The following is a 288,358-nucleotide window of genomic DNA, read 5'->3' as shown; positions in this document are numbered from 1 at the left end:
GTAAAAATTTAGCACAATGTTTTTTTAGCGTCCGGAATCGAACCCTAGTACCGTATACAGCATATAATATGCGACTAAAATATATTAGTGCGTCGTTTCGACTGCTCAGCTCCCTATCTACCATATGAGTGGTCAGTGGTCACCCTTATCAGTAAAGAAACATTGACATTGAGATACTAGATGTGAATAACAATTTTTTTATTTGCGTCCATGTAAAGTTTAATTAATAAAGATATAAGTGTGATTTGGAACTTTGAAAGGAGAAGGTCAAGACTAACGAACCTTTGTAATATCAGGGACGTCCTGGCGAAAGGTCAGGTCAAGAGTACGCTTATTTTTTATATTAATTGATAGAAAATAAATAAAGCACGCTTAACCGATGAGTTTGCATAATGAGATGAATGTGAATGAAGTATGGCTCGTGGCAAGTGGAAAGACATCGTCTCTGCCTACTTTTTCTATATACGATTGTATGTATGTATTTGTTATAGAACAAATACATTCTGTTCAAAAAGGCAAAGGTATAAAAAACAGCTAGAATACGTGTAATAAATTCAATTTATCGCCTTTAAATTGCGTTTTGATCACATAATTATGATAAGGCGTTCGTAATTTAAATGTCAGTGTACCCAGCTTTAAAAAGGTTTGCATTGTCATGCATTTATTCTCATTGTCAATCAAGACACGTCTAGCTTATACTTTTATGTCTATGGTAGTTGTTGGTTTTGTCGGCGTACTGGCTTGCTAGACTGGAGTAGTGCTTAGCATAACTGGTTTTTCGTTGCAAACGTATAACATTATATATTGCACCTCTGTGGCTTAGTGGTTACTATGACTGGCTGTCATACTCGATTAGATAGCACGTGATCGAATCCAAGCCAGGTTATGATTGATGGCCTATTATTTATGGATGTTTATTTTCTATTATTTTTGATATGTATTTTACTAATATATTTAATTGCTATACATGGTCTATATGTATGTATGTTTGTGACTCTTGGTATTCAAAATCTATTAAGCGAAAGGCCTTTGAGTTGATTCGAGACTGTCGGCCCTGTCTACCCCGTAGGGGATAAGACATGATATACTAAGATATGTATATATAGACGACCTTGTACATATTTCAAACTCCACCCATGAAAACAGTGCATACAATTTTAACTTTCTTTTGCGTAACATGGAAGATTTATTCAAACTTTGGTCACCGAAACTGTTTTTAAAAATAATTGTTTTCGTTCAACATCCTTCTGCATATCGTTAATATAATTGCTTTTATAACCTATGACTCCGTGATAAGACAGCCCTGGGCGTAAGAGATTGGTAGTCGGTACATAAAATTCCCCTTTTTTTACTAACACCAAAAAATTTAAGTGTTCAAAGTTGAAAAGAAATTTAAAAAACGTCTGGTTGGTATTAATATTAGTATGGAAATAAATTGGGGAAACTAACTATTTTAAACTGAATACATATACATACATATAATCACGTCTATATTCCTTTCAGGGTAGGCATAGCCAACAGTCTTGTAAAGACTGCCTATCAGACTGACTATCAGCCTTTTCAAGACTGTTGGCTCTGTCTACCCTGCAAGTGTTACAGACGTGACTATATCTATGTATGTCCACGTAAGGTATTAACATAAATTGGCAGCAATTTTGTTTGAAACAAGAATAATGTGTTCAACACTAAGATAAGGTTATCGCATATATTGGTGAATTAAAATCATAACTCCCTCTCAGGGTCATTCACCCTGTAACCTTTGTACATTAAGTACATAGTATTTTTTAACATGTAGGTATGTAAACAAACAAAATTGACGGCCTTTGTGGCGCAGCGGTAATAGGTACGCTTGTCTGTGACACCGGAGGTCCCGGGTTTGAATCCCCGACAGGGCATGATGAGAAACGACCTTTCTCTGATTGGTCTGGGTCTTGGATTTTATCTATATGAGTATTTATTATAAAATATAGTATCGTTGAGTTAGTATCTCGTAACACAAGTCTCGAACTTAGTAGGTAAAAAAAAAACGCATCTAGCCCACTTTGCGATAAGCGGTTATTGTAGTCCTACGTATGTCAGGAACACAAGGATGTTACACATGAATTGCATACCTAGAAGTAATCTGATTCTTCCCTGTTCGAGGAGTGAAAAACTACAGCTTAAGATTAATATAACTATTTAATTTGTTATTGATAGTTTAAGCGACTAAGGGATCTTGTTTAGCTTGTGAATTCAGACACCAAAAGAAAAAAGAATAGGACCACTCCATCTCTTTCTCGTGGAGGTCAAAGGCGACTAAGGGATAACTAATAAAGTTGGGGTTCTTCTTTTAGGCGATGGGCTAGCAACCTGTCACTATTTGAATCTCAATTCTATTATTTAGCCAAACAGCTGAACGAATGGCCATTCAGTCTTTTCAAGACTGTTGGTTCTGTCTACCCCGCAAGGGATATAGGCGTGATTATATATATGTAAGATATTAACAGTGTGGTTTCCGGTCCGTTAGAATAGAACCACACCATATCTTTTGTCAAGGTTGTCGTAAAAAGCGATTAAGGGCTTATAAACTTGAGATTCCTCTTGTAGGCGGTGGGCTAGGTTGCTAGCCCAGTCACTATTTGAATCTCAATTCTATTATGAATGAAAAAGCAGCTGTACGTGGTCAGTTGTTTTAGAGACTGTTGGCTCTGTCTACACCGCAAGGGATATAGACGAGACTATATGTATGTACGTATGTATTTATTAAATTTTGTGTGTGACAGTTGATGCTATGAAAAGATTTGGCTAAAGTTTTACTATGGGCAGTCTTCTTGGGGCTAATCTTCGTGGACAATACTTAACCTTACTTAAATTTTTATTAATCTATACTAATATTATAAAACTGAAGAGTTTGTTTGTTTGTTTGAACGCGCTAATCTCAGCAACTACTCTGGTTCGAATTGAAAAATTATTTTTGCGTTGAATAGACCATTTATCGAGGAAGGCTTTAGGCTATAAAACATCACGCTGCAACTATCAGGAATGAAGAAATAATAGAAAAAGTAAAAAAGAGGCGGTAAATTATTCATCTTTGAGGGCTTCAATGACACAACTATTGCACGCGGACGAAGTCGCGGGCACAGCTAGTAAACTTGTAACAACAAACAAACATACAAAAACTCACTTGCATTCCCAACTTTGCATGTTATCTCGACGAAAACAACAAGTTTCCCATCCTCGAAGCTCAAGTCATCCTTAGCGGCCTCCAAGTCCATAATATTAGGAACACCGTCTGTCTGTCTGTATGTGTCCGTCCGTTCCACATCCAGAATAAGAACGGATGGTGTACTTTATGCTGGAATTGGTAATTGGCCGCGTAATACGCGTCTGGTTAAGGCGTAGTGTGATTGCGACTGAATGAGGCGAGTGCTTGCAACCTCGCCTTTCACTTTAAGAGGGAGACTTGATGCGTTTATAGTATATAAGAGGCAGTTAAACAAGTCTGTTTGTTTGTACGCAATGGTAGTGAAAACTTAATAATATAAAAATTGTGTCTATGGTAATCAGATGGATTGCAAATGTCGATTTTTTGTTTTGAAACTTTGGGTAGGTAATTATAATTAATTTAATTCTTTGACATCGACAAGTGTGGAAAGCGCCTCAATAAAATGTTGTAAAAAGCATTTAATTTAGATAAACAAACAATGTCATAAGACACGGATTATTATAAATTGCATATATGTATTAATTAAATAATAAATATGCATTAGATCAATAATAGATTCCCCAAAGAACTTATTATCTGCTTTGTATTGTCTTGTCTGTCAGTCATTCGGTAACTATTGTGTTTTATATACGGAGTAGGTTTTAAACACTAAATAACTTTCTAAGTCCTATCTATGACTATGATAACATTTTCAAAGAAATTTGTAGAGAAAAATTTTTTTCGCTGTTTCAAATGCAAATTGACATTGTCAATGGAAAGTCAGAATTTTTAATTCTTCATACCTACAAATTCAAAATCTCAAATTACTGAAAGACAAGAATTTTAAGCTTTCACTTTAGAAATATTAAATTTTATATAGAGACTCTATTTTTATTTTTATTTTTATAATTATATAGTGTTTTGGTTTAGTGCAAAGAAATATATAATTAGTCTTCGCCTTATTATCAAATGGTAGATATGTAGATAAGCCAATACTAAGTTCGTGCTATCAGAGTTTACCAACCCAGCTGATAACGGCGTGATAATGCGAATATTTGAATAGCGACAGCTTGTTTAATCACGCTAATTTGTTAATTGATCAAAAGTCGAGGAAAACTGTGTATTTTGTATTGTATTCCTTAAATTCCTTTACACCAAAAACAAAAATAAGAGGAATATATTTGATGGATACATAACAAATTATGCTAGTATTTTATTTTTCAACTTTCCCGATATACACTTATATATAAACTGCCGAATGCGAAATGTCGTATATTCTGTCATTCTTTCATAGATGATCATAATTAAAAACATTTATATAGAAGTAAGAACTTAAAACGAACTTATATGTTTAACCAAGGAAGTTTACCTTATAATTATAACAGTAAAGAATAGATTTATTTCCAAAATTGCATACAAGGTATTTAGATTTATCTTCAAAAGTATCACTTATTGATATCACATAACTTAAATGTAATTAAATCTACTACCGCTTCCAAAGAGCATGTATAAAAGAAGTTGTGGAATTATATAGCCTTTAGTGTCAAGGGTAGGGAAACTGCCTTCATTAATCTATCTGTCTGTGTAGATTACTTTGAATGGCCATCATAATAATAGAGTTCATGTGTCTACATCACAATAATATTTAAATGTAATTATAAGTTGTGTTAATTCCACTTCATTATTAAAGTAAGTTCTAGGGTCGAAAATAGCCTGAATTCCTTCGAGAAAAGGATGGTACGACCGTGCCGATTTTTTTGCTCGACTTGGCGGGGGCACTACCGTGCCCCCAAATTATTAAGCCAAACAACAGCTGAACATGGTCTATCAGTCTTTTCAAGGCTATTGGCTCTTTCTACCCCGGAATAGACGTAATTATATGTATAGATGGTAATGCCTAAGTGATACCTTGTATTCTATTTTGTAAATAAATAGTGCGTTTATTTTATGATCAATTTGCGTTAATTGTAAAAGTCAATTAAATTTTATTATTTTATTGGGATAGGCGATGGACAATGTGTCCTGTCACTATTACCGCTTCTTCTGCACTGACGCTATGCAGGCGGCAGTAAGTTATAAGTAAAGAAAGATATGACAATTATTGAGTGTTGATTGAAATGTCCGATAATTATGAATAATTTTTTTTCAAGGCTTAGACTCAGGCTCAGGCTCAGGCTCAGGCTCAGGCTCAGGCTCAGGCTCAGGCTCAGGCTCAGACTAAGACTAAGCTCAGGCTTTGGCTCAGGCTCAGGCTCAGGCTCACGCTCAGACTAAGACTCAGGCTCAGGCTCAGACTAAGACTAAGGCTAAGGCTCAGGCTCAGGCTCAAGCTCAGGCTCAGGCTCAGACTCAGGCTCAGGCTCAGGCTCAGGCTCAGGCTCAGGCTCAGGCTCAGGCTCAGGTTCAGGCTCAGGCTCAATATTTATACAAATACAAATTATCTTTATTGCCCATAAAAAATACATATGTAGAGAAACATACATTATGAATATGTATAGCAAAGGCGGACTTATCGCTAAGCAATTATTATATCAACGAACAGCTCAAACCGCTGGCTCCCAAGACTTGAAATTTGGTTCTTTATGCACTAAAAGAAGAAGAAGGGGTGCACTAAAAGAGGATTTCCCGAAATTCATGCAATTAAAACGGGTATTATGATTTTGCATCATACGCGGGTGGAGCCGTGGGCGTCCTCTAGTTGTTCTATAAATGCCGTCGCTTTGACCAGGTTCTGAGGTTATCAGATGACCTATTTTCTAGTTAACATTGTTGATGTATCTGCAAAAGTATCTAATATGCATTATAAATTCAATATATACCTATATAATAAATTAAATACCATATATACATACATGCATACATAAAATCACGCCTTTTCCCCGGAGAGGTAGGCAGAGACTATATACATATTTCCAAATGCCACGATCTCTGCATACTTCCTTTGCATGATTGTTAGACATGCTTTAAGTCAATTTTTAATTCTCTTTTACGTAGAGCAAAGCGTTGTTGATTTTATGATTGAAAATTGAAATTATATAATTAAACCGTTATGTCTGGATCTTGAGTTGAAAACTTATATATTTTACTTATTCTAGTGATCCCATCTTTCAACATACATACATACATAAAATCACGCCTCTTTTCCGGAGGGCTAGGCAGAGACTACATCATTCCACTTGCCACGATCTCTGCATACTTCCTTCGCTTCATCCACATTCATAAATCTCTTCTTGCAAGCTCGGTGATTTCGGGCACTCTTGACCTGACCCTTTTGCCAGGACGTTCTTAATTTGATCAAGGTACGTTCGTCTAGACCTTCCCACTCCTACCTTTCCATCCATACGTTGTATATTTGCTTAGACAACCTGCTTTCATTCATACTCTCCATATGACCAAACCATCTCAACATAACTTTTTCTATTCCTGTTACTATATCTTCTTTATATCACAACATACCCTTATATTCCTTCCGATCAAAAGTCATCAGTCATTGTCACAGATCATAATCAACATATCCACTATTTGGGTACTTTTAAGAAACATAAAAATTAATTGATTCCAACCGACTTCAAAAAAGGAGGACATTCTCAATTCGACCGTTTGTTTTTATAAAATTTCTTCTCCAAGAAAGCAGAGTTATAATTACTTATAATTATACAGATCCGTATCTGTTGGTTTGTAACGAAAAATGATAGTTATCACAGGATAATCATAATTTCGATACTTGTGTATTAATATACCTAATTATTTAAATCTCATTTTAACCATATTTTATAAATGTTTCTAGTTACTAATAAGGTTCTTTATAAAAATGTTGTAGCAGGTTTATTTGAAAATGTGCACATTTTTAAATAAAAAAAACGATATAAATAAAAGAGGTATATATTTTACGAATTTCTCAAAAACCAAGTGTTTCATACATTGTTAGCGTTACCATAGAATATTTAAAAAAAAAAACTATTTTACTTTTTTCATTATTGATTGACTTAGTAAAAAAGATCTATTTACAATTGATAGATTTTATATTGTTATTATGTGGCTACCGACGTAATTTGTTGGTATGTGTGATAACTATAACTGTAGTAACAGATTCTCATACAAATGAAAATAACTGAGTACAATCTTATGTCGCACTTTTTTGGTTCTGTTAAAAGTCTTATAGTTCATTACCTTTGCTTATTACTATTTTTTTAAATAAGTATATTATGATCCAAATTTGTATCCTTTATTTTTTTTTGGGATTAACATTCAACTACCACATATCTGTTTTTGTCTTCCTGAAAATAGTTATAACCACAACTTAGTCTTAAAAGCTAACACATCTTCCTTAATTCCCATGGGAATAATAATATATTGTTGTTCTTTACTTAATTATCACAGAGATATTTGTATATCTACAATTTTAATAATCATATTCGCATTTTGTCATTTAAAAGTATTATTATACCTTACTTCCATTAAAAGTTACACAGCATCCATTTACACCATAGTATTTGAGCAAATAATTCTGTGGAATGATTTTATCCCATATAATAATTTGTTATTAGATAAATATAATTAAATTGTTTTAGGTGTAATTAAATAAAATAAATTTAAATGTAATATAAATTATAAAAATTAAACATACATTTATGTACACATATAAATTAATTAATAAACTTATTTTATATGTAACATATTTAAAATTATATTTAATTTTTTCTCATATAATATAAGTATGCGATATGGCATGGCAATTGCATTGTAACTTTTAACTTGACGAAAATAAGCACAACAAATGAAGAAAATATTTTTATGTTTACTTATACATTATGTTTGGTACACAAAAATTTAATTAATAATAATATAATTTCTTCAAATATTACTTTAAAAATAATATAGTAATGAATACGTTAATATAATAATGACTGTATGAAAAATATGACACTAGGTTTAAAAATACCTTTTACAAACAAAATATTATTTATTACATTCGACCGCTTAACACTACTTGTAAAAAATGTATAAAACTATAACCCGAATGGTCAAAGAACATACTAACTTTATCTATTAAAACCAAGACATTAAAATATTTTAGGCGATGACACGAAACCGGATTTTCGAAACCAGTTTGATCTCTTGCCACCCTTCACTAGTCACAATAATTACGAAAAATAAAAGTAGCTTCTCTATCCAAATTTACTCCAGTATATATTTCCAATTTTTTGGCCGTCTAAAAATGAATACTCTTACTGAATCTATCACCAACCAACTATAATTAAACATGAAAAAAATATTATGGCCATTTAAATAAATTTGTTTTAAGGAATACCAGATTCGTAAGTAAGTATAGACTGTTTCATATCGCCATATGTTTATCATGTAAGTTTCAACACCGGACATACCCATAAAAACGTGTAAAATTTAATCGTTACCTTACCTTGAATTTAAAACAAAAAAAAAATATATATATAAAAATATCAACCTTAAAGTCATTTCAAAAAACGATCATACAAACCCGCATACCATTTCAAACCGCGAAGGCACAGCTATCCTGTCACAACATAACAGTATCAATTCGGCGGTAAATCGTCATTAAGCTAACACTACCATTTATGCTTCAATCTAAAATTAAGTATAAAATATGACAACAAAACAACACCAGCTCCTATCGCGAACAGAGCTATAACAACTATAAAATACGGATCGTCAATCATTTCGATATCTTTGAGGAACTGCGCAGGCAGACGATAGTGGCAGTAGATATCTGAGCACGGGAGTTTCTCCCGATCCATGCCGAATATACAAAAGACCAATCCCACGAGGCCGTGTTTGAGGAACGAGATGTGGAACACCCAACGAGCGAACGCCGGGGCGTCACTGTAACGGAGGAAGAAGCCGGAGAAGATGGTGAATGGTGTGATGACGAAGGGCCCGAATATGACGCCATTCTGCAAAGAAATATGTTGTAATTTAAACAATGAGTCGTTATAAAGTCTTTTGAAAGTAGACAGAGCCAACAGTCTTGAGAAGACTTAAAGGCTACGTTCAGCTGTTTGGCTTTTTGATAGAATTGAGTTTTAAATAGTGACAGGTTGCTAGCTCATCGCCTAAAAGAAGAATCTCAAGTTTATAAACCAATCTCTTAGTCGCCTTTTACGACATCCGAAGAGATGGAGTAGTCCTATTCTTTCTTCTATTGGTGCCGGGCACGGCACGTTGAATGAAGTGAAGTAAACGTTAAGAGTGATGGTGGACTTCTAAGGCAAATTTTTAAAGTGATTTCCTAAATTATGGTGTGTCTTTAAATTATTTGCGATTTGTATTTTCATCTACTCTAGTTTGCCTTGATTGAGTCCTCCCAGGGGATGAGCCAGGGGACCGCCTACGATCAGGTTTGTGGCCCAAATGAGGAGATCAAGTAGCGACACTGAACACTGACCTAACAAAAGCGGAACAATCTTCATGACTGGTCGTGGTATTATTATCAAGGTAATAGGTTCCGGAGGCTGCCCGGTCATCCAGTTAACTATGCAGGCCTATTTTAAGCTTAAATAGTTCTTACTTTCACGTTAAACATGGCTCCATTGAGAAGACCTAGACAGAGCGCAACCCCAGAGACCATTAGCAGAGTCCAGCAGAATCCGAAGAATCTCCTAGGTTCCGGAGGCTGCCCGGTCATCCAGTTAACTATGCAGGCCTATTTTAAGCTTAAATAGTTCTTACTTTCACGATAAACATGGCTCCATTGAGAAGACCTAGACAGAGCGCAACCCCAGAGACCATTAGCAGAGTCCAGCAGAATCCGAAGAATCTCCTAGGTTCCGGAGGCTGCCCGGTCATCCAGTTAACTATGCAGGCCTATTTTAAGCTTAAATAGTTCTTACTTTCACGTTAAACATGGCTCCATTGAGAAGACCTAGACAGAGCGCAACCCCAGAGACCATTAGCAGAGTCCAGCAGAATCCGAAGAATCTCCTAGGTTCCGGAGGCTGCCCGGTCATCCAGTTAACTATGCAGGCCTATTTTAAGCTTAAATAGTTCTTACTTTCACGTTAAACATGGCTCCATTGAAAAGACCAAGGCAGAGCGCAACCCCAGAGACCATAAGCAGAGTCCAGCAGAATCCGAAGAATCTTCTAGGTTCCGGAGGCTGCCCGGTCATCCAGTACACTATTCAGGCCTATTTAAAGCTAAAATAGTTCTTACTTTGACGTTAAACATGGCTCCATTGAGAAGACCAAGGCAGAGACCATTAGCAGAGTCCAGCAGAATCCGAAGAACCTTCTAGGTTCCGGAGGCTGCCCGGTCATCCAGTTAACTATGCAGGCCTAAAATAGTTCTTACTTTGACGTTAAACATGGCTCCATTGAGAAGACCAAGGCAGAGCGCAACCCCAGAGACCATAAGCAGAGTCCAGCAGAATCCGAAGAATCTTCTAGGTTCCGGAGGCTGCCCGGTCATCCAGTACACAATGCAGGCGTAGGTGAGGGTACACACGCCCTGGGTCGGGATGGCGGAGACCAGGGTCGAGCTGTAGTAAGCCGCTGTTGAGTACCAGCGGTTGAAGTACTCCCGCCTGACCACTGGAATTTCTTGAGGAACTGGAAATTGAAAATAAGGACGTGGTCGGACTTATTGTAATAGGAACGTTAGTTTTTTTCTTTAAAGAGAGAACAATTTTGCATTGAATGCTGTCAATGTAAACAATTACTTCTTCCTCCTGGCTTTAGTCCCGGTTGCATCCTCACCTCTCTGGAGAGGAGCTCGGTATACGCCTTTGACCATGGATCCTGGATTGGGTGGGTAAACATGTAAACAAGTACATAATATAGTACAATTTATTTGAAGTGTAGCTATTTATCTTCTTTATCGTGAAGATTCTTTTTACGCAACGCAATCAACATGAGTAACATTATGCTGAAGACACCATATTATAGATGCTCTCACGAAGCGGGAATCTTGACTGATGCCGTAGAACGAGAACCCGATCAATTTATATAAAAAATAGTAATAAACCTGATTGTATTTAAGTCACACTTACAGGTAATAGTAACGGCACTAAATGCAGTGAATATGAGAAAGATTAGGCTAAATTACATCATATTGTAGTCGCTCTAACGTAGAGGGAATCTAGGCCAATGTCGTAGAACAAGAACCTGATAAATTACTTAATAATAAACCTGATAGTATTAAAGTCAAACTTACAGGTAATAGTGACTGCACTAAACGCAGTGAACATGAGAAACATGAGACTGAAGTACAGCATATTGTAGTTGTCCCTCACGTAGCGGGCATCGTGGCCGATGTCGTAGAATAGGAACCCGATGAATAACGCCATCAAGCAGTGGATGAGAGTGAGCAGCATTGTGAAGCTCGGGTTCCGCCATGTTGACTGCAAAATGAAACAGATTGAATGAGAGCTTTTTTTCTTAATGTGATCTTACAAATGATCGGAAATAGTCGTACTGGATACCTTTATGGACACAACTAATTTATTTGTAAAGATGCTTTTTCAATGTGTAATTTATCATATATCACAACTTGAAAGACGACATTTTGTTACGCTTTTCTACGCTATCTCTCTTAATCCATCCAGTGATTCCTTCATCAAGACAGCCATATTTAATAATGTCATCTATATACCTAACTTAAAATACCAACATACATGTGTTTCATAGTCCTTTCTGGGATAATAGTCTAGTTCAGAAGGAGGTTAAAGCGCCTTTGTGATTATTGGCTTTGTCTACCCCCACAATTTAAATAAATGTAGCTAAATGGTTACCTACCAGAACAGATCTCCGTGTTAACGTTGAAAACTGTTTCCAAATGGACGTGGAATATGTACTTTTTAAAGCTAATAGAATTTTGTTGGTTGGGTCTTCCTTGGGTGGCGGTAACGTGGTTAGGTAAACTTCATTGCTGCATAATTTAATATTTTTGTCTGAAAAGTTACAAGTTTATGTGTATGTATGTATGTTGTTTCATTCCTAGTTTAAATAAGTGAAAATCCAACTAATATTTCAATATTCAAAACTTTTATTAATTATTATGGGACATTTCAATATCATTTAATATTTGTCATATGTTCTGGTTTTACAACATTGGTTGACGTCAAATAAATTACTTAAATCTAAATTTACTGCCGCTTCCAAAGCAGTCAGTGCAGAAGAAGCGGTAACAAACTGCACTGTAACATTTTCTTCAACAACGTCAACTTTACAATTATCCAGACTTAGAAAAGAAATGTGGACGAGAGAAAACATTTTTGTGAATAATAAAATTTTACGAAATTAAATAATATTTATTTTTATCGATTGGCGATTTATTATAAATGCGAAAGTAAGTTTATTTGTTGTATCTTCACGAGTGATCTACTCAACCAATCTTTGACGATCAAAATTTGACGTACATACATTATAATTAAGAGCCTGGAGAAGGAACATCCCGGCAAAAACAAGTGCCCGTGAGAGTTGCGAAAATCCTGTATTATTTTGTAAGTGGCGCTAAATTCGCGCGAACGGTTTGTTAAAAAGGGACGTTACAATTCTAATATCTTTAGTAATTTAAAACATGGCAAGCAGGATAGCTTTTATTACAAGTATTTATTTCATTAAAAAAAAATTATAATGAAATATTTGTTAAAAAAATAGAAATATCTCAATTAAATACACCAAGTGCCGTGTGGTTCCCGGCACCAATACAAAAAAGAATAGGACCACTCCATCTCTTTCCCATGGATGTCGTAAAAGGCGACTAAGGGATAAGCTTATAAACTTGGGATTCTTCTTTTAGGCGATGGGCTAGCAACCTGTCACTATTTGAATCTCAATTCTATCATCAAGCCAAATAGCTGAACGTGGCCATTAAGTCTTCAAGACTGTTGGCTCTGTCTACCCCGCAAGGGATATAGACGTGACCATATGTATGTATGTATTTAAATACACCAAAAACACTTACCATCAAGGCCACTTTCAGTCTCAGTACTAATTATCCATTCATTGTTCCTTCCATTTTGAGAGAACTCTACGAGCGCTTGCTGGTACTCGCATTCACCACATAATTCGATCACTGCAAAAGAAGAAATTTGTGGTTGAACGATAATTGACTGTTAATGAACTTTTCGATTCAAATTTACATTCAGTTTTCATCTATTAATCAATTTAGAGCTTCGTCAAAATTAGTTGAGACCAAATTGAGAAAGAGTAATTTAATAGCAAGCTATAATTAAAAGGGGCTTCATGATGAGTACGATCACAAATCTATTCCAGTTACTACAAAGCAATAAAGTAAGAACCTGAGATAGCATGTCGCCGCAGAAGACGGTTCTAATCTACTGTTCTGGAAACCAATCGACCTACTTTTTTGATACAACATATATATAATTACCTAAGCTGTTATATTATAGAACTGTTTACAATGTTAACCTGTGGTACGGCTGCAAAGTCTCTTAATCTTCTAAGCTTTAAAGGTCATCAATGAATGTACCATTCCAATATATTTCAGTTTCTAAACAGCTGAACGTAGCCTATCAGTCTTTTTAAGATTGTTGGCACTGTCTACCCTGCGAGGGACCCTTTTCTTACGTTCTATTCTTTTTCTACTCGTGCCGGGAACCACACGGCACATATAGTACATACATACAGTAAATATTTTTGGTCCAGTTGTAGTTATTTTTCGTCCAGTGTATGTAAGCGGCTATTTGAGCTGGGATTATTATTAGAATTAAAAGGGATCTCTATAAAAGACCAAAGAGAATAAGAAATCCTACTCACAGTGTTCTACTGGGTTGTGATACGGTTGGCACGGCTTGTCTATCTTCCTCAAGAATGGCAGAAGCGAATGTACTGATCCTATATACGCGCAGTTTCCTCCCACCATGGCGTAGAGTCGGTCTATGAGGGGCAGGAGGGTGGCAGAAGGCTGGTGCATGGTGATCACCACCGTCCGACCTTGCCTGGCCAGTTGGTGGAGAAGCTCCATTATTTTTTTCGTAACTAAGCTGTCCACGCCACTGTAATGGAAAGATAATAATGATATTTTGACGGCCTCTGTGGCGCAGTGGTAGTACGCTTGTCTGTGTCACAGTTGGTTCTGGATTCGAATCCCGGCCAGGGTATGATGAGAAACAAACTCTCTTTGACAGGTCTGGGTCTTGGATGTTTGTCTATATAAGTATTTATTATAAAATGTAATATTGATGAGTTAGTATCTCGTAACACAAGTCTCGAACTTACTTCGAGGCTAACTAAATCTGTGTAACTTGTTCCGTATATATTTATATATAATAGCTGGTCCAAAATAAGGTACACGTCTTTACAGGGTAGGTCCTTGCGGGGTAGAGAGAGCCAACAGTCTTGAAAAGACTGAAGGCCACGCTTAGCTTTATGGCTAAGTGGGATGAGATGATAAAGTATTTATGAGGTGTTATTGTTCGCACAATTAGTCGTCAACAAATGAATGATTCATTACGAAACGTGTCTGCTGTGAAGTGACAATGAACCAAAAGCAGGCGCAATCGATAAAGGATTACGATAGAGTTATCGTTATTAATAATTACAATGTATAGCTAATGAGTCACGCGTGCTAGTCCCATAAGATGACCGTGATTCATGCCAAATGTGTCGTGTAAAGTTTCAATACTCGATGGTATGTAATTTTGCATACATTCAGTATCATACTGAGAATGCCATAAGGTTTCCTAAACATTTTATTCTGGTATAATGTATAGTTCCCGCGGGATTTGCGAAAAACCTGTATTCTTTATACGGCGCAGCGGCAGTACGCTTGTCTGTGACACTGGAGGTCCCGGGTTCGAATCTCAGCCAGGGCATGATGAGAAAAGAACTTTTTCTGATTGGCTTGGGCCTTGGATGTTTATTTATATATAAGTATTTATTATAAATATAGTATCGTTGAGTTAGCATCTCGTAACACAAGTCTCGAACTTACTTCGAGGCTACCTTAATCAGTGTAATTTGTCCCGTATACCTATATGTATTTATTTATATTTATATTCTTTCAAGATGGCCCTAAATTCACCCGTGTCGGTGGCGCTAAATTCGTTCGTGTATATGACTTTAAGCAAAATCTAGTATCACATATTGTACGTTAACTTAGTCTTTGTCTTTTTTGGTATAGTGGAATAGATAATTTTGGAACGACGTAGCCAAGAGACGACTTGTGGGCCAAATAATTTTATTTACTCACAACGCATGCATAGAAAAGTTTAAGGTGATTTCTGAGATCTATCACGAAATTTAAGGTTTCGTTCTAGAATAATAGTTTAAATTAATTGGTAATATATTTAATTTAACATACTGATTTGAGTTTATATAAAATTATATAATTAATTAAGCAATAGCTTTTCGCTTTTAAATATACGAAAAACTACTTTCACTGGCTACTCAATGCGTCCCAAAATTCAGAAAAAGTCTTATTAGTAATTTCGTTTATGCTTTTAAAGGGCGAAACCTCCTTTCATTAAAATTGTAATTTTATTTACTTACATACATACTGGTCACGTCTATATCCCTTGCGGGGTAGACAGAGTCAATAGTCTTGAAAAGTCTTAATGAAAGGCTTAATGATAGAATTGAGATTCAAATAGAGACAGGTTGCTAGCCCATCGCCTAAAAAAGAATCCCTAGTTTGTAAGTTTATCCCTTAATCGCCTTTTACAACATCCATGGGAAAGAGATGGAGTGGTCCTATTCTTTTTTGCATTGGTGCCGTGTACCACACGGCAATATTTACTATTTTATTTACTTTGTTGGTAGATTATCAAGCTAACACCGATGTGGAATTGTATCCAACTGATGATATAGTGATATCTAACATCCGATATGAACTGAATCGACCTCGGCAACAGCGGACAAGGATATAATGGCATTGGACATTGGATTATTTGGACCGGAGCAATGAATAGATTATTGAGACTGATTGAGATTTTCATAGCAATTCATATAAGTAAATAAATATATACAAATAAATATATACGGGACAAATTACACTGATTGAGTTAGCCTCGAAGTAAGTTCGAAACTTGTGTTACGAGATACTAACTCAACGACGTAAAAATAAAATTTATTATCAGAGCTATAGCAACAAGTATTTACAGCATGGATTTTCGAATTTTCTTAACGGATGTCTGTGTGATCAAACTACAGTGTTTACTATAAGTTTACCTATCCTTGACTAACTGACTGATGGCTAACTGACATAAAACTGATTTTAAACTTTCGACTGACATTTCACTATTTATTAAATAGTACAGGTATTAAATTTTAATTAATTAGGTATTAGTCTCTCGATGACCACGGATCTAAGGGATAGGCTTACAAACTTGGGATTCTTTTCTAGACGATGGGCTAGCAACCTGTCTCTATTTGAATCTCAATTCTATCGTTAAGCCAAATAGCTGAACGTGGCCATTCAGTCTTTTCAAGACTGTTGGGTCTGTCTACCCCGCAAGGGATATAGACGTGACCATATGTATGTATGTATGTATGACCACGGATCATTGTAACATGATTCGTAACGTACATCCTGGCCGGGATTCGAACTCAAGGCTCAGAGGCAAATACACTACTGCGGATCACTACGCCAGAGACCGACAGACGCCTTGTCAAAGTTCGTGGAATGTCCGTAAAACCAATTTGAAAATAAATGAAATAATGCCGTGTGGTTCCCGGCACTAATAAAAAAAAGATTAGGTGCACTCCTTCTCTTTCCCACGGATATCGTGAAAGGCAACTAAGGGATAGGCTTATAAAGTTAGGATTCTCCTTCTAGGCGATGGGCTAGTAACCTGTCACTATTTGAATCTCAATTCTATCATCAAACCAAAAAGCTGAATGTGGAATATCAGTCTTTTGAAGACTGATAGGCTCTGCCTACCCCGCAACGGATATAGACGTGATTAAATGTATGTATGTATAAAATACGGGTCAGGTCAAAAGTACCCGAAACCGCCGAGCTTGTATGAAGATAGTTATGAATGTGGATGAAGCGAAGGAAGTATGCAGAGATCGTGGCAAGTGGAGAGAGGTAGTCTCTGCCTACCCCTCCGGGAAAGAGGCGTGATTTTTTGTATGTATGTATAAAATAAATACCTGGTAGGTTCATCCAGGAACATAACAGGTGGGTCCGTGACCAGCTCCTGGCCAATGGCCAGCCGCTTCTTCTGACCCCCGGACAGGTGGCCCGCCCTCGTGTGCCTCGCTTCCGTGAGACAGAGGGATGTCACGATTTCTTTTATCTGAAGACGAAGGGATGTGATTGAATGATATTGTAGATTTATGTAAGTTGGGTTTAAATAAAATATCATTTTAATTTACTTTTTTTTTTACAAAAGGCTTTAAAAATTGCGTCACTGAAACGTCATTAAAACATTAACGTTAATGATGTTATTTTACAATACCTATTTAAATTATTATAAAAAAATAAAATAAACATACATACATACATAAAATCACGCCTCTTTCCCGGAGGGGTAGGCAGAGACTACCTCTTTCCACTTGCCACGATCTCTGCATACTTCTTTCGCTTCGTCCACATTCATAACTCTCTTCATACAAGCTCGGCGGTTTCGGGTACTTTTGACCTGACCCTTTACCAGGACGTCCTTAATTTGATCAAGATACGTTCGTCTAGGTCTTCCCACTCCGACCTTTCCCTCCACACTCTCCTTGTATATCTGCTTAGTCAACCTGCTTTCATTCATCCTCTCCACATGACCGAACCATCTTAACATACCCTTTTCTATTCCTGTAACTACATCTTCTTTCACATCACAACATTCCCTTATCACGCTGTTCCTTATCCTGTCACTCAATTTCACACCCATCATACTCCTTAACGCTCTCATTTCCACTGCATTTATTCTGCTTTCATGCTTCTTTTGCCATACCCAACTTTCACTCCCATACATTAATGTCGGGACCAACACGCCCCTGTGCACAGCCAGTCGAGCCTTTTTGGATAGTTTCTGACTGCTCATAAAGGCATGCAAAGCTCCATTCACCATGTTCCCCGCGTTCACTCTCCTTTCAATATCACTATCATACTTGCCATCTGATGTAAACTTTGATCCTAGATATACAAACTCTTTCACTTGCTCCACTTTTTCTCCTCCAATCAAAATATTACATGCTGTCATTTCTTTCTCCATTTCAAAAACCAGTGTTTTAGTTTTACTTACGTTCACTTTCATTCCTTTCTCTTTTAAAGCTTCATGCATACAGTTTACCATCTCCTGTAACTCCTCCGCTGATGACGCCAGTATAACCTGATCGTCGGCATAGAGCAGACATTTGACGAGTAACTCATTCATCCTTAATCCACTTTTAGACTCTTTCAAATCTGTCAAACAGCTATCCATAAATAGGTTGAACAGCCACGGTGACGCAACACATCCTTGCCTAACGCCTTTCTCAATCTTAAACCACTCAGTGTGCGCTCCGTTTATCCTGACACAAGCACTCGAATCCTCATATAAGGATTTCAGTGCTCGTATTAAGAGACTGCTCACCCCATGCATAGAAAGTGCTGACCACAATTCATTCCTCTCAACTCTGTCATAGGCCTTTTCCAGATCTACGAATGTGCAATAGACTTTTTGACTCTTGGCCAAAAACTTTTCGGCTATGCACCGCAAGGAAAAGACCTGATCAGTACATCCCATTCCCTTTCGAAATCCCGCTTGAGCATCCCATATTTTGTCATCAGTTTCATTCCTGACTCTATTAATCAATACCTTAGCATACAATTTGCCGACGACGCTAAGCAGGCTTATACCACGATAATTTTTGCAGTCCAGCTGTGACCCTTTTCCTTTGTAAAGTGGCACGATAACAGCCTTACACCAATCTTTTGGTACTCGGCCGCTTCTCCAACACAAATTGAAAAGGCAGTACACTGACTAGCTACTACGCCTTTTCCTGCTTTAAGCATCTCGACCGACACTCTATCACACCCAGCAGCCTTTCCCGCTTTCATACTCTTAAGTGCTTCCACAATTTCGAACATTTCAATTTCGCCTTCCATCTCATTCTCTTTTTCTTCGCTATAGCAGAAATCTTTCTTATTTCCTTCCTTTTTTTCAAATAAACTTTCAAAATAGTCCTTCCATATCTTTAGTACACATTCTTCTCCTTTCACAACGCTACCATCCTGGCATCTGATCCTAGTCAGCTCTCTGGTTATAGTATTTCCTCGGGCTGACCTTACGGATTTCCAGAATACTTTCAGATTTGACTGAAAGTCTTCTGATAGCCTTTTATCAAAATCCTCTTTATACTCTTCTTTCTTTCTAATCACAGCTTTCTTAACCAAATCTTTCATTTTCTTATATTCCTTACGTGCTTCATTCACATCTTCATCTATAACCTCTTGCATTCTTAAGTTAGCTTTTGCTGCTAACAAATCCAGCCATGCTTTCTTCTTTAATCGCACAAGTTCTTGCACATCTTTACTCATCCACGCATTTTTGTGATTTTTTCCTTTCCTTCTTCTACTTACACCACACACTTCAACAGCTACTTTCACAATTCTTTCTTTAAATTCCTTCCATCCATCTTCAATATCGCTCATTTCCTCTAAATCTTCAAATTCATCCTTCAGTCTATTAATATACTTCTTACCTACATCCATATCTTGCAAATTTTCTACTTTTACTCTTTCCAAAGCGCTGGTTTGCTCCCTTACCCTGTGCCGCCAGCGATTGAAGATACCCCTTATCCGGGATATCACCAGTAAATGGTCCGAGTCAATGCCAGCACCGCGATATGCACGGGTATCCAGCACTTTGTTCTTCAATCTTTCATCTACAATCACAAAGTCTATCATACTTTTTAAAATACCTTCCACTCTTGTGTAGGTGTGGATCTCTTTATGTTGAAACATTGAGTTCGACACAAAAAGATCCCACTCTAGACAAATTTCTAATACACTTCTTCCATTATCATTCACCTTTTCGTCACCAAACGCACCAAGCACCTTTTCATATCCATCACGCTTTACACCCACCCATCCATTAAAATCACCTAACATAATAATCTTCTCATTTGGCTTGGTAACTTTCAATACTTCTCTTACACTATTCCAGAACTCCTCGTTTTCGCTTTTTGCTGATGTTGTACCCCTCGAACCCACATCCCAAGGTGCATAAACACCTAGAACGAAGATCCGAGTGATTCCAACTTTCAGCCTAATCCATAGAAGACGAGGGCTGACACACTCATACTCATTCACGCACTCAGCCATTCGTGCAGAAAGAATTAGACCGACCCCTTGACAGCCTCGGCTGGTACTGGAAATTCCAGACCAATACGCCGTGTAAGGGCCGTGCTGCGTCGCGTCGCATCCTTTCCGCTTCGTTTCATTCACGCACAACACATCCAAACGTCTTTCATCCATCATCTGGCATACTTCCTCAATCTTATCCTTCATTCCTCCTCTTACATTCATCGTCGCAAAGCGGCTTTCAGCAGACCGCATACCGCTCCCGCCGGGAACGAGACGTGATGGGGTGCGGACACCATCGCCGCCATTTTTATGCTTTTTAAGGTTCATAATGCGATTCCCACGAGACGCTAGGGAAAAATTTTGTCCGCCCCAGCAGAGCCCCGCATGCCAGGGTAAGGCTAGCCATTACCTGGGGGTCGCCCAACCCCATGGCGGAAGTGGCACGCTCGAGACTAGGCTCGCCCCTAGCCATGCATCCATCGGCGCGGCAGACCTTAGATTGGCAGGGATTTACATTAAAGAGGAATCCCAAGTCTATCCCTTAGTCGGCTCTTACGACATCCGTGGGAAAGAGATGGAGTGGTCCTATTCTTTTGTAATGGTGCCGGGAACCACACGGCACTTAAAAATATAAAATAAAATTAAGAACAAAACAAAAAAAATAATTAAAATCTTAATTCTTAGACAACTGTTAAATGATGTATCAAAATTAACAAAAGACGATCGCGCTCCTTCTTCTATTTCAATTTAAATGTTCTTTTTTTTGTTTTATTAGCAGCCAGTGTTAAGGTTAATTATGTTAATTATGTTTACCTACATATTTGTTGTCAAATTGGTCATGATCGAAATAAATAAAGACCAATTATATAAACTTACAGCTGCTTTGCATGAAAATATTCTTCGCATATTTCAGAAACCCAAAACTGCCAACAAATGGATAGTCTAGCCAGGATTTTATAGATATCTCTTCTTCTTCCCCCTGACTTTAGTCCCGGTTGCATCCTCACCACTCTGGAGAGGAGTCCGGGGCATGCCTTTGACCATGGATCCTGGATTGGGTGAGTCAGGATTTTACACGAAGCGACTCCCGTCTGAACCTAACCCGTATTGGATCGATCATGGTTACACATCCAGTTGCCTGAATGTGCAGGGTTCCTCACGATGATTTCCGTCACCGTAAGAGCATCGGTTGGTATTCAAACTAACGTAAGTATATTTCGAAAATAGTCATTGGCACGTGCCCAAGGTGGGGATTTGAGCCTGTGCCTTTCAGCGCATCACATATTTTAAGCGGGCATCTTACGGATTCGACAACTGACGCTTTATTATTTCATAAATCCTTACCGTGCCGTGTGGTTCCCGGCATCCATACAAACAAGAATGGGACCACCTCTTTCCCATGGATGTCGTAAAGGGCGACTGAGGGATAGGCTTGCAAACTTGGGATTCTTTTTTGGGCGATGGGCTAGCAACCTGTCACTGTTTGAATCTCAATTCTATCATCAAGCCAAAGAGCTGAACGTGGCCATTCAGTCTTTTCAAGACTGTTGGCTCTGTATTGCTAAGGACGTCCTGGTAAAGGGTCAGGTCAAAAGTACCCGAAACCGGCGAGCTTGTATGAAGAGAGTTATGAATGTGGATGAAGCGAAGGAAGTATGCAGAGATCGTGGCAAGTGGAAAGAGGTAGTCTCTGCCTACCCCTCCGGGAAAGAGGCGTGATTTATGTATGTATGTTTGGCTCTGTCTATCCCGCAATGGATATAGACGTGACCATATGTTTGTATGTATGGATGTAAATCCTTACCCGTTTCTTTTTCTGCTCCCTGCTCACATGATTCCCGAGACGGAGTTCCGCGGCGATGGTCAAGTTCTCCTGGATAGTGAGCATCTCCTGGAGCTGGTCGTCCTGCAGGATGTAGCAGGACTGTCTCCGGAAGGTGTCCTCATCGCGCACACGCCCGTTCACGTAGAGCTGACCACTTGTTGGCTTTCTATAATGAAAATTGACGTCTTTTAAAAATTTGTTCTTATGTTTATAAATTTGGAATTATTTTAGGCGACAGGCTAGTAATGTGTTGTCAGGTATTATAAATCTCAGTTTCATTATTAAGCGAACATGGCATTCAGTGCTATGTCACTGGCAGACTGTTGGCTCTGTCAACGCCGTAAGGGATAAAGACGCAATATGTATGTATGATTTGTAACGTGGCCTTTCAGTTTCTTCAACATTATTGGCAGATAAAGAAGTGATTATATGTATGTTTAAAAAGAATAGGACTATTCCACATCTTTCCTATGAATGTCGTCAATGGCGACTAAGGGATAGGCTTGTGAACGTGGCGTTCTTTTATAACTCAATTCTATCAGTAAGAACAGCTGAACGTGGCGTATCAGTCTTTTCAATTTGACTCTGTCTACCCCGCAAGGGACTTAGACGCGATTATGTATATGCAGTGTATATAAATATAAATATAAAATATAAAATAAATATAAATATATACGGGACAAATTACACTGATTGAGTTAGCCTCGAAGTAAGTTCGAAACTTGTGTTACGAGATACTAACTCAACGATACTATATTTTATAATAAATACTTATATAGATAAACATCCAAGACCCAGGACAATCAGAAAAAGATCTTTTCTCATCATGCCTTGACCGGGATTCGAACCCGGGACCTCCGGTGTCACAGACAAGCGTACTACCGCTGAGCCACAGAGGCCGCCGAGTATATATTTTGTTATAAATTACAGTATCGTTTAGTCATCTTTGAAATTAAGTTAATAAATCTTAGTTATTTACTCGTATATTATTGTTTTATTATTTTAAACTATACATATTTACGGGTCACATTCTACCTCAGATACCATATATGACATTAACTGTAAGCGCATACCAACATGGCGCCAATGTTACCACCATAAAAGGCATTTTTTATCTTTACACGGATATATTTAAGTACTGATACTCGTAGTATATTAAGGTATGTGATTTTTTGCTTCAGAAATATCGGAATAGGTATGTTCCAAGTACTGGTGAGGAAGCGGCTAAGGACTGTCAATAGATGCTTCCTCATTGTTTTAAACAGGCATTCCTAAAGGTGCTTACATACCGACGTCTAGTAGTAATAAACATACATACATACATATGGTCACGTCTATATCCCTTGCGAGGTAGACAGAGCTAATAGTCTTGAAAAGACTGAACGGCCACGTTCAGCTATTTGGCTTAATGATAGAATTGAGATTCAAATAGTGACAGTTTTCTAGCCCATCGCCTAAAAAGGAATCCCAAGTTTGTAAGCCTATCCCTTAGTCGCCTTTTGCGACATCCATGGGAAAGAGATGGAGTGGTCCTATTCTTTTTTGTATTGGTGCCGGGAACCACACGGTAATAATAACGGTAGTACGGTAGTAATAAAGCCTCGTCTATATCCATACTTCCATAGTATATCTTATATGTATATAAAATTCTCGTGTCACAATGTTCGTTCCCGTACTCCTCCGAAACGGCTTGATCGATTCTCATGAAATTTTGTGAGCATATTGTGTATGTCTGAGAATCGGCCATCATCTATTTTTCATACCCCTTAGTGATAAATTTTTTTTTTACTAGAAATTACTTAAACATTATGACAAAACAACGTTTTTTATATATAAAATACATACATATTTTTCCCGGAGGGGTAGACAGAGACTACATCTTTCCACTTGCCACGATTTCTGCATACTTCTTTCGCTTCGTCCACATTCATAACTCTCTTCATGCAAGCTCGATTTTGGGTACTCTTGAGCTGACCCTTTGCCAGGACGTCCTTAATTTGATCAAGGTACGTTCGTCTAGGCCTTCCCACTCCGACCTTTCCATCCATACTCTCCTTTATATTATATAGTTTATTCTTTTTTATATTGGTGCCGTGTGGTTCCCGGTATCAATATAAAAAAGTATACGTTGAACTGCGGTTAGTGTGTATATGCCTTAACGTTGTAATGTGAGCCTAACCGCAACTTTATAAACTAGAACTGTGAACAGTATGTACGTATATACAGGATTTTGTTAAAACAAATTTTCAATGTTTATTTGTACTAATAATAACAATACATAAAAATGTTTGCAACATCCGAAAGGGTAAATATGAAGATCTGTTATACATAATATTTAAGACCTTGTTGTACTCATATTATGCAAATAAAAGTTTGAATTTGAAATTTGAATTTAATTTTTTTTTGCGTTACCTAAAAATATTATAATTACAAACAAATTAAAATTTTAATACATCATTTTTTATATTTTTTTCTATTTATTAAATTTAATTACGATTAACATTAAATTTTAATAACTTATAGGTATATGAGTTGGTATTTTTTTTTCATATATGTAAGTTTATAAACTAATTTTTTTCAATGCATGAAATAATAGCTCTGATTGACACTACTATTTATTATGTATTTACCATTATCTTAACATTGACTGGCAGAGAATTCTTTAAAAAAATAACCCTTTAAAGAAAATAAAATAGTTATTTGTAAGCTCCCTTTCTATCATACTAGTCGCTGGTGACAGCTATTAAATTAAATGAATAATAATTGTAGTAATGCAGCCCGCATAGTACCAGAATTATATTGTTTAAATTAATGTAGATGTAAAGATAGGTTGTTATAATTATATACCAGATGTTCCCAATAAATTTTATGGCAGGCGCCAATGAATCATCGTATGATTCATACTATCTAAATCTAGATATATAGATAGTTATATCTCTATATCATCCTAATATCAATATGTTTTATCCGTAAATATTATTAATCCCTTTGATGACTATTTTTTGATGACTAATTTAGACAATAGAACAATAAAGAGTGAACTATGAATTGAACTTACACATATTAGACTGAAAATTTCGTTGACAAACCTTTGTTTTCGTAAATATACATAAATATACAAAATAAAATATATAAAATAATCATAAATATAATTTTTAAATGAAAATATTATCTATCAATATAAACATACATAAATATACGTAATAAAATATATAAAATAATAATACAATATTCTCATTTAAATATAATATTTTATCGCCCTATTAGTCCCTAATGTATATGTTATGTATGTCACAAAATTGAGCATCGTTTAGTTAGTATCATTGTACAACACAAGTATTGAACTTACTTTAGAATTCTGTTACTCATTAACACAATTTATAATCAAAAAGTCAAGTATCAATACAGATTAATAAAAAAATCTTTTAAAGTTATTCTTTTTTCATAAATTCTTTTTTAATTCCTTTATATAATTACCCGTCACATGTCCGTATTTGTTTTGCTTAGTGTGTTTTTGATCAACGCAGAGTTGAACGACCTAGACAAAGATTTAAAATAGTTTATATTTATATTTGCATATTAGTTAGGGCGTCAGCCACATCGCCGCGCCGCGCGAGGCAGCGGCGAGTTATTTCTAAAGAACTACTAATAACGATCACTAGTTGTTTACGATCGACTTCGTAACCGTACAAAAATTACGTTCTTATTGAAATAATGATGTACTAAATATTATATTTTAATGTACTAAATATAATTTGTATACAAGCAAGGGATATAGACTTTTAGGATTTATTTAGGTGACTCTAAATATCTATACTAATATTATAAAGCTGAAGAGTTTGTTTGTTTGAACGCGTTAATCTCAGGAACTACTGGTTTAAATTGAAAAATTATTTTTGTGTTGAATAGACAATTATCGAGGAAGGCTTTAGGCTATATAACATCACGTTGCAACTATTAGGAACGAAGAAATAATGGAAAATGTGAAAAAAACTTCAATGATGCCCAAAATAACTATTCCACGCGGACGAAGTCGCGGGCACAGACAAACAAACAGCTTCAGCTTTAAAATAATAGTATAGATAATATGTTTGTAATTTGTCAAAATTTAAGGGTTAATTTGTGTAATGTATTGAATATTTTTAGGAACTAATTGTACATCAAATTAAAGCGCGAAGTAAATCTTTAAAGTGATTATAAATCAGTGGTATGTGGCATTGCCGTGTGGTTCCCGGCACCAATATAAAAAGAATAGGAGGAATATCTCCTTCCATGGACGTTGTCCGACTGCGACTATGGGATAGGCTTATAAATTTGAGAATCTTTCAGGCGATGGGCTAGCAACTCGTCACCATTTGGATCTCAACTCTACCAATAAGCCAAACAGCTGAACATATATGGATACATAAAATCACGCCTCTTTCCCGGAGGCAGAGACTACCTCTTTCCACTTGCCACGATCCCTGCATACTTCCTTTGCTTCATCCACATTCATAACTCTCTTCATGCAAGCTCGGCGGTTTCGGGTACTTTTGACCTGACCCTTTACCAGGACGTCCTTAATTTGATCAAGATATGTTCGTCTAGGTCTTCCCACCCCGACCTTTCCCTCCACACTCTCCATGTATATCTGCTTAGTCAACCTGCTTTCATTCATCCTTTCCACATGACTGAACCATCTCAACATACCCTTATCTATTCCTGTAACTACATCTTCTTTCACATCACAACATTCCCTTATCACGCTGTTCCTTATCCGGTCACTCAATTTCACACCCAACATACTCCTTAACGCTCTTTTTATATACATAAGGATATATACATGATTATATGTATGTATGTATGTTCATAGGAAATTCGCAAGTAGCTATCGAATTGTGAGTCAACCCCGTTGAACTGTTACATGACAGGAATGTGATAGTGATGGCCCGTTATCTTGTTGGCAAGCCGGTTGGCAGCCATCATGATAATTGTTTGATTAAACTGCCTAAAACCAGTTTGTCAAAAACATTGCAACCGGCTTCGTTTGACTGCCTGAATTTACATAAAAATCAGCGGTAGATGTAGTGCTTAAAAAATCTGATTTTATATATACAATAAAAGAATGAAATAATTATATACGAGACTATGAGATATAAGTTCGAGACTTGTGTTATGGACCATAACTCAACGATATATTATTTGAAAATAAAATCATGCAACCTCTTTGAAATAAGCAACAGATTTAAATTGGTTAGAACTGGCCACTTATAAAAAATATATTATGAAAAGAAAAAGAATGACGCGGAAACTTTAATACGTTTTTGTAAATTAAGTACAAAAGAATTATAATAAATATATAATATTAATAATATATAATTTATAAAAAATTATAATAATAATTTTTTTATTTATATAGGGTACATATAATTTTTTATACAATTTAAGTACAAATGTTTAACCAATAGTTCATATTAGTTTTGTAATGTAACACATTAAATGTCAATGAGTCCAAATATATAGTTAAAAACAGTGATTATTAAGAATAAGTGCAGTTTTACTTCATAGAACATTTTGTTCCTTTACAAGGTCCTGTAAAGTGAATAAATAACAAAATTTTAACAGGATATGTAACCAAACTAATGACTTTTGACCCTTAATTTTGTCCTTTAGACTTCATGAGGTAAATGTTTTATTGTACTACAGTGTTTTATTTTATTGTTCTAAAGTAATGTTTCATTGCTTTTAATTACGTTTCGCACATACTTGTAAATCTTAACGTGTTGCAAATGAGGGAATTGTAAAATATATAAAAAAAATGTAATATTTATACTGTTTGCCTATAATAAAATTGTAACTTATAGATTATAAATACAATACTTGCATGTCAGTTGCATTTATTTGTTGCAATGTTTTTTTTTAATTGCTTACAACGGGCTAAAACGTTTTTTAATGAGATGACTCCCGTCTGTTATCTGTAACTAACCCAACATTAAATTTTGAATGTGCAGGTTTTCTCATAAAGTTTTCTTTCGACGTAAGAGGTTAGCACACAAACTAATGTATATCTCAGAAAAGAGTACCTAATAGCGCCGCCGTAGGATTTGTACCTTTGCCTCCATGTGTGTCACGCTTTTTTTGTTTACCTTAACCGGTCGACCACTCACGCTGGACAAAGAGAAGTATTGTTTAACATCATACATACATACATATAATCACGTCTATATCCCTTGCAGGGTAGACATAGCCTACAATCTCAAAAAAAGAATGAAAGGTCACGTTCAGCTGTTTAATGACAGAATTGAGATTCAAATAGTGACAGCTTGATAGCACATCACCTAAAAGAATCCCAAGTTTGTAAGCCATCCCTTAGTCGCCTTTTATGACATCCATGAGAATTCTTTTTTTTATTGGTGCCGGGAACCACGGCACTAGTATATTACTGGGTTTATCTAGATGACTTCATTGTGCAGAATTTCATCTCTATGCTAAATATAAGTTTAGGAACCACACGGTAAACATCATTAAGATAAATTTTAGTGATGTAACGTTGGTTTTAAATAACATTTACCAAAACACAAGATAAAGCACGGCTACTGCTCGCATTGTCATTCATAATAATTTGAACAAGATTACCTACATACTCGTACATACATACATACCTATTACATAATGACGTCTTTGTGCCTTACGGGGTGGATAAAGCCAGTGTTGGAAAGACTGTTAATCCACGTTCAGTTAGTACAATATTATTCACAATTTAAAGTAAGTAGGTCTATCTCGTCTTCCTTAAAATGAAATAGTTTATTTGTGGGAAAATTTTAACCTTTTTCTGCTCCCGTGGCGTGAAATGCGCGACGCCGTTTTCATCGCGCGAAAATCTGTTGCTGTCTCATTCATCATAATAAAGGGCGATGGATTTTCGCGCGATGACAACGGCGTCGCACCTGCCATGCTCTGGTGGCAGAAAATAGTTAAAGAAGCGTTTGTTTTTGCTACTTTGTTAAAAACGATTTAATCATCATTGTTTTGGACAGGCACAGAAGTTAAAGGCCTGCCTGCTCTAAACCTGAGTTAGGTCACAGATTCTCACCGACTTACATAAGAATGGGTCATCTAATGATTGAGAAAACAGAATCTAAAATACAACAATAGTCTCTGCCTATCCCAATGGGAAACAGGCCGGATGGTATATATGTAAGTAATATACAAAAAGCTGGCCGCATATATTTTTCATAAGTCGCCTCATGGATAGAATTGTATCCATTCTTATCTGGCGGAAACCAGACGGCCAATCTACCTTGTCTCACGCCCCAGCTAATAGGGCAATATTCGCACGTCCGGCGTCTTGACTCGCCCACCGCGGCTCCAATTGTTGGGGATTTAAAATAGCGTCGGTCGCTCTCGTGATCTTTGAAAGATGTAGACCTTTCTAGATTACGGATTGAGAAATTTCTAGAAGATAATACAGTTCCATTCTATTGATTTGCATTCAGGGAGCAAGTCTATTATCATCTTTATGACCAGTAGATTGTCTTTAACTCTACACAATCATCCAACTTATGTAGTATATATATGTTTATTTTATATGCAGTATATATCTATAGTCATACTTATGTATGTAAACTATTATATGTAAGTGTATTAAGTAATCTTTTATTCATATTAATGTTATTATTTCTTTAACAGTTATCGCACCACCCGTACATCCATCTCAGTTTGGTCCGAAGGTTCGACTGGCAGAGAATGCCTTGTGGCACTAAGTCCACCTGTGGTACATTTTACGGGCATAAAGTTTAAATAAATAAATAAATTCCCTTAATAGTCATTGGTGCCCGGCAAAGGCCGATAGTCCTGGGAGCCCCGCTTGCGCGCTTTTCCCGAAAAGGAGTAGCGTTAAGCCCTTGCCTAAAAACGTCCGCTGTAATAGTAGGTATACGCCCTTTAGTTGCCTAAATAGTTGCTATGTTCTCACAGAAAAAAAAAGGTGATGCCCGATTAAAAAGCGTTTTGCACGCGGCACAACTTTAGATTCTTCCCCGGCCATATACGAGAGACTCTTTTCTTAACTATGTAACTAAGTTTGAGTGCCAACCGATGCTCTTATATTGAGGGATATTGTGAGAAATACTGTACATTCAAGCAACTGGCTGTGTAACCATTATCTAATAGGACTAGGTTTCCCTGCAAAGGTTGCAGAGTTCAGATGGAGATGCTTCGTGTAAACTATTTATTCAATCTAGTATCATGGTCAAAGGCGCACCTCTGGATCTTATTGAGAGCGGTAAAAAAGTAAAAATAAAAAGAATTTATTCATTAAACACCATAACAAAAAAGGTCAAAAACATACAAGAATATGTACAAAAATAGACATTTAGAATGGTGTTCCCGAAAGGGAGGTAAGGATGTAACCGGGATTAACGTCAATAGAAAGAAGCTTGGATGTAGAGATTAGAAATTTGGCATGTAGGTTCTTTATGTAGTCTCAAGGTGTACCAAGAGGGGATTCCCCGCAAAGTTCTAGCGGGAACGGAAACTAGAAGGTTTTTGTTTGAAACGGGTGAAATCGCGTTCACTTCTTAATTTAAATGAGTGGAATATAGATAATATTTACGTGTATCCAGCCAGGATGTCCATGAGGGAGCTCTTCCCGGCCCCGGACTGGCCAATTATGACGTTCAGCTCGCCGGAGTTGAAGGTGCCACTGATGTTGCGCAGGATTGCTTTTCTGCCTGCAATGACAAACACATACTTTGTGAACAAGCCTATTTAATCGTTCCAGGCGGCCGGCGGGCCCCGCCATCGCACTTTAAATAAAATAAATAAATACAGGGTGACTTTAAATTCAACTGCATAAATTTAACTGTTAAGTGTACTCATCTAAAGGATATTTAAAAACGTTAAAAGAAAAATATCGGTTCATATTTCAGAAAGTACGAAAAAAAATAAAAGTATCAAAATCCACGATCCTAAATACGTAATATCACCCCGGCCGGGGCGGAAAAGCGACGCGTAAGATTCAGAGGTCAACGACATAATTGAGCTTCAAGCTGAGCGATCTCGACAACTCTGTACTTTACTTGATCTTTATACTAGAAAAATAATTTATTTTTCAGACATTTATTTACATGTTTAGTTTTAATTTCATTTTGTAGTATTGGTCTTTAATAAAGCGTGTGATGTAGTTTTTGAGGGTTTTTTAAATGTGAAAATGATGACGTTTAATTTAAATAAAAATAGGCTCAAACGGCTCAGAAGCATGGGTATAGTCTATGTTTAAAGGATGCAGTTGTTTTAAATGTCACCCTGTATATACGGAACAAATTACACAGATTGAGTTAGCCTCGAAATATTTTCGAAACTTGTGTTACGAGATACTAACTCAACGATACTATTTTTTACAATAAATACTTATATAGATAAACATCCAAGAACCAGACCAATTAGAGAAAGTTCGTTCCTCATCATGCCCTGACCGGGATTCGAACCCGGGACCTCCGGTGTCACAGACAAGCTAATTACCGCTGCGCTACAGAGGTCGTCTATGCAGCCCAATAAACTAAATATCACAGAAGACAAGCAAATTCGCGAGTCGTTTACCCTCTTAATATTCTTGCGTTGTCATAGATCCTTTGTCTTGTCAAATCATATCATAATTTCTAAATAAGTCTTTTTATTAAGAGATTCAATGACCAAATCTATATACAGTCTACTCAAGCAACTTACAAAATGTATGTTGAAGAAGTAATAATGTCATATATGTAGTTGATATCAAGATAGAACACATGATTAAAGACATAACGCCAATTTAGAACATGGTGGACGTCCATTTTAAAATTATTTTATAAGTAGCATCGGACCCGCGGCTCCGCACGTGTTAAAAGTGTCCTTTTTCTTACTCCAAATATACATATAAGGGTGCAAAAATTTATGAAGATCGTTCTGTTCAGTGGTATAATTATGAGGAGGTTACAATTATTTCGTATAACTTTACTTATAACAGGCTAACGCTAAAGACATTTGCTGCCAGTTGACTTATATTATACAAGAAATATATCACGTTGCTATCCCATACGGGGAAGATAGAGCCAATAGTCTTGCAAATATTTTCCTTACAAGTTTTTGTTCGCACTTTTATTTGCTTTTTGTGTTATCTTGGGCCGTACCTTACCGCAGACGTCAGTCAAAATGTTTAGTAATTAAATGGCAAGTTGAAGCGACAATACAAGATCGAATTAATTAACCTCGTCACATTTTGACAGGTCGGTTTTGGAGATACACACGTGGTCGATGACTCTTGTTGTGTGATTATGAAACTTTGACCCGGGAATTCACCCCCATGGGAATTGGACTCCCAACTGGGCTAAAGTGACTTATATGGTGTACACGAAGGTATAGTTTATCAGTGTGCAAACTTGCGTGAAAATTAATCCTGTAGTTTATGAATTTATTTACTAGAAAAAAAAATATCGTAAGGATATATAAATGGTGTTATTACTGCAGTCTTTATGCTTACACGATACATCATAAATTTGTTGACGAGCATTTATGACATATCATGAAAATTATAAATCAAGCGATGAAAACAAAGTATTGCAGCATAAATACACCCTCCGACACAACATTGTCGCGCGGTTCCCCAGACATCACACCTAGCCTGGCGGAACGTTCAGCTGTTAGGTTTAGTGATAGAATTGAGATTCAAATAATGACAGGTTGCTAGTCCTTCGCCTAAAAGAAGAATCTTAAGTTTATCAGCCTATCTCTTAGTCGCCTTTTCCGACATCCATGGGAAAGAGATTGAGTGGTCCTATATTTTTTTATATTAGTGCCCGGAACCACACGGCACAATTGACCTATGACCTTTACAATATTTACAATCTTTTAACTTTTTCTTACGATTCTCAAGAGTAGCACCTGACGGCCTTAATGTAATGTATTTTATCGTTCACAGCCAGATAATGTGTTGTTTGAGTTAAGATAAATTCGGCCGCGATAAAAGTTGGTGTCAAAGCAATGTTATTATTATCATTGTTCTAGCAGCATTGAATAATAAATACAGTATTTATAGATGAATGTTTTTTTTCCCCTAATTTGCAGAATTATCAACTTAAAATTTTATAAGAAATACTTAGTTATAATGTCTTACATATAATTACGTCTGTATCCCTTGCGGGGTAGACAGAGCCAACAGTTTTGAAAAGACTGATCGTCTGAACGTTTAGCTGTTTCACTTGTAAGACAATGTGTTCAAATGATTTTATTTAAAGATTATAAATATTTTATCAATTTGATTATTTTTTTAGAGGATATTTGGTACAGATTCACACTCGAATTTTAGGCACAGAATCATACTCCTCAGGAGTAACATGGTAGGGATGCTTTATCAGAAAATTCCCAGGAGAGCAAAGCGAGCAAAAAGAGAAGAAACAGGGAGACAGAGTGACTATATGATAAAGCGAAATTATGAAATCCTTCCCCAAATATACATACATACATATGGTCGCGTCTATATCCTTTGCGGGGTAAACAGAGCCAACAGTCTTGAAAAGACTGAATGGCCACGTTCAGCTGTTTGGCTCAATGATAGAATTGAGATTCAAATAGTGACAGGTTGCTTACCCATCGCCTAAAAAAGAATCCCAAGTTTGTAAGCCTATCCCTTAGTCGCCTTTTACGACATCCATGGGAAAGAGATGGAGTGTTCCTATTCTTTTTTGTATTGGTGCCGGGAACCACACGGCTGTACCCAAATCATTTTATACAGTTGATTTGGATACGAATTTCTTTTTGAGCTCTCTCCCGGAGTAGTAGTAGAGAGTTTCATCTTTCCACTTGCATACGCTGTCCCTAATTTATCAAGGTACGTTCGTCTAGACTTCCAAAGTGTTTCTATTTGCATTTACCATATTTGCTTACTCAGACTGTCCGGTTTTATTATTTCACTCTTTATTATGACATGAAAAGGGACGGCGTTAGTTTATCGCGCGATAAAAACGACATCGCGCGTGTCATGCTACAGTGGCCGCTTTCATTCATCTTTACGACTTGACCAAAACATCCCAGCATTATTTTATATTTAAATCACAACAATGTATTCTCTCGTCTACATTTGCTATTCTAGGTTTGGATAATTGTGAAGTTGACGTTGTTGAAGACAATGCTGCAGTGCAGTTTGTTACTGGCTGTGAGGCTTTGGGAGCGGCAGTAAACTTAGATTTAAGTAATTAATTTGTCGCGAACCAAAGTTGTGAAACCAAAAGATATGACAATTATTGAGCGATGTTGAAGTGTCCCATTATAATGAATAAAAGTTTTGGATTTGAATTTTCTTTTTTATTTCTGTCACTAAATCTTCTTTCAATTCACATCTAACACTGACTTATAAAAATAATTGTATTCATTTGTATTGTATCATTCGCTGATCACATGTTAGACTTCAAATCAAATGAGCAGCTTCGGATAAAGTTAATTAAGTTATCTTGTGAACTTTGGGATGCCAGCCACTGATACTTTTATTCGTCAATCTAAAACTAACAACCCGCCCCGGTTTCGTTTGTTATGTATGTATTAAACTTACATTATACATAGGTGTGCCGTGTGGTTCCCGGCACCAATAAAAAAAAGAATAGGACCACTCTCATCTCGATCCCATGGATGTCGTAAAAGGCGACTAAGGATAGGCTTATAAACTTGGGATTCTTTTTTTAGGCGATGGGCTAGCAACCCGTCACTATTTGAATCTTAATTCTATCATTCAGGCCAAACAGCTGAACGTGGTCTATCAGTCTTTTCAAGACTGTTGGCTCTGTCTACCCCGTAAGGGATAAAGACGTGATCATATGTATGTATGTATGTATTATACATAGGTACATAAAATCACGCCTCTTTCCCGGAACTTATTAAACTTTCGAATTAAATTAACTGAAAAAACATTAATCTTACGTACATACATACATATAGCCACGTCTATACCTATCCCTTGCGGGGTAGACAGAGCCAACTGTCCAACATCAATATTGCGTGGTTTAAAAGGAAAAATACGTATATTACTTATTTACATTAAAAAACAGGCAGAGGCGGTGAGACATAATTTTAATGTCAATACCATCATTAAGCCTTACAGCTGAACGCGGCCTGTCAGTCTTTGCCAGACTGTTGGCTCTGTCTACCCCGTAAGGGATAAAGACGTGAGTATTTGTTTATATATAGGTTTAATTATTATTGTAACATGTGTTTCGTAACTTTTGCCAAAAATATTTTGTTGTTTCATTAAACTAGGTTACGAGAATAAAGCTTGTTTATATTTTATATAGGTACAAACTATTCAAAATTATAGACTAAAAAGGTTATAATTTAAATTTTGACCCCTAGGAAGGTTTCCTATCACTCAGGCAGCATTCCCGCGCTGTATTGCAATAGCAATACGCTGCGCAAGAAAGATGCGCGCGCGACGGTCACCTGTTGCCTCCCATCAGACGTTTGCTGAGAGACAAAACGTAATTTTACACGATTGCTTCATGGGTTAATGTTTTAATATAGGTATTTATTTTAATATAGGTATTTATTTACAATATCGTGTTTAATTATTGAATTGTCATTTATGACACGCTTTTAAAAACAACGAAATAATTAAGCATTCAATTATATTTTGAGGTCTTTGAAACAAAGATAGGTCGTTGGGTCGAAGAACTGGAAAAGTGTCTAATAAATTTTAGGCAGGCAAATATTGCATTGAATTAAATTAATAACATGGGCTTTTAAATGCAAATTAAGAAAGTTAATGTCATTGTAAATTATTTTTTTATTTGTAATAGGTATTATTTGACATGACTATGACATATCCATGCGTAGGTATTCTTGAAACATTGTTTTCGCAAATAAGCAATCAAAAATATTAAGAACCTTTTTGAAAACTTATTTGACTTTGTACGTTTGCCGTGTGTTTCCCGGGCACCAATAGAAAAAAAGAATAGGACCACTTCGTCACTTTCCCATGGAAATCGCAAAAGGTGACTAAGGGATAGGCTTATAAACTTGGGTTTAGGCGATGGCCTAGCAACCTGTAACTATTTGAATCTCAATTGTATCATTAAGTCAAACAGTTGAACGTGGCCTATCAGTCTCCTTAAAACTGTTGGCTCTGTGTACCCCGCAAGGGATAAAGATGTATGTATGTATATTATACAACTCAGATGTACATAATTTACTATTTCAACACTAACTCATATTGGATCATGGTTATGTAGACAATCGTCTATAAAAGCAGTTCACAAAGGTTTCCTCTCAGTCTTTTCGAGACTGTTGGCTCTGTCTACCCTGTCTGTATGTATGTACGAAGTTTACCCTCACTGTAAGAGCGTACGTTAAAGCCGAGATGATAAATATCATGACTGCAGTATCGTTTACTACGCAAAACGTCGTATCCACATCGTCAAAGACTGGCGAGGTAGGCATGACATTATCACATAGATAGTAAACAATAATTTCCAAAAAAGAAACTGATACAACTGATTGTCAGGCGCTCCATTTTGTTATCTCACACCTGTACAAATGGAGGTTCCCCTCCTGTTATCTTTCTGACTCAACACTGGATATATTGTTACGATTTTCATTGAATTAGAAGATTGCCGTTTTATATGGATTAATCACATATTGACTGAGTTCCAAGTTGGAGTTATCTGGCGATTTTTTTTATACGAAAACATATGTGTTCTCATATTCCAAAGGATTATGTTTAATACAGAACTATTTGTTGACCTTTGTCGGAACTTGTTTTGATAGAAATTAAAACTGCACTTTCTGAAATAATTCACTGAACTTATATTTTAAGTATTCGGTTTATATATTAGATATTAAAATTCATGACATTAAAAAAGTGAACTGAATTAGATACATTAAACATTGTAACATAAGCGCTTCTCTCTTTTTTAAATTATTTTGTTAAATATTCTACTTTTTTCTTTTGTTTCTCTTAGTGGCCAGCAGTACCACTTTAATATTATTACCTATTATTTATTATAATTATAGATATCTAAAGTAATTACTTTGATTTCGAACAAATAAATTACAAAAAATTATATTATACTAGCGACCCGCCCCGTCTTCGCACGGGTGCAAAATTATAAATACATAAAAACCTTCTTCTTGAATCACTCTACCTGTTACAAAAAACCGCATCAAAATCCGTTGCGTAATTTTAAAGATTTAAGCATACAGACAAACAGAATAAAATAGCGACTTTGTTTTATACTATGTAGTGATTTGCAAATGAATAACGCTTACAAAGCAATAAAGTTAATTTAGAGAAGTATAAAAAAAAAATTTACTATATTAAATTGTCAATAAAACTACGAGTGTGGACCAACAATCAATGAAGGAAGGATGTAAAATCCTAATAACTAAATTTGATATAAAAAAAAAATAGGGCAAATGCAAGTCAGCAAATAAAAGTAAACTTATCTATCTTGACCTGACCGGACTGTGATGTAAACTACATCAGACATATCTTTACATTCTGACCTAAGAATTGACTGAAAAATACTATTTAAAAATGAGACTGGAGACAAAAAACCTACGTAAGCCATAAAATGCAGAGTTTAACACCTGTTGGACCTCGTATAGGGCACATTCCTGTATTAATTCTAGGACAGGTTTTATCAGGATCATAATGGAACTCCAAATGGAACAAGTCATACATAACTATGTATGACTTGAAATGTAATTACTTACAATTTTTAAAAATAATGTTAAATGTATCTGACGTTGATTATTTTATATGGTCTTAACTTCATAGTTTATTGTTTTAATATTAGAATCAATAAGTGCTATAACTTTAGTCTTTCCTATTTCAGGATCTTCAATTTACATTCCAGTAAAAACTATTGGATAAATAATAACATCTTTAAATTCACCGCAAAATGGATTTCACTGAAATTTTGCAAATGAATCACAGCACATATCCTCTTGTAGGCAACTACTGTCACTAATTCAATCGCAATTCCGTCATAAAGCCATACAGCTGAACGTGGCCTTTCAGTATTTTCAAGATTGTTGGCTCTTTCTTATCCGCAAGAGATATAGACGTGACTATATGAATGTATGTATGTGTGGACCAAATATGAACAAATCCACTGTTAAATTTCGCGACATCGAATCGGTTAAAAAACGTAAATAGAATAGAAAAATATTAATTTAGTTCAGCTATTTGGCTTAATGATAGAACTGAGATTCAAATAGTGACAGGTTGCTAGCCCATCGCCTAAAAGAGGAATCCTAAGTTTATAAGCCAAATAGCTGAACGAGGCCATTCAGTCTTTTCAAGACTGTTGGCTCTGTCTACCCCGCAAGGGATATAGACGTGACCATATGTATGTATGTATGTATTAATTTAGTGAATTCCCGCAGCGCTTATAGTGAAGCCTTCAATCAAAGCTCGTAGTTTTGAAGCAAACTATGCTCGAGCGGCGTTTGATCGGGGCTCCGCTACCAGTGCGCCGCCCACGCATCCCAATGAACCAGGTCACCACACTGGCCCGTCATTGCCGAGAGTATGCGATTCAAACACAATATATTTTTATGTTCTACTAGCTGTGCCCGCGACTTCGTCCGCGTGGAATTGTTATTTGGGGGATCATTGAAGACCTCAAGGGTGAATAATTTTCCCCGTTTTTTTTGCGCATTTTCCATTATTTCTTCGCTCTTAGTAATAGTTGCATCGTGATGTTATTTAGCCCAATAAATGGTCTATTCAACACAAAAATAACTTTTCAATTCGAACCAGTAGTTGCTGAGATTAGCGCGTTCAAACAAACAAACTCTTCAGCTTTATAATTAGTATAGATTTAAAAAAAAACAGCATCTAAAATTTACTCGTACGCATATGTGGTGGTACAATGTATCCCTTTCTTATGTTCACATTTGTGATTCTAAAATGTCTTTTTTCTATCATGCGTCTTCCACTCGCATTTCCAATATGCTTTAGGATCTGGTGTCCGCTTTCTGATTATTAAGTTAATAATCCTCTAGCTGTGTTAAATCCTCTATTTTTTTTTTATATATACAAATATAGGTCACGGATATGAGAGTATGAGACTAAAATAGCAGTCGACGCAGATTTTTGTGACTCCTACCCTACATAGTACCTTATTTAAATTTTTGTTTTATATACGCTCGCTGTCTTGCTATACTTATGTATACTGTAAGTTTCTCACTAAGTGAATTGTTAATTCTTTATGAGGAAATAAAGTTCTTTAAACTACAAAAAAACATCTGTGTATTAGACCATTACTCATGGCTCTACCAATCTTACGGTTATGCGAACTAAATCATATGAGGGGTGCGCTCCTATGATTTTTCTATCATCGTAGCCTTTCATGACTCCCTACAAAATCAGGTTATTGTCCCTATAGTTCGGTATTGGAGTGTGTATATTCTTTGAATGATATTTGTATATATGTATGTATCCCTGAAACCAACTACTCAAATTCGCAATCCATATTAGGTATCCATTTTTATTTTTTATTTTTATGCTACTAATCTCACACAACTATTTGAAATTTTTTTTAAAGCTTTATTGTGTATTATTAAAAATTTGTTATCTATACTAATATTAAAGCTGAAGAATTTGTTTGTTCGAACGAGCTTATCGCAAGATCTGCTGGTTCTATTTGGAAAATTTCGACTTCGTCCGCGTGGAATAGTTATTTTGGGCATAATTGAAGCCCTCAATTATGAATAATTTTACCGGTTTTTTTCACATTTTCAATTATTTCTTTGCTCCTTATAGTTGCAGCGTGATGTTATATAGTCTAAAGCCTTCCTCGATAAATGGTCTATTCAACGCAAAAATAATTTTTCAATTCGAACCAGTAGTTCTTGAGATTAGCGCGTTCAAACAAACAAACTCTTCAGCTTTATAATATTAGTATAGAGAATAGATTATATAATTGAGATTATCGATGTTGGCCTAGTTATAACGATACATCTTCGATCGTGGGTTACCACAGTGATCTGAATAACAGAAAACAATACTTATGTATTCGATAATAGAATGCCGGTTAATCGTTGAAGCAAAACTAATATATTACACTTTCGTTCCGTGGACATTCCATACTTATTATTCAAATCATAATTTCACTGTATTTTATCGATAATTTATCTTTTTGAGGACTTAATGCATACATAAATATAATCACGTCCATATCCCTTGCGCGGAAGACGGACCTTAATAATAGAATTGAGTTTCAAATAGTGACAGGTTGCTAGCCCATCGCCTAAAAGAAGAAACCCAAGTTTTTAAGCCTATCCCATAGTCGCCTTTTACGGCATCCATGGGCAAGAGATGGAGTGGTCCCATTCTTTTTTGTATTGGTGCCGGGAACCACACGGCATTCATAGTTATATAATAAAATATCCTAAAGAATGACCATGTAGCACTCCGTATTGTGCATTTATAGAAATAGAATCAAAACAACATATAACATTACATGTTTAACTAAAATGAGTGAAGTAGCTGTTAGTACTTCCTTTAAATAAATAAATAAGAAATCCCATTGGGGATAAGTCCGCCATTGTACATATTCTTCTAAGTCCAATAACTGTTTTGTAATTTGTTATATTTATTTTAGCTATATGTATATATAATAAATCTGTAGAAGGGTCAATTCTGTACATTGAAAATTTTGAAATAATAAATAGCATTTTTTCTTTAGTTTTATAAGTAGTTTTAGTTTTAAATTAATTAGCTTTAGTTTTAATTTGATTTAATTATAATATTTATATAATTGTTAATATTAAATCGCACACATAAGTAAAAAAAAATAGCAGGTGGTGTTATTGTATCGATATCAAACCCAAATATGTTATTAAAATTTTTTTGTCTGTCTGTCTGTCTGTATGTTTAGGCATCACGTGACTAAACTGGGAAAATAAAATGGGATACTTTTTATCCTGGAAAAATACGTAGAAAAAAAATCTTAATTTTTCAGTTTAAGCGATCTGCTCTTACTAAAACACCGAAACATGCTAGGCGAAGCCTAGCCGTATTTGGGTCCAATAGATATTTATAAGATGTCATTGTCAGAGTTACTCAAAATGGAGAAATAAACAATCCACGCGAAGACCGACATCCGCGCGGACAGAGTCGTGGGCGGAAGCTAGTGTGCAATAAAGAGTTAACAAACAACAAACAATAAGACACATTGATGCGGAAAAGGTAAAAATGACAATATAGAGTACCTACGATATTAATAATGTCGTGTTTAATGTTGTTACAGATATTATTTATGAAAAAGACGAGAAACTCCCGATGAAACACGTATTAATGAATTCATAATAGAAAATGCTAAATAGATATGAGTGAAAAGACTGAAAGCAGACAGAGATAAGAAAAGGTAATACATATAATTTTTATATAGGTATACTTATAAAAATGTAAGAAACGGAATTAAATTTAAAGATTATAGAGATAGTGCAAAAGTCAGAAATAGAATTGCCTCTATGACTATAACATACTTTACCACTTAAAAACGACCATAAATCACATAAGTATACGAGATATTAATTTATGACAAAGAAACAATAGATTTTATCACACAGATGGCTTGATGCTTCTTTATCGAACTTTGCAATTGAAGCATGCAGTAAATATTTATCACTATATGATTGTTGGTATAGTTAGCGATACTGGGTCCAAGTTTGATTCCATTTATAGACACAGCAGCACATTGAAACGTTGGTATAGAAAGCTAACTGCGATTTATTTAGACACGAACGAGTGAAGTAAATACAAGTGTTAATTATATAACTTGTAAAGCAAAAAAATCCAAGGATATTGTCAGAAATAGTGTTGGTCAAAGGGTAAAACGATAATGTTATATTTTATTACTAGCAAAATGAGGTCTTACCTCCCGCCAAGATTCCGTGGCGAACATTGTAATTAATATTCTCAAAGCATATATTGAGAGAATATTCAGACGATGTAGAATTCGTCTCGTGGGACTCAGAGCCGTCCGTTAACATTTTTGTAAGGATCACACACTAACATTAACTATAATAAGAATGCTGCCATCGCGCTAAACAAAGACTCGCGACGTAAACAAAGGAATGGCGCGCGGGCGTGCGGCACTGCGCAAGAGTTTCGAACGACTGGATATTATCGGTCGTTCTCCCCACCACCAGATGTTAGCTTCGTGTGCCAGTGATATGATATGACAAACTCGTTATCATAAGTTACGTATTATGGATGAATTTAATTAATTAGTATTTTTATCAACCGTTTGTAACAAAGCGAGCGTGACCTGCGAGGTAGCTATTGAGGTCACAGGCGCGGTGTTGGAGGAAATAGCCTTCGGCGTGCGAGGAAGTACTCATAAAGTGATATGTACCAAAGGATTTCATTGTATGAGTATTTAAATTTTGATTTAGCGAAATTTATTATGTGTCTAGTGGTTTTCGGCACTTTAGAATAGGACTATTCCATAATAATATCATCCCCATGGATGTCGTAAACTGCGACTAAGGGAAAGGCTAATAAACTTGGAATTCTTCTTGTAGGCGATGTGTTAGCAACTTGTCACTATTTGAATCTCGATTTCATAATTAAGCCATTGAGCTGTTCGTGGCCTTTCAGTTTTTAAAAACTGTGGATCTGTCTACCCCGCATGGGATATAGACGTGATAATACATATATATGTATGTATGTAACTTATCTTGGACAAAAACGACACCAAATTTTTTCATTGTAATCTTATTATACAGCTCTACCTTGGTCTCCCCTAAAATTATTGGTCGAAATTGGGTTTCCATATTGCGAGTAGGTTGGGGTTTTCATAAGCAGGTCGGTTTCCTAAAATTAAAGGTTACCCTACAGTACGGACTAATGTAGGTGACTCAAAGACAGTGACATTTTCGTTATATTACCAGATTATTAATTATGTATTACAAGGCGATGGGCTAGCAACCTGTCCTTTGAATCTCAATCTATCATTAAGCCAAATAGCTGAACGTGGCCATTCAGTTTATTCAAGACTGTTGGCTCTGGCTACCCCGCAAGGGATATAGACGTGACCGTGACCGTGATATGTATGCATGTATTACTAGCTTTTGCGCGGGGTTTCGCTCCAGTGGGAAATTCCAGAAAAAAAGTAGCCTATGTCACTCACGATGGTCAATCCGCCAAAGGAAAATCAGTCCAGCAGTTTCTGAGTTTATTCGTTGCGAACATACAAATCTATTCTCTTCATTATAAGTGTGGATATGGACTAGTCAAACATATTGAGAGAGCGTCAGCAAGTTCTGTCGTCGAGCTATTAAAAGAGACTTAAAATAGCTTATATGACTATTTATCTATACTAATATTATAAAGCTGAAGAGTTTGTTTGTTTGAACGCGCTAATCTCAGGAACAATTGGTTCGAATTGAAAAATTCTTTTTGCGTTGAATAGACCATTTATCGAGGAAGGCTTTAGGCTATATAACATCACGCTGCAACTATAAGGAGCAAAGAAATAATTGAATATGTGAAAAAAGGGGAAAATTATCCGTCCTTGACGGCATCAATGATGCCCAAAATAACTATTCCACGCGGACGAAGTCGCAGGCACAGCTAGTCGTGTATATGTAACGCGAAAGTTTGACATCAGTTGCAGCATGAATGTAGGTATATTTTTTTAATATATACGGGACAAATTACACATATTGAGTTAGCCTCGAAGTAAGTTCGAGACTTGTGTTACGAGATATAATACTAACTCAACGACAGTATATTTTATAATGAATTTTATATAGATAAACAAGTAATAAGTTCTTTTCTCATCATGCCCTGGCCGGGATTCGAACCCGGGACCTCCGGTGTCACAGACAAGCCTACTACCGCTGCGCCACAGAGGACGTCAATTACTCGTATATTACGGACGGACATAGTCTTTTAATGTCTCTTATAATATCCTGTCGGTCTGGGGTATTATTGTTATCAATGTACTGTTTGTTGTCAACGTGTGCAAGATAATGCGGTGAACAATAAGTTCATAGGTCGTTAAAAACTGATTAAAACGACGATAGATATGATCGCAGCCCACTGTTCGTGGGATAGGAATAGCGTATTAATTTCTTCAATTTGCTCTATCGTTGCCGTGGGTAAATGATTTACAGGGACTTATTTTTTCTTTTCTCTTTTTATTATAGGTAATAAATAGTTTGTATATTGGTTTAAAAATATATTTCAATTATTCTTAAGACATTTTGTTCATTATTTGCTCTTGACTTTCTGTTCAAATTTCTATGAATGGAACATTCAACCTCTTTGTGTTGCTGTTTGTTTGTTGCTAACCAAGTGCTGGCCAGTTATAAAAACAATATTTCATTTTTTATTTGATTGAATGTTAGTGAAAAAAATTTTCTTAGAAATATAAAAATTTTGATATAGATATCGTATGGTTCTCGGCACTTAGAAGCATAGAACCACTCCTTATTTTTTCCATTGATGCCGTAAAAGTCGATTGAGGGAAATGCTTATAAACTAGGCATTGTTCTTGCAGGTGATGGGCTAGCAAACTGTCCCTATTCGAATCTTAATTCCATCTAAAGCCGAACATCTGAACGTATATTTTCAGTCTTTTCAAGACTGTTGGCTCTGTCTACCCCGCAAGGGATATAGACATCATTACATGTATGTATGGATTGGGTCCAGGATTCGGAGGACTACCCTGAAGTTTGACGCAATTGAATACAATTCTAGTCCAACCTTTATCATGATTGTAGCGGGAGCGATGATTCGGCTCGACCGCCACCAAAGGGAAGATCTTCCGCCAGGCTGGTGTGACGCCTGGGGAACCGCGCGACAGACGATGTTGTGTCGGAGGTTGTATTTATGCTCCAATCCATGAAATCTTTGAAATCGCGATTTAGATTCTTCGCTGCTATTGGTTGACCGCGTCAATTTCTTCGCGATGATTGACAGTTGTTATTTGATTGGATGTTGGCGTAGAGATGTCGCCACAATGATCCTGATAAGAAATGGGTGCGGTTCGCCAGCAAGGGTTGCGCAGGTCAGACGGCAAACTTTGTGTAAGACCCTGACTTTCAAACAGATCCAGAAGAAAGAAGGAGTCTTTTCCTTGGACTTTTTCCTGATTGGTACAATAGTGATTCTACATTCCTCACAATGTTTTCCCTTCACATCGAGGCAGCTGAATGTACAACCATAATTTCCTTGTTCAGTATATAATAAAGTTTATATAAGCATCATTAAAATGCAAAGATATCTAAGGAAAAAAGTGTATTAAAAGTGTAAAAATAAAACAACCTCATAGTTTGAAATAAATTATATTTACAGGAAACATTTTGTCAGTTCAACTATCGCCTTACACTACACAAGTTTCGCTGGTCGCAGAATTGTCAAGAAACTTACAATATAATATAATATATTACAGGTACAGTCACGAACAAATGTACCATTAGTGTCTGCAAATCTGTATATATTTTTAAATAAATAAATAAGTTGAATCCACACATATATTACATCTTGACCCATCATAGAGTAGACAAAAGCAACAGTAACAAGACTCATAGATTGTATTCGGTTGTCTAGAAATGAGATTCAGATTTAGGTTTATATGGTTATTATGCGCTTGAGTTGTTTAGCGTATATAGATAAATAAATAATAGAAAAACAGAAATTTAAACTATTTAGAGAGTTCTTTTTTTAAAAAAAGGTTAAAATGGCGGGGGCCATTTTATCTTTATGCTAAAACTGGTTATAGTCGTGACTGTACGATAGTTAATTTCTTGTTAATTATATTATTATACGAATATTGATTTTGACGGATTTATAAACGAGTTTTAGTGTATTGTCATAATTGTTCCCAAGAGTTGTTCCAGCCTTAAAAGGTAACAAAAGATTATATAAAAGGAAATCTATTTCCGAAATTGCTTTGAGTATTCGGAATTCATATTGTGTAAGTCACAGAATTATGTATAGACGTAACTCTTCACAAACAATATTGAAGTTACTCAGATCTTTTATTAAAATAACGTTAACTATTTTAACAAAATTAGACTTATCTATTCAGATCTATTATAGGAAGATAATTACAATGTCATAAGTCAGTCTTCCTAAAGCATAAAAGCTAAGTAACATGTACAAAGTCTTTATACGTTTGTTCCTAATTGTGCCTTAACTAAGCTATCGTCACATAAGTACATAATAACTTTGTTACCAGTAAATTTAAGTCAAAATAATGCAAAACGTTTTTATTTTCATGTCAAATTGCGAAACAAATGTATTTATAGTTTTTTGTCCTTTTTATTAGAAGTGTGTCTAAAAAGTGGAAAATAATTAAATTTAAGATGTTATTTCTAAACTGGCAACATCAATGACAAAGATTTTCTTAATATCATCGGTCAATTACAATTGTAGAATTTTATGATTGCTTTATAAAAAAAATGTTTCCATTTTTAAAATCAATTACCTTATTACTGATGCTTTACGTATTATTTTTCTTGGAATTTTGTTAATAAAAGAACAATGAAAAATAAGAGTTCTTCCTTCTTTCTTATCATCTTGTAAGTAATAAATTGATTTTCAATGCAAAATTAAATTATTTTCCTATTTAAATTATATTAAATTTATTAGATTACGGTGTTTTAATATAAGCCACCCCTTTCTAAAACTAAATTATAAATTATTTTTATAAATAAGGATTATATATGTATATAATATCTCAATATTAAAAGTATTTACCTAAAAATGTGCTAACTAAATTATAGTTCTCATTTATTTATTTCCATATTATTAAGGAACATGAATGAAATTTTGATACAATCATAATAAACACATTTGTTTAAATTTCAACAAAAATATTGTTTTTTTCATAGATGTTATTTAATTATATAAAAAAAAAATTAAAACCGAAGGTATATTTTTCATATACATTACTCGTGTCTAAATAATATTCGTCACAAAGAGAACAGTATCTACAAATATTTAACTAATACTTAGTCGTAAATTTAATATTTAATAGCGCTTACACAGAACAAGGAACCATATAGAATTAAAGAATTAAATCATAAGAGGAAATTATAAATTGCATACAATTTCTTGCATGTGTAAATGCTTTACGTAAACTCTCGATCATGGTGAAACATTTAAACATAATTTCTGATATTTTTAATTACATACACCTAATTTAATTTTTAAAACAAAATGTTACCAATTAGTCTCAAGTAACAAAATTGTAACTGAATTCGTGAAATTGAAAAGGGTTAAAAAAATTAATTATATTTTTTAAGGACAACTCTATTTACTTTTATTTAATAACTTTATTATAGGATTTCCCAAATTATCGATACCCACATGTTGATTTCTTGGATATTTTTTGGTATCTTATAAAATTAAAAAATATTACTTTGGCAAGAACTGACTCGAGATGTCTTAATACTTCAGTAAGACAATTGACAAAGTATTGAGCTTAGATGCTTATTGTTTTTTTTTTACTACTTTATATGGGCTTTCTGAAGTCCACCGAGCACCGCTCGGTTACCCAGGTACTTTTTGTTTAACATGTTTAAATTAGTTATCGAATCATTAAAAACGTCATTTAAAAAGCCGTCCCAATTATTGCTAAGTTAAAGGCAAGATATTCTGAATGTACGTAACTATTCCCATGATCGAGAGCTTATTGGCAAATATAGGCTACTTAATACTAAAGTGTCACCCATTTGTCGGATATCGGATCTGTGTTAAGAAATATTCAAAATTTTAGTTCATTATGTATCAAGACACGCACGGACGAAATTAAAGTGAATTTTTCTCTTAAAAACGCGTCTCTGACTGTACAGAATCATAGCCGTGATATTCAATATCAATTTTATTTCCAGTTTCAAAGATCTAACTAGACAGACAAATAAATAAATTAGTCGTAAAGAGTTTTGACAAAAAAGACAAGGAGCAGAAGAGCTTGTGTCGAACATGTAACAGTTTAGTTTTCAGATATTTATTTTTACGAAAAAAGATTGATGTTTTATGTAAGTGCACTTCTCTCTTCCTGGCGCGTCCCCAGTTGCACCCTCTGCTATTAAGCCTCAATACCGTGGTCTGCTTAGGTAGATCCAATTGTCCTTATATATTTAAAAAGCAAATTCAACAAATACACACAAAAACCAATAGACGATGTAATCAACCAACTATATTCAACAAAATCGCTGTGATTGGTCCGTTTCACACAAATCCTTTTTCACACATATCCGTTTTCACACATATCCGTTTTCACACATATCCGTTTTCACACATATCCGTTATTCACACATATCCGTTTTCACACATATCCGTTTTCACACATATCCGTTTTCACGCATATCCGTTTTCACAAATATCCGTTTTCACACATATCCGTTATTCCGCGTCACCGCTTGTTGAGCCGCAGCCACAGCGCGGCGCCCGTGAGCGCGTGCATGAGAACAGCGCTGCCCAGCACGAGCGCCATGTTGCCGCCGACATCCACTTCCGCCATGTCCATCTCTTTCAGGAACTTGCTCGGCGTTATGTAGTGGCAGTAGACTGTGAACGAATGGCTGCTTTTATAGAACATACATACATACATATGGTCACGTCTTTATCCCTTGTTGGGTAGACAGAGCCTACAGTCTTGATAAGACTGAATGGCCACGTTCAGCTATTTGGCTTAATGATAGAATTGAGATTCAAATAGTGACATTATTGGGTTAGGCTTACAAACTTGGGACTCTTTTTTTAGGCGATGGGTTAGCAACCTGTCACTTTTTCAATCTCAATTCTATCATTCTACATTTAACATGTAATAATAGACAAAATTTTAGATGCAATAATTGTAGAGCCTTCACAATGCGACGTACGATTACTTGTAAAAGGTAATTTACAACTTTGCGAACATTTGCTATGAAAATTATATAAGGGGTAATGCAAATGATACATAGTTAAGATCTCATTCCACACTGCTAGGATTCAAATGTCTTGTTAAAGCAGTAGATGGTGAACGGCGACGTGGAATCCAATCAGGCAGAAGCCGAACACAGGCATCAGGCAGGCGACTACCAAACCCACGAACATAATCGAGCATTACCGCATAATTAAAAACCACTTGTCTGCCCCAACGAACCACAGGAATAAGCAACTCTACGAGTATATTTAGATCTCCAGTCTTGGTAAGGTTAGGTAACCTTACCTAACCTAACCTTACCAAGAGGGTTATGACCAAAACACAGAAACAACAGAGAATCTCAACCTAATGTGAATCCCATTGTGATCACAGACAAATCTTTGGCATTTTCCTTCCCAAAGAACAACTACCCAGTAAACCTATGAATATAGAAGTATAAGACGCACTTACTCTTATTACAGTGAATCTTGGTCCTGTTAAAGCCGTAGACGGAGTGTACGGCGACGTGGAAGCCCGCCCTGAAGTAGGAGATGTGGTGGAGCCACCGGAACACGTACGGCGTGTCAGACAGCGCCAGGCAGAAGCCGAACACGGAGAACAGGCACGCCACTACGGGGCCCACGAACACGGCGATCTGGACGGTGGAATGATTGATTGAATGATGAATGAAATGATGATGAAGCTAAAGTTAGTGTTACCAACTCCTTAGAGTGTTCCGAACTCCTTTGTAGAGGACAAACATTTTGTAATTTAAAAAAAATAAGATAAATAAATGACAGTCTGTTTTGAGCGTGCACCATCTTTTCTTTACCAGCGTAAATATTTTTTTTATTTTCAGCATATTTCCTATAGTTAGATCTGTGTTTTGACGCTTTGATTTAAAAGTAAAAGTAAGTGATTTGAAAATTTAATTGCTTCTTACGACAGTTACAAAATAATTGGTTTTAATTATTTAATTTTGTAAAACTTTAGCGTATTCCTATTGTGATGTGATTCGCCTATGATTGACGGCCTCTGTGGCGCAGCGGTAGTGCGCTTGTCTGTGACACCGGAGGTCCCGGGTTCGAATCCCGGCCAGGGCATGATGAGGAACGAACATTCTCTGATTGGCCTGGGTCTTGGATGTTTATCTATCTAAGTAATTATTATAAAATATAGTATCGTTGAGTTAGTATCTCGTAACACAAGTTTCGAAACTTACTTTGAGGCTTACTCAATCTGTGTAATTTGTCCAGTATTTTTTATTTATGATTAACAAGTAACAAGTGTTAGTACGTATGTAAAAAGTGTATTGATTAATGGGCCCTTTTGGTAAGCAACTTGGGACCAAAACCAATTTAGGGAGGCTTTTTGGAAATTTTAATTCTAAATGGTATACACCAACAGACAGTCATCAATAACGTACAATTCTGTAAAAACATTCTGTAAAAAACTACCCAAGTCTCGTTGGAGCTGCTAGTTTATTTATAAAAAGTAATGAAATCTAGACAAAATCGTGCCAAATCTAAGGTTTTCTTTATTTGTTCTCCATCATACCTTTGGGCTGGGATTTGAACCTGCAGCCTTCAATAGCACCTGCGCCACTATCACCATGAAAATATGAACAGACGGCGTGATCTGTCAGAAAGAATCATTCTTCGGGTAGTTCACGATTCTCATGACGTTCACAGCGAGGCGAGGACAAGGATACTTACTTTAGTAGGAGTGGTGGATCCTATGAAGTAACCCCACGCCTGGGCGCAGAGCGAGGTAGCTACTATCGTGGCCAGGAAGAGGGTGGCTCTGGTGGGCTCCAAAGGGTTATCAGTCAGCCAATATGACAGTACCACGTAGGAAACGCACGATAACATCTGAAATTAATTTTTTTTTGTCCATCCTATTTGGTTTATGCATACATACATAAAATCACGCCTCTTTCCCGGAGGGGTAAGCAGAGACTACCTCTTTCCACTTGCCACGATCCCTGCATACTTCTTTAGCTTCATTCACATTCATAACTCTCTTCATGCAAGCTCGGCGGTTTCGGGTACTTTTGACCCGACCCTTTACCAGGACGTCCTTAATTTGATCAAGATACGTTCGTTTATGCACATAAAGTTTTATTTATAAATTCAAATTCAAAATTTTTATTCATTATTATAGAATACTTCATATCGCTTAATAATTGTCAAAACGTATGGTTCAACAACATTGGTTGACGTCAAATAAATTACTTAAAACTAAGTTTACTTATAAACACTTCATACTACTAACAATAGATTACAATTAAATCAAAGTTAAAACTAAAACTACTTATAAAAAGAAAGAAAAAACGATGACTACAAACTAAAATTTAATTTACAAATTGTACAGTCCCTGCATAGTATCAACATGCGGGAGTGTGCCCAGAAGGCTGGCAGCATTGCCAATTTGAATGGCAATGCTGATTCTCTGAGCCAGATAATTTCCTGCCCTCCGGTCACGAGATACTTCTATCAGCTTTTTCGACAATTGTCGGAAAAGCTGATGGGCAGATGGGCCCCCCGGTCCCAGAGTTTCTACCCCAAAAGATTAAAAAGTATAGGTATTTCCGATACCTACATATTTGCGCCTTTTGAGGTTTTCCGCCTCATTTGCAGCAGAACCAGCTTTAGATTTGGTAACCTGAAGATGAGACGGCGCAAGGGTGTCGACACAAGTAGCATCCCACAACAAAGGCCGCCCCAATCTCCAGGGTACCAAAGTCATACCATCCGGTCTCTTGCCATCATCAAAATTAAAACCAATTTAATAGTACACATGAAGTGCCGTGTGGTTCCCGGCACCAGTACAAAAAAGAATAGGACCACTCCATCTCTTACCCATGGATGTCGTAAAAGGCGACTGAGGGATAGACTTACAAGCTTGGGATTCTGTTTTTAGGCGATGGGCTAGCAACCTGTCAGTATTTGAATCTCAATTCTATCATTAAGCCAAATAGCTGAACGTGGCCACAGTGACTGTTGACTCTGTCTACCCCGCAAGGGGTATAGACGTGACCATATGTATGTATGTAGGTTAATAATAATGGTGTCCGTACCTGGAAGGGTAGTTCCACTGCCAATATCGATATTATGTACGGGCCCAGAGAATACCATTTGTTGAAATATTCTCCCTTGAGTATGTCCATCTCTAGCGGAACTGAAATATAAATAAAATTAGGAATTATTAATACATATATTATATTAACTTATATTGTTTCCACGCAATATTGTTTAAATTAACTTCAACTTACATTGTTTGAACGCGCTAATCTCAGGAACTACTGGTGCGAATTGCAAAAATTTATTTTTGTGTTGAATAGACCATTTATCGAGGAAGGCTTTTGGCTATATAGCATCACGCTTCAACTATTAGGAGCGAAGAAATAATGGAATATGTGAAAAAAACGGGGAAAATTATTCACCCTTGAGGGCTTTAGTGATGTCATGATGAAACTCTTCCACGCGGACGGAGTCGCAAGCACAGCTAGTAAGTCATAATACTCATGTTTGGTTTAAAAGTTATTCATCACTTATTTAAACGCTTTTGTAATCATGTAATAGTGATTTTAGTATATTTTAATCTTGTAATTATATTTTATTGAAAACATGTGCAGTATAATCTATCAGAGTATTACTCAACGCACTGATAGATAAACAAGGTCAGATCATTGGAAAGGGAAATGTTTATTGACATGTAGGTATAGAGATGATTATGAAATAATTTCTACACCTTTCCTAAATCATCTTTTACAGACAAACAATATCAGTAATAAAAGAAAAGGTCGGAGTGGGAAGACCTAGACGAACGTTTCTTGATCAAATTAACGACGTTCTGGTAAAGGGTCAGGTCAAGAGTACCCGAAACCGCCGAGCTTGCTTGAAGAGAGTTATGAATGTGGATGGAGCGAAGAAAGTATGCAGAGATCGTGGCAAGTGGAAAGAGGTAGTCTCTGCCTACCCCTCCGGGAAAGAGGCGTGATTTTATGTATGTGTGTATATCAGTAATAATTACAAGACACATAAGACAATCAAGGTGTCTGTTTCGTTTTTGAATTGACATTAAATCGACACTAAATTGACACACAAACATAATTTATCACATTTAAATTTATTCATTCCATTAGTAAATTACAATAGTTATATACATATATCACATTGTAAAATGATCAAATAACAACATCGTCAAAAAATAAAGTCATAAATTACCTATAATCCACCCTTTAGTTTTGTCTGTAGGTACAAAGGCGCCCAGAACAATTAATGCATAATTACTGGAAAGATATGGTCATTTTTTCTTTGCACCAAAAACGAGTCAGTGCGACAGTCTCCAATATTTTTTTAAATTCGGTGCCTAGTTTCTACGGCTATGGGTACAAAATAATATTTAAATCATACTTATAAACAAAAAAAAAATGTCGTATGTTTATGACAGATTTTATTTGGCAATTGAAGTTAATTTTAGAAAATAGAATGATGTAAAAAATTTAGAAATTTAGTAAAAAGATTGAAGTTATTTTAATTGACGATGACTATTGACTAATTTCTGAAGTCGGTTAAAGTTATGGTCTTACACGTAACTCTGTTAGGTAACCGTTAGTAGGTAAATAGGATGAGAGGCGTAGCTATGAAACTATCTCATGAATGGAAAAAACATTGATGGATCATTCTCTTTGCGATTGTTAACATTCTTATTCATATCGTATTATATTTATAATCTTGAATTTTTGTTTGTAAGGAATGTTATAATAAACAAACATGACAATTTCTAGACCCAGCGGTGTTGTAAATACTTTGTGTGTCAGTTAGCAACATATTAATGGAAGAATTTTATATTTAAGTACTTATTTATGAAGAATACACGTTACAATTTAACGAAGACGAACAACAGAACCCAAATGAATTTATAAAAAAAAATATATACTTACAAGACAACGTGACTGACATCTTTCCTGTATATACCACGAGCAGCATAGACCCGTATAGGTAGACGTAGTTGCCCAGCACGCTGCTGGCTTCGCTGCCCACACCCAGGTACAGGTAGCCGAAGATCAGGGCTATCACCACGTGCGCCGCCACCCTTAGCATGAATAGAGACTGGAAGGGAAGAGAGAAAGAGAGTTTGAACATACATAACTACAGTACCTTTATCATTTTTAATACACCGATGACAGCTGTCAAATTTTCGTATGGCGCGAAAATATTTGAGATTATTAGCCAATGAGAGTGCGTCATTTGAACCCGCGTACTAAATGTCTGCTATTCAGAGCGAAATAGCAGTTGACATTTTTTTTTGATTTTAACTTTAATGTACTTCTAATACAGTCGTTATTTTATTGAGTTTTCGGCGATTCGACAATAGGTTGCACTTTTCTGCGATGCCGAATATTGGCGATGCAACTTACGTAAGAAGTCGTATCTATTGTAAATCCAAAACATGATCCAATATGGGTGAAGATCCCGTGCAAAGGCTGTGGAGGTCAGACGGGAGTCATTCCTTGTAAAGGTCTAACTTACTGTAAGACGATGGTCATAAGGTGCACCCCGGGCTCATGTCCAAAGAGGTTAGGATATATTATATTATGTGTATTACCTTATTTTTTATCGTTGGCCAAATTGTTTTGTATGTTTGTTTGTTTATAAAGTAGAAAAATAATAATTAATTCTGCTATCAATTACAATAACACAATAAAATAAATATAATAATGAAGATTCGCAATTTAATATGATTTTCCCACGATCATCTTATGTTTACAATACAATACACATTTTCTTTATAGCCCATAAAAATACTACATACATACATATGTAGTAGGAACATACATTATGAATATGTTGAGCAAAGGCGGACTTATCGCTAAGCAATCTCTTCCAGTTAACCTTTAGGTAGTGAAAGGTAAAATCCTGGAACCGGGTGGGCAGCATAGCTAACAGATATTAGTGTATAATAAATGGCTCGACTGGCAAAAGAAGCACGAAAGCAGAATAAATGCAGTGGAAATGAGAGCGTTAAGGAGTATGTTGAGTGTGAAATTGAGTGACCGGATAAGGAACAGCGTGATAAGGGAATGTTGTGATATGAAAGATGTAGTTACAGGAATAGAAAAGGGTATGTTGAGATGGTTCGGTCATGTGGAGAGGATGAATGAAAACAGGTTGACTAAGCAGATATACAAGGAGAGAGGAGGGAAAGGTCGGAGTGGGAAGACCTAGACGAACGTATCTTGATCAAATTAAGGACATCCTGGTAAAGGGTCAGGTCAAAAGTACCCGAAACCGCCGAGCTTGCATGAGGAGAGTTATGAATGTGGATGAAGCGAAGGAAGTATGCAGAGATCGTGGCAAGTGGAAAGAGGTAGTCTCTGCCTACCCCTCCGGGAAAGAGGCGTGACTTTATGTATGTATGTATAATAAATAAACTATGAATGTACATAAACTATAAATTGTCTTACACAGTCTACATACAATAAATAAAATTCTACACAAAATAAATAAATATATGCATATCTATATAAAATAGCCTATTAGGAACAAAGTTATAAAGTATAGTTCGTTTTAAAGTTACTTATTGTTTGTGAGGTGCGTATGTCAAGACGTAAAGCATTCCACAAACGCACGGCCTGAACTATAAAGGATTTAGAGTAGGCTGCACTCATATTAATAGGAGTATTGAGGCGAAGGGCAAATAGACTAAGGGAAGTGTGACTGTTATTCTGATGAAAAAGGCGCAGCGCTCTTTTAGAAACTTAGGAGTTGAAGGAATGAAAAGTACAGAAAAAAGAAGCTACTTGAGTTGTGCACGGAAAGAGGAGATGTGGTCTTAACTATTTGCGTAAGCCAAATATTAAATTGATAAATCAATTATGCTTCGCAATAATAAATAAAAACTGAACAATACTGTTATATCTTTCTTTATGACCGACCCTTAACTTGAATGACGTGGGTAAAGTTTATTGTTTTACCTCATAATCTAAGTTTTAATGTAATTGCTTTGTTATCTCAGAAGTAGCAAAGATCGTGGTTTGTTTATGCAGTTTAATGCAATTGTAGTCACAGAATTATTAATTGTTCTAAGTGACGCACACGGTACTGCAATTTTATAGATCTATAAATTTATAGCAAATTATAACGCAGTTTGTGGGAATTTTCAAGGCAAGGGTTTGTTCACGTGGTCCCATGGCGTTAGCCCCGGCTGAGTCCCCACCTTTTTGGAGGTGCCGTTTAGTAATAAACAGAGATCGAAAATTCGGATGCATATTTACCTAAAGTTGGGGTGTTGGGTTAGTATGGAACGTACTTGTGTACCTCAAAAATTCCGGGATTCGGCATTGATTACATTTAATGTTCAAATTATGTATTCGAATGCAAATTTACCTAAAGTTGAGGTGGATTCAAAATAATTCGAATCCTGAAAGCAAGAAGCCGCCTCCATACTTTCTTAGCCAAAATATTAGTTTAGGTAAATATGCATCCGCTTATCCTAATCTCTAGTAATAAAACTATTATATATATAACTTAGCCATATGGAGATCTAATAATAAAATCCGTAAAATATTTTTTTTATTGTTGGTCCATGTAAATCCTAAGCCTTTGTAAATCATTTATTTTTCTTCTGAGTCATGTTGGGTACATTAAAAATAAATAATCATAAAAAATCTCAGTTGAATGCCTTTCTCTTTGTTACTTAGGTATTAAAAAACTAGAAAATCAGACAATACGAGAAAGTAAGTATTGCGCCGTGTGGTTCCCAGCACCAATAGAAAAAAGAATAGGTCCACTTCCTTACCATGGATATCGTAAAAGGCGAAGAGACAGGCTTATAAACTTGGGATTCTTTTTTTAGGCGATGGGCTAGCAACCTGTCACTATTTAAATATAAATTTCATCACTAAGCCAAATAGCTGAACGTGGCCATTTATTCTTCAAGACTGTTGGCTCAGTCTACCCCGCATGGGATATAGACGTGACCATATGTATGTATGTATGTACTAAGCCAAACAGCAGAACGTTGCCCATTAGTTTGTTCAAAACTGCTAGCTCTGTCTTCCCCGCAAGGGATATATACGTGATTGTATATGTAATCCTACTACTATTATAAAGGCGAAAGTTTGTATGGATGTTTGTTACTCTTTCACGCAAAAACTACTGAACCGATTACCATGAAATTTGGTAGCTGAAGAGAATAACACATAGGCTACTTTTTATCCCAGAGTTCCCGCGGGATTGATAGGGTTTCCATGCGGACGAAGTCGCGGGCGGCCTCTAGTACTCACATAGTTCCTAGTGGTCATGAGATAATTTCTATACAGCAGTATCCACGTCTGCCGCAGCAGGCCGGACTGTCTGTACATCGTCTTGGAGAACTGTCTTTGGTGTTTCGAATCTGACAGAAGATTCTTCGTCTTCGCCTTCAGCTCTGATGGTATTTCTAAAACAAAAATAAAAGATATTAATTATACATCTCATATTTTAAAGTCTCATGTCGAAATGTTCGGCCAACATCTATTTTTTATACCCCTTAGGTTTGTCCACAGCAGCTAGTTTAAACTTTAAACTAAACTTGTGCACTACTATTTCTTGTGTTTATCATTCCTAATTGTTATTCCTATATGGTCTTGGATCTATTATCTATAAAAGTATTTATTATAAAATATAGTATCGTTGAGTTAGTATCTCATAACACAAGTCTCGAACTTACTTCGAGGCTAACTCAATCTGTGTAATTTGTTCCGTACTTATTTATTTATTTATATTTATTTAATATTCATTTTACAAATTTTATTACAATCAATTAAGGTGTATATATATATATATATACATATATATATATATATATACACCTTAATTATAATCAATTAAGGTGTATATATACACCTTAATTGATGTATGTAAGAAAAACTTATTTATAGTATTTTAATCACGTACGCATAATTCATGGCGTGAATTATTTGTTATGGTTTTCCCGAGAGTATATTATTGCAAACATTTATATATACATATAACCAAATAACCACGTTTATATCCCTTGCGGGGTAGACAGAGCCAACAGTCCAGAAAATACTGATAAGTCACGTTCAGCTGTTTGGCTTAATGATAGAAGTGAGATTCAAATATTGACAGGTTGCTATCCCATCGCCTACAAAAAGAATCGCAAGTTCGCCTATCCCTTAGTCGCCTATCCCTGGGAAAGAGATGGAATGGTCCTATTCTTTTTTGTTTTGGTGCCGGGAACCACACGGCATTAGTATATTACTGGGTTTATCTAGATGACTTCATCGTGCAAAATATCATCTCTATGCTGTAAATAAGTTGATGTTAAAATGTTTAGCTCATAGTAAATTACTGAGGTAAGCAGAGATTCATGAGAAGTCTAAAGATTTCTTGTTGCCACTTGTCTAATTAGTAAAGCTCCGACCCGTATCAATAGATCAATTAACGTGTGAAATGATAAGGGACCCTTACCCCTTTCACTCAATTAACTTTACAGAAAATCATCAATTAATCATGATATTATTCCCATGTGCCGTGTGGCTCCCGGCACCAATACAAAAAAGAATACGACCACTCCATCTCTTTCCCATGGATGTCGTAAAAGGCGACTAAGGGATAGGGTTAAAAACTTGGGATCCTTTTATAGGCGATGTGCTAGCAACCTGTCACTATTTGAATCTCAATTCTATCATTAAGCCAAATAGCTGAACGTGGCCTTTCAGTTTTTTGAAGACTGTTGACTCTGTCTACCTTGTTGCAATGGCAATTTGTTGCTGCTTCAAAACTTTTAATCAGTCGATTTTAATCCACTTGCAAATGTAAATGCATATAGATAAAATAGGAATGACAATTCTTAGAATGAAATAGATCAGATTTATTATACAAGGTATCACTTATTGACGTCACATCACTTAAAACTAATTATATCTACTACCGCTTCCAAAGCGCATGTGCAGAAGAAGCGGTAGAACAAACTACACTGCAGCATTTTCACCGGACGTCAAATTTCATATATACATATCGTGGATGAATGCACATTCTCTACACTTAAAAAGAGAATGAATATAAAACTAATGATTTCATACATACATATAGTCACGTCTTTATCCTTTGCGAGATAGACAGAGCCACCAGTCTTGAAAAGACTGAATGGCCACGTTCAGCTATGTGGCTTTAAAATAGTATTGAGATTCAAATAGTGACAGGTTGCTAGCCCATCGCCTCAAAGAAGAATGCCAAGTTTGTAAGCATATCCCATTAGTCGCCTTTTACGTCCATGGGAAAGAGACGGAGTGGTTCTATTCTTTTTTGTATTTGTGCCGGGAACCACACGGCACCTTGTTGCAATGGCAATTTGTTTACACTTAAAAAAAGAATGAATATAAAACTAATGAATTCAATACGAATATTTCTGAACTAATTTAAGTTCCACTTACCCAGGGGACCAGGTAACGCTGGTATGGTGGGTATGTGCGGCTCCCAGCTCCCGTTGGCCAGCTGTTCAGGTTTGAACTGCTCCATCGTCTTCGCTACCTTGATTAGGTCTACTTCATACTCCCCTGATGCCACTTCCATCACTGCAAGGAATCATGGGTGATTTAGTTTATCTTACTAATGTAGTATATCTACTAGCCATGGCTAGTATATACCTTGCGGGGTAGACAGAGCCAACAGTTTTGAAAGACGTTCAGCTGTCAGGCTTAATAATAGAAGTTTGCGTGAATGAATAACAAACATGCATCAATTCAATATAAAAAAGAAAAGTACCACTCCATCGCTTTCCCATGGAAAATCGTAAAAAGCGATTTAGGAATAGGCTCATCTTTTTTTTAGGCGATGAGCTAGCAACCTGTGACTTTTGAAAACTTAATTCTATCATTAAGTCAGTATTTTCAAGACTGTTGGCTCTGTCTACCTCGCAAGGAATGTTGGCGTTATTATATGTATGTATGCTCAGACACACACATAATAAAGGACGGCCTCTGTGGCGCAGCGGTAGTGCGCTTGTCTGTGACACCGGAGGTCCCGGATTCGAATCTCGGCCAGGGCATGATGAGGAACGAACTTTTTCTGATTGGCCTGGGTCTTGGATGTTTATCTATATAAGTATTTATTATAAAATATAGTAGCGGTGACTTAGTATCTCGTAACACTACTCTAAGTCTCGAACTTACTTCGAGGCTAACTCATTCTGTGTGATTTGTCCCGTATTTATTTATTTTAATAAAGAGTTTACAGTGCCGTGTGGTTCCCGGCACCAATACAAAAAAGAATAGGACCACTCCATCTCTTTCCCATGGTTGTCGTAAAAGGCGACTAAGGGATAGGCTTATAAAATTGCGATCCTTTTTTTAGGCGATGGGCTAGCAACCTGTCACTATTTGAATCTCAATTCCATCATTAAGCCGAGCAGCTGAACGTGGCCATTCAGTCTTTTCGGGACTATATGTATGTATGTATGTAAGAGTTTACAAACAAACTCACAAAAATCTGCAGGATTATGATAGGGCGGGCACCGTAAGTCAGCACTGGCCAGGGCCGGCAGGAGATGAACCCTGGGTCCATTGTACAAAGTCCTTCCATTTGACAAACAGTACACAGAGTCTATCTTCTCGAACAGAAGGGCTGAGGGCTGGTGTATGGTCGCAATGAGGGTCCGACCCCCCCGGGCCAGGCCGTTGAGGAGCGCGATGAGGGATGCTGATGAGGAAGAGTCCAAGCCCCTGTAAGAAATAGAAGTGTTGAACATAAAGACTTCTTTTATCCAAATATCTTAGCTAAAAGAAAATGTGAAGGTGATATTGATGAGACACTCAAGTTAAGCGCAGTCCGAATGATCGTATTCGTAAAATGAATTAAATCTTTGATTTATTTTAATCATCAAAACTAAGGAATGAAGAGTAAGAGTTGTCTTGGATGGGGGAGCTGTAGGTAACATAGATTTTAATCTCCAATTTTCACCAAATTGAATGAAAGACTCTCACTTCTTACTTATGGTTTCCTTAACAATGTTAATTCACCTTTTTTCTATCTACGATGTCTTCCATATTTTTCCCATGGATGTCGTAAAAAGCGATTAATAAACTTATAAAATTGGACTCTGTATGGTTTGTAGCAATGGGAGACAGGCGTGATGGTATGTATGCATGTACATATGTATGTACTACAAATAGCTACGATCCATTAGCCTACTCGCAGAAGTTCTCACGAAAGCGGTAGCCAAAGTAGTCCAAAAAGGTCACAATACTTCCATGCTTGAGAAAAATGGGCTTCTGCATTCTGCAAGTTAGACAAACGACAACAATGTCATTTGAGGTCTAACTTATCTACTACTAGCTGTGCCCGCGACTTCGTCCGCGTGGAATAGTTATATTGGGCATCATTGAAGCCCTCAAGGACGAATAATTTCCCCCATTTTTTTCACATTTTCCATTATTTATTTGCTCCTCATAGTTGCAGCGTGATGTTATATAGCCTAAAGCCTTCCTCGATAAATGGTCTATTCAATGCAAAAAGATTTTTCCAATTCGAACCAGTAGTTCCTGAGATTAGCGCGTTCAAACAAACAAACAAACTCTTCAGCTTTATAATATGAGTATAGATTCATGATATTAACTATCACAAGATACTCACGTGGTTGGTTCGTCGAGGAACAGCAGCGAGGGGTCTGACAGCAGTTCAAGAGCTACCGCCAGCCGTCTTCTTTGTCCACCAGACAGGTCTCTGCTCAGAGTCTGTGATGTGCCGCTTAGCCCTAGTAAGGCCAGGATTTCGTGTACCTGTCAATGTGATTATATATATACATATGGTCACGTCTATATCTCTTGCTGGGTAGACAGAGCCAACAGTCTTGAAAAGACTGAATGGCCACGTTCAGCTTTTTGGCTTAATGATAGTATTGAGATTCAAATAGTGACAGGTTGTAAGCCTACCCCTTAGTCGCCTTTTACGACATCTGAATGAATACTGGGCAAAATCTTATCCTTGTCATACTTTACAAGGCCATACAGCAGTTTTTAAACTTTCAATTTCTTTGAAAAGTTTCAATTGAATCCTCCCAAACCGGTCACATTTATTAACCAATACAAATAATTACGAAACTCACTTTCTCCTTTCGCTCTTGAGGCGAGAAGTCGGCCAGTTTAAGCGCGGCTGCCAGAGACATGGCTTCGTAGACTGTCAGGTGCGCGCGCAGGTCATCTTGCTGGCGGATGTAGCGCGCGCCGCCGCGGCCTGTGGATTGGGAGGCGCACGCGCATACGCCGTTCACTGAAATCTCTCCTTTGGCGCCGCGTGTCCTGTTGGTAGAAATTTGTGAAAGCGCGAAAAAGTATAGCAATGTGAAGGGTATTTTGATGGTTGGACAAAGGCGTTTGGTTTTCCGTTTTTTTTTTTTTAGATATGGTACCTATACCTCATAATCATTAAATCTATCGCATGAAAGATTCCCAAGGAAGGTCAATGAGCGACACTTTATCATGTTTATAAATTTTCCGTTTTACAAAAATTTCTTTATCAACCATGGATGATGTGAACTTTCACCGATGATTGAGAAGCCGCAGCTGAATTATAATCACGTCTATATCCCTTGCGGGGTAGACAGAGCCAATGGTCTTGGAAAGACTGTAAGGTCACGTTCAGCTGTACAGCTTAATGATGGAATTGAGATTCAAATAGTGACAGGTTGCTAGGTCATTGCCTGTAAGAAGAATCTCAGCTTAATAAATTAGTATACGAAACTTACAGACTAGAATAAAACAATGCTAGGATAATATTAATAACATACTCGTACATACATACATAACATAAAGTCACGCCTCTTTCTCGGAGGGGTAGGCAGAGACTACCTCTTTCCACTTGCCACGATCTCTGCATACTTACATACATACATACATAAACTCACGCCTCTTTCCCGGAGGGGTAGGCAGAGACTACCTCTTTCCACTTGCCACGATCCCTGCATACTTCCTTTGCTTCATCCACATTCATAACTCTCTTCATGCAAGCTCGGCGGTTTCGGGTACTTTTAACCTGACCCTTTACCAGGACGTCCTTAATTTGATCAAGATACGTTAATAATATAAATAAACTTACAAATATCCGGCTAGGATGTTGAGGAGCGTGGTCTTGCCAGCTCCCGAGGGACCCATGATGGCAGTCAGCTCTCCAGGCTTGAAACAGCCATTCACCCCCTTCAGGATGTCCCGGCGTTCTGCGTAAAAAAATATTATTTACTAACGTATCTTGATCGAATCACAGAAGTTCCTAGCCAAAGGGCAGGTCAAGAGTAAATTTAACCGCTTGCATGAAGAGAGTTATGAATGTGGATGAAGCGAAAGAAGTGTGTAGGGATCGTGCCGTGTGGTTCCCGGCACCAATACAAAAAAGAATAGGACCACTCCATCTCTTTCCCATGGATGTCGTAAAAGGCGACTGAGGGTTAGCTTACAAACTCGGGATTCTTTTTTTTAGGCGATAGGCTAGCAACCTATCTCTATTTGAATCTCAATTCTATCATTAAGCCAAATAGCTGAACGTGGCCATTCAGTCTTTCCAAGCCTGTTGGCTGTGTCTAGCCCGCAAGGGATATAGACATGACCATATGTATGTATGTATGTCTTGATCGAAATACAGACGTTTCTACCAAAGGGTAGGTCAAGAGTAACTTTAACCGCCGAGCTTGCATGAAGAGAGTTATGAATGTGGATGAAGCGAAAGAAGTTTGCAGGAGATCGTGGCGAATGGAAAGATATTGTCTATGCCTGCTCTTCCGGATAAGACGCATAATGTATGAGTCAGGATAGGGTCAAAGGCCATGCCTATTCATTAACTGGCTATCGCATCGCATTACACATACATTACACATGGTCTGTGATCATGATAAACCATTAGTGTTGCTGAAACGGTGATGTCACAAAATATTAAAAAAAATATAAATCAATTTAGATCACTTATTTTTTTAAAATATGTAACATTACTTTCGTAACAGGACACAAAGGTATTGATGTCAATCCGCTTCCAAAGCGCAGGTTTAGAAGAAGCGGCGGAACAAATTACACTGCAGCATTTTTACCGGACGTCAAATTACGAATATTGATCGTGGACGAATATAAATAAATATCCTAAATTATTCCTTTCTAATAATAAAGAGAAAAGATTTGTATTTTTGAATGTTTGTTTGTAACGACTAAACTCAAAAACTACTCGACTGATTTTCACTAAATTTGGCTCAGATACAGAAAATATCTTCGGGAGTAACGTTGTCTACGTTTTTTTCTGAAATTTCCCACGGGAATGAAGCCCTGCGCATAAGCAAGTGTTGTTATAAAATCACTAAAATTATTAGTCGTCGTGTGAAAAAGTGCCCGCTTGCTCATTTGACTCGTTAAAATTACAACAAAATTACTAGCAAATGTTTAATATTTTGGTTCAAACCGATGGTTATCGCGTCTGAGGTCATTGACGAAGGTCAATGACATTTTTAAGATCAAAACATTATATTTTTATACTCATACTTGTGAGTACTCCCGCGGTTTTGCCTGCGTGGAACAATGCATCCCTTTTTTATATAATAATTTGAAAAAGAAAAAGAAAATAGGACCACTCCACCTCGTTCCCATGCCGTAAAAGGCGACTAAGGGATAGGCTTATAAACTTGGGATTATTCTTTTAAGCGATGTGCTAACAACTTGTCACTATTTGAATCTCAATTCTATCATTAAACCAAACAGCCGAACTTGCCCTATCTATCTTTTAAAAACTTTTGTGTTTTATATACTTCTAATTGTAATAACACGAGATATTATATACTTTGTAGTCATTAAGGAAACGTTTGCGAAATTATTTGCTACGGTTAGTAGTACTTATAGTTACTGTAATGTTTGTGACTAAGTCATTACTAGGGTTAATAAGTTCACTCGTGTAGGCATCAAAATGATGACTTGTAATTTAAATGTGTTTATTTTTAAAGAGACATTCCATTATTTAGCAATCTGGATGATAAATGTGGCATTAGAGGTTGATAAGGACGTCCTGGTAAAGGGTCAGGTCAAGAGTACCCGAAACCGCCGAGCTTGCATGAAGAGAGTTATGAATGTGGATGAAGCGAAGGAAGTATGCAGAGATCGTGGCAAGTGGAAAGAGACTACCTCTTTGCTCTCTTCTCTGCCGACCCCTCCGGGAAAGAGGCGTGATTCTATGTATGTATGTATGTATTAGAGGTTTTTTATATTTTCTTTTCTACATTGTATTACGTATTTCGTCTATTTGCTACGTATTTATATATACTAGCTGAGCCCGCGACACCGTCCGCGTGGAACAGTTATTTTGGGCATCATTAAAGCCCTCAAGGGTCAAAAATTTTCCCGGTTTTTTCACATTTCCCATTATTTCTTCGCTCCTAATAGTTAAAGCGTGATGTTATATAGCCTAAAGCCTTCCTCGATAAATGGTCTATTCAACACAATATTTTTTTAATTCGAACAAGTAGTTCCTGAGATTTGCCCGTTCATACAAACAAACAAACTCTTTATAATATTAGTAAGCTTTATAGTATTAGTAGTTAAGTTAGGTTTTTACAAAAGAATTGTACCACTCCATCTCTTTCCCATGGATGTTGTAAAAGGCAACTAAGGGGTAGACTTATTAATGCGATTCGTTTTTTAGACGATGGGCTAGCAACCTGTCACTATTTAGGTAAATCTCAATACTATCATTAAGCCAAACAGCTGAACGTGGCCTATCAGTCTTTTGCAGACTGCTGAGATACAGACGCGACTATATGTATGTATGTATTGTTCAATTTGTACACAAAGTACTAGGAAGAACTGAAACATTACACGTAGGTATAGTAATTAAATGTTACGCAACATAAACAAGTATACAAGTTCAGTGATAGGTTAACCAGACTGTAACAAACATTAATTGGCCGGTCAAAGTCAATCTAGTAAGTAAATGAGCCGTCGTAACTTTCATTGCAATAAACATTACATAATCGTTACGGATTAGAATCTTGGACTATCTCTTGTTTTGACCTAGATAACTACTTGGTATTAATTAGCTCTTAGATCTAAGAGAAAATTATGAATTAAATGAAAATTTATACGTACATACATATGGTCACGTCTATATCCCTTGGGTAGACAGAGCCAACAGTCTTTAAGACTGATAGGCCACGCTCAGCTATTTGGCTTAATGATAGACTTGAGATTCAAATAGTGACAGGTTGTTAGCCCATCGCTTTAAAAAAGAATCCCAAGTTAATAAGCTTATCCCTTGACGATATCCATGGGAAAGAGATGGAGTGGTCCTATTCTTTTTTGTAGTAGGTACGGCACAGGTGATTGTATTTCAAATAATCTTAATAATATCATCAACATTCGTGATGAGAGATCAGGATCACAGGTAATGAGCTGACGTCACCTGTCGAAGCATAAATTGTGTTTCCGCAACTATTTGCAAGTCTGATGTGAGCTATGTGCTCGGTAGGCAGTCGCCGCATGACCTGAGTGGGTAATGAGGATAGGCAGACGTAATGTGTCATCTTCGATTTGTTTTAACATACATACATTAATATAATCACGTCTATTCCCTTGCGGGGTAGACAGAGACAACGGTCTTTTTCTTCGATTTTTTTAACATACATACATAGATACATAAAATCACGCCTCTTTCCCGGAGGGGTAGGCAGAGACTACCTCTTTAAATTTTAACCTGATTTAAAATGTAGTATTTCAGTTTTACTGAATAGTTTTTCTTGAAATGAAAGAGTTTATTTTAACTAAATACATATTGTTTTTCTTTTTAACCGCCTTTATAAAAAGTTGTTCTCATTTTGACATGTATGTTTATGAGTTTGTTTTTATGTATGTTTATGTGACCGGGATTATCTCGCGTTTCGCTGAACCGGTTTTGATGCGGTTTTGAGGAAAGTGTTTGTTACAATTAGGAGAAGGTTTTATAAATTTAACCGATTTAAAAAAAAGATAATATCGATTGTAGGCGTTTCTCCTTTTACAAAAGTTATGTTTGTTCCTAACTTCGTACGTCAATAGGTATATTTATATTATACCCATTTAAAAAGAAGGTGTTCTTTAAGTTGGTACTAAAATGTCTCGTAACGGCCTTCTAGATTCATTTTTACAAGTTTGTTACAGATAAATCTGTAGACGTAAAAGAATTTGATATAAATGCAAGGCTGAATGGTGCCGAAAAATGATATAACCTATGACACGGGCTATCTATACGTGGGGCATACGAGTATCACGCTGATACATTGCAAATAATCTATATATATAAAACTCTTCCGTTACTGAGTGACTGACTGACAGACAACGCACAGTCGAAACTACTGGTCGTAGACAGCTGAAATTTGGAATGTAGGTTCCTTGGGATATGTAGGGAAGCACTAAGAAAGGATTTTTGGAAATTCAACCCCCAAGGGGGGGGGAAAGGGGTAAAAACGTTTCTATGAAAAATCTTATTCCTTGGGTTTATAAACTTGAAACTTGGCATGAACACTTACATAGGCAAGTAAATATGTTTGACATTATAAGTTTTTTCAAACTACCCTCCAATCGTGATTGCGGGAATCTCCAATAGGGGGTGCGATTGGGTGACTGATTTATTAACGCACAGCCGAAACCGCTCGGTATAGGAGTCTGAGATTTTGAACAGAGGTTCCTTTAGTAACATAAGTGAGCACTAAGAAGGGATTTTTGAAATGTCAACCCCCAAGGGGGGGAAACGGGATAAACTGAGCCGGGGCTGCGGGAAAGTTCTAACGAGATACCGTGGCCCCGGAACGCAAAGGGCAACTGAAGGAACGAGGTGGGTTTTAGTCAGTAAAAGTCTGACACTCCCTTCCGTTCCACCCAGAGCGGGAGAGGTCATTTGATGATTTCCCATCCTTAAAAAAAAAGACTTTGTATGACAACTTTCAGTCGTCTCTTTAACATACATAATAACATACATAATTATGTACATACATGCATAACATTAATAACATCACGCCTTTTAATCCCTATTTTGTGTTAACACTACCCATACAAACAGCTACGAAATTTGTCCGCATCCATTTTCACCTAAATTCTTAACGTTAATGAGATTTACTTTTTATTATCAGGTCAACCTAATAGCCTCACATGTACGTATAACTTCGTAAGAATTTTCTTTCAACTCCTAACCGTTGAGTAGTTGTACCTTCCATCATCAGCTCATTCACATGGGATGATGACTATCAGACGCAAATACTTAAACAGATCTATGAAATTGTCAAAAACGTAATTGCCTGTAAATTTGAGGTTTGCCCTTGATTTCCCTGGAATACCATCATCAGATCCTGACTAGGTAACAACGGGACCAACTTGAAAGTATACTCTACCGAACAAAAAAAGAATCACGTAAATCGGTCCATAAATCTCGGCGTAATCGGTATGCATAAATAAAACACCCGAATTTTATTCTCTATTAACTATCACGAGTTGTCTCGATGCTCGATAGATGGCGTTGGCATCGAGATAGATCGCGCTATGGTTTCGTTACCGTCATTTAGCTAGGTAGCGTAAAATATTTTAATTTATCGTGTAATTTTAGCAGCGCCCCTAGCGGACATACGCGAAACTACATATTACACACTACAAATATTTTGATTTGAAATTATTATTCATTAGATTCATTAACTTTTAACTTGACTTATTTAATTTATTTTACTCTCTATTTCAGTTAATTTTTGATTTGTTGATTAGATTTGATATTTTTGATAGTAGGTATATTTAGTTAGTGTTGGATAAGTTTTATAGTGTGAGTTGATTTTTTAATATATTCTTCATTTTTTATTCATTTCTTTGTTACTTTATTAGTCTTAGTTAATTTCCATAGATATAGTTTTAGTTAAAAAATTTCTAATTAAAATGGTTCAAGAAATTTTGTTTGTTAATGGGAATTATATTCCTCATGCTGTGGTAGATATAGAAAAAGATGGAGCCTGTTTATATAACCGAATTACACGTGGGCGAAGCCGCGGGCGGAAAGCTAGTTGCAAATAAAAGAACAAAAAATCGGTTTCCATTTTGTTAATATTTTTTTAGTGCCTCTGGAGATATGGATAAGGGATAGGCTTTTAAACTTGGGATTCTTATATAAGGTGACGGGCTAGCAACCTGTCACTATTTGAATCTCAATTCTATCTTAAAGCCAAACTGCTGAACGTGGCGTGTCAGTCTCTTCTAGATTGTTGGCCCTGTCTACCCCGCAAGGGATATAGACGTGACTATATGTATGTATGCCTCTGGAGAGGTGCCTGGGTTCTCTGGGTAAGTCAAACTCCAATTTGACTTTTCCAAACGTTACATGGAATATAACCTAACCCATATTGAATCATGGTTCCACATACATTCATACATACATAAAGTCATGTCTATATCGCTTGCGGGGTAGACAGAGCCAACAGTCTTGACAAGACTGGAAGGCCAAGTTTAGCTATATGACTTTATATTGAAATTGAGATTGGTATAGTGACAGGTTGCTAGCCCATCGCCTACAAGAGGAATCCCAATTACATGCGACACCACATCCATGGGAAAGATTTGGAGTGGTTCTATTCTAAAGTGCTGGAAACCAGACGGCACACATCCAGTTGCCTGAATGTGCAAGTTTCGCCACGATGGCTTCCCTTAACGTAAGAGCATCATGAACAATGTGACGTCAATAAGCCATAGTTCAGATAAGCGGCATTGGTTCATGGTCGCATTAGAAATTGACATGTTAGCACCTGTCTTCTCATTCGGATATCTTTACTGTTCGACCACCAAATCTCTTCGCTTCCTCCTGGCTTTAGTCCCGGTTGCATCCTCACCACGCTGGAGAGGAGCCCGGGGTACGCCTTTGACCATGGATCCTGGATTGATGAGTCAGGTTTTTACACGAAGCGACTTTCATCAACCTTTGCAGGGGAACCTAACTAGTATTGGATCGATCATGGTTACACATCCAGTTACATGAATATGCAGGTTTCCTCACGATGTTTTCCCTCGCTGTAAGAGCATCGGTTAGTATTCAAACTAATGTAACTTCAAAAATAGTCATTGGTACATCGCCGACGTGGGATTCGAACCTGTGCCTTTCTAAGCGACACGTATTTTAACTGAGCACCTTACCGGTTCGACCATCAACGCTCTACTACATGTCAGGTAAAACATTGTCTTATAATTTTGCAAAAATCGCCACGAACTTGGCTGAATCGGAATTCTTATAACAGATCTGCACATTACAATGTAGCTTCTAAGTCCTAATTAAGTCCGGTAAAGATGAGGTATAACTGGCAGTTAATTTTAACAGATTTACAATTAACGGATAACCAATTGAGATTACAGGAAGGCGAGGAGGTACAATTCGCTAATTACTGATTATCATTTTCATTGAAATGAATTGTAATTAAGTTTTGATGGCCGTACAACTAGAGATTAAAGTCTGTGAATTTGCAATAACCCTGTCACATTCCTGGACGGGTGGTCAGAGACTATGTCTTTTTTAAATCATGGTTATTTCGTTCGTTAATTCGAGCGGTTTTGTGTACTTTAGAATAGGACCACTCCATCTCTTTCCCATGGATGTCGTTAAAGCAGACTAAGGGATAGCTAATAAACTTTGGATCATCTTTAAGGGATTGCCCTGTATGTATGCTTAGATCTTTAAAACTACACGACGGATTTTGATGCAATTTTTTTAATAGAAAGAGAGATTCAAGTGAAAGGTTTATATGTATAAATGTTATCCGTGTAAAGCCGGGGCGGGTCGCTAGTATCTCATAAAGAGTCGTTGGTAGATGGTCGGGTTTGGAACCTGTGTATAGGCGCGTTACGTATTTTATTCGGCGTCCGAACCGTTCGGCCAACGACCGCTTCGTTTAAAATGATTTACAAACTTTCTAATGACATCAACAATCTGATGATAAGGTGCTAGTGTAGCATTTTCAAGTTATTCAGACTTTGTTCCTTAAAAATTTGATGATTATAATGTTTTTAGGTTAGGTAACAGCTTCAAATGAAAATTGCATGTTTGCACAATTACCGCTGGGTAAGATGTCTGAATTTCGTCACGACGGTAAATTGTTTATTCAATAATTTATTTCCATACGCTAAACATTGTGTATAGTTATTGTTGTCTTCTAGTTTTTTCTGACGATTTTTTTCGCTATATTATTTTATATCTATACTAGATGTGCCCACGACTTCGTCGGCGTAGAATAGTTATTTTGGGCATTATTGAAGCCTTCAAGGATAAATAATTTTCCCCGTTTTTTCACATTTTCCATTATATCTTTGCTCCTTATAGTTGCAGCGTGATGTTTATAGCCTTAAGCCTTCCTCGATAAATGGTGTATTCAACGCTAAAAGAATTTTTCAATTCGAACCAGTTTCAAACAAACAAACAAACTCTTCAGCTTTATAATATTAGTATAGATATACTGTGACTTTATGACTGTGATTAAACGAAAAACGTTCAGCTGAAAAAAATACACATTAAAAGTTTGAAATTTGTTGTTTATTCAGGGAGAGTAAGAGCCATTTAGAGTGGATTTCCCGAAATCCCCACGGGGACAGAGAGTAGCACAATTTCACGTTTACGAAGTCGAAGATTAGAGCCAGTTTAATAACTTTTATTTGTTTATTTCTTTTCTTACCAAAAACATACAAAGACACAATACATTTTTACTACCTACTTTTGAATCTCAAAGCCACTAATGAACATGATTTTACTGTAATTTTAAGACCGTTGGCTCACTCTATCCCGCAACGGATTTAGACGTAACAATATGTAAGTAAGGACGAAATAGACTTTTTCTTCTTTAGCCAATGTAACGATAATACATGGATATATTATTTTAAAATTGCGAGCCCAACAGGATTCACATTGTACCTATTTACAAGCAGTAAATGTAATTTAACTGGTGTATTTTATGATATGCAATAAAGATTTTGAATTGAATTGAAATTATATGTGGGTTTACTGTATATTTATGTAAGTAGTTTTATCAAACGTAGTTCTTATATACATAATTATACATACATAGGAGTACAAACATCTACTCGGAAGCTAATAAATATTCTTAAGCTTATCCCTTATCTGAATCCATATCTAGCGATGTATTACTTCTTAGTATAGTGTGGGTAATGAATTAATTTATAGTTGTGCATTGTACAATTCACTACGAATATTTGCCGTGTGGGTTTTGAGAAAAAAAGATAATATATTTTTACACATTTCCCTGCATTTCAAGAAATGTAATTTTCATTACCGAGCTGATTTTAGGAAACCTGCACATTCAGAACACCATGATGATGATGAAGGTGGTGATATGGGTCAGGATTATCCACAAAAGTTGCGGAGGTCAGATGGAATTGATAAGTAGAAAAACCAAAGCGGAAACTTAATCGTAAGAACTAATGTACTTAATTCAGAAAAGAGTCATAAGTACCTAATTGGTCGCGGTAATATTTGAACCTGTGTATCATGCTTATTTAGTCGGACACATTAACCTATCGGCCACCGGCAGTTTCGACATACACTCCACTCTTAATAACCATGCTGAATCGATGTAATGTCAAGGCGATTCTAATCAATGATAACATGTGACGTCAGAATGGTCAATGGAAAATCATTGCCACATATAGATATGGTCAGTATGGACACAAGCATTTTGAAATTTTACATTTGACATAATAATAATGTGATATATGCGACAGAATGGATGTCGCAACATGTACAATTGAATGCACAAGTGTTATCGAGAATCTGTTAAAAAGGTAAAGTGACTGACATAATCTGACGAACAGTTTTGTAGAGATTAAAAAATATATGAAGTAAAATCTGTCAAAAATGTAAAATCTGTAGTGAAAACTGAATCTCTGATTAAAAGGAAAGTGAAAGAAGCCCGCGTACATATATTTTGCTTCTTCTTAAGCGCCAACGGATTTTTTTTTCAGTTTTTGTATTCAATTTGTCAGTATTACAAATCCACAAATGGAAATGCCGTTTTCTGTGACATCCATTTTGATATTAATGTCTGCAATTCCAAATTCAAATGTCTCAATTACATTTTTCTTGTTAAACCGCCTTTAAAATGAAAAAGATGGTTTTCAGTTTAACCTGTATATATAAATACATTCGCTGAACCTGATTTTGATGCGGTTTTCAGGAAGGTGATTTTTACACTTAGGAGGTTATAGAAATCTAACCAACTATGAAAAATGGAGGATGTCGATTGGAGGCGGTTCTATGTACAGTACTGTAAAAAAGTTTTTATTTTGTTTCAAAAATATTTTCTCATCGCCTGTACCACGCTATCTAACGTTTACGCAGTACAATATGATTAGCGGATTTTGGCTCACTCATTCTATTCCTTGACACGGTTCCACGACAAATGTCCAAATTTTACCTGTTTGTATGTTTGGTAACGTTTGGCCACGTGTTGAGACACGTTTTTTTTTTCTTGTATGCGTTTCTGTCACGTGTTTGATAAAGAGGCTCGTAAAAGCTGAATATTCATATCTTGGTGGCCGCTGGTTGTTTAAAACTGTAGTGTTTTTTTTTTTTTATTTAATGGATACAATTTATTCTCTCGTCCACATTTCTATTCTAATTATAACTTTGAATATTGACAGTTTGGAAACTTTGTTTTATTTGACGTCAAAAACATGAAAAAAAAACATTTTGGAATTTGAATTTGAATAAATACTCTCTCAAAACTTAGTAGGTTTTCTGCGCTACGGATTTCCTTATAACAAACATACGAATTAATAATTGCATCTAATTTTATTTTTTATTTCAAATTCATAATTTTTATTCATTATTATTGGATACTATCATATCGCTTAATAATTGTCCAATCATCTCATCATTGGTTGACGTTAAATAAATTACTTAAAACTAAGTTTACTGCCGCTTTCAAAGCGTCAGTGCAGAAGAAGCGGTAACAAACTGCACTGCAGCATTTTCTTCTTATTTTAAAGGTTTTAAATATTTTGATGTTAGAAATGGAAAAGTGTAAAGGTCGAGATTTGAAATTCGTCATGTAGGTTCCAAATGTGGTTTAGAGGTGAACTAAGATAGGATTTCTCGGGATTCCCGCGGGAAGGGAAATTAACTGGTATTTCGATTTGCGCGAATCCGTGGTTTCCAATAAAGAGGAACACAGAACAACAGCCCAAAATAAAATCCACTAACCCTAGAAATTAAAATAAAGTATTTAAAAAAACCTAATTTCTAAAATAATATTTTTTACTCTCAATTAAAAGAATGCTGGAAATAGAAATAATTTGACATTGAATTGTATCGGCCACACAGAAGGTCATAAGTCAAATTGGGTCAAAGATTATACAAGGTGATCACGGAGCGATTAGTTTACTGATTTCTGTCTTAACATTCGTAAAGTTAACTGGTAACATCGTGTTACGTCATAGTGAGGGTTTAGTTACGGCTTGCCCTACGGTTAATAACCATATTATACAATACTAGCTACGCCCACGACTTTGTCCGCGTGGAATAGTTATTATGGGCATCATTGCAGCCTTCAAGGATGAATAACTTTCCCCGTTTTTTTTCACATTTTCCATTATTCCTTTGCTCCTTATAGTTGCAGCGTGATGTTTTACAGCCTAAAGCCTTCGTCGATAAATGGTCTATTCGACGCAAGAAGAATTTTTCAATTCGGACCAGTAGCTCCTGAGATTAGCGCGTTTAAACAAACAAACTCTTCAGCTTTATAATATTAGTATAGATTAGACTTGGTAAGCTAAACTATGCCATAAGTAACTAAGTATTATAAAGAAAGGAATTCTTTTTGTTAGCGATGGGGTCATAATTAAGTCATAAAGCTGAATGTGGCCTTGAAAAACAGAACAGTCTTGAAAAGACTAAAGTTTTTGTAAAACTATTAGGTCGGTTTATCCCGTAAAAGATAAAAACGAGATTATATGTATGTATATTTCAGAAGTTTCATAAAATGTATTATTTATCAGTAAACTTATCTTCCAAAACGTTTTTGAGTGAAAGTATTGATTTTGGCGCTCAGTATTTCTCTAGTTGCTGGGATAGTATTCTTATTTTTGCCATCGGTGATTTAAACATGACGATATTTATATACATACATATAAATGGATAATAATAAATAATCATGATAAATGATTATATATGTGCTGGCACTAATATAAAAAAGAATAGGACCACGCTATCTCTTTCCCATGGATATCGTAAGAGGCGACTAAGGATTATGCTTATAAACTTGGGATTATTCTTTCAGGCGATGGGCAAGCAATCTGTCACTATTTGAATCTCAATTCTATCATTAAGCCAAAAGAATAGTTTTATTTTATTTTATGCTTATTGACGTCACACTTAAATCTAATTATAACTACTGCCGCTTCCTAAGCGCACGTAGAAGAAGCGGCGGAACAAACTGCACCGCAGCATTTTCACCGGACGTCAATTTACAAATATAGATCATCTTAAATCTAAATCGTGTCCGAATGTAATACCTTCATTAAATTATGTTTAGTGTTGTTGATGATTCTAGTCGACATCAACAAAATAGGAGAGAATGGTTACACCACCAAATGTCAAAGCTGGCTGGCTGGTGTCGAAAGCCTCCGTGACGTAGGAATCGAACCGGAATACTCGTATTTTGCAACCGTTTGTGTTATTCGGATTACGTATAGATGTATAATGAGAGTCGAACTGTCGTAATTTGATAAGGTTTTAGAATTGGCAGGTTTTTGTTTAGTTAAAGATACTAATATATTGACAGGAATAGAAAAGGGAATGCCGTCCGCGACTTCGTACGCGTGGAATCAATCCCGCGGGAACTCCGGAATAAAAAGTATATGTTAAAAGCCTATATGTTATTCTGGGTCTTCAGATACCTACATACCAAATTTCATCGTAATCGGTTCAGTAGTTTTTGCGTGAAAGAGTAACAAACATCCATACTGACATCCTGACATACTCACAAACTTTTGCATTCATAATATTAATAGGAAGAAATTAGGATGTATGGAGGATGAATGAAAGCAGGTTGACTAAGATAAATGTGCCGTGTGATTTCCGGCACTTGTAAAACCGAGTGGTTATCCGAGTGGTAATATAAGTCTATCCCTTGGTCGCGTTATACGACATCCTTGGGAAATAAATGGAGTTATTTATTTCCTAAGGATGTCGTATAACGCGACTAATGGATAGACTTATATACTTCGGAATCCTCTTGTTCTTTTATGAGAATAAATTTCTTTAATTGTAAAAAGTCTTCAGTTTGTCCGCGGGCTCTGTCTGCTAAGTAAGAAATAAAAATAAAAATTTTATACATACATATAGTCACGTCTATATCCCTTACGGGGTAGACAGAGCCAATAGTCCCGAAAAGACTGAATGGCCACGTTCAGCTGCTCGACTTAATGATGGATGATTGAGATCCAAATAGGTTTATTAGGTTGCTAGCCCATCGCCTAAAAAAAGGATCGCAATTTTATAAGCCTATCCCTTAGTCGCCTTTTACGACATTCATGGGAAAGAGATGGAGTGGTCCTATTCTTTTTTGTATTGGTGCCGGGAACCACACGGCAATAAAAAATTAATTAGATTTTTAATTTACAAGGACATCCCCGATTTTTTCAAAGTATGTTCGTCTTGGCCTTCCCTTTCCAATATTCCCGTTCACTCTCCTTGTATATTTTCTTAGTCGTACATACATACAGTACGTCTACATTTCTTGCGGGGCAGACAGAGCCAACAGACTTGAATAATGTCAAAATGCCACGTTCAGCTGTTTGGTTTGATTTGATAGAATTGAGATTCAAATAGTGACAGGTTGCTAGCTCATCGCCTCTAAGAGGTATCCAAAATTTATAAGTCTATCCCTTAGTCGCCTTTACGTTAACCATTGTAAAGGAAGTGGTTTATTCTTAAGTGCACGGGAATCACACAGCACATGATTGTAATGAGTTCTCAAAAACCCAATTTATAAGGCAAAGAAATATATAATAGAGTGCTTCTTAAAACCACAAGCGATTGTAGCGAGAATTGCTGATTGACTTTGTAATCTGACTTTAGTAATGGCTTGTCTCATTGACGTCATTGAAATTCGTCTTACCTGTTGGGAACTGGTGAACCTACTTGTAAACAAAGGTGTATTAGTATTGTATAATATATCCGGCACCGATAAAAAAAGAGAATAGGATCACGTTCCCATGGATGTCGTTAAAGGCGACAAAGGGATGTGCTTATAAATTTGTGATTCTTGTTTTAGGCGATGGGCTAGAAATATAATTATGTGTTTTTATTATTTTTCTCCTTATTATTTTCATACATACATACATACATATGGTCACGTCTATATCCCTTGCGGGGTAGACAGTCTTGAAAATAGTGAATGTCCACAAATATTTGGCTTATTGATAGAATTGAGATTTAAATAGTGATACGTTGCTAACCCAACGCCTAAAAAAGAATCCAAAGTTTGTAAGCCTATCCCTTAGTCGCTTTTTACGACATCCATGGGAAAGAGATGGAGTCGTCCTATTCTTTTTTGTATTGGTGTATGTCGTGTGGTTCCCGGCACCACACGACATACACGGTTTTTCTTTTCATAGTTTAATTATCATTGTTCAGTGAAAATTGAAATCAATAAGACAATAACACGGTTTCAATCTGGTTCAATCAGTACTTTCAATTGTAGTAATTGATGTTAAAAAAGGAGTCTAGAATTCTGAAGTAGGTCACTAGGTCGACATTCGACATGTAAAGTTACCAGTTCACTTACTGTTTGTTCGTATGTTTGTCCAAAAATGCATATCAGCAATTAAACTTTATTTTTTTTCTTAAAAGAACATTTTATTGGGTAACTTAATAAAGATAAAATCCGTGTCCCTGGCTCTTTAGAATAGGACCACTCCATCTCATTCCAATGGATGTCGTAAAAGCGACTAAGGCATAGGCTTATAAACTTGGAATCCCTCTTGTAGGGCGTTTGAATCTCAATTCTATCATGAAGCCGTACAGCTGAGCGTTGCCTTTCAGAATTTTTAAACTGTGACTCTATCTTACCCTGAGGTCTACAGCGTTACGAATAAGAACTTGATTATATGTATGTATTTTGGATAAAGTTAATAAGCAGAGATGAATGTCGAAAGTTTATCTAAACAAAATTTTATTCAAATCAGACCAACGGTTTAGCCGTTAAAGTGTTACAGGCAAACAGAAAGACTTTCGTTTATATTATATTATATTAGTATTGAATGAAAGAAAGTAATTATGGATTATAGCAAAAAAACAGGTTATTTTAAATTCTATTAATTTTTTATCACAAAAATCGAAATAATATAGGAGTAACTCCGATTTTTATGTTTTTTCAAGAAACAGATGTATCTATCAATATCGCTTAACTTCATTTACGTACAAAAGATTTATAGGTAACGATGGACGTACTGGTAATCGCCCATTGTGTCACAAATTTATTGAAGGAATCGTAAAAATTCCAATATCAGTAATATAGGTCAGACGTTAATTAATATAAATAGTAAATATATTGTACAAATATAGATACTAATGCAACCAGTATTAAAACTTAGGGACGCAGTATGTCAGTCTATGATAGTGACTCATGATATGCCCAATAAAGAACAGATTGTTCCATGATCTTATTGTCTTTGCATAATCATATACAGTCACGTCTTTATCCCGTGCGGGGTAGACAGAGAAAACAGCATTGAAAAGAATAAAAGACCACGTTTAGCTCTAATTGCTAAATTATAGAATTGACATTGACAGGTTAACAATTTAATTTTATATTCAAATTTTATATTAGTTAAGGCAACGTCTATGGTCTATAACTCGACTGTGATAGAAGGAGGGTTATTTGTAAATTGAAGTCATCGCAGTGTAGTTTGTTTCATTGCTACTTCTACAGCCGCGCATTTGAAGCCGTAGTAATTTATGTGTAATGCTTAACGTCGACTTAATTGCTTTAACGAGTATGAGTATTCACTGTTGTTTTAATTACATATCTGCTTAAAAAAATTAAATTAATAAAATGTTTGTTTTATAAACAATTTAATATACGAGAATTCAGTTTTCTGTGGTTACGCCTATTCTTTTTAGTTCCTTTGTCAAGTTTGAGACACACAAATACACTTGGCGAGGAAATTCACTTGTGTTTTTCCTCGAATCGTACTTATATTTAGAGCGCTATGACGTATGTTGATAAATAAATATGTATCAGTAAATTTAATAATGTCTTCAACTATTGCTTTGCCCATTGTTTCACTAAAATTGCTTCACCGAAAGAGCATAGTCAACGAGTAGACATAATGTAGATACACCTAAGAACATACATACATATAATCACGTCTATATCCCTTACGGGGTAGACAGAGCCATAAGTCCCGAAAAGACTGAATGGCCACTTTCAGCTGCTCTGTTTAATGATGGAATTGGGATCCAAATAGGTTGCTAGCCCATCGCCTAAAAAAAAGGATCGCATTTTATAAGCCTATCCCTCAGTCGCCTTTTACGACATCCATGGGAAAGAGATGGAGTGGTCCTATTCCTTTTTTGTATTGGTGCCGGGAACCACACGGCACACCCAGGAATTAAACAATAAATAAATTAAGAGCTCACCATATCTCAGTCGGTTTACGGTGAATATGTTCATAGAGCAAGTGATATTCTTGAACTCCAATTCCACCGTAGACCTCGGCAGGAGAGGAACCACGTTGTTGTTGCCATGTCCAGACAAGTTATCTTGGATCTTCGTCATATTCAGTCAGTTGTTACAACAAATCACTTGTAAAATGTTCCGTTGTATTGTCATTCCCGATCTAGTTGACGTGTCTAGTGTATTTTATGTCTATGTACGTTCCATTCGAGTCTGGAAAGAAACAGTATTGTTAGTAAATAGGTAATCTTAATTATATTTATAGTAATCATTGGTCATTATATGGTCAATATCCTCGTGTTAGTCCCGGTTGTGTGTGACGTCATAACTTCAAAATTAAAAAAAAAACACAATATTTTTTTATTCATTATTGTAGGATAGTACATATCGCTTAATAATAGTCAAATCTTTTGATTTCACAACATTGGTTGACGTTAAATAAATTACTTAAACCTAAGTTAACTGCCGATTCAAGGTGTCAGTGCAGAATAAGCGGTAACAAACTGCACTGCAGCATTTTCTTCAACAACGTCAACTTCGCAACTATCCAAACTTAGAATAAAAATGTGGACGAGAGAATATATTGTTCAGATTAATTTATTTATACAAGATTGAAAAAAATTTATATTATATTTTTTTAATGGATTATAAACATATATTTTATCTTCATTATCAGTATCTGGAGAATTGTATTGTAACAGGTATTGAGTGGATGAATGAAGTTTCGCAAAAATCTATTCTAGGGCACCGGTCAAGAATATTCTAGCTGATTTTGCTATAGTTCTAAATAGCTAACGAAGCAGAACCTATGCAAACATGATGATGAGTTCTATCAACTGTTAATAGATGTGACGCCATCTTTGTAATTGCGATAAAAAAATAGCGCAACTTTATTACTTTTTATATTGATGTGTAACTTTCGCTTTCATAAAAACATTTGTAAGTATATTACTAGAGGCAGCCCGCGACTTCGTTCGCGTGGAAACCCTATCATAACTTAACAATCAATCCCGCGGGAGCTCCGGGATTAAAAGTAGCCTATATGTTATTCTGGGTCTTCAGCTACCTCTACATACCAAATTTCATCGTAATCGGTTTAGTATTTTTTGCGTGAAAGAGTAACTGACATCCTGACATACTCACAAACTCTCACATTTATAATATTAGTAGGATTTGTTTTTATAACCGACTAGCTGTGCACGCGACTTCGTCCGCGGGGAATAGTTAATTTGGGCATCATTGAAGCCCTCAAGGAGGAATAATTTTACCCGTTTTATTCACATTTTCCATTATTTCTTCGCTACTTATAGTTGCAGCGTAATGTTATGTAGCCTAAAGCCTTTCTCGTTAAACGGTCTATTAAACACAAAAATAATTTTAAAATTCGAGCCAGTAGTTTCTGAGATTAGCGCGTTCAAACAAACAAACCAACAAACTCTTCAGCTTTATAATATTAGTATAGATATAACATGATTCGAACGAACAGTGCAGTGTGGTTCCCGGCACCAATACAAAAAAAATGGGACCACTCCATCTCTTTCCCATGGATGTCGTAAAAGGCGAACTGATAATTACACACGCCACTCTTCAATTGCGTTAAAAAATCGCGCAACTTTTCATATTTATGTGCAACTTTCGCTTACAATATACAAATACGTGTGTCGTAAATGGCGATTATAGAAATATCAATTGACTTTGGAAGCCATCTTGCTGGGCACAGAGCACTGAAGAGCTGAACAGTGCAGTGCTCTGTGTTATTGACATTTGGATGTCAGCCAACAGTGCAGCGGTGTATGTTTGAGATACGATGTCATAGATATACTCGTATTGATCCACGCATTAGTATTTTGGGAAAATATTCATACATATATACATATACATATAAGGGATAGGCTTGCAAACTTAGGATTCTTTTTTTAGGCAATGGGCTATCAACCTGTCACTATTTGAATCTCAATTCTCATCATTAAGCCAAATAGCTGAACGTGGACATTCAGTCTTTTCAAGACTGTTGGCTCTGTCTACCCCGCAAGGGAAATAGACGTGATTATATGTATGTATGTATATATATACTCACGTCGTCTATATCCCTTGCGGGGTAGACAGCAGTCTTGAAAAGATTTAGTCTTAAGTCCACGTTCAGCTGTATGTCTATATAATAATATTATGTGAAAATTTTAAACGTCTTCCTGTTACTGTTATTAAATGTTGAGCAAAAGAAAATACGGAATACACACGTTTATTTTATGGGATTAATATTATTTTTTAATTTTTTGTACGTATTAGTTGTTATAGCTGCAACGGAAATACTTAAATTGTAAAAAAAATCACCTTTCTAGCTATCACGGTTTATGAGATACAGTCTGGTGACAGATAAACGGACGGACAGACAGCAGAGTCTTAGTCATAGTCCCGTCTTTACCTTTTAGACACAGAACCTTAAAAGCAATCTTTACAAACCCCAAAAAAAAATCTAAACTCTTTACCATACTTGTGTAAACAAATTAAAGAGTGATAAATTTGTTGTTAATAACAATTAGTTAATTGCTAAACATTTTTGTTAATGTACTAATACAGGTGTGTTCATTAAAAATACGTGAAACTAATACTATGTTGTTAGCATAATAAAGGATGTTGCAAATATTCGACTAATTATACATCATTATCGGATGTTTTTCTATCCTTTTTCGGAGGAAAGAAACGTTTGTATTCATGGTTATAATTTCCTTATAATTCGTCAAAAGATTATTATGAGGTGAGGGAAAACATCGTGAGGAAACCTGCACGGTTATTTTTTAATTTAATTTAATATTGGATTACAAACTTGGGATACTTTTTTAGGCGATGAGCTAGCAACCTGTCACTGTTTGAATCTCAATTATATCATTAAGCCGAGCATCTGAACGTGGCCATTCAGTCTTTTCGGGACTGTTGGCTCTGTCTACCCCGCAAGGGATATAGACGTGACTATATGTATGTCAATTAAATTACAATAATTAAATATGAATGATTCTAACTTTTCTGATTTTGTCTGATTGTCTTTGGTGTGAGCTGAACTTTCAACCATAACTATGAATCAATACTAGTATAATAAAGAGAAAAGATTTTTATTTTTGTTTGGCAAACTCAAAAACTACGGTACCGATTTTGATGTGATTTGACACAGACTTAGAAAAAAAACTTTTAGGAGTAACATAGGCTACTTTTATTTGGCAATTTTCAGGGAAAGCGCGGCGCAGAAGCTAGAAGGCAGTATGAGACATACGACTGTCTCTTTAGGGCTCATTCATACATACATGTAATCACGTCTTTATCCCTTGCGGAGTCGACAGAGCCTACAGTCTTGTAACAACTAAAACTCCACGTTCACCATAATGATACAAATAAGATTCAAATAGTGACAGGTTGCTGGCCCATCGCCTAAAAGATGAATCCCAAGTTTATAAGCCTATCTATCCCTTAGTCGCCTTTTTGACATCAATGAGAAAAAGATGGGAGTGGTAAAAGGATAGGTCCTTTTTTTTATTGGCGCCGGGAACCACACGGCAATTATTGTAAATCCTCTGATTAATTTGTTTATTTTCCTCAATCTCTCCGTGGTTGTAAATTTGATAAAAAGAGATCGTTGCACTTGTAAAGTATAAATGCCGAGCGGATTCCGACCCTCTCGTCCTTGCCTTGGAAAAGGTGAAAATATCAGAAGTTAACGAACTGATGCAGGGAATGATGTGATAGGAAACCAATAATTTACAATTACTCAAAGTACAGGAAAATTTACAGAAACTTGATTTGGACATAAATAATGTACAGTCAATTGCAGAGACACTTGAGCGGGCTTTGGTTTTGGATTGTATGAATAGGAGTATAAGTTTCTTAGCAGTAGACTGTACATGTCAACATCCAAGAAATCCCACCCAAACTTGTACGAATCACACTTAAATTGTAATAAAAATTGAAAGTTAAAAATTAGTAGATAGTAAATTTTGTACCTACGAGTAGCCCGCGCGGCTCCGAACGCGTTAAACGAAAAATCCCATTAATTCCTGTTCCCACGGGAATTTAAGGTAATCCTCTCTAAGTGCACCCGTAGACCACATAAGAAACCTTCATGCCAATTTTCAAGTTACAAGAATCAGTCGTTTGAGCTGTGTGTTGTCTGTCAGTCAGTAACGTAAAAGTCTTACATAATATTTAGGAAGATGAAATTAATATTCTTTTATGAAAGTGTAAGTGCCATGCGGGTCCCGGCACCAATGAAAATATCCTTGCGGGGTAGACAGAGCCAATAGTCTTGGAAAGACTGAAAGTTGTATGGCTAAATGATGGAAATGAGATTTAAATAATGACATATTTCTAGCCCTTTGCCTATGTATAAGAAGAATCCCAAGATTATAAGCCATCCCCTTAGTTGCCTTTTACAACATCCATAGGAAAGATATGGAATGGTCCTATTCTTAAATGGCGCGAACCACACGGCACTTTTTTAGGATTATAATTTAGCTCCTCCTTGAAGTGTTTACGTAAACTCGAACAAAAAATACATTTCTACTTAACTTTGAATTATTTTTACATTACTCGTATATCTTAAGAACATGAATATTTATTTGTCATTTCGTTCATAGAAAAATGGCACAACTAATAGTTGATCTAATGCGCAGAGTAATATAGTTCATTTTAGTCTGAACATTCACTGGTTGGCAAACGGAGTTTTATTTTTTTGAGATAAGAAGAATGGTTCACATAATAGGCGTACGCGCATACCATAATCGGTGTCAAAGCAGGTAGAAGCGAGAATTAGTTCCAAAGGGCGATTACTACTGGTATTTTTATTAATTTTGCCGTGTAGTTCCCGGCACCAATAGAAAAAAGAATAGGACCACTCCATCTCTTTCCCATGGATGTCGTAAAAGGCGACTAAGGGGTAGGCTTATAAATTTGGGATTCTTCTTTTAGGCGATGGGCTAGCAACCTGTCACTATTTGAATCTCAATTCCATCTTAAAGCCAAACAGCTAAACGTGGCCTGTTAGTCTTTACAAGACTGTTGGCTCTGTCTATCCCGCAAGGGATATAGACGTGATTATATGATGTATGTGTGTATGTTGCCGTGACTAAGTTTTTATTGTTGAATTTACTTTTGTAACATAGTTAAGTTAAACTAATTACTGACTACTTACTGTTTTGAAGTTATTTTAGTGTTAATGAAAATTATGTTAATTTTGGTCCACTATTTATAAGTTAGTTTTAAGTAAACAAAAATATGGCTTACATAAAAATTAGTTAAAAACAAGTAGATCATTGTTTCAGATTTTTTTAATAACTCAAGGGGTAAAGATGTAACAATATGTTTCTTTGAGCATATTAAAACATCTTACTCGTAGATAGATAGACTCTTTATTGCACCATAAGAAAAAGTAAAACAGAAAAAAAAACACAGGCAATGAGGTACAAAGGCGGACTTATCGCTAAAGCAATCTCTTCCAGTCAACCTCAGGGTGGGAGGAAATTTAAATAGAAAGGCGATAGTTAGTTTAACTTAGAACAGTTTTTTAGTTAGTTATATACCCATTCACATTTTTTTATGTAGACAATGTGCATTCGTCCACGATTTAGATTTAAGAGATCTATCTGTATTTATTAATTGACGTCCGGTAAAAATGCTGCAGTGTAGTTTGTTATGCTTCTTCTACACATGCGTTTTGGAAGCGGTAGTAGATAGATATAATTAGATTAGAGTTATGTGACGTCAATAAGTGATACCTTGTATCCAATTTTGAAAATAAAATTATTTTTTTCTATTCATCACTTTTACGGGTCTTTGGTTTATTGACAGTTATAATTTATCTACCTGATATTTATCAAACGTAATTTCTAATGAGTGACCTTTCACTTAAATACTTACAAAATTATCGATGTCAATACAATCTATTGATAATAATTATTTCTATCGCTACAGGGACCTTGTAGAAACTTTCCTACATAACATGAAATTACTTATCGATGTTTAGGCAAATGTTTACTATCACTCAACATTGATAAAAATAGGTAACAGAAAACTTTAAAAAGAAATACTATTTCATCAAATTTTATGCTTAAATTTACTCCATTACAATTATTTATTTTTAGGTTTAGTTTAAATATAATTACTTAATCTCTATTTTGTTTTAACGCACTCGAGCTAAGGTTACCATTAAACATAATCTTACCTCAAAGAAGTACTCTCAAATCCGGTGAAAGTTTGTAAACTATCAACTGTTAGGCAAATACACTTATAATTTTAATAAAAAAATATTAAAACAACGTTTAAAAATAATAATTTTACAATTTTTGTCTAATAATGTTTATTCACCCGCATTAACCGTGTAAATAAAACGCAACAGGTCAATAGCGATAACAAAACGCTGAGGTGCGCGTGCGCTGCCTTCTCGACGCTCAGTGCTACTGGCGCGTTCGTTTCGGCCCGAACAAAACATTTCGAACGTAATCAAAGTTTGGAATTTAAGCCTCTCATACACTGAGCTGTAATATATGTTAATATGTCATGCTATATTTTGTAAGAATTAAATTGGTTATAAGTCAAAATAGCTATTTATATAAAGCAACGCATATTAAGACAAACTTATAGTATTGCATATTACAACAAAGTTACAGATTATTACTAGTGGTAAATAAATCCCAAAATACGCGGAAAGATTAAAGTACAAACCATGAAATTAAAATCTAAGGAACTCATTTTCACTATATGATATCACACGTCCGGTTGAAAATAAATTTTTAGTGATCCATTTGCTTAAGCGTATTTTTTTATTATAATTGCCTACCCGTAATTATTGTTAAGCTAAAATTTATAATGTGATTTTTAGAAACCGATTTTGTGTCGTCAACCATAATTTGATGCAAAAATATCTATGTTATTAAAATAACCCTGTTTATCACAAAAAAGCACGACATATTAATATATTTTCAAGTTAGATGTGTGACAAGCTTTAAGATTACATCGTGGCTTCTATGTCATCAAATCTGTCGACATGAGTGCGTCTCAATAAAAGTGTCAAAATTTATGATATTTTTACGATAGTATTGAAATGTTGTCAAAAAATCCCTCAATACGCTATGAGTTCGTCGAGTCGTGGAATGGACTTAATATAACGAACACAACATTACAATTCTCACCCAATCCAGGGTCCATGGTCAAAGGCATACCCTGGATTCCTCTCCAGAGAACTGACGATGCAACCAGGACTAAAGCCAGGAGGTAGAAGAACATGACAAATCTTAACTTACTCGTACCTACAATCTACACATGTATAGGGCCACTCCATCTCTTTCCCATGGATGTCGTAAAAGGGATAATAGCACATTCATATGGTATTTTCAATCCACATTTGATGATTTTTCGTTCGTGTCATCCTTAATCCAAAGTCATCGACATAAAAATACAGCTATAGTTGTTAGATAATTTGTAATTAACATTAATTTCGTTATAACTACTATTTTTGAAATTTACGAAAATAACACGTACGTGTGACCAAATTAATACGTCATATTTACTTTATTATACAGTTTCTATTGGGGTTCTCCAGTAAAATGAGAATTAGATTTTAATATATACCTACATACATAAACCGAATAACAAATATCCGGTATTTGTCACAAAATACTTGAAAATATTTTTAAATATAATCTATATATAAATTATAATATATAATCAGCTTTAATTATAATATAAATTTAATATATAATCTTTTCTTTTAACTGCAGGTTAGGTCAGACCTAGAAGTCTAAACTAGCGTACCTATACAAGCTAGATTATCTGTATGTAAGTGATGCCATCGGCGTTAGAGTAACCTATCTTTTTCATATAAATTGTAGATGAATTTAACACAGTAATTTTATTGACATTTCATTGATTTTTCTGACTTAGGCTTCTTTTATGACATCCGCAAAGGTAATTGATAAATTGGAAATCTCGAAATTTTCTAAATAGTTGGTTTTTGATTAAAATAAATTATATGCTTGAAAGTATCGCGTCTTGATTCCTTATGGAGTAGACAGAGCTAAAAGTCAAAAGTATTCAAAAGGAAGGCGGTTCCTAAGGGAGGACTTCGGGTAAAGTAATTTACACATTTAAAGTTTTACGTAAACTTAATTAAGTAAACAGAACCTCCTTATATGTATAAAGGCGGTTAATCTCTCAAGTGTATGTTAAATATAGTCGCTCTTTGAACACAAGGGTAGTCATTTTTCACAATTATGGAAAATTACTGTTAAACGAAATTGAATTTAATCTATTGAAATAAGTTATTCATATTGTTTGAACAAATACTCAAACTGTCATATATTAAAAAAAAACCGACGTACCTATGTATGTTTTCAGGTATAGTAATTTTTTTGGCGGGAAAAATTGATCAGCTGATCTACCCCCGCCATTTTTTTTCAGCGCTTTTCCACAGATATTAACGCCTATTACATTATAACCTCTACCGTCCAATTCAGAAGAAAATGCACGGCTAGAGATTTCTATGAATACTTTTAATGGCATTCAAACTATAACTCCGAAAATAGTCATTGGTACATGGCCGAGTTAGGATTCGAACCTGTGCCTTTCTGCTCATCACGGATTTAAACCGAACTCCTGAATCGACCATCGACGCTGTTAAAATTAAAGAAATATGTCACACAATTGAGATCACGAGGAAAACCACGGAATCTGACTGACATACCAAAACCGCTAATCAATGCGACATCCATCATCGTGGGCCATATGGAATATTAATATCTATACTAATATTATAAAGCTGAAGAGTTTGTTTGTTTGTTTGAACGCGCTAATCTCAGGAACTACTGGTTCGAATTGAAAAATTCTTTTTGTGTTGGATAGATCATTTATCGAGGAAGGCTTTAGGCTATATAACATCACGCTGCAACTATTAGGAGCGAAGAAATAATGGAAAATGTGAAAATAACGGAGAAAATTATTCATTCCTGAATGATGCCCAAAATAACTATTCGACGCAGACGGAGTCGCGGGCACAGCTAGTACATAATATATGACGTTTATTATCAGTACCCATCAATACAACTATTGTATTCAAATCAAAGCATGACGATGATGTATGGGATGGGTACGATGATTCAAATTATTGAATTAATTAGTAAATATGTGCAAATTAATGTACAGTGAGCTAAGAAGAAAAGTGAATTGCTTTTGTATCGTATATGACCTACTGAACATTACCAAGTCTCCTTTATTTTTCCTGGTGCCAATTCCAGTACATCCTCACCTCTCTGGAGAGGAGCCTGAGGTGCGCCTTTTCCATGATCCGGGATTCAGGTTCAGGGTGAATCAGGTTTTTACATGAAGGGGCTCCTGTCTGACATTAGCAACCTTTGCTTCTAGTAGTAGTTGTTCTTATTTCCTTAGTAGCCTTTTACGATATCCAAGATATGGAGTGGCGTGTGAGTGGGGTATGAGTCCCATGTTTAAGTGGCGGGAACCACACGGCACTAATTATTATTATTTCTGTCATGCGATTTAAGAATGTGACGCCGATTCTATTCTCGTGCAGATTGTTAAAGTCAATCAAAATGAAGGCTTATTATACACATAGGATTATTTTTGAGTCATGTACATACATACATATGGTCACGTCTATATCCCTTGTGGGCTAGACAGAGCCAACAGTCTTGAAAAGACTGATCGGCCACGTTCAGCTATTTGGCTTAATGATAGAATTGAGATTCAAATAGTGATAGGTTGCTAGCCCATCGCCTAAAAAAGAATGCCAAGTTTGTAAGCCTATCCCTTAGTCGCCTTTTACGACATCCATGGGAAAGAGATGGAGTGGTCCAATTCTTTTTTGTATTGGTGCCGGGAACCACACGGCATTGAGTCATGTCTGTTTATATATTTAACACTAGAGGCCGCCCGCGACTTCGTCCGCGTGGAAACCCTATCATAACTTAACAATCAATCCCGCGGGAACTCCGGGATAAAAAGTAGCCTATGCCTATGTCACTTTTGAAGGTCTATTCTATATCTGTGCCAAATTTTATCAAAATCGGACAAGTAGTTTTTGAGTTTATTCCACACAAACATACAAAAATACAAATCTTTCCTCTTTATTATTAGTGTGGAGTGTAGATGACAGATAAACATAAAGTCGTTAAGAAAAATGCCACAAAGATGGATTGTGTATTGATTTATCATCTTCAAAGTTATATTTAGTTCGACCGCACATAAAGTTCTCTGTTGGTCCAAATTGTTGACTGATACATAATGCTACCAGCTTCAAGTCCGCCAATTGTGCTATACATTTGTACATACATATATGTATATACATACGTATAATCACGTATATATCCCTTGCGGGGTAGACAGGGCCAACAGTCTTAAAAAGACTGATACGCTACGCTCAGCTGTTCGGCTCAATGTTAGAATTGAGATTCAAATAGTGGCAGATTGCTACCCTGTCGCGAATACCAAGTTTATTAGCCTATCTCTTAGTCGCCTTTTACGACATCCACGGGGAAAGAGATGAAGTGGTCCTATTCTTTTTTCAATTGGTGCCGGAAACTACACGGTACACTCATTTGTATGTTGTACAATTTAGTTTAAATACGTTAAAAAATTATAGTAATTTTGGACTATAGGTATATTTCGAGAACACTCTCTTTCGTCGATTTTTTTTATTATTTTATAAAAAAAGTCCCCGATTTGATCAAGATCCGTTCCACAGATTTATTTAGAAATAAGCAGAGCCTATGTACTAATTGTTACAATAGTTTATCATTCCTACATATTTTCTACGGTCATGAATGAATTGTGAGAGAGTGTGGAGGTCGGAGTGGGAAGACCTAGACGAACGTATCTTGATCAAATTAAGGACGTCCTGGTAAAGGGTCAGGTCAAAAGTACCCGAAACCGCCGAGCTTGTATGAAGAGAGTTTTGAATGAGGATGAAGCGAAGGAAGTATGATGAGATCGAGGCAAGTGGAAAGAGGTAGTCTCTGCCTACCCCTCCGGGAAAGAGACGTGATTTTATGTATGTATGAATGAATTGATGTCGATTTTTAGATGGAAAGGAATGGAGTCCTATTCTATTAAAACTACACAGAATACATATAAATATACATCATAAAACACACAAATGGAATATACTGGAGTCATATTGGACTATTGTAACAAAATAAATATATTTTACCGATAAACAAAGTCCCGTCTCTATGCGTCATGCGTGATACGCAATAGTTATAAGTTTTATCACTGAAAAACATACGAACTATGTTTTATCAAGGGCAGGAGATACGCGCTGGCGCAGTGCCAAGGATTCCGGCGTCTGTGTTGTTCCGGGTTCGATAATCTGTTAACAAACAATAGCTTGTAATTATAACTTATTGAGCCATCTCTCTCTAGAAGTATGTACCTCATAGATGGGCTCTTCTGTCCCACATTCCTAATAATATTACAAACATATGGTCACGTCTATATCCCTTGCGGGGTTGACAGAGCCAACAGTCTTGAAAAGACTGAATGGCCTCGTTCAGCTATTTGGCTTAATCATAGAATTGAGATTCAAATAGTGACAGGTTGCCAACCCTTCGCCTAATAATCAAACTAAAAAATAGAAAATAAAAATTAATGACAAAGGAATTCAGTAGTAGCAAGTCGAACAATCAGTTATAGTCAGTTGTAGTAGTAATTACCTCAGATTAAAATTATAACAAAATTAAATTTATAAACAAAACAATTTAAATCAGAGTAAAAAGCGTGGGGTGCCTGATGTAGTAAATATTAAAATCATTCTATTAGCATATATTTATGACAAGAGAGTTATGAAAATGAAGTAAAATGCACCCCACGCTTTTTACTCTGATTTAAATTGTTTTGTTTATAAATTTAATTTTGTTATAATTTTAATCTGAGGTAATTACTACTACAACTGACTATAACTGATTGTTCGACTTGCTACTACTGAATTCCTTTGTCATTAATTTTTATTTTCTATTTTTTAGTTTGATTAGCAATAAAAGCGTAGTTTTTTAGTTTTTTTTAAACTATTATTTATTTTCTATTTTTTAGTTCGATTTGCAATAAAACGGGTAGTTTTTAGTTTTTTTATACAATTATTTTTTGGAAGTTAACACTTCTGGTATAACTATCTTACTAGAAAAGACTTTCGCAACCATGCGCCCATCGCCGGAGGTTTTCACAACTAACTTTCTTAAAGTTATATGTGGCCTGATTGGATTAAATCTCATAATATTCTCATCATCATGATTCTTTTTAAGGCGATGGGCTTGCAACCTGTCACTATTTGAATCTCAATTCTATCTTAAAGCCAAATAGCTGAACGTGGCCTATCAGTCTTTACAAGACTGTTGGCTCTGTCTACCCCGCAAGGGATATAGACGTGATTATATGTATGTATGATGATTGTTAAACCCAGTTGAAAAGAATTTTATAGTGATAAATCACTGTTAATAATATTTTTGACTATCCAGCAAACGTAATAATTTTCGATTGTGGCCTTGCCAGGAATCAAACCACAAGATTAAGAGGCAGATTGATACAGGAACCAAAATATTTCAAACATACCTCCACTGCCTTTACAACCAGGAACGCAACAAAGTTTATCTGAAGACATCGTGGCACTTTTGTTGTAAAATCTGTCTTTCACAAAAACAAACACAAACTTGGGACTCCTATCTCAAATAATAAGGTACTTTTTACAGGAGTCCTATCTCAAAATATCTGCACAACACAGTAAACACAGTCAGAGTCCAATCTCAGATGATAAAATCACACGAATATCCTGAAGAACAAAGCTCGACTCAACGGAAGATTCCAAACTCCAAATAACGACAAGTTATCAGCACAAAACAAAGTGCAAATAGGTAAATACACAGGCACCGGTAAAAAACAACAGAAAGAAAGTTTACAGGTGTTCGAATCGAATTCAATCAAAACTTACTGCAAAACTTATTTGACATAAAAACTGTCACTCATTTTCCAAACGAGTATTACAGTGTTGCTATTATAAATAGGCAAAAGATACCTAATGTTAATTCAAGAATTGCATTAATATGTTAAATACGTATTAAATATCGCAAAGTTCTGTAGGTAGTAACTTTATTCCTGTATTTTTGTAAATTTAGTTGTTCAATTTTCATTTATTACTTTTGTTTTATTACTTATATATTTTTTATTGTTTTAAAATATTCTACTAATTCTACTATGGTTTCTAATGGTAATTCTAAATGGAGCAATGCGATGAAATAAAGAAGCCTCAGGTTAATAGTAACATTATATGGAAATATATTACATCTCTTTTTGACTCATTATACGTCAGAACTTCTTGGTTTCTTGTATGGAGATTACTGGCACTGGTGCTATCTCTGTCTCTCTTACTCTCATACGAAGGATCTAAAAATGAATTTATTAATCCTGGCAGTTTTAATAAGGATAATGAGAAACTCTTATCAAAATATTGCATTGTCATCGGTCCTTGATACGTGTGCAAAGTTCCAAGTTGATCAGACGTTTAGAAATCAGTGAAAATTAAGCTCAAAGATTCCGTTACATACATACATACATACATACATACATACATACATACAACCCAAGCTAATAAAAGCGTAGTAAAAAAGAATCCCAAGTTTGTAAGCCTATCCCTTAGTCGCATTTTACGACATCCATGGGAAAGAGATGGAGTAGTCCTATTCTTTTTTGTATTGGTGCCGGGAACCGGGGATTAAATAGATGATATTTTAAATAAATAAGTGGACCGTTTAATATGACACCGGGTCATACAAATATGTTATTTCCTACCGACCTTGTTTGACGCGGCTCAATTAGTGTTAATTCATACTACCAATTAAATACTTCGTATGCCATGTAATACTTAATTTTGCACGTCCCATTCCCTGCTGTAGTGTCCCGAAAACCAGGTGGATCGTCACATATGTCATTAGAGAACCTCTTTTTTTTGAAGCTAAAAAATTGATAAACGTATAAAATGAAGTGGTTTATCTACGTAATAGTGTTAGTGTACATGTTCTATAGAGCAGGTGATTATCATATTATATTATATATATGAATATATTAGTTGTATTGTTTGGTAGTCTCTGCCTACCTCTCCGGAAAAGAAAAGTGATTTTATGTATGTATGTATTGTTTGTACACATTACCTTTGACCCGTAGTTTCGCTCCCGTGACAGTTTCTAGAAAAAAAATAGCCTACGTGTTTGACCCGAATAATTAATTATATTCATACAAATTTTCATGGTAATCGGACCAGTGGTTTCGCTGTGAACGCGTAATAGAATAGGACCACACCATCTCATCCCTTGGATGTCGTTAAAGGCGACTAAGGGATAGGCTTATTGACTCGGGATGGGTATTTGAATCTCAATTCTATTATTAAACCAAACAGCTGAACGTGGTCTATCAGTCTTTTCAAGACTGTTGGCTCTGTCGATACTACAGGGGATATAGATGTGATTATATGTATGTATGAATGCAGACTTTCGCTGTATATCAAAATTAAAAAGAAATTTTAATCAGCCAGTATTATTATTATATACATACATACATAAAATCACGCCTCTTTCCCGGAGGGGTAGGCACAGACTACCTTTTTCCACTTGCCATTGTAGGTATTACAATGAAATAAGTATATCATTTCAGTGTATGGAGCCGAGGGGAATGCATTGGAGATAATACCTATATCGTATCCAGATGGTTTGAACTACCTACCTTCGGGATCTCGATTAACTATCACTTGCAAACTGAACAATAGGAATCAGAAGGTAAGTCAGAAGTTATAATGACCTTAAATTGAATCTTTTTTTGGAAGAACAACAAAGAGTCGCAAAGATTTAAAGGCCATATTCAGCTAGATGGCCAAAATAGTTAAATTATTGAGATTTCTATGGATCTACCACTTTTTTCTTCAACCACCCTCTTTTGACCTATGACATTGCATCGTTTTGACTAATTATATGACTATAAGCCATTGATATTATAGGAAAATCCAGAAGAATTAGGTATTATTCTTATAGGCGACGGGTTAGCTATTTGTCAGTATTTGAATTCATTCATTCATATAGTCACGTCTATATTCCTTGCGGGGCATTCAGAGCCTTGAAGTCTTGAAAGACTGACAGACCACGTTCAGCTGTTAGGATTAATGATAGAATCATTAGAAGCTTTTTAAATTCCATCATTAAGCTATACAGCTGAACGTTGCCTTTCAGTCTTTTAATGCCTGTTGGCTCTGCGTATCTCAGACGTGATGGATTGAATGTCTTCTTCTTAAATTTAAGACATGAATCTTGTCTTTGGAGTTAAGTTGGAGCGTCGTCCATTCATAAATAAATATAAATATATACGGGACAAATTACACCGATTGAGTTAGCCTCGAAGTAAGTTCGAAACATGTGTTACGAGATACTAACTCAACGATACTATATTTTATAATTAATTCTTATACAGATAAATATCCAAGACCCAGGGCCAATCAGAAAAAGTTCTTTTCTCATCATGCCCTGGCCGGCATTCGAACCCGGGACCTCCGGTGTCACAGACAATCGTACTACCGCTGAGCCACAGAGGCCGTTCATATCTTTATATTTTTTATTGATTAGCATGATGATGTATTAAGTACCTAATATTCCATGTAATAAACCATGGCTTCTTACAGGTAGAATGGCTGGACCCCGAGAAGGAAGTGGTGACCCACAACACCACGAACAGGGTATACTCCCACCGCCGGATAGCTCCGTCTAGTGCCAAGACGTCTCCGTTTCTGCTAACCTTCACCCGTGCTGTGGTTGATGACAGTGGAGTCTACACTTGTCAGTCGGAGAGGGAGAAGAAAGAGATCTCACTCTGTGTTCTTGGTTAGTCTCGATGATCTCTCACTCATATCATAATTTGAGTTTTTCCAATTGCTTCTTAAGCTATGCTACTTCAATCTGCTGTTGATAAATCAGTTGTAAGAACTTTACATCTAGAAATCTACATACATGAGATTCAAATAGTAACAGGTTGCTAGCCCATTGCCTAAAAGAATCCTAACCTTATACATACATACATATGGTCACGTCTATATCCCTTGCGGGGTAGACAGAGCCTACAGTCTTGAAAAGATTGATAGGCCACGTTCAGCTATTTGGAATAGTGACAGGTTGCTAGCCCATCGCCTAAAAAAGAATCCCAAGTTTGTAAGCCTATCCCTTAGTCGCCTTTTACGACATCCATGGGAAAGGGAGTGGTCCTATTCTTTTTTGTATTGGTGCCGGGAACCACACGGCACGGAGTATGTTCCGATTGTATCAATAGCTATGCTACATCAATCAGCTGTAGACTCATTAGTTGTAAGCTTTTTTTAGGAATCTAATGACAGAAATATCAACAAGAAGAGTTTGTATGTTCTTTATCTAGCTTAGGCTCGCCCTTTTCAATGGGAACGGCTGCCTTATAAGGGGAAAATGTGAATAACACCTATTCTCCCTACCAATGAGCCGGTCTTTAGAATTCAGCTATAAAGACTTATTTCCACATTCAGATGCTGCTCGTTTTGTGGACACGCCCAGAGAAGAGTTTGTAGACAAAGGGAGATCTTTCACACTGTCATGCCGGGTGAGGGGAGATCCACAACCTGTGTTGATTTGGTCTAAGAATCAACGGGAATTATACGGTGAGTATTTAGCAAAAGTTTATAGGAGTGAAGTGTGCCGTATGGTTCCCGGCACTAATAGAAAGTAATAATTTCACTCCATCTCTTTTCCATGTCGTAAAAGGCGATTAAGGGAAAGGCTAAGAGTGAAGTGTGCCGTATGGTTTCCGGCAATAATGGAAAGGAATAGGATCACTCCACCCCTTTCCATGAATGTCGTAAAAGGCGATTAAGAGAAAGGCTAATAAACTTGGAATTCTTCTTTAACGCGATGGGCTAGCAACATGCCACTATTGGAATTTCAATTCTATCATTAAGCCAAACAGCTGAACGTGGCCTATTAGTCTTTTCCAGTCTGTTGCCTCTGTCTATCCCGCAAGAGAAATAGACGTGACTATATGTATGTAACAGCTGGTAAGTAGTTACCGCATGTTAATCTCAAAAATGATTACGATGATAATGCCAGATGACAAATTGACATCGAAATACAAGATCTTCGAGAAATTCAACCACGACGGCTACGAGAGCCTCCTGACCGTGACCTCCGTGACCCCAGAAGACAGTGGGAGCTACACCTGCACAGCTGTCCAGGAGAATGTGCTGGTGGATGACTGTTCTTTGGTCGACTCCATCAATATTACGCTGCAAGTGAACTGTGAGTTTTTTATGTAATTATTATGTTTCGAAGGTTATATTAGATGAATAGGGTTGTTCCCTTGGTCGGCTCGGACCAACCTCGTACAGACTTATCAATGTAGTGCTCAAACCGCTGGGCCTTGATTGAAAATTTGGTAGATTCTAGAGAGAATTTCATGCCTTTGGGATAAAATTTATTTGATGAACTGAAGTTTTCGATTTACCTACGCTTTTTGGAAGCGCTCAGTAGATTTTAAAACTGTTAGTTTATAATGAAACATATAAGATTTATTGTTTGTTTTTTTTTTTATATATATATTGCGCAGAAAACACAGTTACAAGAAATAGTACATAGTTATATTTGAAGAAATTAATCACTTGCAATGGCGGACTTATCCTATGGAGGGATCTTTTCTTCTTCTCTTTATTTATATTCCTCTTACCCTTAGTTTCTCCATATCTTTCCTATGAATGTCGTAAAGGGCGACTAAGGAACTTTGGATTCCTCTTGTAGGCGATAGGTAATTCCATTTTCCAAAACTGTTGTCTCTGGCTACTCCGCAAGAGCTGTGACTATGTGTATGTATGTCAGTTTTATAGTTTAAACAAATATATAATATATTGGATTAATAGTTAAATTAGTCTGTTGCTGGTTTCAGATGCGCCCGAGTTCGAGGGCGGCAGCGACACTTCTATGATATTCGCTAATTACAATGACACGTGAGTATTTACAGTTTTTTTTGTTAGTGTTTCTTCTTCCCCCTGGCTTTAGTCTCGTTTGCATCCTCACCGACCTGGAGAGGAGCCCGGGGTATGCCTTTGACCATGGACTCTGGATTGGGTGAGTCAGGTTTTTACATGAAGCGACTTCCATCAACCTCCGCAACCTTTGCAGGTAAACTTAACCCGTCATGGTTACACATCCAGTTGTCTGAATGTGAAGGTTTCCTCACGATGTTTTCCCTCACCGTAAGAGCATTGGTTAGTATACAAACTAATGTTCGGAAATAGTCATTGGAGACGGCCGAGGGGGGATTCGAACCTGTGCCTTTCTGCGCATCACGCATTTCAACCCGACATCATATTGAATCGTATACAAATACTTAATTCTACTTAACTATATATTGTTATAAATTCATATTTTAATAGTATTTTTGGTTGTTCGGAATTTTAATTATTCCAAGGTATTGATTAATTTGAGATTCATAATAAAATCCTACATTGCTAGAAATATAGGATAATGCCGTGTGGTTCCCGGCACCAATACAAAAATAATAGGAACACTCCATCTCTTTCCCATGGATATCGTAAAAGGCGACTAAGGGAAAGCCTTACAAACTTGGGATTCTTTTTTAGGCGATGGGTTAGCAACCTGTCACAATTTGAAACTCAATTCTATCATTAAGCCGCCAAATAGCTGAACGTGGCCATTCAGTCTTTTCAAGACTGTTGGCTCTGTCTACTTCGCAATGGATACAGACGTGACTATATGTATGTATGTATAGGATAATGTTTTTAACCTTTTCAGTGTAAACATGGACTGTTCTGTCAGCGCCTTCCCAAAACCAACTTACAAATGGTTTCACGACGTGGGAGACAGTACCCTATTCCAGTATCCTTCTAAGCAAATAAAGCTGTTGGAAGACGAGACTATAGCCAGGTTGACATTGGTGGCAGACTCACTCAGTTTTGGACAGAAGTTCACTTGCAAAGCTGCTAATGATTTGGGGGAATCGCATAAAGATTTTGTACTGGTGAAGCTTGGGAGGCCAGAAGCGCCTGTGGAGGTAACATAGCAAACTCTTAGTTTAGCAATATAGTTTCTTAATTTTTTATAGTGATATTTTTAAATACATATATACACATGGTCACGTCTATATCCCTTGCGGGGTAGACAGAGCCAACAGTCTTGAAAAGACTGAATGGCCACGTTCAGCTATTTGGCTTAATGATAGAATTTAGATTCAAATAGTGATATTTTTTATTGTCAAAATAGTAAATGTACCGAGACGTCAGCCATACTATTATTTTATTTTATTTTTTACGTTGGTGCCCACGGTAGACCAGCGTTGTGGTATAAACTATCACAAAAGCTGAAATAATCTGTTCTTATTTTATTCTAATACACACATACAAATATTATCACGCCTTTAAGAAAAATGCTAAGATTATAAGCCTATCCCTATAACGACATCCATGGGAAAGAGATGGAGTGGTCCTATTCTTTAATGCAGGGAACTACACGGCGCTTATATCTAGGAACAACTTTTAACTGTCTAAATATTCTGCTTATAATAAAAAAATAATGTGTTTTCGAAACTATTGGCTCTGTCTACCACGCAAGGAATGTCTGGTGGTGTGGTCTTTATAGCAAAAAAAAATGTAAACACACACACAACACATAATCATATCCATATCCCCATGCGGAGTTGACAGAGCCACCAGTCATCAAAAGACTGAAAGGCTCACCCGCTCGACTGAATAAAAGAAATTCAAATAGTGACAGGTTGCTAGCCCATTGCCTAAAAAAGGAATCCCAAGCAAGTAAGCCTATCCCTAAAATTATTATTATTAGTGTAGTTCCCGACACTAAAAATGTAAACAACTAGCTATTGCCGTGCCGTAGTCTATTGAACGTGCCGTGTGGTTCCCGGCACCAATACAAAAAAGAATAGGACCACTCCATCTCTTTCCCATGGATGCCGTAAAAGGCGACTAAGGGATAGGCTTACAAACTTGGGATTCTTTTTTAGGGCGATGGGCTAGCAACCTGTCACTATTTGAATCTCAATTCTATCATTAATCCAAATAGCTGAACGTGGCCTGTCAGTATTTTCAAGACTGTTGGCTCTGTCTACCCCGCAAGGGATATAGACGTGACCATATGTACGTATGTATGTACTAGTCTATTCTCGAAACTTCCCAGACCTAATGAAGTAGGTAATTGCATGGACAAGGACAAGTACACCTCGAATGCTCTCGGTCCATTAATAGCATTCGACAGCTGTCGGGCCCAGGTACAAGTTCCATTGTTAAATTAATGACCTCTGCTTAGTCATCAGAAGGGTCTACTAACCTACCCACATGTTCGTTATGGATACTTACATACATATAATGAAGTCTATATCCCTTGCGGGATAGACGGAGCCAACATTCTCGTGAAGACTGAAAGGCCACGCTCAGCTGTCAATGATGGAATTGAGTTTCAAATAATGACAGGCTTCCGCATTCGTCAGGTAGCATAGAAAAAACTTAGTGCGTGCCCGCTGTTTCTCTTGTAGATTGTAAAAGCCAATCAAGGAAGGCTTATTAATTAGGGATTTTCCTTTTAGGAGATGAGTTAGTAACATGTCGTTTAAAATTTTGTTAAAGATAATTTTCTTGTTCCAGGTGTATGTTGCAAAAGCATTACAAAGTGAATTAATTTTTAATTTCACATTTAATGAAGAAAGTTCGCCTTTCGATAGTAAGTAATTGAATTGAAGACTGCAATAATTAACTTTGTTTATTCGTTCTTTTTAAACATTCCGAGGAAACCTGTCGCGACAACTGAATGTATACTCGTAACTATGATCCAATACGGGTTAGGTTCCCCTGCAAAGGTTGCGGAGGTCAGACGGGAGTCGCTTCGTGTAAAAACCTGACCCACCCAATCCAGGATCCATGGTCAAAGGCATACCCCGAGCTCTTCTTCAGAGCGGTGAGGATGCAACCGGGACTAACGCTAGGAGGAAGATAGAATTTAATAAATTTATCATTATTTTTATTTGATACATACATATGGTCACGTCTATATCCTTTGCGGGGTAGACAGAGCCAACAGTATTGAAAAGACTGAATGGCCACGTTCAGCTATTTGGCTTAACGATAGAATTGAGATTCAAATAGTGATAGGTTGCTAGCCCATCGCCTAAAAAAACATCCCAAGTTTGTAAGCCTATCCCGTAGTCGCCTTTTACGACATCCATGGGAAAGGGATGGAGTGGTCCTGTTCTTTTTTGTATTGGTGCCGGCAACCACACGGTTATTTGATACACCAATAAGATATAATATTTTTTCTTATTTTTTTTTAGTAATACAAGCCCAGTTGAAGTTCAGCGGCGATCCTGACAGGAGACCACGGGAAACGGAATGGCGGCGAGGAAGCAGGACGGTGGATCTTGAAGTGCTAGAAGATAACGCAGGTTAAGTGAATACACGTATATTGACACTGTCCCATCATCACCCATGGCCCTGCCGACCTTCCGGTTATAGTCATCGAATCATGCGAGGAGTGCGCTGCTAGAGAGTTTGCTCTCTACCAGCGCACCCTTTCTTGACTCTCTACAAACTCTTTTTAGTTTTCCTTTTGTTCTCTGGTGACGATTCTAGTTTCACTAAAACTACGTTTCACTAAAATGTCACATTGGCGCCCAACGTGGGGCCACTGTTACGTTTTAGTGAATAGTTTTACAAATTAAAAGAGGTCGTGGGATTAGCTATAGACACGCTTGATGCTTGATGCTGCAGTGTAGTTTGTTCCGCCGCTTCTTCTACACATGCGCTTTGGAAGCGGTAGTAGTTATAATTAGATTTAAGTTATGTGACGTCAATAAGTGATACCTTGTATCCAATTTTGAAAATAAATCTATTCTATTCTATTCTATTCTATTCTATTCTACACGAGATCTAGCAAGTAGCCGCCATAGGATAGCGAACTACTTAACTTGGTGAATACTGGTAGTCCAAAGTTGAAGACCTGAGACGCGTGCGCGCTTTTTTATAGGCCTCCCGGGCTGTGAAGCGAGACGCCGGACAGACCAAAGCGGCACGACTTCACACTCTATACATTGGGAATCTTAGTATTTGGGAGAAAAATAGGTATCTATATGAATAGTGTTACCGACTGACTATCGAACCCGGGACCCATCGGTGGCAGATTATCATTGATCATTACGTCAAAGTGTTCAAAGCAAAAGTTTTTATAGCATCAAATACTACATTTAGTCCGCTTTTTCCGTGTTAGTGGACATTTATGGAAATATTACAATTAATTAATAAATATTTCTTTTAATCCCTATATACCATTTAGTAGAGTGTGGAGGGAAGGGTCGGAGTGGGAAGACCTAGACGAACGTATCTTGATCAAATCAAGGACGTCCTGGTAAAGGGTCAGGTCAAGAGTACCCGAAACCGCCGAGCTTGCATGAAGAGAGTTATGTATGTGGATGAAGCGAAGGAAGTATGCAGAGATCGTGGCAAGTGGAAAGATGTAGTCTCTACTTAGTACCCCTCCAGGAAAGAGGCGTGATTTTATGTATGTATGTATGTACTATTTAGTACTACCAGTATTTCGACGATTTTATTTCAATCCAGCTTTTACCACAGTCATGTGATAATCAGAATTGGTTGTTAATCACAGGTCTTTACAAACTGCCGAAACTAGAAGCCGAAACGAAATACTGGGTTCGATTCCGAACGAAGAACGACCACGGTTATTCTCCATGGAGTGATCCCCATTCAGTATCAACCCGGGCTGATGAAGAACCCACGTCTACTGAAGAAGTCGCTGAAGAAACTACTACAGAAGAGGTTGCTAAGGCTGAGGAAGAAATTGGTGAAGAGGATTCTTTAAGTGATGGTACCTTTTATGGTATATTTTTCGCTGGAGGCATTTTTGTTCTGGCTTTTGTATGTATGTTTGTTATGAGAATGGTATAATTTTAATCTAGAATTATAACAAGAGTTTGTAAGATAGCGTTTAAAAATATAAGAGTTATCGGTTTGATAAGTCACGAGGCAGTTTTAAAAATAGTGAAAAGTTTATTTTTATTATTTTCGTGATTGTGACATTGTTATGTTATTTTGTGTAATATTTTGGGACTTTAAGATATTTCTTTTTAATACCATCTTTTAATTCTTCTTATCGTTCAGCTTCAGAGTTTTGTTTCGTTATTTTACTTATGCTTATGCTTATAAGTTCTATAGGATTATAGTCAACATCTACGACATAAATAAGAGGCAATAGTTAAAAATAAATTTAATTTCTTGTGAAGTATTGATTTTATGGAATTGAAAAAGGAACATTATTTTGTTTAAAGAAATCTTAGAGCCAAAAAAAAAACAAAAATGTCAAATTTTTATAAATATTTTATTAGAGCCAATAAACCACCAGTGTCAGTAACGTAACAGTAAGTATACCTTGAACAGTAAAAGCCGATGCTTTCACTTGCTATAACGATTTTGACAAATTCCAGTAATCACAGCCTTATTCATGAAAATACAAACAAGCACTTAATTATAAATAACACTAACGACAAAACATCTTAATTAAAATATAAGGAACACGTGACAGAGAAAGGAAAAACAGATTAAGATCTTTAAATATGTAAGATTTATAAAGGAAAAAAAATACAGTTAGAAAGTAAGTGCCGTGTGGTTTTCGGCACCAATAAAAAAGAATAAGACCACTCCATCTCATTCCCATGTATATTGTAAACGACGACTAAGAAAGAGATAGGCTAAATTTATAAACTTGGTATTCTGGGATGGACTAGTAACCTATTAAATTTAGTAATTCTATTGAGATTAAATTGTGAAAGGTTACTAGTCACTAAGACAAACAGCTGAACCTGGTCTTTCAGTCTTTGCAAGACGTATAGACAAGGGATATAGATACATGATTATATATATGTATAGTAAGAAAAGAAAGGAAAAAAAAATTGCTTTAAAAATAGATAGAAGAAGAAATGATATAAGCTTAGGTTATTGAATATTATTTTCATGATTAAGACAGTGACCGTTTTAAATAATGTTTTTAACTGTACAAATAAAATCTACTTAGGCACCAAAACTACGATATACATTCACACAAGCCCAATTGTTTTATTTTAGTTCCCAATGAACCTTAGCTCTATATATTCATATTATATACAGTGACTTTGTTCATATACTGGACAATATAACGGTTTTTATAAAATCTATTTATAAATATACTGATAAAAACAGCTTAATTAAATATAAAAATGTTTGTGTAAGTGACCACCATTGGTATTAGTTTAACAAATATACATGACAAACAACTAATGAAATGGATGGACTGAAATTTGAAGTGGAGATTTTGAAAAAGATGACAACTCAGAGACAGAATTGTATTTTTAAGTTAAAATTATCAATGATCAAAATTCTCTTAAAAAAATTTTTTTTACATAATATTTATCATGTCAACCACTATGGTTAAAGATGAAATTTGAACTGTTTAAATTTGTTATTTCAACATAAAAATTCTGTTACAAGTCCAGTATACAAGACAATATCTGTACATTAAATAAAGCAAGCTTCTAAAGCTAATGACCCCACACTTATCAGTTAAACATAACGATGCTATCTAAGTAAAAAATCAGTCTTACTGATTAGTGTAAAGACTGCCCAGTGAATACATAATTGTAAAGGAAATTGACCGTTTCTCCTATTGACGATCTTGTTGTAACCCATGGAGCATATATCACTGGAGAACGCATGCGAACGGACCAGATAAAAAGCGAATTTAACTTAAAAAAAGAATTTGGTGAAAAAAATACCAATAAAAGGTCAGGTCAAGAGTACCCGAAACCGCTGAGGTTGCATGAAGAGAGTTATGAATTACCAATAGAGCAATAAATAGTGCCCAAACAAAAGATACTGTTATAAAGAGCTTCAATATTTTATTTATAAAACACATCATAGTTAACTATGTGGCTCTCAGGGTTCATATATTTCCAAAATTGTTCCAGGTCATGCCACTGACTTTTATTTTATAGACATGCTGCTTAGAGAAATAGTTTTTCTTGTAATTCCCAGTTAATAATTTGTATGAGTTTGATCTTTCTCATTCCATTATGCATTCTCCAGTGTGTATTGCCTCCATGCTTAAACTAATGCTAAAAAACACAAATCTTAAGAGATAATAGACGTTAATAAATTCATAGATAAAATTGTCTTTGATAACGTTACCTGCACGAATATTGTCATAGTCTTTTTAAATATAATTTTAAATTTAAAACTTAATAAGGACAAATCGGTAGGTACCTACACGGTACACTTATTCTAACAAAGCCAACAACTTAATTTTTCAGCATTTTTCAAACCACATAATAAATATCAAATTTAGTAATATTCTCTTTTAATAATATTAACAACTTTGTAAGCAAATACTTTAATTTGAATTTTAAATATTTCTAAATAATAACGTAAACAAATAACTTTTTTATTAATGTGCTTAATTGTGAACAGATTAAAAAAAATTGGTAACAAAATATACAAAAGTTTTGGTTAATCAAATAAGCTTCTTGCCGTATTTTTAATAATTGGAACATAATTTTCCCAGAAAATGTTTAAAAACAGGTATTTTTTTAAATAAAATTAAATCAAACCTGACGATGTTTAAAAATGTATGCCTTTATAGGCACCATGTCGTTATAAGCTTACAATACGAGCATGCTATGATTGAAGTGATTTTTGATATTAGTGAAATGACTTTATTATTTTCACTATTCCCGTTATTAGACTTAGCACAAGATCTTAATGAAGCCTAACTATCACAATTTGAACAATATCTTATACGTATCGTGGACATACAATACAAAGGAAATAAACACTTATATAATACAGTTGTAAATGTTGGTAATAGACAATCATTTTTTTTTCTATCTACATGAAACTTGATGAAGATACTAATTTTACAGTCAATGATAAGCCAAGAATTGATGATTCGTGGTATAATTATAATGTTCCCCTTACATTTAATCGGTATTTACATATTTTAGTTATCCTAACACTCTAACAAGCCAACGCCACATACAAAAAATATATAGGTATAGAATAAAAAAAAGATTTACCAAATTAAGAAAGTTTCGACTGATTAATAAATCTGTGCAATATTTGACGTTAAAAATTGACAAAACAAATAGAGTTTGAAAGTTAGATAAAATGGAATTTTAGTGTGAACCAAACGTTAAGTTATCAAAATGCTGCCGCTAAAAATTATTCTCTCTTAGTATCCATCTTTATCTCACAGACGGTAACAAGAAAATTTAAATGCAATTTTATTTCATATCACTTATATCGAAACAAGCGATATAAATGTGGAATGTTATAACGACTGGCAACACTGAATTTTAATTTTGGAACAAACTAGTGAGGAGTATTGGGACGTATAGTAATACAAGTGGCGTCTGGACGATTGCAAAGCTGGTGACAGCGTCCCCTTCTAGCTCAAACCACTCTGACTCTCCCGCCTCGTTGAGGGAACATGCTCGTGCGTGGTAGGCCGTCTCAGATGTTAGGTTCGTCGCCGAGAACAATGTATCTGTAAAAAAATAAATTGGCATTGTTATTACATACATATGGTCACGTCTATATCCCTTGCGGGGTAGACAGAGCCAACAGTCTTGAAAAGACTTAATGGCCACGTTCAGTTATTTGGCTTAATGATAGAACTGAGATTCAAATAGTGACAGGTTGCTAGCCCATCGCGTAAAAAAGAATCCCAAGTTTGTAAGCCTATCCCTTAGTCGCCTTTTACGACATCCATGGGAAAGAGATAGACTGGTCCTATTCTTGTTCGTATTGGTGCCGGAAACCACATTGGCATTGTTATTTACGTACTTAATAATGCTAAATGCGACATGAGTAATGTATTCGTTGAGAATTATGAAAGAGTAAGAGTTAACCACGAAACAAAGTTGTGGTTAAAAATAAAACGTCGTGGGTTCAACTGGGAGCTGGAGTTGAACATAAATAAAAGACAGAACAAAGATGATGTGTCACTAATGAACACAGTTATATATGAAAACCTATGTGGTCACATGGTGTATCTGACCATATGACGTCATTTAAAGTACCCCTGGATTAAAAAATACAAGATTAGGTGCCGCTTAAAATTTACCCCATCGCATATAAGTAGTTATATTTAATTATAAGCAACTGAATACGCTCTGTTGAGAGGAGAGTCAAGAAAAGAAGAAAGAGAGAGAGAGGGATAGAGAGGAGAGAGAATGCAAATAAAAATTCTTACTATCAACATCTTCAATTTCAAATTGGAATTCTTGCACTTCATCCCAATTGTCGGGTGTAGCCGTCTTGGGTTTGAGTGTCAGCTGGATTTTATAACCTGGAACATAATTAGTGTTTAATTTTTTACGACTTTTAAACGAGTACCATTTAGACGGTGCCGTGTGGTTCCCGGCACCAATACAAAAAAGAATAGGACCACTCCATCTCTTTCCCATGGATGTCGTAAAAGGCGACTAAGGGCTATAGGCTTACAAATTTGGGATTCTTTTTAGGCGATGGGCTAGCAACCTGTCACTAGTTGAATCTCAATTCTATCGTTAAGCCAACGATAGAATTGAGATTCAATGGCCGGCGTGGCCTTTCAGTCTTTTCAAGACTGTTGGCTCTGTCTACCCCGCAAGGGATAAAGACGTGACCATATGTATGTATGTACCATTTAGACGTAACCTTTCCAGAATTTCAGAAGTTTATTCAACAGTGTCACAATTACAACTTATAGTCACTCCATGGCATTGGACACATTATACCAACAGGGATATGTCCGCTGGAATGGTAGGTCCATGACTGACAGATTTTTATATTTACATACATATAAATACATAAAATCACGCCTTTTTCCCGGAGGGGTAGCCAGAGACTATATCTTTTCACTTGCCACGATCTCTGCATACTTCTTTCGCTTCATCCACATTCATAACATTCTTCATGCAAGCTCGACATTTTTATATTTGCTTATGAAAATCTCAAATCACCACAAAAAGATGGCCTTGACTTTCTTCTCAAGCAAATCCTCCAAATAACGTTATTCATACATACATACACATGGTCACCACTATATTCTTTGTGGTGGTAGACAGAGCCAACAGTCTTGAAAAGACTGATAGGTCACGCTCAGCTATTTGGCTTAATGATAGAATTTAGATTCAAATAGTGACATGTTACTAGCGCATCGCCTAAAAAAAGAATCCCAAGTTTGTAAACCTATCCCTTAGTCTTAAAAGGTAAGACATCCATGGAAAAGAGTGAGTGGTCTTATTCTTTTTTGTACTGGTGCCGGGAACCACACGGCAAACGTTATAATCTTTTATTATTGAGGAGCTCCATACATTTTATCTAGTGGATATAAATAATTGACTTATTTATTTATTTATTTATGTACACAAAATTATATACAGGAGCATTTATTACAATAATTCTAGTACAAAGGTGCTACTTATTTCAAAAGAAATCTCTTCCAGTAGACCCATGAGAGGAAAGATGAATTTTAGAGCGGTATGACTTAGTGATGATAATGACCTCTGTATAAGTAGTTATAATTTAGAAAATGTAATAGGAAGAGTGAAGAGTGATGGTTACCAGTGACAGTGAGGTTCTGCGGGTTGGAGTAGCCCTCGTCAGGCCGCCCCAGCACGCAGGTGGAACAGCTCAGGTTGAAGGTGATCGAGGAGGAGTTACTGCCCACCACCGAGAACTGTGGATCACGTAAATCAATACATACATACATACATACGAGTATAATCACGCCTCTTTCCCGGAGGGGTAGGCAGAGACTACATCTTTCGCATACATACATATATATATTTTCACGTCTATATCCCCTGCGGGGCAGACAGAGCCAACAGTCTTGAAAAGGCCGATAGGCCACGTTCAGCTGTTTGGCTTTATGATGAAATTGAGATTCTAATAGTGACAGGTTGCTAGCCCATCGCCTAAAAAAGAATACCAAGTTTGTAAGCCTATCCCTTAGTCGCCTTTAACGACATCCATAGGAAAGAAATAGAGTGGTCCTATTCTTTTTTGTATTGGTGCCGGGTACCACACGGCACAGTTGTAAATCGCATAGAGATAATCTCGTAAACTAAATTCAAAATTTAAAATAACGTACCACATCAGGTGGGTTGGGTTTGTTCCCGAGTCGGACATCGAACACGATGGACCTGTGCCCGTGGGGGTTGCTGGCGGTGCACTTGTACTGCCCCAGGTAAGATTCGTTGAAGACCCGCAGCTGGAGCACGGAGCTGAGGCCGTCGTCGGAGTTCACCACCTGAAAATCAAAAAAAAAAAAAACATTTTCATAAATACGTCATAATATCACGTTCGTTTCAAGAAAGCAAAGTAGCTCAACTTGCCTTCTTGTTTTAACTTATACTAGCTGTGCCCGCGACTTCTTCCGCGTGGAATAGTTATTTTAAGCATCATTGAAGCCCTCAAGGATGTTTTTTTTCGCTCCTAATAGTTGCAGCGTGATGTTATATAGCCTAAAGCCTTCCTCGATAAATGGTCTATTCAACAAAAAAAGAATGTTTCAATTCGAACCAGTAGTTCCTGAGATTAGCGCGTTCAAACAAACAAACAAACTCTTTAGCTTTATAATAATATGATAGAAATGATAGAAATATAGATATAAAATTCTCGTGTAATTATAGATATAAAATGTTCGAATTGATTCGTAATGAAACAAAACACCAAATTATTGCAATATTTTTGGTTTCATCTGAATAGTTCTTAACACTTAATTCCAAGCTTTCCAAGGATTCAGAATCTAAAATTGAAAATACATACATATATATGGTCACGTCTATATTCCTTGAGGGGTAGGCAGAGCCAACAGTCTTGAAAAGACTGAATGGTCACGTTCAGCTATTTGGCTTAATGATAGAATTGAGATTCAAATAGTGACAGGTTGCTAGCCCATCGCCTAAAAAAGAATCCCAAGTTTGTAAGCCTATCCCTTAGTCGCCTTTTACGGCATCCATGGGAAAGAGATGGAGTGGTCCTATTCTTTTTTGTATTGTTGCCGGGAACCACACGGCATAATTGAACTAATATTGAAATTGTATTCTATTTCAAGTAGACGAAACAAATTTCAAATTCAAATTCAAACTTTTATTTGCATAATATGAGTACAACAAGGTCTTAAATATTATGTATAACAGATCTTCATATTTACCCTTTCGGATGTTGCAAACATTTTTTATGTATTAGAAGACATACAAAATTATACATAGAGGTACCTACCTACTTAGTATCACATTATAATTTTAAATCTAATTAGAATTGTTTAAACCTAGTATTGCACAATTTATATACCTATACGTTTCGTTTCAAACGCTCCATTACCGTAATATCTGTTTTATGAGGCGTTACCACTAACTCTGACTAATTTAACTTAGTGTTTACCATGACTGATAAATGTTTGTAACATTACGGGATGCAAACTTTCATCCAACTTTGATTACCGATTCGTTTGGTTCAGTTCGCATTTATATTTAGTCCGTTTGAAGTCCTGGAAATTAGAGTTCTTGACTTAAGTTAAATATAAACGATTAAGTGGAAGACCATAAATATGTGGATAGTTAATTAGAATTCTATGTGGAAGACATTATATTTCATACACCATTGCCTTATTGTTTATTATCTACTGATACACAATTACATGTTTTATCACGTATTTGTCTTTATGGGGTGGAGAAAGGCGATAATCATTAAAGAAAATGCTGCAGTGCAGTTTGTGTATTTTTTTGTCTAATTACCGCTTCTTCTGCTCTGACGCTTTGGCAGCGGCTGTAAACTGAGGTAATGTTATGTTGTGAAACCAAAAGATATGACGATTATTAAGTGATATTGAAGTGTCCCATAATTATGAATTAAAGTTTTTAATTGAAATTTAATTTTTGCCACGTTTATCTTTCTAAACTTACCGTATCATCTTTAATTTCATCACCATCATAACCGTTTCTGTGTTTGTTCCATTTGAAGTCAGGTAGCGGATACGCGACAGCATTGCAGGTCAAGTTTTTCCTAAAAAAAATAGTTCATCAGACCTTCATCACACCTATCATCATCAATCACTTAATCAAATCGGTTCATCAGTTCGGGAGCTGCAATGTTTGGTTGAATAGACTCCATACATACATATGGTCACGTCTATATCCCTTGTGGGGTAGACAGAGCCAACAGTCTTGAAAAGACTGATAGTGTTTTTCACATTTTCCAATATTTCTTCTCTCCTAATAGTTGCAGCGTGATGGTATATAGGTCGATAAATGTTCTATCCAACACAAAAAGAATTTTTCAATTCGAACTAGTAGTTCCTGAGATTAGCGCGTTCAAACAAACAAACCAACTCTTCAGCTTTATAATATTAGTATAGATAACAAACAACAGTTTTGTGTCTTGAAGTCTCGCACTGAATTATCAGTATAACTAATGTCTACCTAATGTTCTACTGGTATGTAATGCTATTAACGTTTTAATTATGCTAAAAGCATCATATTCAACCCAGCCGTTATATAAGTTTATTGTCGACACTCCAACACAACTCAAATTGCGTTTTGTACGATAAAAACTGAATGATGCTCAATTCAAATGTGCCTTGTGGTACGTGGCACTTCAAAATAGGACCACTACAAACCTACCCATGGATTTCATAAAAGGCGTCTAAGGGAAAGGCTAATAAACTTTTTCTAGCAACCTGTCATTATTTGAAGTTCAATTCTATCATTTAGCTGGACGTGGTGATTCAGTATTTTTAAGACTGTTGGTTCTGTCTACCCCACATGGGATATAGACGTGACTATTTGTATGTATGTATGCACTTTAAAGTAGGACCACACTATCTCTTTCCTATGGATGACGTAAAGGTGACTAAGGGCACTTTCATCTAATGTAGCTTTAACTCTGATTCAATATAGATTATTTTTCTTATATATAGATTACTTTTGACCTGACCCTTTACCAGGACGTCCTTAATTTGATCAAGATACGTTCGTCTAGGTCTTCCCACTCCGACCTTTCCCTCCACGCTCGCCTATTGTGTAATAAATAAATTAAAAAAAAATTTAAAAAAATAATAATCAAGGATCATGGTTTAAGGCTACTTCTCGGGCTCCTCATCAGACAGGTGAGGATGTAAACGAGATTTACGTCACGGCGAAGAAGGAGAAGGAAATTATGTTCTTACACTCTGTCCAACAATGTGAAAACTTCTTCAGTAGATGCTGTGTTCTCTTCTTGCGTCTCTGGGTCAACTATGACTGGTGAATCTGAAACATTTTGAGGTGTAAGACTAGGGTATTTATCTTATAACTAGTTTTCTGAGCTCCAGTTGCCGTGTGGTTCCCGGCGTTTTAGAATAGGACCACTCCACACATTTTCCATACATACATATTGTCACGTCTATATCCCTTGTGGGGTACACAACCTTGTTGGCTCTGCCAACAGTCTTGAAAAGACTGATAGGCCACGCTCAGCTATTTGGCTTAATGATAGAATTGAGATTCAAATAATGACAGGTTGCTAGCCCATCGCCTAAAAAAAGAATCGCAAGTTTGTAAGCCTATTCCTTAGTCGCCTTTAACGACATCAACACCTTTCCCATGGATATCGTAAAAATCTTCTAAGGGTTAGACTTATAAGCTTGGGATTCTTCTTGTAGGTGATGGGCTAGCAACCTAGTTACTTTGAACACATTTGAATCTCAATACTACCATACAGTTGAATATGGCTTCTCAGTCTTATCAAGACTGTTGGCTCTGTTTAGCCTCCAAGGGGTGTAGACGTGATTATACATACAAACATATGGTCACGTCTATATCCCTTGCGGGGTAGACAGAGCCAACAGTCTCGAATAGACTGAATGGCCACGTTCAGCTATTTGGCTTAATGATAGAATTGAGATTCAAATAGTGACAGGTTGCTAGCCCATCGCCTAAAAATAAAGAATCCCAAGTTTGTAAGCCTATCCCTTAGTCGCCTTTAACGACATCCGCACCTTTCCCATGGATATCGTAAAAATGGACTAAGGGTTAGACTTATAAGCTTGGGATCTCAATACTACCATACAGCTGAATATGGCTTCTCAGTCTTATTAAGACTGTTGGCTCTGTTTAGCCTCCAAGGGGTATAGACGTGATTACTTGTATTTATTTATATGTTAAACACATTACAACATCATCATAATTTCCCTCGTATCTTGTCAATACTCACGGTTAACGATAAATGTGATAGTCTTGTCCGTATAGTGTGACAGCAGTTTCTGGGTGACTTTGCAGACGTACTCCCCAGCATCCATGTGATTAGCGTTCTTGATTTCCAGCTGGCGGTTGCGGCCTTTTGTGTGCACAATGTATTTCTTGTTGTGTTCTGAACAAAAGTACATTTAATTTATATGGGGCGATGATTTTAACTACAGAATCTGATATGAATTTATAATTTTTGCTAAAGATCTATCAACAGTTTATATATTATTAGAGGCCGCCCGCGACTTCGTCCGCATGAAAACCCTTTCAATCCCGCGGGTACTCTGGGATATAAAGTGGCCTATATGTTATTCTGGGTCTTCAGCTACCTGCAAACCAAATTTCATCGTAATCGGTTCAGTAATTTTTGCGTGAAAGAGTAACAAACATCCATACTGACATCCTGACATACTCACAAACTTTCACAATCAAAATATTAGTAGGATTAAAATAAGTTTATCAGTATAGAAGAGAGGAACCTTATTGAGTTAGGAAAACGAGTTCTATGTACAATAATTAACAATTCCTACAAGCTAGGCTTGTAGGTAAAGTTTTGTCACCGCTTCTGACTGACGTTTTGGAAGCGGCAGTAAACTTAGTTTTAAGTAATTTATTTGACGTCAACCAATGTTGCGAAATCAAAACATATGTATTAAGTGATGTGATATTAAGTGATGATGAAATGTCTCAGAATAATAGAAAAATAAAAAAAATATAATTTGAATTTGTTCTTTGTTTCTTTTTTTTTCTTTTTTAAGGCTAAAGATTAGCTATTAGAATCCTATTTCATATTTTTTTTTTTACTTTCTCATAACAACTATTTTAAGCTCCAAACATAACAAATATTTGAAAAGTTCAATCCGAAAGCATTTGGCTTGGTTTAAATACACAGCTATCAAACTGGTACCATTTGTTTTTTTTTAATTCTTGCTGTAGTATTTACAAATAGTATAATGCAACGCGAAAGTTTAAAATCAGATATGCTATTTATGACTAGAAATCACTTGTCCTACATACATACATACATAAAATCACGCCTTTTTCTTCATTTCACTTGTCCGACCATGTAAACATTTTTGAAGCTGTTACCATCAATGGGCAGTCGGTCCTTGTACCACTGGACCACTGGCTCTGGATACCCATCCGGCTCGCAGTCAAGCCTGGACGTCTTGCCTTCATGTCCGTACTTGATCTCTTTCGCGTTGTCCATCACGACTTTCCCTGGAAAAGATCGTGACTTGTTAAGATAGATTTAACATACATACATACATATGGTCACGTCTATAACCCTTGGGTAGACAGAGCCAACAGTCTTGAAAAGACTGAATAGCCACGTTCAGCTAATTGGCCTAATGATAGAATTGAGATTCAAATAGTGACAGGTGGCTAGCCGATCGCCTAAAAAAGAATCTTAAGTTTGTAAGCCTATCCCTTAGTCGCCTTTTACGACATCCATGGGAAAGAGATGGAGTAATAAGAATAGGACCACTATTCTTATTATTTCTTCTTCAAACCTTTAAGTAACTTAACAACATTAACAAAATTATAATCTCCACCCCAACTTACTTCCAATAAGTATATGTATAGTTTCTTCCAGATCTCCAGACATACACGTCCAGTTCCCGCTGTCGCTGATCTCCATCTTGTTGATGATGAGGGGCATCAGCAGACCAGAACCCTCCTTCTTCTTCTCCACGAATATCCTCTTGTTCTTGGCACTCCGAGTGCCGACCACTTCGCCTGATGGGTTGTACCAGTCTCCGTCCTGGAATACATACATATTATCACGTCTATATCCCTTGCGGGCTAGATAGAGCCAACAGTCTCGAATCTCGAAATTATTCAATGGCCATTCGGCCATTTATGAGGGAATTGAGATTCAAATAGTGGCAGATTGCTAGCCCATCGCCTACGAGAGGAATCCCAAGTTTATAAGCCTATCCCTAAGCCGTTTTTTACGATATCCATGAGAAAGAGAGAGAGTGGCCCTATTATTTTTTTACATTAGTGCCGGGAACCACACGGCACGGTTATTTTTTTTATTAAGTATATCTAGCTGCTTTTAAACATTTCCTCTCTCACTTTGTCCTGTCTACAGAGCCTTTAGTTTAAAGCCTTCACGTATAGTAGATACATACGTACATACATAAAATCACGGCTCTTTACCGGAGGGCTACCCCTGCTTTGCTGCCTACGCAGAGACTACATCTTTCCACTTGCCACTATCTCTGCATATTTCCTTCGCTTCATCCACATTCATAACTCTCTTCATGCAAGCTCAGCGGTTTCGGGTACTCTTGACCTGACCCTTAGTATAGTATCTACTAGCGAGCCGCCCCGGCTTCGCACGGGTGCAAAATTATAAATGTTATTATACATAAAAACCTTCCTCTTGAATCACTCTACCTGTTACAAAAAACCGCATCAAAATCCGTTGCGTAATTTTAAAGATTTAAGCATACAGACAAACAGACTAAAATAGCGACTTTGTTTTATACTATGTAGTGATAAAAATATCAAACTAACCAACATATTTTGTAAAACCTAGTAGGTACGCGTAATAAAATATTCCGTAGTTTCCCAAACTTAACTAAAAATATAATAAATAAAACTTTTAATTTAAGTACCTCTAAATTGAATAATTTGCAAAATATAGCCTTCGTGTCCCCAACTTCGTAGGGCGTCGACCTCGCCATGATGTCGAGTGACGCCTCACCATCTTCTTGTGATAAGACTGTAACAAACAAAACAGAAATGTTTTGATTGGTCTCAATAATAAATTCAATTTTACTTGTTCACAAAATATATAACTACATTTCTTAAGGATAATGCAATTTTGTAATCTGCCTGTATGTGTACCTTAATACATACATACATATGGTCACGTCTATATCCCTTGCGGGGTAGACAGAGCCAACAGTCTTGAAAGGACTGAATGGCCACGTTCAGCTATTTGGCTTAATGATAGAATTGGGATTCAAATAGTGACAGGTTGCTAGACCATCGCCTAAAAAAGAATCCCAAGTTTGTAAGTCTATCCCTTAGTCGCTTTTTACGACAGCCATGGGAAAGAGATGGAGTGGTCCTATTCTTTTTTGTATTGGTGCCGGGAACCACACGGCACATGTAGGTACCTTAATAAAATAAATAAAATAAAAATAGGAGATCTCATTAAAGCGTCTGTCCTGAAACCTCCCTGGAGAGGAGCTAAGAGTCTATGACCAGTGACCAAGTCAGATTTTTACAGCGACTCGCGCAATCTTTTTGGGAATTACCCCGGAATGGTTTGTCCAGTAAGCAGAATGTGCAGGTTCCGTCATAATGTTGTCCCTCACCGGAAAGTGTCGGATAGCAATGAAACTAATGTAAGGTAGGATTTTTCAGTAGCCTACTTTACTAAACAGGTTGACTAAGCAGATATACATGGAGGGTGTGGAGGGAAAGGTCGGAGTGGGAAGACCTAGACGAACGTATCTTGATCAAATTAAGGACGTCCTGGTAAAGGGTCAGGTCAAAGGTACCCGAAACCGCGGAGCTTGCATGAAGAGAGTTATGAATGTGGATGAAGCGAAGGAAATATGCAGAGATCGTGGCAAGTGGAAAGAGGTAGTCTCTGCCTACCCCTCCGGGAAAGAGGCGTGATTTTATGTATGTACTTTACTACTCGACCACCGATGCTCATTAGTCATCAAATATGCGCGAATAAATCCGTAAAATATAACTAGTCTTACAAAAACATTTTGTAATTAGTAATTCTCCAGTGCCGTGGGGTTCCCGGCATTTTGGAAAAGGATCACTCCGTATCGTTCCTGAGGATGTGGTAAAAGGCGACTAAAAGCTAATAGACTTGTGATTCTTATTTTTAGACGATGGGCTAGCAACCTGCCACTATTTGAATCTCAATTCCATTATTGAGACTGTTGGCTCCGTCTACTGTGTAATAAATGAACACGTGATTGTATGTATGTATGTACGTATCCCCAGAAATTAGGTTTGCGAAACGCATAAAGTTTATTCGTACCCAGTTCCCAGCAATTCATTTAGTCGATCGGGAAATTTGGAAACGAGAGCTGGCAACACAGCACATCGTTCATTCTAGCCAATATTAGCGGGGAAAATGGAGTGCCCGCATTAGTTACTTTGGAAATATTTTAGGGGAACAAGAAACCTAATAACGTCAGGAACATAGTTGGTTATATACATACACACATTCATGCGTTTATTACTTAATAATTTATGTCTTACGGGGTAGATAACAAGAGTCAAATTCTTTGAAGGCCACGTTGTTACTATTAAATTACATATATATACCTAATCACGTCTATATTCCTTGCGGGGTAGACAGAGCGACGAAACAGAACCTAACTTTATACATCGGTTAAATGAAACAATGAAGATTTTACAAAACAGCAACTTCACAAAATGGCGGGCGACTCTCACAAAATATTCATCTAAGTAAACATTCTATCAAAAACTTCGCAACTTCGATGTTTACTTAATTATTTTGGGCAAATCGGGCAGTACTGTCGCTGCGAGTTTAAGTACTCAAGTTAGCGCTTAGCGAGTAACGTCCATTAGACTGATAAGTTTACTTCACGAAATAACTTTGGTCGCTCCAATTTATTTTTGCCACATTGCGGCGAAGCTAAGTCTGTTTGAGTGTCGCCGGTAATTAGAGACGGCTGAACACATTTTGATCGAATGCACTGTCAAAGCGGACTTGGTAATGAGGATGTTTACTCTTCGAATCATACTTGCTTCCGTAGTATGCGCGACGGCGGTTCTATAGCGCAGAAAACTATTGCTGTCCTGCTTCACGTCGTAATAAAAAGCGAAACAGCGATAGTTTTTCGAGCTATAAAAACGGCGTCGCGCGTGTCAAGCTACGGAGCTGGTGCGGGAAGACTATACATATATTATAAAGCTGAAGACTTTGTTTGTTGGTTTGAACGCGCTAATCTCAGGAACTACTGGTTCGAATTAAAAAATATTTTTGTGTTAAATAGACTATTTATCGAGAAAGGCTTTAGGCTATATATACATATATATAGAGCATTAAAAAAAAAGAATGAGGTCTTTGTATCGTTATTATTCTTTCTTCTCGTTGCACTAAATGCATTTTCGACACACTAAAAAATAGGTATATCCTGACATTCATGTCATAAGAAGGCGACAAAGATTTTATATCACGCCCACTCAACGTCTCTGTTGAAAGGTGTTTAAATGAATGCTTTTAGCATCAAATCCGCTGAATATATTCGCAAAATAGTCTTATTTATTTTTATGTAGGTACCCATTTCCATTTCTATGAGCCGACGCTCCATCAGTCAAATCGTATGGTGTTGATTGAAATGCGTGATGCGCAAAAAGGCACAGGTTCAAATCCCGCCTCGGCCATGTGCCAATGACTCTTTTCAAAGTTATGTATAACTAGCTGTGCCCGCGACTTCGTCCGCGTGGAATAGTTATTTTGGGCATCATTCAAGGATGAATAATTTTTCCTTTTATTTTTTCACATTTTCCATTACTTCTTCGCCCCTTATAGTTGCAGCGTGATGTTATATAGCCTAAACCCTTCCTCGATAAATGGTCTATTCAACACAAAAAGAATTTTTTTCAATTCGAACAAGTAGTTCCTGAGACTAAAACTTAACTAACTTAACTAAACTCTTCAGTTTTATAACTTCATCCCTTACGGGGAAGACAAACATTCTCAAGAATAAAAGGTCACGTTCAGCTAGATGTCTTAATAATGATCATTCTTATCCTCACAAATAGAAATTGTACAATTCTCATAGGCTTATAAACATGGGATTCTTCTTTTAGGCGATGGGCTAGCAACCTGTCACTATTTGAATCTCAATTCCATCATAAAGCCAAACAGCTGAACGTGGCCTATCAGTCTTTTCAAGACTGTTGGCTCTGTCTACTCCGCAAGGGATATAGACGTGATTATATGTATGTATGTACAATTCTCAAGTCATGAAGATTCATCAGGTTATTCAAATGTCTGACGAATTACGTCGGTTTCGACTCGCTGTTAATACCTGTCGAGATGATATATTAACGAAGTTATTGCTGTAGTACAGTCAACATCACATCAAGTTACCCAAATTCACCGCAATTTCGCAGATGTTCCGGCATAGAGTTCTGTGCAAGGTAACTTGACGCGTGGTTGACTGTTAGTTAACACGGTAACCTGTTTCGGAGAGATCATGTCACAAATATTTTAATTAATTTTTTTGTAATATAAATAGCGATCACTCAAATTCAGGGCAGAAGAAGCGGTAACAAACTGCACTGCATCATTTTCTTTAACAAAACCAACTTTACATTTATCCAAACTTAGAATAGAAATGTGGACGAGAGAATACATTGTTATGATTAATAATAATTGATTTAAATGAAATTTGAATAATAAAATAAAAAAATACTCTGGCAAGTTCCCGCGGGATTTATAGGGTTTCCATTCCATGCGGACGAAGTCGCGGGCGGCCTCTATTTATTAAGGGGCTCTATAAACATTTTCGCTCATTTACAAAGTCCATAAAGTATGCTGAAACGTTACGTAAAAAATACCAAATAAATATATGCTATATCTTGGTTTATCATCTCAAATGTGGCCAAGGGAAATAATAAAAATATTTTCAAACTACGAGTAGATAGATAGATAATTTATTTATTTGATTTGCTACACACAATTTACAATATAATACGAGTAATATATTTTTTTCTAGACCACTCTTCACGTACAAAAATGGTTAAAAAACTATGTATTTAACGATTTGTAATAATGGAATATACAGGTATAGAAACTGGTTAAGAATCATTAACATTACAAAAGTACCTGAACTATTTAGTCGCGTCGCGTCGCGTCGTGTCGTGTCGCGCGGCGTCGTGTCGTGTCGCGCGGCGTCGTGTCGCAATCGCAAGTGCGTAGATTTATTTTCAGTAAAGCGGAGAGATACAAACTCAGAAATAGTTCAAAGTTTAAATGGTTCCCAAAGTTTTGGTTCAACTCGTGACACATAGTTTGATTAGAACTATAACTAGAGAGGCTTACAAAAAGGGTGTATGTTTTCTTGAAACTTTCTTCTGGATTAGTGTTCACATAACAAGTCTCGAACTTATTGGGGCTATTTCAATCTGTGTAATTTTAAATTGGTAGGGCATCAAAATCGGTTTAGTAGTTTTTTTGAGATGAATTTTGTAAATATTCAAGTGCTCTATCTAGTATTTTTATAATTCAGATATTTAAACAAACATACATACCTACATATAATTACGACTATATCCCCTGCGGGGTAGACAGAGTAATCAACCTTGAAAAGACTGATAGGCCACGTTCAGCTGCTGGCTTAATGATAGAATTAAGATTCTTATAGTGACAGTGACAGTTGCTAGCCCATCGCCTAAAAGAAGAATTCCAAGTTTATAAGCCTATCCCTAAGTCGCCTTTGACGACCGGAATGATATGGAGTAGTTCTATTTTCTCTTATATTATTTAAACACTTACATAATTTTATAATTCCTGAATGTAACACACTTCTTACAATCACATTCTTTCATACATACATACATATAATCACATCTATATCCCTTGCGGGGTAGACAGAGTAAACAGTCTTGAAAAGACTGTTAGGCCACGTTCAGCTATTTGGCTTAAAGATAGAATTGAGATTCATATAATGACAGGTTACTAGCCCATCGCCTAAAAGAGGAATCCCAAGTTTATAAGCCTACCCCTTAGTCGCCTTTTACGACGCCCATGGGAGAGAGATGGAGTGCTCCCATTCCTTCATACATTTAATTTAATTCAAATTAATCATTCTAAATGTTTTTCAATCACCATAAATTGGATTGTGGTTGAAAAATTTTATTTAGGAAAGGACAGGGGAAGGTTAAGGTACGTTAACCCTGTAAATACTGAGGTGTTTTTGGCAAATGCCATTTATTGCCATTTACTTTTGATGACATAAACAAGCTCATAAAACGCCTTCGCATTACACGACATAATATTCACCGAGTAGACAGTTTATCTGTCTAGCTATTTATATACATAGATAAAAGCGAAAAACACTAAACTCACTCACACGCTGCGATAACTAAGTCACAAAACTACTGAGCCAATAAAGATGAAATTTTTACAGGAAAGTAGGGGAGAATGGGGCAATGGGAGCCTATTAAGGGAAAGTTTTAATAAAAATCAAGTTAGCCGAAATTATTGTATTTTTTTATTATAAACTCTTAACTTCATTATTAGAGAACATTTTAATCATAGTTATAATCAAGTACAGACATGAAATAAGGTACAATTAGCGTTTTACTAAAAAAAGTCAGTCGCTCCTATTACCCGACAAATGCGGGTAATGAGAGCCCATTTAACGCTCATAGGGAAAATGGGAGCCATTATAATTACTATTAAAGAAAAAAATAACAAAACGTATACTATGCATGAGATCTAGTTTTTACAATTATCAATATAATAAAACGCTTGGTTTGGCTTTTCTTCTTGGGCAAATACAGTACGTCTTTCCAGCTTAGGTGAGTTTTTGTAGCTACTGTCGAACAAATACCGCATTTTCTAATGAATCCACTGTCCAAGAAGCTTTTGTTGTTGTCCGAGTTCTTTTACGTGGCATCTAAAAGAAAAAATAAGCATTTTATATCTCTGAACTGACTAAATGGGGCAATGGGATCGATGTCGAGTAATGAGAGCCTTACTAGGCTACTATTAGCCGCTGACCACCATTTTGAAAAGTATTGACTTAACTATGTAATTGTATTTTCAATCACAATTCAACTATTTGTACTTGTTAGTTAACGAATCTAGCGATATAATAAGCATAACTACAATAAAATAAGATTATATTTTCATGCTTACCTTGATAATGGCAATCGGCAATTTCTTGTAAGCGTGGAGCGAAAAACACACAACTGTCCCTTGTGACTAAACGAATGGCACTAACGGTTCAAGCGCGTCAGGCGAAGTTTGCCGATTGTCGACGGAAGTAGCCCAGTACCAACGATCGCGCAAATGTGTCTGCATTCCGCTAAAACACCATAGCTCCCATTGCCCGACCGCTCCCATTACCCCACGTTCCCCTACCTAGATTGTACCGAGGAGACGTCCGCTAAGAAAGAATTTTGGGAAATTCCCGCGGGAATCAGAGATAACGGGATTCTTTGTATGTTTATTTGTAAAGTGCCGTGTGTGGCAAAAAAATAAAATTTTCAGTCAAAGATAGATTTTGGTAAAAAAAAGGTATTTAAGTCACAAATATCTGGTATAAATATTTTATGGAGAAAACTTCTTGATTTATTTACTAATTCAAAGCTAAATAGTCAAATTACGTTGAAATTTTTTATTCTTATAATATGGAGATAAGTAGAAAATCACACATATTTTTGCCCTGGAGGGGTAGGCAGACATTTCATCCTTTCACCTTCCTGCTTACTTCTTTCGCTTCATCCACATTCATGCCTCTCTTTAGTATTTTAAACGCACATATTACATTTTTACACTGAATTGAACAGGAAAGTTAGAACAACTAAAATAACAATTTACTGGGTAGCATACGAATACTTATAATTTATAAATTTGAGCCAAAATTTCGCGTTCCTGACGCCGCCGGACTTGCCAATGAGATAAAGTTTTGCACGCGTGCTAATAAACAACATACGGTAATGTATTTTATTTTCAGTACAAATTATTTATATTGTATCACATGCGGGGTAGACAGAGCCAACAGGGTTGAACACACTGATGCAATTGAGATTCGAATAGTGACCGGTTGCTAGTCCATCGCCTACAAGAACAAATCCAAGTTTATAAGCCTATCCCTTAGTCGCCTTTTACGACATCCATGGGAAATATTAGAATCTCAATTCTATCATTAAACCTAACAGCTGAACGTGGCTTTAAAGTCTTTCAAGACTGCTGGCTCTGTCTGCACCGCAAGGGATGTAGACGTGACTATATGTATGTATGTTGGCTTAAGGAAGAATCCCATGTTTATAACATGAGATTCCCATGTTTATATCATGATATTCTTCCTTAAGGCGATGGGCTAGCAACCTGTCACTATTAGATAGTTTAACATAAAAACAATAAGTTCCCGCTCGTCTCATTGCCACGAAATGGTCCGACACAACAAATCTGTAAAGGCGGCTTATGAAATACATTTCAGCAGTATCCCACTCCTACTCGTATATAATAATACTCCGAATCAGCCGTGGGACGTGATCGGAAATGCTATTAGCCTCATCATCTGTGGCTTTGCAGAAGTCAACACAAAACGCCATTCATTATGTTTGTACGTTTTATTGATTTCACCGTTTGCCGTGTGGTTCTCGGCAATAATACAAAAAAGAATAGGACCACTCCATCATGGATGTCGTAAAAGGAGACTAAGGGATAGGCTTACCAACTTGGGATTCTTTTTTAGGCGATGGGCTAGAAACCTGTCAATATTTGAATGTCAATTCTATCATTAAGCCAAATAGCTGAACGTGGCCTTTCAGAGTTTGTCTGACTGTTGGCTCTGTCTACACCGTAATGGACAAAGACGTGATTATACGTATGTATGTAATTTATAAACTTCTTGGTAAGGAGAAAAAGGCCACGGCTTGTGATTGGTCGACATTATTTATTTATGACGATCAGTGAATTCCAGTTTTGCGAAACGGTTGTACATTATCTGTCGCAGAGATAAATAATTTATTTCCAGGCTATTATAACACATTGTAAGTTACCTTAATAAAACTAAAATAAATCTAAATAAAACTAATTATACATATAATACTAATACAAATAAGCCTAGGTAAATATAAAACTTATCTACACTTTAAAACGGTTTACACATTTAAGACTTATTTATACAACTTTTGCAAAATGTAACACACTTTTTTTTTAAGTTTTTGTGTATAACATTCGAATAAACATTGAGCAAGAATTATCTAACAAATGATACAGTGTATGAATACGAAGGGTATTGTAAACGGTTTAGCGAACGGCCGGAGTGGAACGAGCGGCCATTTTGCGCGAACCTCCGGGAATTTACATAAATATTCGTTTATCACACCAGTCTGTGATTCAAGTGAAATCGTGCTGGCACTGAGAAAAACTCCGAGATAATATACTCGGAAAACAAATATTATTTAACTGAATATAAATAAGTTAATTCAAGCATTCGTTCACGATTTAGATTTAGGAGATCTATATTTGTAAATTGTCGTCCGATGAAAAGGCTGCAGTGTAGTTTGTTCCGCCGCTTCTTCTACAGATGCGCCTTAGAAGCGGTAGTAGTTGGTATTAGATTTAAGTAATGTGACGTCAATAAGTGATACCTTGTTTCCAATTTTGTAATAAATCTATTCTATTAATATATACGGGACAGATTACACAGATGGAGTTAGCCTTGAAGTAAGTTCGCGATTTGTGTTACGAGATATGTACTGTCCCAATGATACTATATTAATTAACAATGAATACTTACATAGATAAATATTCAAGATCAATCAGGAAAAGCGTTTCTCATCATGCCTTGGCCGGGATTCGAACCCGGGACCTCCAGTGTCACAGACAAGCGTACTACCGCTGCGCCACAGAGGCCGTAAAAAATGTATTACATGTATTATAGTGAAAAGGAAGATGATATATCATTATCTAACAATACACAGTATAGAATATCATTTAATAAACCGTTTCAGGAGCCAACAAGCAAACAGAATCCGGACCAACTCGTAAATCAGCGGAGCAACCGAGCCCCAGCGAAATTCAATTACAGACGACAAAGAGTAAAAATCGCCTATTCTCGGTCTGACTTTGAACGGATAAAATAAAATGCCATCTAACTAGGAACCATTGATAGTTAGTATTCCACTGAGTTTGTGCGGAATAGATTTTAAAAATAGGAAATATCGTTGAGCCAATTATGGATATTAAATGCTTTGATGTTGAGTTTATTTTTCTGCGGGTGACTGGCAAGGGAAATGAGGAAATATTGAATGAAATTATTACAAGTGAGTTTCTATTTAGAGTACAATATATAACCAATTAGGCTGTTGGCAAAATAGATCTGGAGGTGGTTCCCGTATAACAAAAGCGAGCTAATGATCAGTTATATCATTAATGTTAAGATGTTTGTAGTTTTCGATTAAGCAGTAAACCTACATACACACATAGGTATAATCCCTATATCCCAAAATATTTCCCTTGCAGGGTAGACAGAGCCAACAGTCTTGAAAAGACTGATAGGCCACGTTCAGCTGTTTGGTTTAATGATAGAATTGAGATTCAAATAGTGACAGGTTGCTGGCTCATCACCCAAAAAAGGATCCCTTTATAAGTCTATCCCATAGGTTTACATAAATGAGAAAACGAACATAATTTCAGGACGTACGATGAAAATACCATTATAAGTTCGGTGTTACGCCGAGCTTTAGGTCTCACTGGCATACAGTGTCCACCCCAGAGTTTCAGGGAAAACCTGTGTCAAAGAGAATAATTAGGCTGTATATTTGAACCCAGCATTTTAGGGTGTCGGTATCACATATAAAAAAAAAAACTATAATAAAATCTTAGAAAAATAATAATAATCTTAGCTTATTGCGTCTTAAATCATTGTTCTTAAAAAAATTAACAAAAGACGATCGTACTTTTTCGATACGTAAAATTATTACTTTTCTATAAGCGGTCAGTGTGTAAATTAACAACACATGTTTAAACACATATAGTTAGGTGGTGTTCAGTACAATGCAGGCAGAACACTATGTGAATGTTACAGCGTGTTATTTATCGGCATTGTTCGCTTTGCGTTTCACTAGAGGGCAGCACTGCGCCAGTCTCGGAGAAAGTATTCACTGGAGAATGCATGAAGGGTAGATGAAACCGGACGTATGCTTATAATAACAGCCAAAATAATTGAAGCTATAGTTTAATTAAGAGGGTGATTTTTGTAATTAAAGTGAGCTTTTTCGAGTTGTGAAAAAGAGATGATGAGTTACAGAGATTATTTCGATAGTTGATAACCTCTTTCCGCAGGGTCAAAGATTTAATCGTTCCACTAACCATGATGCCTACATTCTTCCGCTTCACCCTCTTCATTTTCTCTACTACTTTTTTACTATTTTCTTTATCATATCACAAGATTATCCGCATGGAGTGTGACGTTGAGGTAAGGGTGATAAGAGATAATTCAAAAATTCATAGAATAACGACAATCTTTATTGGACTAATTTAAATTTTTATAAGAGATTTTGTTCCTCATTATCTGAAGACGAGTTCAAAGTACTCCTAAATAATCTATACTAATATTATAAAGCTGAAGAGTTTGTTTGTTTGTTTGAACGCGCTAATCTCAGGAGCTATTGGTTCGAATTGAAAAATTCTTTTTGTGTGGAATAGACCATTTATCGAGGAAGGCTTCAGGCTATATAACATCAGGCTGCAACTGTTAGAAGCGAAGAAAAAATGGAATATATGTATGTGAAAAAACGGGGAAAATTATTCATCCTTGAGAGCTTCAATGATGCCCAAACTGACTATTCCACGCCGACAAAGTCGCAGCAGGCACAGCCGGCAAAAGATAAATTCTAAATGAGCCCCATGCATTCTCCAGTGAAGCAATGCTCTATGGTTTCAATTTATGGTTTGACAATGATTTGCATGTGAGTGACATTTAATTTAATATGAATCGCACTGGTGTCTAATAAATTATGTGGCTGGGTGTCATGGTGACATCTTAAGGTTGCTGCTTCTTAAGCTTCGTCCACACCGGATTCAACAAACGAAGCCTAACAAAAGTAAGCTTCGGTAATATGGTTCGGACGGTGAAGCGAATGTCTGAGGCAAACGTCATGATGGCATTGAACATGTAAATTATTCTGGTCTTCTCCCTGAAATCTACCCTATTGGAAGGGTCATATATGGTCACGTCTATATCCCCTGCTGGGTAGACAGAGCCAACAGTCTTGAAAACTGAATGGCCACGTTCAGCTATTCGGCTTAATGATAGAATTGAGATTCAAATAGTGACAGGTTGCTAGCCCATCGCCTAAAAGAAGAATCCCAAGTTTATAAGCCTATCCCTTAGTCGCCTTTTACGACATCCATGACAACGTGACGGGAACCACACAGAAATTGGGATTCTGTCGTATTTTGTGTCAACGATTACGATCGGTATGCATTATGTCCACTGTCATGCCATGCCGCATCGCTTCTCACTGCGCAGCCATGAATGTCACGCATAAATTGCTCGACGCATAAATGCGACTGATGCCAACGCACTTTGTAAGTAATGGCTGGTTCCGCCTGCTTTTAAAGGTTCCAAGTTCATTAATTTTATGGCCGGAATGCGTAGGTGTGTAAGTATGAGAACATTTAGGTGCCGTGTGGTTCCCGACACCAGTACAAAAAAGAATAGGACCACTCCATCTCTCTCCCATGGATGTCGTAAAAGGCGACTAAGGCTTATAAACTTGGGATTCTTCTTTTAGGCGATTGGCTAGCAACATGTCACTATTTCAATCTCAATTCTATCTTATAGCCAAATAGCTGAACGTGGCCTATCAGTTTTTGCAAGACTGTTGGCTCTGTCTATCCCGCAAGGGATATAGACGTGATTATATGTATGTATGTATAAGCTTGGGATTCTTTTGGGCGATGGGCTAGCAACCTGTTACTATTTGAATCTCAATTCCAAAGATATACAGCTGAACGTGGCCTTTTAGTCTTTGCGAGATTATTGGCTCTGTCTACCCTGTAAGGTTTAAAGACGTGATAATATGTATGTATAGTTTAAGGTACTTAGGTATATTATTAACTCTTTTTTTCTCTAATCCCGAGATGAGTTCCTTTTTTTATCACTGTTGGCTAGTGTCAAAGTGGGAAGGTTTATTTCTGCGTATTAATGAACGCTTTTCAAGTTTATTGTTGGCTCTACCCCGTTAAGAATAAAGACGTCACTAAATGTATGTATTAATTTTCTACTGGCTCTTGAAAACAGTGATAATCCTGAAAACATAACACTCATCATTACAGTCGTATAAGAAGAACAACATAAACAACAATTTAGAGCGAAAACCCAACAAATCTAGCCTCACAAACCCAGATTATGCAAATATTCCATTTAGTATTCAGGGACTCGTACTAAAATACCCACTTGATTAAAAGACGTGTTCAAAATTTTAATCATTTATTTGTGTGAGCGGCTTTTTATGTGTTAATCGCATTGACTTGGGGTTCACATTTGAATAATGTTTCGCTCGTTTACAATAAGCGTTTGTTATTTGTACTGATTTGTGCGAGATCTGGTCATTTTTTGTAGGTAGTTCAAAATTTATATAATTCTGCTTCTTTTTGATTGAATTTGCCTTAATTTTTGAGTAAGGGTTGGGTCTTATAATTACATACATACATAAATATCACTTAGGGGTAGGCAGACAAACTTAGGATTCTTCTTATAGGCGATGGGCTAGCAACCTGTCACTATTTGAATCTCAATTCCATCATTATACCATTCAGCTGCTACATGCAAATGCCACGCCTTTCATTTTTTCCAAGACTGTTAGCTCTGTCTACCCGGCAAGAGATATAGACGTGAATATATGTGTAGCGGGAGCGATGATTCGGCTCGACCGCCACCAAAGGGAAGATCTTCCGCCAGGCTAGGTGTGATGCCTGGGGAACCGCAGCTCCGACGATGTTGTGTCGGAGGTTGTATATATAGCTCCAATCCGTGAAATCTCTGAAATTGCGTCTTAGATTCTTCGCTGCTATTGGTTGAGCGCGTCAATTTCTTCGCGATGATTGACAGTAGTTGTTTGATTGGATGTTGTGACGAGTGGCGTAGAGATGTCGCCACATATGTATGTAGGTACTATCACTGCTTCCTTGCAAAATATGACTCCTTTGTTCCACATTATTTTTCATGTAAAACGAAGGTCACCTACTTAATGTAGTGCTATCCCGACGTTTCTTGGCGAGACACGGAGACGCCAGTGCGACCCGCAATTGACTTTGCCAACTTACAGACTAAAATCATACAAACATTACCTAATAATAACTAGTTCTAGGGAGGTTTCGTACATATATATAATCACGTTTAAATATATTGCGGGGAAATCAGAGCCAACAATATTGAAAAGACTTAAAGGCCACGTTCAGCAGTTTGGCTTAATGATAGAATTGAGATTCAATAGTGACAGGTTGTTAAACAATCGCCTGAAAAATTAATCTAAAGTTTATACATCTATCTCTTAATCGCCTTTTACGACATACCAACTACGTCTGTGTTTATGCCAAATATAACCACCATTGGGACTTAAAGTTCATTAGATATAAATACAAAAAAATGTTGAAAGGTTTTTAACTCGCAACAAAAGATTTTATCAACAAATTTTATGAAAAAACACAACTTCAAACGACTAAATCGTGTTTATATCTGAATGTAATCTGAAAAACTAAGGGATGTAACATCACAAATGTTATTTAGTGTCGTTCGCTTTAGATATTCGGAATCCTTTAATCTGAAAAGCTGTATAATTTGTAAAGGGTCGTTATTCCGCCAAGTTGAGAAGGAAGCCGATTAATTAAGATTTTGCCGTTCAGTTTCCTCTGACGGCCTCTTGTACTTCAACTCGGGGTCCCGGGTTCGATCCGAGATGAGGTTAGAATGAAAAATGATATATCACACTTTACTGTTTGCTCGGGGAATTTGTTAAATACAGGAGTGACGAATTGGTATAGACATACAGACATACATATGGTCACGTCTATATCCCTTGCGGGGTAGACAGAGCCAACAGTCTTGAAAAGACTGAATGGCCACGTTCAGCTATTTGGCTTAATGACAGAATTGAGATTCAAATAGTGACAGGTTGCTAGCCCATCGCCTAAAAAAGAACCCAAAAGTTTGTAAGCCTCATCCATGGGAAAGAGATGGAGTGATCCTATTCTTTTTTGTATTGGTGCCGGGAACCACACGGATGTTTGGGATGAATTGGCATAGACCGTCGTCAAAGGGAATCTTCCGTCAGATTAGGTGTTATGCCTATTAAATTTGTATATAATGTAACTAGCTGTCCCGGCAAACGTTATTTGCCGTATAAGTAATCTTTAAGTAATTACTAGTAACTAAAAAATGGTAAGGGTGGACAACCCTTATCGCTTAAATCAAAAGTAAATGTTGGCCGATTCCCTGACCTACTCACTATAATTCCGAAACAGAGGGCGTCCATTAAGAAGTAGGCTTTAATTATTACACAAAAAGGCAATAGTTGCGAAAATACAGTTTACTATAACTACATACATATATAGCACGGACCCCAAAACGCGAGGCATGCAAATTTCCTGTCTGGCGTAATGGCCGCGCCTTATTCATGACCTCGACGCCGATATTACACCCCACCGCATCACATAATGAATATTGCGTTTGTCCAAACCTTTATACATACATACAGTCACGTCTATATCCCTTGTGGGGTAGACAGAGCCAGTCAGTGGCCTATCAGTCTTGAAAAGACTAAAAGGCCACGTTCAGCTACTTGGCTTAACGATAGAATTGAAATTCAAATAGTGACAGGTTGCTAGCCCATCGCCTAAAAATGGATCCCAAGTTTGTAAGCCTTCCTAGTGTCGAGTGGTACTGTTCTTTTTTGTATTGGTGCCGGGAACCACACGGCACTTCACAGCAGATGATATAAAGATATTATTACTTTAAAAACCGATGCTCTTATCGCGAGGAAACCTGTCAATTCAACCAACTGGATGTATTACCAGTCAGTTGCGGAAATAAACTGCGCAAGTTTTCACTCAATTTTTATTTTTCACTACATTTTCTTAGATATACATGGAGAGTGTGGAGGGAAAGGTCGGAGTGGGAAGACCTAGACGAACATATCTTGATCAAATTAAGGACGTCCTGGTAAAGGGTCAGGTCAAAAGTACCCGAAACCGCCGAGCTTGCATGAAGAGAGTTATGAATGTGGATGAAGCAAAGGAAGTATGCAGGGATCGTGGCAAGTGGAAAGAGGTAGTCTCTGCCTATCCTTCCGGGAAAGAGGCGTGATTTTATGTATGTATGTATGTTTTCTTAGATAAACTTACGACAATGTAACTGTAATTTTAACTGTCAGTTGTAATATTACCTGTAACAAAATATTGTCAATTAGTAATTTACAATTTTACATATAATTCAACTTTAAAAAAAAACTGGCTCTGTATACTGCTGGTAGGGTAGACAGAACCGACAATCTTGAAAAAATCGAAAGGCCACATGCAGCTTTTATTAAAGATTTTGATTTTATTTTTACTACTTTTTTGACGTCCACTGAGCACCGCTCGGTCACCCAGGTACTTTTAATACAGTACCTATAATGCAACGCAAAAGTTTAAAATCAGTTAAAAACAAGCTGTTCTACTACATACTTATAGTCATTTCTATATCCTTTACGGGGTAGACAGAGCCAACAGTCTGGAAGAGACTGATAGGCCACGTTCAGCTTTTTGGCTTGATGATAGAATTGAGATTCAAATATCAGCCCATCAGGTTATCAGCCCATCGCCTAAAAGAAGAATCCCAAGTTTTTACCCGATCCCTTAGTTGCCTTTTACGACATCCATGGGATAGAGAAGGAGTGGTCCTATTCTTTTTCATTGGTGCCAGGAACCACACGGCACTGTTCTAAAGTACAGAAATACAGGGTGACTTTCAATTCACCTGCATAAATTTAACTGTTAAGTGTACTCATCTAAAGGATATTTAAAAACGTTAAAAGAAAAATATCGGTTCATATTTCAGAAAGTACGAATAAAATAAAAGTATTAAAATCCACGATCCTAAATACGTCATATCACCCCGGCCGGCGGAAAAGCGACGCGTAAGATTCAGAGGTCAACGACACAATTCATTCAGCTGAGCGATCTCGACAACTGTGTACTTTACTTGATCTTGATACTAGAAAAATAATTTATTTTTCAGACATTTATTTACATGTTTAGTTTTAATTTCTTTCTGTAGTATTGGTCTTTAATAAACCGTGTGACGTAGTTTTTGAGGGTTTTTTAAATGAGAAAATGATGATGTTTAATTTAAATAAAAATAGGCTCAAACGGCTCAGAAGCATGGGTATAGTCTATGTTTAAAAGGATGCAGTTGTTTTAAATGTCACCCTGTATATGTTAACACGTTCCTATATCGTTAAAGTTTTCTCAAAGACAATACGCAACAATAGAACAAAGAATATACTGCTAGGAAAAGTCCTGAGATTTCTCTGGAAGTGTCTGGAATTGTGGGCGATAAGAACGAATGTCGTTTGACTCCCGCCGTTGATATGTAAAGTTTCAAAGATAGTTTATAAGCCAAATAGTCTGGAACGGGAAGAGATTCTATTCAGTTTTATTTTTTACTTATTAATGTCCGTGGATTTGTGGTCTAATTTGTTATTAAGGAATTCGATATCCTCACCCTAACTAGAAAAAATTACATACCTATTTACCTATGCACATGCTGATATTTACACATGTAAAAATATCACAGTACGTACGTTTATAATCACATCTATATCCCTTACGGCGTAGACACTATGTACACATTAGTTTACCGTGTACTTTGTAAACTAATGTATTATGTACATTAGCTTAAATTCTTACCGAAGCTCTTACGGTGAGGGAAAACATCGTGAGGAAACCTGCACATTCAGGCAACTGGATGTGGAACCATGATTTAATACGGTTTAGGTGCCTCTGCAAAGGTTGCGGAGGTCATCTGATTCACATTTGAGAGTCGCTTCGTGTAAAAACCTGACTCACCCAATCCAGGACCCATGGTAATGAGAATGCAACCGGTATTAAGCCAGGAGGAAGAAGACCGTGGATTTAAACCCTAATGTTCCCGAATAAATAACGTTATCACTAGACCACAGAGTCCGACAATAACACATCGTCGAGTGATCCCCCAGGTTTTCAGGGATATAATTTATGGTCTCATTATAGCTCTGATGAATGGGGCACGCGTGTCACTCGTATCCCGTGGGGATCGCAAGTTACCGGAAGAATCTCTAACAGGATCATGGAATTAAGATTAAATACTAAAGAAGTAAGTATGTTTATTATAAGTTATTATTATCACCCACACAAAGGTTATCTGCTTAAACCAATGGTAGACTGTTAGATAATGCTATTAGCATTAAGTCCGCCTATTGTACTTTACAAATTGTAATTGTTACAATAAAGAATAAATAAAGAAGCATTTTTTTAAGCTAGAATAAGATTACTTAGCGGCGTGTTATTGTATCATTTCTGAGTATAAATTTGTGACTTAACTAATTTATAACGGGAATGTGACACAGAATTTTATTTCAAGATCCAAATCAGACTTATATTGCACGCGCGACGCCGTTTTCATCGCTCGGTTACTATAGCTGTCCCGTTTAATGTCATAATATATAGACGTAGCCGCAAAAGGTCAGGTCAAGAGTACCCGAATCCGACGAATTTGCATGAAAAGAGTTCTGCCCGGATGGAAAAATGTACCCTCTGCCTACCCCTCTGGGAATGAGATAGAGTGATTTTATGTATGTATAGATTTAAATGTTGACTGAATAATTAAAGCAACGCAAATTGGAAGAAATTATAAATTAAGGTTCTAAGCACCAACAGAAAAAATAATAGGAGCACTCTATCCCTTTTCCATGGATGTCGTATAAGACGACTAAGGAAAGGCTAATACACTTGGGATTCTACTCGTAGGCGATGAGCTAGCAACCTATCTCAATTCCATCATTGAGCCATACTAAACGATGCCTTTCAGTATTTTCAAGATTGTTAGCATGTCTATTCTGCAAGAGATATAGACGTGATTAATGTATACATACATACATACATATGGTTACGTCTATATCCCTTGCGGGGTAGACAGAGCCAACAGTCTTGAAAAGACTGAATGGCCACGTTCAGCTATTTGGCTTCATGATAGAATTGAGATTCAAATAGTGACAGGTTGCAAGCCCATCGCCTAAAATAAGAATTCCAAGATCATAAGCCTGTCCCTTAGTCGCCTCTTACGACATCCATGAGAAATAAGATGGAGTGGTCCAATTCTTTTTTTTATTAGTGCCGGGAACCACACGGCACTGATTAATGTATGTTTATATTAAATTGCTAAATGCACAAAAGGGTATATTCAGAAGAATGAAGACAAAGTGGGGTAAAGGTCTTAGGTCCGAACGTGTGGACCCCCCCCCCCCCCCCCCCCCCACAACGGATTCGAATATTTATAGCCCCACCTGGTCCACGATAATTTCAGCTTACTCACTAATCTCTAGTGAAATTGATACGAAAACTTTGACGGCTTGGTATTTGAAATTGTTAGAAGTTTATTAATTTATTTTGCAAATTAATATATTTTGGTGAAGTGGCAAAATGGAGTTACGAAATTTATTTATTAGATTAAAATTACTAGAAATATTCGTAAGTATATATTGTACTAGAGGCCGCCCGCGACTTCGTCCGCAAGGAAACCCTATTAATCCCGCGGGAACTCCGGGATAAAAAGTAACCTATATGTTATTTTGGGTCTTCAGCTACCTACATACCAAATTTCATCGTAATCGGTTCAGTAGTTTTTGCGTGAAAGAGTAACAAACATCCATACTGACATCCTGACATATACACACAAACTTCGCATTTATAATATTAGTAGGATACGGAAAATTACTACATGTCATTAGCCTTGTGGTTCACATCATTTAAAATTAGAACCACTTCATCTTTACATCTTTACCATGAATGTCGTAAAAGGCGATTCAGGGAAAGGCTAATAAACTTTATTCTTATAAGTTTGGGCTATTAACCTGTCTGTATTTTTTTATGTCAACCTATTGTCTAATATCAATATATTGAATAATAAGAATATATATATATATTATATATATATATATATATCTATATCAAATATCAATATATTGAATCTCAAATCCATCATTAAGCCATATAGCTGAATGTGGTCTTTCAAGTGTCTTCTGATGAAGACTGTGGGTTCTGTCTACCCCGCAAGAAGTTATCATCGCGAAGGAAACATAAGTGATCTGTAGGGAACCTTACAAGCAGAAATCCATAGTCTCTGCCTATCCCTGTGGGCACGCGTGATTATAGGTATGTAGAATTAATCAGACGATACTGAACAAGTGCCGTGTGGTTCCCGGCACCGATACAAACAAGAATAGGACCACTTCATCTCTTTCCCGTGGATGTCGTAAAAGGCGACTAAGGGATAGGCTTACAAACTTGAGATTATTTTTTTAGGCGATGGGCTAGCAACCTGTCACTATTCGAATCTCAATTCTATCATTAAGCTAAATAGCTGAACGTGGCCTATCAGTCCGCTCAGGACTATTGGCTCTGTCTACCCCGCAAGGGACATAGACGTGATTATATGTATGTATGTGTGTATACTAAACAAACGATGCGGCAATCCCTCATGATGGAGTGGTATCGAGCGAGCTCGTTCTGTTTAGGTCCTCTGTTTATTCCTCTTGTAACGCTTTGATTCGATCCTTTGAAGTAAAAATAATGATCTAGTTAGACAAATAAAATCTCGATCAGGTAAGTTACCTACTTGTAGGTAATAAAATAAAAAGATTGAGAATAAACCAGATGAATGGAAATTAATGATATTGTGGAAGAATCTTTAATTACTCGTTAAATGGATTTATCTATCAAGGTTTTAAATTAATGACTGAAAAACATTCTAAGGTAGACACTTTTTATTTTTAACTGAGATAAAAAAAAAATGTTCAGTCCTCATGATTTAAACCAATCAGAAACATATCAATAAGTGTAAAGAAATGATATCCTACTAATATTATAATTGCCAAAGTTTGTTTGTCAGTATGGATGTTTGTTACTCTTTCACGCAAAAACTACTGAACCGATTACGATGAAATTTGGTATGTAGGCAACTGAAAACCCAGAATAACATAGGTATAGGCTACTTTTTATCCCGGAGTTTCCGCGGGATTGATAGGGTTTCCATGCGGACGAAGTCGCGGGCGGCCTCTAGTCAATAATAAATAAATTTTGTGATATGTATGGAATCAAACTGTTAGGGTTAGATAGAACATACTTTTACGTAATGAGAAATGGCCGTTGGTATCTAAATGGGCAATACATCTTGTTTTCTATTGAAACAGAGGTCTAGGCATCCATTTACCTAGTCAAAGTCTTAACCCTGCTTTCCAAGCCGTGAAAATAGATTTGACAAAGGTTTTGCCTGCCTTACCTTATGGTATGACGTGTGGTCCCAGGCACTAATTAATAGAAAAAGGAATAGGACCACTCCATCTCTTTCTCGTGGATGTCGTAAAAATCGACTAAAGGTCAGGCTTACACTTGGGATTCTTCTTTCAGGCGGTGGGCTAGCAACCTGTCACTATTTGAATCTCAATTCTATCATTAAGCCAGATAGCTGAACGTGGCCATTCAGTCTTTTCAAAACTGTTAGCTCAGTCTGCCCCGCAAGGGGTATAGACGTGACCATATGTATGTATGTACATCAGACAAGTGTTATGTCTACGCCTAACCTAGGCAGCACCGATTAATCAATTAATCTAGACACAGGGCGGCCATATCAATCCATTATACAAACGTGTACCGGTAATCCTGACCCCGCTTGTGCTATGTCCATTACTAGATTTTATGCACAGATATATGCCGTGCAGTGCCGTGTGGTTCCCGGCACCAATACAAAAAAGAATAGGACCACTCCATCTCTTTCCCATGGATGTCGTAAAAGGCGAGTAAGGGATAGGCTTACAAACTTGGGATTCTTCTTTTAAACGATGGACCTGTTACTATTTGAGTCTCAATTCTATCGTTAGCCTAATAGCTGTACGTGGCCTATCAGTATTTTTAAGACTGTTGGCTCTGTCTGCCCCGCAAGGGATATAGACGTGAGTTTATGTATGTACTCGTATGCTATTCCGAAAACAACTCGATTTCTATTCAGCGTCCTCTTTTTGTATAATTTATGTTAGTGTTGGTCTAATAGCATTTGGTAGTTTGACAAACGCACTGAGAGCGTTGAGGCATGATATTGCAAAGCACTTTGAATGGTAAGTGGTTACCGGTTGGGTCGGGTGGATTCAGTAGTAATTCTATATAGATTGAATCCTTTGCCGGGGTCCAGACATTTAAGAGATCACACAATAAACTGATAATGCTTGAAAAGAGTAAAAAGTTAATTAGGATTGTGATGTTGTCTCTGACAAAAGACCTAGACGAACGTATCTTGATCAAATTAAGGACGTCCTGGTAAAGGGTCAGGTCAAAAGTACCCGAAACCGCCGAGCTTGCAATCCGGTTGCTCTCCAAACAGGTTGCTAGCCTGTCCGCCCTTAGTTGCCTTTTACGACATCCATGGGGAAGAGATGGAGTGGTCTTAGTCTTTTTTCTATTTGTGCCGGTAACCACACGGCATTTTCGGAATAGGTACAAGGTAGGCTTTGACATCCACATAACATCACCGCTTTCAAATCGCATATGTAGGAGAAACTGAACAGACTATACACTGCAGCATTTCACCGGACAATTTGCAAATGAAGATATGAAATCTCAAACGTGGACGAATCCTTATTATTGCCTACATTAAAACAGAATAGTGCATAATTATAAAATTAATGACGAATGGACTGTTACATCAACACTTGAAATTGTATTAAGCACATCAACATACATACATACATATGGTCACGTCTATATCCTTTGCGGGGAAGAGAGGTCTTTTTGTGTGGTCCCACTAAAGGGGACTCGGTGAAAGAATTTTACAAACGTGGCATATCAGATTTTTAAGACCGCTGGCTCTGTCTACCCCGCAGGGGATATAGCCGTAACAATATGAATGAATAAATAACATCTTGTTAAGCTGTGATTATATGAATGAATGAATTATGAAAAATACCGTGTTTACCTCAGTCAATAACATTCAGCCCCGATAATAGAGTAAATAAACAAATTTGTTTTCAATTTCGCGAAAAACAAAAGTTTATTTCGGGCGAAAAGCTTAATTGCTTATCCGGTTTCAAAAGTTATTAATTTGCTCGAAGGATTAATTGATTCATCTTAATCGTCTGAAGTTAGAATTATATCGGTTAAAGTCTAAGAAGGATTAAAATTTGAAGTTGAAATTTAATTTCATAGAATAATGTTTTACATTGACCTTCTTAGTATAATATCCGTTTATTGAGTCATGATAACTAACGGAATTACTGATTAACTTAATAATGTGTAAGAAATTTTAAAGCTAAAAAAGTTTGAAATTAACATTATCATGTCCTAAAATCCTCGATGGAAAATTGTTTTATAAAATTTTGAGTATTTTATCTTTCGCTTCATCTACATTCATCAGTTTTTTCATGCAATCTTGTCTGTTTATTGTTTTGTTATTATTTTGAGCGGACATCGGGCTTCAGGAATTGATGTACGTAAGTTAGATACTGACGCACGACGAATTGTTAATTTATTATATTTTTAGCTATTTAGTGTTTGAGTTCTAAGCTCATCTTGCTTACCATCAGGCAGATTGAACCAAACTCAATGAAATTCACTATTTGAGTCTCAATTTTATAATTAAGCCAAACAGCTGAACGTGGCCTCTCAGTTTTTTTTAGACTGTTGGCTCTGTCTACCCCGCAAGGGATATAGACGTGATTATATGTATGTATCAAAAAACACATAATAGATAAAAAAATAAATAAATAAAATTAACAACTCGTCTTTTTTAGAAAAAAATCAATGAACATGGAACATAACTATCAAGGTATCCATCAATTCTGTGATATTACCTGCCTCTTTAGTCTACTCACAGAGTTACATAATGTCATTTGTTCGATAGGACACAAGTTAGGTAGTTCCCGAGTTTGGAACTTGCGTGGCGATATGACTTGTTCTGGGCACTTACCTATTCAAATGTACTTCAACTAGTGTTCAGCGGACGAACAGTTGAGGACTTAGTGAGGTAATGGGTTCACGCCAGTCCCCCTAATGGTCTAAGATCAATTCCGTTTTTCATTCATCTGAAGAATCACATATATATGTATGTACGTTTGAAAATAGTATTTTACGTAACCAAAAATGAAGACTCGCATTTCTTTTTAAATTATTATTTGCTTCCGATTTGGTATAGTAAGAAAATATTAATTCTTTTAATACTTACCTGTTTTTTGATCTAAATAAATAAATCAAATTTATTAAACGATCTCACTAATTTAGCAAAATTTCATCGAAATTCGATTCATCAGAACTAAGTACGTTGTGTGAAAATTTTCTTAATTGTAAAAGCTACTAATTTTGGTAGACAGAAAGAAGTAATTAGAGGGTGATTCTCCATCGAATAACTTTCAGCCTTTATAACTTATTTTACAAGCTCAGACCCAGTAAATATTAAAAATAGTACTCACGGAAGTATTCATAAAAATCCCCACTTTTCCACAAATAAATGTCACTTTTTACGCGATGCAGTTTTTTTTTTGTTTCCGTTTTCCGCATTAACGTTACTGCGGCCCGAGGTGAAAATTCAGAAATATTAAAATGCAGAGCAGTTCCTTGAATTAAACTTAAGTTATTTAAGTGACGGAGTGCTTCCTTTAGAAGGAAAAACTCGACTTGGAGACGCAGAACTTTAGTATTGTAAAAGTTAATCCTTTTGTTGTGGTGAGTTTTATAACCTTACTAAGTAGTAGTTTTTGTTTGATGTTTTTTTTTTGTTATGTGTGCATGATAAATAAATAACAATAATAAATATATACACGTCAGTTTACACAAATTGAGTTAGCCTCGAAGTCATTTCGAGACTTGTTACGAGATACTAACTCAACGATACTATATTTTATAATAAACTAGCGATCCGCCCCGGCTTCGCACGGGTGCAAAATTCGGAAAAAATTATACATAAAAACCTTCCTCTTGAATCACTCTACCTGTTACAAAAAACCGCATCAAAATCCGTTGCGTAATTTTAAAGATTTAAGCATACAGACAAACAGACTAAAATAGCGACTTTGTTTTATACTATGTAGTAATACTTATAATATAGATAAACATCCAAGACCCAGGCCAATCTGAATCGTACTACCGCTGCGCCACAGAGGCCAAAATATAATTAAACATTGAAAAAAAAAATCTGTATAACTTATCTAACGCACAATTAGTGATAGATTATTTAGTATTAAAAGCTAATTTATTATATTATTAAGAATAGCATGGATAACAAGATTTACTGGAAACGTGATATGTTTCACACACAATTAGCTGCCACAGAAGTTCGCGATGATTAAATTATAATGGGTGGTTAGCCAGTCTAGCCGTTAAACGGGAGGTAAATAACAGATAATTATACATGGATAGGCTGAGACTTAACAAATTAAATAAAAAATAAATAAAAATTGTAGATATAAACGCCAGAAAGTACCAAGTATGCTGTATAAAAGAAACAGAGGCATGGAGGAGGGAATTGATTCGAAAGAGTTATATAAGTAGAAAAGCATCTGAATCTCAATTCTATCATTAAGCCAAACAGCTGAATGTCGTAAAAGGCGACAAAGGGATAGGCTTATAAAATTGGGATTCTTCTTTTAGGCGATGGGCAAGCAACCTGTCACTATTTGAATCTCAATTTTTTTTTAAAGCCAAACAGCCGAACGTGGCCTATTAGTATTTTCAAGACTGTTGGCTCTGTCTAACCCGCAAGGGTTATAGACGATATTATATATATATCTATGTAACTACACAAAGGAGCTTATTACAAACGAATGACGTAATCTCCAAACCCAAAATACAATTAACATTATTGTATTCAAGCCTGTAATAGCAGCTAGCGCGGTTAGCCCGAGTCTAGCCGTTGTCCAAGTATTTGATCCGGAAACTTGGTCCGACAAACGGCCAAGACCGTAGCGGGCAGCTGCCTGTTTAATTAATGATTTACAATGGAATATTATTATCTTTAGAATTGCTTTTATGCTGGTCTAGTACCGAAAAAAAAATAGTACATACATATGGTCACGTCTATATCCCTTGCGGGGTGGACAGAGCCAACAGTCTTAAAAAAAACTGATGGCCACGTTCAGCTATTTGGCTTAATGATAGATTTGAGATTCAAATAGTGACAGGTTGCTAGTCCATCGCCTAAAAAAGAATCTCAAGTTTGTAAGCCTATCCCTTAGTCGCCTTTTACGTAACGTTTAGACTACACATACATACATATAAACATATACAATATATTTATGTTCAATATAAGATAAAAACACAATAAACAGTAATGATGATGATGATTTTTAGAACATAGTGAGTGCCAGCTGTTTCACTTCCCGTGCAGATTGCATAAGATAATATATACTCAATGAAATATAACGTATAGAACAGATAACATGTCGGTCTGACAGCTAAGAAAAACATTGCGTTTGTCAGCTGCCTTTCATTGTAAAAGTCAATCAAAGCCTCCCTTTTAACCGAATTCAAAAAGAGAGAAAGAGATTCTCAATATCTCTAAATCCATATGATGTTAAATAGCCTAAAGCCTTCCTCGATAAATGGTCTATTCAACGCAAAAAGAATTTTTCAATTCGAATCAGAAGTTCCTGAGATTAGCGCGTTCAATCAAACAAACTCTTATAATATTAGTATAGATGTTTAATATTAAAAAGAACATAACCTATGTAAATAATGGCTTCTCTTGTATGCAAGTACAATATATCTTTATCTATGTTATCGCTCTAAAATGGACGTTTTACATTTAGCTACTAATTACATCTGAAATGATTTAATATTCATCTGCACATTGTTGAGTGCGTTATTAGATTTTAGATATGCTTACGTAAATGTATTCACATTTCATTAACGATTTGCGCGTTCGACAGGACTGGATGTTTAGTATAATTTAATATGAATATTGATTAAAACTCTATTACTTCCTTATAATGGTTACCCAAAAACTGGCCACTTACAAAAAAATAAAAAGAAAATTTTTGAGTTCTCTTGGAATTCCATTAAGTTATAAAATTAGACCATTTTTTATGTTTATTTTGGTACAAATCTTAATAATTTAAGTTCATGTTTTTAAGTTCAAAGTGCAGTTTCAATACATCAAGAGTTAATTTAACTATTTATCAACAAGTGCTTGAACACTAGATAAATATAATTTTTATAAAATTTTATAGGTACTATGCTCAAAAAAATATTTATTTTTAAGCGACGGAGTTTAAGTTTATTTTGTTTCTTTATTACGTCTTCATGTAAGTTATCTCTTATTGTTTTTACATACATAAAAATATACATCTATACTAATATTATAAAGCGGAAGAGTTTGCTTGATTGTTTGAGCGCGCTAATCTCCGGAACTACTGGTTTGAATTGAAAAATATTTTTTGTGTTGAATAGACGATTTATCGAGCAACTATTAGAAGCGAAGAAATAATGGAAAATGTGAAAAAAAAAAAACGGGGAAAATTATTCATACTTGAGGGCTTCAACGATGCCCAAAATAACAATTCCACAAGAACGAAGTCGCGGGCACAGCTAGTATATAATATTATATAATAGTCATGTTAAAATCCCTTGCGGGGTAACTTGGATTTTAGAAAAAATATCAGTAGGTATCAAAGACCCAAAAATTTTTTCCTTTAAAATACATTCCACGTTCTTACTTTAAGTTATTACTTTCTTGTAGAGTCGGCAGAACAGGGAAGATATTTAAAATTCAACGCAACTCGCTCATTACTACTGGCTTTGTCTTATTATTTACGAGGTACGTGTTTTGCGAACTGTACAACCGTTTATTGCAATATACTTGTAGGACTATATGAATATGGCATGAGAAAGGAGTCCTTTAAAGCTGCAAAACACATAAAACTAAATATAAATTAAATGCCGTGCCGTGTCGTTCCCGGCACCAATCCAAAAAAGAATAGGACAACTCCATCTCTTTACCCATGAATGTCGTAAAAGGCGACTAAGCTTACAAACTTGGGATTCTATTTTAAGCGATGGGCTAGCAATCTGTCACTATTTGAATCTCAATTCTATTATTAAGCCAAAAAGCTGAACGTGGCCATTCAGTCTTTTCAAGACTGTTGGCTCCGTCTACGTCTATATAGACGTGATCATATGTATGTATGTATAAATTAAATGTCAATAGCTAACAAAAAACTTCTTTAAAAATGGTAAACTTAATTAAAGATGAAATGAATAAACGTTTGGACTAATCTTATGCCCATCGCCTAAAAGATATATAATTACTACCAAATGACTTAGAGCAACAACATATTTTTTGTATGTATATTTGTAACGCGATTACTTTCTGATTTGGATGAAATTTAAAAGGTAAATAGAAACTGTCGATAAAATTTAAAAATCTTTGGAGCATCATAATCGGTTAAGTAATTCTTGGCATATTCAAGTTATATTTATATTTTGTTTAAATTTTCGAGGTCTAAGTTCGCGGCGAACGATAAGTTTATTAGTACTTGATACTTGTAATTTGTAGGTCTGGTTGGAAATACTCAGTAGCCTGCCGAATTATCACACACACTATATTGATTAATCGGTTTTGAATAATTGATGGCGGTCCGCATTAGTTCGCTACATTTACATTTCTCACATTGCCAAATGTTTTGTTGACTTGTTATTCCCAGTTGGAATTATTCAGCCCCTATTTTTTAAAGGTTTCTTAGTTAAATTAAGGACGTCCAGGTAATAGGTCAGGTCAAAAGTACCCGAAACCGCCGAGCTTGCATGAAGAGAGTTATGAATGTGGATGAAGCGAAGGAAGTATGCAGAGATCGTGGCAAGTGGAAAGATGTAGTCTCTGCCTACCCCTCCGGGAAAGAGGCGTGATTTTATGTATGTATTTTTCTTAGTTAATCGACATTTAAAGTGACATGAATTCTGTTTCTATTTGTTATCTGTTTAATCCTCTTGTGGCGACATATCTACGTAAGTCACAACAGACCACGCGACGCATTAGTCAAAACAGCGAGAAGTCTAAATCGCGCAAGCAAAGATTTCTCGGATTGGACCATATACATATACAACCTCCGACACGATATCGTCTGTCGCGCGGTTCCCCAGGCATAACACCAGCCTGGCGGAAGATGTTCCCTCTGGTGGCAGTCGAAGATAATCATCGCTCTCGCTACACTCTTTTAGTTTAAGTCAGTTTTGTTACTTATGTGTCTGAACTACCGGAATAAAATAAGTATAATATGATCAGAATAAATTTCACATTACACATATTTTTGTTACTAAAATAGCAAAACAAGACACGCTGAAAATACGCTTTTGAAAAAAGAAAGAACATACCTAGTAAAATGAGTTTATTTCAGGCATTTGAGGCATTTGTGATGTCAAAAATTTTTCTTTTTTGGACGAATAACAAAGATTGAGTTATCCCCGACGTAGGTCTCGAGGTACCCACAAAATGCCTAAAATAAATTGAATTTATCATGTTAACATATTATTATAAAATTAAAAATATTATTCTAATTCTGTGGCGACAAAATATATTCATGACATAACGACCGTTACATAAAAACGTTATACGAGTACATTATAACAGTTAATTAGATACTTAACTTTTAAAATAGAAGTCATATAAAAAGATGATAGTTTAATTGATTTATATTAAACAGTCCCTACACTAGGAGCTTTCTTAGTAATTCGACATTTAAAGAGACATGAGTTCTGTTTCTTTTTGTTATCTGTTAAATTCTCTTGTGGCGACATCTCTACGTAAGTCACAACCGACCACGCGAAGCATCAGTCAAAACAGCGAGAAGTCTAAATCGCGCAAGCAAAGATTTCACGGATTGGACCATATGTACAACCTTCGACACGACATCGTCTGTCGCGCGGTTCCCCAGGCATAACACCAGCCTGGCGGAAGATGTTCTCTTTGGTGGCGGTCGAAGATAATCATCGCTCTCGCTACACTCTTTTAGTTTAAGTATTATAGTTTTGTAACTATGTGTCTGAATTACCGGAATATAATATGATTGATAAATTTTAATCTTAAATTTAAGGACAAATCCTCATCTGATGGTGGATTTCTAAAAAGGTAACTAAAACAGCGAAATAAGAATTACTAAGGCTTGTAAGGCTCGTATGAGACACGCTGAAAATACGCTTATGAAAAAAGAAGAACATAATACAATGAATTTGTTTTAGACATTTTGAGGCATTTGTGATGTCTCAATTTTTTTTTTGTACAAAGTACACAGATTATGTTAGCTGCGACGTAGGCTTCGAAGTGCCCACCAAATGCCTAAAATAAATTCAATTTATCATGTTAACATAATTTATTATAAAATTAAAAATATTATTCTAATTTCTGTGGCGACAAAATATATTCATGACATAACGACCTTTACATAAAAATATTATACATTATAACAGTTAAGTAGATACTTAACTTTTAAAATAGAAGTCATATTAAGAGACGATAGTTTAATTGATTTATTTATTAAACAGTCTGTACAATAGGAGCCTAAAAGCTGATAGATATAAATTAGTTTTGTGGAATATATCGGCCCCATTGTATGAGACCCTTAATAAACCCACTATTCTGATGTTATTGCCTTTGGGAGTATATTTTTAGGGTACACGGCGGTATAATAGTGGCCGGCACATTTTCACAAGTAATTTACATAGCATTGTTTTAGTTGAAAGTTTTTGAGTATAATCAGAATGAATTTCCCGTGTGGCCTTAATGTAGTCACACGTTTTGAAAATTTAAGTTTTTTAATAATTAATTTCATTTTCAGAGTCAGATGAAGCGATGTGATGGCTGCCTACCCCTCTGGGAAAGAAGCGTGATGTATGTGTATGTATGTGAGTCAGATGCTCCTTTTCCTACGCAGATTTTAAAAGTCAATCAAAGGAAAGGCTTAACTTGGGATTGTTCTTATAGGCGATGGGCTACGAGTAACAAGCATTCTAGATTCCTTTCCTTCCTTCTCCAAGTTTTGTAGCTGATATTTTTGTGTATGACAATTTTATTTTTCAATAATAAATACTAACAGACAAACCTGCACGTATTCCGGATTATAAACAAAAATAGCATAATTTTTAAATCCGAGTTCATTTCCTATATTGACTTTTACGACAGACCAATTTCTATTATTATTTATGGCATCATTTTTAATTGTCACTATAGCCGAATTTCATTCGAGTTCGTTACAGATATTTGTTAATAAACATGCCAGTCACATTTTCTTTTACAAAGTATTGATATTGCTAAGTATTGGCAAGGAAATAAATTGTGAAAGCAGCTTACATTATGTTAATCGGATCGGAACACCTGTCTCCGAGACTGGTTTTAATTAAACCTTTGAGATGGGTACCCTGGTCGTGGGCGTAGCTAGTGAGATTTAAAGGGGTGGCTCTCAAACTGTTGAGAAAAATATCGAGCGACCGTAGGACATTAACAGTTAATAATTATTAACAACAACAATTATTACAATCAAGAACGATGATAAAAATTTTCTAAAAGCTACTCTTAGTGGAGGACGAATCAGTAATCGAAAAAGTCATTGGTACATGACTTTTTTATTTTGCAAAACTACTCGTAGTGGACATGGTTTGCAAATTTGCTTTCATTTTGTTCCTTGAAATAAATTTCTTGTGGTAGTGGGGTGGGCACTGAAGAGTTCTGGTACCCACCCCAGAATACCCGACCCTTCCTACGCCCAGGCTTAGCGAAGTATATTAACATAGACTCTGCTTTTTATTTATAATAATAATTAATTATGTAATTACTTATAATTTAAGAACGTCGGTATTTAGATTACCTGTGTATGATGCAATTAAGTGGATTATCGTGTGTTTTATGGTAGGATAGTTTTCCTTGTCTTTTTGAGTATATTTTTAATGCGTATATGCATCTTTCCTGTGGTTATAGATAGAGACCGAATTAAGCCAATGAGTTGAACGAGGCCTATCAGTATTTTTAACTGTCGTCTCTGTCTACCCCGCAAGGGATATAGACGTGATTATATGTACAGTGATTAATTAGCAGGTAGTATAAGCAAGCATCATTTGTATTGAATCACCGTGCTATTAAGCTATCGCAAGGCTTGAGTTAAGCGATTCTCCAGCTCGCGCAAGTTCAGCTAACTACCCTATCTATCTTGAGAGCACTAACTCAGATCATTAGCGACCTGTAGGAGCCGTGTATCGTTTAAAGAACTAAGAAGATACTTGTAACTATTTGTTGATATTGTTATGATTATTTTGTTTTATTGAAGCCGTGTGATCCCGGCACCATTAAAAAAAGAATAGGATCACTCCATCTCATTCCTATGGATGTCGTGGAAGGCGACTAAGGGATAGGCTTATTAACTGTGATGTACTAGCAACCTGTCACTATTTGAATCTCAATTCTATCATGTCGCCTATGAGTTTTTTCAAGACTGCGGCCTCTGTCTACCCCGCAAGGGATTTTGACGTGATTATATGTATCTACATGTTTGAATGTATGTATGAATTATTTTCCCTAAAAGTCTCTGACAATTTAATGATAATTTGTTCGTTTGTAATATCTTTATTGGACAGAAATTTCATAATTATAAAAGAAATAAATAATTTGCAAAGGCGTTTATCTCATGAAGGGATCTCTTCCAATCAACCGGCAAATAATAAAGAAACAAATTTAATTAGTTAAAATGCGGTTTTTTTAGCAATAATATAATAACATACTTAGTTAAATACAAATAATAAACATATGCCTACCCACATAATATAAATGTATAAGTTATTAATCAATAAAAATACATAAACGAAGATAATTTGCCTGAAGTTCGATCTGAGTTAATAATTACTAAAAATATAGTTGTAATCTGTTCTTGTGTGTTTATAATAGATGAATACATTGTAAATTCAAAGTGTTTCAGATTTTAATTATAGCACTCGGGTTTTAGGCTCACCGAATCGGTTATTTGTGCAAAATAATTAAAAAAAAAAAAAATGTCGCGCGCTTTTACTCACGCACACGCAGACTCTAAAAGTATTTGTGTATTCCTAATGTGATGTTACAATACACTAGCTGTGCCCGCGACTTCGTCCGCGTGAAATAGTTTTTTGGGCATCATTGAAGCCCTCAAGGATGAATAATTTTCCCCGACTTTTTTCACTTTCTCCATTATTTCTTCGCTCAAACAAACAAACTCTTCAGCTTTATAATATTAGTATAGATTATATTTTTTCTTCCTTCTTTCTCTTTCCTTATTTTAAATGTTGGGAACCACACGACAAACATGAAACAGCATATAGTCTCAAAAAGACTGAACGGAAACGTTCATCTGAATGGTTCGATATTAGAATTAAGATTCTGAAAGTGGCGGGTTGCTTGCCTATCGCCTGAAATAATGATGCCGAATTTTTTAGCTTTTCCTTGATATACTTTTACAGTCTTCATTTGAATGATGAAACGCCTAATTTATTGCAAACCCATCATCCTATACATCTGATACGATTAATCAAAGTAAAAGAACATCGTTAACGTTGTTACATAATAAACCGAACTAAACCTACCGCCTCCTCTTAATGGCGGCATTTAAGTGGATTCTTCCTGCTATAATCTAGTAAACGAGTGCTACAGATGGCGCCCCGGGCTCCAAATGTTGCATAATGTTCTTTTTTCTCACTCCAGCCATACAATTCCAGCCATTCTCACGATCGTATTTCAAAATCTTTATGGTAAACGTAAAATATTTCCTTGATTTTTAGTGTTTAAGAGGGTTACAATATATTTTACAAGTAAATACTGAAAGATTTTATGCTTGGCTTGTAGCGGAGAAAGGACATAGTGTGTGTATGCAAAATACTTCATTTTTCACGCAGATTGTAAAAGTCGGTGAAGGGAAAGGCTAATAAACTTGGAATTCTTCTTTTTGGCGATGGGCTAGCGATTGTCACTATTTGAATCTTAATGCCGACAAGTCCCGCAAATTATAAGATGCAAGTATGAATATACGTCAAGAAAATGCACTGCACTGACGCTTTGGAAGCGACAGTAAACTTATTTTTAAGTAATTTATTTGACGTCAGCCAATGTTGTGAAACCAAAAGATATGACAATTATTAAGTGATGTGAAGTGTACCAAAAATAATTTATAATTTTTTAATTTCAAATTTTTTTATGGTTTAAAAGCTACAGAGAGTGACTTTAACACAAACTCACACTTTCATAACGATACGAACTAATCTTATTTTCATTTTTATCTTTTTTACTCTAACCTTAATTACACTCGCAAACAGGAAAAGATTTCATCCCTATACAACAAAAAACTAGTAAAATTTCACAGGATGGAGAGAATAAACCTCCATTTTTACGAGTGTTCAACCAAAAATCAATCGCTTTTGGTGTAACAGATTTAAAAATTTATTTTCCAATAGACTCTGAACACCTGGTGCGGATTTAATAACACCCTCTCGATATTCCCACTGCGTCATAAATTTAATATTTCCGTGTCTCGGGACATGTCGGTTTGTGCTGATCAAATATGTCGGCCTGTCATCGTTACTGATCATTTTTATCATTGAATTATGTTACCTTTATACATACATATAATCACGTCTTTATCCCTAACGGGGTAGGCAGAGAAACTGTCTTGAAAAGAGTGAAAGGCCACGTTCAACTGTGAAAGAATTGAGATTCAATTAGTGTCAGGTTGCTAGCCCAAGCTAAAGACGCAAAAGGTATAACCAATGACGATTATATCAAACAGATATCAATTTTCCGGTTTACATTTATTTGTTTGTTTGTATCTTTGTTTCAATAGATTATACGAACAATATTATATATAAATAATGATAAACACCTGAGTATTTAATAAGATAATTCAGTGATAAAATAACGTAAATCTGCTAAATGTTTCCGTGGAGGTAATCGTGAAATACTTATCTCCCACCCGCTCGATTATAAGGAAATGTAGGACATAAAGCTGCGTTCACATTAACAAAGTTGTTTAAGTCGACGCAAACTTTTAACTTGACACCTATTTTTAACCCCCGACGAAAATAGAGGGGTGTTATAAGGTGTCTGCCGTTCTGTCTGTGTGTAAAACTAACGCGACGTAATTCTTAAAAATGATTATACTTAATACTAAGGTACCTAAAGATTTCTTAAGAGAAAAAAGATTTCTTATTTCTTACTTTTAAAAGAGAACTTAAATTTGTGTCGAAGGATTTTTTAATTTTTAATTTAATTTTTTTAATTAAGTATTTTTCCGGATGTCTTACAGTAAGGTCAGGTCAAGAGTGGAGCCAATCGATGATCCTTGATTTAGTAAGCCATGTTTTTTTTGCCGAGTAGTTCCTGGCACCAACAAAAAAAAAATAGGACCACTCCATCTCATTCCCATGGATGTTGTAAAAGGCGACTAAAAGATAGGCTTGTTAATTTCGTATTATTTTTTTAGGCGACAGGCTAGCAACCTGTCACTATTTGAATCTCAATTCTATCATTAAACCAAGGAGTTGAACGTGGCCTATCAGTCTTTTTAAGACTGTTGGCTCTGTCTACCCCGCAAGGGCATATGTATGTATGTTTTTTGTTCTAACATTTAGAACATTTATAACCATAAATGTAATTCTGTTACTATGAACACACCCTAACGCCCGCTCAATGCGCCGGGATTCACAGAAAAGAATATTAGCAAAATGCACGTACCTACTGTCATACGATTTGCGTTCGTGTTCTTAATGTACTCTCACTAGTCACTTATTTTGCCATCATCATAACTTTATTATTCGTTTTTAATATGAGAAAATGTTTCCCCATTATAAAAAAAAACATACACATACACACATAATCACGTCTATATCCCTTGCGGGGTAGACAGAGCCAACAGTCTTGAAAAGACTGATAGGCCACGGTCAGCTATTTGGCTTTATGATGGAATTGAGATTCAAATAGTGACAGGTTGCTAGCCCATCGCCTAAAAGAAGAATCCCAAGTTTACAAGCCTAGGTGTCCCTTAGTCGCCTTTTACGATATCCATGGGAACGAGATGGCGTGGTCCTATTCTTTCCTGTATTGGTGCTTTTACCTTTTTGTTAGTATGTTCCCTCTTCATGGGTTATCTAGTGAATAAATCTTCATAAAATAACACGTATATACAATTGTGCCGTGTGGTTCCCGGCACCAATACAAAAAAGAATAGGACCACTCCATCTCTTTCCCATGGATGTCGTAAAAGGCGACTAAGGGATAGGCTCATTAACTTGGGATTCTTCTTTTAGGCGATGGGCTAGCAACTGTCACTATTTGAATCTCAATTCTATCATTAAGCCAAATAGCTGAACGTGGCCATTTAGTCTTCAAGACTGTTGGCTCTGTCTACCCCCCATGGGATATAGACGTGACCATATGTATGTATATACAATTAAGAGTCTGGACAAGGACATAGGGTACCTTTCAACCCTGTAAAAACTACAGTACCCGTGGGATTTGAGAAAAATCTCGTATCTAACGTGGTCGTGAAGCCTGTGCTAATTTAACTGCGGCCTAGTTTTCAGGCTTTGAGAGTCTCGTAACAAACAAACAGGCATACGTCCACTCACAGATAATTGTCATGTTCGTAAGAATGGGAAATTGTCATATGTGTCACTGTGTGTGTGTGTGTGTGTGTGTGTAAATGTATGTGTGTGTGCATAAAAGAAATTTCTTGTTGAAAAACCCATTACATTGATAAATTATTTATCCGATTTTTTTACGCAGATAAAGTAAGATAACTTATTTAAAGGGCTTATACACAGGATATGAACGTGATAATATTAATGTTTGTTATAATTTAATTTACTAGTTTCATTATAATTAGTTTAGTAGAAAAGTGTTGAAAATACTAAAAGACCACGTTTAGCTATATTGAATAGTGACAGGTTGCTAGCCCATCGCCTACAAGAGGAATCCCACATTTATTAGTTTTCCTCTTAGTCGCCTTCTACGATATTCATGGCAAATATATGGAGTGGTCCTATTGAAAAGTGCCAGGAACCGTATAGCACAAGATCTATTTTCTTAAAAATCTGTTAAATTCGTATTATTCTGCCACAAAAACAAAAGAATTTCCTTGAAAAATACTTTCACACGTCGGCAGAAATAAAAGGCGATAAGTTATGAAATTCAGTCTCCGGGGAAGCTCTTGTTCTAACGTCAAGTTTGGTCGGACGTGAGGGCAAATAGCGTGAACATCGCAGAGCACAGAACCCGCCACGAGAGGTATGCTTTACTCTGTGGCGAAATCGGAAAAATATAAGACAATAGGTAATCTATGTTGTACGTGAAACTTAAAGAATGATGTACCTTACTTACATCGAATACAGTTTTCTGTGCAATTTTAAAGATGGAAAACAAATCTTAGAATTGAGATGTGAAAACGTTTGTGTTTCAACCATCAGTTGTGACGTCTGACCCATCAGAGTCACGTTTATATTCTTTGCGGGGTTCATTAATTTGAATAACAACCGATGGTCTTACGGTGAGCGAAAACATCGTGAGGAAACCTGCACATTCAGGCAACTGGATGTGTAACCGTGATCGATTCAATACGGGTTAGGTTCCCCTGCAAAGGTTGCAGAAGTCAGATTCAAGTCGCTTCGTATTAAAACCTGATTCACCCAATCCCGGGTCAAAGGTATACCCAGGGCTTCTCTCCAGAGTGGTGAGGATGCAACCGGGACTAAATCCAGGAGGTAGAAAATAAATAGACATGATAAGGAAATTGGCAGCTTACTTTACAATGTGCGACGAATTTTCGTTCCTGTTGTAAGCGATGCGCTAGCAACCTGTCACTATATGGAATCTCAATTGTATCATCATGCCAAATAGCCGAGCGTGGCTTATCAGTCTTTTGACTGTTGGCTCTGTCTACCCCGCACTGGATATAGACGTGACTATATGTACGAGTATGTATTAAAACATGTTTGTCGAAAATCTGTCTGAGATCGTCTAGAAAAGCATTATGGGGAATCAAAAGATGGTACTTTTTATCAGACATCAGTGCATATTGTTGAGAAACGATAAGGTAATTCCATTTTACAGACCGACTTATAGCTGCGAGGCTGTCTTAGCGGGAATACAAGATGGAACAGAGGAAATTCTACTTTTCAATGTACATGTATAAAACACGCAGGTAACGTAACGTACCTTTATTTTACCTCGCTTTAATGACACCCTGGTTTTCGGTGACCACGGATCATTGTAACATGATTCGAAACGTCCGAAATAAAATAAAAGTACGTTACGTGCGCGTTTAATACCATTATCCATTATTATTGATAAATAGTAGGTACCTACCTACAATGCAACACGAAAGTTTAATATCTATCAGAGATATTTTCCGGAAGGATATGTAGAATCTACTTTTTTTTTTACTTGCCCATGAATGCTTTTTTTTGTAATTACGTCATTTAGGCAAAAATTACTCTCTTCTCCTGAACGTCTTAGATTTTAGATAAGACTGTGTTGGTCTTCACATTTACATTTGACTTGTTCATTTTATTAAACCAACCTGCTGTATTCTGTCTGTTTATCTTTAGGGAGCGTTCAAGTATTACGTAACGCAATTTGGGGGGAGGGGGGGTCTCGTGAAACGTTACGATGCGTTACAAGGGCGGGAGGGGTCTTTCTTACAACACGTTACGTAACATTGTTTTTCTTAAATAAAAAATTAGGGAATTAAAACTCCCAAGTTGGCAACCCATTTACGTTTTACGGGGAATCCCTCGATTGTATATTCTGGTCGTCAATTTTACTTTGTTCTCGCAAGTTGGCAAACCTTTTCGTTTATATTTCACGGGGAATCCCTAGATTGTATTGTACGGCATTTAATGTTGTTTTCGTTGTCAGTATTTGTTAGTGTTTATGCAGAAGCACATTGCTGTAGTCGGTGTTATTAAAGTGAGTTCATAGTGTTCATACTGTAATGTCGTCAAAAGAGGGAGAGTTGTATCATCAGTTGTTCTTGGCCTATAAAGGCTCTAATGCTGCCTTGCCAGCGCAACTGTGTCAAAAAGATGCCAACGCAATTTGGAAAACGGCTAAAGAAAAACTAAAAAATAAAGGAAAGTTTATAGAACATATAAATGATGTTATACGAGAGTTGAAGGTGAAGGCCACGAAGGAGAAAGCAAAAATGCTTAGTCATTTTACACAGGTAAGTTTACTGCTAAAATGTAATAATGACATAAGTATTAGGTATATACACCGTGTTCGGGACGATATACCTACATTGACTTCAGAATGTTGTTAAGACCATTGAAATGATCATTTTTTATATACAATTTTATGAATTTTAACTTTTTTCGATTTGCAAACAAACTAAATACTAGGATATAATACGCAGGTGGTGCGGATTAAAAATCTCTTGTTTTATTTAGTATTATTACCGCAAAGGCAATTAAAAGTAGGTATACCAAGGATAAAAACTATAACATAACTTTTTGCAACTTTAGGGTAAAAATGGTCACTTGAGTGTTACGTAACGTTTAGAGAGGGGGGGGGAGGGATACAGAAAAACGTTACGGTGCGTTACAAGGGGGGGAGGAGGGGTCAAAAATCTTCAAAAATTGCGTTACGTAATACTTGAACGCTCCCTTAAGTACATACTCGTATATCTGTTTCTACGAGCTCATCTCCGGAATCATCGACAATTCATCATTAAACCAGCTAAATGTGGGCTTCCAGTCTTATCAAGACGTCTATGTGTATATATGTATAGCTATTTAACCAGGACAACTTTGTACAATTCATTTCTGTAACTAGAATAGTGTAGGACTCTTCCACGCGTGCGCAGTCGCCAACAGTTACTACAGACTAAAATTATACGAACCTTCACTTATTTCGGTGCTCATCTAGTTTTGTCACTCCCGAGCCTAAAATAAATTCCATATACATTGCCCAAGGCAAAACGGGTCCATAAATAAGTTAGAGAAATAGTCTCCCGAGGGATCCTTGGACTATTTCCACGTCAATATCGGAGTATTGTGAAGATAATAGACATTTTCATGGTTTGGGAGTGAAGAAAATATAGATATGGTATTTTATGTCATAATCGACAATAAAGCAACGAAATTAGCGGCACCTACAAAAAACGAAGACTTTAGCGCCACTTACAAAAGAATACAGGTTTTTCGCAAATCCTACGAGAATTTAGTAAGAGAGTAATTTTTGCCGGGATGAGAAGCACCCTATGTCCTTCTCAAGATTCTTAATTTTATATACGCGACGAAGATTAATTTTGTAGTTAACCCATGAAGTGGTAACAAACAAACAAAAAAAGTTACTTTCGCATATTTTATTAAATTAGCTGAGATTGAGGATTGATCCGTTTAATTTGGGAGACAATAAGATTGATGTTTTCATGAAGGTTTACGTTCTCCTGCAAATACCTGGCTTTTCCATTCCAGGATCCTGACCATGGTAGACTCCTCTTAAGAGAGCAACCAATGAAGATTAAAACTAGGGAGGTGATAAAATTGAAGAATATTTAACTTTCTTAAACAGTCCTTTCACCAAACCTCCTAAATTTCTAAGAAACCAAGCATGAATCGTGTAACTTATCACATGATACACGCGTATATCATATAATTTATTTGACAAAGATTCATACTACCTTTATTATCATCGTTAAAAGGATCCTGTTTACACATTTCAGGTGAATTTATACAACCCTGCTACAAGGGAAGTAAGAAAAGAACTAGTGTTGGGCATTGGAGACTCATTTTTAAAAAGATTTTGGGTCTAAAGTCTTTTTTTTCTAGTCGTTGGAAGTGTATATTTATCATATTACACTTCAATAACAAAATGATTCATTTCTTTAGTACTTAATATAATCTAAATTAACACATGACTCGGAAATACCTAATAGATTTGATGAGTATATTTTGAAGGCTGATTACTTACCAGAAAATGATAAGTCATTTGGTATAGTAATGATTTGCCTCACTTTTTCAGAATGAGTTGGACTTGACATAAACACCGAGAGGGTCAAAAGTCGCTAAATTTAGTAGTTTTTTTTTATTTAACAATTATTATTTACGTCAAATCTCATAAATGACGTACCTATTGAAACCTACCTTTAAAATAACCGATGAACTACTAGCTTTATCAGACATTACTTTATTAAAACCCTTCTATCTTTAACTTATCTCTAACACTATCACACCAACGGCTAAACCAAAAGACAACTCCATAATTTACTCCTCATTATAATAGAAGAATACGGGCTTGAGACTCGAGTCCGTAGTCTTTGAGACTCCAGTCCATCACTAGCCAAGGATCATGTGAATGCATTAATGTTGTGGAGCGATCATAATCCGGAGACGGTAATACGAAACGTGATCGGGGACAAGGCCCTCAGGAAATGAGATAAAAATTCAACATTTATTGGAGAAAATGCGAAGACGGCTTATGTCAATGTTGACGAAACTGTGCCTTTGTCTCAGACGAACGAATATAGTTAAAGATTTCTTATTTGTGTCACCGAAAGGCGTTTATTTATGTTACATGTTTATTTTTGGTATCCTTTTTTTATATCAACTGCGAGGAAAGCTAACATAATCGAGAAACTCTATTAAAAAAATCGAACTTACTTTCAAACAACATCAAAGTCTTTTATTAAAGCTATTAGGCCCAAAAGTCTTGACTCGAAGTCTCCGTTCAGATAGTGACAGGTTGCTAGTCCATCGCCCAAAAATAAATACCTGTTCTATTCTGGATCAAAGGCCTGGTATTCCCAATTAAGTACTTGCTTCTTAAATTAGTTAATACTTCAATTTCTTTTAAAATAAGGCTAATTTTTTCAGTTCTAAGTTAATTTCTATCGACGAAAATTGTTTAGTACTGTAATGGGTCGGAAAAGTGTTTGGAATTGAAATAAATTAAGAAAAATGAAAACTAGTACTTGAGTCGAAGAAAAATGATTTTTACAATATTTGGTTAAGACTTAAATGAACTTAATTTATATTGCGCTCATTGTTCTGCGATGTAAAAAAACAATTTATTTTTTTTTTCACCAAAGTTCCATCAATAAAATAAAATTAAATATCTTTTTCACAACTGGCCAGCAACACAACAAGCAGTAATTCAAAGAGGTTAAGATATTTCGTAGGAGTTTGAACAATAATGATTATCATTTTACTATTTTGGGTTTTATAGATAAACACGGATCAATTTAACTTAATCAGAAATATAGATATATCTATTTGCGAAGCGTCAACACAAAATAATCTTTATTTATCGTCTTATCAATTTTCTACCGTGATATCAAATAATGATTCATTATTGGTCTATAAATGGTTTAATTGGGCCGACATCTTTATCATTTCAAGATGTGGAAGTTCACACTGATATGTGCGGTTTTAGGCGCTGTGCTAGCACAGAGTGGTGAAGATTCGCTCGTGGTAAATATAAAGCAGGGCCCAGTGCGTGGTTATAGGCATCCTAACACCACCGTCTTTACGTTTTATGGCATACCTTATGCTACGGCTCCTAAAGGAAGGCAGAGGTTTATGGTAAGTATAATTTTACAGCTTTATCTCTATGTCTTGTGACGTGTGGCTCTGTCCACCATGTAAAAGATGAAGACGTGTATGCCTGTGTGAGGATTCTTTATCGTGACATCCCTGGGGAATAGCCTTTTGCCTGTGACCAATATGGGAAGTTAGTTACACGGTGTAATAACTAGTTGTCGTTAGTAACCTCAGTTAATTTGGATTTTGGGTGGAAATGATTTTGATGACGGATTTCAACTAGATTACTACTAATTCTGGGACAAAATCGTAAAACTTATTTCACCGTGGGACCACTTAATCTTCTGATTTAGATAATTATTTAAGTATGAGGTCTATAGGTAAGTTTGTACAGTACATAACAAATTTAAAAATAACTCCTTCTCCAAACTTAATAATGTTTAATTAAATTTCGGTTTAATCAAAATGAAATAATTTTAATTAAAGTGATCCGTAATTAATAGATACTCACAAATGTGTAGGTGTACAGTCTGGAGTATAAAGTAAACCCAAAACCACACTGTTTTGGGTTTACTTCAACGGACGGACGACTGTTTGTGACCTTTCAATTCTATATTTTCTATGAAAAGGTCGTGAAAACTAACCGGCCCAATCTCATGTCATATTGTGTGGTTGATGTGGTTTGTGCCATATTTTTGTTAGAAATCCTGATTCTTGAGCATCATAATTTTAACCGACTACAAAGACCAAAATATAATATTTACTACGTTTTTTTTCACTACATTCATTTTGTTGTATTAAAATTTTGAGATAAGACCTCAAGTTGAATGAAGAAAAATTAAATAATCTGTATCTTAAAATAATAAGAGTAATAAATAACATTTTAGATTTAAATATTATTTAAGTATTCTGTGATCTTAATCAAATAATGAAATAATTTCAGCCGCCCCTGCCGCCTCCGCAATGGACGGACACATTTGAAGCAGTGAATAAATTCATTTTCTGCATACAACCAGGTCTGCTCTCCGTCGCTCAAGAAGACTGCTTAGTAGCCAACGTATACGTTCCAGAAACAGAAGAAAGGAATCTTCCTGTAATGGTAATAGTCCATGGAGGGGCTTTCCAACACTTATTTGGCGCCATTCAAGAACCAAATAGCATGATTGAATATTCTAATATGGTAGTCGTGTCGTTTAATTACCGGCTTGGAGCACACGGATTTCTCTGTCTTGGCACAGAAGAGGTACCAGGCAATGCTGGTATGAAAGATCAAGTTGCATTACTTAAATGGGTGCAAGAAAATATAGGATACTTTGGAGGTAATCCTAATGACGTCACTATTCATGGATGCAGCGCCGGCGGAATGTCTGTTGATTTCCTATCACTATCACCAATAGCAGATGGTCTATTCCACAAAATCATAGCAAGCAGTGGTGCCAATACTGGACCTCTTGGAGTTCAAATGGATCCTTTGGAAAATGCGAAGATCTACGCTAAAGCCCTAGGATTTGATCGTGTGGATGATATAGATGCTTTAGAAGAGTTCTACAAAACGGCTTCTTACGAAACATTAGTTTCACAACTTGATGTAATAGTTAAAAGATCTGATTCATCGGTCTTATTCGCGGCCTGTGTAGAGGCTGATCACGGCTCTGAGAGGTTTCTAGAAGATGCTCCTTTCAACTATTTAAGAAAGCGAAATCTTACCAGATATCCAATGTTGTATGGATATGCGGATTTGGAAGGATTAATTCAAATGGAAAACTTTGACGAATATAAAACTATGATGAATGATAATTTTCTAGATTTTTTGCCGGCTGACTTACAATTTGATACCGATGCGCAACGAAAAGAGATTGCTGAGAAAATTAAAAATTTCTATTTTGGAAACGATGATGTAAGCGCGAGTAATATTATGGGTTTTATAGATTTCTACACGGATGTTATTTTTGCATATCCCATGCTGCGAACTGTAAGAATGCATTCTAATTTTGGTAACAATCCGGTATATTTGTATGAATATAATTTCGCGGACAATAACACTGCTTTTGTTCTTAATACGACGGAGCGAGGTGCTAACCACTGTGATCAAACTAAAGCACTTTTCGACGAGAATGATAGTGATAACAATTTTACAGAAGAATATTTGCAAAATAAGAAATTCGTCACAGAACTGTTTAGCAACTTCGTGAAATTAGGGTAAGTGTTGAATTTTAATATCTTCTTTGTTCTGCACATTAATTATCTGCCTATTTTGTTCCGCGGCTCGATACACTTGCACTTTGAAGGCGATTGTACTTAATTATAACTGGAGTTTGACGTCATTGAGGGATGATGCAAATAAAATATTTTTACTTCATTTCATAAGTTTCCTGATAAACAATTATAACAAACAGCAGTAAACAGCGAACTAATGTTATTAATATTTCTGTATTTATATCTACATTCTTATTTATGTATGTGTTTGTATAAATGTAGAATTTGTTTATTTTCTATTAAATTAACACGCCCGATTATTCATCTGTTTGCTAATTTCTAAAGGTTGACTGGTAGAGAATGCTATTAGCATTAAATTCACCTATTATACCATTAAATAAGTAAAAATATATTATTAGTATATAAGGAGAGTGTGGAGGGAAAGGTCGGAGTGGGAAGACCTAGACGAACGTATCTTGATCAAATTAAGGATGTCCTGATGAAGGTTCAGGTCAAGAGTACCCGAAACCTAAGCAAAGGAAGTATGCAGAGATCGTGGCAAGCGGAAAGAGGTAGTCTCAGCCTACCCTTCCGGGAAAGAGGCGTGATTTTATGTTTGTATGTATATTACGTCCTCATGCACGTTATGGCACTCCAATATACTTGATAATCCCACTTCTGAATTGTGAACCTAAAACCTTGGTTACACAGAGGGATAACAAGATTTTTTAGAGTGGGAAGGCCTAGACTAATGATCTAATTAAGTACGTTTCCTAGCCAAAGGGTCAAGTCAAGAATACCCGAAACCGCCGAGCTCGCATGAAGAGAGTTATGAATGTGGATGAAGCGAAAAAAGTTTGCAGAGATCGTGGCACGTGGGAAGATGTAGTCTCTGCCAACTCCTCCGGGAAAAAGGCGTGATTTTATGTATAATATGTGCGTATGTATATATTTCTTTTTGAACAAACATTAACTACATTCCTGTCTTCCAGGGTACCAGTACCTCCAGGGTCATCACTGCCAGCGTGGCTGCCAGCCAACGCCCAGAGAAGTCCCCACATGTCCATCGGGACCACTTTACAGATCCAGGGGCCACTAAACCAAAGACGAGCACAGTTCTGGGACGCCATATATGACCAACACTACAAATTACCTGTTCCACCAAAACCTAGCGATGCTCCACAGCTGATGATAAGCGTGTCCTTAGTGATGATGACTTGGTTGATAAATTTGATGAGTTAATATGATTGTGTTTGTCTGTTCGTCCGCTGTTTGTATTTGTTAGAAATCTTTACGATCTCAATTCTATCATAAAGCCACACAGCTGAACGTGGCCGGTCTCTTCGGGACTGTTGGCTCTGTCTATCCCGCAGGGGATATAGATGTGACTATATGTATGTATGTACTATATGGTTGACCGTATTACTTGTCCTTACCAAAAGGATGTTATGAGTGAGTTAATTTATAAAATCTCTTACTGGGCGTGCCGTGTGGTACCGGGCACTTAAGAATAAGACCACTCTATCTTCACTCTTTCCTCTTATGTTCACTCTTTCATTTTTTATCATGTAACTTGTCATTTGGTGTCGTGTGGTTCCCGGCACCAATATAAAAAGAATAGGACCACTTCATCTATTTCCTACGGATGTCGTTAAAGGCCAAGGGATAGACTTATAAACTTGGGATTCTTATTTTAGGCGATGGGCTAGCAACCTGTCACTATTGAATCTCAGTTCTATCAGTAAGCCTAACAGCTGAACGTGGCTTATCAGTCTCTCAAGACGTTGTTTGTTTGTTTGAACGCGCTAATCTCAGGAACTACTAGTTCGAATTGAAAAATTATTTTTGAGTTGAATTGACCATTTATCGAGGAAGGCTTTAGGCTATATAACATCACGCTACAACTATTAAGAGCGAAGAAATAATGGAAAATCCTTGAGGGCTTCAATGATGCCCAAAATAACTATTCCATGCGGACAAAGTCGCGGGCACAGCTATATTGAATAAAACAATAACAAAGTGTTTAAAATACATTTTTGTTTCTGAATGAAACCTCCTCTAAATAAAAAGTGGGGAAATCCCTTAAAATGTTTGATAGTTATATATTTATAGTACTTAAATATTTGAAAATATTGTGAAATTTATAATAAGTACCTAGTCTTACAATTTGTGAAATACTGATGTGCACGTCTGTGCACATCAGTATTTCACAAATCTGTCCACTTAGTGTCTACTAAGTGGACTATCTTCTTTTGTTATTCTAAAAAAGATAACCAAGTCGCTATCAACATTATTTTCATAAGTAGTTCCATGTAAGCATTTGTACGAGTATTAAGAAATTACTGAAAATGTATAATTACGAGAGCGAATTTCCGTGTGTTTTAAGCCACTTTAGAATAAAACCACTCCTTGTCTCTTCCATTGATGTTCTTAAAAGCGACTAAGGGATAGGATAACTTTGGATTCCCCTTATAAGCGATGGGCTAGCAAACTGTCACTATTTGAATCTCAATTCAAAAGCCATTCAGATAAACGTGGCCCATTGAGTCTTTTCAAGATTGCTAGCTCTGACTACCCCGCAAGGGATATAGACGTGACTATATGTGTGTGTTTGAACGAGAAGCTATTGTAAAAAGTATTATATAATACAACAGTAAGTAGTACTCTCGAATGGACAACAAACACAAAGCCTTTTTTAGATTTAAATAAAATGCAAAGTAAATAAGTTCTCGGAAGACATTATTTCAATTCTTTTCCCTTTCTTTTTGTTCAGATGTTTAACTTCGTGAACAATTGTAATTAATTGCGTGGTACTTCCTTAGTTAAAGAGGACGTAACGTTTTTATGTAAAAATTACCAAGGCCACCATGCCAACATGAAGTCAAAAGATGCAATCTGGGCGGCTCCCCTCCCCTCGAGGCCAAGGTGCACCTCTTCTTCTTGCATCCTCATCACTCTGGAGAGAAGCCCGGGGTATGCCTTTGACCATGGATCCTGCATTGAGTGAGTCAGGTTTTTACACGAAGCAACTCCAATCTGACCTCCGTACGCAACTTCTGCAGCCTTACCCGTATCGGAGGAAGAGGTAGCATACAAACAAACAAATAAACTTACTTTCGCATTTATAATCTTAGTTGGTATTATTAAACAGTCCAGCTAAAGGCTTTTAAATCTTATGATTTTTTGCTCTGTCTTCTCTCGTAAGGGATAAAGACGCGAGATTTTGACAGAGAAGAGCCTTCATCTCTTCATATAAGTGGCAAGGTAACAAAAGACAATAAAACATTTTAAATTCCAAAGTCTGTTGGAAAGATTTAGTATAAAATTTTCACATCATGAAAAGTGTCAACTTCATTCTTGAAGTAAACTTAAGTCAAAAAGTTAAGAATACAGTAAAGCACACTGTATAATCATAGACAAAAATGTCTTAATATAATTTTTCCACGAAATATAAAAGTTAAAAATCACTTTAGTATTTTTTTTTGGATTGACAACTTTCCACTCAACATCGTGGTGATGGTGGTGAAAGAAAATTCCTAATTATCGTTCCCGCTACAACGCGACCACAAAGTACAATTTACTAAAGTTATTATAAATTTAAGAGAGTAAATGATAACTATATTTATTAAGCTTCATTAAAACATTATTGTACATTTATTCGCACACATATTTTTTCAATATACGCTTGACTTCTCGGTTGACGTATATATCAGCGTCTTTAGCGTACAAATAGTCAAAGTGATTGAAAGATGCACACGGCACGTGGTAAAACTCTACAACATTGGGGACATGCTGCAGAAATGTTTCAATGTCGGTGGCACTCGTCAACCAATCGTTGTTGCTGTAAAAAAGTGCAACGGGACAGGTCACATTGTGCAAGGGATAGTCTGGAGGCTCGCTCGTTCCATATATCACCAAGTTATTCTCTTCACCGTGGTCGTAATTCCTAAATTTACCTGACACAACCTCTTGAGAGTAATGAATGCACTGTCTGACCGATGACCCTGATGGGTAGTGACTAAATATAACAGGTAACACCGAGCAATTCGCTTGTGCATAATTAAACCCCGCTAAGCTAAACACACCAAAATTACAACACATCTCAGCTGTTTCTGGTGAACCACAGAACGTTGACGTGACAGCGTCTACCACAGCGTCACGCGGTTCTACTTCATATGCTCCAATGCTTTTAGCTATAACTGAGAAATCACCAAGAAATGGAGCTATAAGTTGAAACAGAGGACTCCTCACATGAGACATGAACACCACCGCTGACAGAGTTATCATAATCGATATCTTATCGTTATACTCTGGTTTAACTGATGCCATCACGTAAAATGCTGTCGTTCCTTGGGAGTGACCTATGTAGGCCAGTTTATTCCTTCCAGTGGTTTCAAGTGTGTAGTCAATCATAGCAGGGATATCATATCGACCGATTTCATCAAAACTAAAGTGCCAGAACTCACCACATGCGGGCGGAACATCCAAGTTACGCCTGGAGTGCTTGTTTCCTCTGGCGTTCCCAAACCACACGTCGTATCCAAGGTCTGATAAAACGTAGCCCAGTCCTAGTCTAGGGCCATTAACTATCCAATCATCTGAACTGCAGAGTACTCCATGCATCAGGAAGACGACTGGCGCATTCGGCTTCGGAATCCGAAACATCGTAAGGCAGTATTTATCAGGGGTTGTAACGTGATGTGTCTCGACTGGATAGCCATATTTTGTGATCAGTTGTGTCATGTTCAGATGAACGTCTTCATTTTTCTTTCCGAGTTGGAACTGCTGATAGAGTTTCTCCAGATTTGGCACAGTCTCCTCGTCATAAACCGGTAGAACAGACTGAAGAGGTTCTACTAACATTTTGTATTTATCCACGTCATCCTCGATATTATCATATTTGTTATCCAGAGGTGTGCACGCGTGGCAAATTCTTTGAATACCGAAAATTATAAATAAAAAATTCAAAATTAACATTTTGACACAGCTGGTCTTCATATCGATCTGCTGAAAACAAAAAAGAAATGCGTTTTCTTTCCGTTTTGTTTGTAATTATTAGGTATGTAATACACAATATTAAAAAGGCGAATACATGAACGTAAGTTGTTACTTTTTTTGCTGCATTTTATTTTAAAGCTAAATCAGTTTGCTGTTTTTGCTAATTTGTTTTTGTATAGATTATTTTTGACATAACAAAAATTTTAAAACAAACATGATTCATAAAGAAATCCATATATTAAATTCCGTACGGAGTAGCACATGTCTCGACGTTTAACTGGTTGGGTTCACATTGGAATCGAACTTATTACAAAATGATACGTCCTACGTGATAGCCCATGGCTTATTATGAAGAATTCCTAGTGCCCAAGCGACCTTAAGAATCCACACGGAAAGATAATTTATATTATTATTGGCATTATATACTTATTATTGGCAGTGTACAAGTGCCTTAATTTGTATTGAAAGCAGTTTTTCGTATTTGTGTAGTTGTCCAAACATTGGTGCCATTATTCCAATCTTTTCATTAAAATTTTACATTATTTTTATTATAATGCAAATTTGTTTTAATGACGACATTTCTTTATTTTAGTATCAGGACTTGTAACAGTGATCAATATATTTCACAACTAGCACCTTCAAACGCAGCTTTCCCCGCATGTATTTAGCGCCACCTACTCGCGTAAATTTAGCCCCACCTACAAAAGAATACAGGTTTTACTCAATTTCCAATAAATAAATATATACAGGACAAATTACACAGATTGAGTTAGCCCCGAAGTAAATTCGAGATTTGTGTTACGAGATACTAACACAACGGTACTATATTTTATAATAAATACTTATATAGATAAACATCCAAGACCCAGGCCAATCAGAAAAAGTTCTTTTCTCATCATGCCCAGGCTGGGATTCGAACCCGGGACCTCCGGTGTCACCAAAGAGCTGAACTACCCCGCGAGGGATACCGACGTGATTATAATGTATGTATGTATGATAAATCTTACCTAATTTGTCATAAGGCGACTTATTTCCTCTTCAACAGTATGAAAATAGAAATGTCTATTGTAAAGAAACATTAATAAACCCGCAGAGTTATAAAACATTTTCTTAATAATCTTTTGCGTTACGTGAATCCCTGCGCATTGAGCAAGAAGGTGCGTTTTCATTGAAGCGGTGTGTAAATAGCGGAATTATGTACATACATATACACATATACCACGTCCATATCCCCTGCGGGGTAGACAGAGCCAACAGTCTTGAAAAGACTGAATGGCCACGTTCAGCTATTTGGCTTAATGATAGAATTGAGATTCAAATAGAGACAGGTTGCTAGCCCATCGCCTAAAAAAGAATCCCAAGTTTGTAAGCCTATCCCTTAGTCGCCTTTATGACATCCATAGGAAAGAGATGGAGTGGTCCTATTATTTTTTGTATTGGTGCCGGGAACCACACGGCACACGGCACGGAAATTTTGTGAAGGGTGTAAATAACATTATATTGCATACAATCACGTCTATATTCTTTCCGCGGCAGACAGCGCCAGCAGTCCTGAAAGTCTGGAAAGCCGCGTAAATAAAATTTAATTACAGCTCACAGGTTGCTAGCTAATAAACAAGAAGAATTTCAAATTTATTAGCATTTCCCATAGTCGCCTTTTACGACTTCGATGGGAATGACATGGAATGATCTTATTCTAAAGTACACGTCATTTCGTTTTTTTTTTTTGTTTCTATAAGGTTAGGAAAATTAGAGAAAAAATCCTTGATAGACACATTTCTTTTACGTAAAAGAGTTATTATTTGCATTTTTGTTTCCACTGAAGTATCATAGACATTTTATTAAACGTTTCAACTCACTCTCAACGATGTGTAAGTCTTTTGCACAGATAATAAAACACATGTCGTTTCCCGTGAATAAAATATTCAAAATTTCAGCTCCGCTACGCTCTGCTTTGTAACCGAGGCCTTATCGCCTATACGGCTTCAGCACTGCTCTTAATAACGTAGAAGCGGAGTACAGTAATATTTCATAATTGCCTGCCACTCACTTAAACAGATTTTGCTTGTAACTGAAATGATACTGTAATTTCGCTGTAACTGAAATAGTTCTACGAATGTATGTAAGAATTAAAAATGATAATATTATTGTTTAAGGAATTTATTAATAAAATCTCGTTTTTAATGATTCTTACAGCAAAGAAAACTCTGATCCACATATTATTTTTAATGTCTAATCGTTCGCATCCTCACTCATCGCCTAGATGTTAAAAATCTTTGACATACATAACATCAACAACTAATATTATAAAGCTGAAGAGAGAGGGGAAGGCTTTAGGCTATATAACATCACGCTGCAACTACCAGGAGCGAAGAAATAATGAAAAATTTGAAAAAAAAAAACGCGAATATTATTCATCCTTGAGGGCTTCAATGATGCCCTAAATAACTATTCCACGCGGAAGAAGTCGCGGGCATAGCTGGTAAAACATATAATCAAGTTTATATCCCGGCAGACACGGCCAACAATTATCAAAAGACTAGAAGGCCATGTTCAGCCACTTAGCTTAATGATAGAATTGAGATTCAAATATTGACAGGTTGCTAGCCTGTCACCTAAAAGAGGAATCCCACATTATATAAGCCTATCACCTAGTCGCCTTATACGACATCTATAGGAAAGAGATGGATTGATCCTATTATTTTTGCCGTGTTGCACCAATAGAAAAATTATCTATAATGTTAGTATCATATTTTTAATTTCAAATATTAGGAAGTAGCTTTATAACTATGTAATTTGTAGATAGATTTTTGACTTTGTATCTCATACGAAAAGTATCGAACTTACCTAAGGGCTCTCTGTGACTGTTCATGCACATTGAAATAATAATATGTTACGGGAAATATATTACAACAAATGCAACTAAAACTCCACTCTTCCTCTACTTATTTAGATCTTTATATTTACGTTAAAACAATTACAAAAAACATTAAAAACAATCGGGTCTTATGTATGTTAACAATTGCTCTATTTCTCGTCTTCCGATCGTCACATTTTTATTTTCGTCATTCTATTTTATTTAAATTTTTATTTGTGGCCAGTTAAAAACATAAAAGGTTGCTTATTTCCAGACAGTGACTGTTATATTGTAGTTTTACATACATACATACATACATAGATATGGTCACGTCCATATCCCATGCGGGGTAGACAGAGCCGACAGTCTTGAAGACTGTTGGCTGGCCACGTTCAGCTATTTGGCTTAATGATAGAATTGAGATTCAAATAGTGACAGGTTGCCAGCCCATCGCCTAAAAGAAGAATCCCAAATTTATAAGCCTATCCCTTAGTCGCCTTTTACGACGTCCATGGGAAAGAGATGGAGTGGTCCTATTCTTTTTTGTATTGGTGCCGGGAACCACACATTGTAGTTTTATGGTTCCATAATCATTGTACAACCCTAAAAATTATCAGTAACAATGACGGGCCGACATATTTGATCAGCACAAACCAACATGTCCCCGAGACACGGAAATATTAAATTTACGACGCAGTGGGAATATTGAAAGGGTGTTATTAAATCCGCACCAGGTGCTCCGGATGTATTGGAGAATGAAATTTGCGGCATTGGAGTTACAAGTTTACAGTTTTTTTTTAAATAAACAAGTGAATGCCACTTTAGTTCACTCTGCTTTACTTTAAGATGACGTGTGTGTGATAAAAAATGTGCCTGTGAATAGACCTCAAGTAATACATACACATACATACATATAATAATCCCTTGCACATTACATTGAGACAATAGTCTTGAAAACACTGATAAGCCACGTTCAACCTTTTGGCTTGATCATAGAATTGAGATTCAAATAATTAAAAGTTGCTAGCCTATCGCCTAAAAACAGAATCCGAATTTTGTAACCCTATCCCTTAGTCATCTTTTACGACGTCCATAATAACATGACGAGAAGAGTATTTTAAATGAGTGAGCAGCTCAGAGGACGTGGAAGACCTCAACTCACATCACAAGGGGCTTATAAATAAGAATTTAAAAGACGCCCAATCACCACTCGAGGCGACCCAGGACAGAATATCCTGGCGACGCTATATAAGGAGAGCCGGCCCCAAGAAGACCGACCAGTGAGAAGAAGAAGAATCAGTTTTCTGATTGTTTTTCAACGAACAGGTATAGGCACGTCTATATCCCTTGCGGACTAGACAGAGCCAACAGTCTTGAAAAGACTGACGCGAGGCCACGTTCAGCTTTTTGGCTCGATGATAGAATTGAGATTCAAATAGTGACAGGTTGCTAGCCCATCGCCTAATAGAAGAATCCCAAGTTTATAAGCCTATCCCTTAGTCGCCTTTTACGACATACATGGGAACGAGATGGAGTGGTCCTATTCCTTTTTATATTGGTGCCGAAAACCACACGGCAGGAACAGGTACGAACAGGTACGTTCGCGTAATAATCACACCTCGATCGTATTGAACGAATGTCCAATTTAAAAATTATGCCCACAATAACCCCGTCTAGTCACCTGCAAATGATATAAATGACTTATTCCTATAACACGTACAAAGAAGTTAATTATCCTAACAAGCTTGGACCTACTTGAACGGGAAAATGCGATACGACAGCTAATAAAACTGGCAATATCCGGGAATGATTTACTAACGGGCGGACCCCGGGCTCGGCTCACTCGTGGGGGATGACTGTTGACATTGACGACCAAGGAAATTGACAGCATCACAACGAAATATTAATCGATTACGAGATCACAATACAACGCCTTTCCCGCGTCATTTTTGATGTTCCTGAAATTCTGTAATTCGAATTCGGAGATTAGGTTATGTAATTTTTTTTAACCTTTTTTTTTCTATAAAAGTACGCAATGATCATGGCAAGTGGAAAGATGTAGTGTTTATCTCCCTCTCCGGGAAAGAGGGGTGGTTTTATGTAAATATGTCTTTCACTAAAATAAAATTATTTGAAACTATTTTTATATAACTAGATGCCGCCCGCGACTTCGTCCGCGTGGAATCAATCCTGCGGGAACTCCGAGATAAAAAGTAGTTTATATGTTATTCAGGGTCTTAAGTTACCTACATACCAAAATCATCGTAATCGGTTCAGTAGTTTTTGAAAGAGTAACAAACATCCATACTGCCATCCTGACATACAAGCTTTCGCTTATAATATTAGTAGGATATTTTTTTAAGCTGCACATCATTTCTGTTCAGTCATTCTACCCAGCATATAGAAGTGATTATGATGATGTTATTAGATGGTGTTGGATATAGATTTAAAAAAGATTACTTAGCCAATTAATTCGGCGTTTCGTACGCAATATGGGAGATCCCGGGGGTTCGCGTGCGCCGGGTCACAAATTGGCGGCCTTTGTACGACGGAATTGGTTTTACGAAACTTCTGTAGGTACCTATGAAAAAAAGGAAATTTGGTGCTTGTTAAAAAAAATACGGATGAAATACCCGTGATGAGATTGAAATTGGCATTATAAAGAATAACTTAAATTTATTTTAACCTTAATTGTTTCTTTATTCTTAACATTTTACTTTATTTGGGAATGCACAGTACCTACTGAATTATAATTCCAACTAATATTATTAATTTGAAAGTTTATTTGTGTGTTTTCTTGTTACGCGTCATGTAGGTACCAATCAATCTTCAAAACCAATCTTGATAAAATTTTGCGTATATACAATTCAGAGTTTGAAGAAGTACAAAGGGTACTTTCATTCGTTGTTACCGCTTCTTCTACACGCCTTGGAAGCGGCAGTAAATTTAGTTTAAAGTAATTTATTTAACGTCAACCAATGTTGTGAAAACAAAACATTTGACAATTATTAAGCGATATGAAGTATCCTATAATAAAGAATATTTTTTTTTTATTTGAATTCCAATACAAACTACAGTTCCCTTGGAATTTGAGACAAAACCTGTTTTCTTTTGTAGGTGGCGCTAAATTCGCGCGAAGCCGTGAATAAAGGTAATATAGTACACAGATAAATAATAATAATAATCATTTATTTCAGACTTGCGTCCATATCTTCATACATTACATTACAATGCCGTGTGGTTCCTGGCACCAATAAAAAAAAGAATAGGACCACTCCATTTCTTTCCTATGGATGGATTACATTACAATAAATAGAAATACAAAGATTAAATTACACTGACCAACAAATAATAAATAAATAAATTAAATGGCAATGCGTCGTCAATCAAACCACACGTCAGGATGGCATGAGCGTAATGGCGGCAAAACGTGACGCGGCATGTATCACAACCGGCTGCAAACCTGCCGAACATCGCCCGCACATAACTGATTGCGTCGGGAATATCCGAGTCTCAAGCTGAAATTTGAAGCGTTATGCGATCTGAATGGTACCATGAAATAGATTGTTCAAGACTAGCTCTGCCCGCGACTTCGTCCGCGTGAAATAGTTATTTCGGGCACCATTGAAGCTCTACGGTTTTATCTAAATATAGAATTGAAATTAAATCACCTATACGAAGAATACCAAGTTGATTGTGAATGTTGATGATTTAGAAGAGTTGTGGCAATTGTTGTCGCTGCTTTTTTAAATTATATATACTACTAGCTGTGCCCGCGACTTCGTTCGCGCCGAATTGTTATTTTGGGCATCATTGAAGCCCTCTAGGATGAATAATTTTCCCCCCATTTTTTTCACATTATCCATTATTTCTTCGCTCCTAATAGTTGCAGCGTGATGTAATATAGCCTAAAGCCTTCCTCGATAAATGGTCCATTCAACACAAAAAAGAATTTTTCAATTTGAACCAGTAGTTCCTGAGATTAGCGCGTTCAAACGTTGTTTTGCCATATAAATATTTTTTAAATTATTTCTAGTTAAAAAAAATGTTAAGGGTGGACAACCCTTATCATTAAGGGGTATGAAAAATAGATGTTGGCCGATTCTCAGACCTACTCAATATGCTCACAAAATTTCATGAGAATTCAGAGGAGTGCGGGAACAAACATTGTGACACGAGAATTTTATATATAAGATTAAGTTTCCTATCGTACTGATCAAACTGAAAATTATTCCACTAACGTTTCTCACACCAACTCCTCACAAAAAGTAAAATAAATAATACAAAAATTAATTTCACAGGCTTACGGGTATCTCTGGAGAGGATGCGACAAAACAATTCGACGTTTTAATGAAATCCCGCGCCTTGAAACAACGAGGAAATTCAGACTAATTTATTAATATTAATTTTCATAAACATGCTCCTAGAAAGATGTTCGGTTCAATTATTTTATTTATATCCTCAATATTAATTATCCCTGTTAATTATTAAATGAAATTACTTGACGTTGTGATAACGAAAAGAATGTTTTAAGAAATAAAACTTAAAGGCTTTATGATGGCATTAAGATTCCAATTCGGTGGTCGAATTGGTAAGGCGGTAGGTTAAAATGCGCGGGTTCAAATCCTATCTGGGTCATGTACCAATAACTATTTTCGAAGTTATGTACCATACTAATTGAAGCTCTTACGGTGAGGGAAAACATCGTGAGGATACCTGCACATTCAGGCAACTGGATGTGTAACCATGATCGATTCAATACGCGTTAGTTTCACCTGGAAAGGTTGCGGAGGTCAGATGGGAGTCGCTTCGTGTAAAAACCTGACTCACCCAATCCAGAATCCATGGTCAAAGGCATACCTCGGGCTCTTCTCCAGAGAGGTGAGGATGTAACCAGGACTAAAGCCAGGAGGAAAAAGAAAAAGAAGCTCATAACAAGAAAGACGTCATCGAGGTAAAAACGCCAAACTCGACGGTGCTATGACGTCATATGACTGATAATAGTACTTCCTTATTGACTGACCACTCACCGTCGCGGCAAAGACAAACAGACGAACTGTAGTTGCTATGCATATATTACCTGTAAAAACATAAAATAATTTTAACATTTGGCATAATATGAAAAACATCATCGTGAGGATGCAGCCGGGACGAAGTCAAGAGGAAAATCTGCCTACAAAGGAAATGGTTTATACACAAAAAATGTTATGTATGTTGGTGTCTTATTCACTCCAAAACTATTGGACATACATACATATAATCACGTCTATATCCCTTGCGGGGTAGATAGAGCCAACAGTCTTGAAAAGACTGATAGGCCACGTTCAGCTGTTTGGTTTTATGATTGAATTGAGATTCAAATAGTGACAGGTTGCTAGCCCATCACCTAAAAGAAGAATCCCAAGTTTATAAGCCTATCCCTTAGTCGCCTTTTACGACATCCATGGGAACGAGATGGAGTGGTCCTATTCTTTTTTTTATTGGTGCCGGGAACCACACGGCACTATTGGACACATGCGTATTTATAGCACTGTAGGTAGTTTGCATATCAGACAGGCATCTCATGCATGCAAAACTCACGCGGGTGTAGTCACGGGCAAAGGCCTAGTAACAATAGATTGACGATTACCATAATAATGTAAAACTGAAGTCCGGTACACTACATCATACATGTAGTCAATATCGATAGTGTTGCCACTCGATAGCCAACTATCGATAGCGATTCGATAAAATATAATAGTTTATGGAATATAGTATAGCTATATAATATAGTTTAAAAATATGAGTTTCGATCATTGATTATACGCGGTCGATATGCTCTGCAATGTTACTTACTAGCCTAACTCCCGTGGGAATTTCGGGATAAAAAGGACACTTTGTGTTTATTTACTTATTAAACATTACTGTACAATTTAGTCAAAAACAGTCCAGTACATTTTGCGTGAAAGAGGAATAAACAGAAACATCCATCCTCACAAATTTTTGCATTTAATACATCTGACGCGACATCAAAAACAACGAAAAACCTGAATCGCGCAAGCAATGATTTCGCGAATTGGAGCATATATACAACCTCCGACACAACATCGTCGGAGCCGCGGTTCCCCAGGCGTCACACCTAGCCTGGAGGAAGATCTTCCCTTTGGTGGCAGTCGAGCCGAATCATCGCTCTCGCTACACATCTATTAATTATTATTGCATAATACCAACGATAGTTTAATTGTCAATTGTTTTATACTATCGTTAATATTCCATTTTAATTAATGGAATTTAATTAATGGCCATTTTAATAAACTATCGATAGTTCGCCAACACTAATCCGTTACGTTGTTCAGTGAACATCCCCGTGTGCCTTACACAGCGGTAATAACAGCTACATTTCAATGAATTTGAACCTTTCAACAGATCGCTATTGTTTCCATGAGAGGCATGTTCGTTTGATTATCTGTTGGCCCGTGTATCAAACGTACAACCCATGTTTGGCGAGCGAAACACAAATTCTATTTTCAAATTTCAATCTATTTGAAGTGCTGCCGTATCTTTGAAGAAAAAAAACTTAGCCAACCACTATATATACTACAACATTATGTTGTTAGAGGTCAGTGAAACGCGAACTAATAAAAAACTATATCATACTTAAATGTTATATAAAAAAATTGTGTTCTATTTTTTTAATAGAAGAAGAAACTAAACATTACTTGACCGATTTTAATAATTTTAAGGCAGCCGTCACCATGGAGCAAAGCCTAGTAATAACAGTAAATAAAAAATCATTTCCGTGAATGATCCGCTGAATGATGATGATTGACCGACTGACAACGCGCAGTCGAAACAATAGATTGCATGATACGATTAAATTCATGGCATATTTAATCAAGTTTTCATAAAGATTTTTCACTATTTTCCTTGTAAAAAACTCGTACGTACTTATTTCAACTTGGGATTCTCCTTTTAGGCGATGGATCAGAAATCTGACATTATCCGAATCTCAATTCGATCATTAAGCCTAACACCTGAACGTGACCTTTCAGATATTCAAGACTGTTGGCTCTGTCTACCCCGCAAGGGATATAGACGTGATTATATGTATGTATGAATGTAACATAATATCGTGCTTAACGTGGCCTTTCAGTCTTTTCGAGATTTTGGGCTCTGTCTGCCATAATGACTTTTAAGCATAACTTTCTTTCGCATAATGTTTTACATTAAACCGTAAATATGCATAACTAACCTAGCCTAAAAGTTGATTATGCCAAAACCGTCATGCCGAAGAACATTAGGTCAAAATAACATTAACATTTGACAGCCTCTGTGGCGCAGCGGTAGTGCGCTTGTCTGTGTCACCGGAGGTCCCGGGTTCGAATCCCGGCCAGGGCATGATGAGAAACGAACTTTCTCTGACTGGCCTGGGTCTTGGATGTTTATCTATGTATATAAGTATTTATTCTAAAATATATCTAGTATCGTTGAGTTAGTATATCGTAACACAAGTTTCGAACTTACTTCGAGGCTGACTCAATCTGTGTAATTTGTCCCGTATATATTTATTTATTTATTATTTATTTAATTTATGAGAAAAAATGGGCCCTTTTTACTTGGGCAATTTATGGTGTTGTTTTAAAATTTTAAACCGTTATAACTGAACTAGGTTGAACAAACTTATTGCTCATGGACATTTTCGTGCGTTAAGTTATACCCTGGAGATATAATGAAGGCTATGTTCAGCTAACTGGCAATAAAAATGAAATAATGTCATAATGTACCATCTGCGAATGGAAGAAACATAACGAAATGATTTTGACTAAAATGACATAATTTATCGATACTATATAAGTAGGTACCCGTTATCGTCGAAAATGCATGAAAAGAGTTATGTGGAGGAAGCGAGAGAGATCTGGAGGATGAAGGAAGCAAGTGGAAATCCATAGTCTCTGCCTACCCCAATGGGAAACAGGTGTGGTAGTACATATTCATGCCTGATATCATTCATACATCCAAGAGCTTCCGATGTAAGTACCTACCTATATTTCCTGCTAATGAGTCACTTACTCCATCAAAGCGAAAGTTATAACTATTTCCCAGTTTTTATCTCTTACTGGTACTGGAACGAAGGCCACGTTCAGACCGATTGACACATACATACATATAATCACGTTTATATCCCTCGTGGGGTAGGCAGAGCCAATAGTCTTGAAAAGACTGATAGGCCATGCTCAGCTATTTGGCTTAATGATAGAATTGAGATTCAAATCGTGACAGATTGCTAGCGCATCGCCTAAAAAAAGAATCCCAAGTTTGTAAGCCTATCCCTTAGTCGCCTTTAACGAAATCCATAGGAAAGAGATGGAGTGGTCCTATTCTTTTTTGTACTGGTGCCGGGAACCACACGGCACCGACTGAAGACAGATTGGTGTAGGTAACAAACTTATTAAACACGCAATGACTGTTAAATTCAATCAGTCTTGCCTTCCCATTAAAACGCCACTATTGTCTGCCAAAGAGGTCCATTCGGATATAAACCTCGATCATCTGACATCGATTCTGAAGGCGCCGGTCGGTCGCGCCTCGCCGTCGCCCCGCGGGTGAATCTTCAGGGTAACAGGGTGAATCCCGCGACCTCGATATGTTTTTGATACATTTTTATAATTTCGCCAGCTTTTGCCAGGGTCGTGTTGATATGACATAATAGATAGAACATTTGTCGATGGAAATTATACATATCTAGTCATTAGAATAGAATATAGTCATTAGAATATAATAGGTAATCTGTGGCGCAGCGGTAGTACGCTTGTCTGTGACACCGGAGGTCCCGGGTTCGAATCCCGGCCATGGCATGATGAGAAAATAAATGTTTCTGATTGGCTTGGATCTTGGATATTTATCTATATAAGTATTTATTATAAACATAGTATCGTTGAGTTAGTACCTATCTCGTGACACAAATCTCGAACTTCGAGGCTAACTCAATCTATGTAATTTGTCCCGTATATATTTATTTATTACATACATACATACATATGGTCACGTCTATATCCCTTGCGGGGTAGACATTACCAACAGTCTTGAAATTATTTTTTTATTTAAAATTTAGAAAGCCTTAATACCTTTATCACACGACCACCTACCTACCCCATTATACATGTAGTATTAACTGATTACACACTCCAGCGCCGTGTGGTTCCCGGCACCAATAAAAAAAAAGAATAGGACCACTCCATCTCGTTCCCATGGATGTCATAAAAGGCGACTAAGGAATATGCTTATAAACTTGGGATTCTCCTCTTAGGCGATGGGCTAGCAACCTGTCACTATTTGAATCTCAATTCCATCATAAAGCCAAATAGCTGAACGTGGCCTATCAGTCTTTTCAAGTCCGTTAGCTCCGTCTACCCAGCAAGGGATATAGACGTGATTATATGTATGTATACACTCCCCAAATGGCCCCAAGGCTTCTCATTACCCAGTCATACAGACAAACAGACCTTGAATCGCTGTTTGGCTACCCCACTGACCCACTATTCCCGTGACGTCACGGGCGCCACCCCGACGCGACCGGCCGTCGCCCCACCTACACCCCGTGTATCTACCATGGGATTAACAATGCTCTATTTGGCAAGTGACCTAAGTTTTTCTAGGTCTTGCTTACAAAATTGCTAGCCTAGGGTAGGCTATTTTATACAGAATATAATTACGCTTCTATCCTGGGGGGACAGGCAGAGATTATATTACTACCATTTGCCACGATCCCTACATAGGTAGATCCCAAACTTATTTTATATTAAAAAAAGAATAGGACCACTCCATCTCTTCTCATCACAGACTAAGACTAAGAGGATTATCTTGCGATTCCTTTTTTAAGCGATGGGCTAACAACCTGTCACTATTTAAACCTCAATTCTATCATTAAACCTAACAGCTGAACGTGGCCTATCAGTATTTTCGAGACTGTTGGCTCTGTCTACCCCGCAAGGGATCTCGTAGAAATAAAGACGCGACTATATGTATGTATGTACGTTTTATAGAAACTATAGAAAATCGGGTGCCAAAATGAGACATGATTTTAAACTTTCGCGTTACATTATACCTACTACATATTTATTTATGATTCGAAATGTCCGGAATAAAATAAAGGTACAATGAATTCTCTGACACACACTATTTTCCTTTGCTACCAAACAGAATGAAAATACACTCACGAAAAACAAACATACTCATACATATAGTCACGTCTATATCCCTTGCGGTGTAGACAGATACAACAGTCTTGGAAAGACTGTTAGGCCACGTTCAGTTATTTGTCTTAATGATAGAAATTGTAATTCAAATTGTGATAGGTTGCTAGCCCATTGCCCAAAAGAAGAATCCCAAGTTTATAACCTTACTCCTTAGTCACACACACAGAGAAAATTATTTTATTATTATTCCGTACATCCTAAAGCACACACGTTTTCAGCTGACGTCAAGTAAAAAGAAACTGTCTCCGATACACCGTTAAATTACAAACTCGCTGAATAAATAAATAAAAAAGAAACGAAAGCTCTCTCTGACGCTGAAAGCAAAGAGTAAAAAAGCTGAGCTTTTGTTTGTACTCAGCAGCGGGGATGAACTAGAAGCGGCTAATTAGGAGAGCTGGGCTAATTTGTCTAAGTTAAATAATGAAATAGCACGTTATTTATTACTTTCGACTTTGTAACGGCTGCTATTCGTTTTGAAACTTCATTTATTTAAAACTACTAAAAAGTATGAAAGCAATGTATTTGCTCATATATTTTCCATATGAGTAGACACTATTGTTTGATAAGGATATAACCGTGTGATTCCCGGCAGTAATAGAATAAAAGAATATGAGTATTCCATCCTTTCCCATGGATGGCGTAAAAGGCGACTAAGGGATAGGCTTATAAACTTGAAATTCTACTTTTAAGTGATTTGAATCTCAATTCTGCCGTTAAGCCAAACAGCTAAACAAGGCTTATCAGTCTTTTCAAGACTGTTGGCCCCGTATGTATGATATAACAAGTGTACCGAGGATATAATAATCTTCATACATATATCACATCCTTATCCATTACGGGGAAGACACAGTCTCAAAAAAAACTCAATCTCGTTCAGCTAGATTGCTTAATGATTGGAAATTTTTCATAGTATTATTTTAATTCGGAATTTATGAAAATCGCATATTTTGAAAATGTTTTTTTTAAACTTCTCAACAGGGTAAATCTTTCATATACATAGATGTAATGCAACCTCCCTCGCTTCAGGGAGCGTACTTTCAAAACCTGTGGAATGAAATATATAACTTTTAACAAGTATAACCTAAACGCTATCAGCTTGTAGCGGGCGGAAGTCGGTTCTACAAACTTTATATTGCGACCTGTGTAGCCATGACAGGATCAACTTATCCAATAACACTACAACTTGATCTTTTGTCCTTTTATTCATTACTAGCTACGCCCACGACTTCGTCCGCGTGGAATAGTTATTTTGGGCATCATTGAAGCCCTCAAGGATGAATAATTTTCCCCGTTTTTTTTCACGTTTTCCATTATTTCTTTGCTTTTTATAGTTGTTGCGTGATGTTATATAGTCTAATCTAAAGCCTTCCTCGATAAATGGTCTATTCAACGCAATGATAATTTTTCAATTCGAACTTGTAATTTCTGAGATTAGCGCGTTCAAACAAACAAACTCTTCAGCTTTATAATATTATTATATATTATTGCACACTTCATAAACCTAATTATTGTCAATTTACGGCTGGTAACTTTTGTAGTCGAAACGAAGCAATGACAGTCTCCGTAAAACAAAGAGTCAAAAAGTAAGACAATTTTCACGATATACCAAAAACGTGCCATGTGGCTCACGGTACTAATAGAAAAAAGAACCATTCCTTCTCTTTCCCATGGATTTCGTACAGAGTGACTAAAAGATAGGCTTATAAACATGAGGTTCTTCTTTAACTCACTTATTTCTATCTCAATTCTATCATTAAACCAAACAGTTGAACTTGGCCTACCAGTCTTTTCAATACTGTTGGCTCTGTCTACCCCGCAATGGAGACGTGTTTACATGTATGCATGTGTGGGTAAAAGTCGGTTCTACAAACTTTATATTGCGATCTGTATAGTCATGTTAGGATCAACTTATCCAATAAGTCTACAACTTGATCCGACTCCTTTAAGACATATACCTAAGGCACCCCTGACAGGCTTCAGGATAAAAGGTAGAATTACGTTATCTGATATGATAATTAAAAGGTTGTTAAACTGAATAAAGGAGTGTGAAATCCAATTAAGGGAACTCCATGAAAATTGTACTTTTTAAAACAAAGAAAAAACACGGCTAAGTGCGATCCGGATTTGCACACGAACGGTTTAATACCATCATCGCGTTTGTAACTTTAATATTTTATGATTATTGTTATTTAATTATTTATTTTGACCGTTATTAATATGAAGCACAAAATAACGGTAAAAAAAACACGTTTATTGTACCCCCTAAGTAAATTTACTTCTATTCTTTAGTATTCGTTGTTATATTGGCAAAGTGCCCTGCCTGTGCCGTGTGGTTCCCGGCACCATTAGAAAAGAAAGAATAAGACCATTCCATCTCTTTCCCATGGATGTCGTACAAGGCGACTAAGGGATAGGCTTATAAACTTGGGATTTTTCTTTTAAGCGACAGACTAGCAACCTGTCACTATTTGAATGAAAATCATTTTGTGAGTGTGTGTGACTAAGGAGTAGACTTATAAACTTGGGATTCATTTTGGTAATGGGCTAGTAACTTTTCAGAATTTGAATAACAATCTCTATCATTAAGCCAAACAGCTGAACGTGGCTATCAGTCTTTTTAAGACTGTTGACTCTTCTACCCTGCAAGGAATATGGACGTGATTGTGTAGGTATGTATTGGCAAAGGAAATACTTAAGTAAAAATTTCAGCTTTCTTTCACTGTTTATGAGATACAGTCTGATAGCATACAGGCGGACAGACAGACAGCGGAGTGTTAATAATAGGGTACCGTGTTTACCTTTTAGGTGCGGAACCCTTAAAACAAAAGCATTGGTTTTGTGTTTCTCGGATGTTGGTGTGTTGTTTCTCGAATGTTTCTCAGACTGGTTTGACGATTGTCCAAAACAGAAAATTGTGTTGTTCTAATATGATTGTTAATTATTCTTCCCACGACCAACTCAAACGATTCATTATTGGATATTTAATTATTAAAAGGCAATTCAGTACCTAATGCGTCGCAATGCCGCGTAATCCGGTATTTTTTTAATATATACATTCAGTCAGAAAAGTATCGGGAATGGATTATTTATTTATGGTTCCAAATTCAAATTTTTGTTTTTTTTTGTTGTTGTTAGATTGGCACAACTGTTTTCCATTTTGGCGCGGAGTTTGAGTTGCATCTGTTGTTTACATTAAATACAGTGCTATTTTTAGTTATATCATATCTAGTGTGTATTGCTAATTTCATAATGGATAAAAACATCGAACAAAGAGTTTGTCTTAAATTTTGCATTGCCAATGGAATATCGTGTTCGGAGTCACTGAAAATGTTACAGAAGGCTTACGGTGAATCGACTTTATCAAAAACTCGTGCTTATGAGTGGTACAAAGCGTTCAAAAGCGATCGAGATGTGATGGAAGATTTGCCTCGCTCTGGTAGGCCATCAACGTCTGCAACTGAAGTTAACATCGCAAAAGTGAAGGAAATAGTGACTGAAAATCCTCATTCAACTTTGAGAGAGATAGCCACCGAACTTTCTGTATATCACGAGTCGATCCGTACCATTTTAACTAATAATTTGGGTATGAAACATGTTGCCGCTCGGCTAGTCCCAAAAGACCTGAATTTTTTTCAAAAACTCAATCGCATGAGAGTCGCTGAGGACATGCTAGAACGAGTCAATTCCGATTCAACATTCATGAAACGCATTGTTACTGGTGACGAGACGTGGGTTTACGAGTTTGACATGCAAACTAGTCAACAAGCTTCGGAGTGGCGCCTTCCAACTGAACCGAAACCGAAAAAACCACGCCAAAGTCGTTCAAAAGTCAAAGTCATGTTGACTGTTTTCTTTGACTATCGCGGTGTTGTGCACTCGGAATTCTTGCCGGAAGGTCAAACGGTAAATAAGGAATATTATTTGAGTGTTATGCGGCGTTTAAGAGAGCAAATCCGACGAAAAAGGCCAGATTTGTGGAAAGAAAATTCTTGGATTTTGCACCATGATAATGCACCTTCGCACAAGGCCATAATTGTGAACGAATTTTTAACCAAACACTCAACAAATACCATCGAGCAACCACCATATTCACCAGATATGGCTCCAGCCGACTTTTTTCTTTTTCCTAAACTCAAATTACCACTTCGTGGCACCCGTTTTCAATCGGTAGAAGACATAAAAGAGAATTCGCGGCGAGAACTGACCTCAATTCCGGAAACAGCGTTTAAAAAATGTTTTGATGATTGGATTATTCGTTGGCGTAAGTGTATCGTTTCTAAAGGAGCATATTTTGAAGGTGATAAAATAAATTTGGATGAATAACAAACAGTTTGTGTATTATTGATCTTTTCCCGCTACTTTCTTGACAGAGTAGTAAAAGCGAAAAACACTCACTTAGGAATCACGAAATCTCGAAATCTACTGAGCCAATAAAGATGAAATTTGGCAGGAAGGTAGATTTTAATTAGGAGGGATCCACTAAGAAAGGATTTTTGGAAATTCTATTCCTAAGGGGGTGAAATATTTTTAGTGTGGGTTACGCGGACGAAGTCGCGGGCAGCAGCTAGTTTCGTATATGTGTTGGGAACCGGCACTAATAGGTATATAGACCACTCCATCTTTTTCTCATGGATGTCGTAAAAGGCGACTCAGGGATAGGCTTATGTACTTGAGATTCTTCTTTTAGGCGATGGGCTAGCAACCTATCACTATTTGAATCTCAATTCTGTCATAAAGCCAAACAGCTGAACGTGGCCTATCAGTCTTTCATGACTGCTGGCTCTGTCTACCCCGCAAGGAGTATAGCCGTGATTATATGTATGTTTGTATACATAATACTAACAGTTAATTAGGAAAGAGTAGAAGGATAATGAGACCTAACGAGATTTAGTCTGTGTGTTATTTTGTTTTTTCTTTTGTTAGTTAATCAGTCCAGATTAGAATCATACCTCATGATCATGTCAACACCTTAAGCTTTAACTCCAATACCTTTTATAATTTTAAAGAGAATAAAATAGCTTTACTTCAATAATGTTCCTCTCAGGTAACTGTTACAGTATAAAGGAAGCCTTTCAGCTTCGTATTACGTAGTTAAAGTAGGTACTTATTGTCTACTTGGGAAGTCACTTGATTGTAGGAACATAGAATTTTCTAATAATAGGATTATTTTATAAATTTAACTAGCTGTACCGGCAAACGTTGTTTTGCCATATAAATATGTTTTAAGTAATTTCTAGTTAAAATAAAAATGTTAATGGTAAACAACCCTTATCACTGAGGGGTATGAAAAATAGATGTACCTAGGCCGATTCTCAGACCTACTCAATATGCTCACAAATTTCATTTTGCCGTGTGGTTCCCGGCACCATTACAAAAGAATAGGACCACTCCATCTCTTTCCCACGGATGTCGTAAGAGCCGACTAAGGGATAGACTTGGGATTCCTCTTTAATGTAAATCCCTGCCAATCTAAGGTCTGCCGCGCCGATGGATGCATGGCTAGGGGCGAGCCTAGTCTCGAGCGTGCCACTTCCGCCATGGGGTTGGGCGACCCCCAGGTAATGGCTAGCCTTACCCTGGCATGCGGGGCTCTGCTGGGGCGGACAAAATTTTTCCCTAGCGTCTCGTGGGAATCGCATGGATGCAAATCTTTTGAAAGAGCACCTAGATGGCGGCGATGGTGTCCGCACCCCATCACGTCTCGTTCCCGGCGGGAGCGGTATGCGGTCTGCTGAAAGCCGCTTTGCGACGATGAATGTAAGAGGAGGAATGAAGGATAAGATTGAGGAAGTATGCCAGATGATGGATGAAAGACGTTTGGATGTGTTGTGCGTGAATGAAACGAAGCGGAAAGGATGCGACGCGACGCAGCACGGCCCTTACACGGCGTATTGGTCTGGAATTTCCAGTACCAGCCGAGGCTGTCAAGGGGTCGGTCTAATTCTTTCTGCACGAATGGCTGAGTGCGTGAATGAGTATGAGTGTGTCAGCCCTCGTCTTCTATGGATTAGGCTGAAAGTTGGAATCACTCGGATCTTCGTTCTAGGTGTTTATGCACCTTGGGATGTGGGTTCGAGGGGTACAACATCAGCAAAAAGCGAAAACGAGGAGTTCTGGAATAGTGTAAGAGAAGTATTGAAAGTTACCAAGCCAAATGAGAAGATTATTATGTTAGGTGATTTTAATGGATGGGTGGGTGTAAAGCGTGATGGATATGAAAAGGTGCTTGGTGCGTTTGGTGACGAAAAGGTGAATGATAATGGAAGAAGTGTATTAGAAATTTGTCTAGAGTGGGATCTTTTTGTGTCGAACTCAATGTTTCAACATAAAGAGATCCACACCTACACAAGAGTGGAAGGTATTTTAAAAAGTATGATAGACTTTGTGATTGTAGATGAAAGATTGAAGAACAAAGTGCTGGATACCCGTGCATATCGCGGTGCTGGCATTGACTCGGACCATTTACTGGTGATATCCCGGATAAGGGGTATCTTCAATCGCTGGCGGCACAGGGTAAGGGAGCAAACCAGCGCTTTGGAAAGAGTAAAAGTAGAAAATTTGCAAGATATGGATGTAGGTAAGAAGTATATTAATAGACTGAAGGATGAATTTGAAGATTTAGAGGAAATGAGCGATATTGAAGATGGATGGAAGGAATTTAAAGAAAGAATTGTGAAAGTAGCTGTTGAAGTGTGTGGTGTAAGTAGAAGAAGGAAAGGAAAAAATCACAAAAATGCTTGGATGAGTAAAGATGTGCAAGAACTTGTGCGATTAAAGAAGAAAGCATGGCTGGATTTGTTAGCAGCAAAAGCTAACTTAAGAATGCAAGAGGTTATAGATGAAGATGTGAATGAAGCACGTAAGGAATATAAGAAAATGAAAGATTTGGTTAAGAAAGCTGTGATTAGAAAGAAAGAAGAGTATAAAGAGGATTTTGATAAAAGGCTATCAGAAGACTTTCAGTCAAATCTGAAAGTATTCTGGAAATCCGTAAGGTCAGCCCGAGGAAATACTATAACCAGAGAGCTGACTAGGATCAGATGCCAGGATGGTAGCGTTGTGAAAGGAGAAGAATGTGTACTAAAGATATGGAAGGACTATTTTGAAAGTTTATTTGAAAAAAAGGAAGGAAATAAGAAAGATTTCTGCTATAGCGAAGAAAAAGAGAATGAGATGGAAGGCGAAATTGAAATGTTCGAAATTGTGGAAGCACTTAAGAGTATGAAAGCGGGAAAGGCTGCTGGGTGTGATAGAGTGTCGGTCGAGATGCTTAAAGCAGGAAAAGGCGTAGTAGCTAGTCAGTTGTACTGCCTTTTCAATTTGTGTTGGAGAAGCGGCCGAGTACCAAAAGATTGGTGTAAGGCTGTTTACGTGCCACTTTACAAAGGAAAAGGGTCACAGCTGGACTGCAAAAATTATCGTGGTATAAGCCTGCTTAGCGTCGTCGGCAAATTGTATGCTAAGGTATTGATTAATAGAGTCAGGAATGAAACTGATGACAAAATATGGGATGCTCAAGCGGGATTTCGAAAGGGAATGGGATGTACTGATCAGGTCTTTTCCTTGCGGTGCATAGCCGAAAAGTTTTTGGCCAAGAGTCAAAAAGTCTATTGCACATTCGTAGATCTGGAAAAGGCCTATGACAGAGTTGAGAGGAATGAATTGTGGTCAGCACTTTCTATGCATGGGGTGAGCAGTCTCTTAATACGAGCACTGAAATCCTTATATGAGGATTCGAGTGCTTGTGTCAGGATAAACGGAGCGCACACTGAGTGGTTTAAGATTGAGAAAGGCGTTAGGCAAGGATGTGTTGCGTCACCGTGGCTGTTCAACCTATTTATGGATAGCTGTTTGACAGATTTGAAAGAGTCTAAAAGTGGATTAAGGATGAATGAGTTACTCGTCAAATGTCTGCTCTATGCCGACGATCAGGTTATACTGGCGTCATCAGCGGAGGAGTTACAGGAGATGGTAAACTGTATGCATGAAGCTTTAAAAGAGAAAGGAATGAAAGTGAACGTAAGTAAAACTAAAACACTGGTTTTTGATATGGAGAAAGAAATGACAGCATGTAATATTTTGATTGGAGGAGAAAAAGTGGAGCAAGTGAAAGAGTTTGTATATCTAGGATCAAAGTTTACATCAGATGGCAAGTATGATAGTGATATTGAAAGGAGAGTGAACGCGGGGAACATGGTGAATGGAGCTTTGCATGCCTTTATGAGCAGTCAGAAACTATCCAAAAAGGCTCGACTGGCTGTGCACAGGGGCGTGTTGGTCCCGACATTAATGTATGGGAGTGAAAGTTGGGTATGGCAAAAGAAGCATGAAAGCAGAATAAATGCAGTGGAAATGAGAGCGTTAAGGAGTATGATGGGTGTGAAATTGAGTGACAGGATAAGGAACAGCGTGATAAGGGAATGTTGTGATGTGAAAGAAGATGTAGTTACAGGAATAGAAAAGGGTATGTTAAGATGGTTCGGTCATGTGGAGAGGATGAATGAAAGCAGGTTGACTAAGCAGATATACAAGGAGAGTGTGGAGGGAAAGGTCGGAGTGGGAAGACCTAGACGAACGTATCTTGATCAAATTAAGGACGTCCTGGTAAAGGGTCAGGTCAAAAGTACCCGAAACCGCCGAGCTTGTATGAAGAGAGTTATGAATGTGGACGAAGCGAAAGAAGTATGCAGAGATCGTGGCAAGTGGAAAGAGGTAGTCTCTGCCTACCCCTCCGGGAAAGAGGCGTGATTTTATGTATGTATGTATGTATGTATGTTCATGAGAATCGGTCAAGCCGTTTCGGAGTATTTTCCGACAGAGGGAAATTTAATCCTAAATCCAAGTAGAGTTGAGGGTAAATGCTACACATACATATAATTACAACTATATCCCTTGCGGGGTAGACAGAGCCAGCAGTTTTGAAAAGACTGATGGGCCACATTCAGCTGTTTGGCTTAATAATAGATTTGAGATTCAAATAGTCACAGGTTGCTAGTCCATCGTTCAAAAAGAATTTAAGTCGCCTTTTAAGACATCCATGGGCAAGAGATGAAGTGGTCTTATTCTTTTTGTATACATACATACATATGGTCACGTCTATATCCCTTGCGGGGTAGACAGAGCCAACAGTCTTGAAAAGACTGAATGGCCACGTTCAGCTATTTGGCTTAACGATAGAATTGAGATTCAATTAGTGACAGGTTGCTGACCCATCGCCTAAAAAAAGAAGTTTTTTTAAAAATTAGTCCCCTTTTACGACATCCATGGGAAAGAGATGAATTTGTCCTATTTTTTTGTATTGGTGCCAGAAACCACACGGCACACGGGTAAATGCTAGTAAAATACTCGTATATTGTCCCATGTAATAATGACTTGAATTCAAACACGCTGTATTCAAGTTCATTACATCTTTACTCCAAGTTGCGGTCTCATATCGCGTAGTGATTTTTCTATACAACTCACTCTATTGTATAACTATAGGGTTAGTTTATTCGAAATCTGTCTTCTCCGTAAGAACGTTATATGATAAGGGATAGTGGTATGTTTAAACTAACTTGGGATTCTTCTTTTAGGTGACAGGCTAGCAACCTGTCACTATTTGAATCTCAATTCTATCATTAAGTCAAATAGCTGAACGCGGCATATAAGTCTTTTTTAAACTGTTGGCTCTGTCTACCCTTAGTTGCCTTTTACGACAATCATTGGAAAGAGATGGAGTGGTTCTATTATTTTTTCTAATGGTGCCGGGAACCACACGGTAATAATAATTAATTGTCAATTATTCAAGATTTTCAATAATAAAAAAGTTACAAGCATGGCCGTCGGTGCCTGCAACATTTTTATTGTTACGATTTCCATTATTTTGAATAAAAATCGCCGAATGGAAATGCAGCGAACATTTCCAATTATGAAATAAACGGTCGCTGAAAATATACGGGTTATAAATCAGTTAACTATAGATTTATAGCGGAAAAGGTTGAAATATTGATGATAAATTAGGAATTAGATGTGAATGAAACTCGTTATCAATAATTCTAAGAACTTTCGTGTGCAATTGCAAGACGTGTGTTTTCCATACAAAATAACTCTCAATCTCCCTCTCTCTTTTCGTTGATGTTATGTTACGTGACTAACGAATAAAGTTATTAGTTTATTGATGTGTGGTTCCCGGCACCAATACAAAAAATAATAGGATCACTCGAACTCTTTTCCATGGATGTCGTTAAAGGCGACTAAGGGATAGGCTTGGCTTACAACCTGGGGATTCATTTTTTAGGCGATGGGCTAGAAACCTGTCACTATTTAAATCTCAATTCTACCATTAAGCCAAATAGCTGAACGTGGCCCATCAGTCTTTTCGAGACTGTTGGCTCTGTCTACCCCTACCTATACCCCTACCTATACCCCTGTCTATAAGGGATATAGACGTGACCATATGTATGTATGTTTATTGAAAATTCCCAAAACTGTTTGACGTCAATAGAATACTTCTCTAATTCTGTTCACAGCATATTTGCTTCACCGCTGCTTTTTTAAAATTCTGTTTTACTAGCGTATGCCTGTGGCGTCACTTGAAATATAAATGGATACAACAGTTTTCCCGGAATGAATAACGCCCAATGTTCTCTATGCCCAATGCCAGGAAAATACCTCTATGTTTAGTAGATAAAGATAGATAGATAAAACTATTGCACCATAAGAGTAAAACATACAAAACAGCACAAAACAGACAGCGATGGTACAAAGGCGGACTTATCGCTAATGTAATCTCTTCCAGTCAACCTTTGGGTGGAAGGAAACCAAGCAGGAGATCGGCGTTGGCGCAGAGCGAGATAAATAAATATTTAATAAAATGCACACAAGAAGCATGAAATTACAACGAAAAAAACAAATATAAAAACTATTCTTTTTTTTAAACAAAGGTTTCAGCCAGCATACTCTCTTTTTATATCATCTCCATCAAAAGTTGTGAATCGCGTAATGTTAAAATGTTTTTATTACGACATTGATAGTGGGACCAGCTGCGCCTCAACATCGGGCCCAACTCCTTAATCCCTTCTCAAACTACAGCCTGTTTAAGATTCTGGGCCCTTTTTGGTTATATATTATGGAGTGCCGTGTGGTTCCCGGCACCAATACAAAAAAGAATAGGACCACTCCATCTCTTTCCCATGGATGTCGTAAAAGGCGACTAAGGGATAGGCTTACAAACTTGAGATTCTTTTTTTAGGCGATAGGCTAGCAACTTGTCACTATTCGAATCTCAATTCTATCTTAAAGCCAAATAGCTGAACGTGGCCTATCAGTCCGCTCAGGACTGTTGGCTCTGTCTACCCCGCAAGGGATATAGACGTGATTATATGTATGTATGTATGTATTATGGAGTGTTTTTACCATCGCGGGATAAAAGTACAAAGTCACTTTAAAGAGGTGCTTGTGAAATACATGTCTCATCTCTGTCTGTTTTGTGCTGTTATGTATGTTTTACTCTTATGATGCAATAAGGTAGGTAACATAAGGTTGCAAACACTTTAAAAAAATAGATCAACAGTATATTTGCTTTTTTCATAGTACTCCGTCTACCCCATAAGGGATGTAGACGTGATTAAATGTATAGATATAAAGTGTTCAATCCACACTAATAATAAAGAGGAAAGATTTGTATTTTTGTATGTTTATGTGGAATAAACTCAAAAACTACTGGTCCGATTTTGATAAAATTTGGCACAGATATAGAATAGACCTTCAAAAGTGACATAGGCATAAATTTGTTTTGAAATAAATTAGTTTTCAGGTAGATTATTCAACATTCATAAAGTAATCCGGGAAAAAAAGCGCTACCGAAAGAAAATCTTTCCGTGCGTGCGCTGGATCCACTGTTGATTATACAGACATACAATGTATTACAAAAATAAAGGTTTTTTGCAGATCTATAAAAAAGTCCGCGACACGATATATCTAACTTCTATAATTTAGTAACTACAAGGTATTTTGTGCGTAAAAAAATAATGTAAATTCAAAGGTGCGTTGTGAGAATTATTATTACACAAGCATATTAATCCTTATGATTGAAAGTTGTTTTATCATCAAGATAATTTTACGGAGATAAACTTTGTCCTTTACAGCTCAGTGATTGGATAAATAGATTCTGAAATATCGTGAAATTAAAAACACGCACTCCAAATTATTTTAAGTACCTACGTCACGCGAACGCGCTTGCCGCATAGGTATTTACGCGGTGTCTCGGTAACCTAAGCCGTGTGGTCAGTTCCTTACGCAGCGTACGTCACCAAAATTGAAAATTTTGAATATGTTTTGTTACCGCCTACAAATATTACTGATAACATAGTGTACCGAGAAGCTTTACGTTAAATTTGTAAGTAAAATATAATTCCTTGAAATAAAAAAATCCAAAAAAAAATAAAAAGGTAAAAAAAAACAAAAAAAAAGGTAAAAAATAAAAAAAATAAAATTAAAAATTAAGTTTCTAAATGAATACATTATGTTCAAATATCATTCTTCAACTATAAAACATAAAAAAATATACAACGCGAAAACTAATATTTTGCAAAATTACATTAGATACTCACCTTATAATAAAATAATAATAATACATTATATTTTTTGACCAACTGAGATATTTTTTGTGAGGAACACAGCACAAAGAAAAATGAAAAAAAAAATCAAAACTAATAAAAAAAATATTCCACTTTAATAAACTTTGATTAGGTGCACAGATTTGTAATTTAAATTATATGTATATGTATAATTTTATATATATCTATAAATATAGTACATAATTGTAAAAATAAATATTATCGCCTGAGAGAAATGTTTACTCTTTGTTTATTTCAAAATATAAAACACAAAAATATGTCCACCCGTGCGAAGCCGGGACGGGCCGCTAGTGACTTTATAAAATGATACTGTTTTAAACGATTTTTTTTTTAATTTTCAGTACCTTTCGTAAAAGGTCGTTTCAGTTTTCTATTATAAATATCTCTACTCTCACTTCGCCGAAGCATTGGCAAAAAACAGTTTAGTGAATAATTTAAAAAAAAAAAATGGTAGATGCATTACCAAGTGTTACGTGTCTCAGCGTGGTGACCCTAAATAAACCAGTGTGGGCTTTCATCACTCAGCTAATATTAACCATTTGACCTGCCGACCCATTATAACAAGGTTAGCTGGATGGGGATTCCATTAGGGCGACATCATTATTGTTATTCATTCTGATATTCCTGCTCCGTATAATTCATTATGATAAAAATATAATATCTGTGTGTTAATGGATTTTTTTTTGTTGGCTCTGTCTTCTCCGTGTGGACATAGACGTTATTATATGTATGTATGTTGAGTTAGTATTCCGTACTCGAATTTTGTAGCTAGTTCAAGCTGATGGATTTGTCCGGTAATTATTAATAATTTTTGCTTATTTCACGAGTTAACTAATGGTATTAGAAGAGTTAAGTGGAGTAAACTTAGTTATTCTCGATTTTTGTCAATGCTAACAGGTAACGCTGAAATTCGGTAAAGCTTTATGGTAAGTTATTGAAAAAATATGTTGAAAAAATATACGAAATTCTACAAAAGTTCGCTCCTGAGGGATTTCTTAAAGAAAATATCGGTATGTAAGTACTTTATGTATGACTAGCTGTGCCCGCGACTTCGTCCGCGTGGAATAGTTATTTTGGGCATCATATTTATTTTTGCAAACATCCTCCTCGGCTTTATCAATTATAGCTGCTAATTGTTATGCGACTTCACATCATTAGATACCCGCGACGGAACGGAGACCGTATAGTGAGATGAGAGGCCTTTGTCCAGTAGTGGGATCTTACAGGCTGATACTTTACTTTACCGCGGTAAGGCGGTCACGCGTATTAGAAAGAACGCTGGTTCGCCGTATTAAATGTTTCGCTGCAAATTGCTTATAACGACTATATCTCAAAACTGAGTCTGATTTATATACTGTAAATGGCAATTTTAGTCTACATGAAAAGCCGAAAGTAATACATACATACATACATAAACTCACGCCTCTTTCCCGGAGGGGTAGGCAGAGACTACCTCTTTCCACTTGCCACGATCCCTGCATACTTCCTTTGCTTCATCCACATTCATAACTCTCCTCATGCAAGCTCGGCGGTTTCGGGCACTTTTGACCTGACCCTTCACCAGGACATCCTTAATTTGATCAAGATATGTTCGTCTAGGTCTTCCCACCCCGACCTTTCCCTCCACACTCTCCTTGTATATCTGCTTAGTCAACCTGTTTTCATTCATCCTCTCCACATGACCGAACCATCTCAACATACCCTTTTCTATTCCTGTAACTACATCTTCTTTCACATCACAACACTCCCTTATCACGCTGTTCCTTATCCGGTCACTCAATTTCACACCCAACATACTCCTTAACGCTCTCATTTCCACTGCATTTATTCTGCTTTCGTGCTTCTTTTGCCATACCCAACTTTCACTCCCATACATTAATGTCGGGACCAACACGCCCCTGTGCACAGCCAGTCGAGCCTTTTTGGATAGTTTCTGACTGCTCATAAAGGCATGCAAAGCTCCATTCACCATGTTCCCCGCGTTCACTCTCCTTTCAATATCACTATCACACTTGCCATCTGATGTAAACTTTGATCCTAGATATACAAACTCTTTCACTTGCTCAACTTTTTCTCCTCCAATCAAAATATTACATGCTGTCATTTCTTTCTCCATTTCAAAAACCAGTGTTTTAGTTTTACTTACGTTCACTTTCATTCCTTTCTCTTTTAAAGCTTCATGCATACAGTTTACCATCTCCTGTAACTCCTCCGCTGATGACGCCAGTATAACCTGATCGTCGGCATAGAGCAGACATTTGACGAGTAATTCATTCATCCTTAATCCACTTTCAGACTCTTTCAAATCTGTCAAACAACTATCCATAAATAGGTTGAACAGCCACGGTGACGCAACACATCCCTGCCTAACACCTTTCTCAATCTTAAACCACTCAGTGTGCGCTCCGTTTATCCTGACACAAGCACTCGAATCCTCATATAAGGATTTCAGTGCTCGTATCAAGAGACTGCTCACCCCATGCATAGAAAGTGCTGACCACAATTCATTCCTCTCAACTCTGTCATAGGCCTTTTCCAAATCCACGAAAGTGCAATAGACTTTTTGACTCTTGGCCAAAAACTTTTCGGCTATGCACCGCAAAGAAAAGACCTGATCAGCACATCCCATTCCCTTTCGAAATCCCGCTTGAGCATCCCATATTTTGTCATCAGTTTCATTCCTGACTCTATTAATCAATACCTTAGCATACAATTTGCCGACGACGCTAAGCAGGCTTATACCACGATAATTTTTGCAGTCCAGTTGTGACCCTTTTCCTTTGTAAAGTGGCACAATAACAGCCTTACACCAATCTTTTGGTACTCGGCCGCTTCTCCAACACAAATTGAAAAGGCAGTACAACTGTCTAGCTACGACGCCTTTTCCTGCTTTAAGCATCTCGACCGACACTCTATCATACCCGGCAGCCTTACCCGCTTTCATACTCTTAAGTGCTTCCACAATTTCAAACATTTCAATTTCGCCTTCCACCTCATTCTCTTTTTCTTCGCTATAGCAGAACTCTTTCTTATTTTCTTCCTTTTTTTCAAATAAACTCTCAAAATAGTCCTTCCATATCTTTAGCACACATTCTTCTCCTTTCACAACGCTACCATCCTGGCATCTGATCCTAGTCAGCTCTCTGGTTATAGTTTTTCCTCGGGCTGACCTTACGGATTTCCAGAATACTTTCAGATTTGACTGAAAGTCTTCTGATAGCCTTTTATCAAAATCCTCTTTATACTCTTCTTTCTTTCTAATCACAGCTTTCTTAACTAAATCTTTCATTTTTTTATATTCCTTACGTGCTTCATTCACATCCTCCTCTATAACCTCTTGCATTCTTAAGTTAGCTTTTGCTGCTAACAAATCCATCCATGCTTTCTTCTTTAATCGCACAAGTTCTTGCACATCTTTACTCATCCACGCATTTTTGTGATTTTTCCCTTTCCTTCTTCTACTTACACCACACACTTCAACAGCTACTTTCACAATTCTTTCTTTAAATTCCTTCCATCCATCTTCAATATTGCTCCTCTCATCTAAATCTTCAATTTCATCCTTCAATCTATTAATATACTTCTTACCTACATCCATATCTTGCAAATTTTCTACTTTCACTCTTTCCAAAGCGCTGGTTTGCTCCCTTACCCTGTGCCGCCAGCGATTGAAGATACCCCTTATCCGTGATATCACCAGTAAATGGTCCGAGTCAATGCCAGCACCGCGATATGCACGGGTATCCAGCACTTTGTTCTTCAATCTTTCATCTACAATCACAATGTCTATCATACTTTTTAACATACCTTCCACTCTTGTATAGGTGTGGATCTCTTTATGTTGAAACATTGAGTTCGACACAAAAAGATCCCACTCTAGACAAATTTCTAATACACTTCTTCCATTATCATTCACCTTTTCGTCACCAAACGCACCAAGCACCTTTTCATATCCATCACGCTTTACACCCACCCATAAGTAATAAACATATTTATTTGGATAAGGATTAATACTGAATTAAAGAAAATTGGTTTCAAAATAACTTATGTTTATAATGAAAAAATAATCTTAAAAAATGAACATAAAAGTGGTTATTGTAAGTAAACCTTAAGAGATAGATATATGCTCTCGCGGACTTTTTTGTGGCAAAAAATGAGTACTTCACATCTTTAGTACATTGTTTTACTATATCTTTGTTGGTTTGCGCAGCGTTCGCGCGGAAAGCTCGCAGATGGCCGACTCATTCAACTTTCACCTGCATTGTTGACGTTTCCCGTAGGTAATCCGGGATAAAATGTAGCCTATAGCCTTCCTCGATAAATAGACTATCTAACAGTGAAAGAATTATTCAAATCGGTTCAGTAGTTTCTGAGATTAGCGCGTTTAAACAAACAAACAAACAAACAAAACAAACTCTTCAGCTTTATAATATTAGTATAGATAAATTCAACGTAATCCGTTCACTTGTGTTATCTTCAATTTGACAGACATCAATTAATATTCCTTTTTATACAGAAGACTACTAATAAATAACATTTAATAATAAGATCTAATTTTCTCCGTTTAAGTAAAGTAACATTAATGCTGTAATAACTTACAGCGCCCGTTGCAACTAAAAGCTGTTATATATCAAAGACTATTGGTAAAACCAAGCCAAAAACTGCAGTTTGCCTGCATAATTAAAGTCATAATGGCTTTAATGCTCAAAGTAAAATGTCAAAAAAGTCACAGATATTCGAAATTAATTTTTGACAAAATTATAAGTGTATAACGACTAAACTGTCACTTTTCAAATCTCAATTCCATCATTAAGTCAAACAGCTGAACGAGAACTATCAGTCTTTTCAGTCAGACAGGGCCAACAGTCCCATGTTGGCCCTGTCTACCCGCAAAGGACAAAGAAGTGATATTTATATAAATTTGATAAATACTGTCGATGCTTCCTCCAATTGGAAACACTAATAAGCTTTGTATGAGACATTGCATAGTTAATTAATTCATATAAGCTTAGAACTAATTAATACTGCGTCGTCTCCTAAACTCAGCATGTTTCACGTTGCATCCTTAGTAATTACGTCTATCCCTTGCAGAGTAGATAGTCTTGTGTAGCCTGAAAGACGATATTCTACTGTAAGGCTTAATGATGGAATTGAGATTCAAATAGACACAGATCGCCAGCCCATCGCTTACAAGAAGTATCCCAAGTTTATTATGGACTGTGGACAACTTTTGTAATGATATCTTCTCCAGCCAGCATTTCTGCGCTTCTTTGCGTAATTTTATCTCTCTTTTTGTCGCTATCTCTCTCATTTCGATATTCAAATTCAAATTTTTTATCATTTTTATGGGACATTTCAACATCACTCAATAATTGTCATATCTTTTGATTTTTCACAACATTAGTTTCACAAATTAAGTTTACTTCCGCTTCCAAAGCGTAAGCGCAGAAGCACAAACAACAATCAAACTGCACTGCAGCATTTTCTTTAATAAAGTCAACTTCACAATAATCCAAACTTACAAAAGAAATGTGGACGAGAAATTAAATTTCTAAACCTGGCTTCATACAGCGAAGTCAACTAGACGTGCCAAAGACTACATCTTGCCATGATTCCTGCAAGCTCGTCGGGTTAAGGTATTTTAGACTTGACTTTTGTGATACTAACCGGACTTAAAACAATTAAGTTAGATGTATAAATAAATCGCATTAGATCAAGGCAGGAAAAAGCTCGAGGGAGTAACCTTTATCACAATGGATATTTTTAATCTAAATATTCTTAGAAACATAGCCTCAGGGCAATCTAAATTATTAATATTCTCTTGGATGATTTAACAAAATAATGAATTAATGATTATACAGTACCTATGTTGTCATAATCATGGCGTGAGACCTGGTTACATCCTCGCCCCTCTGGAGCCCGAAGTTCGACTTTTTGACCATGATGCAGATTTGGTTGAGTTAGGTGTATTCACCGTGTGGTTTTAGTGGGTTCAAGCAGCACATAACTTCCCGTAGCCGGCCGGGAAGACGAAGGTCTTTCCACACATAAAAAAAGAAGAAGTTTCATTCGCTTCTGCAACCTTTGCATGCTAACCCAACCCGTATTGGATCATAGTTTTTTTTTTATAAAGTTCAAGAGCAGATGTAGATAATTCAGCTATTTTAGATGAAGCTATTACCATTTTGAGCCACGTTAGATCATGTTTACACCATTTCTGTTACAAAGTTGGTATAGTTTTCTGTGTGGACTACGGTGCAGTGCATAGTTTGATTGGCAACCGATGCTTACAATGACGGAAATGATCGTAAGGAAACCTGCACATTCAGGCAACTGGATGAGTAACCTTGGTCCGATAAGGGTAAGGTTTCCCCTGCAAAGGTTGCGGTGGTCAGACAAGAGTCGTTTCTTGTAAGAGCCTGCCCAATCCGGGGTCGTGGGCTTAGTAACATACATTCTGGGAGTACGGATGACGATGTTGATAAACATGCTAGAGTTATGCATACATACATACATATAATCACGTCTATATCCCTTGCGGGGTAGAATTTCAATTTCAATTAATTTATTGCTAATCATTTTGTACATTTCAGTTCTACTACAAAAGTCATTGGTTTAATAACGGGTACAATATGAACCCCAACAGTCAGACAGACAAACAGACAGAGCCAACAGTCTTAATAAAAGACTGAGAGGCCACGTTCAGCTATTTGGCTTAATGACAGAATTGATATTCAAATAGTGTCAGGTTGCTAGCCCATCGCCTAAAAGAAGAACATACATATAGTCACGTCTATATCCCTTACGGGGTAGGCAGAGCCAACAGTACTGAAAAGACTGAATGGCCACGTTCAGCTATTGTGCTTAGGTAATGATAGAATTGAGATTTAAACAGTGACAGGTTGCTAGCCCATCGCCTAAAAGAAGAATCCCAAGCTTATAGGTATATCCCTCAAACTATAACACCTCTGCTTATGATGTAGGTTAAAAAGAGCAAAGAGTTCGCCATCTGTCCAATGCACATCACCAATTAACTAGCCAGTGACCGGAGTGGATTGAATTTGAACGAACTCACGAACCAATTCATTGCAAATGTTCATCATGACGGGTGTGCAAGATATTGTGCACCGTATAGTCGGTTACAATAAGGTTCATAGTTGGTATTTTCTGGAAACAATATTTTTTAAAGTAATACTTGTGATCAATATGAATATGAGTATCTTGAACCGACGAGCTTGCATGAAAAGTGTGATGAATGTAAATGAATCGAAAGATGTATGCAAGGATCGTGAAAAGTGGAAAGGAAAGATAAAGTCTCTCCCTTCCACGGGAAAAAAGCGTGATTTAATACACATGTATAAACAAAGGATATATATATAGTCACGTCTATATCCCTTGCGGGGTAGACAGAGCCAATAGTCTTGAAAAGACTGAATGGCCACGTTCAGCTATTTGGCTTAATGATAGAATTGAGATTCAAATAGTGACATGTTGCTAGTGCATCGCCTCAAAGAAAAATCCCAATTTTATAAGTCCATCCCTTAGTCGCCTTTTACGACATCCATGGGAAAGAGATGGAGTGGTCCTATTCTTTTTTGTAATGGTGCCGGGAACCACACGGCACACAAAAGAATAAGTTTATAAGCCTATCCCTTAGTCGTGTTTACGAGACGAGTGGTGCTATTCTATTTTTATTGGTGCCGGGAACCACACGGCTTGTTTATTTACAGTAACAAAAAAATGCGTGATATTTTTCGCATTTTTCTGTCCATCATCTTTTACAGGGGCGCCTTTTTCCGCCAAGTCACGGGAATATTTCATGAGTAGTAGATTATCATAAAAGCGAAAATTGTGAAGATTAATGGTTGCTCACACCTACACGCAGATTCTTATGGACAATTTGAAATGAGTAATATTATCTCACCATTTGACCTGAAATTGTCGTGCTATTGAAGATATACTTAGCAAGTGCTTTACAAGTTGGACCACGTTTCATTTTATTCTTTTTACGTTTAAAAATACATGTCACTATCAGAATCTCAATCCAGTTTATCGCGACATTTCAGTATTTTCGAGACAGGCTCTGTATACCCCGTCTCGTTGGTATAAAGTACTTTTGACCAGATTTATTTTAAAGTCAGCTTAATGACCATATTTAATTTAGCAATTCTTAAATACAGTAACAAAGATTTTGACTAACTGACTGAACCGATTTTCATAACAAACAGACAGACCTAACAACTACTCTTACAACAGGTATATGACTAACTGATTAAAATTACTTATCTTTTCAGTCATAAAAAGTCATCGGCCAATTCCACTTATTTATCAACTAGCTGTTCCCGCGACTTCGTCCGCGTAAATTTCGATTTTTTCCGCGTAAACTTATTTGCAGGCAAACTCATGCCTTGAGTTCATTCAAATGACGATTACTTTTTTTTTAGTGAACCAATTTTGATGAAACATCCTTTAAATGTTTTTCTGAGTTAAAACAAAGCAATTTTAAGTAAATTGATTCAGTACTTTCGGAGATAATCGTGATCATACATACAAACAGACAGACAGACAAAAAATAAAAAATAAAAAAGTTTTTGCTTTCTATTATTCATTCTAAGTGTCCCTCTATCCATTTCAGTCAAAAATACTAAATGTACAGACAAAATATTTTTACTGTTTTATGAGATGTATATAGATAACATGGCTTTATGAGTGTGAGGTCATCGACCCAACATCGCCATCCCCAAGGGATGGGCGGCCACACCTACCACTTCTAATGGCGGAGTATCATGTGAATTAACGTAAACTCCGACAGGTAATAAAACGCCAGTAATATAACATAGCTAATAGTATTACCTACTTTTATGATGAGTTTATTAGTTCTTATCGTTTATGACTAGCTACTGTTCAGGGATTCGCCCCCGCGGGAACAAATGAAACTCTTATGCAAATGAACATACATACATACATATGATCACGTCTATATCCCTAGCGGGGTAGACAGAGCCACCAGTCTTGAAAAGACTGATAGGCCACGCTCAGCTGTTTGGCTTAGTGATAGAATTGAGATTAAAAAATAGTGATAGGTTGCTAGCCCATCGCCTAACAGAGGAATCCCATGTTTATAAGCCTATCCCTTAGTCGCCTTTTAAGACATCCGTGGGAAAGAAATGGAATGGTCCTATTCTTTTTTGTAATGGTGCCGGGAACCACACGGCAAATGAAAATTATGTTAAAAAAAAATCACTAAATAAAGTTTTATTTATTTATCCCAAACTCAGTCTACCTTTACATATAAATCAATATAATATTTCATTTTCTCTCAAATCTTAAGCAATAAGTACATAACATAGTTAAGATTACGAGAGACTGGTGTCTGAACAAAGCAGATGCTTGTTTCTCAGAAAACCAGCATCCCCCACTTGTGGTTAATATAACTCATGGTATCTCAATGTGCAATCTAATATGTCATATAATCTCATAAGTACATACATACATAGATACATATGGCCACGTCTATATCCCTTGCGGGGTAGACAGAGCCAACAGTCTTGAAAAGACTAAAAGGCCACGTTCTGCTATTTGGCTTAACGATAGAATTGAGAACACACTTAAGAGATTTGTATTTTATGATTTAATATAGGGATAGGCTTATGAACTTAGGATTCTTCTTTTAGACGATGGGCTAGCAACCTGTCACTATTTGAATCTCAATTCTATCATTAAGCCTAACAGCTGAACGTGGCCTATTGGTCTTTCAAGACTGCTGGCATTGTCTACCTCGCAAGGGATATAGACGTGATTATATCAACGTCTTCATCCTTACGTCCGGAAGGTCATCAACGATATTTATCCATTTTGACCTGACCTCTTGACGCTTGAGCGTTGATATGTAAATCAATCATTTTAGCTATAATTTACTTTTGTTACGGGTATAATATTGTGAAAGTGTATTCGTTTGTGAAGGTAATTGTTTATTTTAAGCAATTATCTTTACATCAGGGCTTTGCTTCTGATAAAACTTTCGAATATGCCTACGCGCTTGCGTACGTTTCATAGAATTTTTTTACATACATACATAGATATAGTCACGAGTATATACTTTGCGGGGTAGACAAAGCCAAGAGAGCAAGCACTTACTTAAGAGAGACTTACTCATGGAATTGATATACAAATAGTGACAGGTTGCTAGCCCATCGCCTAGAAAAAGAAGAATCTCATGTTTATAAGCCGATTCCCTTAATCTACTTTTACGACATCCATGGGAAAGAAATGGAGTGATTCCATTATAAAGTGTCGAAAAACCACACGGCTTTCCTTTTAAACATCCTAATATTGTATATACATATTTTGTTATTATTTCTGTAAATAGCGTCCGCTGATACGCCTATTTAATTGTCAGGTCAGTCGGTGAGTCAATTATAGTTCGTTCAACTAATGGGCTGGCATCAATGTTAATGGGTGGACTACGGTGTCCGGCTGTCTACTGTTCAGGGTAACCTTTTAAAGTTGTTTTGTGCCATCAGTGATCCATTAATTTATCAAAAATATAAATAGAGTACCTGTTCATAATGAAATATGTATTTCTTTTTTACGATGCCAGTCTTCGTTCGGTCTATGTCTGCTTTTTTTAGTATAATTTATTAATGTTAAACTATTTATTTATATAGGTATTGTTTCCACATATATATATAGTTATTTTGTTTTCATTGTACGTATGTCCGTGATGCCTTCCCGGGCACCCCCGGAAGATCAGCGCTGGCGTGTAGCATATTGTTTACAGCCAGCATTATGCTGAGGGGGTACCGTTTCGGGAGCACCATACTACATGTCTATTTTTGTACATATTATTGTTTCTTTTTTTTGTCTTTTTGTTATGGTATTTTACGAACGTTTTCCTTTTTTTACTATAAGTTATACCTGAAACTTAGTGGCTTTCAAGGTGAACAAAATAGGTATTAATTACATGAGCTTTGGTGAACTTTAAACCTGTGTTTACCTAAAAGTTTTCACAAACTGTCAACAAATTAATAAATAAAAGCGTTTTACAGGGATCGGGACTAGTAGAAATACATTATAATCAAGCTTATATCCCTTACGGGGTAGACAGAGCCGACAAAAACTCGTAGGAGGAATGGGTGAGAGGAAGGAGGAGTGTGAGTCGGAAAGTAAGATGTTTTGCACGTGTATAGCCGTTAAAGTTAGTATTTAATAATCTGAAATTTGATATTAATAGGTACCTTGATCAGGAGACGTTTTGGTAAAAGGTCAGGTCAAGAATGCCCGTTACCGACGAGAGTTATGAATGTGGATGAAGCGAAAGATGTATGCAGGGATCGTTGCAAGTGAAAAGATGTTGTCTCTGCCTACCCCTCCAGGAAATAAGGCGTGATTTATGTATAAATGTTGATATTGGTATAGGTCGGTACCTCACTTCGCAGCAAAGAAATATGACGACTAACCGAAAACCATTACTTCTTATGGTGCAATCCAGTAATAAAGTACTTATATATATGGTACAGACATACAGACTTCAATATACTATAACTGATGTGCATACACAAATTTCAGTACCTACTTTTATATTCAGGATTACTTATCAAATACCGTGTGGTTCCTGGCACCAATAGAAAAAAGAATAGGAATACTACATCTCTTCCTCATGGATGTCATAAAAGGTAACTAAGAGACAGGCATATAAACTTGAAATTCATTCATTTAGGCGATGGGCTAGCAACCTGTCACTATTTGAATCTCAATTCTATCTTTAAGCTGAACGTAACCTTTACTCGGCCTGAAGACTATAAGTACATTAATATAAGATGAATGAATGAAATGAATGAATTATGAAATTAAGCTAATCTTACAATATATTAAAAAAATATTAAGCCAACTAAATGTGGCATTTAAGATCTTTTGACTCTGTCTGCCCAGTAATAGATAAGACGTTATATTTAAGTTTATAAAAATCTAAGAACAAAAGTATATGTTGTTTTAGTTTTAATTTTGCTTCTACCAAAATCACTACATAGTATAAAACAAAGTCGCTATTTTAGTCTGTTTGTCTGTATGCTTAAATCTTTAAAATTACGCAACGGATTTTGATGCGGTTTTTTGTAACAGGTAGAGTGATTCAAGAGGAAGGTTTTTATGTATAATTTTGTCCGAATTTTGCACCCGTGCGAAACCGGGGCAGGTCGCTAGTGTTATATAAATTGGTAAATAAATAAATCAGTTTATTTAAAAAACAAAATTAACCGACCTTTTATATCAAAAAAAAAATTGTCTCTATAAATAACTGTTACAAGTTTGCACAAAACCTTCAGAGCGTTAATGCATCTCGCACATGGCCAGTTATCCCTTATACCACCACCAAAAAAATATCTGAAGCACTTTTCAGTAATTCAACATTATCTCGGCAACATGTTCTTCCATTTGACCCGAGGATTCAGGTAGTCCTTTTAAACGACCTTCCTACACATATTGACCTTTTCAGTTATAAAATTCATGGAGTTTTTATAGCAAATCATTACGGGCGAACCTTCTAAGGGCCTTGGAAGTACTTGAAATATTCTGAAAGGGTCTGTGGGTGGAAACGTTGACATAAACGTGAAACGAATAATCATTTGTTATAGTTTCCTGTGTACATACATACATATAGTCACGCCTACATCCCCTGCGGGGCAGACAGAGCCAACAGTCTTGAAAAGACTGATAAGCCACGCTCAGCTGCTCGGCTCAATGATAGAATTGGGATTCAAATAGTGACAGGATGCTTGCCGATCGCCTAAAGAAAGAATCGCAAGTTTATAAGTCTATGCCTTAGTCGCTTTTTACGACATGCAGAGAATGAAATTAATGAAAGCATGTTTAGGTTGACTAAACAAATATATAAAGGAGAGTGTGGAGGGAAAGGTCGGAATGAGAAGGCCTAGACGAATGTATCTTGATCAAATTAAGGACGTCCTAGCAAAAGGTCAAGTCAAGAGTACCCTAAGCCGCCGAGCTTGCATGAAGAGAGTTATGAAGGTGGATGATGTGAATGAAGTTTGGAGAGATTGTGGCAAGTGGAAAGATATAGTCTGTGCCTACCTCTCCGGGGAAAAGTAGTGATTTCATGTATGTACTAGATGTGCCCGCGACTTCGGCCGCGTGGAATAGTAATTTTGGGCATCATTGAAGCCCTCAAGGAAGAACAATTTTCTCCGTTTTTTTTTTCACATTTTCTATTATTTATAGTTGCAGCGTGATGTTATATAACCTAAAGCCTTAATAAATGGTCTATTCAACGCAAAAAGAATTTTTCAATTCGAACCAGTAGTTTCAGAGATTAGCGCGTTCAAACAAACAAACAAACTCATCAGCTTTATAATATTAGTATAGATGTTTGTTTGAACATGTATCCAGTTTTAGGATCGCGTTCATAAAAAGTTTAAAAGTATTTTTTTTTTTCATTGCGTTTAATTAGCATTTTAGGCCCAAACTAATTACACTGCATCGTTGATAATGAACTGCGCAATTTGTGTTACACATATAGACAGGATCTATGTTAAGTGGTTTATGAACAGAGCTCATGAACTCTTTTAACAGCCTCTAAAGACTTGAAACAACATGGCTTATTGGTAACTACATACATATGGTCACGTCTATATCCCTTGCGGGGTAGACAGAGCCAACAGTCTTGAAAAGACTGATAGGCCACGTTGAGCTATTTGGCTTTAAGATAGAATTGAGATTCAAATAGTGACAGGTTGCTAGCCCATCACCTAAAAGAAGAATTCCAAGTTCATAAGCCTACCCCTTAGTCGCCTTTTGCGACAACCATGGGGAAGGGATGGAGTGGTCCTATTCTTTTTTCTATTGGTGCCGGGAACCACACGGCACGGCATTTGATATACGTAATCCTGAACATAAAAGTAAGTACTGAAATTCGTATGTCTTCCGCCCTATCAAATCTTTTAACGACTCTTCAATAAACGCGGGAAAATTGACAGAACTTTATTTCATTTATAACTATAATTTTTAACACTTACCTGTACTCGCTATCCCCACAAGGACCACAGCCACGCATTGCCACCTCATCTTTTGAGCACTAACAATCACCACTTAGATTAAAGTTTATACTTCAAAAGTTTTACGCGAGTATTATTAGGGTTGGGAAGCGTCGGGCATCCGCGAGTTGGAGAGTGAGACTAACGTTACCATCGGCGTTAGTCAGAGGAATAATTGACGCATGCGCGTGTTCTCAATCAGATGTATGTCTGTCTGTCTGTCTGAATGTTTATTTGTAAATGAATAATTGTTGAAATTTGATTTGTAAACGAATAATTTTAAAATCACTTTTTGGCGATACGTATATATTTTTTCACCTCTTTTTTGGCTTAGCAGCTGATTTTGTCCTGGTCATTATTTAAGAGGAAGTCCCAGTTTCGTTTTCGTTACAAGATTGGAGTAGATCTATCAGTGATTTTAACTTTTGCGTTGCATTATACCAGTCTGCTGGTTATCATTTTCACGCGCTCGGTGACGACGTATCGTTGTAACGTGATTCGAAACGTCCGAGATAAAATAAAGGAACGTTACGTGCGCGTTTAATACCTTTATTATTTATAAATAGATCTATAAGTCACGTTCAGATTATTATGTACCATAATTATTAGTTTTGTTTATTATATTACTAGCAGTGCCCGCGACTTCGTCCGCGTGGAATAGTTGTTTTGGGCATCATTGAAGCCCTCAAGGATGAATAATTTTCCCTGTTTTTTTTTTCACATTTTCCATTACTTCTTCGCTCCTAAAAGTTGCAACGCGATGTTATATAGCCTAAAGCCTTCCTCGATAAATGGTATATTCAACACAAAAATAATTTTTCAATTCGAACCCGTAGTTCCTGAGATTAGCGTGTTCAAACAAACAAACTCTACAGCTTTATAATATAGGATAGGATCGTAAAGACTTCAATTAATCTATATACATATAGTAAAGATTAATTGAAGTCTTTACGATCCTACTTCAATAACTTGTCAATCTGTTTTCAATTTTGGTGGCGTACGACTGCGTATGGAACTGACCACACGGCTTAGGTTACCGAGACACCGCGTAAGTACCTATGCGGCAAGTGCGTTCGCGTGACGTAAGTACTTAAAATAATTTGAAGTGCGTGTTTTTAATTTCATGAAATTTCTGAATCTATTTATCCAATCACTGAGCTGTAAAAGACAAAGTTTATCTCCGTAAAATTATCTTGATGATAAAACAACTTTCAACCATAAGGATTAATATGCTTGTGTAATAATAATTCTCAAAACGCACCTTTGAATTTACATTATTTTTCTACGCACAAAATACCTTGTAGTTACTAAATTATAGAAGTTAGATATATCGTGTCGCGGACTTTTTTATAGATCTGCAAAAAACCTTCATTTTTGTAATACATTGTATGTCTGTATAATCAACAGTGGATCCAGCGCACGCACGGAAAGATTTTCGGTAGCGCTTTTTTTCCCGGATTACTTTATGAATGTTGAATAATCTACCTGAAAACTATGTCACTTTTAAAGGTCTATTCTATATCTGTGCCAAATTTTATCAAAATCGGACCAGTAGTTTTTTAGTTTATTCCACACAAACATACAAAAATACAAATCTTTCCTCTTTATTATAAGTGTGGAGTGTGGATTATGAGTATCCGCTTAATGATGGATATCTACGTCACTATCTAGGGGTAGGTTTCAATTTCGTGTCTACCAAGAACGACCTAATGTCCTGAAAATCCTGAAAAAGACAAGTTCAAATAAATGGCTTTAAGACTGAATTACGATTGTTTATGCACTTATTTGTAAATCTTCCACATTAATAAAGTACCGAAGAAATATCACAGTCAGTGCTTTAGCTTATAATTTGAATGAAAGGTCATGGGCTAGCAACCAGCTTCTAAGTCTCAATTCCTTTCTTGTGAGGCATAAAGAAGTGATTAACCTCTACTATGTTATATGTACCAAATTCTCACTTCATGAAATCTTGTCTTGGTTGCCTGGAAGACATAATGAGAGAACGGATAAAAATAGAATAATGCAATATGGCGCCTTTGGTACATAAGTAAAGAATAAGTTATTTTTCTTATAATGTATATGCAATGAAGGGTGTTCTATATTTCTATCTATGTTTTTTATTACCGGAATAATTTTCCTATCTTACTTTCCTGAAAACCATACGGATATCGTTGATCAAACATATTGTGATGACCCCTCTTTCCTAGAAGGGTAGGCAGAGAATATCGCTCCAATTGCCATCCCAGCATTGAATACTCCCTCCGCTTCATCCGCGTTCATCAAATTAACTATTTGTTGTAATTATCACGACACTATGTCATGCAAGAGGTTAAAGTGTTTAATTTTATCTCATGATTAGCCGGTTAGGTCTCGGAATTAGTATTCTAGATCGAGTAATAGTCTTGTTTACTTAGATAGTCTTACCTTGTTTTGATAAGCGTCAAAGATATTATATATTTCTCAGTTATTACTGTAATTAAGTAATTTCCTTTTTTCCTTCGACCCCTATCGAAATCCTATTACTATCCTATTTTTTTTTAACCTAATAAGAATCTCCTATCAAATTATTAAGATTGTTTCTTCCTTTCGTTTAATGGTAAGAGTGTTTGCGACTCGATTTCAGAGGGGGTTCATAACTTACGAACCGAATTAGTTTGGGTAAGTGAAAGCGAGCTGATTTTGTCTTTTTGAATTTATTTTAATTTCTAATTACATAATTTGAAAACTTATTAGTATTACTCCAAACCAACGGCCATAAATAATAGGGAACCTTTTTCACAAGTCCATTAAACTATTGAAAGAGAGTTATAAAAGTTATTAAAACACGAGTTAAATTAAAACTACATATTGCTGATATTACTTGAGATATCTCTCTCAAAGTAAGCTCCTTTGCCAAATAATTTCGGGTCAGCACAGTGAGTGACCTGCAAAGACATAGAAATAACTAGACCCCGCGAGCGCATACTGTTGGCATGCCAAATAAATGACGAAATAAAAAATATATTGCCGTCGAGACGTTTGATATTTGGCGTGTAGATTCCTTATGTAGTTTAAGGATGCACTAAGAGAATATTTCCCAAAATTCCTGCGGGAACGGATGTTTTTTTTTTTCATTTTTTTTTTTACCGTACGCTTCGGAGCATCTTTTTTCTCTTGGCTTTAGTCCCGGTTGCATCCTCATCACTCTGGAGAGGAGCCCAGGGAGTGCCTTGTAACCCAATGGACATTCGAACCTTATATGAGATTATACGAAGTACCAGCGTAGTATAAAAATTTACTATATGTCGTTTATTATTGAATTGTACTAGTAAAATTATCCTAATTATCGCTATGTTGACTTTTCACTTACTTACTTGTGCTACTACTTACTTACTTGACGAATAATTTTTTTTCAAATCTATAAATGTTTTTCTTTGTCAGATAAAGATAATGTCAAAACATAACGAATATCAGTGGCTTCTCTGCTCGAAAAGTTTGAACATAAACATGCTATTGGTCTCATGATAATAGGCTAGAAACCTGTCACTATCTCAGAATGTCGATTCCATAGTTCAGCCAACTAGATAAAATTATAGACGAGTTCGAATATAGCGTAAATTGGATCTGTCTACCCAATAACTGAAGAATTGTTGTGTATGGGTATCTAGCTAGCGCTATGTCTGTGACGGCCCGCATAAGTTAGCCGACTTGGCCGCGACATGCCAACTATATGCCAAGTTACATTCTCCTTGCGTCATCCTTAAAGTACTGCCCTACAAAAAACCTTGGGATCTGGAAGAGGTACTTAATAAAAAGTTCATGCTTTTGATCAAAATTAAGCAGAGTTGATCGAGAAGTAAATATAATAATATTGAGAGTAGTACACCGCGAGTAAACTTCGAGATCCTTTCTTAGCACACCCCTGAACCACAAGAAGAATCATATATACCTACATACACTACATCATCAAATTATACATACACTAGCTGTGCCCGCGACTTCGTCCGCGTGGAATAGTTATTTTGGGCATCATTGAAGCCCTCAAAAATGAATAATTTTCCCCGTCTTTTTTTTCACATTTTCCAATATTTCTTCGCTCTTTATAGTTGCAGCGTGATGTTATATAGCCTTCCTCGATAATAGTCTATTCAACACAAGATTTTTTTTTTTAATCGAACCAATATTTCCTCAGATTAGCGCGTTCAAACAAACAAACTCTTCAGCTTTATAATTATACATACATTAGTGTGAAAAAATGTCCTTGTGTTAGTATATCGAAACACGAGTCTAGAACTTACTTCAAGACTAACTCAATCTGTGTAATCTGTCCCATAAATATTTATTTCCTTGTATGTAAAGAACAACTACAATGGGCATGTGTAATGTGTCGAACATTTGGCCTTCAAGATCGTAAGTAAAGATTTGGGTATTATTGTCTGATAAGATTCGTGAAAGATATCGGTGCTAGGGAGTCCCCTGAGCTAGTTCTATTAAAATCTAAACATCTAAAACAATACAAATTATTGTTGATTACCTTTTATAGTTCTATAATTTTAGGTCCGGATTACATGTGAAATTCTTGTAGTTTTATGACATTTCAATCATTCGCCCGGAAATTTATTAGAGTGTATATTGTAAGTAAGCTATTTTCTACATAAAAGTTATTCTAAGCCCGAGGCAAATGCTTTATATCCGTAATTAATAAAAAGAAAATATTTGTACTTTTCTTGTAATACCTACCTTCATACATACATACATACATACATACATACATACATATAATCACGTCAATGTTCCTTGCGGGACAGAGCCGGCAGTCTTAAAAGACTGATAGGCCGCGTTCAGCTGTTTGGCTTAATGATGGAATTGAGATTCAAATAGTGACAGGTTACAAGCCCATCGCCTAAAAGAAGAATCCCAAGTTTTATAAGCCCATCCCTTAATCGCCTTTTACGACATCCATCGGAGAGATAGGGTGAACCTATTCTTTTTTATATTGGTGCCGGGAACCAAACGGTGTTGTAATATACAAATTCAAAAACTGTAAAGTAGTTACTAGCCCATCGCTTGAAAGAAGAACCTTAGGTGTATACCTAAACAATTTCAGTTAACAATATTACATATTATATTATATATGAGGTTTTGATACAACTGAAGATAGGAACATTTTTACATTTCTAATCGAACTAACAACCTGTATAAGATATACGCATTGTGAACATAGCTTAATTGAATGAATTAATAAATGTGTCGGCGTTTTCGTTTTTATGATAATTATCTCATAATCTGATGTGTCACTATCAAAACACTATCGTATTTTTAATCAGTCCATATATAAATACTGCATTGAAATATATAATCATCATATACCACTGTAGAAGTCACTCGAAGTCTGTTTAAAAAGAAAAAGAAATATGTTCAAAAGTGTTTTGTTATTCGGGTTCGCATTTGGTAAGTCATTATACCTACTCATAATGAATTCTTTAATTCTCACAGGGTGGACAGAGTCGTTTATAATCTAAACGGCCAGATGATAGCATTATGAAGTTTCTGAGTTTTATCCTTGATTCACTTCCATAATCTGAGTGGGAGAAGAAACAGGTGTTATATGAAACGAAAAATATTTAAAGCAATTAAATAAAATTGAATGATTTTTCTGTACGTAATGTGTGTAAAAATAATTAAAATGACATTAAAACAATTGCCATACTTCAAAATTTGATTCGCAATATATTTTTGACGTGACAACGTCTTATTATTCGATTGAGCCGGCTGCACGCACGAAAAAACATGACTCATGCGGCGTTACCTCGCTCTGAGGCGTTCCATGTAAGGCTTGAAGTGCAGGCGAGAGCGCGGAACGAGCGACGAAGAGGCACAATCGGCCTCTGCTTTCGGCAGCGTATACCTCCTTCTCTATATACATACAAATCAATAAAAAAAATGAAATTAAAATTTTCTTTTGAAAAATGCTTCCATTCCAACAGTATTTTTTTAAGACGTTGTCACGTTCAACTATCGTCAGTAAACCGACTTTATAGACAACCGTTTTTTTTTTGATATGGCAACTTATTGTTGAAATCCGGAAACAGTAATGTTTTGATTTAATATGATAATTATTGAGAAATAAAATAATTGTATAACAAAATGAATATGTTAATTACATAAGAATAAATAAATAAATACTGTTAATTGGTATACATATATCTAATGTAACATGACTGCAAATCTACACAAATATTATAAAGCTGAAGAGTTTGTTTGTTTGAACGCGCTAATCTCAGGTACTACTGGTTCGAATTGAAAAATTTTGCGTCTAATAGACCATTTATCGAGGAAGGCTTTAGGCTATATAACATCACGCTGCAACTATAAAGAGCAAAGAAATAATGAAAAATGTGAAAAAAAAAACGGAGAAAATTATTCATCCTTGAGGGCTACAATGATGCCCAAAATAACTATTCCACGCGGACGAAAGCACTGCTAGTATTAAATAAAATTAATTTTCTTAAATATTGTTACAGCGTTAGCTAACGGTGACCCGATCCCGACCTCAAGGGTGCTAAGAAATGGAGAATTCAATAGATATTACTTATACAACAGGTAAGATTACAACGTGCACTCACAAACAAGAACCTGCTTTTTCCTTTAATCCTCCCGACCTCACTTCCCTGAGAGAGTTGGGTGAGTCAGGCTTTTACAACCTTTGGGAAACCTTACCGGCTAAGCCTGGAGCCTTACGAATTTTACATCGCTGTTAGAAAATTATAGGCGTCGGGACGTGACGACCCCATCGCCCTCTGTGGAAGGGTTTCCTTCCCAGTGCAGTCAGTTTTCGGCACCAATACAAATAAGAATAGAACCACTTCATCTCTTTCCCATGGATGTCCTAAAAGGCCACTAAGGGATAGACTTACAAACTTAGGCCACTAAGGGATTCTTTTTTTAAGCGAAGGGCTAGCAACCTGTCACTATTTGAAACCCCACCCCTACCCCACAAGGATTATCGACGTGATCATATGTATGTATGTAAGCGTATTTGTTTGAAAACGGATGCTCTTGCGGTAAGGGAAGACTTCCTGGGACAGTTACAGGTACAGATAGGGAAATTAACAGGAATTTACAATTTATGACTGTGGTAAAAAAGAAACAGTGTGTCCCATGCAGAATATAAAGTTCAATATACTGAATGGCTAACAGACTTGGGATTCATCTTTTAGGCGATAGGCTAGCAACATGCCACTATTTGAATCTTAAATCCATTATCAAACCATACAGCTGAACGCGGCCTTACAGTCTTTCGAAGACTGTTGACTGACTCTGACTATCCCATATAAACATGATTATGTGTATGTATGTAAATTAAATTTTTCAGACAAGTTTCCGCAAGCGGTGTTCAGCTTACAGTGACTGGTACACCAAGCACTGACATATTACCCGGTGTCACTACGGTGGTTGTCATCCATGGCCACGGAGGGACCTACCAGGCTTCACCGAACCCTGATATAAGGAGAGGTAAGTCATACATCTATTTGGATCCGTCTGAAGAACTTCTTAATAAACTGGATCGTTTACAAAATGTCGGTCTCCGGATATTTTTGGAATTCTCTCCCCTTGGACACTACAAAAGCACAGACCCTCAACATATTTAAAAATAATGTAGGTATTTAAGTTCCTGTTCAGTTGAGCATTTAGATCGTCAGGCAATTTATCTTAGTTTGTGTATGTTTATTTATTAATAAGTTTATAAATATATATATTTAGTGGATAGGTACGAGTATATGTCTTTTATCTGTATTTCTTTTAGTATATTATTATATTGTTGCTAATAACTGTGACTTGCCGCTTTATATTGAATTATTTATTTCCTTCATTGTTTGCCGGTTGACTGGAAGAGATCCCTTCATGGGATAAGTCCGTCATTGCAACTGATAGTTGTTACACTTGATTGATTTGAGACAATTGATTGTTACTGTGTAAATTTCTATGCAATAAAGATATAACAAACAAACAAACAAACATCTTTCCGAATTACCCGTTAACACCCTCCGCCATAGTGCCTCGGGGCATGGATCCCGCTAAATTAATTTTCGTCTCTTTTCACAGAACTTCTTGAACTCGAAGAACATGTGAACGTGATAGCCGTGGATTGGTCGATTTACGCATCTATGTCGTACACTTCTGCCGATAACGCAATTATGAGTATTGGCGAGCATATAGCGTCCTTACTGGTCTTCCAAGATATACTTCCGGGAAATGTTCATATAGTTGGCTTCAATCTCGGAGCTCACATCGCTGGAGTGGTCGGCAAAAGCCTGAGAGGAATAGCTAGGATTACAGGTAATCATGTTTTTTAATGTTCATACATACATGTAATCACGTCTATATCCCTTGTGGATTAGACAGAGCCAACAGTCTTGAAAATACTGATTGGCCACGTTTGGCTTAATGATAAAATTAAGATTCAATAGTAACAGGTTACTAGCCCCTCGCCTAAAAGAAGAATTCCAAATTCATAAGGCTTTTCTATAGTCGCCTTTATATCATCGCCTTGTAGCACAGTTCAATCCGCTGTGTCTAAAGCTTCGCAATCACAAACCAACGTGATTTTCGTTTTACGAGCAAGCCGTGGGCATATTATAGTGGTCCAACGTCGCAGGTAGGGGTGTTGAAAGACAAGCTAGAGATTCAAGGGATGACAATAAGATTTATAACCCTAGCTTTACAGTTTTGACGAGAGCGTCGGTTAAGCTTAAGACCCGAGATCCAGCAAGTAGCCTGAGGATAGCGAGCTACACTATACTACTAAAGGTCCGGAGCACGTGCATCACAGCGGACACCTAACTTAAAATAATAGAATAGAATAGAATAGATTTATTTTCAAAATTGGATACAAGGTATCACTTCTTGACGTCACATAACTTATATCTAATTATAACTACTACCGCTTCCAAAGCGCATGTGTAGAAGAAGCGGCGGAACAAACTACACTGCAGCATTTTCATAGGACGTCAATTTACAAATATAGATCTCTTAAATCTAAATCGTGGACGAATGCACATTGTCTACATTAAAAAACATGTATGAATGTAGAACTGATTATGTCAATACGAATATTTCATCAAATAAAATAAATATAAAATAAAATATGTACATACTGTACAAATTATGTCAAGATCATGTCAAAAAATACAAAAGCATTTAAGAGGCCATTATGTCCAGCTCGGGCCACACATGTTTATCATTAATATAATCATCCGTGCTGTAATAGGCTTTCCTACAAAGCTCAATTTGAATATACTTTTTGAATTTTTTGCATTTCAGGCCTGGACCCCTCCACAACCACCACGCCCCTCGCCAGGACCGACGCTCTATACGTGGAGGTGATCCACACGGACGGTGGTAGTGCCCTCTCCAACGGCATGGGGGTCAAGATGGGCCACGCCGACTTCTTTCCCAATGGCGGTAACTGGCAGCCAGGGTGCGCCACCTTGGAGTGCAACCACAACCGCGCCTGGCAGTATTTCACTGCTTCTATAAATGACAACCCCTTCTTGTCCTACTGCTGCAATAGTATTTGGGAGAAGGACGTCAATCTATGCACTGGAACGCATCTGTCTATGGGGAATAACAGACTGTCGAAGACACCGTGAGTTTTTTTTTATTTTGGGTCCGAATTCCGGCCAGGTCATGGGGAAAGTTGTTTTTTTACGGATTGGTCCAGGTCTTGGATATCCATTTAAATACATACATACATATAATGACGTCTTTAATCCTTGCGGGGTGGACAGAGCCAACAGTCTTGAAATACCGATAAGCCACGTACAGCTGTTTGGCTTGATGATAGAATTGAGATTCAAACAGGTTGCTAGCCCATCGCCTAAAAGAAGAATACTAAGTAAATAAGCCTATCCCTTAGTCGCTTTTTACAACTTCCACAGGAACGAGATGGAGTGGCCCTATTTTTTTATATTAGTGCCGTGAACACCATATTAATTTATGTATTTACATTTACTATTTTATATTTATTTATTTTATAATTATTATATTACCTATATTTGAGTTATTATTCTAGTTCTTACTTTGGGGCTAACTCAATGTGTGTGCTTTGTCCCTTTCATATCTAAACTTATCCAGAAAATATCGTAAAAACTGATAACAAAAAGCAGGCCTACACCAATTCTAAGTTCCATTCATTAGTTTCAATACTAACCGTTACTCTTATTTAAAAGACGTGTGTTTTGTATTTAAGTACCTACCTATGTAAAATTTGTTTTTTTTTTCAGTTGTCAGAGTGGTATTTATCGAGTGAACACGGGCAATTCCTACCCTTACTTATAAACAAATAATCATGTTTAATTCTTGGAGGGGTATTCAGAGACTTCACGTTTCCCACGCCAAGATCACCTGATTCACATCGTTGTATCATATAATACTATTTTGTTAGATCACTGTTATGTATATATATACATACATAACAGTGAATGTATATATATATATATACATAACAGTGATCTTACAAAATAGTATTATATAATACAACGATGTGAATCAGGTGATCTTGGCGTGGGAAACGTGAAGTCTCTGAATACCCCTCCAGGAATTAAACATTAAACGTATATTGTATATTAAACGGAAATTTGTTTATTTTTAATAATTGCATTTTAATTTTAACCCATGAACCAAAAGGAAGGGATTCTCAAGTTTGGGTGACTGTATCTGTCGCTTTCACATAACCTGTGGAAAGTACAATTATACATACATATAATCACGCTTTTATCCCTTGCGGCGTAGACATAGCCAACAGTCTTAAAAAAGTCTGTTAGGCCACGTTCACCTGTTTGGCTTAATGATAGAATTGAGATTCAAATAGGAACAGGTTGCTAGTCCGTCGCCTAAAGAAGAATCCCAAATTTATAAGCCTATCCCTTAGTCGCCTTTAACGACATCCATTAGGAAGAGATGGAGTGGCCCTATTCTTTTTTCTAATGGTGCCGGGAACCACACGGCACCACAAAGTACAATTATCCAGGCCTAAGATATACTTAAAGTTAATACTATACTATAGACTTAAGGTTAATACTATTTTTACGTGTGCCGAGACGGAAAATGGCGAGGTAGTCATGTTTCTGGTCAAGAAAGGCGGCTTTTGAATATTTTTACTGTACGGGCCAGTATGACCGTGTGCACTTGAAGATAAAGTTTGTTTCTATAAGTAGGCAAGATAAAATCACTTATATTTGAAAGTTGTTTAATGTAAGACGACAGAAAATAAGATTAATTCACTTTGTCTCGACAACCGTTTGTTACGGTATTCTTAGCGCACTGACACGTCATCTATATACATACATATAATAAAACAGTAAAAATATTTTGTCTGTACATTTAGTATTTTTGACTGAAATGGATAGAGGGACACTTAGAATGAATAATAGAAAGGATTTTTTTTGTCTGTCTGTCTGTCTGTCTGTACGTATGATCACGCTTGAATGAACTGAAGGGATGAGTTTGCCTGCAAATAAGTTACGAAATTTAAAATTCTAAGTCATTTATCATTGTACGACAGTATTATCTATACTAATATTATAAAGCTGAAGAGTTTGTTTGTTTGTTTGAACGCGCTAATCTCAGGAACTATTGGTTTGAATTTATTTATTTTTTACTGGACCATTTATTGAGGAAGGCTATATACTCGTAACATCACGCTGCAACTATAAGGATCAAAGAAATAATGGGAAATGTGAAAAAATCGGGGGAAATTATTCATCCTTGAGGACTTCAATGATGCCCAAAATAACTATTCTACGCGGACGAAGTCGCGGGCACAGCTAGTATCAACTGAAATGTATATAATGGCTGGCGCCTAAAGTGTTTCGCGAGGTCAGCGAAATATGTATGTATGGTGGTACATTTACCAATAAATACTTTTTTCGGGATAAAATTATGTAGGTATGATTAGAATAGAATAGATTTATTATCAAAATTAGATACAAGGTATCACTGATTGACGTCACATCACTTAAATGTAATTATAACTACTACCGCTTCCAAAGCGCATGTGTTGAAGAAGCGGCGGAACAAACTACACTGCAGCATTTTGCATCGGACGTCAATTGACAAATATAGATCACTTAAAATTTGCATCATGTAAGCTGCTAGATTTATCATATTTACCTTTTACAAAGCGGCACTCCGCGTAATTGAGGCAGGTTCTGGCTGAAATAATCAACGCTAATGCATTTCGGTTTAAGTGTTCCTCTTCCGCTAATAACGAAATCTAAATATGGCTCTCACGCTATTTAGGGGCGTTATGGTGAGACTAACTCGGGGCTTCGCACACGGAATTCATATATAATACCTTTTTTACTCATAAAGAACTGATCGAAATCGCAAACTCAATAGCTTGTGTCAAGCACACATTCAGCTTTTGTAGCGACAAATGGTACACGATGAGTTTAAAAAGCGACTGACAAAAAATCATACATACATATACATACATAAAATCACACCTCTTTCCCGGAGGGGTAGGCAGAGACTTCCTCTTTCCACTTGCCACGATCACTGCAAACTTCCTTCGCTTCATCCACATTCATAACTATCTTCATGCAAGCTCGGCGGTTTCGGGTACTTTTGACCTGACCCTTTACCAGGACGTCCTTAATTTGATCAAGATACGTTAGTCTAGGTCTTCCCACTCCGACCTTTCCCTCCACACTCTCCTTGTATTACATATTATCATGTTTCCATCCCTTACGGGGATTACCCCGATTACTGTTGGCCCTCATTACAAGGCCAACAGTCTCTTAAAGACTAAAACTGAAAGGCCATGTCCAGATGTATGGCCTGAAGATGAATTAAGATTAAAATGGTATCAGGTAGCTAGCCCATCGCTTAAAAGAAGAGTCTCAAGTTTAGTTGCCTATCCCTTAGTCGCTTACAACATTCACGAGAAAGAGATGGAGTGGTCCCATTCCAAAGTGCAGGGAACCACACGGCACTCAATCTAGACAAAAATTCACACTGTAACTATCTATACTAATATTATAAAGCTGACGAGTTTGTATGTTTGTTTGAACGCGCTAATCTCAGGCACTACTGGTTCGAATTGAAAAATTCTTTTTGTGTTTAGTAGACCATCTATCGAGGAAGGATAAAGGCTATTTATCATCACGCTGCAACAATTAGGAGCGAAGAAATAATGGAAAATGTGAAAAAAGGAGGCTTGAGGGCTTCAATGATGCCCAAAATAACTATTCCACGCGGACGAAGTCGCGGGCACAGCTAGTATTAAATAGTTTGAGAACATAACTAAGTATTTTTACAATTTTCGAAAATATGTAAAGGCTGCTCCATAAAATAGCCTGCCCCGCTCATGCGGCTCGTATGAAAATTGCACTCGGACGGAATTGCAACATTTATATTTAAATTGCATTCAAACCGCGCCGTCATTTCACGAATTTCATTTATACCTCTCGGTTCAGGAAACAGGAAACAATTATAGTTAAAAAAAAATATGGTCGCGTCAGACAAACAAAACGTTTTAATATATCCCTCTGTCACTTCTGTCTGGTATATAAAATCAAGAAGAGTCTGGGGTGTCATTGATTTTATAAACCAACAATGACAGTTTATTTATATACTTACAAGCAACCCACGCTACGCCAGGTAGCATTTATAGATATAAACCTTTCTCAGAAAATCCTCTATTCTCATCTCAAAAAAAAAAACAAAATCCGATAACACCTTCCCGAGATTAGCGCATATATACAGACAGAGAAAATAGGGGGACTTTCTACCTAATATGTAGTAGCAGTGATTAAGTGATTTGCAACTAACTGTTGCCCGTGACTTCGTTCACCTTAAAATGCACTGACAGACAGAGCCAACAGTCTTGAAAAGACTGAAAGGCCACGTTCAGCTATTTAGCATAATGATAGAATTGAGATTCAAATAGTGACAGGTTGCTAGCCTGTCGCCTAAAAAAGAATCCCAAGTTTGTAAGCATATCCCTTAGTCGCCTTTTACGACATCCATGGGAAAGAGATGGAGTGGTCCTATTCTTTTTTTTATTGATGCCGGGAACCACACGGAAACATATATGTACATATCTCCAAATATATATATATATATATATATATATAATAGTCGAAATGAGAAAACTCCTCCTTTTTTTAAAGTCGGTTAATAAAAGAGGTATATTTTGACTTCAACAAAAACGGAAACATTTGCTCCCGTGTCTAACAACAACCAGTGAATCGTGTGTGATCCGGGATAATGTGCGAATAGCCCTTTATGCCGAGTGGGAGGCCATTAATAAGGTTTCTTTTTGCTGTTTAGCCTGTTAGTGACCCTTATTAGCACAAAGGGTTCGATGTCACATGTTTTCTCCTAGAAGTCGTGTTTAGAAACTTATGGAGAGAGACTTTAACCATCAAAATATTTTCTAGCAGCGATTTTTTTTGTGAACATTGTCTTTTTGTTTCTCGTAAAATGGAACCAACCTGTATGAACCTTTAAAGACCTAGAACGTATCTTGAACAAATTAACGTCCTTGTAAAGGGTCAGGTCAAAAGTACCCGAAACCGCCGAGCTTGCATGAAGACAGTTATGAATGTGGATGAAGCGAAGGAATATGCAGAGATCGTGGCAAGTGGAATGAGGTAGTCTCTGCCTACCCCTCCGGGAAAGAGGCGTGATTTTATGTATGTATGTATGTTTGTATGAAATGGAATGAAATCATTTTTTATTTGAATAAATTGGGGATATATAGGAAACTGGCCTATTGAACAAAATTCGTTTATATTTTGCGTGCAAATTGTTATTTTTTTTATCTTGTGTGTTTGCAAAAATACTTTGCATATGTTACAGTCATAGACACATAAAATATTTAAATTTATTTGTCATCAAGAAATTTAAATAGATTCTCATTGGAATGAAAAAAACTAACAGTAACTTCGATTAATTTATTATGTATAACGAATTCTCAAGGCCTGAGAACATTTTGATATGCTTAGATTTTTCGATTATTACAACAATAATTCAATTTCTAACAATAATAATCAACTAGTAGGGATAACTGGAGCGGGTGTTCACTCGGTAGATTCCAGAAGAACATCTGAAATAAAAAGGAAAGTTTCTTATTACTTTTTCTTTATTTATTATTTCCTTACTTTTTCCTAGAAGACTATATCAAAGTTATATGTCATACTGTTTACAATTATCAATTCTTCTTTGTCTTGGCATAAATCCCGGTAACATCCTAACCTCTGCAGAGAAGCCTTGGGTGAGAGGAACCAGAATCCTGCATTAACCCAGGTTTAACACGAAGCGACTCCCGTCTGATCTTCTCACCTTTGCAGGGGAACCTAACCCGTATTGGATCGATCATAGTTACATATCCAATTGCCTGAATGTGCAGGTTTCCTCATTACGTTTACCCTTTCCTTAAAAGCATTGGTAAGTATTCAAACTAATGTACATATCTTCAGAAATAGTCATCGGCACGGCCGAGATAGGATTTGAACCTGTGCCTTTAAGCGTATCACGCATTTTAACTGGGCACCTTACCGATTCGACCACTAACGTACCAAAAGCACTGGATAAATATACGTTATCCCTTATCCACCTTCCACGACATCCATTAGAAATAGACGGAGTTGTCCTTTTCTTAAGTACAAAGCACACCACGGCACGGCTTATTAAAAATACACAAATATAAAAAATTGCCGTGTGGTTCCCGGCACCAATAAAAAAAAGAATAGGACCACTCCATCTCGTGCCCATGGAAGTCGTAAAAGGCGACTAAGGGATAGGCTTATAAACTTGGGATTCTTCTTTAAGGCGATGGACTAGCAACCCGTCACTATTTGAATCTCAATTCTATCATTAAGCCAAACAGCTGAACGTGGCCTATCAATCTTTTCACGACTGTTGGCTCTGTCTACCCCGTAAGGGATTAAGACGTGATCATATGTATATGTATGTAAATATAAAAAAATCTACTCACGGCGTTTTAATCAACTCATTTCCCCCCATCGGCAAATAAGCGCCACGACAGCGGTCCAAGTTCTTCTGGCGTATAGTTCTGCAGCACCTGGCATTGAACGTGTTATCCCTGATGGAGGCCACGAAGTACAGCCACGCCCTGTTGTGGCTGCAGGCGTCGTTGCCCCAGCACCCAGGCTGGGAACCGCCTCCGTTGGGGAAGAAGTCGGCGTGGCCGATCTGAACGCCCAGGCCGTTGGAAGACCCGTCAGTGTGGATGACCTCGACGTAGTTCGCGTCAGTGCTGGTCAGTCGGACGTTGCTCATTGACGGATCCAGTGCTGGAATAGGTTTGAAGGTTTCCAGATTATGTATGTATGAATGTTGCTTATTTGCAATTGTTATTACAAGGTGCTTGGGGCTCTCTGAATGTGCTACAATGTACATATGGTGACGTCTATATCCCTTGCGGGGTAGACAGAGCCAACAGTCTTGAAAAGACTGAATGGCCACGTTCAGCTATTTGGCTTAATGATAGAATTGAGCTACAAATAGTGACAGGTTGCCAGTCCATCGCCTAAAAAAGAATCCCAAGTTTGTAAGCCTATCCCTTAATCGACTTTTACGACATCCATGGGAAAGAGATGGAGTTGTCATATTCTTTTTTGTATTGGTGCCGGGAACCACACGGCACTGCCGGCAACCACACGGCACAACTACAATGTACTATTAAATAGTCAGTAGTGAATCACCCATCCATCAATGATGCCCAAAATAACTGTTCCACGCGGACGAAGTCACAGGGCACAGCTAGTCTTTTACATATACAGAAGATATACCTGTGATCCTGGCGACTCGTCCAAGTCTCCTGCCAGCGACGCCAACCACATGAGCTCCAAGGTTAAATCCCACTAGATGAAGGGACGCTGGGTTTATGTTCTGCAAGGCCAGGAAGCCAGCCATATACTCGCCGACACTGAGCACAGAGTTCTGGGCTAGAGAGTACGACAACGACGCGATAATAGACCAATCCACGGCTATCACATTGACATTTTGACTCTCTAGAAGTTCTGCAACAAAAATTAGGTACATGATTGTTTTAAATTAGATTTGGCACCGTCTGTGATGCAGTCCCGGGTTCTCGGTCAGGGCATGATGAGAATCAATCCAAAAGGTTTTGGCTGCAAAGGTTGATGCCGCTCCACTGACATTCGGACTTAATGTATGAAGACAACTTACTTTTACGCCATACTGTGATCATTTTATATGCTCATTTAGAGCAATATACTTGACGCTTATGTTTACATATCTGTATTAGCGTTCTCGGTAACCGCTCTAGGGATTTCGTTGAAATTTGAAATATAGGTATATTTCTTCCCATATTTTCACCCAAAAACATTTACCATATAAAATGGTCACAAGATAACGATAATTTCGGCGCGGCGACTGGTCCCCTGATTGCTGAGTTGGCCAGCGATTCGGCTTTAAAGTCGATGAGCCTGGCTTCGATCCCTGGCCTGGGAAATTATTTTTCTTCGCCATTCTTTTCGTGGGATTTGTTTGGGATGGTGTTATTTTTATTTAACTACTTTTTATGGTCCACTGAGCACGGCTCGGTCACCCAGGAACTTACTTGTACTAGTCGTGAGTACATTGACGCTCTTAACTTATACAAATCTATTTATCCATCTATCATTGCTAAGGATATGGAATAATTTATTAGTTACCTCTTCTCAGGTCAGGGTTGAGAGAAGTCTGATAGGATTCCTCATGACCGTGCACAATCACAACCGTGGTCACCCCCTGTATGATGTCAGAACTCTGAGTGGTCAAGCTCATTTGCTGGCCGTTCACTCGGCTGAAAATCAATCAATGTCATCAATCAATAGGGGGAAGTCCCCCAGTGGCGGACACCTAAGGTTATTTCAAAATAAAACATAAAATATTTAAGGAATGTTTATAAAATTATGACTTATATTAGATAACAAAGTTAGAAATCAAATTAATTTAACAAAAAAAAATAATGAATACTATCAAACAAACTTTGGTAACAAAAAACATAATTTTAAAAAGTGGCACCTAGTACCGGACGAATATTTGTGCACGCAACTGACACCAGTTTCATCACAGTTATAAATTCTTGAGGGTGTGAATGTTGTACTGTTTCATCAGCTTTTCAAGGTTGTCGTAGAAGAGATCCACTCGTGGTTTGTTAAATCCTACGGGGCGCATCATGCTTGTCGATTCCGGCGTTCTCAACGAAATGTCAGAATGCCTTTTCATGAAGTCGTAATTTTTTATTGCGACTTTTATTTCAAACCACATGCCACTATATATACATATTTAACATTTTTATGATATTTTTTCTTAATAGGTATATGTAAAATCGCTTGTGACTTGTCCCCCACACGAATATGTTCTACAATAGATTGACACATTTTGAACCTGTATGAATTAACGCTCGTACGTGCAATACTGAGGTACAGGATGTTTTTTTTTTCTCGACCGTGAAAAAAGTCTTTCTTATTTTACCGACCAGTACTTTTTTACAGTAGCAGTCCATCTTACTAATATTATAACTATACGAAAGTTGTGCGGATGTGTTGTGTGTTTGTTACTCTTTCACGCAAAATCGATTGGACGGAATGAAATTTAGTACACGTATAGAACACAATCTGAAATAACATATAGGGATATCTCGATTTTCCCGAAATGACAAATGCCCCGAGGTGACAAAAATATACATAACTTGCTTTTACACGCAGGTCATAATAATTTAGGATCGAAGATAAAAGACAACAATTTGTTTTATTAAGAAAAGCACATTTAACTTAATAAAAAGATAACTTACAAACGATGCTATGTTATTTATATAATAGGTATACCTACATTCCAACAAATATTATAAATGCGAGTGTGAGTTTATTTGTTTGCTTGTTACCTCTTCACGGGTAACCTACTAAATTAATGTTCTTGAAATATTCACGTATATATAATTTAGAGTCTGGAAAAGGACATAGGGTGTAATCCTGCTAAAAATTATAGTTCCCGTCGGATTTGCTAAAAACGTGTATTCTTTTTGATTGATTGATTTTTGTAGTAGGTAGTACTTATTTCGTCACTTTTTTGTAAGATAGCGTTAAATTAAATTCGTCACTTTTTGTAGATCTCGCTAAATTGACGCGGGCGAAGCTGCCAGTAGAATTACTATACAAATAAAACACAATCAGAACGGACAGTTAATTTTTTTTCTAAAATTTGTTATTTTAGAAAAAAAAAGAAATGAACTTGATGAACACTGAATGTCATACCACAGCCTAAAAAATTTGGCATGTCGATTTCCCGAAATTCAAAAATTACGATGAAAATGTGTTGGTAAGTTTACCTGTTGTATAAATAATATCTGTTGAACTCGCCATTTCTATGGAAGCTCGGAGTTGTGTCATCGGAGTCACCGGTAGCTATAGCTGTAACAATTATAGTCTGTATCGAAAAATCCTTATAATTCAATTAATTAAATTAATCATAACTTATTTTAAGCACTATTGATAGATAGAGAAACTGATACGACATAATCCTTGGTCGCCAAACGTTTTATCATGAGATTCGCTGCGATAAATACAACTTGTGAATTTTCAAGGCAAGAGTGAATTGGTATTATTTGAGCTTGCGTGGTGCGCGCTTGGGCCCCATCTTCATTAGCAGACCAGGCAGGCTGAGACGTCAAAATTAATATTAGCATATACAATAATCCTACTACTATTATAAAGGCGAAAGTTTGTATGGATGTTTGTTACTCTTTCACGCAAAAACTACTGAACCGATTACCATGAAATTTGGTATGTAGGTAGCTGAAGACCCAGAATAACACATAGGCTACTTTTTATCCCAGAGTTCCCGCGGGATTGATAGGGTTTCCATGCGGACGAAGTCGCGGGCGGCCTCTAGTACACATATATTTTTTATTTATGTGCACTAGTTTTATTGCTGATCGATGCTCTTGCGGTGAGGGAAAACATCGTGAGGAAACGACACCTACACAGGTATACCAATAATCCCCTGCAAAGCTTGGGGCTTCAGACAGGAGTCGCTTCGTGTCAAGATCAGAGCTAGGTACCCAGTCCAGCACCCATAGCGTAGCACGCGCGACTCCGTGTTTATCGCGCGAAAAACTATTTTCACTTTTTATCATGACATGAAACGGGACAGCGATAAATTTTCGCGCGATAAAAACGGCGTCGCGAAGTTTGAATTTGAATTTGCTGGATCGTTGTCATGGGTTCTCGGTCCCTAGTCCAGAGACGAGACGACACAACCGGCACTAACGCCAGGAGGATGATGATCAATCAATCATTACATTTTTATTTTTCAAAAACAGCTTACATGATACTATTAGTAATAAAAGTATTCCATTTTTTTTTTAACATTTGGAACTTCGTCTACCCGGCCAGCTACGGGATTATCTGAAGCTTGAACACCCTAAAACCACACGATGACGACGCCTACCGCTTGTTGCCCGGAGCAAGGGCTACCCTCACCCCCATTTCCAGCGGCTACTACCACGGAGCGGCCAGCGGGGTGACCCGTAGGCCTTCAATTCTACCGGCTAGGGCACAAACGCGCCTTCAACCCAGGGCCGCTTCGCCAGGCAGCGGATTCCCGTTTCCCCCACCCGACCGGCCCTTATTCTATGAGTATTTGCTTCCTGCCTATAGGTTACAAATCTATACTAATATTATAAAGCTGAAAGTTTGTTTGTTTGAACGCGCTAATCTCAGAAACTACTGGTTCGAATTGAAAAATTATTTTTAATAGAGCATTTATCGAGGCTATATAACATCCCGTTGCAACTATTAGGAGCAAAGAAATAATGGAAAATGTGAAAAAAGGGGGAAAATTATTCATCCTTGAGGGCTTCAATGATGCCCAAAATAACTATTCCACGCGGACGAAGTCGCGGGCACAGCTAGTGACATGATAAAAGACAAAATCCATCCGTTTATAAGTCACTTACCCAAAGCTATTGCTAATACGAAAACGCTCCTAATCATTATAATTTTTCACCACTACACCGCTTAATAGACTTTTTAATAGATTGTGTATGTGTGTTTGTTTTGACGCAGTATTTATATGAAGACTGATTAAAAATGATCGTGTTTTGATTGTGACACATCTGATAATGAGATAATTATCATCAAAGGGAAATGTGCCGCCAAAATAAATGTAGGCACATCCGTTTTCTGTGAAATTTAGACTTTAGCTATGAATGTATTGATACTCTGTAATTCGGTAAGTAAAGTTTTGTAAGCCTTACAACTGTAAAAAAATTAACACTTATTTTCATCTGTAAAGATGGCCGTAAAGGAGTGTCGGAATAATAGTCCGTGGAATAAGAAGAAGCCTTCTTTTTTAAAGTAATATATGCATATTTTCAATTACGATAAATCGTTATTATTTTCGTAATGGCGGATGTGGTTTATTACCATAAGCGTCCTTGCAATTTACGTATTGGTAATGATTATTTTATCTGAGTATTATTCAATTAGTAACATTAGAAAGTACCATTAGAAAAAGCGGAGGTAACCACCAATATTTTTTTTTGGAATACGACTTCCCGCAGTTTAAAGAAGTAAAAGTTCGTGAAACCGTTTGAAAGTATAGTGCTAGAGTAATGCTTTGAAATTAATTAAAAGAATAAAATTAAAAAAAGTAAACTTAGCGAATTCTCTTTCCACGAAAATGACCAAGAATTTTAAATTTCTATTAAATATTACTAACAGTGAATGTTTTTTTTTAAACTGCTGTGTTGTTTCTGATAGGGTACTCTACTTTTCCTTTTTCTATCTGGTTTTGTATGAGGCCACTAAAGATACAAGTACAATATTTTATTTTTTTCTCAATTGCTGTCTTAAGAACTGTAGTTTTATTTGTACCGAGTTATCACAAAAAGTAAACAAAAAAGTTCATGAAATGTTACACCCAAATAGAACAAACATACATACATAATGAACGTCGATGGTCTAATCGGTAAGATGCCCGGTTAAAATGCGTGATACGCAGAAAGGCACAAGTTCGAATCCCACCTCGACTATGTACTTATCAATGACTATTTTCGAAGTTATGTACATTAGTTTAAATAATAACCGATGCTCTTACGGTGAGGGGAAACATCGTGAGGAACCCTGCACATTCAGGCAACTGGATGTGTAACCATGATTGATCCGATACGGGTTAGGTTTACCTGCATAGGTTGCGGAGGTGTCAGATATTAGTCGTTTCGTGTAAAACCTGACTCACCCAATCCAGGATCCATAGTTAAAGGCATCCCCCTCTTCAGGGTGATGAGGATGCAACCGGGACCAGGTGGAAGAAGAATAGACATACGTACATAAATATAGTCACGTCTATTCCGTTGCAGTGTAGACAAAGCCAACAGGCTTGAAAATACTAAAAGGGCACGTTCAACTGTATGGCTTGATGATAGAATGGAAATCTATACTAATATTATAAAGCTGAAGAGTTTGCTTGTTTGTTTGAACGCGCTAATCTCAGGAACTACTGGTTCGAATTAAAAAAATATTTTTGTGTTGAATAGACCATTTATCGAGGAAAGCTTTAGGCTATATAACATCATGCTGCAACTATGAGTAGCGAAGAAATAATGGAGAATGTGAAAAAAATCGGGAAAAATTATTCATCCTTGAGGGCTTCAATGATGCCCAAAATAACTATTCCACGCGGACGAAGTCGCGGGCACAGCTAGTTGAAAATAAACATGGAATTCTTATCGTACGCGATGAGCTAGCAACCTGTCACTATTTGAATCTCAATACCATCATAAAACCATACCTACAGCTTAACATGGCCCTTTAGTCTTTTCAAGGCAGTTGGCTCTGTCTACTCCTCAAGGGATGAAGGTATGTAAGTCACACACAAAGCCAGTTAATATCATAGAATGATTAAATCGTGAAACTAATTTTAATTAGCTAATAATAAAAAGTAGGCCGGGGACCTCCCTTAAATCTTATCAGAATTAATTACCTTTATCTGTTTAGCGATCTCGAAGGTCATTACCTCCAAGGTCAGTCAGCTTGTCTTCATGCGCAAATCGTAAATGTTGGTTGAGGCAATGTTACCTTATTTCTTTTTGTCACGGGAAAAACTATAGCTATCCCGTTTCACGTAATAATAAAAGGCAAGGTGCCGTGTGGTTCCCGGCACCAATAGCAAAAAAGAACAGGACCACTCCATCTCTTTACCATGGATGTCGTAAAAGGTGACTAAGGCATATGCTTATGAGATTTGGATTCTTCTTTTAGGCGATATACTAGCAATCTATCACTATCGGATCTCAATTCTATCAATAAGCCAAACAACTGAACGTGGCTCAGTCTTTTTTTTTGTTCACTGTTGGCTCTATCTACCCCGTAAGGGATATAGACATGATAATATGTATGTATGTTAATTTTATTTCAATAAGCGTGCAAATAATGTATTCCCATATTTGCACATTTTATAAACAAATATTGAATCACGATATCTTTATTCCTCGTAAAAGGCTAAAGGACATTTAAAACAAATATAACCGGATTTCGAAGAAGTGTTACACATTATATTAAAGCAGTAGATAGATACATACATACATATGGTCACGTCTATATCCCTTGCGGGGTAGACAGAGCCAACAGTCTTGAAAATTCTGAATGGCCACGTTCAGCTATTCGGCTTAATGATAGAATTGAGATTCAAATAGTGACAGGTTGCTAGACCATCGCCTAAAAAAGAATCCCTAGTTTGTAAGACTATCCCTTAGTCGCCTTTTACGACATCCATGGGAAATAGATGGAGTGGCCCTATTCTTTTTTGTATTGGTGCCGGGAACCACACGTCATTACCACAATAGATAGAAAGATAGATAATTCATTTATTTGATTTGTTACGCACAATTTACAATTACATATGCAATACAAATTGATTAGAGTGTGACTTGCAGCAATACAAAAAATAGGTATCTACTTATCAGGAAAAATATTCTAGACCAGCTTTTGACCGCGACTTCGTTGACAATGTCTCATCCCCTATTCCAATCCTTTTTTTTTCGCATTAATGTTTATGTTCTTCCTCAGCTTCAACTCTATCTCTGTACCAAAGTTCATTAAAATCGGTTCCGCAGTTAAGGCGTGAAAATATAACAGACATACAAAGTTAATTTCGATTTCTTTTTATATTATGGTGATTATTTCGTTATTTTTTTTTCATGGATTTTTATATTTTCTATTCAGTTTTAGACATCACGTGGAATACAGAAATGACCATATTCTAGCGGAAAAAAACATTAATAAAACTAAACTTAATCATGTTTAATAACTTATCTATCATTTAATCAGACTTTATTTTTAAATAAATATAACTTACAATTGGTTCCGTATATTAATTACAAGAATATTTTAATAATTAATAGTTAATTAAAGTTTAATTTCTAATCTGCAACAGATGCCGCCGATTTGGTTAACCTAAAAATTGGCATATATTTATATACAGCCAACTCACAACTTGAAATATAACTCGAAATATTATAGTTTCTCTTATTATTTTGTAATTTGTCGCCACCCCACACAATATCAATGACAAACCATTGGATTGTGTAAATGAAATAATGTCCCAATAACACATATAGAACTAATAAAAACAGTTTGAATCTACTAAAAAGCTTCAAAATCGGGTATAAGTATTGTCCTTGTAGTAACGCGTGGACGCTCCTGAAAGGCAGAAATTAATATTAAAATGTATGGCAGTTGGTCCATAGTTTAGTAAATAATAAAAAATAATAAATATATACGGGACAAGTTACACTGATTGAGTTAGCCTCGAAGTAAGTTCGAGACTTGTGTTACGAGATACTTACTCAACGATACTATATTTTATAATAAATACTCATATAGATAAACATCCAAGACCCAGGTCAATCAGAAAAAGTCTTTTCTCATCATGTCCTGACCGCGATTCGATGATAGAATAGATTTATTTCGAAAAATTGGATACAAAGTATCACTTATTGACTTCCTATAATCTACTATCGTTTCCAAAGCCCATGTGTAGAAGAAGCGGCGGAACAAACTATACTGCAGCATTTTCACCATAAATTTTCAAATGTTAACTTTCGTACGATTCTATACGAGAGATGAATTGTAAACTAAAACTCGTAAATTCTGTAAGTTTATAAATTTACGGAAATGTGGAAGTAAAATAAAACAATTCGTCTTTCGTTCAGAATTTTACGAAAGTTTATAGACCTTCCAGGAAATTTATACACTTGCGGTTCTTATTATTTTCCGATGGCATAGACATGTACAGTATTTTACAATGAGCGATAAAGACGGATGACCCCCTGTTTATACAAGCCAAAGCCATAGCGGGGTTAAATGTCTCTGCAGGTGACTGTACATTTAAATTTAGCACTATTGCTTTGCCAGATCCATATGTCAACCACATTAGTGTTGGGACCATCTCGTCTCTACATACACCGCCAGAAGAACCTATATGGACGACTTATGACTAAAGTTTCAATTTATATGTAGTTAGAAAATAAAGTGACATACGTACATTACATACATATATATCCCTTGCGGGGTAGACAGAGCCACGTAAATGTTATTGCCACCAGAAATTGGCGCAGGAGCGAGCACAAGGTTAAGTGAACTATTTCGTAAACACTTACACAGATATATATGCTCCTAGAAAAACAAACATGATGGTCAGTCCAAGATTATGGTCTTTCGGCCTCCTCCTGGGACAGAGGAGCAGGTCCAGCGTCACGACTACCAAGGAGACTGTATGCATGCTGTGCTGAGTCCAAAAGGCGGCCATTTCATCCACTTCCACTGGTGCTATTAGCTCCCTATCCTTGTTCCAGAGGATCCAGAATAGTACGTCTGAAAACTTAGAAAAATTCTAGGATAAGACTCTAAAAAGTAGTAAATAATTTTAGTGTTCTGTCTATTTGAATACTGAGCTATGTTCATTTTATTTGCATAAAATAGAGTACAACAATGTCTTTAATTTATAAAACGAATCATAACTTATTGTACATAACATAAGTGGTACATAAAAATACATTAAAAATAACGATATACAAGTGCGGACTTATCCCTGTGAGGGATTTCTTCCAGTCAACCAGGTAATTCAAAGAAACATATTATGTTAAGGGATAGTAGCTACAGCTAGGTTTATTATTACGGGACACTTCATATCACTTATTAATTGTCATATATTTTGGTTTAATAACATTACTTAAAACTAAGTTTACGGCTGCTTCCAAAGCGTCAGTGCAGAAGAAGCGGTAACAAACTGCACTGCAGCATTTTCTTTTACAACATCAACGTTCATAACTATGCAAACTTAAAATAGAAATGTGGACGAGAGAATACATTGTTGTCATTAATTGACTAATACAAAATTTTAATAATAAAAAAAATTGAGAACTAAGGTACTAAGGACGGCCTCTGTGGCGCAGCGGTAGTACGCTTGTCTGTGACATCGGAGGTCCCGGGTTCAAATCCCGGCCAGGGCATGATGAGTAAAGAAATTTTTCTGATTGGCCTGGGTCCTGGACGTTTATCTTTATAAGTATTTTTTATAAAATATAGTATCGTTGAGTTCGTATCTCGTAACACAAATCTCGAACTTACTTCGAGGCTAACTCAATCAGTGTAATTTGTCCCGTATACCTATTTTTAGGCAGTTAGTATCCTAATGTTCTAAAGGTCGTCAGGAGACATTCAGGCAAGTTGTATAACCTGATCCAAATGTGGGTTAGACTTCTCTAGAAGGTTGTGGAGTAAAAAGTTCGTTTCTGATCATGCTCTGGCCGGTATTCAAACCTGGGACCTACTGTATCACAGACAATGTAGTTTGTTCCGCAATGCTGCAGTGTAGTTTGTTCCGCCGCTTCTTCTACACATGCGCTTTGGAAGCGGTAGTAATAATAATTAGATTTAAGTGATGTGACGTCAAATAAGTAATAGCTTGTATCCAATTTTGAAAATAAATCTATTCTATTCTGTTTTATACAATTGAGCACTACCGCTTCGCCATAGAAACCGTTATTTTTTAAAATAAAATGTACACTAACAGTATTTTTTAAAATAAAATGTATATTGCATACATTTTATTTTTTAAAAAGTACTGTTCGTATATTCTAGTTTACATGAGCGTATCCGATGGCAAATACTAGTGTAGTATAACTAATAAACAGGATTCCTGCGAGCATTAATCTCCTTCAAAACTCCACATAGCATTCCCAGTCAGAAACTATTTGAAACACAACCAACTGACGTAGCCACCACGTTGTTTTGGAAACATGGCATTCTGATCCTATATCGTTACAGACAATTTAGAGTATACTAGCTTTTGCCCACAACTTCTTACGCATGTTTACCGCAATAAGAATAGTGACTGTTTCGGAATTAAAATCTATATGTCATTTTTAGAGGCGTTCCTATAATTATAGTAGATACATATATTTTTTTTGTCTCTAAAGAATAGGACTTCTACATTTATTACTGCAACCTGTCTACGCATTATAAGAATATATGAATGACTAGCTGTACCCGCGACTAAGTCCGCGTGGAATAGTTATTTTGGGCATCATTGAAGCTGCTGAAGAATTTTCCCCGTATTTTTCACATTTTCAATTATTTCTTTGCTCCTTATAGTTGCAGCGTGATGTTATATAGCCTAATCGAATAAATCGATAAATGGTCTATTCAACGCAAAATTATTCAATTCGAACTAATTGTTCCTGAGATTAGCGCGTTCAAACAAACAAATAAACAAACAAAATCTTCAGCTTTATAATATTAGTATAAATTTACAATGTCCTTAAGTAAATATGTAATGCGATTCACCAGACACCCTGTATAAAATGTATGAAGTTAGTAGATTTTTTATTATTATTATTTTTTTTACGGGACAAATTACACAGATTGGGTTAGCCTGGAAATAAGTTCGAAACTTGTGTTACGAGAAACTAACTCAACGATACTATATTTTATAATAAATACTTATATGTATAGCAATAGATAAACATCCAAGACCCAGGCCAATCAGAAAAAGTTCTTTTCTCATCATGCCCTGGCCGGAATTCGAACGCGATTAATATTATATGTATGTATATAGTTGCATTAGAAATATAACTTACAGTTGTGGTGGGCAGTAATATGCTCGTGAAACATATACATCGTATCCGGTTCAGAATCCTGACGTGGTGTAACTTTTCTTGTGAACGGAGTTTACGGAATTCACAGTAGACGCTCATTGGTAGATATACAAGACTCAGTAACTGAAAAAAATAATTATATATTACATTTTGATATGACGGCCTCTGTGGCGCAGCGGTAGTACGCTTGTCTGTGACACCGGAGGTCCCGGGTTCGAATCCCGGTCAGGGCATGATGAGAATAGAACTTTTTCTGATTGGCCTGGGTCTTGGATGTTTATCTATATAAGTATTTATTATAAAATATAGCATCGTTGAGTTAGTATCTCGTAACACAAGTCTCGAACTTACATCGGGGCTAACTCAAACTGTGTAATATGTCCAATAAAAAAAAAATTGAATGATTTTTCATGTATTTATTACCTTTTCTTTTCGAAAGAAAATTAAAAATGAATTTTGTCATACAACTCCCCTTTTTTATTTAATTAGGACACTAATTAACCCCAACAACAAATTATTTTTGATATTTATACATATATATGTTTTAAGGGATCGGGATTTATCAGTGCAAGTGGAAGTATGTGGTATCTGCCTACCCCTCCGGGAAAGAGGCGCGATTTCTGTATGTTTTAATAATGAGTAAATAGAAAAACCACAATAATTGAGGTGTCATTCTTTAACACTTACTAAACAACTTTATAAGCTACAATCTTAATATATTTATATTGAAAAAATTAAAAGATATATATCTCTTAATTTTTATAAATAAACTCTTAGACCGATTTTGATGATATTTTTACAATACAAACAGACAATAGCAAGGCTACTAATTTTGGCGTAACATAGGCTATTTTTTTCTCGAAATTCTCACGAGGACCAAGTCCTAAGCAATACTTTCAAGTAACAACAAATTTAGCGAAAATATTACAACTTAAAACACAAACAACATGCTGTTTGAATTCCCGCCAAACAAATATGTAATCAATGCAAACAAAACAAGAACATACATACCTACATACAATCACATCTTTATCCTTTACGAGGTAGACACAAAATAACATTTTGTGCAAATATTCATCACCCACCTCGATAAAAATAAAATTACTTTTTTGACTGTCAATTGTAATCGCCCATTTTTAAACTCGAAAAATTTAAAAATAAACTTACATTAAACCAACACGTGATCAACTTGAACCTTATATCCTGATAGATCCACACCTTAGGAGACTCGGCCTTACGAAAGTCAATACTAAACATGATAATACCGACCACAGACAAATGTAAATACGCCAAACTATACATCCATATTCTAACTTTAGTGAGCGCGTCACTGTTTTTGTACGAAACTGTACTAAACATGTTGGCAACGATTAAAAAAACTAAGATAGTTGCGTCCACCGCGGGTCAAACTGCGCGAATGCACGTAAGATCTGCCACCAATGAGTTTTATTGGTCACATCACTTAAGTATTAACGTCAAATCACTACCAAATCTGAGATCGAAGAATTTGTTAGTAAATTTAACAGTGGCGATAATTTCGTCTAGGTACAGTCTTTTCCGTATCAATCATATACATACATACATATGTACATACATATGATCACGTCCTTATCCCTTACGGGGAGACAGAGCCAACAGTTTTGAAAAGACTTATAAGCCACGTTCAGCTGTTTGGCTTAATGATAGAATTGAGATTCAAATAGTGACGGGTTGCTAACCCATCGCCTAAAAGAAGAATCCCAAGTTTATAGCCTATCCCTTAGTCGCCTTTTATGACATCCATGGGAACGAGATGGAGTGGTCCTAATCTTTTTTTATCAATCATATTTGCATTTTATTTTATTGATTGAAGTGACAACTTTACTGGCCGAGAGATTCGAGGCTGAATTCCATTAACAAGCCGCTCAGCTGAAAGTGGGCCTCGAGACTGTTGGCTCTGTCTACCCCGTAAGAGATAAAGTCATGAGAAGAGTTATAAATGCGGATGTAGCTAATAAAGTATGTCTTTATGTGGTGTAATATAAAAAAAACTAGGACCACTCAATCTCTTTCCCATGGATGTCGTAAAAGGCGACCAAGGGCTTATAAACTTGGGATTTTTCTTTTAGGCGATGCACTAGCAACATGTCACTATTTGAATCTCAATTCTATCATTAAGTCTAACAGCTGAACGTGGCCTGTCAGTCTTTCAAGACTGCTGGCCCGCAAGGGATATAGACGTAATAATATAATTTAAGTATGCAGGGATAGCCTCCGCCTATCTCTCCGGGAAAATGTACAAGAATATTTAATGAAATTCCGTGTCTTACAGCAAGGCAAAATGGCCATAGCTCAGTGACACTTCTTGCACTATTGTGCAAAAACACAGTAATCAGCTATCGCCGTCAATAACTGGAGATATATTGATAATTTCAAAAACTTTTTTAACAAATGTGTTATCTATTTATAAAATAACACCATAAAAATTATTAAATGAATTATCAATGAAATATCAAACGTTAGCAGAGATAGTGGTAAGTGAAAACATGTAGTCTCTGTCTACCCCGCAGGGAAAAAGGCGTGATTATATATATGTATGTGTGTATGTAATATCACCATCATTATAATGGCGATTCCTTTAGATAAAGAGTTTTGACAATTTCCAATCTATACCTCAATTCTATCATAAAGCCAAATAGCTGAACGTGGCCATTCAGTCTTTTCAAGACTGTTGGCTCTGTCTACCCCGGAAGGGATATAGACGTGACATTATGTCTATGTCTTAGCCTGTAACAAATTCCTAACTGGTTAGCGTTTGAATAACTCTGAATGTACATTTTAACAATTTTAGAAACACGCCCACTCCTTTAATTATGATACAAGCTGTCATTTGCGTAAATCACATATAATATATCTAACTTTTATACGATGAGCGAAAATTCTAAAGTTTCCTATATATGACGTACAAGATTCGCTAATTGTCGTTATTAGCAACTTCAAAACACTGCTGTGATAAACATTTGCGTCCTTGGTGACGGCAAAAATATGACATGTAATTTGGTCATCTTGTTGATTAACAGATGGAATTTATTGATAACTAGCTGTGCCCGTGACTTCGTCCGCGTGGAATAGATATTTTGGGCATCATTGAAGCTCTCAAGGATGAATAATTTACCCCGTTTTTTTTCACATTTGCCATTATTTCTTCGCTCTTAATAGTTGCAGCGTAATGTTATATAGCCTAAAGCCTTCCTCGATAAATGATCTATTCAACACAAAAAGAATTTTTCAATTCGATCCAGTAGTTCTTGAGATTAGCGCGTTCAAACAAACAAACTTTTCAGTTTTATAATATTAGTGTAGAATAAATTTGATTGTCAATAACATTAACATTCTCACGACTTACCAATTTCAAATTAAAAAAAAATGTATTCATTAGTATTTATTTATTTAAACTTCATTGAACAAGATACAAATGTATAGCACAATTGGCGGACTTAATGCTAGAAGCATTATCTACCAGTCAACCATTGGGTCTTACAGAGAACTTAATGTGGGGTCAAACTAAATAAATATATTTATACCTACACAAAATATAAAATAAAATAATTATAACAAACATAGGTGCTTATAGTAGGGATATTTCAAACATCACTTAATAATTATCATGTCTTTTGGTTACACAACATTGGTTGATGTTGATTAGTGCCGCTTCCAAGGTGGTAACAAACTGCACTGCAGCATTTTATTCAAGAACGTCAACTTCACATATTGTTTACAGTGTAGCGACGCGAAACGTCTACCGTTTATAAAATTTAATACATACATACACATAAAATCACGCGATTCTCCCGGAGGGATAGGCAGAGACAACATCTTTTCACATACCATGTTCTCTGTATACTTCTTTCTTCTCTTTTTTTTATAAAAATTAATACAGATTTCAATATTTCAAATTGAGTTGCGATTGAAAAGGCGAAATATTTCCGATATTAATCCCGGCGGATTGGACCGGTAGCAGGTAATCCCCACCCTGTGACAGCTCTCACAGTTAAGCCTCACATTTTAGGCAACTGGGGTATTCGTAAAGGCAGTCCAGGCAGTCTACTGGCATATACATTTTGATGCAATGGTGAATCCTGCATATATATGTTCTAGTACCAAATGTTTTTACATATCAAAAAAATCAAAAATCAAAATATATTTATTTCTTTAACTAAATGGTACATAATTTCACTGTGGTTGTGGCCTCCTATTAAGTGAAATACACCTGTATCAGGAGGACATATAAACCTACATGAATGTTATCATTAGTACTTGTTGTATATCGTTAAACTAAAAATTTTTATAAGAAATAAAAATAATAATAACTGCCCTACAAATAAGTGTGTATTATTTTCTGACACGAAATATTTTTATTTTTTTTATTATGTTCGGTTTGTTTGTTTGTAATATCTTCATGGTACACTAGAGGCCGCCCGCGACTTCGTCCGCGTTGAATCATTCCCACGGGACTCCGGGGTAAAATGTAGCCTATATGTTATTCTATGTCTTCAACTACATACCAAATTTCATCGTAATCGGTTCAGTAATTTTTGCGTGTAACAAACATCCATTCTGACATACAAACTTTTGCATTTATAATATTAGTAGGATACATACTCGTACAAATCGGTAAACTATTCTTGTTATGAAAAATAAATTGAATTTCATGTCACAAATGAAGTGTGCGATTCTCTCATACTACATCATATCTTTCGTTCATTTTTATTTTTTTTTCTTTCAATCTTGACACTTATTTGAACAAATACCTAACACGAAAAATAGGTATCTTATAAAGTATCCAAACTTTCTAAGGCTTTAAAAGAAGTAACAGCAAAAACTGTATTGGGCCGTCGACAATACAAAAAATTAAAAAGGCCCACTTTAATATAAAAACGGCGGAGTTCCCTTTGTGTCTGCGAGGAGAGCTCAAAGAAACTTGCGAAAGTTGAGGAAAGGCTTCGTGTTTCGTACACAGAACATTTTCTCTGAAGTGATGCATTAAAAAGTCCTCCTTGTTTTGTTTGTCCGTGCGTTTTTAGTGGTTTGTAGTCAACAGCGACTCTTCTCCAACTCTCTCCTAGCACTCAAACGAATGTTATGCACGTTCATTTCAGTGCTAACCGATGCTCTAACACAAACATACATACACATGGTCACGTCTATATCCCTTGCGGGGTAGCAGAGCCAACAGTCTTGAAAAAGACTGAATGGCCACGTTTAGCTGTATGGCTTTATGATGGAATTGAGATTCAAATAGTGACAGGTTGCTAGGCCATCGACTAAAAAAGAATCCCAAGTTTGTAAGCCTATCCCTTAATCGCCTTTTGCGACATCCATGGGAAAGAGATGGAGTGGTCCTATTCTTTTTTGTATTGGTGCCGGGGAACCACACGGCACTCGGAAAACATACTGTGACGTCATTAAGTGATACCTTGTATCCAATTTTGAAAATAAATCTATTCTTTTCTATTCATTGTGAGGAAACCTACACATGCAGGCATCTGGATCATAAAATTATTTCAATCTTTGTTATATAAAATTCTTCCGTTACTGCCTGACTGATTTTCAGCGCACAGGTCTAACCTGCCTGGGTTTAGAAATTTTAACTAAACTAACTGCCTGCATGTGACTTTGCCTAATTTTCAAGAAAAATACTTACTTGTATTGCCTACTGCTGAAGGTAATTTAATAGTGTACTCCTCTCATGATTCGTCGCTAACCGGAACGTTGGTAAAGCCAGGCGTGGTGGTGGGATGGTGAAGGTTATCTCCCTTAATAGCTGCAGATAATAAAAAAAATTGTGTGCACAAAGTTAATTATCCAAGGACAACCATGGCACTTTTTTTCTGGAATTTCCTACTACATACTTTTAGTCACGTCTATATCCCTTGCGGGGTAGAAAGAGCCAACAGTCTCGACTGACAGGCCACGTTTAGCTGTATGGATATATGATGGAATTGAGATTCAAATAGTTACAGGTTGCTAGCCCTACAAGAGGAATCCCAAGTTCATAAACCTATCCCTTAGGCGCCTTTTACGACATCTATGGGAAAGATACGCAGACTATACTTGATCTATGGTTTTGTTCTAAAGCGTCGGAAACCACACGGCACTCTTCCTACTAGAACGGGAACAACAGGAATTTTAGTTTAACGCTGGCAAAGCTGCGAACAAAATCTAGTTCTCCTGATACAATTTTATCTTCATGTTCATTTGACACTATTGCCATCTGTTAATAAAGTGTTGACTTAAACGACAACGCAAAGCAACTCAACAAGGACATTGGCTAGCATGCGGGTTTTGTTGTCTCACTTATCCGCTAGATGGCAGAAAATATAATTTTGTACTCGAAGTTCGTAACCTACAGTCAGATAGCTTACACTAACATAGAATTAAGTAACTAAGTCCAAATATAAAATATTTGCGAGCTATATCTATAGCTCTAATCTTTATATTATGATAACAAGTATAAGTCTTAGTTTTCATCCGCCGTATTTTTTGTATTCGTACCGACTTTGATTTGAGAAATAAATTAATGAAAAATAACAGGTAGGTGATACCGATAATTTGCAACTAATTGAAATTGTAAAAAGTAAGAAAACATGTTTATCGTACCTCCCAAACATAGTGATGTATTGAATAAATTAGTATGTTAACTTATGCGTCACGCCCAAAATGAATTAACAATTTTTAACGATTTTAGATTTTTACAAACGATAAAACGAAAATATTATAGTTTTTGAAGAATTTTCTATTGTATGACGTTGCAATGAGCCCACAAAAATACTTGATTGTTTGTTTGTTTGTTTGAACGCGCTTATCTCAGGAACTACTGGTTTGAACTGAAAAATTATTTGTTGAATAGGTAGACCATTTATCGAAGGAGTCTTTAGGCTATATAACATCACGCTGCAACTACAAGGAGCCAAGAAATAATGGAATATGTGAAAACAACGGGGAAAATAATCCATGAGGACTTCAATGATGCCCAAAATAACTATTCCACGCGGACGAAGTTGCGAGCACAGCTAGTACCTATTACATACTTAGATACCTTAGTTTACCATCATAGAGGTCTTAAAACAATATTAATTATTTAATAACATGATAGAATACACGTAATAAAATACGTTACGTGAATTTTTAGTTTTAATTTTGACATCCTATACGTTATATGTATATTCCTTCAAAGTACGATGGGAAAGTCCATTTAAAAAAGTCAAAATTATTGAAAAATAACTATGCCAGGGTGAATAAATAAAATTTGGAATAACTTTTATTAAGACATCATATTTATAAACGCAATAATTAAGGTAGCTGCCATACAAATAAAGTTCATGACGCGAACAAGTTACTAATATGACGTATAATAATATGACGTCACACTTGAATAGCGTTTTGTAAGGGGCGTTTTGGACTAGTCCAAATAATATCTTATGTTACTTCGTATATCTCAGGTATATATATATACCGTTAGTTTACCAATGTTTTAGTTGTTGTGAAACAAAATTAACACCAAACCAAAAAAAATTGTCATAATGCCTATTCGCGCCGCGTGGATTCTTATACTTCTTGTTTTTGTTGGATAATTAGGATAATTTTGATCCTCGGTTTTTTGCTAATCTATTGGAAAGAGAATCAGATAATGAGTGCACTATTTTAATGTGCAACGCCATTTATCAGGCACCTTGTATATTTAAACTAGCTATCCCGGTAAACGTTGTTTTGTCGTATAAATATTTTTTTTTCATTTCTAGTTTTAAAAAAAAGTTAAGAATGGACTACCCTTATCACTCAGGGGTATGAAAATACATGTTGGCCGCTTCTGAGACCTACTCAATATGCTCACAAAATTTCATGAGAATCGGTCAGTTTCAGAAGAGTACGAGAACGAACGTCCACATTCTATTCTAAGTTTAATTGATATTGTGAAGTTGACGTTGTTGAAGAAAATGCTGCAGTGCAGTTTGTTACCGCTTCTTCTGCACTGACGCCTTGGAAGCGGCAGTAAACTTAGTTTTATGTAATTTATTTGATGTCAACCAATGTTGTTAAACCATACGTTTTGACAATTATGAAGCGATATGAAGTATTTATTCTATTAGATAATAATGAATAAAAATTTTGAATTTTGAACGAACATTGTGACACGAGAATTTTGTATATAAGACAAGATAATTTTATATACATATAAGATAATAATTAATATTATATTGGTAGGTACTTCTACGCATGGCAGGTATGAGTATGACCCCGACGCTTGTCTCCTGCTTGCTCGAGGCAGTAGGTACCGTGAACCATCATGACATAATATACGAAAATAAATAATTAAATTAGGTACTTTTACAGCGACCATACAATTTATAAATAAATTATTTTGCGGTGTTTGTTATTATTCAAGCATCATAAACTTTTAAATATTTTTTATAGAAAGTGGAATACATAAATCAAAAAGCACGAAAAAAAAAGTTATATATTGTCTAAATCCGTCTAATCAATGAAAGACATAAATCTGACGAAAAATGGATAAAAAAAGGTAGGTAAATAACCGTTCAAATTAATGGAGAGAAATATCCTACAAAAAGTCGCAAATAACATAAAAACTAATTTTTATTCAATCAAAATTTCGAAATAAAAATTAACAAAATTTGATATTTCATAACCATCTTTCTCAATGACGCGGCTTCACTTTTGGTTATATGTAATTTGTGTGAAAAAATTTATTTGCACTTGCACACCCTTATTTGCACTTGTTGTGACAGTCGTAAAAGGCGACAAAGGGTTAGGCTTCATAAACTTGGGATTCTTGGGATTCGCCTAAAAAATGGCGATAGGCTAGCAACCTGTCACTATTTGAATCTCATTTCTATCATAGTCTATTAGCTGAACGGCCTATCAGTCTATTAAGGTGATACATCATAGATTTTGGGTCATTTTCACTTGATTTTTTCTCATAAAATATAACTTGCATCGTTTCAATATTTTAGGATATGAAAGTAAATATATTCAATTATATTTGTGGAAGATGAAAACACGATTGGAACAAAAATCCTCGATCAAAATAATTCAAGAACACAAGTCTAGATTTCGATAATTTATCTCAAACTATAAGGATTTAAAATATGAATTTTGTACCAAATTGAAGATCATTAAAAAATAATAACTTCTGGAAGATAAAATTTCGATTGGATGTTTTGTTTAGACGTTATTAATCTAAATAGATGAAAACAGGAATTAAAATTGTTGCGACAATAGTACTGGACAGTAGAGTGCCGACACTTTATCTCTGTCTCATTCCTACACGACCGGACGGGATAAAGCGCTCTCCTTTGTAAGCGTGCCTCACTCCGCGGATCACATTCTCCGACGCAGTACCTGTGCCAGTCGCTCCGAGCGTCGTTGAAAAATATTCTGCGAAGTATTTTATTTCCCACATTCATTTTGTTTGAATTTATTTTTGTACATAATTGTGTTATATCATAGTGTTTAAGTTTTTTATAGATAGTTTAGGTTAGTTTTTAATACAGTTTTTTTGTTTCGTTTAGTGTAAATAGGTGTATAATTTTACGTCATGTTAGCATGTAAAAAAAAGAAAAAGCTTGAAAGAGCTTCCCATATGAGACAATTTAGATGGTGAGTACTAATTACACTTACTAATAGATAGACATATAGATGCCTACTGAGATTTTTTTCCGCATTCACTGAAAGTGAAAGATATTTCATTTGATACCGGCTTGTGGCGGGGCGGCAGTAGGTAGGTAGATAGATAAAATAACAAACAACAGTGGCGGGCGCCGCCGCTCCGCCGCCGTCGGTTATACCTACTATCACTAGGTGTTGCCCTGGTCTTTGCCTACGGAAACTATATATATTTTTCTATAGGTACTTACTGCTAGGTAACTGTATTATTCAGGGTACGTGCAAGACGTCGCAGGGTTTTCATTTGGCCCGATTACAGTTATTATCCTATTATTTGATTGTTATTAATTTTTAGGAAAAATAAATTGTCTCCGATATCGCCGTTGACAATGTCCGAACAGAGAAGTGCGGATGGTGTGGAGTCGACAGTTGATATAATGGACTTAGATAGTCATGGGATTATTCCGACGCCGACATCAACGAAAACCCAAGATAGTAAACGGTATGGTACCTACTTATAATATTATTTTATTGATATAAAACCTTTTTTCAAAATCGTGAAATTATAACAAAATTTGAAAGTCGGTGCTAGGTTAAAAAAATACCTTCAAATAATTAAACTTCACAACTTGGTACTGGTTTTTAGGTTTTTGTAGGCTTCTCAAGGGTGAGTCCGACTTGCACTTGGTTGATTTATTATTATGTCGGTTATAGTCAAATCCATACTAATATTACAAATGCGAAAGTTTGTCTGTCTGTTACCTCTTCACGGCTAAACCGCTGGACCGATTTTGATGAAATTTGGTATGGAAACAGTTAGATACCAGAGGTCAAACATAGGCTTACTTCTTTTTTTTTAATTCAACCCCCTAAAGAGTTGAAATGGATAGTGAAAGTTACTATGAAAAAAAGTCGCGAGTGAAGCTGCGGGGCAACAGCTCGTGAAAAATAAATGTAACATTTACTTATAAAGATAACGAGTCGTAAATCCATACTTGCATACTAATATTACAAATGCGAAAGTCTGTCTGTCTGTCTGTTCCTCTTCATGGCTAAACTGCTGGACCGATTTTGATGAAATTTGGTATAAAATAGTTGGGCACTTGGGTTCAAATATTGGCTACTTTTTTAGGGTTCCGTACCTCAAAAGGAAAAAACGGAACCTTTATAGGATCACTCGGTCTGTCTGTCCGTCTGTCTGCCTATCAAACATGTTTTTCTCAGTAACGCGTAGGGGTACAAAGTTAAAAATTCATAATATATACTCGGGATTATAATATCTTTCGGCAAAAAAATAATCAAAAATGTTGGTAAACGCAATCAAAAAATATTACCATTTATGTCACAATTTTAGTGATTTCACAGGGGAATCAAAACTTGTGGGATGCTTCCCGTTGACCTACAATCCTGAAATTTGGCACAAAGTGAGAACATATGATGCAGATAAAGGATCCCAAATTTGCGAATTTCTTATTATAACAGGATAAAAAAATCATTACAAACTTATATTTCATACAAAACTCATGCACATATAAGTTTGTAAACTTTTAAAGGTTGTTGGCATCCTAAATATGACTGTTTATGTCAAACTTGTGTTACCGAGGGTTCCGTACACACGTACGGAACCCTCGGCGCGTGAGTCTGACTCGCACTTGACCGGTATTTTTTTTTGATAAATCAATCCTTTAGGGAGCAAAGTTATTACAATGGGCAATGGGTGCTGACGCTCTAACTTATATCCGTCCCGCGTCTTGCTCGTATCCCTCCGATACCTTGTTTTTTGAATTGAATATAGAAGTATGAAGCAGAATTAAATTTATCATTTTAGATCAGTACTGACGAAGAAAGCGCCGCGTAAACGGAAACATATTGAAAGTCTTGGAAAAAGTATTGAAAATCATGGAGAAATATTAAATTTAAATTTAGAAAACAATGCTTCGAATGAAAATGTAAGTAATAGTTTCTAACTTACTTCTAGCGATTTTAGAGTACTTACTTATAGTTTGATTACACGAATGTTTGTATTATATTACAGATTAAACCAGAAATTAATGGACATAGGATTATAGACATACAGCACTTCTATAACGAGCTGAAGAATATAGCAAATCATTCCTCATTATTCCAATGTGGACTTAATACAATCCAATTAATAACAGAAAAATGTTCTGGATTGGAATCAGAATTTCTTTTGTCATGCTCTATGTGTAATGAACAATTTAAAATAACAAATTCGCTGCAGAATATAAATAAAAATGTAGTTGCAGGCACTATAGCAGCAGGTTGCGGCCATGCCCAACTTAATCAAATTTGTGCCTCCGTAGATTTGCCCTCTATTAGCCAATCTGTATATAAAAGTGCGCATGATGCAATATGTGAAGATTGGGAAACCACAGCTTGGGAAGAAATGAAGAAGGCAGGGGAAAAGGAAAGGGCTGCGGCAATATCGGAAGGAAATGTAGACAAAAATGGTAATGCCGTGATAGATGTCATTTTAGATGGTTGCTGGAGCAAGCGATCCTATAAATCCAATTATTCGGCACTATCTGGAGCTGCAACAATTATAGGCAGACGATTTGGTCAAGTTCTTTTTATGAGCGTTAAAAATAAATATTGTTGCATTTGTGCCAGAGCCGAGAAAAAAAATGAAACTGTCGGAGAACACCAATGCTTCAAAAACTTTTCTGGACCATCGACGGCTATGGAATCTGCTATGATTGTGGAAGGTTTCAAACAGTCAGTTTCCATGCACAGACTTATATATGCAAGATTCATAGCGGACGGAGATAGTAGTGTTTACTCTAAAATTTTAGAAGCACGTCCCTATTCAGATGTGACAGTTGAAAAAATTAATTGTAAAAATCATATTTTAAGAAATTTTTGTAATAAAATGTCATCTTTAAAATCCGAAACAAAATATAATTCATCGGAGAGGAAATTATTAACAATTACTAAAATTTTGTCGGCAAGACATTATATTTGTAAATGCATAGAATATTATAAAAATATTAATGAAAATAAATCTGAAAGTATAAAAAACTTGAATAAAGATATTATATGTTCAATTAATCATGCGTTTGAAAATCATAATTTGTGTAATAAAGAAATTTGTAAGAAGGTTACAAAGGACGATTTCCAACATTTTTTTAATACCAATCTATGGCATAAAATGCGATTTATAACTAGCAACGTTGCTAACCACGCAAGAAGTTTAATTGAAAACGTAGACAGCAATATAGTTGAAAGATTTAATGGCATTATTGCAAAATTTGTCGGGGGTAAAAGAGTGAATTATTCATTAAGACGCTCTTATCAAGGTAGATGTGCAGGTGCTGTAATATCATTTAACACCGGAAAAATACTTACTACCGTAAGTAAAAATGTAGATAATAAAAGTCCGTCATTAAGGTGTAAAATATATGAAAACATGAAAGAAAAAAAAAGACAATACAATGCACGAATTCAAAGAAAAAAAAACAGAAATATCGTATCAAAAAAAATTAATTTTGATTATGGCATAAATGTTGATAAGCCTGATTTGGATAGTGAAAGTTTTGAGCTAGCAAAAGCAAATTTCCTTGAAAATTTAAAGAAGACAGCTAGCCAACGTGAAGAAATCCAACAACGGACGATACTGCAGAGTGATTGTGGGGAATGGCTGGAACTCCGGCGAAATTTATTGACCGCTTCAAATTTCGGACGAGTCTACAAAAGGAGAGTCAGTAACAGCTGCGCTAATATGGTTAAAAACATGCTTTATAAAAATGATATTAGCCACGTAAAGTCTATCGAATACGGTAGAAAAAATGAAAAAAATGCTTTGGAGGACGTCTCAAAACAACTGGGCGTGGAAATACAACCATGTGGGCTTTTTATAGATGCTACATATCCATATTTAGGTGCAACTCCTGATGGAATCATAGGTGTAGATACATTGGTAGAAGTCAAATGCCCCATTGTAGCATCTAAAATTGGTGTTGATGAAGCAATAAAACAGGGAAAAATTCATTTTTGGCGTTTAGACAAAAAAAGTGGTGAAATATATGTCAATAAAAAATCTGATTGGTACATACAAGCTCAAGGACAAATACAAATTTGTAACAAATTAAAATGCGTACTAGGTGTTTGGTACGGAGAGGGGAAGGTAAAAATTGAAATAATTGATAGAGACGATACATTTTGGGAAAATGTTAAGCCCAAACTTATACATTTTTATATTAATTGTTTGTTACCCGAATTGGTAGATCCTCGAGTGACAAGAAATCGACCCATTAGAGAGCCTCCCGAATACAATAATATTAGAACACACAATGAAAAAGAAAACGAAGAGTTGGAAGAGACCAGTGAGTTTATAGAAAGTGTTTTAGATGTAAATGATTATTGAAAAGGTTGATGTCAAGGCCAGAGAAATTAAGCTCCTGTAAGCCCCTTAAATTCGGGTAAATAAAGCAATAATGTACATTTGTGAAGTGTTTTTCATTATATACCCTCGATAAACTAACAGTGCCAAATATAGTAGTACATTTTAATAAATTTTAGGGGCATTTACAGGGCAATTGATCAATTCAATTGTATATGAATCCGTGACTAGGGCATACCCCGAGGGTTATATAAGTTGTATGGGGAAAAAATAATTAATATTTTGCAAAAAAAATTTGCTGTTCCATTCATTTCGCATATCGCAGTCCTCGACTTTGTATGGAACAGCTAATTTTTTTGCAAGATATAATTTTTTTTTTTCACCACACGACTTACATAACCCTCGGGGTATGCCCTAGTCACGGCTTCGTATACCATGGACCAATCACCCTGTATAGATGGGTCACCTATACGTGTGGTGTGTTTATAGATAGATCTTTCAAAATAATATTAAGGTGTCCGAAAAAATAAATAAAAAAATAAAATATAAAATAAAATGTCGTAAACTTCTTCATTTTTGCCATTTGGCTACGGAACCCTAAAAATATATGATATTCATTACTATGTAAATTACCTTTGATTGAACGAAATCGAATAAGTAATTACGAGTAGTTTTTTTAAAACCATTACAAACTTATTCATTTCATACAAAATGTTTGCATACATCCGCAACTATATCATTGCTTATAATGTCATTTAATATATATATGTTTTTTGTAAAATAATTTTATTGTATCAAAAACAATAAATATTCTGATGCGGACTCCATTGCATTCGCAAACTTTATTCGGGTTACGTGAGGTCGCGCGCCAGCGGCTACGGAGCGGCGGCGATCTATCTAGCGATCTAGCGGGGCAAGCTGGTCGGGGGTGAGCCCCGCGCGGGGTGAGCCTCTCGCCCGCATCGAGGTACATGTCATCTGAATGTAGCGCCTTAACACTGTTCTGTCTACCCCGCAAGGGACATAGACGTGTTTATACGAATGAATGAATGAATGTAGTGACACGCGTCTCGAAGGACTCCCGGTGAAACTATCAAAATCCCATTTACTGAGTAACAGCCGGGGTGTCAAATCCGAACTCTACATTAAGAGCACTCTCGTCTCTAATTACAGATTAATTGAATCAGGGTGCGAAGAGCCCTTTGTCGGTTTCTACGTAAGACCCCTCCATCAAGCCATCCCCCAAAAATAAGTACTCCATCATAGATTTAAATGCGCCACTGTTACATTAACCGGTCCTGTTTGTTTTTAAGAAGTTATTATTCGAATTTTAAATATTTTAGCACAACGCCGATTGGAGGTAAATAGAAATGAGACAGTTAGCCGTCACGCGCTGCCGGCAACGCACGTGCGGTGAGCGTCATGTTTCGCGTGATCACAGACGGCTGGAAGCGGTATTGGTGGGGAACAGGTACGGAACAAGCAATCACAGCTTCCTCAATACATCACCTAATTATCTGTACCAATTTTATATGAACCCCAGTGAACCTGTGCGTAATTTAGGTTATTTACAGGTATTTATTTTCATCCGATCGCGTTTTCTCAGATCGGTTTCCTTGTAACAAATATTTCGCCGCGTTAAACGTGATACAATACGGAATTAATGCGTGTTTACGAAGTTGTTTTTGTAGTTGTGCTGTCTGTTGGGCAAGTTACCTTAAATGTTTGTTAGCGACTTTGTATTCGTGAAATTAGTTTGTTGAGCGAGGCCGCGAATTCGACCGAAGTACGGGATGTTTCAAAAGTTCACAACTATTTCTGCTGTCGTTTCGTCAGTCTTCGGGACTCGTCGGGAGTCCTCGGAACACGTGGTGTGTGTAGGCAACCAGTTATCGGCCATTGCCAAAATTTAACTGCTCTTGTTTTTGAGATAACGTTCATCTTAATAATAGTTATCTTATCAGTAGTTTCACAAATCACGATTTTTAATTATTCATTATGTTACGTTTGGATGATTAAAATTGAACCTTGGTTGGTATAACTTGTGTATAGCTCATAATAAAGTTTGAGTGATATAAAATATTTTAATACAATGAATTCAGTAATTTTAATAAAATTTCAGCGAATTCTGTAGTTTATTGCTAATCAGGTCTTTATTTCCTTCAAACATTTACTTAAATAACTTTTTGTTTCTTCTTATTTTATTTGGTTGTAAACTATATTTCTAACAGTCAACCAACAAGGATTATAATTATTGTTTGCTTTTTTTTTATAAAAGACAAGATAGAATTTACGAGAACATACATACTTACTTTAAAAAAATCATACTTAAGAAAGCTGGCTACGTAATACCTACCTAGAAATACTTATTATGAGATAAATTTGTATAATACCTATAGGCTGGTAAAAAATTATCTAAGCTATTTTAGAGGAAATTTGAGTTATTCTTGTTTTAGAGGATTTTTTTATGAAAACAAAATGTTTTTGAATCTTTGATTCTAAACAAAAATATCCTACAATGTTTTCTTACATCTCTTTAAACCTTTTTAACAATTTTTCAGAAAATTCCATAAAATTATGACGTTTTTGATTCACTAAATACTTCATGTTTTAAAGAAATGCGTCAATGTTACATAATGCGGTCCTTTTAGTTTTTAATAAGTAATGACACCGAATTATTATTAATACTGTATTGATTCAATTTCTTAGTACTTAAAATAAAGCAGATTGTTCATTCGATATTACACAAAATTAAATTTTAATTATATGCTATGTCTGTTGATAATGATAATGACGGGAATAGGACAACTCCATCCCTTTTACATGGATATAGTAAAAGGCTTATAAACTTCCGACTGCTGGCTCTGTCTTCCCCGCAAGGGATATAGACGTGATTATATTTATGTATGTATATACATTTTTTTACATAAACTAATGGTAAGTAAAATCAACTTGCAAGCAGATGTGCCATTATTTATAAATATATTTGACTTTGAATTTGTATGATCAATTAATCATACAAATTCAAAGTCAATTGATCGATGATTTATTTTTAAAATTGCAACATCATGGTTGTTTTTATCTTATTAAACTTGCATACTTACATAAAAATCGTACCTCTTTCCTGAAGAGGTAGGCAGAGACAAAATTTTACTACTATCACGATTTGTACGTAAAAATAATAAAATTAACAGATATGTAAGTTGATTATTTATTAAAGGGTTTCATTATAATTATTTATTATTCTAATGAGATATTTAATAAACGTTAGTTAAAATTTTACGTCATATTTTTCGTCATTACTAATGAAATTTGCATGACTAAATAAGGTTGATGTGTTGGCTTTCTCAGAAAACCCCAATTTCCAATATTTCGAACGGAAACAAAATCCGTCCACAACTTTTCAATATTCTCGCGAACATACAAAAATAGGGTGACATTAGAAAAGAAAGAATAAGACCACTCCATCTCTTTCCTATAGATGTCATAAAAGGCGACTAGGGCAAAGGCTTATAAACTTGGGATTCTTTTGGGCGACAGACTAGCAACCTGTCACTATTTGAATCTCAATTCTATCATTAAGCCAAACAGTTAAACCCGTGATTATATGTATGTATTACTACAATTTGTTCTGAAAATCCAGAAATAAAAAGAAAAAAATCTATGTTTACATGAAAGGGTTCCAATTTTTTTTTTTTCTATTCCGTGATGTAAACATCAAAATTGCAAACTGAAATGGTACCTCGTTTTGGAGCTCCGAAATATGGGCGGAATATAAATGGAACTGTCACCGGTTGCTCGGAGACTATTGACGGGCACAATACACAAAGGTTTCACTCGTCTATTTTGGTAGTTATTTCGCTATACACCGGAAAAAAAAAAGATTGAGAGGTACACCTTTGTGGGATAAGTTATTTGCACTCAAATATCTGTACGATTCAATACTTATTGGAATAAAAAAATATATAATATGTTATATATATAATTATTATCAAAATGGAATTTAGAAATCTGCATAAATAAGCGAATAAACCAATATATACGAGACAAATTACACAGATTGAGTTAGCCTCGAAGTAAGTTAATTATTTCGGTTACGAAATTTTAAAGGCTCTTAATAATTTTGTATTTTATATTTTTGAAGGGCAAATATGTATTAAGTTTTAATTTATTTTACCTTGTTTATGCAAATAGAGATTTATTTATACTTGTTATACCAATCTTCATAAATTTTCAATTTCATAGATTTTGATGAACATAACGGTAAAAAATATATTAGGTACAACACAAAACAACATAACGTTTGGATTCCCGCCAAAACTTTTTTTTTCAAATGTATCTTAGAAAATGTCAGACGATCAAATGCCGAGATCTAATGTAATATTGCTCTTGCTCAAAATTTTGTTCATCGTTTAGTGATCATGTTTTAAATGATTATCTTTGGGAGTTGATTTTTTTAATTTGCAAAGTTCTTTGTTTAAAGTTTAAGATCTTTTTAAGAATGATATCGTTCAAAAAAATGATTACGTTTAGGCTGTAAATTATACTGTACCTACCTAAATTGCCATAAAAATTATTTTGAAATCTCCTATAAGTATATAAAAATGTTATTAGCCTGAATATTGACGTTTTGGTTTTTTCATGAGATCCTTGATAACCTATCAGCCATCACTTGGTCATAACAATGGACTGCAATTAACTGGCCGTCGGTCGGACGAATCAGTCAATCAATTTGAATTTAAGCGTGAATATCACTTATTAATATTCACTCTATAACACGTCTTTTTCTCTTACGAGGTTGACAAAGCCAAGAATGTATAAAAGACTGAAAGGTTACGTGTAGCCGGATGGCCTTGTGTGGTGTAGCAACCTGTCACTATCTAAATCAAAGACTGAGACAAAACACAAAGTTTATAAGACTTTTCCTTGATTGGCTTTTACAGTTTTCACGGGAAGAGAACGGCAGAAGTTATTTTCTTCGTGTAAAGACCTGACTTACCCAATCCAGGATCATTTCGAAGCAAATTTTTTATGAAAATTTTAACGTTACGCGTTGAAAGATAAACAGACATGTTTACAAACACTAGCATAATTATGATGGCTGGTGGTATTTTGTTTGGTATTCAGACTATGTTTTAATGTCTCTTAATAAGTCCAGTTCAATGATGCGGAGATATGCGATGAATGCGCAATAAGGGCGCTGACAGATTGACATGTCTTGCAATCCAGTACCTACATCAGAATATATAAAAAATACTGGATTTTACCCGCATCTTCGCTCGCATGAATAAGGCGCCATCTACTAAAAAAAGCGGCGAAATTAGTACCAACAACAAATTAAACGCCACCTACAAAAAGCGCCAAATTTAGCGCAATCAACAAAAAATATTCCCTTAAGTTCTCCGGAATCGAAATTTTACGAAATATTACCGTTCTCGTGGGATTTTCTGGATTTCCCCTTAGTGGTATCCCACTCGTTTCAAACGTAAAACGTTTTTCTAGATGGCGTTAAATTCGTCGCTTTTTATTGATGGTTAACTCACGCGGACGAAGCTAAGAGTAAACGCTGATTCAAAAATAATATAACTGAAAATGGAAAAGATTTCAAAGTATGTTTCGTGTAATGTACCATTGATAACAGATAAAACTCAATAAGGCTGAGATTTCCCTCCTAAATTGGATAATACCTTTCTGAACAAGATAAAATTTGGATCGCAATTAGGATACTTTAAGTGTAATCAAATTCCATGGGATTTTCATGACGCCGTAGCAAATAGAGAAGGGAAATGGACAATTTCTGAATAAGAAGAAAATATGTGGAACAAATTAAAATAAGTGCATGAAAAATACATACCTACCTATCCTATAATACAATGAAACGAGTAATATTTGCATGTGTATATTTCGTAGATTTTACAAATTTTTATGGTTCTCTAACGTCCACCTGAGCGCCTATATATCACTTAGTCACCTTTTACGGCGTCCATGGGGAACCGTTGTTCCTTTTTTTTTAATTATTGCCGGGAACCACGCGGCGCACTTTGAACCTTGATATAAAGACATTTGTACTTTGTACCAATTATCAAATGATTACTTTCATATTTGATTGGTATCTACTGATGAAAGATATTACGAAGGACAAAGTACAAATTTTTTCCATAACAGAAAAAGTGGACTTTGTTCTTTATACCTAGGTACTAACAAAAATATTTATTGTAATATTTTATATTTTACAGTTGACTTAAGTACGCAACTCCGCCCGTTTTAATCGAATACATACATAAAATCCCGTCTTTATCCCTTGCGGGGTAGACAGAGCCAACAGTCTTGAAAAAACTGATAGACCACGTTCGGCTGTATGGCTTTATGATAAAATTAAGATTCAAATAGTGACAGGTTGCTAGCCCATTGCCTTGAAAAAGAATCCCAAGTTTATAAGTTTATCCCGACATCCATGGGAAAGAGATGGGGTGGTCCTATTCTCTTTTGTATTGGTGCCGGGAACCACAAGGCAACACATAATAAAACTTTTTAATGAACTCAGAATACCTACTTTATTAATTGATCACCATCTCATGAACAACATATTTTGATTAACGATATTAATGTATGTATTTTCAAACATCAGTGTCATTCAACTTATTTTATATTCATATTGTAACTATAAGGCCGCGCTGAACAAGAGGCGTATTATATGTAGGTCTCACCAAAATTCAAATTCAAAATTTTTATTAATTATTATAGGATACTTCATATCGCTTAATAATTGTCAAAACGTTTGGTTTCACAACATTGGTTGACGTCAAATAAATTATTTAAAAGCAACGACCAAAAAGTACCTTGTATAATTATTAAGGCAGAGATGACTGAAAAGTGAGACAGGGCCGGCTTCGTCGAACTCTCAAGGACCAAATTTCGAATCTATACTAATATTATAAAGCTGAAGAGTTTGTTTTGTTTGTTTGTTTGTTTGTTTGTTTGTTTGTTTGTTTGTTTGTTTGTTTGTTTGTTTAAACGCGCTAATCTCAGAAACTACTGAACCGATTTGAATAATTCTTTCACTGTTAGATAGTCTATTTATCGAGGAAGGCTATAGGCTACATTTTATCCCGGATTTCCTACGGGAAACGTCAACAATGCAGGTGAAAGTTGAATGAGTCGGCCATCTGCGAGCTTTTCACGCGAACGCTGCGCAAACCAACAAAGATATAGTAAAACAATGTACTAAAGATGTGAAGTACTCATTTTTTGCCACAAAAAAGTCCGCGAGAGCATATATCTATCTCTTAAGGTTTACTTACAATAACCACTTTTATGTTCATTTTTTAAGATTATTTTTTCATTATAAACATAAGTTATTTTGAAACCAATTTTCTTTAATTCAGTATTAATCTTTATCCAAATAAATATGTTTATTACTTTCGGCTTTTCATGTAGACTAAAATTGCCATTTACAGTATATAAATCAGACAAATAGGTTTTGAGATATAGTCGTTATAAGCAATTTGCAGCGAAACATTTAATACGGCGAACCAGCGTTCTTTCTAATACGCGTGACCGCCTGACCACCCCCCTCACCCCGCATCTTTCGATTGCCCTGCTCTATCCTACTTCCTACATATAGATAGCTATCATTCTACTTATAATACTTCCTTTGTATGTTTGTCTGTTTTTACCTCTTACCTACTTTTAAACTGATTATGTCTATCTTTTAAATATAATATAATTGTATAATATAATATAATTGTAAACAACTGTCTTTGATATCACTTAATTTCAATGAACATCTTAGAAGTTAGAAGATATTACTATTTTAAAGTAAAGTAAAGTATCAGCCTGTAAGATCCCACTACTGGGCAAAGGCCTCTCATCTCACTATACGGTCTCCGTTCCGTCGCGGGTAATGATGTGGGCCAAGTCGTCGCCAAGTCGCATAACAATTAGCAGCTATAATTGATAAAGCCGAGGAGGATTTTTGCAAAAATAAATATGATGCCCAAAATAACTATTCCACGCGGACGAAGTCGCGGGCACAGCTAGTGTCTTAAAAAGGGATATGTTAGGGGTACCTACCCGTAATCGTCGAATATGCATGGAAAGAGTAATGAGTGTGGAGGAAGCGGGAGAGGTCTGTATGGATCGTAGCAAGTGGAAATCCTTAGTCTCTGCCTACCCCAATGGGAGACAGGCGTTATTGTGTGTATGTATGTTGTTAATCTAGTCTTTAATTTACACGAAAATAATTACTCACTTAGTGTTATATTTGATTCATATTGAAAATGAAATTAGTGTGTTAAGGTAAATGGAAGGCCTTCAAATCTACCTACTCGTCAATTTGGAAAATTATAAAAGTAATGATGATTGATTTTCCGGCTATGAATCAAGTGATGACTAAGTTTGTACTAAGTAGTATTTATCTTAGATTAAAAGAAATTAGTATCTTTGGTTAATGATTTTGTAGAACTAAATTAAAAGATTATTAGTACCGTGTGGTTCCCGGCACCTACAGATAAAATAGGACCACTCCATTTCTTTTCCATGGATATCGTAAGGCTAATAAACATAGGATTATTTTTTTAGTCGATGGGTTAGCAACCTGGTACTTTTTGAATCTCAACAGCTGAACGTGACCTATCTGTCTTTTTAAGACTTAGCTCTTGTCTGTCTCGCAAGTGATATAGACGTGATTATGTCTGTGTTAAAAGACAGTTTAAATTTTTTGATAAAATGTTGGAAGTTATCAAAAGTACAAATTAATTAAACCACATAGTTATTTGCTGTGAACAAACAATATTTTTTTTTTATGAAAAATTCACTAATGGAAATCTGTTCCAAATTCAGGGAAGAACAAAAACTAATGAACAAGTCAGAAAAACTTAGCCCATTGGGTATTCATTACAGGAGAATCAAATAGATTAATCAATTAATATTTCTATATAATATTCTCTCTAATAACATTATTCTTTGGGGAAATTACGAAATGGCGCGTCCCCGAGGCTTTTGCGTCGGCTAAATTATTCATAGTGAACTGTTAAACTGTGATTCATAATTAATCAATATTTAAGGTCGGCACTCAAATTATTTCTAACTTTTGGAGATATTTTTTTTTACAATTAAACTTCTTCAAACACAGGTTTTTAGTGACGAGTTATTGTCAGTCCAGTAGTCTAGTATTATAGAATATACTAGCTTCTGCAAGGGGTATCGCTAACCAATGTTATTCATAAAGGTCCATTCTATCTGGGTACCAAATTACATCAAAATCGGTTCAGTAGTTTTGAGTTTATTCGTTACAAACATACTTAAATACTAATTTCTCCTCTTTATTATTTTAATATAATATTTAGAGTCAACAGTGAGGAATTTTTCACTTCTAGTTTTAGTAATTTATGATTCCTACGCCCAGTATTTTCAGATGACAGCCATTAGTCAGTAATGCAAAATTTTATTAATTTATATACGAAAACATACTTTAAAATTCATTTTATTCAAATAAATAACGTACGAAAATTCTTTTAGACGATGCTCTAGCAACCTGTCACTATTTGAATCTCAATTCCATCATCTTGCCATACAGCTGAACGTAGGCCTTCTCCTGGTAAGGGATAAAGATAAGAAAATACGCTTGTATAAATGTTCGGAAAGAAATCGTTTCGAAAGGTAAGTACATATATGTATATGTGAAATAGAAGTTTCGAAAAACATAATTTTCCGTGTCCTGATTCCTATTTTGTTTCTTTCCAAGTAATTATTGGACACGCAAAATAGCCTACAAAATAATGGTCGAATTAGAAATCAGCTGCTTGCAACTGTCTAAACATGTTTCACTTCATTTCACAATTTCTCATAAAAAGAAACAATTGAATGATACTGACAAGTCTAATTTATTAAGGAGCATAATTTGAGAGGAGGGGCATGGGTTCATTTCGTTTTTTAAAATTATAGTCTAATATTCTAATTGCTCGTAGGAACCAAATTAAATAAAAGACAATTTGTTTACATTTAAATTTTTTTTTTTAATATTTTTTTTTTGTCTATAATTTAGAGTAGTTTTTTTTTTAAATTGATTAGTAATATTATATAATTATACTCGTACTTTAGTTTTGTTTTAGCTAAGCCTAAAGTTTACGTTTATTGTTTATAAAGTGTATCATAAAATATATCTTTAATATCCTTTTAATTTACTCTAATATTTTAATGTACCGAAAATCATGTACTACCGATATAATTTTATATAAAAACTCAGTTACCAATTATCTTTTTAATACTTACTCCATTAATAATTTGAATAATTAAATGTGGCTTTCGGGTATTTAGCCGTTAGTTTCGTCTGCTTAGTACCTATTTTAATATGTGTGTTGATTTCATAATTACACTTTTATTTATCCTAGTATCGGTGTCGGATAACTTTTGTAAAAAGAGAACCGCCTCCAATGGAAATCTTCTTTTATGAAGTTGGTTAAATTTCTAAAACCTTCTCCCAAGTGTAACAAACACTTTCCTGAAAAACACGTCAAAATCGGTTCAGCGAAACGCGAGATGGTCGCAAATACACATACATACAACAAAAATAGTTACATACAATACAGGTCAAGTTAAACAAACAAAACACATACAAACATACACCATACAATAGAAATAGTTACATACAAAACAAGTCAAGTGAAACATACAAAACACTTATAAACATACAACAAACATAGTTACAAAGAACCACCTTTTATTTGACGGCAGTTCAAAATAGTATCGCTCAAGATCGGCTGCCCTTTCTCAACCAACGAGATACGCGCTCCTCTGTTTATTCCTCCAAGTCCACATCTCACCATGCTCTGACCTGATGAATGCTGTTCACACATCTCTTGGCGTGGAGGAAGTACCACTAATGCAGTTAACAGATTGGAACGCAATGCCCTGCTTTCCATACGCTATTTATAGACCCTTTTAAACAATTGCGTATTGTTATATTCTATAATTACTCCAACCTGTGCGAGATTGAAATGCGATTAGACGCTTCGTATTTTCTTTTTATTGTTATTATGATGATTTAAAAAAACATTACATAAGGGCCGTGTGGTTCACGGCACCAATACAAAAAAGAATAGGACCACTCCATCTCTTTCCCATGGATGTCGTAAAAGGCGAATAAGGGATAGGCTTATAAACTTGGGATTCTTTTCTAGGCGATGGGCTAGCACCCTGTCACTATTTGAATCTTAATTGAACGTGGCCATTCAGTCTTTTCAAGACTGTTGGCTCTGCCTTCCTCGCAAGGGATATAGACGTGACCATATGTCTGTATGCATGTGTGTACATAAGAAAATCACGCGTCTGCCCCGGAGAGGTAGGCAGAGACTACATCTTTCCACTCGTCACGATTTCTGCATATTTCGTACGTTTTGTCCACATTCACAACTCTCTTCATGCTATATTTTTGTTTGTAGTTATATTTCGATGGAATGCATCGTATAAAACCATCATCGCTGCATTCAAATGGATGCAAATTAGACACCATTGATTCTTCAGCTGTATAAATAAAACAAGTTCATACGAAGTTCCGTTATAACATACGAGTACATTATATGCTAGTGACTTTGATAATCGTCACTGTATCTTCGTTCTTTTATAAATAAAAATATGACAGAAATTGTGACTGGGTCCAATATCAGGCTAAAATTCTTTGATTTTATTGGAAAGCCTTTCAATTTTAAAACTTAATGTAACGTTTTATAAAAAGATAATAAAGGTTACAAATTGACACCAATTAAGATAGTTAGCTTATATGGTTCAGAAAAACAAAGGGTTATACAATAACTAAATTATCGCTAACTCACCTCTCTTCATAAATGTTCAGCCAAAAATTCACTAGGTGCTTTGCTAGTAACCTTAGACCACTTCAGGATTTCTTTTAGTAGTAAAAAGCGTTTTAATTAATAGTGTACTGAATATGGAAGCTCGTATGAACTCCACTTTTCAAGTTAAGTTTCAAGTAATGCTTTTAATGTCTTTGAACTCCGCTCTCATTTCTCTCACGCACTTAGGTAGGTACTAAGTATTTTAAACCAGTAGGTATAGTAATTTATTGGTTTAAAATACTTAATCGCATAAGAAATAGATTAATTTTGACACAGATTAATCTATTTCTTATGCGTGATTTGGCAAGCGGAAAAAAAGGTGTTTTTTTTGTACGTCATAGACTATGTCCATACTAATATTATAAATGCGTAAATGAGTTTGTTTGTTTGTTACCTCTTCACAGTTAAACCACCTTACCCGAACATCATGACATTTTCAATACATATAGGAAATAGAGAAAAGGACATAAGAGTACATTAAGCATGGACGGAGCCTAGGGTTTAATCTAATCATAATTATATTATAATAATTTCTTTACTGACCAATCAGAAAAGCAGTAAATACTTAATAATAAAGTAATTTGCAACTGCGTCTGAACTAGGTACAACCTGTATTTTAGACCTCAGTGCTCATTCCTCTGATACTAAACCAAATGAAGTATATGTCACATCAGTGCTTCAGTAAAAAAGGTTGTAAAAAGGTCGTGATAATTTAAGTATTAAGTAGTTTAAAGTGAACCTCTCTTTGTTTCGAATGTGTGTGATGGATATTTATATAAAAAGTATAATAGAAAAGACATACGGCTTTTGACGAAAAATTCCACTATTTCTTTTTGTGGGCGAGATATTTTTTATTGTTCTACTTTCCTTTGTCACCTGCCAAATTATATAACAGATATACCTTAAACCATCATGTTAATCGGCTTTGGTTATTTTTAGCTCACCAGCGCATTACGCAAGGGATAACCGGTCAAACAGATATATCTTACTATATCGATATCACCTCTCTCCGTGTAAGTCGAGTGGACATGTGCATTTTGAGACAATTGTAGCAGGAAATTCCGCTTTCCAACTTATCTTAACACGGTATCGTCTTGCGTAACTGTGATTTTACTCACAAATAATTATTAAAAATAAGTATAGAAATAGAAATAAATGCATATGCTAATGGATTTATTATTGTGCTATTAAAAGAATAGGAATACTTAGCCTTATTTTATGGGTAGGTACCATATAAATTGAACTCACTTACCCAGACTAAGATTTTGATTTTATTATCGTTCGATCGGTTGCACGCCTTTTTGAAAAATATTGGGTAAATTAATAGAAAAATATTGGTAAGACTGGGTAAGTCTCGAAAAGACAGAAAGGCCACGTTTAGCTTTATATAATTAAGATATAAATAATACCAGGTTGCTAGCCCATCGCCTTAAAGAAGAAATGAATTATGGGTCGGGTTTTTATTATTTCTTTTTCAGATCGGGATCAGATTTAAGAATCGAAGAAAATATTAATTTTATTCAAAAATTTTATACTTTAAATGAAAAAAAATTGCGTTTACCAACAGCTTCCCGCACCCGCGCTAATTTGCGTTACTTACACGCGCAAATTTAGCGCCACCTACAAAATAATACAGGTTTTTTGCTAATATCACGGGAACTATAGTTTTTACCAGGACGAAAACCCTATGTCCTTCTCCAGACAGTTCAAAAGATAAATAGTGAAGAGGCAACAAATAAACAAACTTACTTTCGCATTAATATTAGCTGGTATCGAATCCCGAAAAGTATCGACTAATTCTTCAGCATATTTCATTACCGTGTGGTTCCCGGCACCAATACAAAAAAGAATAAGACCACTCCATCTCTTTCCCATGGATGTCGTAAAAGGGACTAAGGGATAGGCTTACAAACATGGGATTCTTTTTAAGGCGATGGGTTAGCAACCTGTCACTATTTGAATCTCAATTCTATCATTAAGCCAAGTAGCTGAACGTGGCCATTCAGTCTTTCCAAGACTGTTGGCTCTCACCCCGCAAGGGATATAGACGTGACCATATGTAAATATATTTGATATTTCATTACCCGTTTGTATGCCCGCAAGTGGGTTTATAGAATCGATTGGGCTCATATCGAGACAATTACTGCATTCCTACTGGTTGCGTCACGGCCGCGAGGGCCGCCCACCCTAATTAGTTTTCTTACATACATACATACGTATTGTCACGAATGGTCATCTTCTTTCAGTCCACACATTCCTTTTACATCAATATTCCCTACTGATCACGCTTACCTATAATTTGAGTCTATTTGCAATTGAACCCTTGTTTGTTTCGCTATTTTTTTATCATTTCGGCATCAGGATAGTAGAAAAGCACAAAAAAAAAAACAATTACGAAACGGAACATTAAAAAATACCAAAGATTCTAATCTTTCCTCTCTCTCTCTCTCTCTAACCATAAAATTAAAATTAGAGATACTAAGGGAGAAAGAGATAAGTATATCTTGTCAAAGGTCGTGTGTCCCTGCAGACATCTGCCCCTCTAAATACCTACTTTTATAAATGTGAAAGTAACTCGATTGTCCGCCTGTCTGTTACGCTGTCACGTCCTAACCGCTAAACCGATTTTGATGAAATGTTGTAGTACATAGATAGAGTCTTCCTTTAGGAAGTAAGAACACATGTAACTTTTTATTGCGAAAAAGAAAATTTGCTCAAGAAGTCGCGGGAAAAAGCTAATAAATAAATGAAGAAATCAATGACTGAAATATACAATGAATGATTTTATTCCCAAGTACCAATGATTCATTACCTATGTTAGTAGTGCTCATACACTAATGATCGATGACCTTTCTTCATTAATAACTCATTGGTGATTTACTTCAACGGAACACGAACGCGTCCGAACGACGCTGAGAATAGATTCACACGAGGCGAGTTTCATTCAATCAATATTTATAATTTATAAATAATATATAATAATAGTGCCGTGTGGTTCACGGCACCAATACAAAACAGAATAGAACCACTCCATCCCTTTCCCATGGATGTCGTTAAAGGAGACTAAGGGATAGGCTTACAAACTTAAGATTCTTTTTTAGGCGATGGACTAGCAACCTGTCACTATTTGAATCTCAATTCTATCATTTAGCCAAATAGCTGAACGTGGCCATTCAGTCTTTACAAGACTGTTGGATCTGTCTACCCCGCAAGGGATATAGACGTGACCATATGTATGTATGTATGTTATATTTATAAAACAACTCTGTGTCTAAATGGCGAGTGACTTAAAGAGACGCGTGGTTTAAATACTGGAGAAAAAGTTGAAGTATCGAAAATATATTTATATTAAAATTATTAAGAAACAGTACTTCTACCTTTAAGTATACATAAAAAGGGGAACACTGACTGACTTCAAAAACACAATCTAAATCCCTGGCTAGATACCTACGTAAAATTTGGTATGATTTAAGTGAAAGTGTCACGGAAAATTAATTTGCTGCTTCAATTTGCGAGCAAGTTCGTAATAAAATATTATTTATTAATAATATTTTATATATACTGAGTACGGAATGCGTTAGCCTCGAAGCAAGATCGAATCTTGTGTTACGAGACACTACCTCAATGATACTATCCTACTACTATTATAAAGGCGAAAGTTTGTATGGATGTATGGATGTTTGTTACTCTTTCACGCAAAAACTACTGAACCGATTACCATGAAATTTGGTATGTAGGTAGCTGAAGACCCAGAATAACACATAGGCTACTTTTTATCCCAGAGTTCCCGCGGGATTGATAGGGTTTCCATGCGGACGAAGTCGCGGGCGGCCTCTAGTATTTTATAATAAATACTTATGTAGATAAACATCCAAAACCCATTACCATACCATACCCATAAGTATTACACGCACGTAACGTACCTTTATTTTATCTCTTATTCTGGAACGCGGCCTTATTAATAAAAATAAATAAATAAAACCAACTGAAATAAAGTAACTAAAAGTTAGCAGCTAAGCAACAGTAACTCGACCACTATGAAAATTACCTTCCCATTACGGTAATGACCTGATGTGACAGTGTGTATGTATGCTGGCCTTGGATCGCGAGGGACTTACTTGTGTACATATCTTGGTATTGAAGTCATGTTATAGTCTATTTAACATACATATAGTCACGTCTATATCCCTTGCGGGGCAGACAGAGCCAACAGTCTTGTAAAGACTGATAGGCCACGTTCAGCTATATGGTTTAATGATAGAATTGAGATTAAAATAGTGACAGGATGCTAGCCCATCGCCTAAAAAAAAAGAATCCCAAGTTTAAGCCTATCCCTTAGTCGCCTTTTGCGACATCCATGGGACTTAAATAAGAGTATCTCTAGTCTATTTGACTCTTAAATATACTTAAGTATTATTGTTAAAAAACACATTTCTATAACAAGTTTGGTTAATAAGATAAAGTAATTAATTATCTGCTATTTTAATGCAATTTTTCTTCTTATGTTTTATAAGTTTATTAGAGGCTGCCCGCGACTTCGTCCGCATAAACACCCCTATCAATCCTGCGGGAACTCCTGGATATAAAGTAGCTACCTACATACCAAATTTCACCCTAATCGGTTCAGTAGTATTGGCGTGAAAGAGTAACAAACATCCATACTTTTTTTAGTTTTTTAGATTGCAAGAGTCTAAGTAGGAACCTGTCACATCCAAATGTTAATTCCGCCATCGCTGAACGTGTCTTCAGTATTTTTGGGAACGTCGGCTGTGTCTACCCTGTAAGTGATAAAGACGTGTCATATGTTTATTTATATGTCTATTTTAAATGCCCTTTGAGGCTAGTTCAGCGTAATTTGACACATACATTTTTATTTATTCATAATCTCATGATCATTAATCATATAAGTAGATATTTATCGTCACACTAATCATTCGATTATGAAGTGATCAATTTCAAAGCACGACCAAAACATAAATATGCTAATACTAAATTCCAATTTTCTCGGCGTCAAATTCTATTTATAGTGATAGACGGAAGACTTGTAAGATGAATTTTTAATTGTACAATCTGGGTCAGGCGGGCCCTTGTCGGAGGTCAGAGCTGTTGCGTTTGACGTGCGCGGCGAATTGGAGCGGGGACGGAAACTTTGTTAACTCTTCTTACATCTATACTTCTTCTTCCTCCGCTAAACCTGGTCACATTTTCTTCTCTGGAGAAGCTGGAGAGGAGACTGGAAAATAAACTTATTATAATCATCATGGCTCTTTCTTGGACATTCATAAAGTCAATTCCCTTGCGTGGTAGAGAGAGCGAAAAGTCTTGAAACATTGATAGGCCACATTCGGCTGTTTGGCTTAATGCTAGAATTGAGATTCGAGTAGCCGCGATTACAAATGCGAAAGTAAGTTTATTTGATACCGCTTCACGTGTTATCTTCTGAATAATTTCTTGAAATATTTCGTATATATAATTCCGAGTCTGGACAGGACATGGGGTAGGATATGCGTAAAACCTGTTTTCATTTGTAGATAGCGCTTTATTCATCGCTTTTTGTAGGTGGCGTGTTGTTTTAATTATAAGATAGCAATCTAAATAATAATATTATTAAAGGATTTCAATAATAGCACACTTATGCAGCCACACAGTATAGCGTTTTTTAAAGACAGAAAAGACATATGTATTTGACATTGACGCATAGTCACAGACTATATTGTTCGCAATGGAAGGCGCCAAAATTTTAATATTCAACATGGCGTTTAATTCGTTCTTTATTTCGTCGCTTATTGTAGATGGCGATTAAAACAAATTAAAAAAAAATAGCCGCGAATCTGAGGGTAAAAGCTAAGTCTAATATAGTTAATTAAATTTGTGAATAAATTTATAAATAAGTTAGCCACTCACTTTGAAATAGCGAGAAACATTCCTCCTTTACTATCCTCTTTTTGTTCAAAATAGATTTAAATTATACCTATCTTGACTGCATTTGTGCAAATTAACGGCTATTTTTAGACATTAACAAGATACCGTGACCAATGTGTTTATCATCTTTCCGCAAGGTAGTAGAGCGCAACACTAGTATGAAGACAGTACTAATTTTACAGAACTAAATAAGTGACTTAACTTCTATGTAGGTACCTATCTTATGTATAAAATTCTCGTGTGAAAGTGTTCGATCCCATACTCCTCCGAAACGGCTTGACCGATTCTCGTGAAATTTTGTGAGCATATTGAGTAGGTATTTACCTAATTTATGTATCACGTCTTTTTTAAATGAGAAAGCTAATAAGTATTTCAAAGTTTCTAGTATTGAATAGAAATCTTCGTAGTCTGTTAGAAATCCCGCAACAATATCAAAGCCTTTGAAAATGCCAATTGCCTTGAATCTCATTATTACCATCTCCCCGGCCAATAACATACTCGTATGTATTCTTTTGCAGGTATCTTGCCGGACAGAAGCAATCGAGTTGAAGATGTATATCTGCGGTTTTATAACGGGTAAGTGAGCTGAATTCTTCTTATTTTATCAGGCTATACTCTTCAGTACTAACTAGCATGTATCCGCAACATCGCCCGCGTGAATTTAGCGTCATCTACAAAAAACGACGAAATCGGCATCATCTACAAAAAGGAACGAATTTAACGTCACCCATAAAAAGCTACGATTTTAGCGCAACCTTCAAATGAATACAGGTTTTCGTAAATTCAACGGGAACTATAGTTTTTACCTTAGAAAGAAGACAGGGTGTCTCCTTCTCCAGACTCTAATTATAAATATACGTGATATTTCAAGAAGATTTATGCAGTAGATTAAGCCGTGCAGAGGTAACAAACAAATAAACTCATAATTTTTAATATCAATTGCAAAAGCCCAACATTTTTTTAAACTTTCACTGCCTATTAAAGTAAAAAAGTTTGAGTTAAAAAAGAATAGGTCTAAGATAAGCTCAAACGACAAAGTATTCTCTCATCTCGGTAACAAAGGTTTTACAAATTAAAAAAAATATACCTACACAGGAAAATTTATAAATAACATAGACCTCACTCTATTTCTTTTAAGCGCACTTTGTACAATAAACAAAACTTATTTAAAAAAAACTTGTGACAACTTTCAGTTATTTTGACGAATATTTAAAGGTACAACCTTCAAAATAAACATTCAAGATAAGATTACAATTACAGACATACTGTCAATCAATAACGTCAATATAGATTACTAATTCATATTAATGGGAATAAGTAGGTATGATAGTCAGATTACTTTATAAAGATAGGGTTTTGTCCGCCACGCTTGGATAGCACTGTATACATTGCGGTCTGATAAGATATTGATAAGGACTGATAACGGAAATTCAGCAATGATAACCGCCATGTGTGACGAATACCTGTAACCTAATATATAAAATATAGGTACATATAATCGCCTCTATATCCCTTGCGGGGTAGACAGAACAGTCTTGAAAGGACTGATAGGCCTCGTTAGGCCGGGAACCAAATGACAAAAAAATAATATATACAAAAAAAATTGAAAGTGCCGTGTGGTTCCCGGCACCAATAGAAAATAAATAGGACCACTCCATCTCTTTTCCATGGATGTCGTAAAAGGCGACTAAGGGGTAGGCTTGTAAACTTGGGATTCTTCTATTAGGCGATGGGCTAGCAACCCGTCACTATTTGAATTTCAATTATATCTTAAAGATATATAGATAGATCTTACAAGACTGTTGGGGGACAATAATATGGGAGTTATTTAATGCATGAATTATTAAGATTAATAAACAGCTCATATACTAAGGTAAATTGTGAGAAGCGAGATAACCTCGCTGAGTATGTACTACGTGTTTTACGTGCTACAACACCAATAATGACGAAATATTCATATTGATATAATTAGTTCTACATTCATTCATGTTTTTTATTGTAGACAATGTGCATTCGTCCACGATTTAGATTTAAGAGATCTACATTTGTAAATTGACGTCCGATGAAAATGCTGCAGTGTAGTTTGTTCCGCCGCTTCATCTACCTACACATGTGTTTTGGAAGCGGTAGCAGTTGTAATTATATTTAAGTTATGTGACGTCAATAAGTGATACTTTGTATCCAATATTGAAAATAAATCTATTATATTCTATTCTAATATTATTTACTGGTACGCCACGTAAGTATACCTGCTGCTGCGATACACCCCTTATTAAAGTTAAGTTCACTTTGAAACAGTAAGAAATTTTCCTTGCGGGGTAGACAGAACCAACCAATATGTATGTACCTAACTATCTACGCAATACACACACATAAACTTTATTAATCCAATACATAATGAGGTGATGTTTGGTTGACTTGAACATGACTTGTTTACATTGAACGTTTATAGTGACGTCACATCGTGGACGACGCCATTTTTGACGTTTCGAATTAAAAATTAAAAACACAGTTTTCAAATGGGGTTTTATATTAATTCCGTGCTTTTAATTATTATAATTATGCTTATTATGCTTATAACAATAGGAAATTTTCATTTGATATATTCAAATTCACAATTGGATGAAAAATGGAACTCTTCGACATCACTTAATAATTATCATATCTTTCGGTTCCGCAACATTGGTTGACGTCAAATAAATAAATTAAAACTAAGTTTACTGCCGCTTCCAAATCGTCAGTGCAGAAGAAGCGTTAACAAACTGCACTGCAGCATTTGCTTCAACAACGTCAACTTCACAGCTATCCAATAATAAATTTATAACGAGTCAAGCTAGGGTAGTCTAGGGTTGCCATTAAATGGTTTTTGTCTTTTGGGGGCACATTTTCTTCTGCTTCTAAATACTACTAGAGACTATTGACTGACTGACTGGCATTTCAACGCACATCTTTTATACTTAGCATACGGTCGGTACGGGGTGCACTAAGAGAGGATTTTACAAAATTTACGCGAGTGAAGCTGCGGACATTCTCTAGATATTCATATGTTTTCCAACCTTTTTCCATCTCGTTCAGGTACCTACATAACATAGCTATATATTTTCTACATACTCACGCTGTGACGAACGCCGCCTGATTGCCTCTACAAGGTCGCATCCACGGGGCTTCAATTATAAACCTAAACACTGTTATTTGAATGGCTAATAACTTTAGGTTTAGTTTATACAGACAGAGTTTAACTTTACTGGATAGATTTTAACCCTCAATGCAAAATGATCATTTTTTAATTGAAAAAGGTCGGATGTTAAACCATACCAACCAACACTGAAAATGTACATATGTGTATCTGTCTACGCTATTTAAGCTAAGCCGATTTATATGGAACTTGACATCTAAAATATTAGTACTTGTCAAAGAGCAACTAGCTACAAACTACCTAAGCACTTTACCCCCTTGAGGCTAGCGTCCCTTTCAGCGTGTTCATGCACTTTGAAATAATATATTACGGGAAAAATGTACTTAAAAACAAATGCAACTAAAACTCCACTATTCTTGAACTAATTTAAAACTGTATATTTTCGTTAAAAGAATTACATTATAGGTACATTAAATACAAACGGGACTTATTTGTTAGCAATTTGCTCTTCAACTTGTCTCTCGATCGTCACTTTTTTATTTTTGTTCTGACTGAAAAACTCTTTTTTAAATTTGTGGCAAGTTGCAAACATAAAGAGGTTGCTTATTTCCAAACACAGAACGAAACGCTCTTCAAAACGCACACATAATAATCTGGACAGATTGTTGCAGAACCAGTAGTCCAACTAGCCTGCTTTCAAGCAAACAGTCAATTAGTCGTGTGCAACAGCTAGTTTACCTATACAGGGTGACATTTAAAACAACTGCATCCTTTTAAACATAGACTATACCCATGCTTCTGAGCCGTTTGAGCCTATTTTTATTTAAATTGAACGTCATCATTTTCACATTTAAAAATCCCTCGAAAACTACGTCACACGCTTTATTAAACACCAATACTACAAAAAGAAATTAAAACTAAACATGTTAATAAATGTCTGAAAAATAAATTATTTTTCTAGTATCAAGATCAAGTAAAGTACAGAGTTGTCGAGATCGTTCAGCTGAATGAATTGTGTCGTTGACCTCTGAATCTTACACGTCGCTTATCCGCCGGCCGGGGTGATATTACGTATTTAGGATCGTGGATTTTGATACTTTTATTATTTTTCCTACTTTCTGAAATATGAACCGATATTTTTCTTTTAATGTTTTTAAATATCCTTTAGATGAGTACCTACACTTAACAGTTAAATTTATGCAGTTGAATTAAAAGTCACCTTGTATTTCTTCTTATGCAGCAGCACAGTCGAGGACTATGTGGACTTCCCCCTGGACCAGGCCAGCCGCCTCTTCGAGATCAAGGGCTTCGACAAGAACAACCCCACCGTGCTGTACATCCACGGGTTCATCGAGACCGCGCAACAGGAAAGCGTCCAGGTATTTTCACTTATAGCCCAATGTGATAATATACAATTTTTCATAATTTATGACATTTAAAAATTATATATAATGCTTTGATTAGCCATAATTCCACTTACTCCTTCCTAACCATTTGACTTTTTTTAACCGACTTCAAAAAAAGATAAGGTTCTTTATTGGTCCGTATTTTAAGGGATGGATTAGCCCTGCTTTTAACGGAACTACACAATTAAAAAATTAAGAAGATTATAACTAACTATTTGGCATAAGAACTGTTTGACACAACTTCCGTTATCTTCCGTCAACACGTCTTTATTTAAAAAAAACCTAATTATAAAATTATACAACAGAATATATCGCATCACTGAATTTTATTACTTGGTTATGTACAATTTAATTTGCTAATTAACTTCTTTAATTTGAATATGATTCTTCCTAAAAAATCTAACAAACGATCTATTAACTATTTTGATTTCATACATACATATGCATACATATACACATACATATGATCACGTCTATATCCTTAGCGGGGTAGATAGAGCCACCAGTCTTGAAAAGACTGATAGGCCACGCTCAGCTGTTTGGCTCAGTGATAGAATTGAGAAAAATATGGAAAAAAGATTATTGTAATTTGGATAGGCTTATTAACTTGGGATTCTTGTTTTAGGCGATGGCCTAGCAACCTGTCACTATTTGAATCTCAATTCCATCATAAAGCCTAACAGCTGAACGTGGCTTATCAGTCTTTCAAGACTGCTCGCTCTGTCTACCCCACAAGGGATATAGTCGTGATTATATAAATAAAATAAATAAATAAATATATACGGGACAAATTACACAGATTGAGTTAGCCTCGAAGTAAGTTCGAGACTTGTGTTACGAGATACCAACTCAACGATACTATATTTTATAATAAAAACTTATATAGATAAACATCCAAGACCCAGGCCAATCAGAAAAAGTTATTTTCTCATCGTGCCCTGGCCGGGATTCGAACCCGGGACCTCCGGTGTCACAGACAAGCGTACTACCGTCCATTCTGTCAGATTATATGAATGAATGAATGAATGTAATTCCTGTTTCAGGTGATGGTGAGCGCGTACTTAGAGTGCAGGCCGGGAACCAACGTGGTGCTCCTGGATTGGTCCAACATGTCCCACGGGTCGTACTTAGTCAATGCTGTCAGGAATTCGAAAAAGGTATGTTTTTTAATTAACTGTTGTGGTCTAGCACGCAAATGTCAGGTTTTTTTTTTAAAGAAAGTAGGCAATGAACTTATTTTTACGGTCTTTACATATAGGTGGCATTAAAAGAAAAGTGTTGATTTTTTAATAATGTTCTTGTTTTTTCTTTGGTTGCGCGATATTATTTTGATAGGTTTAAAATTTTTCCTCAGAAGAAATTTTCATAAGGTTGAGATGTCAATTTGATGAAAGCCCCCAAAATAGTTATGAAAAAACTGTACGTGTGTAAAATGTAGCTTATTTTTTACATGTTTTAAAAGAAATAAACTTTAAGTTTTTACGTAAAAGAATACCAAACGTTCAGACTCACAAACTTTCGTAAACACCTCTTTCAGCAATATAAAAGATTAATGTTTAATTTATGAAGATAAATCGTAATAAAAAGCTTTCACAGAGAGAATTTTTATTACTATTGATTATGAAAGCGACGTACCATGATAAAGAAAAACTAACATATAACAATATGACGGAAAATAACAAGAATGAAAATAGCTATTACATAATTTATTTCAAATAGTTTAAAAAAAAACTAAAAAACTACGCTTTTATTGCTAATCAAACTAAAAAATAGAAAATAAAAATTAATGACAAAGGAATTCAGTAGTAGCAAGTCGAACAATCAGTTATAGTCAGTTGTAGTAGTAATTACCTCGGATTAAAATTATAACAAAATTAAATTTATAAACAAAACAATTTAAATCAGAGTAAAAAGCGTGGGGTGCCTGATGTAGTAAATATTAAAATCATTCTATTAGCATATATTTATGACAAGAGAGTTATGAAAATGAAGTAAAATGCACCCCACGCTTTTTACTCTGATTAAAATTGTTTTGTTTATAAATTTAATTTTGTTATAATTTTAATCCGAGGTAATTACTACTACAACTGACTATAACTGATTGTTCGACTTGCTACTACTGAATTCCTTTGTCATTAATTTTTATTTTCTATTTTTTAGTTTGATTAGCAATAAAAGCGTAGTTTTTTAGTTTTTTTTTAAACTATTATTTATTTTCTATTTTTTAGTTCGATTAGCAATAAAATGGGTAGTTTTTAGTTTTTTTATACAATTATTTTTTGGAAGTTAACACTTCTGGTATAACTATCTTACTAGAAAAGACTTTCGCAACCAAGCGCCCATCGCCGGAGGTTTTCACAACTAACTTTCTTAAAGTTATATGTGGCCTGATTGGATTAAATCTCATAATATTCTCATCATCATGATTCTTTTTAAGGCGATGGGCTTGCAACCTGTCACTATTTGAATCTCAATTCTATCTTAAAGCCAAATAGCTGAACGTGGCCTATCAGTCTTTACAAGACTGTTGGCTCTGTCTACCCCGCAAGGGATATAGACGTGATTATATGTATGTATGTATGATCATTGTTAAACCCAGTTGAAAAGAATTTTATAGTGATAAATCACTGTTAATAATATTTTTGACTATCCAGCAAACGTAATAATTTTCGATTGTGGCCTTGCCAGGAATCAAACCACAAGATTAAGAGGCAGATTGATACAGGAACAAAAATATTTCAAACATACCTCCACTGCCTTTACAACCAGGAACGCAACAAAGTTTATCTGAAGACATCGTGGCACTTTTGTTGTAAAATCTGTCTTTCACAAAAACAAACACAAACTTGGGACTCCTATCTCAAATAATAAGGTACTTTTTACAGGAGTCCTATCTCAAAATATCTGCACAACACAGTAAACACAGTCAGAGTCCAATCTCAGATGATAAAATCACACGAATATCCGGAAGAACAAAGCTCGACTCAACGGAAGATTCCAAACTCCAAATAACGACAAGTTATCAGCACAAAACAAAGTGCAAATAGGTAAATACACAGGCACCGGTAAAAAACAACAGAAAGAAAGTTTACAGGTGTTCGAATCGAATTCAATCAAAACTTACTGCTAAACTTATTTGACATAAAAAACTGTCACTCATTTTCCTAACGAGTATTACAGTGTTGCTATTATAAATAGGCAAAAGATACCTAATGTTAATTCAAGAATTGCATTAATATGTTAAATACGTATTAAATATCGCAAAGTTCTGTAGGTAGTAACTTTATTCTTGTATTATTGTAAATTTAGTTGTTCAATTTTCATTTATTACTTTTGTTTTATTACTTATATATTTTTTATTGTTTTAAAATATTCTACTAATTCTACTATTGTTTCTAATGGTAATTCTGAATGGAGCAATGCGATGAAATAAAGAAGCCTCAGGTTAATAGTAACATTATATGGAAATATATTACATCTCTTTTTGACTCATTATACGTCAGAACTTCTTGGTTTCTTGTATGGAGATTACTGGCACTGGTGCTATCTCTGTCTCTCTTACTCTCATACGAAGGATCTAAAAATGAATTTATTAATCCTGGCAGTTTTAATAAGGATAATGAGAAACTCTTATCAAAATATTGCATTGTCATCGGTCCTCGATACGTGTGCAAAGTTCCAAGTTGATCAGACGTTTAGAAATCAGTGAAAATTAAGCTCAAAGATTCCGTTACATACATACATACATACATACATACATACATACATACAACCCAAGCTAATAAAAGCGTAGTAAAAATTACCATACAAGTTTCACTGCTAAAGATAATAAACCTGTCTATAACTATTTATTATTAGAAATAAATCGACAAGGGCCAGGGTTTCGGGCCTAATGTGATGATGATATAATGACATTATTTGAATACATTCTGTATGTTAATTACGATAAGACCGAGTGGTTCTAAACCACGGTTCCTGTACACGGTTACGAAACAATTACTTTAAGTCAGCCGCCTCAAAAACATGTTTTTTTATTGTACATACATATATCTCTTCCGGGGTAGGCAGAGCCAACAGTCTTGATAAGACTGAATGGCCACGTTCAGCTATTTGGCTTAATGATAGAATTGAGATTCAAATAGTGAAATGTTGCTAGCCCATCGCCTAAAAAAGTTTTTTTTTATTTTTTATTGCGAATTTTTTTATTGTAAATTCAACATATAAAGTTGCTGTCGTCGTGACGCATCCACATTTATATTGTAGTATATACATGTATATTTATTTATTTGATATTTGTTAGGTATTTTATGATAATATGTTTTAGGTTTATTAATATCAGTAAGTTTATTTAAGTTATATATTATTTCCAAGCCTTTCCTTAATTGGCTTTTACAATCTGAACAGGAAGAAAGCAACTGGGACACAGCATGGATTTGCGTTGCTACCAGCATGGAAGCTTGTTTCCTATATTCCCTTAGTCACCTTTTACGACATTCATGGGGAAGAATAGAATGGTGCATACATACATTATGCTTACATTCATACACATAGTCTGAAAGGTCATGCTGAGCTGTTCAACTTAAGATTGGAATTGAGATTCAAATTGTGACACGTTGAAATCCCATCGCCTACAAGAAAAATCCCAAGTTTATAAGCCGATCCCTTTGTTGCCTTTTACAACATCCATGGGAAAGATATGAAGTGATTCCTATACCTTTACGGTTCTTTACAATAGAACCACTTCTTATCATAACGGGGTAGACAGAGCCAATAGTTTTGCAAAGACAGCAAGGCCACGTTCATCTATATGGATTAATGATGTAATTGAGATTCAAATAGTAAGAAGAATCCCAAGTTTATTAGCCTATCCTTTAGTCGCTAATAGAACTAAGCTATTCTAAATTTCAGAAAACATGCGGCTCCCGAAAAATGTTAGTTTTCTTCCCGAAACCAGTATACTAACAATATTGTATGCTACATTCCAGGTAGGGTTGGCAGCAGCGGAGAAGCTGAACACGCTGTTGGAAGGCGGTCTGATGTTGGACCGGCTCCACGTGATAGGACACTCCCTGGGGAGCCACGTGGCGGGGTACGCGGCTAGGGAACTGAAGGCGAAATATAATAAAACCATTAAAAGGTGGGTGATGTTTCAATGACATAAATAATACAACTGATTGCGTTTATAAAAAAAATTCTTCCATCGCAACCAGTCGCCTAAATATAATAAAAAAATCCTTATTCACAACCGGTTGCGAAACTGAGTTGCCACGGCGGCGGAAAGGTATTTTACCGTCACTGGAAGTGAAAACATAAGTAGATATCACGTTTTATCCCTTACGAGGTAGACAGAGTCAAAGGTCTAAAAAGAATTAAATGCCACGGTCAGCTGAACATGAATGAGATTTGATAGAGATATTGACAGGTTGCTACCCTATCGCCTAAAAGAAGAATACCAACTTTCCCTTGATTGAATTTTACAATATGTACAGGTAGTGAAGCTGGTAAGATTTTTCTTCGCTAGCAGACCAGCTTGGAAAATAAATTTCTTTGGAAGTTGGTTACGAAAATTTGCACATTTTTTTTTTACATCAAAAGCAGGTTTCTCGTATCAAAATTGGTGCGGGCCCGCTTCCAAACTGCATCGCTCCTGTCTGATCTGCTTTTTGTGTGCTCAGGCCTTAAAGCTTTTCATGAATTCCCCTTGCGGGGTAAACAAAGCCAGCAGTCTTGAAAAGCTGACAGGCCACGTACAGCTGTTAGGCTTAATGATAGAATTGATATTGAAATAGTGACAGGTTGCTAGCCCATCACCTAAAAGAAGAATCCCTAGTATATAAGCCTATATCTTAGTAGTCTTTTACCATGCCATGGGAAAGAGATGAAGTGGTCCTATTCTTTTTAACATCGGTGCCGGGAACCACACGGCACAAAAAAGGCCTTAAAGCTTACGCGTCACATTCCAGATTGACAGCCCTCGACCCCGCCTTCCCCGCCTTCTACCCCGACGGGGTCGTGATGGAGCACGTCTCGGCCAAGGACGCGGAGTTCGTGGACGTGATCCACACGGACGCGGGCGGCTACGGCGCGCCCGTGCGCACCGGCAGCGCCGACTTCTGGCCCAACGGGGGGAAGAGCGTCCAGCCGGGGTGCCCGCGGTTCGCGCCCATACCGCTCTCCGAAGATAGTAAGTTATGGTGGTTACGTATGAGGAAGCTCAAGCGAAATAAATAAATGTATGCGAGACAAATTACTGAGATTGAGTTAGCCTCGGAGTTAGTTCGGGACTTGTACGAGATACTAACTCAACGATGCTATATTTTATATTATATACTTATTTATATGAACATCCAAGACCCAGGCTTATAAGTGAAAGATCGTTTCTCATCATGCCCTGGCCGGACGGACAACATTGTCCGTATTTCGAAAAAAATATCTAACCCAAGTCGAGAAGAATATTAAGAGAAGCGAATCCGGCGTTCTAAAACTAAAATGTGAGGTATAGGGAGGGGGTGTCAGTAGGATAGTTCAGAATGTATTTTCAGTAATTTGTATGTACATTTATAAACATTTTTCTTTTTCACGTGAATCTTTTGTGAGAATTTCTTTTCTGCCAGTGACTATCTTTTGAAAATATAACCTTATAATATTCATACTATATATATAGATATTTTTTGTACCATTTTTTGTGTTATATACATATGTATTTGTTAAATTCTTCATTATTTCCTTTTTATTATATTCTCTTTTCCGTTAAAAGAATGTTGTGTTTCTTAAGTTTCCAGCCTACCAAACTTGACCGAACTCACTTCTCGCAAAGTTCCCAAGAGGAAATTGAGCGAAGAAGAGAAGAGACGACGAAGGAAGGAGAGGAAACAAAACAGTTACGGTTACCCTTCTCAATCCAATCGCAATGCAGAATAATGGTGGCCAAAAACAAAATAACTTTTGACGTTAAGCTCCAAAACTTGACAAATCAAGACAATAATATAAGGCACTAACGACGGCAAATATTGATTGATGAGATTCTGAAATAGTGTATCTAATAGAAAATCTGATAATAATAAATATAGATATAATAATAAATTCTGATACTATGAACATTTTACCAAACATATTAGATTAAATAAATCTTGTACCCCTATTTGACCTACTATAATCACGTGAAAAAGATTGTGTTTTTGACAATAGCTGGCCTTGAGTCGCCTTATACGACAACCACGAAAAGAAATGACGTAGGTACCTAGTCCAATTTCACTGTCATTGTTAAAAGATACGCCCACCCATCAAACGACAAAACGAAATTAATTTCACTGTATAGTGATTACTATTTCAGAGTCTCAATTTATGTAAATAAGATAAATTAAAATGGGAATTTAATGGATTACCCAGATACTGACTTCGGGTTTGGATCAAGAAAAAATATTGGAGGATCTGTGGGATGAATTAGATACTAAAATTTAATTCCAATAAATATAATCACTTGTAAATATACTGTGCACTATAATCATCATTTATACGAAAACCCACATTTTCATTTTTATAATTTTCTTATTACGGTCTATTGAAACTCAATGGTTTGGGAGAAACATAACACATTATTTATATATCTACATATAATTCTCTAGCTGTATATGATTGCTTGTTGGTGCCGAGATCAAAAATTGTTGTTATATAAAACATGAAACTGACTGTCCACAATTTTTATACATCTGACTGTACTTAATTCTAGATAAATAAGACAGATTTATACCTTTTAGTATCGTATTTAATCTTCTGATCTTCTTCTAATTTCTGTACCTAATATTTTTATTATTTTGAATATTTTTCTTTTTTAACTTGTGTATTTAAACACATCCTAGGAAATTATCTCTAATTTTGTAGATGTAATTAATTTGCATAAAATATTTAACTTCTTCTAAATCTCTTTATACCTCTATCCTCTCATACTGAAAAACTAAAGTTGATTATTATTTGAATTACTTTTATTTTTCAATATAATGTAAAAATGTACAACAAACAATAAGACGAATATCATGAAGTATATACATATATTTATTACATTTAAATGGTCTTATCCACATAAAAAAAAAACTCGGATCATTAATTTCCACGTAATTCCGTTAACAACCGCAGACCTGTGCAGCCACTGGCGCTCGTGGCGCTTCTACGCGGAGTCGGTGCGCCGCCCCGCCGCCTTCCCCGCGTCGCCCGCCGCCGGCTACCAGCGCTTCCGCGACAACCCGGCGCCCGAGCGCGGCATGGTCTACATGGGCGTCAACTGTGATACTAGGTACCATTCATTTTTACTACGAGTACTTTATTTTTAGAAATATACAGGGGTCAGGTCAAAAATACCCGAAACCGCCGAGCTTGCATGAAGAGAGTTATGAATGTGGATGAAGCAAAGGAAGTATGCAGGGATCGTGGCAAGTGGAAAGAGGAAGTCTCTGCCTACCCCTCCGGGAAAGAGGCGTGATTTTATGTATGTATGTATGTATGTACAGGGTGACATTTAAAACAACTGCATCCTTTTAAACATAGACTATACCCATGCTTCTGAGCTGTTTAAGCCTATTTTTATTTAAATTAAACGTCATCATTTTCATATTTTAAAAACCCTCAAAAACTACGTCACCCGCTTTATTAAAGACCAATACTACAAAAAGAAATTAAAACTAAACATGTATGTATACTAGCTGTCCCGACTAACATTGTTTTGCCATACCTATAAATAATTTTTAAGTAATTTCTGGTTAAAAAAATGTTAAGGGTTTACAACCCTTATCACTAAGGGGCATGAAAAATAATGTTGGCCGATTCTTAGACCTACTCAATATGCTCACAAAATTTCATGAGAATCAATCAAGCCGTTTCAGAGGAGTACTGGAACGAACATTGTGACACGAGAATTTAATATCTATATAAAACACATTACTTACCCTTAAACTGGGTATCTATTATATATATATATATTTAATATATATAGATTAAGAATCTTTTTTTGTTTATTTCAGTGCCCAAGGATCTTATTACCTGACGACGAACGGTCAAAGTCCGTTCGGGAAGGGCATCGAGGGGCTTTATCCCAAGGGGAGGAAGCACGAGAACAATTCCAAATAATGTACCTGTTACCTTAGTCTACCTTACTTGCCTAATGTGAACCCCCGTTACTGTTAATGCACTGGACATTATGAATGTTTAGAATGAGAGAACAAAAATATCAGAATTAAACGATATCTCGAATCTTGAGATCATAAAAATCCAACTTTCTAGGTAATTTACTTTCTGGGTATTTCTACATTTTTGATGACCAACTTCCTTCATCATCGTAAAATACTTTTTTCTTTCTATCTTTTTTTAATTTTTTCTTAAGCTGTAGTAAGTGATATTTCTATATTAACTATTTATATTGCAATGTGACCGATGATGGTCCGATACATTATGTGGACCGATCTATCAATCGTTAAAAGATTTAATAGTGTATCAGTAGAACTACTTACCAATAAATTATTGAAAAGAAATAATCAATGAAAGATTTATAAGTCAATGAATACAGGAATTGAAATTTATCAATCGATAGATCTGTTAATCGAGTTTGCGAAACTATGCCGTTCATTATAAAGATGATATGTCCAGTGCATTTACCAGTAATCAGGGATTATAGCTAATATTATATTATGTAACGCAGGCTACTATTATTTGTACTTGCGTGTGAACCCAATTTGTCTATGGTTCTGAATGTGTTTGTTTATTTTTGTTTAAATCTTTAAGCCTGGTGTGGACCGTTGAGTGTTGTTCATAACAACTTACTTATTTTTGCAAAAGGAACGATTTTTACATCGAATTTCTTGGCGATTCAACAAATGGGACTGGAATAACTCCAAGGTGTCCGAGGTCAGACGGGAGTCGCTTCGTGTAAAAATGTACATGACCCAATAGTTGACTGGTACATAATGCTTCCAGCATTAAGACCGCCAATTGTGCTATTCATTTGTATTTTGTACGATTAAGCTTTAAGTAAATAAATAAATAAAAGCCTGACTCACCCAGTGCAGGGTCAGGGTCAATGGCGTCTCCGGAGAGGTGTGGACACAAGCAGGACTAACCAGGAGAAAGATGATGATGAAGAAATTACTTCATTGAAAATAACCCCATTTTACAAATTATCTAATTTGTAATTAAGTATGATAATATCATCACAATATGAATGACATAACTGATTTGAAACATTCGTGTTGCATTATACTATTTATAAATACTACAGGTATTAAACGCGCACGTAACAAACCTTTATTTATCTCGGACGTTTGAAATCATGTTACAGTGATAGGAGGTCACCGAGCGACTAATAATAATTAGTAAGAATCCATATCTCAATTCTATCACTAAGCCAAACAGCTGAGCGTGGCCTATCAGTATTTTCAAGACTGGTGGCTCTGTCTACCCCGCTAGGGATATAGACGTGATCATATGTATGTATGTATGTAAGAATCCATATCTGATTGAAGTATGTTTATAAAAAAATATGTAAATGCTTATGTAAAATAGTTTGTACTTAATTTTATTTGTATATCGAATGTAAGTTTATAAATACGAGTATGTCAACCAAACTTGCCACTAGAATGAGTATTTTTATGGTCGTCAACATTTTTTATAATCGTAATATAATGCACTATCATCACGTAGGGAATGCTTATAGACATATAAAACTATAACAGGAGATAAATGTTTTTTTTAATCCAAAGGAATACCTACTGAAAAAGGATTTTCTTTAATTCCCACGGTAGCGGGAATATCGCTATTCGTGCATACGATGTTTCGAAAACAAACTATTGTTGTTCATAAAATTTACTTACCTTCAAAAACCTGTCAATTCGTCTTTTTTACGAAGATTTGGTAAAAATCCTAATTATATGATAAATTTTGGTAAGTTTGTATTTCCGCTACCTCTAAAGCTAGAATTACATAAACTAATTTCATCACAGGTTGAAGTGTTCAATTAGTGTTTAATAGTTGAAATGAAATATAAGTATAGAAATCTGAATAGTATTTTGATTCAGATTAAAAATCACTTTAATTACAAAGTTACTTTTACTGACACAATTACTTCTTATAGCGTGATAGATTAACTGACATATTAATTTAGTTGTCATGAAAAGTATAACAGTTACAATCGATTTATTTGGTATAAGCATAGAATTCGGAATAATATAAGTCTATAGAAGTGGTAAATGTGACATCACAAGTTTAATAGAAGAAGCTTCGTGTAAAAACCTGACTCTCCCAATCTAAGATCCATGGTTAAAGGTATGGCCCGGGCTCTTCTCCAGAGAGGTGAGGATGTAACCGGAACTAAAGTCAGGAGGAAGAAGATTATAATTGCACGAGTAAGGACAGCGTCACCATCATAACACATTTTTTTTCATCACTCTGAACTTTCAACTCCAGAAAAAATCTTGTTTAATACAAAATATTGCCAAGTCATTCTTATAGTTTCAAATTCAATATGGCATTTCTATGGACTCATATTTTTTCCGATTTCTATGGGTAAGAGTGAATAATGGTAAGGTACATTACCCCATTTAGATTTTAAGTAGGGTTGAGTGGATCATTAGCTTTAAACACGTTTGTACCTAGGTTTACATGTACACAATAACTTATGATAAAATTGTATGTGTAGTTAGTGAAAATTATTGTTTATTACAATTTTATTGTTTGACAGTTATCACATTTTTATTGTAAGTAGTATTAATTGTAAGATAATTGGTAGGAACTGTTTGGCACATCCCGTTGCTATTTTCAATAGTTTGATGTATCATTCGTATATATTATCTTATCCTAGGCAGTATCTACATTAGATTAAAATATATTCTGGTAAAATTTCTATGGGACCAATATGAAAGTATCATTTCGTAACCCGAGCAGGCAAACTACATAAAAACCAAATTTATCCAAAAAAAATAGTTTTATACGTTCAAACATAATTTACTTCACAACACGTAGGTACTTTTGACACGCACATACTCTCCTCACTAAAGTATAAAAATGTATAAGTTTGTATAACTTAAATATGATACATACTTTGACCCAAATTGCCTAACAAAAATTGTATCACAATATATTTTTAAGTATTTATAGGTACCTACAGACCTAATTCAATTACAAATATATATAACATTGTTAAAATGTATAAAAATAATTATATATTGATGAGATTCATTTGTGTATTTTAAAACAACATTATAGCGTATAATTTTATTTGTATTTTAAATGTTTTTTTTATATTCACAATTATGTTATTTTGAAAAATAATGTAAAAATATACAATAAATAAAACAATTAGTTACATTTTTACAAACGTAATTTATTACTTATCCTTAATTACACGTTCACTTACATTGTCCATGTTTAAAACGATACTGTACTATCGTTTACAAAAGGCCAATTGTTAGAGTAATCCCAGGCGTCGCCAACCCTTTCGTCACTCGACAAAAACTTGGCTTGGACCTTCTGGATGACGGCATCTCGCACGTCTTTGGTCATCAGATACAGGCTAAAGAATAATACTCCGGTCAACAGCACCCTAAAATAATTTTCATCATTTGATCATATTCCGAGCGTGATTTCCTGAGTCTAAGGCCCCGAGGTCGATTCCCGGTCAAGTCATGATGGAAAACGAACTATTTCTGATTGCCCTGGGTCTTGGATGAATGAAGTATTGTTGACTTAATATCCCTTACCACAAATCTATGACTTACTTTGAGGTTAACTCAATCTGTGTGATTTGTGCGTTAGGTATATATTTATTTATATATCGTCCTAGGCAAGGAATGAATAAAAACATTTTCTATGAAAATACGTCGAATATATTTTTTAGAATCAAAAAATCAAACGATATTGAACACACGTATAAACAACTACTACATTACACACAAAAGAAATGTAACCAGTAGGTACTTACTGATTATAATAATTCAAAATCTTTTCCATCAGGTACCAGTGGGGCGAGCCCTTCATACGTCAGTCAGTATATTCCAGGTACCCAGAGCCCTTCCAGTGCTGTTTGGACAAAAAGCGGGTGGTGGTGGGAGTGTTCGACTCCTTATCAGCCTTCAGAATCGAGGCGATAAACATCCCACTCCAGAAAGTGACAAATATGACAGCGCCCAGGATTAAACTGGAATTTTCAAGTGAAATATTACTAGGACTATCTACTAACCTTCGTCTTGCATGGCAGTAAGTACTTATATCTGTGCGAATTTGAAATCTCAAATGATTGGTGATAATAGCACAAAATATCAATCTAAAGAAGAAGAGTAATAAACGTTGTTGAAATAGAATTTCATTTCATTGTGAAATATAACGGGTAATAAGGAATCTGTCACTATTTCTCATGGACAGTAAGGTACAAATTTTATATTTAAAATCATTGGCTGTTGATGGAAACAACGTAAACATTTAATAACTGCGTGGAAACTCATTAGTTCGATAGAAAAGTTAATAAAAATGGTAAAAAGAATAAGAGTGAATTATTAGTTATTACTCACAATCCCGCGCCGCCGGCCATTTTGGCAGGTCCAACCAATATGAATGATGGATTTTAATTGTCCACTAGTTAAACAAAACAAACGACACACAATGCTGTTTTGATAAACCACCTGACTAGGCACAAATAATAGTTTACGTAATACAAACACAATGAAACTCTTAACTGCGAGCCAATGGACTCTAACTTAGGTCTCTGGGACCCTGAATTATAATTACAAGAGCTTTTTGAAATTAAGTATGTAACATTATGTCATAATAACTTTATTATATCCACATCATGTCATTGACTTCTACGAAATGATGTGGAAGAGTCAGTCTCTGGGACCCTTTTACCAGGAAAATTTGACCCAACCTGGATCATTATATCATCATTACCTTATAGGTTACCTTATATTTCGATGTTCTCTCTCGTAACGACTGGCCCCGAAACTAACGTAAGTACCAAAAGAGTAATTAAAATAGCCATTAGCAGATAATTATAAGCAGTACTTCCATATTGTCAATCAAATTGTACAACACCGTCGCTTACAAAGTCTTATTATAGATCAAAATTTATTAGTATTTTTTGTTTTTTTTTTGTGCCGTGTGGTTTCCGGCACCAATAGAAAAAAGAATAGGGCCACTCCATCTCTTTCCCATGGATGTCGCAAAAGCCGATTAAGGGATAGGCTTATTAACTTGCGATTCTCCTTTTAGGCGATGGGCTAGCAACCTGTCACAATTTGAATCTAAATTCTATCATTAAGCCAAATAGCCGAACGTGGCCTATCAGTATTTTCAAGATTGTTGGCTCCGTCTACCCTGCAAGGGATATAGACATATATATATAGATATTATATAGAGATATTATATGTATGTATGTTGATTTTCTATTGATGATTCGAGAAGCGAAAGAAGTATGATAGGATTGTGGCAAGTGGAATGATGTGGTCTCAGCGGAGTACGCCAAAAGGGAAAGTTAAAGGGAAGTCGTGATGACGACTCGGGAATACTAAAAGATCGGTCACCAGACTAGACGTAACACCTGCCTACAATATTGGTCCTAAGTACGTAATGTTGATCATTAAGTAAGTTAAGTAAATAAAATAAATAAATAAATATATGTAGGTGTGCCGTGTGGTTCCCGGCACCAATACAAAAAAGAATAGGACCACTCCATCTCGTTCCCATGGAAGTCGTTAAAGGCGACTAAGAGATAGGCTTACAAACTTAAGATTCTTTTTTAGGCGATGGGCTAGCAACCTGTCACTATTTGGATCTCAATTCTGTCATTAAGCCAAATAGCTGAACGTGGCCGATCAGTCTTTTCAAGACTGTTGGCTCTGTCTACCCCACAAGGGATATAGACGTGACCATATGTATGTATATACGGGACAAATTACACAGATTGAGTTAGCCTCGAAGTAAGTGCGAGACTTGTGTTATGAGATATTAACTCAACGATACTATATTTTCAAATAAATTCTTATATAGATAAACATCCAAGACCCAAGCCAATCAGAAAAGTTCTTTTCTTATCATGCCCCTACCGGGATTCGAACCCGAAAGTAACAACTTTCGCATTTTACAGTCCTTCAATCAGATGTATTGTGATGCTACCTGGCAGAATCCAGTCACTGATAGGTAATGATAAGTAATGGAAGATGACAGATGATTGATCGTCATAAAGTTGTGTGGAATACATACATTTTTCCAATTGTTATTCAAATATCTCGTCGGAGTTACAATATTTACGGGAAATTATGTTTTCTTGTACGATTAAAAAGGCGGACAGACACAGAAGGCCTTATATTTTAAACTTATTTATGTTTAGGATTAATTCTGAAAAATATTACGTCGGCGTCGACAGGAAAACGGTGAATTTATAACATACATACATACATACATATAATCACGTCTATATCCCTTGCGGGTTAGACAGAGCCAACAGTCTTAAAAAGACTGATAGGCCACGTTCAGCTATTTGGCTAAATGATAGAATTGAGATTCAAATAGTGACAGGTTGCTAGCCCATCGCCTGAAATAAATAATCTCAAGTTTGCAAGCCTATCCCTTAGTCGCCTTTTACGACATCCATGGGAAAGAGATGGAGTGGTCCTATTCTTTTTTGTTTTGGTGCCGGGAACCACACGGCAATTTATAAAGTAAAACAAATTCAGTTTTGGCATAATTTATTGTATAAATCCTAAATTACATTTATCAGTTAAAATTGTACTATGCTCTTATTAATTTTAAGTCTAAAATTATCTATCTTGTTAGGCATCATCGTGGATAAGATTATTCCTGAGAACTTCACACATTCGTCGCACCCACGCGGAGACACCACACCTGATGCGACTGCTTCATCTGCATCCTGAAAATATATTTTAACTTTATTATCAAAGTACTTACCATAATTAAAAAAAAACTTAAAAAATAATAAAGAAATATTCTGCTTTTCATTTTTCATTCACATCTAAGTCGCATTGAAAATTAACAATAATATAATTGCGCAAAATGCCCTAAAAGATCTAGATTCAATAATGCTTCTAGCATAAATTGCAATTAGCTAAGCAGGTATATTTTGTTTCATATACTCATAACAGCACATAAATGGGTACATGCCGTAAAAAGTTTTAGCCAAGTAGATATATTGTCAAAACGCAATGTTACTTATATATTTGTACCAAATAAAGCGTTCTTTTCTAACACATAAATACATATGGTCACGTCTATATCCCTAGCGGGGTAGACAGAGCCACCAGTCTTGAAAAGATTGATAGGCCACGCTCAGCTGTTTGGCTTAGTGATAGAATTGAGATTCAAATAGTGACAGGCTAGCCCATCGCCTAAAAGAGGAATCCCAAGTTTATACCTAAGCGTATCCCTTAGTCGCCTTTTACGACATCCGTGGGAAAGAGATGGAGTGGTCCTTTTCTTTTTTGTAATGGTGCCGGCAACCACACGGCATCTTTCATTTCATTCTTTTCTAACAGCGTACAAGATATTTTATGTTTTCTAAAAAGGCAGCCATGTCATTTCCGAATAGTATATACATACATATATAAATTCTTAGTACCCTGCCGTTAACTCTAACCCTTTCCACTTAAAAACACAGTACCTTTTCAAGAAAACGTCCATCTATCCAGTATATCTGATGAAACCCTTGCCAGTCAGCGTCAGCTCCACAGGGATGGGCGCCGCCGTGGTGGCCCTGGAGCCCCCTCGGCCTCCGAAGCTGCTAGCCTGGTTCACGAAGGCCACGAACATCCCCGTCCAGAACGAGGCGAACACGACCGCGCCGAGTATTACTAAACTGGGAATAAAGAAGTACCACCGTGGTTAATTTGTGAACGGTGAATATCAATCGATTGACATCCGTAGGAAAGAGATGGCGTGGTCCTATTCTTTTTTGTACTGGTGCCGGGAACCACACGGCACATTGCTTAATAGAATAGAGAAAATAGAAAAAAAATTCACTCACAGTCCCGTCCCTCCGACCATTTTGAAAAACTCCACCGGAATGATCAATAAGCGATGAGCCCTTGGTCAAAACAAAGAAATAATGATTACAATGTTGTTTTGATAACAATGTAACCAATTGCACAATAACTCGTTCACGAAATTAATTTAAGGCACTATTCACATGAACAGATTATGTGTGAACAGCGCCTTATAAAAATGATTTATGAAATAAAAAAAATGAAAACAGTTATGTTTACTTAATATTTTTGTTGTGATGTCATCATTCCAATAATCTGAGAAACAACTATCTATTGATAAGGGGCTCCCCTAAATATATGTAGATATTCTGTTACGTCTCTTCAATGATTTATAGCGACGTTCTTTAAATCTTTTTTGAACAAGCCTAATCGATTTGTTTATTATCTGTCGTTCTAAGCCTGATTGAATTGTTTATTGTCTGGTTGTTCTAATAGGTAGTTAAGTACACACTTTTTCCTGACAACTTTTTGACAACTTTTACGTTGCTTTCCTTTATTAATCGAACAAGTAATATTAAATGTTATTTTATAATTATTTTGTAAGGATTAAGGGTTACTTATATGTCGACCGATATAATTTAAATAAAGAAAACTGCCATACTCGGAAATTATTATTTTATTTATATTTATAATAATTATAAAACAACAATAACAGCATAACTACAAGATAAAATGAAATAACAATGTAATGTTCTTCTTTGCGATTGAGTGAACAAGTCATAATAAAAGATGACAGGTCAACTCACTAAGAGGGAAATAATTTTATCAATAGTTGTCTTGGACTGTTATATTTGGTGTACAAATGTGTTGTTATAGACATTTTATTTATTTTATAATATTACAATCACAAATCATCACCCAAATAAAAAAAAACACTTTATAACTTTTTATTTAACTTTAATAATATATTACATAAGTATATTCAGAAATGAAATAATATATCATCAGAATATCTTTTGTCGTCAATGTTGTCATAATAATATAATAATCGATAACTAGAAAGAATTATTTTTAAAAATCGCACAATGTAATATTTTTTTTACTGACAACCTAAGTAGGCATATTTTTTTTTAATCATTTAATAAAATTTTACGATGCATTGCAATTCTGTTTCTAAGTAAATACCTACCTCTTCAACATCGAGTAATTTCATCATAAACCCATGCATAGCCAAGAATAGATATCTCAATTAATAAATTAAAATATTCCACATTAATTAAAATAGTTACATTTATCGCCCATAGATACTGTAAACCTTTCCTCGCATTAACTTCAGGATCTTGTCTTCACCTGAAAATTAATATGATATATTTCATCGCTGAATTAAAACAAAAATAAATAGTTCTTAACTAACTCTTAATTTTACTTCTGTAGACGCCACTAGATTAAGTATCTGCTTGTCTTATTCCCGGGATTGGAAATTATTTATTTAAAAATATTAAAAAAAATATACATACATAAATCACGCCTCCCTTCCCGGGGGGGGTAGGCAGCGACCGCATCTTTCCTCTTGTCACGATCCCTGCACACTTCTTTCGCTTCATCCACAGTAATATACTTATAAAATATATGTAATATAATTACTAATTTCTAAAGTAAATATTACATACATACATATTTAAAATACAACTAATATTAATTAATTAATAATAAAAAAAACTTTACTAATTGTATCTTATTTCTAAAGTATTTAACTATTCTTACGTTATTAGTTGCTATAAATACTTACTTAACCCTGTCAGGTTGGTGATTGGAATATCATTGTTCTGCCGGTCCAGCTGCAGAAGAAACTTCCCGCCCAAAAATAATGTGACCATTATAGCGCCTGTCAGCAATGCTCTGCAAACAGTCAGATAATTAATTTTGCGGTACTTTGCATTTTTATGCTGTTCTTTAAAAAGGGAACATGGCTGTGGAAAAAAGAACATGTTGCTATATATATCTACTTAAAAACACCCCCGAGTTTATGAGCCTAACCCTTAGTCGCCTTTTACGACATCCATAGGAAAGAGATGAAGCATATATATGAAATATGTGGATGAAGCAAAGGAAGTATGCAGGGATCGTGGCAAGTGGAAAGAGGTAGTCTCTGCCTACCCCTCCGGGAAAGAGGCGTGAGTTTATGTATGTATGTATGTATGTATAG

At 36.1% G+C, this 288,358-nt stretch overlaps 13 protein-coding genes and 1 long non-coding RNA gene across 18 annotated transcripts in view; 6 read left to right on the top strand and 8 right to left on the bottom strand.

The window, feature by feature from the left end:
• LOC106129166 (ATP-binding cassette sub-family G member 4) overlaps positions 1-3,416 on the bottom strand; it is an 18,472-nt gene extending 15,056 nt beyond the window's left edge. Inside the window, exon 1 of one of the 3 annotated variants that reach the window (XM_013327652.2) lies at positions 3,164-3,416. In XM_013327652.2, coding sequence (XP_013183106.1) covers positions 3,164-3,254 — 91 coding nt within the window. In that variant the 5' untranslated portion in view covers positions 3,255-3,416. Of the gene's footprint in view, positions 115-3,163 lie in introns of those variants that run through there. The other 2 variants (XM_060947634.1, XM_013327651.2) reach the window with 2 other exon arrangements.
• Positions 3,417-7,464: 4,048 nt separating this feature from the next.
• LOC106129171 (ATP-binding cassette sub-family G member 4) lies at positions 7,465-42,390 on the bottom strand. Its single transcript, XM_060947833.1, has 10 exons — positions 42,122-42,390; positions 30,829-30,946; positions 22,215-22,401; positions 17,278-17,423; positions 13,939-14,177; positions 13,124-13,234; positions 11,953-12,107; positions 11,372-11,558; positions 10,511-10,767; positions 7,465-9,114 (listed from the first exon to the last, which is right to left on the bottom strand). Exons 1-10 carry the CDS (start codon positions 42,234-42,236, stop codon positions 8,770-8,772), a joined length of 1,860 nt encoding a protein of 619 aa, XP_060803816.1. The 5' UTR covers positions 42,237-42,390; the 3' UTR covers positions 7,465-8,769.
• A 3,165-nt stretch (positions 42,391-45,555) lies between these two features.
• LOC106129170 (ATP-binding cassette sub-family G member 1) lies at positions 45,556-86,246 on the bottom strand. The gene is made up of 13 exons (XM_013327660.2): positions 86,028-86,246; positions 79,786-80,035; positions 63,214-63,331; positions 62,225-62,417; positions 61,753-61,898; positions 60,604-60,842; positions 59,556-59,696; positions 57,402-57,556; positions 54,057-54,225; positions 52,188-52,288; positions 50,824-50,979; positions 49,580-49,763; positions 45,556-48,771 (listed from the first exon to the last, which is right to left on the bottom strand). The coding sequence occupies exons 2-13, from the start codon at positions 79,922-79,924 to the stop codon at positions 48,617-48,619; spliced, it is 1,896 nt and encodes a 631-aa protein (XP_013183114.1). The 5' UTR covers positions 79,925-80,035; positions 86,028-86,246; the 3' UTR covers positions 45,556-48,616.
• A 7,593-nt stretch (positions 86,247-93,839) lies between these two features.
• On the top strand, positions 93,840-102,933 carry LOC106129119 (limbic system-associated membrane protein). The gene is made up of 10 exons (XM_013327590.2): positions 93,840-93,891; positions 94,511-94,632; positions 95,526-95,724; positions 96,393-96,524; positions 96,970-97,158; positions 97,799-97,859; positions 98,668-98,926; positions 100,530-100,605; positions 101,213-101,323; positions 102,541-102,933. Exons 1-10 carry the CDS (start codon positions 93,840-93,842, stop codon positions 102,837-102,839), a joined length of 1,500 nt encoding a protein of 499 aa, XP_013183044.1. The 3' UTR covers positions 102,840-102,933.
• A 3,318-nt stretch (positions 102,934-106,251) lies between these two features.
• LOC106129118 (neural cell adhesion molecule 2) lies at positions 106,252-204,780 on the bottom strand. The gene is made up of 11 exons (XM_060947673.1): positions 204,646-204,780; positions 115,819-115,925; positions 114,758-114,956; positions 114,281-114,412; positions 113,160-113,315; positions 112,135-112,216; positions 110,873-110,972; positions 109,057-109,215; positions 108,528-108,642; positions 107,173-107,268; positions 106,252-106,464 (listed from the first exon to the last, which is right to left on the bottom strand). Exons 1-11 carry the CDS (start codon positions 204,692-204,694, stop codon positions 106,274-106,276), a joined length of 1,386 nt encoding a protein of 461 aa, XP_060803656.1. The 5' UTR covers positions 204,695-204,780; the 3' UTR covers positions 106,252-106,273.
• LOC132902518 (uncharacterized) lies at positions 121,403-122,293 on the bottom strand. The gene is made up of 2 exons (XR_009657153.1): positions 122,076-122,293; positions 121,403-121,833 (listed from the first exon to the last, which is right to left on the bottom strand). It is a non-coding gene; the product is annotated as an uncharacterized LOC132902518 (long non-coding RNA).
• Positions 153,825-162,643, top strand: LOC106129153 (venom carboxylesterase-6). 2 transcript variants are annotated; one of them, XM_060947608.1, is made up of 3 exons: positions 153,825-154,396; positions 158,656-159,911; positions 160,901-162,643. In XM_060947608.1, the coding sequence occupies exons 1-3, from the start codon at positions 154,166-154,168 to the stop codon at positions 161,148-161,150; spliced, it is 1,737 nt and encodes a 578-aa protein (XP_060803591.1). In that variant the 5' UTR covers positions 153,825-154,165; the 3' UTR covers positions 161,151-162,643. The 2 variants fall into 2 exon arrangements, with proteins under 2 accessions (XP_060803591.1, XP_013183084.1); XM_013327630.2 differs by lacking the exon at positions 153,825-154,396 and adding an exon at positions 155,918-157,754.
• Positions 163,517-164,909, bottom strand: LOC106129155 (lipase 3-like). Its single transcript, XM_013327631.2, has one exon. It carries the CDS (start codon positions 164,904-164,906, stop codon positions 163,563-163,565), a length of 1,344 nt encoding a protein of 447 aa, XP_013183085.1. The 5' UTR covers positions 164,907-164,909; the 3' UTR covers positions 163,517-163,562.
• On the top strand, positions 181,089-182,372 carry LOC132902512 (protein GVQW3-like). The gene is made up of 2 exons (XM_060947891.1): positions 181,089-181,893; positions 182,278-182,372. Exons 1-2 carry the CDS (start codon positions 181,248-181,250, stop codon positions 182,319-182,321), a joined length of 690 nt encoding a protein of 229 aa, XP_060803874.1. The 5' UTR covers positions 181,089-181,247; the 3' UTR covers positions 182,322-182,372.
• A 5,157-nt stretch (positions 204,781-209,937) lies between the features above and the next one.
• LOC106129193 (pancreatic lipase-related protein 2) lies at positions 209,938-215,299 on the top strand. The gene is made up of 6 exons (XM_013327686.2): positions 209,938-210,093; positions 211,167-211,245; positions 212,018-212,157; positions 212,749-212,982; positions 213,967-214,291; positions 214,929-215,299. The coding sequence occupies exons 1-6, from the start codon at positions 210,057-210,059 to the stop codon at positions 214,981-214,983; spliced, it is 870 nt and encodes a 289-aa protein (XP_013183140.1). The 5' UTR covers positions 209,938-210,056; the 3' UTR covers positions 214,984-215,299.
• A 4,292-nt stretch (positions 215,300-219,591) lies between these two features.
• On the bottom strand, positions 219,592-225,789 carry LOC106129183 (inactive pancreatic lipase-related protein 1). The gene is made up of 6 exons (XM_013327673.2): positions 225,641-225,789; positions 224,012-224,093; positions 222,354-222,484; positions 221,466-221,696; positions 220,649-220,967; positions 219,592-219,757 (listed from the first exon to the last, which is right to left on the bottom strand). The coding sequence occupies exons 1-6, from the start codon at positions 225,675-225,677 to the stop codon at positions 219,706-219,708; spliced, it is 852 nt and encodes a 283-aa protein (XP_013183127.1). The 5' UTR covers positions 225,678-225,789; the 3' UTR covers positions 219,592-219,705.
• A 3,178-nt stretch (positions 225,790-228,967) lies between these two features.
• LOC106129181 (androgen-dependent TFPI-regulating protein) lies at positions 228,968-234,251 on the bottom strand. The gene is made up of 4 exons (XM_013327672.2): positions 234,011-234,251; positions 232,826-232,966; positions 230,345-230,565; positions 228,968-229,385 (listed from the first exon to the last, which is right to left on the bottom strand). Exons 1-4 carry the CDS (start codon positions 234,200-234,202, stop codon positions 229,106-229,108), a joined length of 834 nt encoding a protein of 277 aa, XP_013183126.2. The 5' UTR covers positions 234,203-234,251; the 3' UTR covers positions 228,968-229,105.
• A 7,907-nt stretch (positions 234,252-242,158) lies between these two features.
• Positions 242,159-246,890, top strand: LOC132902488 (uncharacterized). Its single transcript, XM_060947723.1, has 5 exons — positions 242,159-242,500; positions 242,862-243,008; positions 244,335-244,455; positions 244,542-245,487; positions 246,751-246,890. Exons 1-5 carry the CDS (start codon positions 242,439-242,441, stop codon positions 246,888-246,890), a joined length of 1,416 nt encoding a protein of 471 aa, XP_060803706.1. The 5' UTR covers positions 242,159-242,438.
• A 1,318-nt stretch (positions 246,891-248,208) lies between these two features.
• On the top strand, positions 248,209-281,321 carry LOC106129180 (inactive pancreatic lipase-related protein 1). Of its 2 annotated transcripts, none has more exons than XM_060947886.1 (8): positions 248,209-248,337; positions 265,159-265,216; positions 269,020-269,155; positions 270,226-270,339; positions 274,168-274,319; positions 275,146-275,366; positions 277,316-277,472; positions 278,197-281,321. In XM_060947886.1, the coding sequence occupies exons 1-8, from the start codon at positions 248,289-248,291 to the stop codon at positions 278,300-278,302; spliced, it is 993 nt and encodes a 330-aa protein (XP_060803869.1). In that variant the 5' UTR covers positions 248,209-248,288; the 3' UTR covers positions 278,303-281,321. The 2 variants fall into 2 exon arrangements, with proteins under 2 accessions (XP_060803869.1, XP_013183125.2); XM_013327671.2 differs by having other exon boundaries at positions 269,017-269,155.
• The last annotated feature ends 7,037 nt before the right edge of the window (positions 281,322-288,358 follow it).

This window comes from Amyelois transitella, chromosome 14, assembly GCF_032362555.1.
Source record: "Amyelois transitella isolate CPQ chromosome 14, ilAmyTran1.1, whole genome shotgun sequence".
In the NCBI taxonomy this organism is placed as follows: Eukaryota; Metazoa; Arthropoda; class Insecta; order Lepidoptera; family Pyralidae; genus Amyelois; species Amyelois transitella.
Note: the sequence above shows the minus strand (reverse complement) of the source record. Positions and strands in the feature narration are given on the sequence as shown.

Excerpts from the sequence above, each read along its gene's own strand:
- LOC106129171 (XM_060947833.1), bottom strand. The coding sequence starts at position 42,236 with ATGTTAACGGACGGCTCTGAGTCCCACGAGACGAATTCTACATCGTCT. Across the intron at positions 17,424-22,214 it reads GGGAGCAGAAAAAGAAACGG|ATAAAAGAAATCGTGACATC; the intron begins GTAAGGATTTAC and ends CTTCGTCTTCAG. Across the intron at positions 9,115-10,510 it reads GAGCCATGTTTAACGTCAAA|AATGGCGTCATATTCGGGCC; the intron begins GTAAGAACTATT and ends ATTTCTTTGCAG.
- LOC106129170 (XM_013327660.2), bottom strand. The coding sequence starts at position 79,924 with ATGACGAAGATCCAAGATAACTTGTCTGGACATGGCAACAACAACGTG. Across the intron at positions 52,289-54,056 it reads GATGTCAGTCACGTTGTCTT|TTCCGCTAGAGATGGACATA; the intron begins GTAAGTATATAT and ends TTTATATTTCAG. Across the intron at positions 49,764-50,823 it reads GATCCACCACTCCTACTAAA|ATCGCCGTGTTCGTGGGCCC; the intron begins GTAAGTATCCTT and ends TCCACCGTCCAG.
- LOC106129119 (XM_013327590.2), top strand. The coding sequence starts at position 93,840 with ATGAAGTGGTTTATCTACGTAATAGTGTTAGTGTACATGTTCTATAGA. Across the intron at positions 97,159-97,798 it reads TATTACGCTGCAAGTGAACT|ATGCGCCCGAGTTCGAGGGC; the intron begins GTGAGTTTTTTA and ends TGCTGGTTTCAG. Across the intron at positions 97,860-98,667 it reads TTCGCTAATTACAATGACAC|TGTAAACATGGACTGTTCTG; the intron begins GTGAGTATTTAC and ends TAACCTTTTCAG.
- LOC106129153 (XM_060947608.1), top strand. The coding sequence starts at position 154,166 with ATGTCGTCAAAAGAGGGAGAGTTGTATCATCAGTTGTTCTTGGCCTAT. Across the intron at positions 154,397-158,655 it reads TGCTTAGTCATTTTACACAG|CCGCCCCTGCCGCCTCCGCA; the intron begins GTAAGTTTACTG and ends AAATAATTTCAG. Across the intron at positions 159,912-160,900 it reads AGCAACTTCGTGAAATTAGG|GGTACCAGTACCTCCAGGGT; the intron begins GTAAGTGTTGAA and ends CCTGTCTTCCAG.
- LOC106129155 (XM_013327631.2), bottom strand. The coding sequence starts at position 164,906 with ATGAAGACCAGCTGTGTCAAAATGTTAATTTTGAATTTTTTATTTATA.
- LOC132902512 (XM_060947891.1), top strand. The coding sequence starts at position 181,248 with ATGGATAAAAACATCGAACAAAGAGTTTGTCTTAAATTTTGCATTGCC. Across the intron at positions 181,894-182,277 it reads CTCGGAATTCTTGCCGGAAG|AAGGAGCATATTTTGAAGGT; the intron begins GTCAAACGGTAA and ends GTATCGTTTCTA.
- LOC106129118 (XM_060947673.1), bottom strand. The coding sequence starts at position 204,694 with ATGAGGTGGCAATGCGTGGCTGTGGTCCTTGTGGGGATAGCGAGTACA. Across the intron at positions 114,413-114,757 it reads TATACATATACTTATTGGAA|GGAAAGTCGTGATGGACAAC; the intron begins GTAAGTTGGGGT and ends GATCTTTTCCAG. Across the intron at positions 110,973-112,134 it reads TTCACATTGTTGGACAGAGT|GAAAAACTTGACCTGCAATG; the intron begins GTAAGAACATAA and ends TATTTTTTTTAG.
- LOC106129193 (XM_013327686.2), top strand. The coding sequence starts at position 210,057 with ATGTTCAAAAGTGTTTTGTTATTCGGGTTCGCATTTG. Across the intron at positions 212,158-212,748 it reads GAACCCTGATATAAGGAGAG|AACTTCTTGAACTCGAAGAA; the intron begins GTAAGTCATACA and ends CTCTTTTCACAG. Across the intron at positions 212,983-213,966 it reads AGGAATAGCTAGGATTACAG|GCCTGGACCCCTCCACAACC; the intron begins GTAATCATGTTT and ends TTTGCATTTCAG.
- LOC106129183 (XM_013327673.2), bottom strand. The coding sequence starts at position 225,677 with ATGATTAGGAGCGTTTTCGTATTAGCAATAGCTTTGG. Across the intron at positions 224,094-225,640 it reads CGTATTAGCAATAGCTTTGG|CTATAGCTACCGGTGACTCC; the intron begins GTAAGTGACTTA and ends TAATTGTTACAG. Across the intron at positions 220,968-221,465 it reads ACGAGTCGCCAGGATCACAG|CACTGGATCCGTCAATGAGC; the intron begins GTATATCTTCTG and ends AACCTATTCCAG.
- LOC106129181 (XM_013327672.2), bottom strand. The coding sequence starts at position 234,202 with ATGTTTAGTACAGTTTCGTACAAAAACAGTGACGCGCTCACTAAAGTT. Across the intron at positions 230,566-232,825 it reads TATTACTGCCCACCACAACT|TTTTCAGACGTACTATTCTG; the intron begins GTAAGTTATATT and ends AATTTTTCTAAG. Across the intron at positions 229,386-230,344 it reads CTAGGAGCATATATATCTGT|GAGCGTCCACGCGTTACTAC; the intron begins GTAAGTGTTTAC and ends TCTGCCTTTCAG.
- LOC132902488 (XM_060947723.1), top strand. The coding sequence starts at position 242,439 with ATGTTAGCATGTAAAAAAAAGAAAAAGCTTGAAAGAGCTTCCCATATG. Across the intron at positions 242,501-242,861 it reads CATATGAGACAATTTAGATG|GAAAAATAAATTGTCTCCGA; the intron begins GTGAGTACTAAT and ends ATTAATTTTTAG. Across the intron at positions 243,009-244,334 it reads AAAACCCAAGATAGTAAACG|ATCAGTACTGACGAAGAAAG; the intron begins GTATGGTACCTA and ends TTATCATTTTAG.
- LOC106129180 (XM_013327671.2), top strand. The coding sequence starts at position 248,289 with ATGTTTCGCGTGATCACAGACGGCTGGAAGCGGTATTGGTGGGGAACA. Across the intron at positions 269,156-270,225 it reads CGCAACAGGAAAGCGTCCAG|GTGATGGTGAGCGCGTACTT; the intron begins GTATTTTCACTT and ends TTCCTGTTTCAG. Across the intron at positions 277,473-278,196 it reads GGCGTCAACTGTGATACTAG|TGCCCAAGGATCTTATTACC; the intron begins GTACCATTCATT and ends TGTTTATTTCAG.